The sequence below is a fragment of the Melospiza melodia genome, chromosome 1 (assembly GCF_035770615.1).
Source record: "Melospiza melodia melodia isolate bMelMel2 chromosome 1, bMelMel2.pri, whole genome shotgun sequence".
Classification (NCBI taxonomy): domain Eukaryota; kingdom Metazoa; phylum Chordata; class Aves; order Passeriformes; family Passerellidae; genus Melospiza; species Melospiza melodia.
The window spans coordinates 120777069-121026769 of record NC_086194.1 but is presented as its reverse complement, the minus strand read 5'-3'; the positions used below and the strand labels follow the sequence as shown (position 1 = coordinate 121026769).

At 40.4% G+C, this 249701-nt stretch overlaps 7 protein-coding genes across 13 annotated transcripts; 3 read left to right on the top strand and 4 right to left on the bottom strand.

The window, feature by feature from the left end:
* Positions 1-1142: 1142 nt before the first annotated feature.
* On the top strand, positions 1143-9061 carry TUBB6 (tubulin beta 6 class V). The gene is made up of 4 exons (XM_063165816.1): positions 1143-1255; positions 1793-1901; positions 2994-3104; positions 7446-9061. The coding sequence occupies exons 1-4, from the start codon at positions 1199-1201 to the stop codon at positions 8507-8509; spliced, it is 1341 nt and encodes a 446-aa protein (XP_063021886.1). The 5' UTR covers positions 1143-1198; the 3' UTR covers positions 8510-9061.
* A 4403-nt stretch (positions 9062-13464) lies between these two features.
* Positions 13465-37617, bottom strand: AFG3L2 (AFG3 like matrix AAA peptidase subunit 2). The gene is made up of 17 exons (XM_063165802.1): positions 37492-37617; positions 32377-32476; positions 31837-31905; positions 31259-31377; positions 30167-30319; positions 27949-28023; positions 26386-26507; positions 23816-24089; positions 23131-23268; positions 21218-21371; positions 20534-20641; positions 20287-20412; positions 19141-19251; positions 18448-18563; positions 17366-17566; positions 15580-15774; positions 13465-14459 (listed from the first exon to the last, which is right to left on the bottom strand). Exons 1-17 carry the CDS (start codon positions 37615-37617, stop codon positions 14217-14219), a joined length of 2430 nt encoding a protein of 809 aa, XP_063021872.1. The 3' UTR covers positions 13465-14216.
* A 2869-nt stretch (positions 37618-40486) lies between these two features.
* PRELID3A (PRELI domain containing 3A) lies at positions 40487-51010 on the top strand. Of its 3 annotated transcripts, none has more exons than XR_010029006.1 (7): positions 40487-40617; positions 42890-43058; positions 43361-43450; positions 44210-44280; positions 44375-44477; positions 46052-46164; positions 49708-49833. XR_010029006.1 is itself a non-coding variant. In XM_063165785.1 (7 exons), exons 1-6 carry the CDS (start codon positions 40586-40588, stop codon positions 46103-46105), a joined length of 519 nt encoding a protein of 172 aa, XP_063021855.1. In that variant the 5' UTR covers positions 40487-40585; the 3' UTR covers positions 46106-46140; positions 49708-49812. The 3 variants fall into 3 exon arrangements, 2 of the variants coding, with proteins under 2 accessions (XP_063021855.1, XP_063021846.1); XM_063165785.1 differs by having other exon boundaries at positions 46052-46140; positions 49708-49812; XM_063165776.1 differs by lacking the exon at positions 46052-46164 and having other exon boundaries at positions 49708-51010.
* A 6527-nt stretch (positions 51011-57537) lies between these two features.
* SPIRE1 (spire type actin nucleation factor 1) lies at positions 57538-188234 on the bottom strand. 4 transcript variants are annotated; one of them, XM_063165691.1, is made up of 18 exons: positions 186823-188234; positions 171104-171138; positions 128029-128262; positions 105243-105368; positions 95170-95253; positions 93529-93693; positions 86945-87031; positions 86441-86570; positions 82826-82867; positions 75750-75913; positions 71545-71635; positions 70663-70805; positions 67859-68032; positions 64406-64543; positions 63286-63356; positions 62528-62555; positions 62309-62439; positions 57538-61469 (listed from the first exon to the last, which is right to left on the bottom strand). In XM_063165691.1, exons 1-18 carry the CDS (start codon positions 186896-186898, stop codon positions 61217-61219), a joined length of 2172 nt encoding a protein of 723 aa, XP_063021761.1. In that variant the 5' UTR covers positions 186899-188234; the 3' UTR covers positions 57538-61216. The 4 variants fall into 4 exon arrangements, with proteins under 4 accessions (XP_063021761.1, XP_063021789.1, XP_063021770.1 ...); XM_063165719.1 differs by lacking the exon at positions 186823-188234 and adding an exon at positions 182993-183012; XM_063165700.1 differs by lacking the exon at positions 82826-82867 and having other exon boundaries at positions 186823-188232.
* On the bottom strand, positions 186996-200752 carry CEP76 (centrosomal protein 76). The gene is made up of 12 exons (XM_063165733.1): positions 200625-200752; positions 199158-199313; positions 198755-198836; positions 198168-198392; positions 197471-197656; positions 195663-195760; positions 194461-194589; positions 191569-191760; positions 189455-189621; positions 188448-188586; positions 188253-188320; positions 186996-187040 (listed from the first exon to the last, which is right to left on the bottom strand). Exons 1-11 carry the CDS (start codon positions 200685-200687, stop codon positions 188318-188320), a joined length of 1440 nt encoding a protein of 479 aa, XP_063021803.1. The 5' UTR covers positions 200688-200752; the 3' UTR covers positions 186996-187040; positions 188253-188317.
* Positions 200753-200761: 9 nt separating this feature from the next.
* PSMG2 (proteasome assembly chaperone 2) lies at positions 200762-207970 on the top strand. The gene is made up of 7 exons (XM_063165764.1): positions 200762-200940; positions 202539-202710; positions 203497-203555; positions 204343-204461; positions 205811-205984; positions 207164-207284; positions 207643-207970. The coding sequence occupies exons 1-7, from the start codon at positions 200872-200874 to the stop codon at positions 207733-207735; spliced, it is 807 nt and encodes a 268-aa protein (XP_063021834.1). The 5' UTR covers positions 200762-200871; the 3' UTR covers positions 207736-207970.
* Positions 207971-210829: 2859 nt separating this feature from the next.
* On the bottom strand, positions 210830-241198 carry PTPN2 (protein tyrosine phosphatase non-receptor type 2). 2 transcript variants are annotated; one of them, XM_063165755.1, is made up of 10 exons: positions 241084-241198; positions 238473-238563; positions 230826-230926; positions 230102-230200; positions 228800-228937; positions 221964-222173; positions 220479-220637; positions 217858-218048; positions 216195-216296; positions 210830-211662 (listed from the first exon to the last, which is right to left on the bottom strand). In XM_063165755.1, the coding sequence occupies exons 1-10, from the start codon at positions 241150-241152 to the stop codon at positions 211641-211643; spliced, it is 1182 nt and encodes a 393-aa protein (XP_063021825.1). In that variant the 5' UTR covers positions 241153-241198; the 3' UTR covers positions 210830-211640. The 2 variants fall into 2 exon arrangements, with proteins under 2 accessions (XP_063021825.1, XP_063021815.1); XM_063165745.1 differs by lacking the exon at positions 210830-211662 and having other exon boundaries at positions 212336-216296.
* Between the last annotated feature and the right edge of the window lie 8503 nt (positions 241199-249701).

The following is a 249701-nucleotide window of genomic DNA, read 5'->3' as shown; positions in this document are numbered from 1 at the left end:
AACAAACCACAAAGAAAACCACTCAAAAAAAAAAAAAAAAAAAAAAAAAAAAAAAAACCAAAAAACCCATCAGGAAAGAGCTGTGTGAGGAAGACGGCAAGGCACAGAGAAGGGCTACCCAACCTTTTGGATGCTGTCCCTTCACCGAATCACAGAGCCACAGAATCAGTTAGGCTGGAAAAGACTTCTGAGATCATCCAATCTAACCCATGACTAACACTACCATGTCACCTAGATCATGGCACTAAGTGCCACATCCAGTCTTGCCTTAAACATGTCCACTGCCTCCCTGGGCAGCCTGTCCCAATGTCTCATCATCCTTCCTGTGAAGAAATTCTACCAAAGAAGAGCTGTGCAGCGCAGGGGTGCCCATCGGACCGGGGGCACGGGGAACAGGGCACGGGGAGAAGGTGCCGCAGCCGCGTTTGCTGACCTGGCTTTGGGCTGAGCCGCACACCAGGGACGGGAGCTGCCGCTGGGGCAGGAGGACCCCCCGGGACCCCGCTGCCGTCGGGGACAATGCGGGGCCGGTGTCTCAGAGCGGGGCCGGTGTCACAGAGGGGGGCCGGTGTCACACAGCGGGGCCGGGGTCTCGGAGCGGGGCCGGTGTCACAAAGAGGGGCCGGAGTCGCCCAGCAGGGCCGGTGTCACACAGCGGGCCGGTGTCACACAGGGGCCGGTGTCACAAAGAGGGGCCGGAGTCGCCCAGCAGGGCCGGTGTCACACAGCGGGCCGGTGTCACACAGGGGCCGGTGTCACACAGCAGGCCGGCGTCACCCAGCGGGGCCGGTGTCACCCAGCGGGCCGGTGTCACACAGGGGCCGGTGTCCCACAGCAGACCGGTGTCACCCAGCGGGCCGGTGTCACCCAGCGGGGCCGGTGTCACCCAGCGGGGCCGGTGTCACAGAGCGCCGGTGTCACACAGCAGGCCGGTATTACACAGGGGCCCGGTGTCACCCAGAGGGGCCGGTGTTACCCAGCGGGGCTGGTGTCCCACAGCAGGGCCGGTGTCACGCCGCTGACCCGGTGTCCCACAGCGGCGGTATCGCGCCCCGGTGCCGAGGGCGGTGCCGGGCGGGGGCGGCCGCGGGCGGGCGGGGGTGCGGAGCCCATAAAGCACCGCCCGGTGGGACGGCGTCTCGCACAGCCGGGCTGGGCGGCGGGACAGCGGGTGCACGGCGGGACAGCGGCTGCAGCCATGAGGGAGATCGTGCACATCCAGGCGGGACAGTGCGGAAACCAGATCGGGACCAAGGTGAGACTGAATGGGAGCCGCCGCCTGCCCACCGCTTGCGGAGCCTCTGAGCGCCCGGGGGACGCGCCCGGTGGTCCCCCGGGGCTGTTGGAACCCTCGGGGCTGCTGCACACCGGGGCCTGTGCCGGGCCAGCCGCCCCCGCTCCCATCGCCCGCGTTGGATGCCGCTGCCGAGCGGCGCCGGGCGCGCCCGGGGCACCGCGCATCGCTCCGCGCCCCGTGACCATAAAAGGCCTTGGGAAGCACCGAAACCAAACGGGACAGCTTTTAAAAAACTGCTTTTAAAACTACTTTTCTGTTTGAGCCGGCCCGGCCGCGGTTGAAGGCGGGGGAGGGCGGCAGAGGCCGGGCGGGCCCCGGGGCGCGGAGCCGGCGCCGCCCGCGGGGTTCGGATCCCGGTGCCCGCCCGGCTCCCGCTGCTGCTCGCGGGCCGGGAGGGGCGGCGGGCACGCCTGGAATCCGGCAGCTGCCGCCGCCCGCCCCGGCCCGGGCTCGGCAGGGAAGTTCCCAACCCGCTTCTCGCTTTTCCTCCCTCAGTTTTGGGAAGTGATAAGTGATGAGCATGGCATTGACCCAGCCGGAGGCTATGTCGGTGACTCAGCGCTGCAGCTGGAAAGGATCAATGTCTACTACAATGAATCATCTTGTAAGTGTGGGATGGGGACCGGGAGGGGTGCGGGACAGGGGGCTCCCTGGGAAGGGGCACAGGAATCAGAAGACGACGGGCCCATAAAGCCATATTGCACATCTGGCCACGCTCCTCACATGCCACCAGCCCCTCCAGCTGCGCCCAGCTCAACAGAAAATGTTATCTACTTTCTTACAAAGCATTAAGATGCCTGGGTGCTATCTCCCCAGACACAGAGAAGTGGCACAAGAGGCTGTCCTTGGGGCCTGGAGGTGGAGGCTTGTTTATTGTTTAACATTACAGTAGGAGTTTGTTCTTCAAATGTGTGATTACTTCACCAAATGCATTTCTTCAATTACTCCAAATTAAACTGTTGGTTACACAAGCCCACACCAGTAGTACTCTCTCTTTAATTTTCATGAATGAGAGGGTTGGGCCACAGGTAATAGATAACTGTTTCATTAATGAGATGGCAAAAGGCATCCAAGTCCTCAGAGTCCTCTGCTGTTGAAAGGTGTTAACGGTGTAAAATGGGGATCTGGAATCATGAACCTGCAAGTGTAAATGTTTCATCTTTTGCCCACTGGGGTTAATTCATATTATTTACCTGAGTTTTCTTGAACAAATTCAACTGGACACAGATTGTTTTGTGCTTTGTGGTAGATGTGCTGACTACTACTGTTTGCCATGTACACCAAGCAGCTCTTTCAGCAGAGGAGAATTCTTCAAACACAAAAGCTTGTGGATAACTTGAACATAAGCACTTCCTCACCCTGATTTTATAGAAAAGATTACCTACTTTCTTAAAAAGAACAAGTAAACCATTTTTTTCTCATCAGAAACTCCCTAATATCTCTTGCTAATTAAGAGTTTACAAAATGTAAAATCTGTAGAGTCCAAATTACGTCAGGCCTGTTTCCCAAGCTGAATTGATTTATTCCTATGGAGGTGGGTTTTTCACCTCCATGACTTTCTGTATAGGAAGTACTTACATAGGTATGAACTATGTGTTAGACTAACAATATGAGATGTAATAGATTTGCGTATTAAAAGCTATAACTGTGCTAGCTTATTTCTGAGCACTAAGGGCATGCTTACTTTGTGTTGTAGCCCACAAGTTTGTACCAAGAGCAGTCTTGCTGGACTTGGAGCCGGGAACCATGGATAGTGTGCGCTCTGGTCTTTTTGGTCAGCTCTTCCGGCCCGATAATTTCATCTTTGGTATGTGGATGTTTCTCTGTAAAAAACAGACTTCTACAACAACTGTTTGATTACCAAGTGAATGGTCAAAAAGCATTCAATCTCCCTGTTCCAAAGGGATCCTACTGAGAAATCCTAATAGCTAACAATGGAATTGCAATTATTATGTAAGCCAGTGAAAACATCCTGTTAAGTGAAAAAGTAATTCTTTTGTTGATTATTCCTTCGGTTAGCAAACTGCTGGAAGTTTCCTATAGTATTCAGAAAAGTACATTTGCTTTCCACACATATGAGCTCCAGAGAAATCCTGAGGCCAATTCTTTACAACAAAATGCACAGAAATTCTGCAGAAAATGGAGGGGGGAGGGAAAACCTCAACCACAAACCAACCAGACTACCCTTCACTTAAATTCACATTAAATGCTTGAGTACAGAATTGTTTTTAGGCTGTGTAATTTAACTTTTTCAGTATATCCTTGCAGTGTAGTAACAGTGGAAGAGGATAATCTGTAATATAGAAAACACAGATGCAGTCACAGTTACTGGGTTAGTTTCTAGCATAATGAGGAACAGTCTGAAAGTATGTGGGGATGTTCTGGTTTTGCAGTGTTCTTGCCGAGGGTTGTTGTTACTTTTACTGCTTTACTTTGGACTGCTGTAGAGTACTTTGCACATTACCCTTTCAGAGCATCTTTATGGAGCACAGAAGCTTTGTCAGTCCCTTTGCACTAAAGGAGGAACAGCATGTGGAAGTTAAGTGAGCCACTTGCTGAAACGGGAAGTCTGAATGAAAGCTACCATGAGAACTTTCATGTCCTTTTCGTTTCCAAGTCTGCACTAGCCACAAACACAATTTCCCCCTGACAAGGCAAGCTTAGGTTGGAACTCAGTTTGGTACGTTGTGTTAACATAAGGAAGGAACAATGCCAGGGACAGACAGAGGAAAGATAAACATAGTTTGAGCAGTATAAAACAGATGTGGGTTGTTGAGTTGGACAGGGGAGTGAAAAAGCCATACAGAGCTCCTTTAAGAGGAACTTAAAACTTTCATGCCATCCATGCTGTTCTCCTGTAAACTCCATGACAGTGATGTCAAGGGTCTCTTCCAAAGGAGCTGTAAAGTACAACACGTAGCTTAAGGAGTAAGCTTAGGGAGAAAAGCCACAGACATAGGCAGCTTTATGAAGTCTGTTTCTGTGTTCAGGTATTTCCTTTCATTCCCTTTCACCTGCACGAACCACACAAGCCCTCTGAAAGTGAATTTTCCTGACCTATGGAAATACCTGAACTGGAGCTTTACAGTTTGGCACAACACCAGTAAAACCAGAGCAAAATCAATTCAGAATGTTTTCTACAATAGCCCAGTTTGCTGTACTCCCTTCCTGCCGAGATAACAATGAACACACAGCATGTGATCGACTTGTATCTGGCAGAGGCCCCTGCCAGCATCAGGCACTGTCCTCCCAACCTGCTGAATAATGTAGAATGGCTGAGCGCTGAAGTACTGAACTTCTGTGTCAAAAGCCAACAAAGCATTTTGTTTTCTCTTTTTAAAATCTGGCCTGGGCCCACAAAGGATTTTGTGGCAGGAGCTGGCAGTTCTATACTTGCTGTAGCCCAGGCTATAAGGGCTCATTCTGATGAGGGTGTTTTCCACCTCTGCTTGTATGAACCTGCATGTGCCCACATCTCCACAGCAAGTAGCCAGGGATCATCAATCAGGATTTCATGCAGGTGTATTGAGTACATGGTCACACTCCCCAGATACAGGAGGTTTATATCAAACCAGCAAGAAATTTGAGATGGACACAAAATAATCCTTCTACTTTAATGTCTGTGCTGACAAGGCAGTGATTTAAAAGGTGAAGAACTGCAGGTGGAGCAATCTTGCTGTATGAGAGCAGTAGGCCTCCTGGCCTTCTGACTGGACACAATTGCCCACCAGGAGCTGCTGTGAACTCTGATGTGCCTCCTCCAGTTAACCAGTTTTCATTTGTACATTTTTGCATTTGTCATTCTTTTCTTGTGTACACCCTTGGTAGATTTGCTACAGAGATACCACTCCAATTTAATTTGTATGAACTGATGGACCAAAAAATAACTGTCCAGCAGCTAAAGGCAAGTTCTGCAGCAGGGCTGTTCACATCAGGCTCCTAAGTGTTAATGTGCTACTGAGCTCTTTTACCAAGTTTGTCTTATATTTTGAGCAGTGAAGAGAGTAGAGGAGTGAAAGAAGATTGAAACAAGTGCCATTTTAGGGAATAAAAATAAATTGACTCTTAGACAAATGGCTTCTCTGCATGTGCAGCTCAACCTGAACATGTGTGATAACCCTACAGTGTGTTGGAGGAAGAAATATTCATAGAAGGACCTGGAGGTGCCAGGAGTGCAGATAAGTTGTGGGATTGCTTCATACAGGCTTCTTTAAATCCTGGCAGATGACAGATGGAGGATGCTGGAGCTGGGCTTCTAGGATGGGCAGAAAATTTGCCAGATCCTGAGTTTTGTGGGCACAGGCTCATTTTCCACCCAGAAAGTTTAGCCCCAGTGAAATTTGATAATTTCTATGTGTTTGCATTAGATTTTCAGAGGTCAGGTAGGTAGGCACATGAAAATTGGAGGGCCTCCAGCAGAGTTTCACAGGATTGTGATCAGGATTTCCAGATTTGTGGCAGCCTTGTCAGGGCCATGGCACCTCAAGACTATATTGTCATGGGGCTGGAGCTTCCAGGGCATGTTTACATGCTCTGTTGTGGTAGCCTTACAGTGCTGTAGAGCCAGTGGTTCTGGAAGTATTAGATAACTGGGTGTAGAAGCAGGAAATCACCAGTGAAAATTCTGGAGACCCCAGGCACATGGCTGGCCATGACTAGTGGATGGAGTGTAGATTTGCCACAGGAGTAGCTGATACTTGTCCTAAAATCAGAATTTATGTCCATTAGGAGATAAATGCCTTCTGCTTTTTGGAGAGTTGTCTGCTTGTTTGTGTGCATCCTGGTGTGCTTCCCTATCCATAGTAGGGGATCTGCTGAAGCAGGCTGCAGGTGTTACAAACATATTTAATTCTGGAAGGATATTACTTTGTGCTTTGCCCAGCTGGACAGGAAGTGCTGAGGTCCCTAGGCTCAAAGAGAGAAAAATATAGCAATATACAGAACAATGCATTAGGTAACCAAATACACCATGAGGAAACCAAGCATTTATGCAGTGCAAAAAAGTACAGAGGATTTCAGAAGTGCCCCAGCCAGCAGTTTCCCTGGTTCCTATGTTTGGCACCAACATGGTGCTGTGGGAATTGAAATGAGAAATGGTAATAGGAAGGGAGGGAAAGGTCTTGGAGAACAGCACAGAATTTGCCAGCTCTATAATTAATTCTGAAAGCATCGCTCAGTCTGAATACCACTCCCAGGAGTACCCTAAGTGAGTTCAGTGGCACAATGTGTGTGTGTAGTAGACACTGAGGAACAGGAGTAGTAAAAAATTGATTGCCCAATTTAATCCTCCTCATGATCTAACCAATAACAAAACACTGACAATAGCAAATGATCCACACTGTTTATCTTAATAAACTGAGTGGCACATAAAACGAGAAGGGAAGCCTTGGGAAGAAAAGAATGGACTCATCACTTTTCTGAAATATCAGTAATCCAATTTTCCAAGTCCTTTTGCATATCCTGAAGGATAGTGAGTTTGTAAGGAAATCAGTAAAACCTAAAAGGCACTTAACTTCTAAGTTTTGGAAATAATGTCCCTGAAGTTTCTGTTGCTCACTCTTTTCATTCAGGCTAGGTAACCATGAATTTAAAAAGCTATTTTTCCTGATATAACAAGTTAAATAGGATTTTGAAGCCCAGCTTTATTCTTGAATGACAATGTTTTCTCTTTGACTCGCAAGAACAATCCAAGAACCTCTCACTTTCATTGAGATACATCTATCTGTGATTTAGCTTTGCATGCATGATAGTCCTTACAGACAGAAAGCATTTAAATATCAAACAGTCATCTTGTGTTTACAGAATATCAGGACTGGGAGTGTGAAAGTTTGCAAAACAAGGGGTTAAGGCTATCTTTGCATTTATGGAAGGAAAAATGACAAAAAGAAAAAAAACTAAATAAACAAAAAATCCAAAAAAAAACCCAACAAAAAAACTGCACACGCCCAAAGGCATTGATGAAAATTGCCAGAGACTATATAAAGTTTATGTTGATACTTAGAGATATTTATAGGCAAAACTGAAGAGCACAGTTATCTACCTGACAGATGTGTAGCAGCTTTTGTTACAGACGTGAGTCAATGTAGAGTGCAAATATCAAACCTTGCCAATAATTTTGTGTATTTTCTTTCCTTGTATCTCACTTTAGGACAAACTGGTGCAGGAAACAACTGGGCTAAAGGACACTACACAGAAGGGGCAGAGCTGGTTGACTCTGTTCTTGACGTAGTGAGAAAAGAGAGTGAGCACTGCGACTGCTTGCAAGGATTCCAGCTCACTCACTCCCTGGGAGGAGGGACAGGGTCTGGCATGGGAACCCTGCTCATCAGCAAGATCCGAGAGGAGTTTCCAGACAGGATAATGAATACCTTCAGTGTCATGCCTTCTCCTAAGGTTTCTGACACCGTGGTGGAGCCGTACAACGCCACGCTTTCGGTCCACCAGCTGGTGGAGAACACGGATGAAACCTACTGCATCGACAACGAAGCTCTTTATGACATTTGCTTCCGTACCCTGAAGCTCACCACCCCCACCTACGGAGATTTAAACCACCTGGTCTCTGCCACCATGAGCGGGGTGACCACATCCCTGCGTTTTCCGGGCCAGCTCAATGCCGACCTCCGGAAGCTGGCAGTGAACATGGTCCCCTTCCCGCGCCTTCACTTTTTCATGCCGGGCTTTGCCCCTTTGACGGCGCGGGGCAGCCAGCAATACCGGGCACTCACGGTGCCAGAGCTGACCCAGCAGATGTTCGATGCCAAAAACATGATGGCAGCCTGCGACCCGAGGCACGGCCGGTACCTGACGGTGGCCACCGTCTTCCGCGGCCCCATGTCCATGAAGGAGGTGGATGAGCAGATGTTGGCCATCCAGAACAAGAACAGCAGCTACTTCGTGGAGTGGATCCCCAACAATGTCAAGGTGGCGGTGTGTGACATCCCTCCCCGTGGCCTCAAGATGGCCTCCACCTTCATTGGCAACAGCACTGCTATCCAGGAGCTCTTCAAAAGGATCTCGGAGCAGTTTTCCGCCATGTTCCGGAGGAAGGCCTTCCTCCACTGGTTCACGGGAGAGGGGATGGATGAAATGGAATTTACGGAAGCAGAAAGCAACATGAATGACCTGGTTTCAGAATATCAGCAATACCAAGAAGCAACAGCAAATGATGGAGAGGAAGCGTTTGAAGATGATGAAGAAGAGATCAATGAATAAAAACATTAGGTGCAAGATTTTTTCCAGGCCAAGTTCTCAAATCTGGATTTCTGATAATTAGGCTTGTAAATCCATACTTACATTTAAAAAGCAATAAAAAAGAGAGAATGAATTTCAAGTGTTAGAAGGGCTCTTCAGAGTCTGTCTGGATCACTGAGGACACTCAGCATTGCTGGAAATTGGGCCATTTCTATTCATGAGACAAATGTAAGGCATTCAGTTAAGACTTTGGCCTAAGAGTCTGAATGTGGAGATTGCTGGTTTGGGATCTTTTTTCTTTAGGGCTGTCATCCCTAAAGCTGCAGAAGAGAAGATGTAAAATAGGCATGAAAATCTACAAATTAGAGCTGCACTATTGTCATCCAGTTATGAGTAAGAAAATCTTGTGAGCTTGAAGTATTCTGTACCAAATGTACAATGCTAAACTGCCAGAAACAAAATTTATTCATAATAAAAGAAAAAGTTTTTAGATATTCTGTGCAGTAACTGTTAACAGTGATATTTGATTCCAGTCCTCTAAAAATAAAATAAAAATTAATAGTACCCTCTCAAGCAGAAGTGTTCTGGGCAGTCAATGCTACATAAATACCCAATGAGCTGCAGGCTAGAGGCTGGATTTGTTTGATGTGACTTCATCACTTACTGCTGCTGAATAATCACAGATGATATCTGTGGTATATAGATGAATCTGATAGATGTATCTGATATATAAATTAAATCCCTCAGTTTATGATGTCTTCATCGTAAATCCCTGTGGTTTAAAGTGGCACCCCAATATCTTACTGGTCTTCCTGGATATCACCAGCTGTTAATGCTATTCCAAACTCTATTTGACCCAGACCATGTAGCTGAAATCCAGATATTCCACAGATCATGGTGGGACAGGGGACATAGGCTATGTGCCAACAGATCTCACTACCTGGGTTTGTAAGTTCACCACACCTACAGATGCTGTGCATGTCTTGCTACCAAGATAGATTAAAACAACTGGGCAGGTAAAGGTTAAAGTACAAGAGCATTTATCCACAATACTCAAAGCAGTTGGCAAAACGAAAGATGAACAACAGGTTTATCTGCCCCAACTAAAGCCAAGTCAGAAAGGTCTCTGCCTAAGCCAGCTGACAAAGTGACTGCTGGGCATTTGCCCTCTGTGCATGCTTTATGTTTCTGCTCATATCAATTAAACAGCCCTTCTCCATTAGAGAGCCTCCACCAGAGAACACTCTGTCTACTTGGAGTCTCTTATTTAGGCCAGTTCCTAGGCAACAAAGCAAGCAAACAAAGGAGAAAACCTCTGGAAATCCAAACTTTAAATGTTTCAAGAACTCTTGCTTTTTCTTCTTGCTTTCAGAAGCACTACCCAAGCAAAACTGTTGCTCAATACTTAAAAAGGCACTTTACAAACATAGTGAAATTTCCAAAGGTCTGCTTATCCTGACAAGATGATGCTTTGCTAGTTTGGGATCCAGGGAATGAGACAGTATTTTAGGAAGTATATAAACCAGGCAACTGCTAATCACAGAACCTGAAGCTGTCTGCCCAATGCTATTCCACACAGAAATGGAACTAATCTAGCTTTAATCAAGTACAAGTTTTTCACAGAAAGTGACTTCAGAGGTTGAGATAGTTGCTGGAACTTGGAACAGAGGCAGAGCTTGGGAGGGCCCGACTGATTGTCTTTAGAAGAATCATAGAGGAGACAGCAAAATCACAGGGCCATGTTCTTTGCTACGTCTAGTGATGTCTAAAAGATTTATGAATAGCCATAGAGCACCTTTAAATACATATTTTATAAATGTGAGATGTGGCTATATATTAATTACAGCATGAGATGAAGTTATAACACAACATACATTGAAGAGAATTAACTGTGCAGAACAATACAAAGCAAAATCCATTGGAAGTAAAGCCACTAAACAAAGTGAAGTTGATTCTTTGTAAATGGTTGACTATTTGCTTTGAAAGGGAGGAGGATGCCTTACAGGCTCAGAGCCTGCCATCACACAGCTGTGGCATAGGCTTTCCAATTAAAGTACTCGCATAGTTTCTGCTGAATGAAATAGCATTAACCATCTTATTGTGTGTGAAACTGCATTTTGTTGTAACACAGATTTCATAACTAAGTCCAAGTCATAAATTCTGGTATTTCTGTGAAAAAAATACTTTAAAAATGCCAGAAATCTTGGCATTGCTAAATAATGGAGTTGTTAACTTGGTGAACCAGCCTGTTCCTTATTGCGTTTCATACACTTGACTCAAAATGCAGAATGCAGACTCTGAGGCTGTGGAATTCAGCCCTCACAATGATCCTGCTTTGACTCACCCATTCTTGCACATGTGTTTACTTGCAACTGTTTGATGTGAATTTCTAGAATGTGTGGAGGTGGGAGAGGCAAACTAATGCTCTCTTTAGAAAAAAGAGACAGCTCTTCCATCTGATCCTAGGGGGGAAACCCCTCCCACCATAATGAACCCAGGACCCTGGAGCAGGAGGATCATCAGCTTGTGCACAAGCAGTAACAGAGCCACGGGAAGCACAAACACTTCCTGTTTCTCTTCAGTCAACCAACTCTAATCACCTTCCTTTCCTGAGAAACGACTGAAAATTGTTTTAGTAGCAAATTTAGTGAGCAATTCCTTCAGTTGCTCTTCCTTTCAAATAACTTCCCACCTTTTCCTTGGAAGCTTCTCTCTTATTTTGCAATCTCCATGGTGAGTCCCGCCTGGCTTTGTTACTCTTCTTCTCAAAATCCTCACCTGTCTGTTTTTCATTTCCCCTTTAGTTTTTCAGCCTGGTCTCTGGCTGACACCTTTTATTTATGTGCCTGGCCCATCATATTTTTCTCTTTTTTAACTGGCCTCAGAGCAGTTTCTATTTTTCTCTTTTTTGCACCTGGCCACAGAGCAGTATCTAGCAGCAGGCTGCCAGGACAAGCCAGACCCCAGGAGTCCTAGAAGTGCAGCTGCCACTGCTCAGACACAAACACATGTGTCAAGGCTAGGCTGGGGAGAAAAGATGGCAACCTACACCACTGACACCACTTGGAAGCTGTTGCCTGGGAGGAGGGTGTGGCATCAGGACAGAAACTGGAATCTAACTCCACAGGGCAGCAACTTTGCAAAGCCATCTGGACAAAGCCAGCAAATGGAGCAGGCCCTCAGCTCACAGTCAGGAGAGTCCTTGTACGTGCTGCCTTAACCATGTCAGGCTCTTGCTTTCTCTGCATCCCATGATTACTGCTCAGATTATGCTCTCCATTCCTTCTCTTGCACTTGCATCCCTCAGGAAAATGTGGTGAGCCCTTGGGAACAGAGTCAGGTTGGGAAAGAGGGTCTAGACTTGCTCCTTCTCCCAGCCTTGGGAGGAGCAGGGAACTCAACTCCTCCCTTGGTGCTGCACAAGCCCCTGGTAGCTGAAGCAGCACTGCTCACTGTGCTTGCAAAAATTCACCTGGCATTATTGGCAGCCACAGCACAGACTAAACTTGATTTTCTTGATTCATGTTCAAGCACCTGACATCCTAAATTTGGGAGCTGAAGGAGGCTAGCAATCCTCTTCAAAGAAGAAGGTTGGGTAAACAGCTTTTTTTGGTTGTTTTTCCCTATCTTTGATTCTAAAATCCCAACACTCTCAAATTCTGCCATTTTTGGCACAAAAGATTAAGACCTGCTAACGTAAGGCTAAGCAAGCAAGTTAAAACAGAGCTCTAAAACAGAGGCAAAGGTAAAGAAGAGGTAAGGCCATTTTCATACATCCACTAATTACATGCTGCAACTGAACAGGAGTGGAATTTATTAATAGACACCAACAGGGAGTAAGAGAAACCATCTCCTGCAGATGATTTTTTTCAGAGTCTGGTAGCACCATTGTGAAGAATCAGGTTAAGGGTTTGGGGGTTGGGTGGTTGATTGCTGAGTTTTCTGTTGGTTTTATTTAGCAAGGAATGAAGAAATGCAGAACTCTGACCTTTACTGTATAAGCCCAGCTACTCCTCAGCACGGGCTACAAACTGAATATCCCAGACAAGAAGTGTTCAGCTAAACTGGAGGATGAGAAAAGTACAAGGCATTAATGCAGAATACATAATAAACCACAACACTGGAGCATAAGCACAGAAATCAAGCACTGCTTTGTCATGTGTGCAGCATTTGAGTATTAATGAAGAATTCCACTATTGCAATAAATCATTCTAAACTTTGACTCCAAAAATTAGGGAAATTAAGTTTAGGTTTTTCAGGCTGCTTTCCTGTTTATCATCAATTCTTTAACAAATGCAGTAGAGAGAAATAGAAGTGTTTAACAACTATAAATACCCAGTAAACATGCCCAAAATAGCCATATTTGCTCTGTTTTCCTCATTCCTCTTCACTGTAAAGCCAGGTAACATCACAGATGGAAAAAGTTCTGTCATGAAGAAAAAGAAAATCCAAAAGAATAATTTCCATAAATAATTTAACTCAAATACATTTAGAACCAAGGGTCTAAACTTTCAGATAAACTTTTTCCTTTGTCATCCTACTGGTTTCCAGTATGTTGCAACATACAGATGGAATCAGTCACTAGTTATCCTTTTAACCTGCCCTCTGACTCATCACCCTTAAAGGATTTTTGGTCCAGCAGAGAAGATTGGTTCATTTTCCTCCCCGCCCTTAACCACCAATCCACCCATGCTTCCCTGTCTTCTGCTGGGATGAGGAGAAAGGCCATTAATTTTTGAACAGCTAAATTCTCCAACTAATGAATTGTTAGCAGAAGACAACTGCTAACATAGCTTTTCCCCCATAGCTTTTTGTTAAGCAAATGAGTATGAAACTAACAATCTCCTTTATCACCTTTGGCTTTGGTTGCTGTTTGTATTTGTGAACACAATCCTTTTACCCTATATTAACAGAGTTTTGCATTGTTCTGAATTCTATACCCAGAAACCAGCAAGAAAAAAAAAAAAAGGGACAGCTTTGTTCAGAAAAGTACTGTTTTTATTGACTCAAACTGTATTTACACATCACATTCATATGTTCAATAGTTTACAGAACTCTGTAAAAAACTGACTGGTAAAACTGCAGGAGCCAAACAGTTTCAGACTTAATTTAAGACACTGAACCATGAGTACATTTGAAGATATTTAAGAAAGTGTTCAGTTTTCACGGTCAACTTGGCAGTTCTCTGTAGACAAACTCTAAAATCAAAATGAGGTGAAGGGGAAAGGGTCAGATGAAAGAGCTGATAGTTTTGCAAAGCTAGTACTTTGTACAACCACATTTGACAATGCATTTTGTATGATTCTTTTTCTTTTTGGAAACAGGTCACATTCAGGTACAGTTTAGATAAATAATCAAAAAAAACCTTTTGATTTTTGTAAGCTTACAGATGTTTGAAAAAAAAAAAAACAATCAGTGCCACAAAATTTGTGCATGAATCTGAACTGTTCCAATGCTTCAGAGGCTCAGTTCTGGCATTCCACTGCAGCTCCAATTCCTTGTATGCTTCTCCAGCTGGCAGACAAAAGATGATCACCTTTTACCAGTGCACTGATGATCTCACACACGTACATCAGAAGCAGAACATCCTTATCTCATCCCACGAGATCACTCTTCCACCCATCACTAATACAGTTTGGCTGAATAAATATTTTTTCTTTTGAAGTACAAACTAGGTGAGTTTGTTTCTCTTCCAGAGTGCAAGTCACCATGGGCACACACTTCACAGTTAAAATGGCATCCCTCCTCTGATCTGCCTAGCGACCTGTTCATCTGTTGTCTCCTCTTTTTCTTTTTCACGCTCTTTGTTCCAGTCTTTAAGGCCTTCTGGTAGTGAAGTATCCTCATCCAAACTTCCTGTGCCTTCCACAAATTCTTCATAAGTAGACTTTTCTGCAAATGGTCTTGGGCCAAGCAACTCTAGCATGTCGCTTTTATCAAGCACTTCCTTCTCCAGCAGCCGCAGGGCAACCTGGAACAGCATAACAAGTTGTGTCACACACATCAAACACCTGAGATGGCTGTCCTAGTTGGAAGGGTTTCTTAAGGCAGTTAGCTTGGCATTGATTAATTTTGATAGAAGAAAAAGGTTGTTCAGAGTTCATCAGATACAAGATTCTTCTCCCCCCTTGAGCACTTTTAGGGAGCACAAATACAATTTTATTTTTAATCCTGCTTTTAAGACTAAGCAAAGTGCCCTCACTGTGGGTCACTGTTGCTTTTATTGTTGTTTCAGAACAGCAGCTTTTTGCTTCTGCCAAAAGGCTCTGGATGCAAGACATTGAGTGGTACATGAAAACAAGTGTTCCCTTCCAGTCAGTGGGGATGGCTCAATTGGGCTGCTGCTGAGTTACAAGCTCAAGAGCACCATAAAATACCAAAATACCAATATGTGAACACTGCACCAGGGGAGTTTGCAGCCTTGGGTCAGTGAGCTCATTGTTCAGCACAAACCACATTCAGCGATCTCTTCTGGGATGCTGACCTGCTACAACAGGATTTATGGAGCCCATACAAAATTGTCTCCTTGTCACTAAGCCTACTGGATGCCTGTCCTAGAAAATGATCCTTTTGCTGTATCAGGTTTTGTGGCATGAAGAAAGAGAATATGCACAAGCTGAATCTTGGCTGCAGTGAGGCAGATCATAAGCAGCCAAGGGACAGAACAGAAGAAGACAAACATATTTTTATTAACACTAAAAAGGAATTCAGAGAAAGGAAGTCATATGAATTTCCCTGGTTACAAGAGCTTCTTCTGCCCAACAAAATAGGGAGCCTGGTATTTAATCTTTAAGTTTGCCTATCACATCTACTAAACTCTATGTTAGCAGGCAGTCTCTTCCCTCCAACTTTCCAAATGAATATTGACCACATAAGCAGGGAGGGATGTTAAATCATGCTTGTGAGATGCTCAGAGGTGTTCCAACACAAAAGAAGGTTTCTCTTAAGTCTTGTGACACATTCTTAAGATTACATCAAATGGGTTTTGAGCAAACTTCCTCATATACAGTCTATTTTAAATCTAATTCAGTTAAATTCAGATTTTGGCTTACCAGCTGGAACTTAATAGCTAAAAACACTGTAATGCTCACCTTCTCCACTTCTGCTTTCTTCTCAGTCAGCAGATTTAATGTCCTTTCATAGGCAATGTTAATTAGTGACCGCACCTCTTCGTCTATCAACCTGGCAGTTGCCTCGCTGTAAGGTTTCTCCAAGACCATGTCTCCTTGGCGAGGGAGATCAAAGGAAATCTGCCCCACTTTTTCATTCATACCAAACTGAACAATCTGAAAGGAAAAAAATTAAATAAATAAAGGAGAGATAGCAAGAATTTAGGGTATGTTGAAGTAAATACGGCCAACAAAAGGGAGAGGAAGAATTTTGCTATAACCTAATCTTTTCCTGTAACATCAACCTTTCCCTGAAAATGCAAGTCTACTGAAGTTAACACACATGCATTGACTTTCACTTATTTCTTTTTACTGATTAAAGTGAAGGACACAAATAACACCATTTAAAAGTGGTTGCTAGTGGTATGCATAGTGCTTTGCTGTTTAAATTCTAAGATATTACACAAAAACCACTTCAGCCTTCCTTAAGCAGTAAAGCCCTTCTTTACCAGAAATAGAAATGTTTTGCCAATTCAAAATACTTCTGAAGTTTAGCATAATCTACTCACCTATAAAGATAAGCTGACTTAGGTACTAAAGCAGAGGGTCTTGAAGGTTTTTTCTATCAAGTCCAAAAATCATATGCTATTCCTCATCCCAAGACACTCCTCTACAAATGTCAAACAATTCTTATCTTGCTTCACTCAGTACTGAATACTGACTTGTCTGGTTGCCAAATGGGGATGTTTTAAGCTGCATTTTCCTCCAGCAGCGGCAGAAGCAAGTTCAAACTGCTATTTATTTATTCACTCCATGGCTACTATCAATTTGATGGTTACTAAAGTAGCACTTCTCAGTCTAGCAAGATCCACACAGGTACGACAACGAATATTTAGAATTCAAAGAGATCTCACCATTAGAACCAAGTCTCTTAACCTGCTTTCTTAATTTTGGTTGACGTGTATAGAAGTCTGTAAGTAGACTTATTTTATAAATTTAAAATTGAGCAAGAGTCACTGAAGATCTCATAGAATTAACAAGATACCATTACACATTGCCTTCCAGAACTGAGGCAACCAAAAGCACGCTTGAGAAGAGGAAGTAGGTGGGGTTTGGGGATAAGCATGCAGGGGAAGATAAGTGTACTCCAAAATGTCTCTTGCTCCTTGTGAGTGTCTTATGAGATGACACCCTTTGTCCTGATGCAGGAAACATAGCAACACACCTGTGTGTAGCCCATAGCTACACTTAGGTGAGTCATTGCATTGATAAGATTTTAAATTACTCATCTACATTAGTTAATATGATACACACACAAACCGATGTCTCAATTTCCATAGACTTAACTGACATCAAATAGTGCTTTCAAACAAGGTTGTCTGGATTTCAAGTGTGAATCCAAATTGAATCCTCACACTGGGCAATTGTAAATGTAGGATGATATGATCAAATCTGAGCACTAAATTCCATTTTAAAATAAGTATAACAACTCCCACATGTGATCCAATGGGATCAATGTGTATGTTCCTGTGGGCAGATGTAGGGCAGTAATTGAAGCCTAATGCACGGACTGCTGTTGTGAGACTGAAATGAAATAATTGGTCATCAGCATCTCTAAACAACACCATGATGCTTATTCATACAGTGTTTTCTGAAACAAGGCTTCTGAGGGATGCACCTGATGAAATTGCACCATAGCAGAATATTAGTCAGGTCAGAGATAAAGAAAACAGTAAAGGAAAAAAAGAAGTCTCAGTCAAGCCCATACCTGAGCATATGCACTCTGGGTCACCTTCTTCAAGTCATCTTGGGCACCAGTTGTAATTCTTCCAAAGAAGATTTGCTCAGACACACGTCCTCCCAGAGTCATGCACATTCTGTCCAGTAGCTGCTCTTTGGTATACAGATACTGTTCTTTGGGCAAATACTGAGCATAACCCAGTCCTTTACCACGTGGAATAATAGATACCTACAAAAAAAAGTAACAGTGCTACAACTAAACAGTGTCAAAAACCATAAAGTACTCTTCAGTTTGACTTATTTTTAATACCACAGCCTACACCATAGTCACCCTTGAGGTTTAATTCTGACATTATTTCCATTTACAGTTTTGCCCCCATTGTGTTCTATCCTTAAAAGCCCTGGCTAGCTCTAAATTGGGATAACAACTACTAGAATATCTGGAAAAGAAATGTTCATATCTCCTCTAAAAACTGCATCATATTTTAAAAACACCATTTTAATTAAAATCCACAATTTCTTGAATGTTATTGGGCATTATGTATTCTGTAACAGATACAGCATTAAGGAATTTCCACATTTACTAATGACCTTTTTTCCAGAAGTAAACCATACAATATTTTTAAGCCTGAGATGAGATGAAAAACACAGCTATGCAAAACTATGAATGTTAAAGCAAGTTTGGGAGATTGGGGTGCTTTTCCTTCTACATTCAACTTGTCATGCTGTGAAGCCAAAAGAAAGCAAATTGAAAGTTAAATATAGCTTTCTATATTCTTGAAGTATACCTGTGTAACCTGGTAAGAGAAACTTAAACCACTAATCAGTACTGAAAGCCTCAGAGAAAAAGCAGCCATCAAGGCTGACAGACTCATGAGAAGAACAGGTCTCTCACTTTCAAAGGGCATTTATACTACGAACTATGTAACAGCTAATTCAGAAAACAGTTAAGAAAGTAACAAGAAATGAACAAAAATGTACTCTAAAATTGACACACATTGCTTTTTATTATATTTTAATATCTTCTTAACATTGGTGGAGGGGAACCCCAAAGAAAAACGTGTTGTCCATGCTACCATTAAAATTAAAAGTCCAAATTAGCATTCTTACCTTTAACAGGGGGTCAGCATGTTCCAAAAACCAACCTGCAACTGCATGCCCTGCCTCGTGATATGCTACTGTCTTTTTCTCCTCTGGCTGGAGTACTTGAGTTTTCTTTTCCAAACCTTTATAAAATAAATAAATTTGATTAATAGTTTCAGACAAAACTTTCTCCTCTGACATCCTTTACCACATTTGCAAGGACGGTGAGCAATACTTAGAGGCCATACATGAGATCCATTGAAAAAATTTAAACAACCCCCCCAAAACTTTCAAGTTTTAGAAATTCACATCTTACAGGTTTCACTGTAACCTTGTCCTTCCTTAGACTTTCCAGTTTCAATGCAAGTTCTTAAGAATATTCAAATACTTAAATAAAACATTTGAACTTTAAAAATCTTTTCTAGACTATTTCAGGCTAGCAGCAGTTAAAAGCATCCCTAAATCCAGTTTTTCTTCTTGCTGTTTTGAAGAAGAAATAAGAGACGAGTCTTGATGAAATCTGTCTTTGTACCCTTCCTCTGTTACAGAAGTCAGCAATATAGACAGGATACTTCTTTTCCAAACATCAAGTATGTTTAGGAGAGAAAGAAAACAACCTTGAAGAGCAGCACTAATATTCAAAAGCATGGCTTCCTACACATCTAAAAAAGGAAGCTGTCTATTACAATTTTTGAGAAACAATTGGTGCTATTCACCTACCTCCAATAACTCTTTCAATTGCTTGCTCAAAATGCTTTTGGTTTATAGCATCTGAGAGATGCCTTGCAGCAATTAAAGCAGCTTCATTACAAACATTAGCAATATCAGCACCTAAAAGAGAAGGCAAGAATTACTGATCCTTTTCAAAACTTTTCTCTGAGTTTAGCATAAGCATAATCTTACCTACAACTGGTTTGCTATAAACTCTCACTGAGCTTGAAAATTAAAGGTAATGCGTTCTGAAATAGCTTAATTACTTAAGATATATTTAAATGCATCTACTATAGTTATAGGCTTTAGGATTTTTTGCATAGGTAGACAGCCAGCAAATAAAGTTTATTACCAGTGAAGTAGTTGTTTGATACATCCCACCTTCCTTTTCTGTCTGCAACAGATTATACTTAAACTAGTATATATTTAGCTGCATGCATTTCCTACATGTGACTTGTGTATAGCTCAGATGTTGGCTTATCTTTAGAAGATATCCTTTCATATTACTGATTTCAAGCCCTCCACTTTCTGTTAAAACTATTTGCAGTAGTGCTATTGAGGTAACTTAAACATCATCACTGTAGTTATCAGACACATTGATAATCAAATCACAGAAAACTAGTTTTATATAGACCAAAAACCAGTGAAGAATTCACAAGTGTTGAATTTGGAATAGATGTGAGAAATCTCATTACTGGCTTATAATCTAATTAATTTCAAATCTGTATTGACCAGTAGTTGAATTCTGCACTGGTATTTGGTTTTTACATCCAGAAACATTAATTCTCCTACAGAACATGCATACAAACTTCACAAAACCCAGGTCTTCTCCAGAAGTGCTCAAGAATGAAACAAAGGAAAGGACAAACAAAGGAAGAACACACAGAGGAGTGATAACAATCAGAAACCTCTGAATTGCTTGTACTGCAGACAGAAGAAACTCCCTCTTCATGTCACCCTGACTGAAGCTGACAAAACTTGAGACCCTCAGAAATCTCCTACTTGCTCTAACAGGCAAAGAGAATTTCAGGCTGTGCCAGTAAATACAATTAAATCAAATGCCATCCAGAAGTTTAGGTGCAAGAAAACCAGAATTAGTAGGGAAATCAAATATCTAAAGCTTGGAGAATAATAGTGGCATTAGGAGTCACTTACCAGAAAACCCAGGTGTTAGTGATGCAAGCTTTCTTGCCAGGTTGTCTTTATTTAGGACAGTGTCTAATTTCAGAGGTCTAAGGTGAACTTTGAAAATGGACGCTCTTCCTTTTATATCTGGGGGTCCTTTAAAATAGAAGACATATGGTTTTACTTTTCACACACACATATATTCAAATTGAGTGTGTGCAAGGAAATTACATGTATAAATAGCTGCAGTGACTGCAGGCACCCAGGTAAAACTTACCAATGTAAATCTGCCTGTCAAAGCGTCCTGGTCTCATCAGAGCAGGGTCTAAAATATCTGGCCTGTTAGTACCTGCCAAAATGACTACATTTGTGGTTGTATTAAATCCTGTTAAAGAAAAGCGATAGAGAAAAGCTGTGTAAATATAATTTCTGTGGAAAAAACCTCCAAAACCAGAAATAAAGACTGCCCACCTTACAGGGTCATGTAAGAACTGCCAGTTCAAACAAATTATCTTAAAGCTGAAAATATTTCTATTTATTTCTGCATTGTCCAGTTTTTCATAACAAGCAAGAAAATGGCCTTGGGCTCTGCTTTGTGAACTACTATATCAAATCCTGCTTTATCTTCAAAATACAATAATAGATTAACTGCCTCTGGAAAGCATAGAACTAGTATGGCTAGCTGTATTTTTTTACAGGCAGACTGGTCTCATTGTGAAGAATTTTTCTGACTATTCAAATATGACAAAGAGTTAGGAGATACAGAATTAGGGTTCTTTTTCTCTGAATGAATTCTAGTAAACATTAGGCTGCAGGTAAGTGAGCCACCATGCTTTATTTTAGGAAACAAGAACAATTTGTATTTAAGCTAGAATCCAAATCTTGGTTAGCAGGTCTGAACAAGCATATTCTTTCTAATATCCTTGTTATTATGACATAGTATTAGGCATTAAATACTCACCATCCATTTCTACTAAAAGCTGATTGAGTGTGTTCTCTTGCTCACTTTGTCCTCCAAAGTTGCCCCTTCCTCTCTTCCTCCCTACTGCATCTATTTCATCAATGAAGAGAATGCACGGGGCATTCTTACGAGCCAGAGCAAACAAGTCTCTAACCTTAACAAAAGAACAGAGACTGTATCAGACTGGTTTGTAACTCTTTTGAGTTGGGGGGTGGGCAGGAGTGGGAAGAGGCACATCAGTAACAGTATCCCTACAACTAGGTATGCCTCTGAACAAGCATTCATTCCAAAGCCTTCAGCCAGCACTCAAGGTAATGATAAGTTACTTAATTCCCCTCCAAATATTCATTTGGAAGTTAAATTAACTTCTAGATGTCTGGAAAAAACACTCAGGACGTGAGTAGATAGCTGAAATTGTTTTTTAGACTTTCATATTTTAAGCAAGGTATTACCTAACTACTGTGGTAGATGCAGCACAATCTGATTTGAATTTTAGATGCAACATTGCAATGTTGCTCTGCTTGCAAACTTATCAGAAGGGTCTCATTAAAACCAGTTCAGTGAGTTAACAGATCTACAACCAGGAATCCAACTGGAGCAAACAGGAAATGAAAAATTAATGGAAGCATTTTGACCTGAGTGAGAATTTGATGCAGCTCAGAGCTTTACTACTTTATACATTAAGTGATGCAATTGCAGAACACTTCTCTGATGACAAAACAATGTACGGTACACACGAAGAGATGCAAATTTTGGACAGTAGGCTGTACAACAGAAAGTCACCCAATTTTTTTGAAAAAAGTACAATGAAGGAACAAGATAAACACGTGTCATATGCTTGAAGTGAATTATCTTTTCACTGGAAGAAGCCAAAATCCAGCATTACACAACTATTTTTAGTGTATATGCACTATGAGAATTAAAGGTTTCCATAAGCATATACACTAAAAAGTCACCAAAGAAACCAAGGCTTGTAAGTAGTTTTAGTTCTAGTACATTCAATTTACAAATGATCAATTTAGCACCACTAACAACTGCCTTATTTAATAAACTAATAGGAACTGAAAATAAAACTCTCTGATGTTGTTTTCCATAGGCATCAGAAATTATCAACTGTGTTGAAACCTTGATTCCCAGCCAAAGTTAAATCAACAGATTTCACTGGATAGTAAAATTATTTTTATAGACCAGTACAGAAAAGTTAAGTAATTTTGCTTTGGGGCATTTGCGGTATCTATTGACAACAGAAGTCTGAGTATCACTATTATTTTAGGATACCTAATACTTTCTCAAATTTTTATTTCCATAAAATGCCATCAGTAACTTGTTTATAACACTTCACATGTTTTTAGTAGCTTTCTTAAGATAGTTAAGGCAGAAAAGCAAAAAAAAAAAAAAAATTAGACATATATTTGGTTATTTAAAACACCTGATCTCCAGAAATCAGTGACTGGATTCATATTTCAATCAGAAGCTTATCTGCGTGTCCTCTTTACAACTAAAAGTTTCAAACTACAAAGAGAATAAAGTTCTCCAAAGACGCAGGATTTAGAGCTGGAGGAGGCATTCCCATAGCAGTAGTCGAATCAGCTACAGATTTCTGATCCAGCTAGTAAATTTACTTCAGATCAGAGCTTAAAGAGTGTTGTTCTGTGTTCTCAAGCACCTGAAAAGAGACACATCCTTAACAGTGAACTGTTTCAGGCTAGTGAAATTAGCTAATGAACTGCCTTAGTAACTTTTATTAAAGGTACACTGGTGATTTTTGTGTTTCGACATGCATCTGGCATCACTTGTAAGAAATCTGCATAGAAGAAACAACTTCAGCTGTAACCAAACCATTTGTCTCCCAAACCTGACAACATCCTTTCAACAGCCAATACTGAAAGAACAGAGCAAGGCCAAGGACTTACTCGTGCTGGACCCACACCAACAAACATCTCTAAGAACTCTGAGCCATTGACGGTGATAAATGGCACATTGGCTTCTCCAGCTGTAGCTTTAGCCAGAAGTGTTTTCCCAGTACCTGGAGGACCTGTCAGAATTGCCCCCTGCAAGACAAACACATATATTTTCTTCATGAAGAAAACAATATTAAGCCTATGAAATAACATGTCAGTGATATTGAGCCCTCTGGCTTTTCTTGCACCACAGTCAAAAATCATGTAAGGAAATAATTGAAGATTAACCCCTCCTTTAAAGGAGCAAAAGGGAAAACAAATTAGATCCAACACTCCATGCTGTCTTAGAGTTTCAGGAACAGTATTTTGTTTGACTGACATATTAAGTAAGAAAAAGTATGTCATCAGGTGGGCTCCCCTGCCAGCACAGCCAAAAGGCAATTCTATAATAACCACTGGCAAGACTGCTGTTATACCTATGGTGTGTATCACTTCTGGCCCACGTGAACAGACAATGTATTCCACAAAGCAAGTCTGCTGGCACCACAGTTATACTGCTGGCACTCAATGCTTGCTTATTTTTTTTTTCTGATTGGAAGACAGAAGCTGGAAAGCATTACATATGTAAACAATCCTAGTACAGTTTAGAATACTGAGGACTAGTAGAAGAATAAAGTCTAAGTCATCGATCCCTTACCTTTGGAATTTTTGCTCCCAGATCCTCATACTGTTTGGGATTTTTCAGGAAGTTAACAAACTCCATTATCTCTAATTTGGCCTCCTCACAGCCAGCTACATCTTTGAATTTAACATCTATTTCATCCTTAAGGACTTTGGCAGTAGTTTCACCAACACTGAAAAGTCCACCCATTCCACGCCCTGCCCGACCCAAGCCTGCAGGTCCTCTTCTTAATGTGTACAGCAATGAACCAATAATCAGAATTGTAGGCAGCAAACTGAGGAGAAATGATCTGTGGAGAAAAACAAACAAAAAAAGAGAAACCTATCACAATAATCCATTACTGCAAATAACACATTTAAGATGTTGGCTCCATTATGAGCAAATTCAGGACTAATAGTCTATTAACTTGCAACGTTTGTACTTCTGCAGGTTGTTCACACTTGGAAACCATCAAAATAAATTTGAGAACAAATTGTTATAGTTGCTTGTTTTTAAACCGAGCACATCAAGTAACATTGTTGAGTTTTGCAGAGGAAAAACTGCATTACCTAATAAACAGAAGTAGCTTGTTTTTCAAAGGCAAATTTACAGGACTAGTTATGTAAATGGTTATATTCTCAAAGTAAGTTGCATTAGGTAGCATATAGACAGTGCGTCCTATTACTTCAAGCAGAAATTTCTCTCCAAAATACACCCCCTTCTTCCCTTAGGTCTTTCAGCTTTTTACATTTTTTTTTTCTCTTTCAATGTTTCCATTTTCATTTTCAAGGATACAGATTTGCAGGGGGGAGGGAGTGGTTTCTTGGGGTGGGGTTTTCTGTTTCTGTTTTGTGGTTTTGGTTTTTTTTAATTATTATTCATTGTTCATTGTCCTCCAGTTTTCTAGCACAGCTCTGTAAAAGCCCAAAACCCTAACACAGTCCTCTTTATCATAGTATCTGAGCACTGTACAGATTTTTCTGTGAAAAGGAACAGTTCAACAAACAGCTCACAAGACGTTCTACCCACACTCAACAAAAACAAAATGCAGAAAAGAAGGACAATCACAAAGCACAGGATTTCCAGGCTTTACAGATAACCCACATTCCTGGGATAAAGAGGAAAACAAGGATTCTTCTCTCTACTGTGGTATTCAGCAGACTCTGATCCAACAGGGAACAGCAGTACTTTGATTATATATAGCCGCTCTCTCCTGCTTTCTGTGGCATTCCTGGGGCAAAGCAATATATATCAATATCTATATGCAGAACAGACACTGAGGAGGAAAGAATCACAGCTGTGGTAAGGAAGAGGGATTCAGGAAGTAAAGGTCTGTACAAGGCTGAAAAAGGCATAGGAACTGATCTACTTTTCCCAGTCTGTGGTGAGAAGCCTCAGGCCAACATGCAGCCTTCTTGCACAAGTCCTGCATGGCCCTGACCATCACTTTCCCCAGGTTTGTTTAAATAAGGGCTCAACAGGTTTATTTATGGACCATCCTTAAGAGAATGTTCCATTATAAAGAAACACAGAAATGAGGCAGGCAGTGTGTAGAACAGGGAAATAAAAACCTCTGTCTGAAGTTGCAGGATTGCCCAGAGTAAGGCCACCATTTTTCTTGCTGCCACCAAGACCAACAGGCAGCAGGTAACACACACTGCAGTAAAACCAAGACATTCCCCTCCATCCTCCCAAATCAAAACAAATACCCACAAGTATGTAAACACAAAAGAGGCAGTAAATGAGCCATTCTCATTAGTCACATGAGCTAGTACATACAAAGTACAACTTCCTGATGATAAAAAACCTATATGACAGACATCAGCAGGAGTAACTTCTAAACTGCTCACTTAGAACCAAAAAGAAACTAGTCCTTGAGTTACAAGATTATGTTTGTCTTCTAAGCCATTTGGAAAAATACATCAGAGAAGCACTTTTACTGTCTTCTAAATAAGGTCAATAAAATTCAGCCACATAAGGCTAATACAAAGAACACAAATCTAGTATCAGAGCCCTTATTCCCTAATGGGAAGCAACAATGCTGTAAATCTAACATCAGTACTATTTTTCTTAACAATTAAGAGCATGATCCATCTTCCAGTTTCTGTTAATAGGCAGATCAATGTGATTTACTTAATCACCTATTTCTTGCTTTTTTCCAAGGCTCCAGATTTTGATTATGCTTATTTTTTGGCCAAAAATTGATGCCCAGAATAGCTCAGCCAATATACTATGGTTCTATGACATAATCTCCCTGTTCAAAAATCTACATGAGCGTCATCTCTGGAGCTCTGCTGCTGTTCCCGACTAACTCTTGCTCTAGTAAAAGTCACGGGGAGGAAGGGCTTAAATGAAGAAAAGAGTTACAGTAAAACATTTATATAATGAGAAGCTATATTTAGAGTAAGAGGATATGGATTTCTTCATAGACAAAGTATACTGAACAGCTTCTCTTACACATAACACTCAGAAACAAACCCACGCAGATTGTTATTCTGATAATACTGCCACCTAGTGAAGCACAAGCTATGTGTACTACAAACCTACTTCTCTGCAGTAAACACAACCTTTTTTTTTACCAGAGACTTTTTAAAGCAACTTCTTACCCATCACTCTCTGTTGAGTAGACTACAGGCAATCTGTTCTCCACTTCTATTCCCAGATCTTGCTGCACAGTCTCCAGATTCCGTTCAAAAGTGTCCACACTGCCGATATTAAACCAGACGTACTGCGAGGAAAAAAGCAGAGATGACCAAGTGTCCTCTCTTATTTCACCTTCACTACAAGCCAGCTTCTTCTAGTCTGGTAATTCCTTGTGTATGTGTTAGATTTGGACCAAGTTTAAGTTGCCTTGTCAAGTGTGTAACTGGTATAAGAGGCACACAACAAATCTGAAGCCTCCCAGCCTGAATACACTTGTACCTATCACTGCTTCTGAAGAGATGATGAATCTCAATAGTTTTAGGGCACTTTAAACAGATGGAAATCCTGGCATTTTCACCAGAAAAAAAAAAATGGAAGGGAGTAATAAACAGATCTTTATAAGGGACGTATATAGTCAGAATAATACAGAGCACTGAACCTGGAAACACAGGAGTCATACAACTTACTGTTTCATTTGAAGGTCTCAGCCCTTCTGATTAAGAAAGGTTTTTGCCTTTCTTAAGAAAAGCTTCTGCAGCTTATACTAGTCAGCTGTGTTCACAAAAAAAAAAAAAAGAACAGCACAAAAAAAAAACCCAAACCAACCAACCAACCAACAAAAATCCAGCACAAATTCACCACAGACCAGAAAGAAAAATCCAGCCATTACTTTCAAAATGTGTTGAGATCTGGACAAGAAAATCTCTCCTTTTGCACCATGACCTGCCTGACTTGTCCCTCCTCACCCTAACACTGAAAAAGAAAAACCAGAGCAGTTAAGTGATTGGGAAACAAAGGCAACTGGTTGTATGTGGGCTGAAGAGTAGGTGTATAAATAAGCCATAATGAAACCCACTGATTAAGTAATTGCTGCAGATTTCACTTAACCCAGGAGGGACTTGCAGACCTTGTTTCAGAAAGACACTTAAGAAAAGCTCCACCACCTAAGAAGAGGTAACCTGATAAAGCTTTTCTAATGCTTCTTTGAATTTTCTATTAACATTTTATATATTTTTAATAGGTCTCTGCCACTGGGTATCATTCTTTGGAAAACTTTCACCTGTATCAGCCTATTCCTCACTGTGCTACTAGAAGAGCAACTCCATGAAATAAATACTTTGGAAACCAACACTTCTCTTTGTTTTTTCCAGTAACTGGCTAAAAGCAGTCTGGAACAGAAAAGATTCCTAGGTATGTGGACTTAAGTCTGGGATTTTCTTGAGCAGACGGAAAACAGCAGTTAAAAACAGAGAACCTTCAGCAATTTGTTCCTCTTCTCGTTTACGTATCTGTATTAAAGAGCACAGTGCTGGAAAGGAACTACTTGTCCCAGTTTAAAGATATCCATGGCAAAACAACTGATACAGCAAAGTGAAAAACACACAACGTAGGATAATGTAACAAGAAAAAATGCTTTCGATCAAGAAATTATTAATGATCCAGACAAAGTTTCTGCCTCAAACTTTACATAAAAAGACTGTTTTGCTGCTTCTAATATCCCATGTACATGTATTAAAATTATTTACCCATTCATGAGGAGACTTTCCAGGAACAAAGATGACTCTAACAAAGCGCTTGTTCACCACTTCAAGTCTGTCCACCTGTAGGAGGAGAAAAGAACAAAACCTGAGTGAAGAGTGTACAGTCACTGTGCTTCCACCACAGCTTCAGATAACAAATGTGAATCTTTCTGTTTTCCACTTAGAATGTACAATTAATCAGGTACACCAGGACAGCTCCATAGTCTACAGTTTGCCATTATGTAATCAGGAAAAAGGAATACTGGCACATAGGAATTTAAATTGAAAGACGGACATCATATCCTCTTCTCAAGATAAAACTCAAGGCATGCATCAGCAAAAATCAGTTATAGTAAAATAGTTAAACAGTAGTTAATTGTCTCAGTGGTCAAAACACCTAAATCAGTAAGTTATATAATTCCAAACTCTTAGAGCATCTTCCAAAACAAACCAAACTGAGCAAAATGAGGAAAATCTGAACTTTGTTCTTACAACTGTTTTCCCTACTAGAAAGGGCTTCCTGTGCTACAATATTAAATACAGTAACATAAATTACATAAAGTATTTACCTGGGATAATAGATACTATATAAACCTGGGAACTGTGCTAAAGCTTTAGCAGATATATACCATTAAGACTTTTTTTACAGGTCTCCTCCAATGGTTAGATTCTTGGATTTGACAGGGCCTTTTTAGAAGTCAAGTACAAATTTTTCCATGTTTTCTTCCCTTTTCCATAAAATAACTGGTTTTAACATTTTAAAGCATTTAAAACTAGGCAATCTAGCTTTAGAAGTTGGGCCTGAATTACACACAGGTGAGTAAGGTTGTTTCCTGAACTCACTACATGTGGTCATTTCTGGTAGATTTGAAGGAAAACATGAGCTAATAAGTCACTCTAGAAACTAACCTGATTTCACACAACACTACCTGAACACCTGTGTTTTGAAAAGCACATGACTCCAGTATTGCTGTCTTCTCCCCACCACTTAGGCAGCCAACAGCTCTTAATAGCCACACATTTAGTCTGTCCGAATATCCACACTACATCTTTCAAAGTCACAAGAAACTTGGTTTTGTGCAACAGCCTTCTTTCACAATGCTTTTCTGCAAGGAGGCTTCAGGCTTTGTTCACTGTAACAGCTAAACGAATATTTTTACAGATTTAAATGTCTTACTGCTTCAGAAATTTAATCAGTATGAGTTTTTTCACAAGATGTGCAAGACCACCAATTTAGAACAGGACTGACTGTAAGACAGTGCAGGCAGAAGCATACAGAGGAACTCTGCACAGATCAGTTAGAAAAGAAAGGTAAGAGACACCCTGTTCAGCAGCTTACCAAAGGGAGGTAATGGAAGGTTAATTTTGTGTTAACAGAAAATCCCTCTAGGTGTGAAACCTAGAGGACAAAGCAAACCAATGCTTTCCTAATCTGTAAGATGAACCTACAAGCAGGGAGGGAGCAGAGCAAAGAACTCATGGCTCTTGAAGTGGAAATAGCCTGTGCAAGACAATCTCCTGAACTTCAGGGCATCACCAACCTATTACTCCAAGCATGGAAAGCTGCCAAGTTCTACAGAGAGATAGGATACTGATGATAAAATTGATTGCTCCAGTAGTGGCTCCAGGTAAGAAAAAATGAGAGGAGAAAAATAAAGGAGGCTACTTTACAACACAGTCAGGCTGGTGAAGGGATGCCAATGTACTGTCCTTGAAAGGATTCTTCCATTCCCCACCCATCCCTTTCTGTTCTCACTGCTGCTTCTCAGATTCCCCAAGGAACTGATTTCAGACATGTAACAAGCAGAAAACCTTTTCTTTTCAGAGGAATGGGCTCATGCAAGTGATAAGGTTAGGAGCAAACTTCTTCCAAAGGCAGCTGGCATGTCTCTTTAAGCCATTATGTCAGCTTACCTGTACTGCAAAGCCACACCCAGAGGGAGTGTAGCTACACTGCCCCAGCACCCATAGGAGTTATCCAACCAAAGCTTTGTCCTGAGCTGCTATTCCCTCTCCTCTCTTGAAATGACATAAATCTTCCCACATCCATCCAAAATATCAAATCTAGGAACTGATTTAAATGAAAGCTAATTCCTTTCTCCCTTGAAACCTACACAGAGCCAGTTCTCACTCTGCAGACACACAAACACAAGCCCAGCTGGGGAGGCAGCAATGAGCATCTTCAGCACTCTGATGTTTCACACTGATTCCCCTCCCCACTCACCAATCCTTTAGAAAGGTAGTTGTTGACAAAGTCTTTCCAGGTGATTTCTCTCCCAGGGACCCTGAAGAAGAAGTAGTACACAACCATTGTCCAGAAAAAAGAACTTCCCACCACATACATCCGAAACTCCCTGACATCCCATGGAATGTCACCCTAGGAAATAGAGAAAGCAAAAAACAAAAATTAGAGTCTGTAATACAGTAGGCACATAGGAAACAGGTTCTGATATTTCTTTGTAGCTTCTATTCCCTGCCCTCAAGGTTGCAACAGAGAATGTTAAACAAAAGTCTGCTTTGTTGTATGAACACACTTGAGAAATTTCACATAGAACTGAGGAATTACAGCAATAGAAATTCTTTAAGCGTTTTACAAACAGTAATTGAAGAGTTTTGATCCATGAACTACTGTTTTTAGAAAGGGAAAAAAAAAAAATCACATGACCTTTCTGCCTCCATTCTAAAACAATTATCCTTGGTCTCCAGGAGTGCATGCAAGACCAACAAAAAATCAAGGAAAAACTAACAGAAGGAAGAAAAACAAAAACAAAATAAGAAGAATGAAAAACTTGCACCAAAAACATTCTTTATATACATACAGGAATATTTTACATATTTCTGTACTGTCAGGTGCCATCATCTTTGTGTTACAGCTGGCAATAAATGGCAATAAATTTCAAAGGGAAACTCACATAAGTATTCCATCAAGGTCAGAACATGTAAGAGCAAACTACATTTAATGACCATTGCGTGGTCAGAAAATTCTCCAAATTGCCACTGAAACAAAACACGAGGCCTTTAAAGGTCTGAGGCTCCCCTCTAAGAATACTGACTACTAGCAACCACATTCACACAGCTTAAACTTCATTAACATTCCTGAACAGAGGTAGATGCCTCTGGAGTTATGCACAAAATAGTTATTCATGAAAGGCACTGAGTGGGCAGCCATCTAGAGCCAGTTGCCATGGAAGGTCTGGCACAGGAGGCTTGAGCAAGATTTGGGCAATCAGAATATGGCCTTAAAAAGCAAAATCATGCAAGGTTATTTCATGAAGACAAGATAGTGACATAAAGAAAGATATTTTAAAGTCAAAACCTTCTGTAATCTGGTCCACCAGTTAGTTTCTTCTTTCTTGCCTCCTTTTTTTCCACCACTCCCACCTCCTCCACTACTAGTTCCACTGGGTTGTCTGGAAGTAGTAGCTTGCTTTGTTTCTAAAAAAAAAAAAAAAATTACATCTTATGCTAATCTCACATTACCTTTTATTAGTTATATTAACGAGATGTTCTGGAAAATAAAGTATACTGCAATACTGCAATAATTAGATGATGTAAAAAACAGCATTTCCCATTAAAAAAAAAGATATATAGTCCATTAAATAGCAGAGAGACAGTTATGACTAGAAGAGATGTCTGTTAACTTATAATTGAGGGACAGCACTTCAACAGAAGCATAAAAATAAATACTATTCCAGAAGATGAATGTTATTTTCCTTTCATATCACATATAATAAAAACATACCAATTTGCACTTCTAAACTAATCTGGTACAAATATATCTCCCCTGAAAAAATAAAGAAAAAACCTAAAACCCAAACTCACAATTGTTATGCCAAAATCGAATTTAATGAATATACATTCCACAAAGAACTGAAGTCAAGCAGCTTTTTGTACCTTTTGTTTCTCCAGGTGTACCTTTAGTTCCATTAGACTTCTTCCCATTGGGAAAATACTTTTCAAATCCTATGGAGAAAGAGGAAAGGAGCTCACAGTTGGTTTTTATTTTACAATTCTTTCATCACATGCTGAATGTATACACCAGCAAAAAAGCTAGGAACATACAGACTGCAAAACCAACCAGCTTTGCTCTTGTTTTTTTGTGGAAAAGCTCTACCTGGTCTCCATAAATATATCTGCTGTGTTGACAAGAGAATATCACTTCTATTTAATAGCCTGAAGTAAAGCTATGTTTTAACCAGACATAGAGAAATTTAGGTCAACAGAAAGCTCCACTGCACAGTGTTGAGCAAAGTACATTATTCTTTAATAGCTCCTAAAAATCCCATAAAGCAAATGTTTCATCTCAAGATTATAGGCTGGTTAGTACAAGAACTGACTTCCCCACAGACAATAAAGCTAAATAGCACATAAGGGCGGTCCTCAGCAAGGTATGCCAGTGGTCTGCTTTGTTTCACAAATCAAAGTTAGAGTCACCTTTGGGAGGTTGAGAGAAAAGCCTTCTGCAAGCAGCGATTACACTTGCCAAAAAAGTGCTTCTATCAGCAGGAACTCCAGGGGTAACTTGGTCACAGAGCTGAAAGATGAAAAAGAAATATAAAGCAACACGAACACTTTACAAAAATCTTCAAGCTCTCTGGTAGAGCCTTGCAGCTAGTCAGACAGTACTTTACAACTGGAACTTCACAACAGATATTGTAGTAACTGCTGTGTGCCAGAAAGTAAGACAACAAATGGAAAAAGAAAAGTTCATCAAATGAGTAATTTCTACAGCAAGGAGATTTTTATTCTCATTGTTAAAAACAGGGTTTCATCTTACAAACAAAACATTGTTCATTAAAAGAGAAAAATCAAGCAGAAAACACTACAAGCTATGAACATTAAATACACATTGATTTCTACAGGACATGTTTAATCACATCAGCCAAATGACATTGAAGTGCAACATTAACTGTGACTGTACAAGCATGATCTACACAGCACTGAATCATGTTTTGTCTGCAACCTTTTTACAAATAGTTAAGAAGTTGTAGTTTCTGAATATGAGATATCTACTTGAATCCAAAAGAAAGGGATGTGGCAGACAATGCTTACATCCAGCTAAGAAACTAAAACAGACAAGGAATCTCAGTTCAAAAAGAAGATCCAAAGCCCTATGTGGGTAAACATCCAGTTATAAAACCACAACAAACCTAAGTTTTAACATGGCTTGTTCCTGTCCTTGCTCCTTGTCCTAAGGCTGTTTACTGTTATTCATCATTTAAGTGCAATGAAGGAAAATTAAATCTTTAAACTCATGAGTTCTTAATAAAATTTTGCTACTACAGCTGGATACTTCAAAAAAGTATAAATTGCAATTTTATTCAAGAGAAATCATACCTGATTTCTTCAAGAAGGACATATTTTAGATAAAATGCCCTTCAGAAGCTTTTCCAATGCTTCTGAGAAACAAAATATTATCCATGCCAAGATTTCCCCACAGACTGACTTTCCTTCTGCCTCCACTTCCTTCCGCCACAAAAAGGCACTCAGCCTCCTGTTCCTTTTGATTAGAAGCTATTTACCTCAAGAGCTACAGAAATAGTAAAATGCAAAAACCAACACTAACTGAAAAGCAACAGGTCGTGAAAACATGACTCCAAGTATCCTTGGAAGAAAGCAAACATCCATCTGGGACTAACACCTCTGTGACTATTCTGTGAAAGGAAGCTCAGCGCTATAGTCAAGGTACAGTGGCTGTAAATAAAACCCATTTTTACATATAAAGAAACTTTTGATTACTTGGTTGCACACTAGAACGACCCTAGGCATGCTGTCATTCATTAACTGAATGCTGTAACTCTGCTGAAATCTTCTGTCTGGAGCTTCCCCTTCCACCCCTTATTAAATGATGAAATACATCAGGCTTATTTCAAGCATCCCTATAGTTCCACCTGCTGGAACAAAGAAGAAGACCAAAATGTTCTCATTCCTTGCTTTTGCTGTGGACCGAGCTAAGAATTCTTGGGCTGCTTGGTCAGGATTAGTTTTGTGCCTCTGCATGTCTGAATAAAAACTGATACTGAAAATCCAAGAGGGGATTTCACTGATTCTCAGAAGCACGTGCAGTGCAGATAGTCTGGAGAGAAGCTAATGTAGAGAACAGCTACTAAATCCAATACATCATGACCTCCAACATGAGCAATTCCATCTGTGCTCCTAGAAGTTGTTTTAGGACAAGTGGGATGCAGTCATGTGGGCAATAAAATAAAAAGAGCTTGCCACAGATCATGTATATTCCAAATACAGACAGGGAGTGAATGTTGAAACAACTAATGAAACTCAAAGAAACAGTGGGGTTTTCTCCTGTCAGTGGTCCCCTACAAAACACAAAATTAGAGACTTAGTTCTTCTGCAAACTCAGATTACTTTTTATTTGCAAAGAGACTGAAATATTCTGAAAGCTTTACTCCAACTAAGAAGAAACAACTGCTCATGTTTAAAAGAAAAGTTTAAAGTAAGCCAAATCTAGTTGTGTGGCCCAGACTAGCACAGGTTTACTACAGAATAAGTTCTAGTTTAAGTGAAGGAGAGAGAAGGGTAAGCAGACAAGAGCTTTGGGGCAGACCTGAATAATGGGATTGCTTCTGTTGGATTGTCCCTACAGATCCTAAATTCCATGAACAAACACAGTCACCTGTCAAGTTAATATGCAGAGAGCTGAGTGCTTTGAAGCTGCTTTGTGAGAAAAAGGAACAAGTGACTTCATGGCACCTTCAGTGTCACCTAGTGCCTTGAGAAGAGATGGCTGAGAGGGGACCTCATTATTGTCTTTAAGTATCTGAAGGGAGGGCGCCAGGAAGGTTGATCCAGGCTCTTCTCAGTGGTGCTGAGCACAGGACAAGAGGCAATGGGCAGAAACTGATGCACAGGAAGCTCCACCTGAACGGCAGGAAGAATGTATTCACTGTGTGGGTGACTAAGCACTGGAGCAGGCTGTCCAGAGAGGTTGTAGAGTCTCCTCCACAGGAGATATTCAAGAATTCTCTAAAACAGCAGCACAAAAACTGATCATCCTGATACAGGTCCGTCTGGCAATGGGAATGCCACAGCAAGCTTAGCTGATATAAGCACACCCACTGCCTAAACACAGAGAAAGCAAACAGAGCACATTTTGACTGGATGCTGTGTCAGGCTGTATACCAGGAAACTCTTGCCAAGTATCTCCCAGTCAGAGGCAAAAAAAAACCAAACCAAAACCCCCCAAAAAGCCAAACCAAACCAAAAATCTGATTTTTTTTTCTTTTGGGCAGACGTTGTGACACCATCCTAAAAATCAAGACTTTTAAAAATGTAAGTTCTAGACAAGCAAAACAAACAAAGGTCAGTTTTAGAGTTAAAATAACCCATAAAATGTTACTAATCCAGAGTGCTACATAAACCCAAGAGCACAAGCAGAACTCCTTAAAAAGTTTACAAAATTGAGGCTACACAAAGCAGGAACAGAAAATCCATTTGCTTAGCTGTACATATAGGATAGAGAATCTGTTCATTCTAAGAAGCTGGAAGTTACAGCTTTACCCATTATCAAGTTACAAATAAAAGCAAAATTAAACCAGAAGTCTTAATTATCTAACAGCCGCCAAAATATTACATAAGAACATAATGGGAAGAGGGGACAACACACAAAAAAAAGCTGGTAAAGAAATCTACCTTAATGCAAGTTATTTTCTACATGGGCAAATAGTGATAGGACAAGGGGAAATGTTTTTAAACTAAGAGCAGAGATTTGGATCAGAAATTAGGAAAATGTCTTTACTCCCAGAGGGTGGTGAGCAACTGGAACAGGTTGCTCAGAGAAGTTGTGGATGCCTGGAAGTATTCAGGGTCAGACTGAACGGTGCCCAGAACAACCTGGTCTGGTGGGAGATGTCCCTGCCCATGGAAAGGGGGGCTGTAATTGGAGGATCTTTAAGGTCCCTTCCAACCCAAGCCTTTCTAAGGTTCTGTGACTCCAAACTGCTCACTTTTTCTTACAGAAAAATCAATTTTTAAAAAGAAATGGCTTTTATGGAACAAAGATCCTCAATTTTCTGCCCGCACACAAAGCCAGATGCTACAATGAATACAAAGTCCCCTTCCTAAGATTGATTCCAAATAGGAACTCCTTACATTTTCTTGAAAGTAACAAGAGTTAGCTTTCTGAGAGATCAGCAGCACTGCTGACAATGTTTTATTTATTGAAATAATGTTCAGCTCTGATCAAACAAAACCAAATTCACCATGAAAAACAAGCCCCATATTCATGCTGAGAACTAAGCTACAACACACCTTCTGTATGTATTCCTCTCACAGTCATCACTACCCTAGAGATAACCTTCACAGCTATAAAGGTGTGGCTGTTCAGCACTCTGTGCTACAGGAAAACAAAGAAAAGCAAGATGCCCATGAAAGGGAGAGCACTCAAGCATCTTCCTTTCCCACAGGCCTGTCATTCCTGCACTATGTTAGTGCTGTCAGCAAGAGTAATGCACATCTTGTAACAGCTGACAGCAAAGGCCATTTTACTAAGAATGAACACACAAACATCATGCTTTACCAGCTAGTACCACAACTGCTGCAGGTGCAGGTTCATGGCATCATTGCACTGTGCAGTCCCAGGATGCAAACAACCAGGCTCCTCTTTTCCAGAACACTGACACCCAAAACAAGGTGCTAAGTCAGTAATCTTTAACATTTCAGTCTCTCACCCAGCCTCAAACGCACCTGACACAACTCATCACTCTGAGAAAGCAATGGAAGAACTTTGGAATCAGGTGGGACACAGCACCTGGAAAACCACTGGGAACATGGGAACCCTCCTCTATAAGGAGAAGCTGAGAAACCTGGGGCTGCTCATGCTGGAGGAAAGTTGCATGGAGAGCTCACAGTTACCATACAGTATCTGAAGTGGGTCTACAGAGAAGCCAGAGAGGGACCCTTTATCAGGAACTGTATTGATAAGACAGGAAGGAAATTATACAAATTCAAAGAGGAGAAATTAAGTTAGATATTAGGAAGAAATTATTTACTGTGAGGGTGGTGAGACACTGGAACATGCTGCTCAGAGAAGCTGCAGATGTAGTGTTCAAGGCCAGGCAACCTGGCGTAATGGGAGGTGTCCCTGTGTCAGAGGAGCTGGGAAGAGAAAATCCTTAAGGTGCCTTCAACCTCCTAACACTCTAAGTTTCTACGAATAGCGGCGGGATGCAGCACAGCAGCAGCTCTGGGGTGTCGCCTCCCTCTGCAGGAGGACTCTGCTGCTGCTGCCGCAGGAGCCCGAGGTTCTCCCGCACGGAGCCGGCTGCCCCTTCCAGGCCGGGAGGCGCGGCACTCCAGCCCGCCCGCCCGCCCGCTCACCCACCCACCCACGGGCCTCGTTCCCCGCCGCCCGGAAGGGCCGGTACCGAGCAGGCCTGGCTGCCTCCTCCGGCCGGGGTGAGGACGAGCCGGGGAAGGCCGCGGACAGCAGAGACGCGCCCGGCTCCGAGCAGCGGGGCGCCTTTCCCCGCCCCGGGGCCGCCCCACCGCCAGCACGGCCCTCCCTCGAGCCCCGGCCCGCTCGCCGCTCACCTGCGCCAGGCAGGGCCTGGCCCCGCCGAGCAGGCCCCTCCCGCAGAGCAGCTGCTGCAGCGGGGCCCCGGGCAGCCCCCGGCGGCCGCCGCCGCCCCGCGCCAGCAGCAGGTACCGGTGCGCCATGGCCGCCCGGACCCGCCGTCACCGCCGGCCCGCGCCGCGTGACGTCACCGCGCCGCCGCGTGCATTTCCCCTACGGCCAAAGGGCACACCTGGCCCCGCCCCCTGAGGAGACCGCGCCCACATGAGGGTCACGCGCCGCCTTCTGGCCACGCCCACCGCCGTCACCAGCGGAGCCCCGCCCGCCCTGGGTTTCTCAGGATGCCGGAATCCATCGGGTGGGGAAAGATCTCCGGGATCATCGAGGGCAGCCTGTGACCCAGTAACACCATGTCAGCTAGACCATGGCACCAAGTGCCACGTCCCAGCTCTCCTTGAACACCTCCAGGGACAGGGGCAGCACCGCCTCCCTGAGCAGTCCGTTCCCATATTTGATCACACTTTCCTGAGGAATTTCTCCCTAATGTCCAAGCTGAATCTCCCCTGGCGCAGTTTGAAGTTATGCGCTCTCGTTCTGCTTGCTCGGGAGAAGAGACCGACCCTAGCCTGGCCAAAACCTCCTTTCAGGCACTTGTAGAGGGCAATAAGTTCATCCCCGAGCTGCCTCTTCTCCAGGCTAAACACCTCCAGCTCCCTCAGCTGCTCCTGAGTTGTGCTCCAGACCCTTCACCAGCGTCATTGCCCTGCTCTGGGCACGCTCCAGCACCCCAATGTCCTTCTGAACCGAGGCGCCCAGAATTGAACCCAATATTTAAGGTGTGGCCTCACCATGCTGGATACAGGGGGACAATCCCTGCCCTGCTCCTGCTGGCCATGCTGTGTCCAATACAGGCCAGGGTTCCACTGACCTCCTTGGCCACCTGGGCACAGCTGGCTCACGTTCAGCTCTGGCTGACCAGCACCCCCAGGTCCTTTTCTACTGGGCCACTTTCTCAGCACTCCGACTGCAGCCTGTAGTGCTGCATGGGGTTATTGTGGCCAAAGTGCAGGACCCAGCATTTGTTTTTCATGCCATTGGTCCCAGCCCATCTTTCCAGCTTGTCCCGATCCCTTTGCTGACTCAAGGGTGCGGGTGAGTCAGCAGGGCAGGCTCAGCCCAGCCCACCAGCCCAGCACAGCCGAGGCTGGCCAGCCTCACTGAGAAGGGCGGGTCTCCCTGCTGGCAGGGCTGGTTTAGCCTGCAGCAATGTTCTACAAAGCCTGCAGGTAGGAAATAAGGAAACCTGTCTCCTGGTTTTGCCCCATTATGTAAGGCATTCTATATCAATGTGTTTGCTGTAGAATGAGTCTGTGCAAAGTCCTCTAGGTGAACTCAAGCATTTGGTGTTATCACTGTTAAGGAAACATCCCAGTCTGACCATTCACAAGACTCTCTGTCACTCACATTCCCAAGGCCAGAGACTTTCACTGCTGGGAGCAGAGCCCCTTTCCAGCAGGCAGCTCCAGTGCATCCACAAGTGCCCCACTTGACCCCCCCTCACACAGTCAGGCCAGGTTTCCTTACTGGATCCACCCCACATTCCTCTTTACAGAGTCTAAAATGTCTCGTTCCATAAAGCAATCTATTCATGGTGCAGTAACACAGAAACAGCTCATGCCTCTGAGATGGGATCCTGAGAAAGGAACCCCTAGCTTTTATACCCCCACAGTCCAAGCCACATGCAAACATCACTGTTACTCATGAGTCTTCGCTCCTGCTGTATCCCCCAGTGTCCATTCACCTGGCTGGCACCACCAAAGGGTTGGCAGTTCATGGCCTCTTGTCTCAGGCTCCCACCGAGAACTCCACCTACATCTCCATCGGCAGCTTGCAAACCGAGCTACTGCCCCACAAATATCCTCAACAATCCCTTCATCCCTGGGCACAGCCCTGCACATGATGTCCCTGCTGTGTGTCACTCCCAAGGCTGTTATTAGGGTAATTAATCAAAACTCCTGGTTTGATTAAACCAAAACGCTGGTAGCTCACAGAGCCCCAGAATCACAAAATGGGAAAGGAAGGGACCACAGTGGCTCATCAGGTCCAACCTCCCTGCTCAATCAGGGTCATCCCAGAGCACATGGCACAGAGCTGCATCCATGGTTCTTGAATATCTCCAGTAAGAGAGACTCACAGCCTCTCTGGGCAATCTGTTCCAGTGCTCAGTCACCCACACAGTAAACAAGTTCTTCCTTATATTCAGTTGGACAGAGCTTCCTGTGCATCAGTTTCTGCCTGTTGCCTCTTGTCCTAATGCTTGGCACCACCGAGCAGAGCCTGGATCCATCCTCTGGGCACCCCCCACTCTAAATACATATAAACATTGATGGGGTCCTCTCTCAGCCATCTCTTCTGGAGGCTGAACAGCCCTAAGTCCCTCAGCCCTTCCTCCCTCATGAGAGAGATGCTCCAACTCCATCATATTTGCACCTCTCCACCAGAGCTGCTCCGGGAGCTCCACGTCTCCTTTGCACTGAGCAGTTGGTGCTGAGGGTTGGTTTGTGAGCACCTGAGGAACACCAGTCAATGGTAATACAGAATTGCTTTCCCAGGATGCGCCTTTCCAGCACGAACTGTATCAGGGGAGGCTTAGGCTGGATAACAGGAAAAGGTTCTTTAAACAGAGGCTGGGTGAGCACTGCAACGGTCCCCAGGAAAATGGTGACAGCACCAAGCCTGACGGAGTTCGAGAAGCGTTTGGATAACGCTGTGGGGCGCACGGTGTGATTCCTGGGGCTGTCCAGTGCAGGGCTGCGAACCGGACTTGGACAATCCCCCGTGTCGCGTCCAGCCCGGGACAGTGACACCGGGCCCGGCCGGCGCGCGTTCCTACGCATGCGCGCTGCGTCGCCTCTTCCGGGGGCGCGGGCGCGGGAGGGGCGGGGCGGTGACGCAGGCGCGTGACGCGCGCGCCGGCCCGGGCACGCCCCCCGCGCCCCTCCCGGCGGCCGCTGGCGCTCGCCGGGCCGGCGCGAGGCTGTCGGGCAGCCGGGTTCCGTCGCCGCGCGCTCTCCCTGGCGTCGGGCTCTGCGGGACGCACCGGGAGCGGCCATGAAGATCTGGAGCTCGGAGCACGTGTTCGGGTGAGGGCCCGGGCGGGGAGGGCTCGGAGCGACCCCGGCGCTTCACCGAGCCGGGCCGTGCGGGGCGAGCCGGGTCCCGCCGGGGTGACGGCGGAAATGGCAATGCTGCGGCGCGGCCGCGGGAGGAGGAGGGAGGCCGGGAACGGGCTCCGGTGGTGCCGGTCCTGCGTCGTCTCGAGCGCGGGCGGACCCCGCTCCTGGGCTTCTCCTGTCTCGGGAGCGGCATTCCGACAGGATGGAGTGGTAGAGCTGGCCCCACAGCGTGGTGCCTTGGTGAAGGGCTGGGTGCTTAGGAAAAATGACTTTCACACCGTAACTAAAAATAAATCCCAAACTAGCGATGTAGAGCCTATGACATATGTTCCAAGAGGTGTGGACAGAGTGACGGTGTCCCGTAGCCTCAGGTGTGCCGCTGTGTGTCCAACAGCCGGCTCTCAGTAAATGTTCTTTCCATCAGTGCTTTTCCGCATGGAACGCGGTCTGGCCCAACGGGGAAGCAGCAGGGAGAAGTATCGGGAGCTTGTAGCCAGCTGTCCCGGGAGCTGGCTCCCCACAGCCCGTGGCATTCCCGCTCTGGGAATGCCACCGCCGGTGATTCCTCTGCTACAGGTGTTCCCAAGTCTTGAGGCCCGAAGAGCACTACCGTATTTACAAAATATCCCAGATGTGTTGCTCTGAATTTCCTTAATTAGCTCAACGCAGCCGAATTCCTTGCACTGATGCAGGAACTCGGTGCTCCGCTTCAGCACTGGTCTGGTGTAAGCGAACTGTGGTTTCTAGCAGGAAATATCAGGCAGAGGCTGCTCCAGCATGATACAACTCCCGAGTCTGAGTATCTGTCACCTAGGGAATGCAAAAGCTATTTTTATTTGACATTTTCTCATCAAGTTCTGTATTAGAACATCCACGTCTTATGGCGTAATGTGTGTGGGTGTAGGTAGTTAATTTGAATGGTTAATAAAATGTTGTTGTGCCTTATCAGCTCTCTGACTCAGTCCCTTAGGGACATTTAACAGAATTTTGTCATTTTCAGTTTATGTATCTTCTGTTGATGGAGGTGTAAAGTCACCAAAGATGGACCAAGGAGCAATCCTCCAGCTCTCCTTCTGCTGCAGGAATTGAGGGCTCTTATTTCTCCTGCTTGCACCAGTAAAGCTTTCTGACACTTTTCTTGTTAGAAAAATAACTTATTTTTCCAACTTTCTGTTTGTTCTTGTAGTGCTGTACTGTCAGTGCCTTTCTGTACCAGTCTATTTTAAGACTAAAATAAAATCCATTTAGGGCCCCAAGTGCAGCGCCTAAGTACATGTTGGTGCCCCTAAGCTTTCTTAAGTTAGATGCCAATTGTTGAATTTTTAAACATACCTTTAAAGGCTTTAAGGATATTATGTCAGGACAGTCAGTTATTCTGAATATAGAAATAATTAGGGACAGAATTTCTCTGTTGGATCAAGTCCATGGTTTCTGTAGCCTCCTCTGTTTCAGAAGGAAATATCTGAAGTACCTGAGAGCTGTGTGGACAGTCTGGCCTTGAGTAGCTGGACTGCTCCAATCTCAGGAATTGGAGGTTATCAAAATTTGTTTTGTAAAAACAGTTCTTATATCCATAAGTGGAATTCATGCTAACAAACTGCTGGAAGCAGTAGTGTAGGTGCAGACATCAGGCTGTGAGCTGGTGGGCTTTCTAAAAATCTGTTTCTTTATTTTGAACTTCCCAATCATCCTTTTTTAATGGAATTTAATTTCACTTTGCTTTTTTTTTTTTTTTTTCTTTTCTATAAGAAGGAGGAGAAGCTAGTGATTCCCTCTTTAGTTTATTTGGTATGCTTAGAATTACAGAAAAACTTGTGGTGGAGTGGAACTCCTGGAGGTCATGTAGTCTAGCCCTCTTCTGCAAGCAGGGCAAGCTTAAGTGTTAGGTGAGGTTGCTTTCCTGGTGGAGTTCTGGAATGAGCTGAGATTCCCACATCTCTGGGGGCACCACTTGGAATGTCACTTGTAGCAGTGAGTGACTGTTGCCCCTTGCCCTCATTTTTCTTAGTCTTGCATTAATAAGTCCTTGCTTCAGTCTGGAGAGAAGAATTTTTTTCCTTCAGTTTTTGTATCAGTATTGCCTTTCCAAGCATAACTGTATTCCAAAGAGACTTCAGGGAGCTGTGAAGCTGCACAGCCCATCCCATATTGCACAACCTATATCCTGATTTAGTATCATGGGATTACTTGCAATTCAATACAAAATACTTACAGATACTCTCCCCTCTTCCTTCCTCAGGCATCCCTGGGATACAGTGATCAAAGCTGCTATGAGGAAGTACCCCAACCCCATGAATCCCTGTGTGGTGGGAGTGGATGTCCTGGACAGGAGCCTGGATAACCAGGGGAGGCTGCACAGTCACCGCCTGCTCAGCACGGAGTGGGGACTGCCCAGCATTGTCAAAGCCGTACGTTTTTGCACCCTTCGTTCTTTAGTTAGGGAGGGATCCCCTTTATGTCACCTTGTGAGTTGGAGGTGACTTTGGAGTAAAAGCTGAAATTTGTGTGTGTCTGTCAATGCCTTCCAGGCTGGTCTGTGCCATGCTCTGTGACTGATACAATCTAGACAATGAAGTCTTGCCACTGATCACAATCCTCTGATATCCATGGATTTGTGTTTATTTGGGGTCACTGAGAACTTGGCACTTTTGTGTTTTAAGGTTCAGTTTGTTTGTTGGATGTTGGTACTTAACATTTTTTTCCCCTTCAGATATTAGGAACAAGTAGAACTCTGACTTACATAGAGGAGCATTCTGTGGTAGATCCAGTGGAAAAGAAGATGGAGCTTTGCTCAACTAATGTGAGTGGTGGCTTAAGAAGTTTCTGATAATTAGCTCTTGAAGTTGGGTGTTTTGCTCTTAACATTTAGATTAGAAGTGTAGCTGTGTCTTTCATTGGAGGCAACAATTTACGGATCTCAATCAGTGTTTTAGATGACTCTTTTTCCCCTCCCTTTTTCTTCTTCTAATTTAGATACTTCATCATCAACATTTGTGATTCTGCTTTTAATGTAAGATTATTTCTCAGAGTGCATGTAAAATAGTTTGACTTTTAGATGAATGAGTTCTGTCATTTCCAACAAAAGTTTTAATGTGAAATGCCTTTTTTCATAGAATGTGAATGAGGCATTGTGCTATGTTTTGGTATCCTGGTAACTCACAGATCTCAGATTTAATGTGGGCTTGTCTGTGGGGGAGCCTTGTCTCTGTACAAGAGGCCTTGTCCTTCCTGAGTATTAATTTTCTGTCTAATCCAGGTGGTGCTATGGGGGTCTGGAAGAGCCTCTCTTAACCACTGTCCATAAATCAAACTCAACATTCAGGGAAAGCTCTTGGTGCTCTGTCCTGTGAATGGGAACTTTTGATATAATTAGATCAAGGATCGGAGAAGATGTGTCACCCTTTATAGGTCTTTTTATTGACTGTGTTGTGGGTTTTATAGTCTGTGTACAGTATTCTGACGTTGAATTGAGTGCTCTGCTATTGAGTATTGAGTGCTGCTGATAACAGAAAAATGAAAGGTGAGAAGTGAGGATTTCAGCTCTGTTTTTGTTCTTAAGATTACACTCACAAACTTGGTGTCTGTTGACGAGAGACTGGTTTACACACCTCATCCAGAAAACCCGGAAAAGTAAGTAGGGAAATTTATGTGTGTCTTTGTATCTAGGAGACAATTTGTTAGTTCAGTTCAGCTTAGGTGTTAACCTTTCCTTATTGCCTTACAGGACTGTGCTAACCCAAGAAGCAATTATTACTGTTAAAGGCATTAGCTTGAGCAGTTATCTGGAAAGCTTGATGGCAAATACAATATCTTCTAATGCCAGAAAGGTACATCTTTATTCTGTTTTCTCCTCTCTTTCCCACCCAATCACTCTTTCTTTTGAAATAGTAATTGTCAGTGGCGTGTGTTGAATGTTAAATTTAATATCTCCAGATTTTGTGTGCAGTGTTTCAGTAGGTTTTTTTATAGAACCTCAGCAACCTGTTTCTAGGAGCCAGTGCTAGTAGAAAATGTAACTTCACATTCAGCCTTTATAATGTGGATTTATCAGTTAATACCAGCATATTTTCTGTGCTGCTTTTGTAAGTTGTTCCTGTTCATATCCCTCATTGGACTGTCTCCTTGCCTTTGGCTAAAAGTAATTTAGTGTAAGCAGAAGCATATTCTTTGAGGAGGTGAGACTGTGCTGGCTCACCTGGGTAACGCTGCCCTGACTGCTCTGTCCTGTGCTTTTTCTATTTGGCCTGCAGCCCTGGAGCTGCTCTTCAGCACAGGCAGAGCTATGGGAGTGTTTATTCTTGAGCACTTTGTCCTACAGTTGCTTGGGGAAGAAATGGAATTGCTAGAGAAGCATAGGCCGTGCTGCCTAACAGCAGGATGGGTGCTATGGGAGTTTGAGATTTTGTTCTGCTTTGCTGGAGGGGTTCAGCACAGTGGGAATCTGGCCCAGGTAACTCATGCTATGCCAGAAATCCTGTGCTTTGGCCACCCCTTCATCCTCGTGAGGGATGCTCCTTGACCAGCGTAAGCCAGCTTGGTAGGACCAACTAGATGAGAGAGGAGAAAGCCTCCTTTGCCACCCTTCTGTGTGCTTCTCCTAAGGTGAGAGGAAAATTTGTTAAAATCACAGCATAGGGAAGGAGTGATGGATCATTTCTAGACACTGAAGAGTACCTTTACCTAGCTGGGTGCTCTCTGTTTTATGGAAGGTATTTCAGTTAAATTCCAGTTCTGTTCTGATCCGGTTTCCATTTAAAAGTCTGTGTGGAGTGTATATTCTTGAAAGAGGAACAAACTCTGGCTCACAACCAAATTTCAGGCTGGCCCAGAGGTAGCAAAGCATTGTCTAGTTGGCTCATGTGCCAGATCAAGTTAGGCACACTTAAAAATGCTGGCAAAATTCCTCTGGAGGCATTGGCTACATTTACATATCTCTTTTGAAATCAGAGAAACTGTAAATATTTCTTGGCACCTGCTGAGGTGTTGCCTGTGAGAGAGTTTAATTTCTTTTGAAGATTGTTCCGTTCTGCCATTTTCAGGGAAGGCACTGGCTTACAAGCTTCTTGCAAATCAGAAAGATCTTCTTGTCCTGTGTATTTCACAAATACAAAGTCTCTACAGAGTTTGACCTTGGCAGGAATTTGTAATTGTTGTTACCAGCCCTCTCCTTGCTAACCAGTACCTACTGTGCTACTACTGGCTCTTCTTGCATGCTGTGCTGTGCCTCTGAACACCCTCTTAAACTTCATGACAGTTACTGAAAAATGTTTTGTTGTTCTGAAGAAATAGGAATTATTGAGACTTTGCTCTGAGGTAGCAGTGGCAGGTGATGCATTATTATTTTTAATGACGATGAAAAGATAATTTGCTGTTTGTTGTAAATCTTTTTGTGTTACTCTAGGGGTGGGATGCTATTGAGTGGATAATTCAAAATTCTGAGAGCGCTCTAAGCTAGCAGTTCTCCACACCTGCAGTTTGTACTAACTAGTGGTAATGCCAGCATTCTCCTTCTTGGTACAGCATTTCAGCTTTCTAGCCAATATCTGCATGGACTGTTGTCACGTGGATTCCATAAATGACCCTGCATGTCTGTTTCACACACCTTGCATACAGGAATGGCAGAGCTGCTCCTTGCCCTGCAGTTGTGGAGGGTGAGCACAGGCCCAGGCTGGATCCATGAACCAGTGCTTGTGCCACTGGGCAGCCAAGGTGCTGCAGCCATGTGGCACACAGCCTTGCTTATGGCTTGAGGACTGCAGACAGCTAGGGCTGTGAGGAGTCCCTCCACTGAGTGTTTAATCTGGTCTGAGTTTCTGTGATTTCAATATATAAAGCTGGTACCTAGAGAAATTAATAAATTGGCTAGTGAGTGGAATTGGCTTTATAAAAATAAAACAGAACTGTGTTCTTAGGATATAAAATTGATTTATTGAAACAGGTTGCCTAGCAGGGGTAATGTTTTGTGTAGCGGAATTGTATTTGGTTTTCTTCTGCCTGAGGAGTAGTGTTGCCCTTCTGAGGAAATCTGTGCAAAGCTTGAAGCTGTCAGGATGCCAGACTGTTCCCGTTTTTCATTTGTCTTGTAGTTATGTTCATTTCGGTAGCGACTTGTCCCTGCAGTTATAGAGCTATGAACAAATCTGAGTTCAGGGTTGAGAGAACTGAGTGTATTTGCCTCTATGAGACCTCTGTGCAGATTATTTTTCTTCCACTAGTCAGTGTAGCCTGTCCCTGTCATTCCTGTATTGGCTTCTGCTTCAACCAATAAAATTTCCTAAAAAGAAAAAGATCCATTTTGCTGCTTCTCCTAGTTAAGAAAGTTGGGCTTTTTACACTGCTTACTTTGAGATTCATGTATGCCATGAGTGCTTGCTTTTACGTTCTCATTCCACTAAGCTTTTATGGCTGTTTTTCTGAAAAACATCAAGTACAAAGGCTCAGCACTTATCAGTCATTAAGCTCTACCAACAAATCTTCATCTGCAGCGCTTGTCCTGCCAGCCACGTCATGCTGCTGACACCTGCAATAATGAATAACACACCGTGCATGCCTGGGGATGAGTGTGCCTGCTTAATGACTGACTGCAGAACTTGTTGTACAGTATGACACTTTATAGACAGTCCTCTGTCAGATTTTTTCTCATAACTGGGTAGTTTTGTGGCACTTGGAGGCTTTGGATCTAGTTGAGATTTCTAACTTAATTTCCTGTGCAGAATGTTCCTGAAGTCTTCCTTGCCAAAATCATGAGTTTATTCTTAGCTGCCAAATATGGCATATAGTGTAGGCAAGTCTAAGGAGATATACACAGACCTATGTACTCCCAAAAATTGGAGGAAATATCTTGGTGCTCTAGTTGAATGTCATGGATTTTTAAAATTAATTTATCTCATCCACAAAGATATCAAGTAAGACACAATGATGTGATAGTTTCAAGTCAGGGCCTGAAAAGAATCTCAGTGTTTTTCTACTGATTGTTTTCTATGGCCAGGGTGTTTTACCTTCTGACAAGTCTTCTTTGAGCAATATAACAAATGTAACATCCAAGCTGTTGCTGTCTCAGTTCTGTGTGCCTGTGTCACCTCAGAGAGGATATTTAAACCTGACTTTTAAAGGTCCAAATGCCTGCTTACTGAAAGATGATTCCCCCTCCCTGCCCCCCACTTCTCCCTCAGTGAGCACTCATCTCAGTTAATTCACAGCTGGTTACAACTTGTTGCTGTGGAGTAGCTTGCCCAGGTCTGGGTGCTTTTATTTGTGCTTTGCTGGCATTCCCAGGTCTTGCACAGCCTGTGGAGAGGTTGGAAATTACTCCCTTCTGAAGAACAGTCACTTTGGTGCTCAAATGGAAGGAGCTCAGAAGTTAAATCATCCCTTCTAAGGTCTTCTATCAGCAACCTGTACTTAAAGTGGACAATTTCAATCGAGCTTTCTTGGACATTATTAGTATCTTTTAAAGACATCTCTGGAACTAGTTAACTTAGACATCCTAGTTCTTGAGGTAATTTGGGGTTGAGCCTAATCTCCCTTTCTGAGCCTTGACCAAGAGCTGAACACTTTATTGTGATACCTGGATGACTTTTCTCAGTTTAAGGACTGCCTGCCAGTGCAGAAGTAGGAATTAGTGTTTATTCTGTGAGTCCTTGGAATATGGAAAACCCAAAGAGAAACAGAGTCAGCCCTTCACTGACCTTTGTGAGTCATCTCAAGAGAGTCTTGAGATAACTGTGCTCCTATTCACAGTAAAACTTTATTTCTTTTAATAGGTTACACTTTGCACTCTGGATCTGGACTTTTCATATTATTCTAGGCTGATGTTTCTAGCCTGGCAAAAAATTCTTGAGGAGTGTGTGAGCTTTCTTCTGACATTCTTTTTTCCTTAGGTTTTCAAAGCTGCTTATGCAGATTCTTGTTCATACTTACTAGTCTATAAAGGACAGCAGCAGGTTCTGGACACTGTGGTGTTTCTGTACACCTTTAATGAACACAACAAAATTAGCACATCATAGTTTGGCACACAACACTGTGCAGAGGAGGCTGTGCTTGTCCTTTCTGTCGATGTCTGCAGAAGGCTTGAGCGCTGACAGTGGCTCTCCTGAACATTTATGACTTTTTGGGCTCAAACCTTTATCTCCAGAATTCTGAACTTGGCCAGAGCCATGTGGCTCCCACTTACTGCTCTCCACTCCTTGTATTTCTTATTCTTAGTGGAGTAATAGAGGTGAATCTCTCTAAGTGAAAAAAGACCAAGTGTTCTCCTGGTCTGATCCCATCTGCTTGCTTTGACAAAAGCTGCTATTCTGAGCTTGCAGAGTTCTAAAATCTTAACTTTTGTTTAGTTAAAATATTTCTCTTTCTTGGCTTCATTGTGCTGCTGGCTGTACCTTGTGGTCATTGGGGTGCAGCTGCTACAGAGTCTTCTTCAGGTGAAAGGTTTTTGCCAGGCTTATTGCCCTGGGTTCTCCAGCTGTTACTGAATCACTGGCTGTCAGTTCTGAGCTTGAGACATTCCCATGCATTGATATAAAATGTGCAGCTCTCAATTAGTCTGATTTAGCTGCTGAAAAGTTGCTGTGTACAAATGTAGAATTCAGTGTGAGTCCGCTTCTGAACTCTAGATAGGTATCAGATCACTTAGCTGCTACTTCAAAGAGCACTGGAAGACTTTCATTGTCCTGGATCTTCTCAGAAACTTTCTCTGTAACTTGGCTAATAAAGCTGAGATTTTGCCATAGTATTATTTGGGTGGTTGGAGCAGCAAAGAGCAAAACCAGCAATTCTCTTAGGTAAGGAAACTTGACTGCTGAATTAGGCCTTGTGCTACTGGCAGCTCACACCAGCACTGCGTTTGCTTCTGGCTTAGGGGTGAAGCAAATGCCTCCGCAGTGAAGTTTCCATAAGAAGATGCTAAGAAATTATCAATATAATCTGGTATCAGACTATGCAGAGCATGGCACTGATTTTGAAACAAGTTTCATGTCTGACAGAGGAAGAACTATAGAAGCATGAGCAGTGGTGGTGTGTCTGTTGTGATCCTAAATCCTGGTGTTTTTCTGGCAGGGCCGGGATGCCCTGGAGTGGGTGATCAGCAAACTAAACACAGAACTGGAAGAGCTGAAGTCCACGCGCGAGGGGATCAAACCAGCCATGGCAGCAGCGTCCACGGAAAAATAAAGCCAAATCTTTGGGTTCACCAAATAAAACCAAGTAACTGACAGAAAAGTCTTATTCTGCAGACTGCTCTGCAGAGCTCCCTCCCAAGGCTGATCTGAAGAGGATTTGTCCATTTGTAAGAATACTGGATCAGCGGAAAAGTAACCTCATCCATCATCTCCACGCAGCTCTTGTTGCCTACTGAAGTTTAAACTGACCTCCTGCAGATGCTCTTTTCATTTAAACAGTTTATGTTTAACATTGGAAATAAAATGTTTAGCACATTCAAAGCAGCCTAAATGTACCTTTTCAAATAAAGGTAGAGGGCATGTTATATTTACACCATCTCAAACTGAAAAGTTTGAAAAAATGCATGTGTGGGATTAAGGGTTTTCTGTGTGAACTTTTGTTCTGTAAAGGGCTGATAGGTCCTAGAGCACTGAATTTTGTCTGGTTTGTAATCTGATAATGTCTTATGGCCAGTTAAAGGGAACTACATGAGTCAGAACATGATACTGTAGAATCTGATATTTATCTAGAGGATCATCTTGAAAGGCTACATCTTGTGTGGAACTAACTCTTCTTAGGTGCTGCCTGAACATGACACACAGATACTTTACCTCTCAGATGTTTGTATCCAAACAAAGATAAAGTTTTTATTGATGTTAATAGCCTAAAATAGTTTTTCTGGTGGGAAGAAGGGTATAATTTATTTTCTTATTTATTAATTTTTCCTCTTTCCTCCCCTCCCTGTGGGGACAGGGATTACTTGAAGGTGCTGGAAAATACTTACTTATCTCTAAGAAGGGTATTTGTAGGCTGCTGGAATGAAGAGACCGTGCTGTTCCACTGGTCCTTGCTCTTCACATCACTTCTTAACTGAGGGAGAAATTGATGCAATAACCAGAAGAGTTGAAATGAGAAATGAGCAGAAAATTTTAAATCTAAATGATAAGGTTTCATAAAGAGAAACTTAATTTCCTGAGTGGAGAAAACAAGAGTACAAGAACCACAAATGGACTCTCATTTCTAAATGCTTTCTGTTAACTACTGACTACCAGTGTAACTGAACCTTTTCAACTCTTTTCCATGTGGGTGCAAAATGGTTTTAAAATCGTTTGAAATGCTTCTCATTATCTGGAAAAATACTCCAATAACTGCAGAAACTTTCCTATTAAATATGCATAAATATATATTGGTGATGACTCTAGCCTTGTCTGATGTTTACAGAATTGTCATGTTTGGTCCAGATGTAATATGTGTTTCTCTGACAGAACCCTCTGTTAGGGCATTTTAACTTATTTCTTGGTATGCACACAAAGTGAAACAAGTGTTGCAAGGATGTTTACTTGTTCAAGTGGCAAGCATGTGCTCAGGAAGCTGTTAAAGTGCATGAGTAACTTCTGAAAAAATTGAAGAGTAAAATGTTGGTCACTGTTTTGATCTGATAATTTTAAAGTGTTTGTAGCCTAAGGGAGTTTTCAGCATTCATATTCTGGTTGGTTTGAAAGTAAACTTTAATCTGGGTGTAACTAAATTACATGATCCTAATGAATAAACCTACTTTAAAAAAATGTGTCTATTAGTTGAAAGCAATTAAATGAATAGCAGATATTTACATTGTTTTTTTATGTGGACTAAAGCCCTTCCTATTTTGGAACAGAAACTTAGAGCTTGAAGCAGCCCATGTCTGGAAAAGAAGGTGGATGGCTTTGGTGCAGGTCAGTTGTTGTCCCCTTTCCAGGAGTGATGTCACTTCCTGGGTGAGGAACGCAGAAGATGTTCCAACTCCTGGTGTTGTTCTGCTAGGCTGGGGGGTGCAGCTATGGCAGAGCTCTGCACAAAAAGAGGGAAAAGTTGCGTGGGGTGTGTCCATTTGGAAACCTGTGCTGCAGCATTTCCGTGCATGCCTGCTGGAGGGTTGGAAACATGACTGTCAGCAGGGGTGGGAAAGCCTTTGGAGAGGCTCCTGTGTTGATTTGGTATGGGAGAAGAGTTGTCTAAAGCTGCTCCTTGCATCAGAAATGAAATATTTACTTAGTGTTGTCTTAGGCTGGCTGACTTGTGCATGGCACTTCCACAAAGTCACCACAGGCTCTCTGGAGCCGAGCTCCTCTGCCACACCCTCGGGTCGGTGCCAATTACACCTCAGGTTGCCGGATTACTTTCTTGACACTTTGTTTCCTTCTTGCAGGAACTAATCGCTATTTGCTTCTTTCCCTAGCTCCTTTCTGTTTTGTTCCTCCCTGGTTTTGGGCTGCTTTCACTCCACCATTTCCTCCCACTTAAGGAAGTATATGACTAAATGCTTGGTTTTCCAATCTGTCTGCTGCTCCACCTGCCAGGCATCAGCAGCTTTCCTACTTGTGCTCAGTCCTCTCCTGCTTTTCTCTAGGCTAAAGGAGAGTGGGGACACTTTGGGTAGGAAAAAGACAAATTTCTTCTGGAGGCCTGTTCCTTCATTTAGCTCCCTCTCATCTTAGGGGTAGGTTCCGATTGTGCATCCGTGGGATTGTTGATCTTCCTGTGGCTGCTCATTTTGCCAGTGTGTACAAAGGACCTTGCAGTGGGTCACACTGGAGCCAGGTAGGTGTGATGGTGTTTGCAGGGGTCTTAGGATGAGGGAAGAGAGGAGGATCTGACTCCATGTTTCAGAAGGCTTGATTTATTATTTTATGATGTATATTATATCAAAACTGTACTAAAAGAATAGAAGAAAGGATTTAATCAGAAGGCTAGCTAAGAATAGAAAAGGAATGATAACAAAGGTTTGTGACTGACTGAGACAGTCCATACAGCTGGGCTGTGATTGGCCATTAATTAGAAACAACCACATGAGACCAGTCACAGATCCACCTGTTGCATTCCACAGCAGCAGATAACCATTGTCTACATTTTGTTCCTGAGGCCTCTCAGCTTCGCAGGAGAAAAAATCCTAAGTAAAGGATTTTTCAGAAAACATCATGGGTACAGGTAGGCTCCAGTGTTCAGGAGATGAAGTGGTTCTTAATTTCCCACAAGCTTTCCTGGGCAGTTTTTACCCTGCTCTCTCAGTTTTTACCCTGTCCTTATTGTTGGCATATGGGACTTCAATCCTTCTCCCTTGGCTATGTGGCTGGTCAGATCGATGGGATCTGGTGGCATCTCTAGCTGTCTGTGCTGTGCATAACACTCATTTTGAAGCATCTCAATTCCCATTCCAGTTCTTAGACTGTTACAGACTGAGCTGGCCCTTGAGGCAAAAAAACTTCCTGCCTTTGGAATTGTTTATTTTCATTGCTCCCTAGAGAAATTTCTCCATCTTTCTTTATTGGAAATGGCTAAAAAATATTTCTGAAGTTGGTTTTATGTCACATGCATTGGCTGAGGCTTCTCAAAGACAGAAAGCTGCATGTGAGGGAAAGTGTTAGGCTGCTTGTGGGAGCAGCAGAGCGCAGCTTTTTGGATTGCAGCAGGAGGAGGAAAAGGGATATGTAGGAGGAAAAAATGTGTAAAGCAGAAATGCTGTAAAGTCAGTGCTGATTTACTTGGAGGGATCTTGAAGTGCTGGGGCCAGGCAGAAAAAGCTCAGAGCTTGTAACTATGTTGATTAATAGGCAGCAAGTGCCATCGTGAGTAAGAATTCTGCGCTTTGAAAGTTGAAAGTGGAACTGAAGTTGGGTTTTGTGAGCTGTGAGAGGGAGGTTGTGTACAGCAGTTGTTCAAGCTGCAGTTCAATGTTTCTCAGCTGCTGGGTTGCAGTTCAAGGGTGTGATGTAGGGAAGTGGTTGGATTTTAGGAATTTGGTGCCAGCACATCAGATCTCCACGCTGGATAGAAGTGTGGCTGCTCTCCCTGTCCCTACAGCTGTGTCACACATGCCTGCTGTGGAGGGCAGGAGCTGGGAAGAGCTGGTTCCTCACTGCAGGGGGAGCAGCGAGGGCAGACAGCAGCGGTGGTTCCCAGAGCGCGGCAAACAGGGCACGGTGGTTCTTGGCCCTGAAGGATTTTAAGATGTTGAAGATCCCACACTCAAAATAGACTGGCTTCTGGTTGATGTGTAGTTGATGTGCTGGTGCAGGCTCATGTTAGCAACAAAAGTATCGACTAAAAACATCATAATCAAATGGTCTGGTGTGTAATTAATTGGGTTTGTTTAGACTTAATTTGGCCTTGCGCCAGTGTGAGTCTTCCATGCTCGCCCATGCTTCTTATTTCTTTTCCCCCATCAGGTCAGCAGGCATGCTGGAGGAAGGCTTGTATTTGTTGGGACAACAGGCAATCCTAGTGAAAGCTCCCATATTTTTTGAAACTTTGCTTAAAGTAAGCAAAGGCATTGACCTGCAGGGGGTGGTGTCAGAAACTGCTGCAGAGCACAAACTGGGCACTGATGTACCGACAATGTAACAACCTAGCACTGGGAAAATGACCAGCCATGTTCCTTGATGAGACACTTCCCATTCAAATCCTCAGGGGGAGCAGTGGTGGGTAGGCAGCACCATTCCTGCTGCTGCGCCTCCCTGGACTGAGCCGTGTAGTGTCCATGTACCCTGTGGTGCTATCCAAAATAAATGCCATGTGCGGTTTAAAAAAATCACTTCTGGCTGTGACTGTGGTAATATCTAACACACTGTTGGTTTTCTGAGAAAGCTGCAGAAAACCAATTTCCATTAGTCTGTGCTGGGTAGGCAGCAGGATGCAGTACCAGGCTCCCTGGAGCTTGCTGTAAGCCACACACTGCTCAAAAGCTCTGCTGGGGTCCTCTGGGCCTGGGCTGGTAACTGCATTTGGGACTGGCAGCTGCTCCATTTTGCATTAGAACAGGAAAGACTCATCTAAAATCACTAGCCTTGACTTGTAAATAAGACTTTATTTATCTAATAAATTACCTTCTCACCCCACCAACACTACCTGCCACCTGTGAGTATCATGCAGGTTATGCACTAAGCCTTTTAATCACAGCTCCAGGGAGCAGGTCATGCTTTCACTATGGATTTGTTCAGTGAGAAGGCATTTCTGTGAAACACAAGTCCTGTCCTTTTAATTTTTCCACAACTGAGGTGACTGAGGTATGATTCTCATTTTACTGGAAGGCACCTGCAAGTGAAATGATCAGTAAGGGCTGCTAATGTGGTGCCCTGCTGGTACAATACCTTCTCTTTTACTTTGCTATAATTTTGTTTCTGACCTTGCTAAGATCTGCAGCAGCTAAAACTCAGAGCTCTGCCTGGCCAAACAAATGTGGAACACAGCCTTGCCACATGTGCTCTGTAGGAAAGGGTGCCCGTGGTCTTTACAGTTCCCTCAAGAAAGTGAGAGCAATGCAGTAATTTTAAAGAGTTTTAATTAGTAATGCATGGACAAGAAATTGCATTTCAGTACCACATAACATGGAAACAAGCAGGAGACAGTTCTGTGGCCTTTTGCTGTTAGAGCTGATGCCCCTGGTGTCCCTGAAGATGCGCAGACAGTACATGCACAGTGACAGCACAGAAGCAGGGGGAGCTCAGGAGGGAAGGGTTTGTGCTTTAGGCCTGTTCATGTCCAAAAAGTGCACCTCCTGTTTGGGATATTTTTTTTCTTTATTAAAGAAGGGGGTGAGGGAGATGGAACCAGCTTTAACAGAAATACAATTCAAAAACCCTTCTCATGATCTTCATTTTGCTTTTGAGTCACAGGTAGTGTAACTACCAGCCCTTCAAAAGGAACATGCCCACCTTAAATGTCTCAGCTGAAAATGGGCCTTGAGAGTGCTGCCTCTCTATAATCTGTGCCAGCTGAACTGGTGCTTATTTCCACTAAACTTTGGGAGCCCACCTCCTGCAGGGCTTACATCAAACTCATGCCCATGTCCTTTAATTCTAGATTTAGCAGATTTCTGAAATCCAGTTTAAAAAATCCCACACTGTCTGGCCCAGGGCCCGTCCTGCAAAAGCCAAAGCATTGCTGGCTCCCATTTCTAAGCACTGGTGTCACTGGTTAGAGAAATGCAGAGAGGACCTGAAGCCTAGTGGAAACACCTTCAGCTGCATCAGAGGGACCAAGAATATGGTTTTTCCATACTGAGCCTCTTATGGGTTGTTTTTTTTTAAAAATCAAATATATCAATAATCAAACAGTATATCAATAATCCTTTTTAGCTGTGAGTCTACAGTAGCAGTCTGGCACCTTGAAAAATTATGTTTACAAGTGTATTTTTTAATTAGCTATAGTAAGGCGTGTTCCGAAGGGTCTGTTCCAAAGGGCTGTTCCAAAGGGCTGTTCCAAAGATGTAGAAATGTTCTACAGAACCCATCTCGCTGCCCTGTGCAGACAGCAGCAGCTCCTGATACCTCAGGACACAGAGCCGGGACTGCCTCACATCTGACACTCAGTTCAGGCAGGCACTGCCACTGCAGAACAGCCTGACCAGGGAAGAAACTGGAACGTTACTGAATTGATTTATTGCAAATAAACAAACTAAGCTACTACTGCATACAATTTGATGCCTGTTTAGCTCCTTCTCCTGATTACACCCCATGACATTTCTTGAGCGCAGACCTACCATAGAAAAATTCATTCACAAGTCTTTGCTTGTCAGAGTATTGTCAAGTTTCATCTCTCTGGGATTTGTTTCACCTGGAAGTAGGGCTAATTGTTTTCCAGTACTGAAAGCAGATGGAAACTTGCACTGCAGGATCCTTTCAGCAGTGACACTGAGCACTCAGCTCTTCAATAGCAGCTCTCAAAATTCTTTAAACAGTTTGTAACCACTTTGAAGTGTCATTTTGCAGCTGGGGACTCTGGGACACAAAGCAGCTCACAACATGTGCCAGGGCAGCTGGGCAACATGGGCAGCTCTGGGATTTTTCAATGTCAAGGTGAGGGAACAGGGAAGCCCCAGGCTGCAGGAGCTCACAGGTGCTGCTCAGCACGGGGGTTCTGTGCTTTGTGTGTCACATCAGGCTGAGCTAATGCCCTGAGCTCTGTCATGGCTCTCCGAGAAGGAAGTTCTGGGGAACAGTAATTACAAGTACCCCAAAAGTCTGAAACACAATAGTAAAAATCAGACAGAAACAATGAAAGAGGTTTCTATAGCTGGAACTGGTATTCATAAACATTCTCAGACTAGCCTTAAGATACACATATACAAAAGAAGAAATAAACCGGAGTAGCTCCAAGTTATCAACATGGCAACAGTATAAAATTTTCTGGTAACATGAACATAATCCATGTGCTGTAGCACCAGAGTGTAGAGTTGCAGCACCTTTCTCTCATGCCTGTGTGCTGTCACTGTTTCACAGATGAGACTGAGCTGTAAGACAGTAATTACAGTGTAAGCTGTAATTCCTAAGAGTTGTGCAGAGCTGCTGGATGAAGTAAAGCAGGAAGGCAGCAATCAGGAGTTTAAAGTTGGAGGTTCTAAATAAGTTTTAACCTATAGAGCATGCAGCCAGTAACGAACCAGGGAAGCTGATGCTGAACTTGACTGGGGAAAAGGGATGCTCAGGAGAGAAGAGAGAACAATGTCAGAGTTGTGATAATAATGTTCTCTCCACTTCTGGTTTAAAAATGAAACCAAATCCATCAAGAACCTCTCCAAAAGACTGTCAGCATTTCTCTCCCAATGATGAGGAAGGGATGGAGATTTCCCAAAGCCTGTATTACATGCAGGACAAATGTGCTGCCTCAGGTACAGCCTGCCAGCGTTGGAAGAAGCAGCACACTGGTAACAGAGGGAGTTGGCTGCAGATGATGACAAGGAGTTAATCACATCACTGAGGTTACACAAGCAGTTTTTATTGCTATTCTAAAGGTACTTCGACAGGTTTTCATCCCTTCATGCAGCCCAGCCAGTGTTCAGCTGTTATGCAATCATTTTTGTTAACAATTCTTTACCAAAAGAAACATCTGACTGATCTTACAAAACTATAAAAGCATGAAAAAGAGAGAGACAGAACCTTTAAATCAGCTTCCCCATGAATAATTAACACAGACAAAGGTTATAATGGAAAGACATTTTATTTTTACCAGGTAACACCCCTCCCTGTATAAAGGAAGTAATGGAGAAAGGGAAAAAAAAACCCCAACAACCCCTCAAAACACTACTGTCACCATGAACACTTGAAAAGTCAGGTCTGAGAGCTGCAGCAAAAGCCTGCTCACATCTTTCATCACCACCGTGAGGCAGAGCTGGTTTTGCATTCCCCACAACCAGGTTCACATACAAAACAAGACTGATGCTGCCAGAGGCATTTTTAGCTCCTTGGGTCTCTTATGATAAACTTTAACAGACCTTGGGCATACTAATAAAGCTAAAAAAACCCAAAGAAAATAATTTTAAAATTCGTGGAACAGAGTTCTCTGTGCTAGTGCCACGTTCTTTTCAGCAGTAATTCGCTCTAAGATGTGCAAACTGTATTAGGGGGCTGAAAGCGTTAACTCTAATAAAAGATAACAGCCAACACACATATAAATAAGACTCGTTTCCTTTTTAAAACATCATGGGAAATTCCATTCCCATTGCATGATTGATGGAGACTTCCTAAATATTAATAAATATATTACAGATATTTACAAGCTTCTGATTTCCCCCTCTGACGCTGACGTGAAGTTCAGCCCGTAACTAGGACATGCTGGGCAGCACCACGGGCCGCTGGGCCAATGGCTGCAGTGCATTTGGGATGCTGGTGCAGGCAGGGAGGAGATGGAAAGCTAAAAATAGCCCCCTCTGCAGAGCCAGGCAACCAGCGAGCTGAGCTCCTTCAGGCTTCCTGCGACCAGCCAAGCCGCTGCTCCTCCGCTCACGGAATGAAATGCTGGGATAATGCGGAGCAACTGTGCCAGGGAGGAAGGGATGGAGCCAAGGGAGAGCAGCCCTCACACTGTGCCCTCTGGAGCCTGCCACAGCACGTGTCAGCAGCTTGGAGGGGTTTTCCCAGGGAAAAAGGGAGGTTGTCCGGGCCCTGGCCCATGGCAGCAACGGGGAGCCATCTGTACAACCACTGCGTTGTTTTTCAGTGTTTGTGCCCTGCTCAGCACAGCAGAGCCTGCCCTGAGCCAGGGACTTGTGGGACTTCAGGGCAGGCACAGGCTGGATAACAAAGCTCTGCCACTGCCCCAGAGCCACCCCCAGACACTGCCAGAGTGGGTCAGGGCACAGGCATGAAAGACTTGTTTGCCTTCACATGCTCAGGAGCTACTTAGTCCTTCATCCTGCCCGCTCTACAACATCCCAAATACCTCTCCAAGAGGAAAATAAATGTGCTGGATGCCCTGCACCTCGGTGGCCTGAGGACACCAGGGAAGCAGACTGTGAGCAGAGGACTGTGCAACTGAAACATGGCCTGGGCATCTCCATGAAAAAGTCCTGACAACAACAGGGCAGATGCAAAGTGAGATTTCCTGCGTTTGTTTCTGTCTGGTTCCCCTGGTGCACTGTGCAGCAAACACACAGCCTGTTTTGGCACAGAAACAAGACAAAGTGCTGATGTGACTGAGATCAGGCAACACTTCCAGCAACAGCAGAACCTTTCCCACCAGCCAGCCTGTGCTGCTCACCTGCAATCCTACATCCCTATCCCATGCCAGTACTCCAGGTGCCTTAACATGCAAGACACTTTTCCAGAGGTACCATGAGGAGAGGACTGTGACACCTGACCTTAAATGGGACAGTAATGAGGGAGAGTTAGCACTGAGCCCTGCTTTTCCTGTTTGCATTGGTTCAGAAAAAAAAATAGAAACTATTTCAATAAGCCCTACATATGTGAGAATTCTCATTTTCCAAGGGGGCTTTTAAGAAAAAAATAAGGATGGCTGACTCCCTGGGAAGGTTTACAGAGACTTTTGCATGTGCTTTTCAAATCAGCCTAAAAGAGACGATATGGATGGCTGCTCCAAAGGCTGCCAAATGGGAGCCAAGCAGCCCTGGTGCCTCCCAGCCTGGGCACTTTGCCTTGCCAGGGCCAGAGGGGCAGTCTGCCTCTTGGGCTTTTTGGACAGAGGAAGCTGTTTTGCTTAATACACCTTTAAAATTATGTTATGGAAGTCCAGTCCCAGCTACTTTGGAGCAGTTCTGAGGTATCTCTCATTAACTCAAAGAATAGAAATGTTAATAAATAGATCTGAAACTTTTCTGCTATGTCATTCTATAATACACTGCTATATAGATATTAAATATGCCTCAGGGTATTAAAAAATTTATGAAAAAAGTTACAGTAGTTGATTTCAAGTATTAATAACTTGGCTATGTTAGCTTGTTTTTAAATACCAAAAAGATCTGGCCCCAAATTATTGACTAAACTCTGGCTATGACTGAATTAAAAAAAAAAGTATTCTGAATGTAAAAAAAAGTGCAAAAAAGCATGAGAAGTCAGTTAACATTGTAAAATTGTTGGAACTTCTAAACAATTAGTCTAGCACTCCCTTGTGAGTGAATTAAAAAGGGGGAAAGAATGAAAAAAAGATTAAAGAAAAAAAAGAGATTGCTCCCAATCTGAGAGAGCACTGTCCCAAATTTCAGCTGAACACGAATTTTTACAGCCAAGTTATAAACCCCAGAAAAAATGGGGCTACAAGTGGATATGCTGTCAGACAGAACTCTAGCAGTATCTGTGTGCTCCATTATAATACAAATTTACACCTTACTCACTGCTTTCTCTGAGTAACCACGAGAACAATTTTACAGGTATTCAGTTAAAATTAGAAGCCTCCCTTATTTCCCATACTCCCCATAAACTGTACAACTTTGTCTACTACTAAAATTCACTGCTACTAGTAGTCATTATCATACATTCAAGATAGAAAGTGAACTACTAAAACCTGCTCAGGAGTCACTCAGAAGGACACTAAGGCTTAAGAAGTACAGCAGCTCAGGGGTACGACCGGCCACACGGGCCAAGAGCTTTGTCACCTGCTTTGCCCCAGGACACTGACACTGCAGAGTCCCGTGCTGAGCCCTGATCTCAGAGCAACCAAATGGGTCAAAGGAAGACGGGAGCTGCTCATGCTGGGTGCCTGCTGGGTGTGAGCATTCCGAGGGTGGGAATGCAACAGGACCTACTGTTTGCTAGTGTGCTAACGGTGACACTGTGCTAGATCTGGCTCTCCACCAGACACCTGCTCTCAGCTCATCTCCTGAAAAATGATTGAAAGCATGGTTAAAAAAAGAGTGAAAGCGAGAAAAGGCTTTCTCATTTTGATGCACATGTACAAAAGAGGCAACAATTTCCAACTGTTGATGTCTCCCAGTGCAAGCAGCTGCCCCGTCATGTATCGCCCTGCACAGATCCCAGCACAGCTCTGTGTCTCTGGGAGCTGCTGGAGCAGGAAACCCTGTGACTGAAGGCAAACCCAAGCCAGTCAGGTGGAACAAAGCAACGGGGTGACGATCCAGACCCAGTGACCTGGCTGATGGATGATGACCTGGTGGAGCTGAAGCAAAGCAGAAGGCACAGGCTCAGACCTCGTTGATCGTCCTTTCCGAGGGGCAGTACTCCGAGGTTCCTGCTGAGGACATGTAGAAGGATTGCGTTTTCCTTTTTAACCTGGCTCGCTTGTTGGCCAGGGACAGGCTGCGCCGGCTTGAGTTGATGATTTCTGAGATGAACTTCTTGCAGTCCACACAAACCTCCATTGTGCTCCAGTCCTCCATTAATTCTTTGGGAAACTCTTCGTGCGACTTATCCACAGACTTGGACCTTGAGGTCAACCTGAAAGGCAAAAGAGCAGGATCTGTCACGTTATCTGTCAGCTTGGCTGCAGGCCCTAGAAAAAATCACATCAGAAAGGTCTGGATTTAAATTTTCCTTCCTATGTCCCAAATTGCTCCAAAAACTGGAGACAACAGCTTCTGCCTGGATTGGTAAGGTTGCAGGGTCACTGACTGAGAGTGTGTGTAACATTTACATCCTGGCAAAAACAATCTTCCTAGTAACTAAAAATAGCTGATGTTTTTGGCTAATCTACACAGCACCATAGCAATGGTGATCTATGCAGAGAGTTTATACAGCAAATTCCCTCAAAAAGGAGCATTTCTTTTATATTTGATTAGCCTTGAAAACCATCCATGTATAAGATATAAATCCAACAGATAACTTCATAATATTAAAGTGAAAAAATTACAAAAATTTGAGTAAGAAAAATTAGGGGGAAAGGAGATAAATCTGTGCACTAGATATCATTTAATTCTCATTCAGTGGGTCATTTCAGCCTATAAGATTTATCTCCAAAGAGTCCATTCACACCAGAAAAAAAAAGACATGTTAAGGATATTTTCTCAGAGGTCCTACAGAAATACAGTCATCCCAGACTCTCATTATTTTTCAGCTGGAATGTGAAAAAGGTTTAAGACACTGTTAGGTTGCTATTTCTGTAAATCAAAGCAATGACTAGAAGAGACCTGGCTTTTCAGGTATCAGGAAAGTTACTACAGGCATTAGAAACATGGCCAGCTACAAACAGGTGAGCAGCATGTTCATGATTGATAAGCAGCACGAAACATTTGGGCAACATTTGCAACAGACACAAGTGAGGCTGGGCTGTCTCTCACCTGCTCCGCAGGGAATGGTGGTGACTGGTAGAGGGTTTCTCTGGCCTCATGAAGCTTTCTCCCCTTTGCAAGGTTGAGGGTCCCAGGGAGAAGATGGGGAGGGTGGAGTATGGCTTCGATGGCAGCCGCATCTGTTGGGGACAGCACAAGGCACGTGCAGCATCATTACAAAGGCTGCAGCTTTTTAGAAAGGCTCAAAACAGAAGTTTCCTTACTTACTTTTTTGCAACACTGTGAGCATACAGGCCTGTGTAAAAAACAAGAGCATGAATCAGTCCATTGGGAAAAATTATGCTTAAATCAAGAATAAGGGATTTCAGGAGATAGAAACCTGCCCCCCTCCATCCTCCCCTTAAACAAACATATTTATTTTTAAAGCTTCTTCAAAACAGTAACTTCAATCATAACATGAAGCCAGAAGCAAGGAGAAATGCTGAACAAGAATGGCATCTAAATCAAAAAACAGGGGAAAAAAAGAAAAATAAACTGGTTTTCCTCTAAAGAGACCTCTTCTGGTAAGTGAGACCAAAACTCAGTGATGACATAGATCTTCTGACTTATTGTCTCACTGTTAACTGAAAATTTATAATTTTGCCTGCAAATATTCTTCTTGCATTTCCCCTGCCTCAATACTCAAAAAAAATAAATTGCCTTGAAATGTTTTCCCCAAACACAGAGGTTGTAGAACTGTTGAGTGGGGAGCCTGAGTAAATTCCATGTTGCTTTCTCAAAAGCATTAAAAAAACCAACAGTTGTTTCTCTCACTTTTAGTCAAGAGTTTCAGTCCAAGGAAGCAGTTCAGTCATTTACAAATGAAATGTTTCTGCATACTTTTTTCTTTTTTTTTAACACAGACTGTTAGAGAAATAAACCAAACCAACAGTATACAGCAAAAATTTTTGAGGGTTTCTGATGTATAAATCGATCATTTTTCCTATGAAATTGTACTAATTTATTAACAGACATAAAATATTTACCTCTTGCAGAACTGACAAGTGTAAGACCAGGTAAAGAAAGAAAACCTTCTTGTTCGACAGCAAAAGCAGAGCTGGAGGAAGAAGAACAGAGGAATGCAGAGTGTTAAGCACAGTCCCACACAGTGATGACTTCACTGACCAGTTGCTGTTGGCAAGGTCACAGTGCCAGGTCTACATCCAGTTCTGGGTCTGTACTTCTAAGATGACATTGAGAACAAGGTCCAATGTATCTTCATATATTTAGAATTAAGCCTTTAATTGTTTTGCCTAAATTAAATACTTGCTCATTAACTAGATAACTTTGGTTAGAAATAAAAGCAAACAATTTTAATAGTGGGGTAAATTAATTAAATCCTCAACCTACTTTGAGATTTGAGAAAAGCTCATTACTAAGATTTATATGTCATGACAATAGGCAACAGCTGAATCTAATGAATGACATTATAAGATTATTGTTCCTCTGCCTGAAATGTATTAAACCTTTAAAATAAATCTGCACATTAGACACAGGTAGGCCTGTAGATAAAATACACAGTGAAGTCAAAATAGGCTTTTTGAAGGTGTCCAAGAAGCACAGATTAAAAGTGGGAGAAAAGGATGCTGCTTCTACTGGAAGTACCAATCTCCAATCTGCAGTTTACAGAAAAATGCATTAGTGAAGGGGTCTCTAAAATTAAACCTCCTTCTGGTTGCATCACTTCTCTGAAGGCTTTAATTCCCTCTAAGCTAGATAGTAAGGGTTCACATATGAAGAACTTGTAGTTTTCTGTTGCTATCTGTAATTCTATTTTCTGGAACAGAAAAGGTAACCAAACCTGCAGAAGGCATGGGGACAGAAATCACCTCAGTCAATGAAGTTCAAATCAGACACATACAGATACACTCTGATAATTGCAAATGTTACTGCATTTTAAAGGCAATCCTAACAAACAAGGTGTTTCCATGAAAAGTTTTGATGTTTCTGGACATCACTCCCCTAAATGGCACACATTTAGGGGGATGTTTGGTGGATAACTCTTCTTTCTCTCCAACAGAGGGTAAGAAACAAATGTGTAAATGGGAGGTTTGTGCAACTGGCCTCTCTCAGTACCCTTCAGAGCCTCCTCAGACTGAGCCCTACCTTTCCTTTCTTGAGAGCAGTGTAGACATCTTTATATTGCTGGTACTTCTCCAGCTCGGCCTTCACAAGCACCTGACGGATGTGCATGACCTCCTCCACTGTCAGAGCCAGACATTCCACGGGGTAACAGAACTCCTCCTGGAAGCCAAAAACCCCATATTATTTCAAAGACAAATGGCTTCTTCCAGAGTTCAACTTAGACAACCAGCCACCTGGTTAGTAACTCCAGAAACAGGGGGTTTCTCCCATCAAACTGGAATAGCACTGGCTCATTCATGGGCATCACATGAGTCTCAAACCACTGGAAGCTGCATAAATGTGATGTAAATGATTTTATGTTCAGCCTTCACAATGATGACAGTTTTCTTCATCTTTCCTCCTCAAATCACTTGACTCTTCTCTCCATTTGTCTTTTATTGTGAACATTTGTTTCAAGCCAATCAACATTCAGATTTATAAATTGAAAGGGAAAATGAAATATGGTAGATGGCATTATTTTATGTATACTGTTTGAGGTATACATCAAATAATTTCTCTCAGACTTCGCGATGCCCAGAGTGGCCAAGGAAAGTTGTTAGTAGCCCATTCTAGCAAAAATTTTTATTCAGTGGTACCACATCTTAGTGCTGACATGATCAGAATCACACCAAGACTACAAAAACTTATATCAGCTCAGGCAGAAAAGTTGTCCTTTCTGCCCCAGAAAGTAACAGCAGCAATTTAAGCTTTACAGAATAATGCTCCAGTATCAAGCAGGTGAACTGGTTAGCCAGTGTTGCATTATAAATGGTAGAGACTCAAATAGAGAATTAACAGCACAACTTTCCACTTACAAAATTTTGAATTTGTTCTGTGTTGTAGCATTTAGGAGAATATTGAGTGCAGAATTCCTGAATTTGGTACCAGGGAATAAAAAGCACCAACCCAATTTGTAATTCAGCCCAGTAGTTGATTATACATTTCCAAAAGAAAGACAGAAACCTCTGTGGGAACTCCCATTGCTTAATGCTTAGTGAACCTTTTCAGTCAGCCCAGAGGGGCTACTGTGCAGTAATGACAATGACAGGCACTGCTCTCTGAATAAACGAAGGAAATTTCTCCTGCATACACAAAGACGTGGCTGACAGTTTGGAGATCTCGTTTACAAATTGAAGTGATGAATCGGATTAGTACGGAAATGCTCCATTTCCATGTACTCAGAGTTCTGTCTTTCCATCAGATTAAAAAGAAAATCCTTCTACATTGCAGACCTGGCAAACATTAGCATTTAGGAACCACCACATTTTTAAAAACTGTTGTCTTACCTATCTAGAAAGGGAACACAAAGAAACTTCACTCTGTTTAGGGTACCCCACAAAAGACTAGAATTGAGTTAACTTTGTTAGATTTGCCAGCTAAACCTTTGGGATATGGAAAACTAATTTTCTGGAAAAAAACAAACTGTATCAAAAGCAGCTGCAATTTGCTCTAAGGTGTAAAAGTGTACAGCCAAAACAAAGTATCTTCTGTTCCTTATGAGCAACTTTACAGCTAACCAGCAGCTCTCAGCATTTTGTTCTGGGTTCTTCCCATAGCAACTGCCTTGTTATGGGGAGGCACGGCTGAAGGCTGGGGCGGCACGGGTGAGGAAGTGGGTGGGAAAGCGGGATGCACACAATGCCAGCAAACCCCCCAGTCTGCATCCTGGGAGACTGAGGGAAACTATCCGAGGTGAATGAGCTGACTGAATGCTTGCAATCAACCAGAGCTTTGAGTCCTTTAGAAAGACATTTCTTACTTGAAGCTCTTCCTTCCCCCTCATGAACGCCCATTCCTTTAATTTACAGAACGATGACGTCGGGGAATATTGCTCCTTTGAAGAAATTCTGCGGATCTGCTATAGGTGTAGAGCACGTACTAGGGGAATAGTGTGGGCCTGTTGTCGTACCAATCAAAATGAATACCATTAAAATAGAAATAGCCAGCAGGCAGCAGGGGAAACATAGAAAATATTCACATGTTTAAATGCTAATGTTTTAATTCCAGTGGTTACACAAGGACAACAAAATGTTAATGCAACATTAAATGAAAGATAAATAATCAGTTTTCAGAAAACTGCTTGGGTTTTTTCTTTCCCTTTTCAGAATATAAATAAGTACACAAGAAAATATTTTTTCTACACTACCTCTAAGGCATTGAAATTAATTAAATTTTGCTAAGCACTGGCTAAACTTCATTGAACAATGATGCTTTGGAGTTATTGCTCAAACTTCAAACCTGCACCCAAATTCAGCAGCTCCAAGTGTGAGAGTACTCTCTGCAATACTCGCATATGACAGAACATGGTAAAGACAAAATGTGGTTTGAATGGTCTTGATTTTCCAGAATTACACTCAATACTCATTTTAATATTAAACACAAGCCAATATGCTTATTTTTAAAGGGGAAAAAAATATTATTTGCAAATACGATTTTGAACTTGAATTGTCCGTGATCCTCTTGGGGACTGGCTTAACTCTGACTATGCAATCATTTTATAAACACTATACCTTAAAGTGTGTATGTATAATTATTTTATGCAAGAAAAGCAGGTAGTAAGACTTGCATACCCATAATGTACTTTGTAGGTCATTCTCAGTGTACACACACCTAATAGGTTCTGATGACTAACACATTTTTACTCTAATGTATTCCTTCTTCTCATTAAAGGATGTCACTAGACATTCAAATGAGTTGCATTGGTAAATTGCAAAATGAATGCACGCCAGAGTGGCCTCTAAATTCTGCAATTCACAATTAGTCAGACATTCTAAACTCTTGCTCCTTTTGCAGACTAAAAGTTTCTAAAAGGTCAGCTCAGTGTATCTCAACTATAAACTCTCCTACAAGAGGGTTCACCCTTCCACTTATTGGTTGGGACAACAAAATGAAGGAAAAATTAAATAATTCATGTTCAGTTAACATAGGGGGTAAATTAAATACTTTTTATTTTCAGTGGCTTTGCCTTCCCTGATAGATGGATATGAGCTATTCTGCAAGTTCTGATACACAAGTGTGCTGAGGACCAAAACAATATATGGGCTTTCAAGTAAAGCAGATTGCAAATGCCCTCCCATTCTACATAGTGTACCTTGGGAGAAACATAAAACCTCATTCTTTTAAACATAGTCCAAGGATCACAATAGTTTTGCTGGATTTTTGCTGCAGGATCTTCATGTGCTGTAATATTTAAGGTCTGTCCCATTGATAATCTGGTGATGTTGCATTTTTAGTTTGCTGTCCTTTCAGAACTGATTTCTTTTCCCCGTGAGGTGATTGAAGACACACAAATATCCTACACACATTGAAATCAAAGTCAATCAGGTGCAATGTCCCAGCCTAAGCTGTAATTCTTGCCACAGCTGAGGAAGTGCTCCCCTAGGAGGGAACATGCTGGTGAAGGTGATTTCCAAAGCCAGCAAAAAGAAGGCAAACCTTTGCGGGTTTCCACCTGCTGGCAAAAGCTCTCTCACAGAGATAGTACATAGCCCCTGCCACCCCACACATGGCTGCTTCAACGGGATGAGAGCTGAGCAGAGAAGCTGTTTGCATAGTTGAAAAAAGTGGTCTGAAAGTCATCCTTGGAAATAAACTGGTTATCCTAGGAACCTGAACAATAGATAGGAAGCAGAGAAGCGAATGCTGTGTATAAATGAAACCATTAGCTTTGGTCCTCTGGGTCATGAAAAAAAAAAAAGATAATAAAAATAATAATTAAAAAAGCAAACAGACTGCAAAGGCACCCACAGGTAAATCTCAGGACACTGAATAGATCTCACTGATGAAGCACCAAATCAGCTCACTACAGCAACCACCAGGGCTGACCCCCACCAAAATCAGTGAGCCGCCCTGCCTTTCCATGTACCACTGGCAGGGTGACATGTCAAAAGGACTGTGTTTGGCACTTTTCCAAGTTAGTTTCCCCTCTCCACCTACTTGGGCCTAACTACCTCTGTCTGATGAGATGCCAGTTCACAAAATCATCATTAGTATGCAAGACAGAGCAGTTTCCTGCTAATCCTGCTAAGAGACTGTAGCAAACCCCTGCCTGGTTGCACTGGCATTGACAGCTATTTGCTGACAAGGCCTCTTTCACCTTGCAGAGAAACCAGGGTCACAGGAGCTGGTGATAAGAAATTAAACTCCATCAATCCTGGAGAAAGGGATAAAGAAGTGTGAGGTCAAATAAAAACGAAATTATACTCTGCACTTATTGAGAAGCATTCACTCTGGGAATGGCAATTTCACAGGTGCAACATCTGGAGCAGCCACTGGAAGAGGCTGGCATCCCTCTGGGAAGGAGAGAGTTGCAGAAAGCCAAAGCGTGGAACTGGGCCAGTGCCAGCATACCAGAACACATCTCCCAAAATGAAAAACAGGAGTTGAGGGAGGTGTCTGTTACACCCTAGAGGGCACTATTGCCAAGTTAAAGAATTAGCTCTCCAGGCATCAAATAAAATAGGTTCTTATTATCAGAACATCATTTCGCTACCAGCTTCCTTCTTTTTCACTTCAAAGTCAAAACCAAGTTAGGTGGCAGTTCTCTAGAGAGTAAAAAAAACCCAAAAAAACCCAAAACAAACAAACAAAAATCCCCTAAGCACAAAAGAAACTAGTAAAACCCCATCTGTTCCCAAATTAGCCTGACTTATCTAATGGCTTTTTCTCCCTTTTCCTTTAGTATTTTTCAGGGGGAATGGAATAATTGAATTAGTTTTCCTGCAATGATTTTATTTTTAATGTATTTTTCTAGGCTTATGCCAATGAACAGATTGACAGAGTGAGAGTATGTATGTGGTCAAGAAGATTCTGGTAATAACTTGGTTGACCTATTTAAAACAACAGCCTTATATAAGATTTTAAGTTGCATGATCCTCTGAAATACACAAGATTAATATTACAATGTAGCACACTCAGATACACCAGAAGTGTGATGGAGCAAATGTCTCAGTATAACACAGGATGCTTTCTGCCATCCTCCTTTTGAACTATTTGTCTGTGAATGATACTGGGCTTACCAGAAGACAAAGTCTGGGTTTCCACAGGTTTCCACCTCCTGCAGCAGGAGGTGCCAGAGCAACCCATTTTATGTGACAGTGACTTCAAACACTTGCTGAAGGAGGTCTCCAGTATGGGTCTGCTGCAATACATCCTGCTCCAAGTTCACTTTGGCAGGAGATGTCCACTGGGCTGTGCATTTATAAACATGTTACTACCTGACCTGCACCTGGAATAAAAAACTACATTCTACTTGGAAGGATGTAATAAAATCCAGCAGACCTCTGAAAAGGAAAGGCCCATTATGGGAATATCTGGAGGTATTTTCCCTATAATTGATCAGCTTCATCATCTAATAGTTTGGGATCCCGGCTGTCAACTCTTGGGCTGACAAAAATGCTCTTCAAAGCCCTTTAATACCACTGCACTACAAGACAGGGCAAGTGAATATTCCCTTCCTTTCAAACTCAGATGTGTTTATTGATTTCTCTGTTCACCAGCACCTCATGGGGCACACTCTGAAACCCTGCTGATAGGAAAAGAGACAGGGAACATACCCTGCATGAAGTTACAATGCACTAATCAGTATGTCAGCATAAACGAACCAGGATTTCATACCCTCTGCTGTTTGTACTCTGCTGGAAAACAGTTCTCAATTAAAGCTAATTGATCAAATGCACTGTACTTTCTTTTCAAGCAGTAAAACAGGTTTTTGCCTCAGTAACTTCAACAAAGCAACACAGACAAACCTTGATTTGGATTACTGAAAGAGCTTTCGTATGTATAAACATTACCAGGCAAGTTCTTAAGGTGGGAAGAAAAGAAATCATTCAATTCATCCAGTTATTATCTGCAATACTTCCAACAAGTAAAAAAATTCCCCCAAATCCCAAAATAGATCCACTGCTTTGGAATTGTCTCTATTCAAGTGGAATATCAGTAAGGTGAAGTTCATCTGTTTTGGTAACATTCTGAAACAAAAATCAAGACACGTGGTTTACCCAGAGTCCTAATCACAGTGCAAATGTTTTCTGAGGCACCTGTACCTGGGATTTTGGATAAATATGTTAGAGAGACAAAGTTCAAATCTTGATTTCAAAACACCTTTAGTAGCCAAGAGCTGTTTCTGAATTGAGGAGTTTTCTTTGGGTCACGTTCTAATCACACTGAAGCCAAGTTTTAATTTTCATTATACTCTTAGCATTCCTCTTTTTCTCTCTCCTACCACCCACTCCACTTACAAGTGACCTGGAGCTCTGTTTTGAAGGGGGTAGGAACTGTCTCACATTGGTTGGTGTTTCCTTTTCAATGGAGTGTCGTCTCTGCGGCGGCTGCCGTCTCTCGGGCTGCGGCGTGGATGATATGGGCAAGAACTTTGGAGGCACTAAGGATTCAATCAATACAAAAAAGTTAGCTCTTCTATGAGAGACTGTTGGATAACATTGCTCAGTACTTCATCCAGCCACTGATTTGCTAGAATTCCTACTACTGGTGGCTGAAGTTACATATCCATACTGAGGTGTTTCAGGATTTTGTTCTCATTATTTCACCATCATACACAGGAAACACATGCACAGATTACACAGCTCATTACAAACCTTCCCAATGAAACTGAAATGCTTCAAACAAATTAAAAATATTGTTACACAGTAAAACCTGCAATAACTGTGCCTGAAAAAAAAGAGGCCAGATCTTGCCCTTTTTCCAGTAAGTATTTTTGGGAAATACTGGTGATTGCTAAGTGTCTTTCAAACACTGCCACAGTGGCAGAGATGGAGGAGAATTTTACATTGGTCTTAGGCTTGGACATGCTTCAATAGCAAAAAATTATTTTAAGAGATGAGCATAGCTAAGCTTTCCCCTCCATTCACTTGTGACTTCCTCTACAGTCCTACATAAACTTCAGGGATGAAACCGGTTTCACAAAGATATCCACACAGAGTGGAGGCTAATGCCTCCCAACTGTTTATCACACTTGACCCATTCAGCAGGGTTCAGCTTTAGAAGTTTATTCCATTAACCACACTCAGCTTCAGCTTTCCATATAAGTGTGAGACAAAGTTCATAGCACAGGAGACAATAGAGGTGAGTAAAAGCAGCCACTGGGCTCTCTCATAACTCACTCTTTCTGCTGCTGGTGCCTTCTTGAGAGGGGTCTTCCACTTGTGAGGGGGAGATGCTGCTGCTACTTCCTGACTGGTGCACTGATTCCTCCTGTGTGGCAAGAAGGAAATAAACAAAAATCCTCAGGGACTGTTTTTAGTTCTTTTACTGCTTTTTAGCACACAGAAAACACAAGCTATCAAAGATATCTTGGACTATTCAGTCACTTGAAGTCCTGGAAGTCTTGAGAAAAACACTGACTCTCCACAGTACTGAGCAAACAGAATTTCAGTGCTCCGTTTTTTTAGAAAGTGAAATAAATGGTACATGATTTGAATTCAGTGTGTTTAACTACTGCATGAAAGAACAAGATCAGGAGAGAGATGCATAAATCCACTGTAAACTGTTAATTTTCCTTGCTGTATTTAAAGACCCCTAGGAATTTTCAGCTACAGCAGATATGTTAACACAGCTTTTATATCTCACGTTAACAAGGAATTAGCACTTAGATTTCTCTGGCCTCCAAAGCAAGGAGAGCCACTCACACAAGTGACTCTGGTGAAGAGAAATTAAACTGAATTTGACTGCATTGTTCCCTAATTCCCAATCCTGGTGTGTTTGTCCTTTCTTCTGTATTTAAAAGAAATCTCATTCACTGTATTGCATACTTCTTCTCAACAGCCAAGGGCAACTCCTGCGAGATGAAGGAAAGTGAAATGGGCTTTGACTAAACACCTCTCAGCTATCTAAACCTTTATGCCACCCAAATTATTAAATCCTTGGCTGTCACCTAAAGCCTGTCTCTAGCTACCTGCTACCAGCAAAGAAATAGATGGTCACAGAAGCCTCCCAAATGAAGAGTGCTGGAGGACTGAGCTTGAATGCTCTTTACCTCAAACGTGAACGCTTTCAACCAAAAAGACTTAACATTATTTAGGCTGTCAAGATTTACAAGATCAAACAAATGACCTGCCCTAAAATCCAGCAAGTGGCTAAGCTTCTCTCTCACAGATCTCCTTAGCTGAAAATCTCCACTGGCTGCAAGATTGCCTTCTTTGGTAACAGCAAGTTGGAAAGCAAAGCTGGCAGGATCACCTCAGTGAGCACCACGCATCACAGGACACAGGCCTCCACAAATTCCTATCAGGTGATCTGTCCTTTAGGCTTAGCCCAAGGGTAGCTGTTGTATTTGAGGAAGCTGTCCCCACCTATTTGCCACAACACAGTACTCTGCAAGGGGTCTTACACCAGCTCTCATCCCAAAACAGTATATTCACTTTAACATTTCAGTTGGGACCCCACAAAACACTTGTGATGGGAAGCTTGCAAGGAAGCTTGAGCAGCACATCGAGCGACGTCAGCTGTTTTACTTGTAGAAAGCAGTACAGTTCGGCTAAAGAGCTGGCTAAAACACCTCTACATTGCTGCATGGTTGCCTTAAAAGACCAATGGAGAACCTCCATGACAATTGGATGCACTGTCCTTTAGAAGGGGTCAAGAGTGTTCACAAGCCTAGAGTAAAATATTTACATTTTGAGAAAGAGAACAGCCCTGAACAAAGGGAACTAAACTTTTCACTTTGTAGAAGTCAGATTGTTCTGAGTGGACAACAAGTTTACCATTGCTGGAGAAGCTAATGAGCTAAGATGAAGAACTAAGTAAGCTCTTCTGCTGCTCTAAAGAATGAACTGTTGGAGCCAGTGGCTAAGTATAAAAAATAATAAGTATAAACCAGGGCATGGAAAACAGAAGCCAGGAGGAAATTAAATTTGACATAAAATCCTACTTAGACAACAGGTACTCAAGGTTAGTAATTTCAAATTACTACTTCTGTGCACAAACAGATGCACTGACAATGCTATTTCTGTCGTACAATTTCTCAAACATAGATTCCTCCATATCTATACAGCAACTGTTGATTATTATTTTAGACTATCTGACATTTTACATTTGATGTTGGATCAAACCAAACATCCAGAACTCTGCACTTCTCCAGAGTGTCAAAAAATGAGAATTTTACAGTTACTGAAAAAGCTGCAGCTTAAAACATCTAAATCTATTACAGACATAATTTTGGGCCAGATGACTGTAGCTTCACAAGGAAGAGACAATTTTAATCTGTATCAAAAGTGACTATTAGATTGTTACTTCTCTTAGCCACACAAAGCAAAATGGCACTTCCTCTCCCATGACCCCTGGAATCTGTGATTTTGGTGGTGAGGCAGAAAAAGCAAGGACAGAAAGAAGGAAGAATTTATATAATATTCATCCTTGACAGAAAACGGGCATAGGGCTGTATCAGACCTTGCCTTTCACCTCTGCCTGGCTACAATGAGTATTGGGACACAGCTGCATTGCAACACTCATGAAAGAACAAAGGGGACACATGGGGAAGAAAATACATCTGCATCACAGCTCATTTGGAGGTCCACAGCTCAGCAGTGCAGGTATTTCCAGCCTGTAATTTAGGGCACAACACATTAATAATTTCACTCCCAGTGAGTAACTCCAAATAGGTTAAGCCCAACTCAAACTGCAGACAAAGAGGTGGCCGAATCATTTACAGGCAATCAGAACAACACACAGACTCTTTTCTGTGTGTTACATACAAAGTAAAAGTCAGGGAAGAAATAAAACATTTGGACAGAGCAACCTTCACTCTCTTCCAATGTTCTATGTCCTTCACCACCTTGAAAACTTCACCTAAAGTCCCTTCAGTTTATTTTCACTACCTTAGCACTCTTCCTGAGCCCAACCAGTATTCTGCTGAGCATCTTTATCATCTCAGTTGCTTCACCAGCTATTTCTATTGACCCAAACTAGTCCAGCATCTGTTCTCTGTGACAGCTCAATGTGGTTGATTTATTTTCAATTTATCTTTTGCTATATGTTCCAGAGCTTGTTCCATACCACTTTGCTTGCCTATACAGTATTCCCTAACCAATAGTCATGTTTAGACATTTTATTTTTCCCTTCTACAAGAAGCATTTCACATTTCCCATTACACAATTTTCTTTTACTGACTTCTGCCCATTTTCCTGTGTGAAATAGCATGATGCTTCAGGATACACAGAGGTACAGGCTGTAAGACCCAACCTCACTGAGAGATTTTAGTATTCCTGCATCCTGCCCAGCTTCATTCATATTAACAAACCACATATAGCCTCCATTGTAATTTTAAAGACTGATGAGTGATCTCAGAATGCAAATCTCTTCTCCTTTCAGAACAGATGCACCAAATTATGCTCCCACACAAGTCACCCACAGGATAACCCCAAAGAGGGCCAACCTTTCACAGATCAGAAACTATGCAAAGATATAAATTTCTCCCCACATATATTTCTTCCCAGCCTCCTATCTTTCAGCATAGACGCCTTTGTAACCACCCTGTCAGGAAACCCCTCCTTTCCCATTTACAAGAGAGAAAAAGAGTCAGGGAAGACTGCTTTCCCCAGGCTAAAATTATCCTCTGTGAATAAAGCCTGCCTGCATGTGCTTTCCAGACAGCTTAACTTTCAGAAAGGTCCAAACTCAATTAATAACACTACTGGTCCAGAAGACAAAGCTCATTCTTGGGGATGTAATGTTGGTGCTTCCTGAGGATCATATATAATGCAGCTTTGAAACTAAAAAGCTTTTTAAGGTTTTCTCCTTCTAATGCTTTTTTAAATCTTTAACTCTTCATTTGGAGTGGATGAATTCAAAATTATTTCTCCATCTGAGTGATATTTGCTTGTCCCTATCCATGAAACATTTTTGGGGTGTTCCTTCCCAATCTTATATAGCAAATTAATGCGCTGACATTTGCACCAACCTGCAACCCCTCTGGCACAGCTGCTGCACTTTATTAACAGCTTTTATGGTGAGGCTAGCCCCGCATCTGAGTCCTTTAGCAGCTACTGCATGAGTGCCAGAAGGGTGCTATGTACTTTCCTAAATTCCCAAAAGCATAATTGCTACAAACACACTGTGGACAGATACTGGGTATTTAGGAAAGCAAGTAAATGTGGGTTTAATGCCAAAATTACCATTTAATCTTTCAAAAGAATATTCTACTTTTTTGGGTCTGATTTAGTATTTTTGAAGTTCTGTGGGCTGACAAAGTAGCCATGGAAAATACGGATTATAATTTGCACAGTCACTTCTCATCTGATCATTTCAGCAAACTAAGAAGCAAGACTCAGTTCTGAAAAATCGAGAAGCAAGTTGTGTCCTGATTTTTTACCTCTGAATCTGAGCTGTCAAGCTCAGCCAGTGTGGGAGCCTTCAGGAGTCTCTTGCGTTGCACTGTCACCTGTGTGGCCCCGTTCTGCTTTTCCTGGGGTGCCGGGCTGCCGTTCACTACAGAGGCATCCGCTACTTTTCTGCCAGCCTCTGGCGTCGGTACTTCTACCAAGGGAAACAGAACAATTGGTGTTTGCACCTGAAATGCATTTTGCCTTCTCAAATCTTACTGCTAAGGCAATACACTCAAAAGGAAAAAAAAATTATTGTGATAGTTGTACCTGTGCAATTATTTTACTTTAGTGATTCACTGCTCAGACAATTACAGGCGATGGCTTGCAGTACAGAAGCAGTATGAAAGAATGAAAGCAGTGCAAAAAGCAGCATTGCATAATGCTAAAACCCAACCTCACACCAACACCAATCTGCTTTAAAAAAATTGCCTGTGTTAAACCCGAAAATATTCTTCCTTCAAGCTACAGTCTGTAATTAACTATGTAACAAGAACCAGAAGAATGCACAACCATATCTGGGCAAGTGGGTTTCCAGTGAATCTGAAGACATCACCACACAGAAATTAGGAGGTTTAGCATGGAGTAAACCCAGTTTTTCCTGTGAGGACCGAATTGCACTTTACTCTGCAGGATACAGAGAAGGAATGAAAATGAGGTAAATAATGAGTGTTCATCAAACACATGCACAACTCTTGGGCTTGCTTGGCCTTTTGTATTAAAAACAGGTCTGAGAGGTCAGACCTTCATGGAACAGCAGAAACATGAGGCTCCAGCTCTATTTTCATCTACATAACTTTTACAAGGATGAAACTCCACTGAGTAAATTACTCAGGATTTCTGCTAGTGTGCAATGAAGATGCATCTTGGATAATGTAAGCTTTGGGTCTGCTGTGCTTAGCCTAGCTTAGCTTTAGACATTAAGATAATGACCTAGCCTTTGATATTTTAGAAGAGCTTAGAGTTTGGTCTGATAAATCAGTTTTATCCCTGTAAAAGTACAAAATACAGTATTCCAATCTGAAGAAAATTATGTTGGAGGGACAAGGAAGAGAAGCTTTTAATCTCCCATCTGCATGTATGTCTAAGCAGCTGGTCCTTCTACAAATGTGTTTTTCTTCTCATGTAATTACAGGACTCCTTCCCCAGCCTTGTAATAACAAGGTACCTCCAGGTATTACAAGGCTAGGGTAATGATGAGTAATTATTCCCATTTTTATACAGGGTGAAAAGAGGCACAGAGGGTCAAGTGACTTGTACCTTAGGTTACTGGGAGGACTGTGACAGGGAAATGTTATCACCCAGATATTCACAGTGCCAACAATGCAAGTACTCACACATCACTTGGAGTTACTTACACAGTTGCCCTGGTATAAACAGACAGTCACTCCTGCTACAACACCATTTGCATGGATAAAGCCATCCTTGCACCAGGTAAATCAAAGCTACACACTACACAAAGCATAGCTACAGAAGTAGGTCTGTTTAACAACATTCTCACCACAGCACCTATTGAAATAAACTAAGAAAATGAATAAGTTAAACCAATATATTTATTTTTAAGAATTATCCAGGTTATTGTTAAATGCTGGAAACGGATCTAAAAAGGAGAGGAGGTACATTATAGTTGCTATATAAATCATATCTTCAACTGGGAGTATAAGAAAAGGCAATTATTTGGGCTAATAAAGTCATGGTGACATTCCAGCCCTATGAATCTGTGTACTACAGTGTTATTACTGCCTTCAGGTCCTTCCTACAAAGAGCTGCAATCAAAGACTTAGTCTCCCTAACCCTTACTTCCTATCTTCAAAGGCTTTGCTAATGGCTGTCCTGACTACCACAATGGCTTATAGGTCATGGGTTTTCTTCCTTCTGGATTTCTGTGGGTACAGCATGGGCGTCCCCCACATCAAATGCATTCCAGCTCTGCCAGCAGCTCAACGCAATTCCAGAAAAGGACAGCAGGAAAACAAAACCCAAACTGCCTCCCCTCTCTGCTGCCAGTGGCACTTCTGGAGACCTCATAACTAGCTGGCATGTAGCTGATTGAAGAAGTTCTGAGTTTCCCAAATGATCAAGAACAACCTTTGATTTGTCTTTGGATGGCACAGGGCGGTTCCTGAAGAGACCTTCCAAGGAAGCAGCCCCAGCACCACCCCACAAGAGCCAAAGGTGGTGCCCCTTCTTCCCTAAACCTCCTGGGTGGGGACTCCCCTGCCTGGTGGTAGGGAGGGTGAAGAATGCCCTGTAAGCACTGCTGGACTCACTGGGAGATAAATGATGGAAGCCCAGCAGCACTGCTCTCCTGCCAAAAACCAAAACACACAATAGGCACAAATGGGGAAAGGAAAAAGGGGGGACACCACCAGAGACACCTCCTATGGCAGGGGATGGAATGTGTTTCCACATCAAAAACTGTTTTCTGGTGGTTTTTGTTTGCTTTTTTTTCTCTCCAAGGAATACAGGCCAAATTTCTTTAGGTTTGAGAAATGGAACTTTCTGGTCCATTTTGAAAGTAATTTATGTAGCCAATAAAGATCTAGGAAGCCCAAACCAGCTGTCATTTAAAGTCAGGCACATGTGAGTTGTTCATACATATTGCTGAGTTGCTCATATGTTGATTCAAGCCTTCTTGAAACACCAAAGAAATTTTAGGTGAATCAAGAAGACAATCCATCATAGTACTTGTTTTCAAGGTTTCTTCAGTAGGAAATGTGATTTATCACCGTTCTTTCCTCTAGAGAAAAAAAAAAACAAACCACGGAGTTTTTGCAACTTGCAAGCACTAAAGAATAATAATAAAAAAAGAATAAAATTAGAAAACAGTCCAATCTATAAAATCCATCTGATCGATCAAGTGCAATGTATCATTCTTGCACTTACAGTACCGAATCCATGTGAATAAATGGATTATCATAATTTAAGGAAAAGATCATGAAACATTGAAATGTTTCAGCTCAAATTTTGAAACATTTGAGTTTCAACAAACAGATTTCAAGAAAAAAGCCTTGTTCTAAAATTAAAACCAGAATCTGTTAGCAGACATAGACCAAAAAATTATTAGTTTGTTTAAGCTGTTCTAGTGATCTGTTTGGACAACAGAAACATTCGCAGGTGACGAATAATCACAGAAACAAGATAAAACTATTTAGGATAATCAAGTGAGAAGCAACAAAGAGACTAGATCTTATAAATATGAACATGACAGAAGAAATAAATGGACAATTCCTTGAAACAAAACTTAGATATATTTTTAAAAAATGGATAGTATTTTACAATTTCTAGGTTCACAGAACACTTAAACATTTTGATGATTTCAATGACATTTAAAAAGGCTTGTGTGAGTTATAGCCTGGGGTTAAGGATTTATTAGAGAGTCAGACCAGACACACTGGGGGAGTGTCATTTCTCTGTGTTTTCAGGCAGCAAGTACAGTGAACAGTACCTGAAAATTGGATGATTGTGTTTGGTTTCTTTTGAGATTTTCTCTAAGCTTTCATTACAACAGGTAAATGAAAGAAGGCAAGGTCTTGATTTGATTACTTGATCTTTGTGTTGGGCTTCCCTGACCAGCCTTAGGAAGGGGGAGACAAAAAACTCCCACTGTAGGATAATATGAAATGTGCCTTTATTTACTTGTAAGATTATGTCTCGTGAAACAAGAAATTAAGCAGACCACAAATTACATGCAAACCTCAGCAGCCATATAACCATATGCTGTCTGCTTCCTAACCAGCTCTCCTCAGCCAAGAGTGATGACAGAAACCTAAATTTTCCTTTATACAGGAAATGTACTCCTTTGGATTATAATTTTTTACACTGAGTTTAAAAGAAGGCTAAAATAGATTTGCCGAATTATTATATGTTTGCTTTTTGCTGGCTATTATGTCAATAATATGGTGGGACATATTACATAATAAGTAAAAGTAACAGAGATGCGCTCATTTCACTGAACTTCAGATGTTAAATTCAAACCTGAGAACGAATAAATCAATCTTTTGCTGTGTTTGCATCCCATGTATCACTGTGCTATGTAAACTAAAGAGTTTACAAAGACCTGGTGCCTCCCACTGGTCTGAGACAGACATAATCTAAAAGTAATAATCCCCATGAAATTTGGTGTTAAATGCTTGTTTCCTTCTCTCTCCCAGCACATTTCCCAGTTCCCTCCTTCCCCCAAAATGTACAAATTGTTTCTGAAATAACAACTTCAAAGCAGCAATGCACACAGCTTTGAGGTAAGAACTGGAGTCTTAAGAGTGGCAATGACTGATCTTTTGAGCTGCATTCAGCACTGCACTGAAATGAAGCTGCTTTTCAGCTATTTTTCTATTAAAGCAAGTGGTAATGAGTGCCCTGGTCCCCAGTTGTTATCTGAGTACCTCTCAGGTAACTCACTACAGGTGGCTACCACTTGTTCCTTCTATTCTACCAGAAGGAAAAAGCAGTGTAAAAGGAGAGCCCAGGAGCCCCTCCTCTCCTCTTCAGGAGAACAGCAGGCAGATGTGTGGAGCTGGGCACTGTGACACACCACCTACACTGGCTTGGTGCCAGCAAAAGTCTTCTCAGGATTCTGCATCCTCCCCATCGCAGGCAGCATGAATAATAGAAACCTGCACCCGTCCTTTAGCACTTAGCAGGAAACACTTCTCTTTTTCAGCTGGTTTGTGGGGTTTTTGTGACAGCAATTCCATCAAGCAGAGTGCAATGAGAGCAGTGAAAAAGCAAGTGTGTGCAAGCAGTGATGGAAGCACAGTACAGCCTCTCTGCCTCTGAAAGAATGAAAAAAGTAAAAGCACACGAAGCAACAGCATCCAAAATTACTGCTTATCTGCTTACTATCAATATCCCAACCCATCTAATTCACTTTACTGCTCATCTGGTGTCTCACATCTACCTAACTGGAATGTTTTAATCATCCTGAATTTACTTCTAAGGACACTTTATCAGATCACTCAGTCACGCCATATGATGCTACTTGCTGAGAACCACATGACTTGCAAAACCAAAACCAATCACGTTTGGGAGATGGATAAAGAAAGCAGGAAGAGTTCTTCAGTGGTCAGTCAAAACCAGCAAATCCAAGTACAGTACAGATTTTTAAAGTTACTTCTTCAAAAGAAAAATATTATGGTTATGAATCAATGGATTACAAAACATTGTTTAGATTTAAACAAATGAGGATGTCTCAGAATTCTTAGAAATGAAAGGCAAAAGAAGAAGCAGACAGACACACACAGAAGGACAGATCTGAACATTTCCCTTTAGCTGGTCACTGGCATATTCAGTTTTATATTCTTAAAACTAGAACTTTTGGCACATCTGAAAGTAGCAATACTTTTTGAAAACATAAGTTTGCCTGTTTATGCTTCTATCTGAGGCCCTGGGGGCCCTGCAGCTTTCAGGGGAGTAAAATATGATGCCATGTACATATGTAATGTGAATCCCAGCAGACAGCTGTAGTAGCTGCACCACACACCACGAGTGTAAGGTTTCACAAAAAGGCTCGAGCTGCATTAACAGCTTGTCACCACCTCTGACAGCAGAGCCTGTTCCTTCCTCCCTTCCACCCCTGCTCATCAGCTGCCCTCCTCAGCCAGCTCTCTGATCATCTGATCAGATAGTAGGCAGGTTGCAATCACTAAAAGAGCAGAAGAACAACCTGGTAAAAAATATTTGAAGTATTTGTTCCTGGGTTACAGGAGTTTAACACAATCCTCTTGTGAATAAATGAGCAGGACTGACACAGAGAAGGGGGAGAATCACATGCTTAGAGGGGAGCCTGGGGAGGAAGGGAGCAGTGAGAGTCCCTCCTCCCCTCTCAACAGTGGCAAGCTGTTTCCCTGGCTCAGTCAGAACAGGGAGCCATGTTCACAGATATGTCACTTGTGAACTGTGTTCCCATATTAGATAAATGCTGTATGTTTTAGGTAGAACTTCTATGTGGTCTTTCTGGTTCACAATATGCCAGCATTTCAGTCAGATGTGGAAAATAACCAGATGAGACTAAAGGATGCATGAAAAATTGAGGATGTGAACTGTGCTGAAGTCCTAGATGGGATGTTTCTATCTGTAACTCAGAGGAAGGAGGGGAGGTGGTACATGGATTTATTTGGAGACTTTTTTGAGAGTCACCTAGGAGAAATTAGATAAGAGCTAGCTATCTCCTCTGCCAACAAACCTTTGAGGCTGATGGTGAATATTTCCAATGTCAATGATGGAAATTTTGGGCCTGATCATCGTGGAAATGTTAGTGTATAATGAGGAAGGAATGAATTATTTTCTGGCTACTAGGCTATCTGACATTGCAGTATCCAAAGGGCAGCAGGTTCATACAGCTGCTGCATGTCCTAACTAATGGCTCACCAGAGGAAACCTGAAAATTTATATTAGATAGTTGATGAAGGGTCACCTTTTGGATCCTCTGTACCAGCTATTACCAGCAAACCTATTTGTTCTAACAAGTAAAGAAGGAAGGTTTAGCTTTTTTTGTTGGTGAATGTCTTTGATTTCATACCTCAGAAAGCTTTTGCCATACAGACACTGTAGAACAGACAGTTTCTTTCTAGATCAATATACATAGGTATATTTCATTTAATCTAGAAAGGTAGATGAGTTCAAAGCTAGTTTTAGGATCCTGGTGAGAAATGAAGTACTGCAAAAGATGGTCTAGTCAAAAAGTGAGTGCAAAGATGCAGAAGTCAGATTTATCAATAAATAAATCAGACTTGAAGGCAATGCTGAACTCTGCAATCATTTTAAGAGTCTGGAATAGCTCTCAAAATAACCTTATTTTCTTTATTAATTTAAGCAGAATTGCAGCATTCTGGTGAATACACTCTGTATTTCAGGTGAAATGCAGATGTTTCCTGTTCCTAGGCATCCTTTTATGGCAAGGGAAATGTAAGTATTAATAACTAATTTATCTATTTTTTTTATTTTCACTGACCGTATCTTGGAAGAATCCCTTCAAGTTTCTTTCTTAGATGGGAATTCAACAAACAGATGGAACAAATTTCACAATAAGCACAACAACCACATCAGGTGGTGCAGCACATTTTACCTGACAAGTCAAAACTGTAAGACATGCTAAGTGGCCGTATTGCTGTAAAAAAAGAAACAAACACAACAAAAAAAAGAAAATGATTCAGCTCTTAGAAAAGCAGAAGGATAACAAAAACAAAATATTAACTCCACTTGAGACATTTTGGACTCTCTTGTTTAAATCCAAAATGTGTCAGACATACAACTGCTTCACTGTAGTAATGCTCAAAATCTGAAAACTACAGTAGCATAAACGGGACTTGCAAACAGAGCAATTACATTACTAGTAAATTAAGATTTTTGGAATTCAATAAATCAAATATCAAAACAAGAGACAAATATCTAAAAAATCTAATACTCTAAAATAAAATCACCACGAAAGAGCAACAGGAAAAAGGGAAAGAGAGAGAGAGAGAGGAGAGAAAGAGCTGGAAAAAAAATTGAAAGCACAAAACCACATTTCGCACAAGTTTCAGTGACCTGAAATAAAGATATTTCTAATTTTTTTAAGCATAATCTCCAATGATTACAATTAAACTAATAAGGAGAGACACCCAAGCTAAACTTGCGCAGTAGAGCAATCCTCCTTGAAGAGGATGGAAAAAAGGCCAAACAAAATCTGATTTGTACTGATTCCCATTCTTTTTAAAAACCTTAGGTGCACTTAGCCTTTAAAATGCATCCATAATATTATTCTCTTCTTCCTGAGCCTCTAATGATTTTATTGTCAGATAAGAAAGTGGTCAGATGTTCTTCATTTCTGGAAAGACCTATCCATATTTCCAATTAAACACTGTATTCAGGGGGCAGACCCTCAAAATATTCTTCAACTGAAAACAAAATTTCAGTGCACTAATCCAGATAAGTAGGCCAAGCCCAATGACAAGAATGTGCAAAAATGCATCAAAATTGAAATCAGCTTATGTGTTTTACTTGACAGGTGATCAATCTGCAAGCTGGTAGAAAGGGCCTGTCAGACACACATACCACCATTGCCCTAAAAGATGTTTATAAAAAGGTTGTACTGGGACAAGTTTTGCTCATGAGAATAATTTAAAGTGCTGCATGCAGTAGGTGGCTGACTCAGAGCTAAATTTGGGAGTCAAGGAGTTTTTTTCTGTATTCATTAACTAGAAATTATGCATAGGTAATAGCTACAGTAACAGTACCAAAATTTCTGTCCATACTTAGCATAAAGGCACATACTTAAAGCAGGTGTTTATCACCTGATGCTGAGACATTGATAAAACCTGCACATGAAACAAAGTTTTCTGCAAGCTCCATTAGCTCCACTTGCCTGAGTCACAAACCCATGGTTTTAATTAAAAGCACATGTACCTCAAGGCTGTGCTTGTCTCCATGGCTTACAATGATGATTTTATGGGGTCATTTGAAAGCTCACTCCAACTCCTGTACTCAAACCTCTCCCTTTGTGAGCACAGTTCAAGCCCATTTCCAAAGCAGGTTTAGACTGAGACTGGCCAGGGTAGAGAAGATCTTCCCTGTACCATGTGTGGTGCAGAGAGAGGGACAGAGCCTGTGGCTGCTGGGGAACACATGCCATAGGTACAGCCTTATCAGACATGAGCAACTGCAAGAGTACAGCCCCCACTCACCCCAACAGCCAAGTGCAGTTGGGCTTTTGACTGTATAAACTGAGCAAAAAGGAGTTTGGGACATGTGAAACATGTCTGGGACATGTGAAACACACCTTATGCTCCTGAATACATCACTGTAATGTGCTATTTTTTTCCTCCTTTTTGATAGCAACAAATATTTCTGTCCAGATGGTGCAAGTGTCCCACATGGTGTTTCTACTTAGATTTATAATCCTTAAACCTCATTACCTTACATGTTGTTACACTAAATTACATCCAGTGGTCATTTAAACTGTATGGCAGATCTATTTGTGCCATACTGAATGCCACTAATGTTACTCTGTTCCCAAACTGCATAAGCACATTCCTTTTTAAAAGGAACTTAAGGTGTAACAATCATTCCACTTATGAGAAAGAATGAAACCTCATATGTCAACATAAGGAAAATTATCTTAAGGTCTTTGGTCTTTTTAGTTCTTCATGCTAGCAACTAATATATACTTGGACAAAAAACTTGCATGCATCTACTTTTACCTTCCATTAATGTGGCATTTAATCCAGTCAATTCACTGGACTTGACAGGAATTACCCCAGTTCCAAAACACAAACATTTAATGCTCTAACAAAAAGGGAAGAATAAATGGAAGACAGGTATCCTTCATTGGAGGTAATGCCTTGAAATCAGTCCAGAAGTCCTAAGCAGTAGTAGTTCAAAATTAAACATCAGTTTTAGAAACTGTTTGCTAACAGGGTTTGATGCCATTTATATCAGTTAGAAATAGTAAAGATTTATTAGATCATATTTTCTGCCCCTGAGACAACACGGTAGTTCCCAGTTTTATATGCACAACATATAAAACACTGAAACTGAATGTCTGAAAGAAAAGTAAGGAATCATTCCACATTCCTACAAGCTTCCTACATTTGGAAAAAAAAGTCTAGGCCTGTGAGAAATGTTAATTGATACAGCAAACATAAACTGAATCCAAACCAAAAACTGGAAGGCCCAAAAACCCAATATTTGAAGCATTGTTCTTTTACAAACACAGGCAAGCATTCTCCAAACTCCATCAAGCACTTCAAAAACAATGCAACAAAGCAAGACTGATGGAATTGGTTTTCTCCAGAAACAACGGGTTGTCACAATCCACTTGAATCTGGACCAGTGCCTTTGGGCACATGTGGCAAGAACAAATATCTTTCAAAAAGCAGTGACAGAGGGTACGTGCGTGGATTTTTGACAGTTGTCAGCCCTAAGATTCTACATTTGCTCTTTAAAAATTTAGCTACTTCAATTTTTCTGATACAGATAAATGCAGTACACCTAAAGCAATCTAAGTCACTGTGTAAGCCTGTATTTGTCATGCTTTTGCCATCAGAACCACTGAACTAATAATGCAAACGGGTGACTGCTGCATCACACAGTATTTGCATCATTTCATAGTGGTTTGCTGAAAATACACTGCAGGAATGAAATGCTTTGCAGGGCAAGTCTGAATTATTTTCCCATGAAAAGACCTACAAACATGTTTTCCATAACTTGGAAAAGGAAGCAAAGATTTAGATACAAAATAAATGCAACAGATTCAGTAAACAAAATCAAAGCCAATTTTAAATTAAAATAAACAAGTTGATGATGCTAACAACAGGAAACAAAGAGAATAAATTAATTAAAAATCAACATGTAAAGAATACTTGCAGATAGTCAGGGTATACTGCACTAGAGACAAGCAATACCTGCTCCATTCTCAGCAAATCTAACACAAACTGTCACGTGCAACAAGCAATACAATACCATTCCATTCATCTAATACACTAAAAACTTGAATGGAATTAAGGTAAACCATTCAGTTTCATATTTTAAAATATAACTAAGCACAAAGATTGCACACCCCTAGAAAAGCCTGTAGGCTATTTCTTTTTCTGAAAGAGTAATTTATCTTTGGTGACATCTGCACAGATGTGGCTAAAATTGCTGCTTCCTGCGTGGGAAGTTTTCTGTGGATGCTGCAGGTAAAAACTGGCCATGTGCTTACCCAGCCTGCTCCGCCTTATCTCGTCAGGGGAGACTGGACGTAACTTCCTCTCTGCCTTGATCTCCTCCAGGATCCTCTCGTGGAGGCTGCGGGGCCGCGGCGGGGTTGGTTTCAGTTTCCTTGCTGAGGCCTTGGGATACAGAGATAACCATATTGACGTTAAAAAGTGCATCCTTGAAAGTAGATTTCACACTTTTTTGGAAAAAAAATGTGGAATGCTGTGATATGATTTTACATATACTCAATTTCAAACCTCAGCATAAATTGAAAGAGGGTTTTATGCATTGTGGTTCCCTAGGGATAAAGGGCTGCTGGCAATAACAGCTGTTAATTGGGATGTGCAACATACTACACATTGTTCTTTTAAGGGATCCTGTTCTATGTACAAAAGACAATATTTTTGAAAGCCCTGGCAGAAAATATGATGTTTAGGTGTTTGCTGGAACCAAACATGCTTTGAAAAGCCACTGTTTTGTATGGAATGAAGGCCACTGGATTACGTACAGGATTTAGTGGAGGTCGCGATCGGATGAAATCCAGGATTATTTCGTGGGCACTCTTTTTTAATCGAGGTGGGATGTCACCGTTGACCTGGAAAGGAGAAAGTGAAATATATATTGCTGTGTTTCACATTTATATTCATGCAGATGAGATCAACTGGAAACTCACAACAACCCTGACAGAGCTGCAGTGTTCTGACACCTGCACCAGACATAAAACCCCACCAGTCCTGAGTGGAGCAACAATTCACATGCAGAGCACAGGCAAGCAGAAAAAAAGGTACTTAGCAGCTTTTCAGTTTTGCTGATGGCTGCAAAATAATTCCAACTGCAGCAGCTTTAAGCAGCAATATTGAGGATTTTGAAGTAATGAAATCAAACATCAAGGCTGCAATTGTGTCTATGGGAGAAGTAGGTTTCCTCACTGTAAATCACATATTTCTGCAGCAGAGGGGCTGGGTGAGGGTTGCTTGCTTTTTTGTTTTGTTTTCTCCAGAGACACCTAGACATTTAGATGTAAGACCATATACAAGACATCACAGGGAAGAGTCATCAATTGACTATAAGTACAGGATTTAAAGAAGGCAATGGAAGCTTTTATATCATATGAAGAATGTATAAATTGTAAACTGGGAATTAGTGTATGCTTAAAGAAATCCCACCTGTCAGGTTCAGTTGTCACAGAGCACAGTGCCCAAGCACGCTGTCAGGGACAAGAGATCATCCTATGTCATATATATCCTTCTGCTACCTCCTCTTACTGCACAGTAGCTAGCCATCAGTCCTGCCCTCCAATTTGACACAAATTTCAATGACACTGTATTGCTTAGACCCAGTATTCCATATTTCAGACTTCTTTTTTCTTTTTTAAGGGTCAGTTGCCTCTTTTTGTTTTTTGTGGGACTGTATTCATCCAAACACTGTAGCCAGAAAACCTATGTAAAGACACATGTCTGGTTTTGGCAAATAACATGCCCTTCTGCTAACCAGAAGGATTGCTGCTATCACAAAAAGGGGTTTAAATGCCCATAAGGTCACCTGAATATGATCCCTAATTGAACTTCACCAATGCCATGCAGCTTCCACACAAGCTCTGTTCACCTCAGGCATGCCCTGTGTCCAGGCTGAGGCTGAGTGACAGCCTCCTTGAGAAGATTCATCCCTTGTCCTCTAAGAAATCAGATGCAGAATCCCTCCTGGGGAACATTTAATTGCTTTCCTGAGGACTCTATCTGGAGATATCCTACCCCAGACACGCTCCAAACTCTATTTGTTCCACCCTCCTCAGTTTCCTTAGAGTGAATTTCATGTTGCTTGGCAAAGAATTCCAAGCTGCTAAACTCTGCAACATGCATCATCTTCTTAAAAATAGTGCAGAAAAATTAAAATGGAAAAGGTTTATACTAAAGCATGATTTGACATTTCCTGATGAGGAGAATACTATTTTAAGGGATATGATTGATTTCTTCTGTTCAAAGACTGAGCAGTTTTTTGAGGCCAGCATGTCCTGGAAGATGGTTAATGAAATGAGAAGTGTCTCTTCCCTGAGCTACTGTTCATCAGATGTCAAAGTTGATGGCTGAAGTTGAGAATTATTACCATCAGAACAGCCGTTTTGTAAACTGATAATCTCTGCTGGAGCCTTGGGGAACAACCCTCTGTGTGACAATAGTCAATAAATAATACATGGCTCTGAGCCTTTCACCTCAGGGCACTCTAGGCCTTGACTTAATGCCACCAGGGTATAATTAGTATCAGTATTACCATCCGATTGGAAAAAGAGAAATGTAGGATTTGCTTAAGTGATTTTCCACAGGACACATGGGGAGCTGGTGGCCAAGCAAGTGGATGCTTTGCAGCCAAGAAGCCAAGAGCAGGAGCATCAGTGGCAGAATCCACCTTTTCATACTTGGCACCCAAACAAGATACTGACATGAAAGATACTGCAGGGAAACTTTTATCCTCTCTGTGCAGACTAGATTTATTTACTCAAACTAACTCTCTCTGTAGTGAGCAACTTCAAATGCATCCTTTACTTTTACTTAATTAAAATTCATGGCTCTTGATTAAAGTCTCAATCAAAGACATTGCACAGATGCAGCCATGATACCCAGGCTGCAGGGGGAAAAAACCCCACCAAAACACCAAGGAAAAAGTTTGTTTGTTTTTTTTTCCTCTCCACATAACAGGCTGGCCCCAACTACAAACCAGTATTTGAATAAAGTAGAACTACCCTAAGCCTTCATGTGTGTAAAACAGTTTTTGTACAACAGTATGCATTAAAACAGACAGTGTGAAGAAGGCTTAAGCAATTATTATAAAAACCAAACATAAATGTAGAGATCTAAGCAGCTAATGCGCAGAAAAATTAGCATGTCATAATCTACCAACAACCTGCTACCATCACATTTTAATATATAAATATGGATTTGCAATTTTAAAAAAGTGGCAAATGATACTTAGTTATCTCTGGTTGAAGCTCAAAGCTTTAAAAATGGTGATCCCAAGCAAGAAGTTCATTGCTGATAACTTTCACAAAAGGTAACATTACCTATCATTGACACTCAATTATCTTAACCATTTATCTGTTCAGCTATAAAAGGTGTCAGCAATAAGTAGGAGAGTGCTATCTTTAAATAACAGTCAATGGGAAACTGATATTGTTGTACTATCTAGAAATTTTCATTTAAAAGGAAATTGCATGGGCACTGAAACAGAGGGGACACACTACATAATTTCCAGAACAACTCACAATAAAGTTCAGTGGTGAATTAAATTATTTGAAGTAGATCTCTATTTACCAGCTTACATTATGCAAACACTATAGTGTTTTAGTCAACACAGTTGTTACACAGTATTTTGACACCCCACAGCAAGCTGAAGCAGCAATGTCCAAAAATGAAGTGCTCTGGTATTTCCCATCATGAGGCACTGTACTCACACTGCTGTTCCTGCACATCTATTGCAGAACAAGTTTTTGATACCACAGGGTAACCACAGAGTCCCTCCTCTGAATAGCCCTAAAGCATGACTAGGAACTGCAAAGCTCCCTGCTCTGCCTAGGATGACTCCTACACTTGTCATGTGATGAAGGTGTAAAACAAAAAGCACAGTTCCCCTGCTGAAAGCAACTCACCACAACCAAGTCAGACTTGTGTGTATGGGAACAACAAACTCTAAAATGTCCAGCTGGATAAAGTGGTCAAAGTCCTGTGCACAGCAAAGCTCACATTCTCTATGTCCTGCTTGAAGTGTATGAACTCATGCTTATGAAAATACTGTCTGTGCACAGCTGTTACTGCAATTAACCTAAGTACTCTAAGATGATATATACTGCAAAGAAGTAAATGAAAAAACCCCAAACAACAAAAAACCAACCAAACAAAAAAAACCACCACCCCATGTCACAGGATTCTCAGGTTAGATATTCAAATTACTGAATATTTTTGATAATAATGGCTTCAACCTGTATGTTTAAATTCCCCTTCTGCAACATGGCCACTGCATTACAGGTACTTGTGAAGAGCTTGAATATGATGACAAGAGTGCTCTTACCTACAAAGAGTGTAACTGTGATGTAGCATAATGCTGAGTTTGGATAGGGCATAAATTTGGACAGGCACGAATTGAGCAGGTAACACAAGAGGCATCAGCTACTGTTCAGTAAGCACTGCTCAAGAAATACAGTGAATGTTGCATAGCTTGGAGGGAGGTGGAGACAGGCAGAAAGCAGAGCTAATTGTGAAGCACTCTGAAATTAAAAACTGCACTCAACACATACAAATAATAAAGAAAAATTAAACCTAAAAGAGTAATTTAATTCTTACATTTCTTAATTTCCAGGTGTTGACTCTACCAATGACCACAGCTTTTAGCTTTTGTGGGAGTGGGTGCTCCATAGGTGAGGAAAGCTATTAAATCTCTCTAAGGTAGATACTTAAAGTTTACAAAATTCCAGATTGAAACCTATCTTGCTCCCACAACAATTGCAGCAATGAGGACACTTGCCTCAGGACAGAAAGATGACAAATCTGAAATTATTTTCAGATGTACTGAAATAGAAATGCCAACGTCACCGAAACAAATGAAAGCAGTTATTTACCAAAAGCCCAGAATTTGACATTTTACATCTTCAAAACATTTTGAATATTTGCACTATAACAATGGGTGAGAACAGGAAGCTCCAGTTACTGCTGTCTGCTAGCACAACAGTCTGATACACTAAAATATGGCCTAACAGGAACATCTGTTCCTTCCTTAATTTCTATGCAGAACACTGAGCAGTCGGCGACAGATCAAGCTACTCTTTTAAACACAGCATCACATTAACAAAAAGAACAGTAAAGATTTCATGTTGCATTTCATTTATTTAAAGAAATTACTTATTACTTTGGAAATTTACTTAACTTCTTGGTATCATTAGTAGGATACATGTCCTCACAAGCTACCAAGTCTAAAACTACCACCCATAAATTTAAAGCAAAATTACTTTTAATACAAATTTTGCTGAACTATTTTGAATGATAGAAAGAAACATAATCCATCTTTCCTAGACTTCCTTAAAATTCAGATTTGGGATACTTTTCTCCTCTTCTCAAGAACAACAAGGCTTTCTGCTGATGGGAATCCATACAATCAACTTCAACCTGTGGTAGCCAGTTAGAAGATGCATCTATGCAATGTAACTAAACTTGTAATTCTGTGTGAATCCTTCAGGCTCCACACGTTCCATGTCAAGCTGCACTCTCATTGTTGAACATGCTTTGCACAATCTTCAAGCAGACCCTGCAGCAGAATCCAAGTTACTGAGTTTAAGGTTTCCAGTAAGAAAGAAGTGATTTTTCTAACACAGTGTCATCAGCACTTGTCAGACTAAGCTGGCAGTTGCATCACAGACAGCCCTACAGGTACTGTACCTGCAGCTGATTGCAATCATATTTATTCCCAGAGTTCACTTTGGACACTCTGTCTAGAAGACAAGATAGCAGGCCAAAAATAGCTGCTTCCAGGGATTTTGTACAGAGCCAGAGTCTGGATAAGCAGAGCAGCAGCTGTGCCCCCAAGATGTACCACATAATGAAGGAAATCTCTTCTGAAGAGGCAGGAGCTTGCTTAGCAGCAGCTGAATTAAAAGCTGGTCTGACAAAAGCAAAATTAGATGACCCAGGGCTTCCCATTCAAACAAAACTACTGTTCTGATTGCATACAGAAATTGAGGTCCTGAGGGGACTGGTCCTCTTTTGCAGAGGGTAGTAGGAACACTTAGCTCAGTTCCCTGAATTGTTAGGGGAAAGACAGACAACATCATTACCTGGGTATGCATTTTACCCTATTGATTTAACATTTAAGCAACATCTGCAGCAGAAAATAAATACAATCAGATAGGCTAAATCCAGATCTCGATTAGGAAAGTATTTTCAGCTCAAACATAAAAAGCATTTATACTACACACTTTCTGCCTCTCTCATCTGTCTCCCTCACCCCCACCCTCCCCTCTGATTTTTTTTTGTGTAGAATCACAGCTCCCTCACTGTGGGAAGATTTGTCAGGAAAGAAATACATCTGCATACTGAATATTCCAAGAACCACAGCTCTGTCACTGTGTGAAGATTTGTCAGGAAAATAAATACATCTGAATACTGAATATTCTAAGACAATGCTTCCATTGTAACTAATGCCAGGTGAAGATAAGTTAGTGTAAGGTATAAATATTGATGTTGACCAAAAATACACGCCGTCGACAAAGGGATTTACAATGGCCTACCAGAGATAAGACACTCCTCAGATCAGTTGCTAGATGATCAGGAAGAAGATCTTAATATTGAAAAGAATATAACCCAAAAGGGCAGAAAGAACAGGGAGACACCAGTGAATGGATTCTGATAAAAAGAGTGCCTCAAGTCAATTTTACAAGCACTTTTATGAGGATCTAGGGAGAGGAGACCCATGAACATTCTCTAGCTTGCTGTGGCATAGTCTTGATTAGAAAGCAACAAGAAAATATGCTGAAAATAACTGAGCTCAACTTCTACAAATGGAATATTTAACTTTTTTTCAACATAGACTATTCCTTGAAAATTTGTAACAGATCGTAGTAAAGTAAGTTTACAAACACTGTGATACAGGCAGTTTTCAACCACTGCAGGTTTATCCTTTCCCATCACAGTATCATTCATGGCAGCACTTTACATTCTGGAACTCCAAAAATTATGTTGTAGCTCAAGATAAATGTACTGCTAATAAGAAAAGTCTAAAACAATCTCTCATTGGAAAGCATGACAGGACTTCTGAGATGACTCTTAAAGTGGTCATAAACCCAACACAAGTGATTTGTTCAAGCTTATGATAGGCAGATATGTCTTTCAGAATTTTAAATGGAAAACAAAGTACACTACATGTGTTGGTTTCATGTTCTCTCCCTCAATGCACTGCACAAATTTATGATGCCACATAAACCCCATGAACATTAGTATCTATAAGAAATAATAATTTCAAGATTCTCAGAAGAAAAAAAAATGTCAGAAAGAAGACAAAAAAAGGAAAATAACATTTCAGGTTTGAAAAACTCCAGTAACTCTCTTGACTTACCATGACCTTCCTTAAGGTGTAGCGTTTGGATCTGATGTCATCCATCAGCATCTCATAGGGTGTGAGCTGATATTCTATGGGCAGTGGGTTGTACTGACGCTCCTGGACTTTCTTCAGTTTAACCCCATTCCGTAAATCTCTCATCACCTGCACCCAAAAACGGGCCTGAAGACAAAAGAGACAGAAGTTTTAATTCATACCTTACCCTTGAATACCATCTCACATTAAAACAAAATTTCCTTCCAGGACACCACCAAATATTTACAGCTGTACTATTTTATTTTTAACACATCAACCAAATCCCATTTTATTTTATATAAGCTTATTTTTAACACTCACGAACATAATAAAACTTTGTTGCAACTCAGCAGGACTGCTGGGTCCCACCTGAAGTATGGAAAGAATTCTCATACCTTACATGTAAATTCCCATTTCAAGTATACTGCAAACACATAATCAAAGTTTTTTAACCTATAGCTAATACTGTGTGAATTAAAACAGTGACTGAATCTGAAACTTTGTTACCCAGGACTCTCCGTAAAATATCCTCAAAAGTTGTTCTTTAAATGGAAATTTTGGAATGGACTCCCAAGTCCTAAGATCTTGCACTAGAAAAACTCAACTTATTTTGCTCTGCCTGTAAGAGTACCTCACACTAACACCTCCCTCTCATTTTCTGTGAAGCAGAATGGCTGGAGAGAAGAAAGAACAGGTGGTGGATTGAAGACTGGAAAGTAAAATATAGTATATTTTAAGAACTTTGCTCTATGAACTGGCAAGAACAGTACCTAGAAAATAAATTAAGTTACTTCCTGCTTAAGAGTTTCCCTGCTGCCTTTTTCTTTCATCTCTAGAGAAATTCAGCTGGTGTCTCTGTCTACTGCCTGACTGCCCCTCTGAAGGGCAGTCAGCATGGTACCTGCCTAAATGTTCAGTCTGAAAACTGCAAAAGCTTCTCCATTAAAACAGCTTAAGGAAAAATATATTGCTTGGATACTTGCACTGTTTCATCTGTCTGCAAAGGGAAGCTGGGATTTCATTTAGTTCTAACTTGTAGTGGGTTACTATTAATACATATACTTAAAAAACCCTAGAGACTGATTTGAGCACAGTATCATGGAATGGTTTGGGTAGAAAATACCTTAAAGCTCATCTAGTTCCAGCCCCCCTGCACTGGGCAGGGGCATCTTTCACTAGGTTGCTGAAACTGTTCCTGTGCCTCGCCACCTCCATTATAAAGAATTTTACCTAATATCTACTCTAAACCTCTTTCAGTGTAAAGCCATTCCATCTTGTCCTGTTACTAAATGTCCTTATAAAAAGTCCCTCTCCAGCTCCCTTGGAGGCTTCCTTTACTGGAAGGCTGCTCTGAGGTCTTCCTGGAGCCTTCTCTTCTCTGGGCTGAACAGCCCCAGCTCTCTCAGCCTGTTTCCACAGAGAGGTGCTTCAGCCCTCTGAGCATCTTTTTGGTGTCCCCTGGCCTCAATCCAACAGGTCCACATGATTCTTCTGTTGGGAACTACAGACACTCTTTCAGGTGGGGTCTCATGAGGGCAGAGGTAATAATGCCTTAGTTAAGCTTTATAAAGAAAAAGAAACTGCCAGTACTGATGCTGAATCACTATTCCATTGTTGTCTTACCCAGTCAGCATTTTTCAGTTCATCGAGATCTGTGCTGGAATCATCACTTGCCTCTTTGTCCATTTCCTGGATCTTCTTCAGGTTCTGGCAATGAAAAGGAAATGAGTGAATAAATGAACAGTGGCATTAACTCTCAAGTAAAATTGAAGCTTAATTTTTAATCTCTTGTATCATGTAGTTTGGGTATTCTGCTGAATGTTTTATTACTTGAATAGCGATACTGTAAAAGTAACTTGGAACACTATTTGAATATATTTCTCTCCCTTGGAAAGTTCATCTTAAAGGCTGGGAACAAATGTTAAGTTCTGAGTATGAAAGTACTTCAGATAATAACATGCTGGAGATAAAACTACACATTAAAACGTTTATATCCCCAAATCTTTATATGCACAGAAAAAAATCTTAATCACCTATCAGGTCTGTTAAGCTACAACACAGAAAATATTACCAGCTTGATAAGGATCCATTCATACCAAAATTAATGCTTGTTGAATTCAAGGCAGCTCATTTTTGTAGAAGGAGAAATAAACTATGAGAAACATTGAATAGTGCCAGAATTGTGCGCACTATTATAATATATATATATTTATATATATATATATATATATATATATATAAATTATTAATTAGTCTGTATAACATGAGTATAGATTCTGAAATATCCATAATAAAATCATGTGAGGAAGAGAAACTGATCTTTCAAAGATGAAAACTGCTACTTATTAACAAGATCAGATTACACAAATATGGAAAAGATGGAGTGTAAAGGGGCAAAAAAACCCTTTCATACCAACACTATGAAAAAAAATGAAAAACAATTAAAAGTTACAGCAGATCATAGAATAGGAAAGCTTGAACACAGAAGGCTGTGGCTTTACACAAATTTTCTTATACACATCAACACCTGTTTATTCAAAGGTTTTTTTTTTTTTTGGTTTTTTTTGTTTACTTCTGTATTGAAATGTTTTGGAATCAGCAGTACAAGCTATTTTTCAGTAATGCACTTCACTTTTATGTAGAATTTTCCAGGAAATATTTAACAATGTTCAATTAGATCAATTTTCTAAGTACTCATTAATATATCTGAAATGGATACTTAAGTCCTCTACTAAAAACATTTTTTATTTTTATGAGACAAAAGCAACAGGTCAGAGATCTGAAAGATGTATCTATCAAAAGTATTTCCACCTTTAAACACTTATGTTCTTCTTTTAATGGAACTGAACAATCAGTCCCAATTCAGCTTCCGAGCTTTCCAGAAAAAATAAAAATAAATGCACTCTTAAAAACTCCTTTTCTCCTGGAGGTAGTTCCTAAACTGCCAGCATTTTAGTATAAGAAATGGAAGCACTGGAAGAGTGCTTAACTTGCACACTGAAGAGTGCAAGCATCCACCAAACCTGGCTGCAGAGATAGGACATGTGAGTCAGCTACCACAGAGGTTTTGAAAAGAGACCAGATGGGTTCTTTATTGTCTTATTTATGTAAGTAGCACAATTGCTTTAGTATCAAAGAAGAAATATTACCATTGCCCTATCAAAATAAAATACATCATTTACAAGGAGACTCCAGAAAAGCATAAATCACCCACACGAACAAAAGCAGATCCATCATGGGACAATGTGGGAACATTTTGGCATGACTTGCAGCACCACAACAGGATACCCAACTGGGAAAGAATTCTTTATGGAAACTTCTGCCGGCCCTGGCACTGTGGTCAGTCTGACACAGGCAATTGCCCTTTCCAAGGGAAAAACAGAAACATGGAAAGAATGGGTAATGGAAAGGCCTTGCTTTTGTGTACTCTGCTATCCAGGATTTCTTCTTTTCTATATCATACAGTTGGAGTAATCATTTCAAATGCAGTTAAATGAACTGTAAATGACTTTATTTCTTGCAAACTGTTAACATCTACTGGTAAACTGCAAAATAAAACAGCTGATACTTTTTCCCTTATCTCTTTGTAACCAAAAAGATAACTTCATTAAATGGGCTCACAACTGTCAGATCTGCTCCTCCTTCCCATACTGCAAGGTAAACTTTAATTTTTTAAAAAATTAATGTGATCCAGCTGCTTAACCTATACTTCAGCTATTCAACAAGACTGGTGACCATCGCCCATCTCAGCAACCAGGTTCCCTACCATACAGTTTATGGAGCTGGTTTATGCCCAAAGGCTGATGCTTTTGGCTGACATAAATATTTCATGAAGCTGGAAGAGATTACAACCTGTTTTTTTTAACAGCAGAAAATAAGAAGGGGGAAAAAACCCACACTGAGCAGCTGAAAGCTCTTCCAAATAAGGCAGCCATCTAATTAGTTTCTCTGGAACATAGCTAGAGGGGCAGCTCCTACCCAAAACAGCACAGGTGTAAGTGATGCTGGCTACCGTGCACCAGAGAGCTGCAGGAGCAAAACCTGCCAGCCAAGAGATGAAGTCTCTCCAAGAGCACTTTTATGACATAAATGAGCTGCTACAAGCACAGGCTGCTGCCAAAGCTGGGCTTCTTTCACTGCCCATCCCTGTGCTGAGTGCTTGGCTGCAGCCCTGCAACCACAGCCACCCACTCTGTAGGGAGAGTTCATTCCCTGCCCTGGCACCTGGCTCTGGCACTTAAATGCAGCTCGCCATGCAATCAGTAGGGAAGAGTAGGAGATAAAGGAATTTCCATCATTACTGAACTAGCAAAATTTTGGAAGAAACCAGCAAGTGCTCTATGCTTGCAGGAAGTGTTTAGGAAGGCTTTTTTAGCTCTTCTACACCTGTCAGGTGCTGCTTGGGGAGGAATAAATTCACTGTGACAAATGATTATATTTAAACTTGTAGACTAAATGGAACATTAGGGTTACCCTCCAGCATCCTCAGCCAGCATCAGTGGGTTTCTGCCTCTGTTTCAACCATAAATAATAGAAACCAACATATTTAAATATAATAGATCCTTTGTCAGAATTCAGCTGTGTTCCAAAGCCTGCAAGTAACCTTAGCTGCTGCTGCTGTAGCCACTTGCACTTACCCATGGGACAATGGCTTAAGAAAAGCTATTACAGTACAATAAATACAGGGCCTAAATGGATTTCTATTCCAGAAAGCAGAAACGTCTTAAAAGGGTTTTTCTAAATGATCCCAGAACCTCAGACTCAATTCACCTATTAGAGCCTGGGCATTCATTCAGGCAATAAGAGTTGGATGTGTAGGAAATTACTGCTTCAAGAGCTTTTGCTTTTTTAAAAAACCTTTACAGCATTTGACCATTTTTTCAAAAGACTGTATTTTGTGGCAAAAGCCAGTAATAAAAATATCAAATGTCTTCAAACCTCTTGCTGTACTATTAAAAGCAGGCAGCTGATTTGCTGCTGCTGTGTGGCCCACATTTGAGATGTGCTCAGTGACAGATGGGAATTTATGTAAGACTCTTGTCAGCACAGTGTCAAAGACTCTCTTCCATAAAATGCTTTCTAAAAACATGATGCTTTAATGAATGTGGTATTCTAGGGAATCCAGACCTGGACTTTGACTTTCACCAATTGCAGAGCACAGTCTACTGCAGTTCCCAGTTCATACTATAAATTACGAGTCACTTTTTCACTGATTAAATTGATTTCTACACTGCTGTCTGTGAAACTAGTAACACATTCTTGCACATCTAGGTTCAATTTAAAAATACATAACATTCACATATGGGAAAAACTCCTTTTTTTAATATACATTCAGCTATTCAATGTGGGTTTAAATTCCAAGGGCTTAGGCAGTAGCATTACTCTAGGTCTTTGAAAAGACCCAAGCCCCATTTAATTCATACTGGGAATAGAATCAGTTAAATCAGTCCCTGCAAACCTTGAGCTGATAGCAGACAAAGTTCTTCATGTACAGAGATTTGGGCTGATGCACTTTGCTCAGCTCTGGAGGGGGCAATAATCACCATGCTGCTCAACATAACTGTGCAAGGAGAGGCACAAAAAACCCAAACCAAGGGCATGTAACACTGTGATAGTGGCTGCATCACACAAGAAAGCCAAACCCTCCCCTGCCCAAGACAAACCAGCAGTATTTTCCTTTATTAAAGGTCCTAAATTGAAGGATCAAACTGATCAGAATGGAGCCACAAGCCTGATGAAAACACAGGTGCAAAAGTGGAGTCACTGGAGACTTGGAAGTGTAGGCAAAAGTGAAGTTATGAACTGAAAAGTTTGTGAACTGATTTATTTCTTCAGCTGTGCTCTCTGAAAATCCAAGCAGCAGATTATTTGAAAACTTGATACAGTCACAAGACTTTTGAGCACAACTTGGCTAATGACTCTATTTCCAAAATAAGTTAGCCATTAACATTGTTTAGGTACCTATTAACCACCTCCATTATCATATTTTGTACAAATCATACAGCAGTATAGCCACTTGACCTTTTTCATTCGCTCTTTTGCAACTGAACCTTCGTTTGGCATGAAATTAGGAATAAAAGAAAGGAACAATTTCATTTCATGCATGTCCTTAATTAGAATTTGTAGGTTTGCATTTCATACAGATTGGATTGAAATATATCCAGGCAGACTGAAAGAATTGTGTTTTTACATCAGAAAGGACAGAAATGCAAGGCAATTTGTTAAAAGAACAGTACAAAGATGACAGATTGGGAGCTTTCTCTATTTTCTACCAAAAGCCTAATTACAAGGCATGCTGTGGATAATGAAATTATGGATGAGTTTTTGATGAGCATGGATTTTCACTGCAATTAGAGATGTAGGCAATTATAAAAATATACAAAGTCTTAATTAGTTTTGGAAGGAATACTAATTTTGATGCTCTAGGGTGTACATCAATCTCTAAAACTTTTTTGAGGTATAAGTAAAACCTACTGCAACAGATCTGCCTGCTGGACACTCATCTCCCATGCTGGCCAGCATCACATGGTGTTTTCTAGCACCACCTGTGCCAGCTGAGGAGTTTATCACCCACAGGTCTACATCCCACATGCCAGTATCACCTTTAGTGGTACCACCCACAGAGTCCCAAAGTGTTTCAGAGTGGAAGAGTTCTCTGAAAGGCAGCTGGTCCAAGCTCCCTGCTAAAGCAGGGCCATCCAGAGCCTATTGTCCAGCATCATGTCCAGGCAGCTTTTGTATATGTCCAAGGACAGAGAATGCACAACCTCCCCAGAAAATCTTTGCTCACCCTCACAGTAAAAACAGTATTTCTGGCTGTTCAGAGGAACCTCCTGAGTTTTAGTTTGTGTCCACTGCCCCTGGTCCGGTCACTGAGCACCAGTGAAAAGAGCCTGATGCTGTTGTCTTTGCCCTCTCCCCTCAGGTGTTGAGAGACACTGACAAGATCCCCCTGAGCCTTCTCATTTCCAGACTCAGCAGCCCTGGATCTCTCTGCCTTTGATCACAGAAGAGTTGTTTTAGTTCTCCATCATCTTCCTGGCCCTTCCCTGGACTCTCTCCATGGTGTCAATGTCTCCCCTGTACTGGGGAGCCCAGAACTGGACCCAGCACTGCAGCTGTGGCCTCACCAGTGCTGAGCAGAGGGGGAGGATCACCTCCCTCAACCGGCTGGCAGCATTTCTCCTACTGCAGCCTGGGACACCATAAGGTTCCTTTGCAGCAAGGGCACTTTGCTGGCTCACTCAGCCATGAAGCGCACGTGGAACATTAACTCCAGGGAAGGCAAGACTGGGCAGTAACAGGGAGGCAGAGGAGGACTAGGGCAGATGTTCCTTCAAAAAGCAGGTTCACAATGTGGATACAGGCCTGGTGAATCCCCTGGCTGATCCAGAGCGCCAATTTTGCATTCCTTTGCTTGCATAGTCTCTCCCTGTCTTTCTCAGTCACACTCGATGCCACTTCTGAGCAACGTGCGTGACCTTTTCAGATACTTCACAGCAGGAACATTTGCTTTATCTCAAGGACATCACTTATTTGTGCCTACAGCTCTGTCTATGGCCAGGTGCCACCAAAGGATATGTCAAAGACTTTTGGACAATTCTGAAAAAGATGGCTCTTTTCTTTTACATGGGTCAATTTTTAGCAGATATTCAAACTACCTTGCCCCCTGCCATACATGTGTGCATTTCCTTCATCTTGTGGACTATTTTCTCCCAAAAGCAATTAAAAAGAAATTAAAAATTTAAAAAAAAAAAAAAAGAAAAAGAAAAAAAAAAAGAGACAATCCCTTTCTGTGGGATTTTCTTATTGCAATTTTGAAAGCTCACTTCTTGACATGAAAAACAAGCTGTGCTCTATCTTTGTTATCAGCTGTAAAAGCTTAAACAGCAGGTCACAAGTATTAAGAGGTCTTGGCCCATCAGAGGACCACTCCTGGATACCAAGCAGATGGTACCCAGGGTGAGTCTGCAGCAAGGGCACCTTTCACAGACCCAGAGCAGCATACAGGTGCTGCCAGCAAGCTGGGAAACATCCCAGTAAACTTGCTAAAAAAACTTCACCTTGCAAAAAGAAAACTTTTAGTTGTTTACTTTTTTAAACTATTGCAACAATGCTATCACATCTTTCTCAACTCTGCTCATCCTGTGCATCCAATACATGAAATTTTTCAAGAATAGAATTACCATCTCCCTGTCTGCAAGTCAGCTTTGCTGCTGACCTTTCATACACAGGGAGTCAAACTGGAAATAATCATATGGCATCAATTATGTGACAAAGTGCCTTAAACATTCTATTTGACATCCACTGAGATGATGTGCACAGGTCACTCATCACTTCATCATCTCTGATTAACACGCTCACCCAAATTCATGCAGTCCAGCCCTTTGTGAATCTATGCTCTATTTGTTATATGATAGATGATGACTGGGGAACATGTAACTCCTCAGTATATTTATTAGTATTACAACACATTACAACCTATAAACCTACCCCTCCTACCTACCACTCAATCCCTCTTGAAATCCTGGACTTTCAAAGTCCTGCTAAGTTTTTACAGGCCTAAATTGAAAACAGCATTGCAGCAATATTCTTTTTCCTTGACTCTTCTTTGACAGTTTATTTCCCATCTAAACCTGTTCTAGGCTGCAGCATAATATAGGTCAGATTTGCTTCACTCCAAGCAAGTGAATTTTTACTGAGAAAATTCTCCCTCTGCCACTACAGTGAAGCTGCCTATTTAAGCATTTAATAAAAACCAAAAAATATGAACCTCATATACCTGAGAAAGAGATACCCAGATGCCACTCAGTGGCACTAAAAGGAATCCAAATAATCTCAAAGTAATTTTTATCCACAGGAAAGTTACTCTGAATAATTCCAGAGGATTCTTTCCCTTTTTTGGTGTTTTTAATTTAATTTTGATCTCACATCCACAACTACATCTAGGTCTGAGGAAATTTAAAGGATGCTCTCCAAATTAGGCTGTTATTTTTTGAAACAAACTAAAAATTTTAAATTCCTGGCATCTTTAGTGTCAAACCCACAATATTACACAGTATATATTTTTTAAATTGGAACTGATGTATGTAACTTGGTTATTTTCCCCAGTTCTCTGTCAATGCAATTACCACAAATCCACGACAATAAAATTTCCTTACTGAAGTATTCAGTGTTTATCTCCTTTATTACCCATTACTTGTATGACAACAACAAAAGGAAAAGAAAAAAGGAATTCACTAGAAGACTATTTAACTGTACTCCTCATGACCTAAGATTCTGCTGTGTGTTTGCAAGACAGAAGAGCATGTAAACAATAGCACAGCTTTTACTGGCACAAACCTAGCGTGATCATATGATCCCTGCTTGCCTCAAGTATAAACTATAAAGGTCACTTTAAAATGGTGCAACAAGATTTACAGCATTCCACCTCATATTTTCTTCATACCTATTTTTTATTTTGTACACTGTATTATTTTCAAAATTAAACACCTTCCAAATTTATAGTTAGATAAAAGCTATGACCAAGGACCAAGCACATCATAAACCCAAAGTATTCAGATTCCAAAAGCTGCTTCCAAGATAATTTTCTAGGTAATTTCTTACATGCCTACTGAGGAAATGATCCAGAGTAAAATGAAATCAAAAGGTCAAAATTCTGGCCCTGGTTAGGGCCAGCAATAAAAGTCTTACTGATTTAGCAGGGCCAAAATTCCATCCACAAGGATTACTTCCTTTGACCTAAATGTGCTCTGAATCAATGCCTAATAGTCTGTGAGAGGCAAATGGCTTCTTTCATTTGGGATTAACTCAGAGTATTCTCTATGGTGTGTTCAGATGTTGTTGGGTTTTTATGCCCAATGATAAGGTGATTAAGTAATTTGCAAATTCAAAATGCCTTCCACTTTTTAAAATACTATTAAAAATATTTTTGTTAAGACATGATTTTAAATGGTTATAGGCCACAATATTTTATTTTGACATTGACAACAAAGATGCCCTATTTCTGCTCACTGTGTCCAAGGTGTTTGAGAACTATTGGAAACTTAATTCCTCTATGAGCAGAAATAAGAACTCTGAAGGGTGCTGTCCTCGAGCCTCAACATGGACTTTGCAATAGCAGTTGAGTGAGGTGTTTCCAGCACAGGTCCCTCAGTTAATATGTCCAGTAGTTAAAAGCCAAGATGTGAAATTATTGATGTCGAGGTTTGGGAGACAACTTTAGCATGGAGATCTTGTATCCTGGCTGCTTCCTGTGTCAGGGACATTGGATCCAGATGTCCCAAAACACAGGCACTTCAGAAAACAAGTGGCTCTTTAGCCATGCTGACATTGCCAAAATTATCCTTCTATGACACTGCTTTAGTTTAAAAATTGCTTTCAATTTGAATAGGACTGGAGAAGGAATGGAGATGCAGTGTGATCCTGTGCAGCAGAAAAACATCTCAGAAGGATTCTCCCTCCTGGATGATGCATCTCACTCAGGAAAGAAAGAGCAGCAGACCCTTATGCCTCTGAGTAGTTTGCATCTTCCACCATCAACATGATAAAAGCTCTCTTGTACTCATCTGAGGCTCATCTGACCCTTTAATGAGCTGACTCAGCTCACTAACCTGATAAGGAGTAACTCCTTTACTTTTTGTTTTGCTTGACATTTACTGCATTTGTTCCCTAGAACCAGAAGAAAGGAGACAATGGGAGTATGTGTGTGTGGGTGGAACAGCTCTGCCTTTTTCAGCAGCAAAATTTTTAGGTCAGCCTGTAAAATCTTATCCTGCTTTTCAAAGGTACTGTAGATCTTGACTTACAAAAGAAAAGAAAATCCTTCAGGGATTTATTAAGGAAAAAAAATTATGAAAGCATTGCTACTTGAAAAATTTGCGTTGGTGAAGAAACCAGCTTTGAGAAATGAGTTTCCCTTCCTGCCCCTCCCCTCACCCACCAGTTTTCCAATGCTACCAGCACCCAGACTGTTTTAATACAATTGTTCACAGGGCCACTCTGCAGGCCAGATCACTGAAACTATCTGCAGTAAATATCAACTTTAAAATCACTCTTCAGCCAGACCTGATAATTGCAATGGTTCACAGGATGGCCTTTCAGCCAACAATAACAGCCAAACAAGCAGTGAACATAAGCATTGTGACCTGAAGGAGAAAATTTTTCTATTTTTAAAGTTGCCTCTGCTGTGAAACCAATGTGACAGACAACAAACCAATCATACAGCAAAAGGTAAGAGAATGCTGACTGGGGACAAAATATGAGCAAGAAGAATCTCAGCTAATTCTCAGCAAAGAGAATTCCCTCATGGGAAGGAGCTGAGGAAGAACAGGCAAAGCTCTGACACTTCATAACATCCCTAAAACACCAGAGAAGAGTTTAGACACAAAATATATTGCACACATACATGCAGGAATGGGTACATGTATCCAAGGTGTTACCCTCCAAGAAAATACTCTGCTTTACTCCCAAATAGACTCATCACAATTAATAACAAATTCTGATGGCTGTAAATTGCTACAGGCCAAAATTAAAAAAAAAAAAAATCTCAGCTGAAGGAGTGTACTCCCTGAAAAGTACAGATCATCTCCTCAAGTACCCAAACAGTCCCTATTGGCTGGGTACAGAAGTGATTTTGTAAGCCAAATTCACATGGTGATGAGCTCAAAAGCAGAAAACCTTCTCAGACTGCTTACCTCTTTTGCACTTTTAATTTTGGCCAGGAAAGTGTAGAGCTCCATTGTTTCAGCAAACAGAGCCCGACACACAGCTTGGTAGTGGTTGGGCGCCTCCGATCGCGTTGGCAGGTGGGCAGCACACAGCTAGGGAGAAAAATAAATAACAGGATCAAAACAATGCCCATAGCTTTCATTAATGCTACAGAGCATGAAATAACATGTAAGTGAATGCAACCAAACATGAGACATTTAAGTTTAGTCAGGAATTGTGTATTTTCTATACCTTCTGTTCCCATTTGTTTTATGAGAAGAGCACTATGAGAATGGTAAGGGAACTGGTAGACCATGTTCTAGAAAACCAAGACACTGCCTTTTCATAACAAAAAAAAAAAAAAGGAGGGGGGACAATATAATTCAACATAATTGTGAAAACAAGCCATCTTGCAGTAGCAAATTTTGGGAAAACATACTTAATTCAAACCAGCTTTAACAGTAAGTGTTAAGTATTCCTATGAATATGGAAGAGAAATGTATCTCTACTGGTTTATGAAAGGATGGAAGGAGAAGCAAGGAAAAAAGTACAGGGTAATCATCAAGCTGAAACTCTGATCAGATTTATTTCAAGCAGCACAAAGATTTTAAAACTCAGCAAGAGCTATGGAAGCACAGGCTTATTGCTTTACCTCAGACACATATGAACATTTTCAAACACAGGCATAGCTAATGCAAAGGAATCCTACAGGTGTTTCCATATATGCTAAACTTGTCAAACTCTGAAAGCCTATTCAAATCACTAAGAATTATTCACGGTTACTGATGAACAGTCAGTCCAGCATTGCTTCTAGAGCAAAACATGCAGCTCCCATTTCCAACAAGAGAAGTTTTACTGAAACCAGCCTTTACATTTCAAACTGAGAAACTGAATTGTTTGAGTGACATCCAGCTTCATGGACATACCGTTTACATGGAAATATTGGCTGAAAACAGACAGAATAAAATAACATCTGTAATTTGTTTCCTAAACACTTTTAAATTAAAAAAATCCCAAAGCTGAAACTTGAGTATGGACAGCCATATACTGGTACATATGTAAAACCAAGGTCTTAACCAAGGCCATAAATTTGGTCTTGTTTATGTGGTTCTATTGTAACTATTTATATATATATATATAGCTGCATACAGATCTCCAGAACTAAAGCTTGAGACAAAAGCCTCTTTAGCAGAAGAGCCCTTAATTAGCCTAGTGGCATACTTGTCTAAATCTCTCCTGTTATTTCAGTGAACGCTGTTGTTACAAGGGGCACAATGCATGTAAAGCTCAGGCTGCTTTTCCATATTACTTTCCATTTGATTTAAATCCACACTGCCACTAAAAGGTGTGGTGCTGTGGCCTCCAGCTGTAGGGATCCACAGATACCCTCCTGCTGGCACGGGAGTTCATGCCCTAACTCAGAGGATTACTCACCCTGACAAAAATCAACAATGTGAAGGAAGTGGAGCAGGAGACAATTACTCTTCATGGCATGGACACACTCCCAGAAGTGAAGGCAAAAAGGAGCAAGGAGAACATGCTGCCAGGGTGGGAGAAGGGAGGAAGGGCTGAAGAGATTTAGACTGCCTCAATCTCATTGACAAGTTGCTCTCTGAGGCCATAGGCCCCTTGCTATCTTTTATTTCTTCCCATTAGAATAACAATACAGAGCTCAGTGGTCAGATTTGGTCAACTCCTTTGATAAAGCACAATTATGTACCCCTGTGTATTTATCTACTTTTTGTTGTAAAAATGAATACACATACAGAAAGTTTATATATACATGTGTGTACATTTTTATTCCTTGCTATATATTTTTTCCTATATATTTATTACTTCCTATATATTTTATTCCTTCCACGTAGGAAATGCAAGGCAGCCATGTTCATGAAATTGCCCTTGATCGCTGCACTTCAAAATTTATGCTGTTTTACAGTGGATGGCCAAAATTTTCTTACACTCTTCAAATTAATTTCTGGATAATCACAAGGACGTAGTTGACATATGTCTCCGTTTTTCTCCCCACTCCCCAACTCCCCACTTTTTTCCCTTTTTCCTCCTTTTTTTTTTCCTTTTCTTTTTTTCCCTTTTTCCTTTTTAACAAACAGGTTCATCTCCTTGGCAGATAAAGGAAGAAAAACCCAAACAGATGCACTCCTAATGCATGCAATAGTGATAGCACATACCACAAAGATAGAATCTACTAAACATTTCCCTTAATGAAAATATTAGAACATTAGACCAGTTCTGAGTATGGTTGTACTCTTTTTTCTCAATAATGAATCATGTCCTTACTTGCCTTACTATGTTTTCATTTTCTAGTAATTAATTATAGTACAGAAAAAAGAGTTTCATTCTAAAGTACACTACTTACAAAAATAAAAATATTAGCAACTGCAATTTTGGAAAAGGTCATAAAATGTTGTAAATCTTCATAGCTGAGAATAAAATTTTATTATTACACAGACTGCACACAGGTTTTTAAGAATCCTTCTTTTCTTTATTCAGAGGCATGTTAATTAGAAACATTTTGCATCAAATATTGAGAAAGTTAATGAAATGCAGTGGTGAGAAGTTCAAGCAGGGAATGGTTGTAATATTGATTCTATTAGTGAACACAAAGTAAAGCAAAAAAAAAAAAGCCTGCTGAACCAAAGTTACAAAAGCAATCACATAAAACCTGACCATTTGCTTTGCAAACCTTAGGCTGCAGGTATTAAAAGAGGGCCAGCAGCTCCTACCAACTTTCATGTTCTGAGAAATCAGTCTCTGAGTCATCTTATATTATGTGAAGATGCATTACATAATAAAACTTCTTGTGGTAATATTAAGTCAAACGACTCAACATGAGTTTTTTGGATTAGGGAAGGTAAGCCTGAAGAAAAAGGAAAATGTAAATAGGACAGGCTGATTTTTTTCCCCCATTCATTGTAATATATTGTACTTGCACATTGGTTCAGAACCCCGACAAGCTGTAACTTCTGCATGAAATACCACAAAATCTAGGCAGGCAAGGCAAATCAAGCATGAAATGTCACTTCTAGCCTGAGTTCAGGATATTTATCCACTTTAAAAAAATTAAAATCTTTATGGTAGTAGTGTTTGAAAAGCTATGTTTCTGTAACACACAACGAAAATCCCAGTCAGTATGTTTTAATAACTGAGATATGAAAGAATAACTACCTAATGAACTCCTCCTCTTACCATGTCAGGGTGGTAGTAGTGCAAGAAGGATTAAGATCATATATGCAGTCTTTCCCAGTCATTTTGAGGTTGTATGCTTATTCTGACACTTGCCTTTTCATCCCTCATGATACAACTTAAAACTACCCTAAGGGGAATGAACTCAAACAGTGCCCAGAGCTTAACACAAGGCCTGCTTGTTCTGCTTCCAAGAAGTCTCAAAAAGTATGGCTCAAAACAGATTATGTGGTATTTGCAAACTGGTGAAATAATAAAAATATTATCAACTACTAAAACATTAACTAGCTCAGTCTGTAAATATTTCCATTTGCAATCATTGTGAAGAGCTGGGACTTCTGAATATTTTTTTTCTAACTGAGCCTATCCAAAACCCCAGTTTGACCCAAAGCATTCAATCTTTGCTTAGATCACTAAGAAGATTAGAGGCTGTTTCCATCCACATTCAGGGTTCACAGGAAAAAAAGGCATTATGTAAATATCATAGCCTTGCCAGCTCCTCCAACTTCATCCTCGGTTGACTAGGAAACAGGGTGCACCAAGCCAAAGCAGTGCTAACAGGAATCACAATTTAACCATCTGAAGAGATCAAACAGCATTTCTTGCATTTCTTTGAATATATTCCAGCAAGGGCTCCATAAAGTTACAAGAAATACAGTTGACTCTCCCACTAAAATGCAGCTAAGCTTTGCAAAACCATTTTGGCTAGATATATACTGGAAGCTTCATCAAAACACCTGGGCTGCTGGAATTAAGATTTCAGAATACAAAAAGTGTTTCCACTTGTAATTATCTTGGGGAATGCACCACAAAGAAGAAAAAGATTTCTTTTTCCCATGGGCCACAAAGACAGGCCATTGATATTATGCAAAACATATTACCAGCCTGCAAATGCCAGGCTTGTTAAGTGTTTTGAAAGCCTTGGAGTATTAACAAAGACTTAAAAGACGTACTTTTTCTTAAGCAACAAGAAGAAATTACTTTAACCGACAGATCACTGACATGCAAGTGTACCAGCTATTTGCCTCATCCTTTGCAGTATGGTACTGCAACAGGTTCAGAAAATAAAACTCAGCTTGAGATGCCTTTTCAAGTCCGGACCATTTTCTGAAAGATTTTACCTCCATGAAGATAAACTAGAGTTTATGATTAGGCTTTTGTTTTCATATATATCCTTCTTAATATGAATATGAACTTCAGCAGCCACACACCTTACATGAGAAATCTTACCAAGACACGACCTGCATATTTGTAAAATTTAACTAAGCATTTTGCTTTGCTACCCAGAATAAAACTGAGGGATGGGCTCCTGACAGGAATAAGTGTGTTGTCATGAGTTTGTAAGATGTTTCTGCCTGCTAGGACCACCCCTGTACACAGTACCCACAACTTAGGCACAGTAAAAGTTTTGAGGTGGCTTTTACAACATCTGGAGCCAATTTCAGCTGCTTCCCAGCACTTCAGAGCTGCTCTCTCAAACATTCCAGGCAGCCATGTGCCCCTGGCTCTGCTGCTTGTAACTGCAATGGGCCAAGGAGTGCCTGATCCCTCTGACAAGGACTCTAGGGGAACACTGCTGAGCAAAGACTGCAATAAGATAAAAGGGATGGGAGCAGAGTTAGCTATTAATCCACAAAATAAATTAACAGAAAATACAGAAAGTATTCACAGACATTTACTCTTCACCTGCAAAAGTTTGGTAACTTTTTAATTGATATTTTAAAGGATCTTTTGCAAGTGCCATGGAATGCCCAACTGCTTGACATGTGATCTCCTAGTTAATTTTGGACACCTCAAGGAAAAGGTAGGTTTTGTGGAAACTGAAGCAAATTGCCAGTACCAAGCACATCTACTTTGGTTTTTTAGTGTTCTCCAGCAGTCTGCGAAGGCCTTCCCTTGAGCTGGTATTTGTTGTTTTGATCATCGCTTTCGGATGGACAAGGGTAGTACTACACAGTTCCCTACTTCACAATTTCCAAATTTAATGTTTTGAGTAATCCTCCCCATAAAATAATTTAATAAACACAATCTTTCTTTACTGATTTTCCTTTTTATTATGAACCTGCAAATGCAGCAGCAAAGTTATTGCATTTAGCAATAGCAGGTATAATTGGCAGAAACAGCGGCCTTGGATGGTTCTCTCATTCAGGACTGTGTAAAGGACACAACAAGGTAGCTGCTGAAATTGAAGCCAAAACTGCAAATGGAAATTGGATGATGCAAGGATTGAAAACACTGCTTTGCATAGGATGCTGATCCTTAAAGAAATGTCCACTTGTCTGCATCAGATAATTGTCATCGTCATTGCTAACTACCCTCTGCTTTGCAAAGTCTAAGGATTAAAGGCTTTGAGCAAATTATTTATATTTATGCTGAAATGTCAAACAGGAATGGACTAACAAATGTTTACAAATGCCCTCCTGAGTCAAAACTGAAGTCAGCCTGCAAGTAAAATTGAAAGATGCTCCTCATTAGGGTAGACTGTGCTGGGAAATGCTGCTGTGAGGTTTTGGGTGCTGCCATTGTTTTAGAAACACAAAGCAAAACACACAGATTCAAAATGTTGAGGATGAAACTGGTTCACAGTTAAGGGCTCCCTTCCACTATTTTCTCCTGAACAGAATATCTGTCCTGACATTGTTTCCTTCAGGTACCAATTGCATTGAAGTGCTCAGCACCATGATTCATTTTCTTTCTTAAAATCTTAATACTACACAACTATTTGATGAGTCTTAACTACTTTTCCATGCTATTAGACTGAAATTAGGCAGTGATGAGAATCTTGATAAAATTTTAACAGACAGCAACTGCAAGATTAACACCCCACTGAACTGTCTCACCTATAAACTTGAACCTTACCCAACAACAGACAATTAAAGGTGAAGATAATCTGTTACATTTATATGATACCATCTTTAGGAAAATGAGTCTTACAAATATTTAACATAATTACAAACACTTTTGAAAGTACTTAAAACTTACACTGGTGTCAGGAAGAGAAAACAAACTCCACTACACGTTACTGAGTACATCTCAATTTTTAAGCCAAATCCTGTATTTTTCATGCTCAGTGAACCCTATTCTCACTCTTTATTAGCTTTCTAAGAATTAAGGAAGACCATGACTATCAAAACAGACTTTAAATGAAAGTCAACCTATGTTTTTATGATACAATGATTATTTCCACTGGACATTTTGATATTAAATTTTCAATGACTGACTAACTTTATGTGCTAGTGCAGACTTCTTGACAAAGTTGCACTTGTATAAATTCTCATTTCCACTTGAAAGCCATGAGGGTAGTATTTTTACCCCTCAAATACAAGCCCCTACATACAACTGTTTCTGGACTATGTGTTAAGTGTATTGTTACACTGTCTTTACACAGTGGACTAACAACATCCTGCTTCTCAAAGAGACTTGTCTCAAAAGAGCCAATTAAGTGAAAACCAATTCTGCATTCTGTCTTAGTTTCAGAGAAACTGTGCTTTGTTGTTTCTTAGCAGAATAATGGAGGAATTAATAATATAAATATGCAGTAATCTGAATTTGCTAGCTCTCCTTCTTTGACTATTCAGTGCAACATCAATGGGATTATTCATGGGCAAGTGAGAAAACCTACCATTTCTGGTTTTCCCATTTTTTTACATGAAATGTCAATCCCTGCAACATTTAGCAAAACCACTAGGTAGCCTGTCAGCAACAACTGCTTTCTAAAGCTCTCTGCTTCACAGGTAGACAAGAGCTTACTGCAACTCTCATCTGTACCACTCACACATCTGCATTTCATGCTGGAGCAGCAGAGTGAAGGATGAGACGGAGGCATCTGGGTAAGAAAACCAGCTTCAAAAGCAGAGCAGAGGCATAGATGGGAAAACACGATAAAACTGGATAATTAAAGGAGAAGGGGAGTGGCTGTGCAAATTCACAGGGCTACCTGTAGTTATTTAGCTACCAGCCCATTAAGCTGTGGAACCACCCTTCACATTATTAAATGACTTAGAGCTGAACAACTGCTAGCAAAGAGCTGCACCCTTGTAATGCTATTTTGTATTGTTTGTCTGCCATGCTGCTCAGGCCCTCCTTAGGGCTGCAGGGTGCCTTCTCCTGTTCCTGAATTACTGCTTCTGTTCAGGAGAGGAGAGGAGAACTGGTTTTGTACCAGGATGCTTGGCATATGCAGTAGAGAATGAGGGCAGGATGGAAGCCCTTCTTTCTTCCCCTCTCCCAAAGAGCTCACATGAGCAGATAAAGCAGTGATTACACCCAGGCTGCTGCTTGGGAAAACAAAACAAAAAAAACCAAAACCAAAACAAAACAAAACAAAAAACAAAAAACAAACAAAAAAAAGAAAAAGAAAAAAAAAAAAAGAAGTATTTCAGGAAAACCAGTAGAAAAGTAGAAAATAGTGAAGTATTTAAAACAGTTTAAATGAGAAAACAATTTTATCAAAAGGTATCATAAAATGTTGGGGAATGACCCTCAAATCAGAAACCAAATCACAGAGACACATGTAGAAAAGGAAGGGGAGAATAGTGCAGAAGAGAGGCTGCATCTCTCAACTTTTGAATAATGCCCATCAATCTCATCATTACACAGTTGAGATGTTTGTATACATTCTAATTGAGAGACAATATATTAATGTAAGGCAGCTTATTCATGAGCCACTTAAAATCCAATTAAAATATATCAACTAAAAGAAAAACATGCACTTTCCTTGGCAGCAATTTACAGTTCACATACAAAGCTTTAAAGTGTGTGTGTGTGTGTGGGAAGCTTGTTTGTTTATATGTACAGTGCTGAAACTTCTCTCAGTAGGCATAATAATAATAATAATAATAATTTGCTTTCATGTTTTGTCCTGAAGCATGACTTCTTTATTCCTATCCAAAAAAAACAGTTTTCCAGCCACATAACCAAATATACAGCATGACAAAGCATAACAAGCTTTTAAACTTCACTCCCAATGAAAAAAATCAAGTAACTTCTAACCAGTCTCATTTTGCTTCCATTAAACCTCATCTTATGGAAAGTTTTTCTACTCCTTCATGTATGCCTACTCCTTATTTGTACAACCTTTGTCAGGGAAACCAGGTCTTGGAACCCTGATTGCATAAAAAAGGCCTACAGAAAAATTCTTTCTCTTCTTCTTCCAGGCAAGTGTGCTTAACATTTTTCTCTTAAAATTTATAGCCACTGAATCTTGCAATTGCCTTATCAAGCATATCAGTTACATAAATGTTAAACATGCCACTCTAAGGTAGGTATGAACAAAATTATTTAACCCACAATTTATTGATTAAATTGATTAAGTAATTTTGATTCAAATATATATCATTGTTTATTCGAACAGAATAGATATCCAATAAAGCAGAATGTTAAAAGTGGTTACAAGTGTTATTTTCTCCTCAGTTCCCTCTGTTTGTAGTGGCCCTTTTTCTTACACACACTTCATTCCTGGAAATTGCCTCCAGTATGGTAATTACTAGAAAATGAATTACCTGGAGCCAATGGCTCTGAAATACTCCCTGCACATAGGTGGGACTCACCACCTGTAGGGACTGCAGATGGTGTTGATACTGCCCTGGATGATCAGAGACTTGAGGCAAAGACAACTCTGCTGCTTCACTCTGCCTCCACATGTGTCTTCCCATTGGCAACAATGGGAGTAAAAGCATTTTTTTAGCACTGTGTCACTGCATTTTTACCACTCTGTCAAGTATTCAAGGCCAGCTCAAGTACCCCAAACTGTGCTAAGTCTGCACTGTGGGGAGTGTAGTCATGCTGCTGGGGCTCTGTCACAGCCTTGCAGTCCATGCCCACACATAGTCTTTCTCCCTAGTGATATTAAGAATGACAAATTTTAGTTTTGTTAGTGCAGCTGAGGTCAACACAAAGCCCAGTGAGCTGGTCAGGAATATTTTTTGATATGGAAAATAAAAAATTCTGGATCAAAGCCATTGCTGACGAAATCACATATGCTACAGCATATTTTTCCCTGCTCTGTTGGTCCATTTGCACTTCTATGCACTCAAAAAGTCTCTAGGTGAACATTTAGGATGGACAGCTGTAGTGAATTATTAACCATCTTGCAGCAATTGATAGTTTTCTTGAAATCTTAGGTCCTGAACTCATAGGAATATATATGAAATATAACAGTCACTATTTCTAATTAAGAGATTGTGCAGATTCTAGCACATTTTAAAGGCTGATCTCTTGATGCAATCTTAAAATGTATTAGTTTCCTCACATCATGACTTCTTGGAGGGGAGAGCAATGAGTCTCTGCTTCCAAAAGAGATGAACAACACAGACCTCAACACAAGACGGGAACCCCAAGATGGAGAACAAGAGAGATTGTCTCTTGCTAATAAACTGAACACAAGAACGTTTCTTCCCTTGCTTAGGGCTTGCCTTTTTTTTCTAACAGTTATCTTGTTTATTTCAAAATGTGCCACTTGTAGAAGTAGGGCAATCCATGCACCTGGGCCAATCTCTGACTGCACAAGCAAGTTTGTTTCATTTTCAAATCAACTTCTCTGTACTTTCAAATGCTGAGCATTCTTTTGGAAATGAATTTAGTTGCACACTCAGAAAAAGATGGATGGAAAACATATACATAGTTTAAAGTATTTGAAGAATCTTTCCAACTTTTATTACCTTGCTTTTAAATAGCATAAAATAATTTTGCACTTTAGGTTATCTCAACCATATCAGATAGGTCTTACCGTTCTTATCTGAGAAGGAACCTTGTAGAAACAAGTATGTTCCTCTCTAAAAGGGATGTGGCCCTCAACAGAGAATAGTCTGGGGGGAAAAAACGAACAGCAAAAAACCCAACAATAAAAAAGACCCATACACCACAACCCACGTACCAGCCACTTCTTCATCAAAATCTTATTATCTGAAGGGAAAAAGAGAAAATGGAGGTAGCAAACCATTTTTCTAGTTCTCCAGTCAAGGCTGCCTGATTGCTTTGTTTTCAAACACAGCCCTTAAAATAATTAAACAATTTTGTGCCAAGTACTCTAAGGACCTGTGCCATAGGTAATTATTTACCTGTTCTCAGTTACACATCATGAAAGATACATCTCTACAAGTCAGGCAGGAACTCCCAGCTCAGTTCTTCAACTTCAAAGCTACCTTTAAACCCCCTGGCACTTGCAGAGGCATATACTACATGTCCATTGAAATTGATGCTTTTACATGATAAGTCTATCAATGCCTTCTAAAGCAGAAATATAAAGGGAATTTTATCTCTGGAAGGCAATTAATACTGTAGTGACTGCAGTCCAGAGAGAGCAAGGTTATCAAAGGGGTGATCATGGTAGAGCACTCTCCTGCATGTACTCAAAGACCAATTGTTATTCTTGGACAACTCTTTTCTATACTAACATTTTTAATAATAAAACCATTTTGAAGGCTGAAAGTCAGAGCAGTTATATTTCTAAAAACCAGGACTTAGAGCAAAGTACAGTAACTAGAAATGCAAGTATATACATCTATTTCAAATATTGCTACCTTCAGAAAGATGAAAGGCAGCTTAACATCAACTTTATACTGAACTTTATAGCAATGGATAAAGGGACATCTCTAAGACATTGGCAAAGTGCCTCAACTGGAGTTAGCCAACAGCTCTGAACCGAATTTTGGATCTACCATCACATCTACCAAAAGTCTGGTGTAAAACTGCTGAGTGTTAAAGCTCACAGATTGTTCTGTCAGCAAAGATAACTTAAAATATCATTCTTTTGTCAAAAAGCCCAAAACTGTTTCTAGAGGACTTTGTGCCAGTATCCTGAAGTACACCTCAGTGTCCCACAAGAAAGATGGCTTCAAAAGGAATCTGGGGGAGGCAGGGAACACAAGGGGGGATCAGTTCCCTCAAACTCTACATGACGCCAGCAAGGAGCTGCCAAAAAACCACTCTGCTTGCAGCACCTTCATTAAAAGGCCTAGATAGCTGCCAAATTACCTTCAAAGAGAGGTTAGCTTTATCTACCAGAGTGGTAAAGAAAATTAATAATCCTTTTATTGTGGTAGGCATGTAAGACAAAAGAGGTTTGTGGAGGGTGGCTAGTTATCTTGCTGGTTATCTCCCCTCAGCTGCCCTGCACCCAGGCACAAGCAACAGCTGCCCAGAGATTACAAACCTCCTGAGTTTCACCTGCACAGCAGCAAGTGTCCTGAACACAACAGAAACACCCGTCCTGTTCTACCTGCTCACTTGACCACAGAGCCAGGCTGAGGGAGGTGGGTGCCATCCATGCCCTGGCCACCAGGAGAGCACCTGCAAGGAGCAGGGATGTTCCCTCTCTCCCTCTCCAAGGCAGGAAAGCAAGCCCAACTTGTAGTGTTCTGAGGTGAGGGTTTTTTGGTTTTTAAAGGTTTCTGGTACAGACAGATTTCAGCAATTCTGCTGAAGTGACACCCTGAGGCCAAGTGTCTCTGGCAACCAGACCTCACTGGAAAGTCCCCAGCAAAGTGCCTTGGCTCCAAACACAGTAGGCACCATTACCAGGGCAAGAAATTGCAATAAGAACCCTCCTTTGCTCACCAGCACACTCAAATGTGAAAGGGACTGACATCACCCTTTTAAAAGGGGCACAGTGGTTACTTTCAAAGTAAAGCTAACCACATGTTGACCTCCAGTTACACTGCCCCAGATGAAAAATCAGGACAACTGTTTAAGACAGCAAATGACATCACTTTAATTAATGAAACCTGTCTATCAACATAATTCACTTAAACACTTGTCACGTTCAAAGCTGCTTTAAAATTACTTTGAAGGGATTTATGTGAACTGTCCCCAGCTTTCTTCATCAAGCTAAGGTACAGGAATCCCTTCACTTTCTATATGGGTTTATAAGAAATTAAACACAAGGGCAAACACAAGGACAAAATTAACTCACTGAGTATTTTTATTTCTAGTATGTTGCCTAGAAAACATATTCCTTTTTTTTTTTTTTACCTCTGAGCCATTAAAAATAGCTCTAAGTGTGACATGGTGCTTCTGTCCAGACATGAAAAGACTTAATAAATCTTGCTAATATTGGTTGAACTTCAGTTTTTTTAATTTGTTTTTGTTTGTTTGTTTGTTTTTTTGTATCACATGCTACCACAGAAGATTTATTTAAAAACAAGCCCTATAGTTCACTTTCTTCACTTAACACTGTCATGTTTTTAAACATCACCTTACAATTTTGCCTTTCCAAAAGGTGGATTGAGGATAGCGACATCTTACATCTACCTATGTAAGGTACATGTGACTGTACAAAACTCATATATGGGGGCTGATTGCATACAGTATATAACAGACTGGTAGATGTGAATTGATTAGAAGAGTCCAGTTCATAAAGAGTTTTGGCTTCATGAAAATTTGCTGATTTAAAGCAAGTGTTGGTCTTAATGCTCACATCAAGAAACCTTGGCATGCCAAAAAGAAAAAACAAATACATTTGCACATTAGGACCTTCTTGTCCCAACTCCAAGCCTGCTTTACCCTAATAGAAGGCAAAAAACCCCAAATCCAGCCAATTGCTCCAAAAACCCCAACCATACAACTCTCATTTGGCTTAAATCACCCAAAGTATCATGTTCTTCCCTGCCAACATGACTGCAATAACTACAAAACAAATGCCTCGTTTTTCTAGTGCTTAAAATTAAGTTTCTAGCCTCTTTCTCTGAGATAAATAGATCAATAATAACAAAACAAAGGGTTTTGTTCTCTCTTCAGTGCAGAGGAATAAAATGCCTGTTTTCCATTCACCCAAGCTTCCAAAAAGAATCCTCCTAGTGCCTTCTTTCCAGCATTTACACAAAGCCAGCCGAGAGCAGCGTGTGAAGCTCTGCCACTGTGTGCAGCTGCCTGCCCTCAGCACAATCTCTGAGCACTCTGTGCTTGTCAATCCCTCAGATAAATATTCCTCCTGAGAGGGTTTAGTTTGGGTCTACAAACAACAACTACTCGTGGTTCTGCTCAGTGCTGCCAGTTTGCTTTGCCTCCTCACATAAAATCCCTGAATTCCCATGCCTGCTACCTTTCTATAGCATCCAGGCTGCCCTACACCTTCCCTTCAAGTAAAAGCTCTGCCAAGCTCAGTAGATTTGAAGAATTCATCTCTTGGGACCACTTGATTCAGTTGACAGTGAGTTATCTGAAAGGCTGCTAGCTTAAAACATTCAAATAATTCCCCACAATTTTGCATACCCAGCCCACATATGAAGAAGCTTTGGAATGTGTGTCCCAAAGTTTGCAGTGAGGCAAACCTGAAACTACATCAGAAGTGCCCTGAAGCCATCACCCAGAAGAATATTGCTTTTCCCATTCTGTTATTTCATTAAAAATATTTACAAATAGTTCACTTAAAACACACTCAGGGCCATTCACCCTGCAGACAATAATCTTTTGAAAGCTACCTCTCAGGAGTGCTTCAGGTACAACAATACTATTCAGGGATGTTGGAAGTAAATGTTTAAACAAAAAACTTACTGTAAAAAACCTTTTACTAAAAAATGCAAAACATACTCTGTCTTCAGACCAATCTTTGGGATAAATATGATATCCTGCCTTTTAGATGTGCATCTTCAGGGGTCAGCACAATCTAGCAGACCCTGTTTATTTCTTCGTATCAAATGGCCTTATCTCACTTAAATATTTTTCTAAAATACAACATGCAACAGTACACTAAGCAAAAGGGAGCAGAAAATAGTATAATGGGAGCACAGTAGTCAAGAGTATGTTTAAAAAAAAGCATAGATAAAAGAAAGTGATTATTATTTTGGACAATTAATGGTACTTTAAAATCAATTCTATGACCTTTCCTCCAAATGTTTAATTTCTTTTTATACTGTTACTGGCACTGAAATAAATGCGCCAATAGAATTTTTGCCTCAAGCCCAAGCCTCCTTCTTGAATAATTCAAAAGCAAGAAGATCACAGTGGCTTAATTAAAGGGCCCTCCCTCTGTTTCTTTATTTTTCCCATGTTGCTGTAACAGGACAATATGCCTCTGCAAGAAGTTAAGTAATTTTGTAGCATCTATGCTGCTTCTATTTTCTTTGCTAATGCAATTATACCATTATAAGTGACTCTGGACTAGCAATATTGACAACTGAAATGCTCAGTTTTTTAGATATAGTCTTTTACATAGTTGCTATCACCAAGATAAACTGTAGCCACATTTCTCTTCAGAAAAAAGCAAGGCACAATTCTTCCCAAGAATATTTCTGGGATTCACATTCTCTGAACCTCAGAGAAGGAAAACACAATTCTTATCATTTGCTGTGTTTGTGTATGTGCAAAAGTAGAATACAACATGGAAATTGTTTACCCAAAGTCACAGTGTTTTGTTTCCTTTGCCTATCAGGGCCAGGTGTGTGTTTGTGTCGAGACTGCTGGCTCACAGTCACAAAATTCAATGCAGTGTAAGCAGTTGTGTGCAAAGTTGAATACTTAGCAAATTCAGTTCTAGATATATAGAATAATATAGTATAATACAGTAATTAATTGGCCTTCTGATATCCATGGAATCAAATACATCATTCTCTCCCCTCATCAGGGCCATCACAACATTGCAATAATAAACTTAGTACACTCATATTTGTTGATTTACTTCCTGGCAAGATCTAGAAAAGGCAAAACTTCCACAGCCACTTTTCCTCTAACCTCTCTCCTGAATTGACTGAAGGATTGTGAGGCTCTAACACCTCAGAGAAGTTAGGGACTCCACAATTTCTAGAGGACCAGCACTCATAGACTCTGCCATTGGACCTTTCCTTTCAGCCTGGAAGGTGTAACATGTTTTACCCCAGCTACATTAGACTAATTAAGAAATTCTCCCCTGCCCCACAAATCCTGCTTCTCTCATGCCTGTAGAGCACTAGAGCTACAAGAACACCCACAGTGCCCATTTCAAATGAGCTGCAGATGCACAACCTAAAAAACTGCAGAAATAAGTTCATCTGCTGTTTTGAACATGGTTAGTGAGCGCAGTCACTGGGAATCTGCGGCACACAATACTACATGAGAAAACTGCCCATCAGTTCTGCATGTCACCATTAGTTTATCTCTTTACTGAAACACATATCCCACACATGATGTAAGTAATACAGGGGCTCCTGGGAAGCTACACTGGAAATTCCTCATGGGTTATCTCCTGTGAGATGCTGGCATTACATGGAATGTAAATCAAACACTTGTACCGTACAGGCATGATAGAAGGTATCATGTGAGCCTGAAGAATGGCCTTCACGTTTAAAGAAGCTAAAGGAGCCTGCAGAGATAAAAAGCTGCCAGCAACACCACAAACATCCAAGCCTACATGGGTAGAAAGGATTCTGACAAGATGAACCTTCACCAAATCCTAACGTAAGACAAGCTGCTGTCCTGGCTAATTTTTCTGAGCAGATCTACTGCCTTCACCAGGCTGACAGCAAATCTGAAAAACCCATCACAGCCTTCTGTGCACTTAGCAGTTTTAACAGCTGGAGAAGAGGGGAGGTTAAGAGATGGAGAGGGAGACTCAGGCAGATCTCTCCAGCTTTGGCCAGGTCAGGCAGCGCTGCTTTGCTGCAGATAATCTGCAGGGCAGAGAAGATGTGGGTCCTTTTTGTAATTGTGGCTTTGCTCTTTTCCTGCTTTGTCTTGGGTCTCTACAGCTTTACTGTGTTAATTGACCATTACCCTGATTTCCAGTCATTACTTAGAACTTCAAATTAATCTGATCAAACAGAACATACCTTGTGAGAGTAAACACTCATTGATCTACTTCAGTCTCCAGGGTATATTTTAGGCAGCGCAGGCTCACACAGATTCTTTGATCTTCAGATTTATTCTTTCTTACAGAATGTTTTACATGTTTTCAAACTTGTATTTTTTATGGAATAACTGAAGCTCTATCATGAGAAATTCTGCCTTTTATGCATTATGGGCCACCATTACCACCAAAGAATCCTTCCACCTGCACTAAAATATGGAACTTTATTTTTACCCTTGTATAAATTACTTATTATAATTACAGCATAAAAGAGACAAAGGGGAAAAGTCCCTGCCCTACTGTGCCTCTTTTAGATGCACAAGGGCCCACACACAAATTTCAGGTGTATTCTAACCTCCCCATAAAAATAATCTGAATGCCCCATCTGTGTTTCCTGTTTTTGTTGGACAACTCCTTGGATTCCTCAGACTATTTTAGACCTTAGACAGGTTATACCAGTATAATTAAGTGAATTATGGGTACATGGTTTTTAACCATTGTAGATGTGCTACTGTGAGCCATAAATCATTGCAGGAAAGGTCATTTGGTTTTGTCTCCCAGCCTGGAGTAAGACACTCCAATCTATCTAAGCCCATACTGATGGAAAGAATGTTTCCAAGAATAATTAAAGTAAGGAAGACAAAAAGTTCTTCTTTTTAAATGGAAAGACAAGGTCTTGAGGGACAACTTCCTTGCAAGTACATCAGATACAAGCCCTTCATATCCAAGTCCTATTATTATTGTTAAATACTTTTATTTTAATACCAGCAACATGGAGATATTGCTCATACATTACAAACGCTCAAACATGCAGAGAGACGCTCCTGCTTATTTTTGCTCAGCTCTGTGGGGTTGCACAGCACAGGACTTCCAACACTGGCTCTGCCCATGACTCAGCCAGGAGCACTGTTTACTCTGCACCTGCACAATGGTGTTTGTAGATGAAGGAACTGATTAAAGAACAAAGGCAAACAAATAAACTTTTGGGATGCTTTGATGACACATAGGTGACAAAGGTCCCAGCAAAGGTGACAGCACAGACATGAGAAACACACTGTGTTTTGAATGAATAGCCATGATGCACGAGGCTTGCCTGGACAAGAGAAAAGCAGCAGGCTTACTTCATTTCTAAGACAATTCCAAGTTCTCTCAAAGCACAGTGAAAGAACAAGAAAAGGCCTGTGGATGGGTCCTATTCAGCCAAGATCCATCTATTCCTTTGCTAGTCCAATCTCAGTGATTGTTTTGTAGGAGACCCAAAGGGAATGGTTGAGCACATGCTCACCTCCTGAGCACAGGAGATGAGCCCTGGTCCTTGTGGCTTCACTGCAGAGCTCCCACTCCTGTCAGTGCAGCAGAGAGAAAGGGTGGCCAGGAGGTGTGCTGACCCACACTGTCCACCTGGTCAGAGCAGCACCATGAAACTGCACCTTCAGAGGCCCACACTGCCCAGGGGCACCCACCCAACAGTGTCCTGTCACTGCAGTGTGAGATGGGGCTGTGGTTACAAAGTCACTCTGGGACATTTTGGGGTTTCTTTCTAGCTGACAGTCCCCAACAAGTTAAACTGCAAAAAAGGAACAGCCAAAGGAGAACCTGCCTTCCTCAGAACTTAAGAGGTACAAAAACTAGATGGCTGCACTTTCAGAGAGTTAAACAGATGGGACAGGAGGTTTCCCAATATTACAAAAGGGTTCTCAGATAGCAGGTCTATGTGACTGAAAATTCCCAAGTGGAGTATGATAATTTGTTGTTCAAGCCAGCAAGTACAGTGAAGAAAAAAAGTGAAGAGAACTGAGGACTTCCAACCCACTGTCATTTCAATGCCTCTCCATGCACATAAGACAAAAATCTTGTTTTTCTAAAATGAGATCCACCAAGATAAAGACAAGCACATAAACATGTGAGTACAGGATTCAAGAGAAAGGAAAGTATCTTTTTTGAGCATTTTCACACATGGCCAATGTTGCTGCATTCCTTTTTAATATAAAATGAATTGGCAACATCTGGGACTTTACCATCTCAGTAAGTTTCCAACTCATCAGCAGCTTTACACAGCATACACTGCAAGTTGCTTGTTTGGAAATAAAGCATAAATTTCAGGCTCATACAAAAATGCTTAAGTCAGCCCAGCCTTCAAATGAATTACACTCACAGAAAGCAGCACCTTACTAAGCTTGTAGTAGACAAAATTGTGGGGTTTTGAATTCCAGTAACATGAACTCTTTAACTGTCTGTCATAAACAAATACCCTGGCTTGTTTTTAACTGCATTTTCTGGTTCCTCTCTGACAGGTTCCCATATTATACTCACATGGGGTCACAGCATCTTTTTGATAATAGTCCTCAGACCTAGAAGGGAGTCTCCAAAATGCTTAGATCTAAATGTAGATCTTCTTATCCTGCCTATAATTGCAGTGAGACAGGACATACTTTTCTTTTCCCCTATAATCCTACAACATACCATAGATGGTAGATCTGTTCTACTATCAAAGTACTCAAAATAAAACAGAGGCAGATCAATATCACCACTGTAAATTTCCAGCTGAAAGGAGTCAACCATATCCTTGAACTACCAAGACTTATGAGTCACCTAGACATACAAGTTTCTCATCTCATGACCATGCCAATGATTAAAACAACTGAAATGGGAGAGGAGGAGTGTTTGAGGTTGAGAGAAACAATTTATTCTTCCTCTTTGCAAAGCACAAACATAATTTTTTACCAATAAAAATATTGCAAACTGCATCCTTGTTTATATTTCTTATAGCGAGATAACACAATACTGACTATGCTGCTCTGAAAAAGAAACTTCATGCAAATTAAGTCAGCATGGAGATTTTCTGTGTATGAGTTTTGTTTGCTAGGGGACCTGGGCCACTCATTCACCTTTGTGAAGCAGCACTTGCATGACAGTTAATTTTTGGTCAGAATTAACAAACATTATTACTGAACTTCTTACAAGCAATTAGGTAAGACCTGGGACCCAAAGCCATTGAGCACCAGAGACCAACCACCTGCATTTGTGTCCTAGACAAGAAGGTGTGGCTTAGCTACAGATAAGGCTCCTGTTAAAAGCTGAGTTAACTTTTGGGATGAAAGGTGAACATATGAAAGAGAAAGATACTGGCTCAGGAAGGGTGCTGCCTTCTTTCTGTACCTTCTACAAGACCTGCAGAAAAAGGCAGCAAGGCAGTGACAAAGGTTAGTGCTGTGACTTGCAGGCACAACTGACAGCACCTCTACAATACCTCTGCTCTGCAGAAGGGCTGAGGCAAAGTCTACTACTGGCAGTGATTTGGCTACAATGATGCTCAAATCTGGAAGAAATGACAGGCTAGGATGGCAGTTCAGCCCAGCAAATACCAGCACAGAATAAAACCTGCTATCAAAGCCTCATGAGGTTACCTTTACACCCAGAATTAGAAAGGGGTGTTGACCTAGACTGAAGTAGAATACTGTAACTGGGTTTAGGGCTGGGGCTCAAGCCAACAGATATTGATAAATCGCAGCTTAGAAAGTGCCTCAGGGTTAACAGGAAGATGCTGTTGGTTTAAACCATCTGTCTGCAGAGATCTATGGGATAAGGAGTGTGATAATGTTAAGATTAGGAGTGGAATTAGGGTTTGAGCATACTCTGGAAGAGGTTGATAAACGGTATCATCTTGTCTCAGTATCAGGGAGGGCCCCACGCTGTGATAAAGGTGCCACATGACAGGACTTCCCACACCCTTAGCAAGCCCAGCATGCCAGGCCTTCCCTGTCTATTCTCTGTTGACCAAGGCTTCCCAAGGTGTGTGTGCTGCCAACCTGTGCTCCTGATCCTGGGATTACTGTACTGTGTACATGCAGAGCCAACCTGGCACTCCCACATGTACAGATTTACAGAGCACAGTGTGTACACACAGTGGATGGGGTGGGGAGAGGGACTCAAACAAGGAGAGCATCTGTCTGGAAATGTTCAGTCTTTGCTGTCTCCGTTTCTCCCTGCTTTTGCAGCAGGGCTGGCAAATCAGAAATATATCAAAGACTAAAAGCTTCTGGTAACCAATGTCTCCTCTCTTCACAGATGCCTTTTTAAAAACACTAGGTCAAGTCTGGACAGCAGGCTGGTCCTGCCAAGGAAATCAGGACCTAAATCAGCCAAATATACCAAGAAGCAGCACAAAAGCTTATCTGTGTCTTCCCCACTGGCTTTGCCAATGATGATCTTGGCAGTACTATTTAGCACTTACCCTTTTCTCCGTTCTTGGGAATCAGTTTTTGCCACATTACTCAGCATTTTTCAGGCTGGGGGAGGATGCAGGATTGACCTTGCTTACTTCACATTACAGAAAAACCTCACATATCTTAACTACCTCTGTGTTTTTTAATCACAATATATACTCACCCAAGTTAGTGATTAATGGCGAAGAGTTCAGCGGACAGAGACAGTTTTTGGAGGAGGAACCATATAATCACTTTTCAAGGACAAAATAATTTCCAGACCAGAGACTACATAGTTAAAAACCTTAAAAATCAGTATTAGTAGCACACTACCAGGCCATCACTACCATTTTCCAAGCTTGTGACGCAGAGAATGCAGGGGAGGCAAGAACAACAGTTCTCAATTCAATGAGCAAACCTGCTTCAGCATTCACTACAAACTGTGGGGGAAAAGGCTTTGCACTGAGTTTTGCCAAGAGGATCTTAAAATAATTGAACCTTGTGGTCACAAGACCACACATTACTGTTGTGAAACAGTCACTGGGTAAATAAGGGTGTAGCCGCTGACATTTTACCACAGCTGGTGGGAGGAAAAAATTAAGAGAAAGCCACATGCAGAAGATGGTCTGACCTCTAAAAAGGTATTAAATCAGGAAAAAAAAAAGATCTTTCAAATCTGCACACATGTCAAAAATATGGCAGAACAATGCTGCCATTCTAGTCCTCTCAATGCAGTAATAACACTGAGTAGGGAATAAAGGTGATTTGCACAGTTAAGCCTGCAGCACATAATTAAGGCAAAAATAACAACAGAAATAAAAGAGAATTCCAAGGGATGTAGAAGTCAGGATGATGTACAAATGATAGCTGACCAGTTCACTAAGATGAAATCACAGAAGCAATACATGTCCAGGATGATATAAAACTATTAACAAAATATGATGAAGAAATAAAAGATAAGATGCTGATTTTAAAACATAGAAAGAGGCAAACTAGCAGAGATATTAACAAAGCCAAATGAACAGGATGTTATTCCATAGCATTAACCATTGAAACCTGTTGAATTTTCTTATTGCTTTTAATTCCAGGGATGTCTACACCAGTGTACCTAAAGGAGTTGAGCAAAGTTTTCCAAATTTATCTTTTATTGTTCACAGAAATCAAGTAAAGAACTTGCAAAATAATCACTTCCATAAAGACACTGTCTTCAGCTCTGTGTAAACAAAAGTCTTGTCTGCCTCTGCACTAAGTGAAACTTTCACTTATCAATCTTATCAAAACATTTATCAAAAACTTCAGCTGTCAGCAATTCACAGCATTTTGCCAAACTGAGGGAAAAGGAATCAATCTTCTAAATTTCCACTAGACAGTCTGGAGCAGCTTGCATGAGGGCTTAGCAGGGTGCAATGCCCCCCCTCTGGGTGTTGGGCAGAGGCAGAGGAAGGAGAGAGCAAAGCACCTGCATGCAGCAACTCAGCAAGGCTGGCAGGGGCAGGGCTTGAAGGGCAGAGCACTTCAGCCAGCCAGGGAGCAAAGAACATTCATTCATTTCTCCCTCTGGCCTCTGCTTCTCTGAGGGAGGGGGGAAAAACAAAGGCATTAAGCATTTATCATTACATCTGACACAAGGAGGATCCAAAAGCATCTTAAAGTTACTCCCACTCCAGGTTCCTAAGAGTTTCTCTCTACCCTTAACCCAGCAGAACTGAAGGGTTTTAGTGGGGTCTCTTTCCTGTGTCAGTGTGTTCTGATGGGCTATTTGGGACATTCCTCTAGTCTCAGCTTCCACCCTGACCAGTTCCTGGTCCTTAGATATGACTTGCATTTAGGAAGAAGCGCTATAAATGGGCTCAGTCCTCTGGTACAAGTTAGCATAATGTTTTCCAACCTGTATTAATATCAGATTTTTTATGAGTTAAACCAATTATACTATTTTTTTCCAACCACACATTAATACCTCTGTCTGTAATAAGAGCTCACTGGGCTCTAAAACATGCACAGATTACTCTGTAGAAAACAGAAGGTAATACTTTTAAATGATTATTCACAGTCACCCAGATAACATTAAAGAACTTGTCACAATTAAAATTCATAAGCTGTATTTCTGAATTTCACAACTCAGGTCAAGAACTGCAACCATAATGATCCCCAGTGAAATACTGTGCCCTGACTCACTCCATCCAAATAAGCTACTGGTACGAAAGCACTGCTGTGCTTCAGGAGGGGAGGGTGCCAAGTGAAGGAACTGATAAGAAATAATTACTCTAATAACCTGCTAATGAAAAGGTGAATTAATTGAAACACACCACGAAGTATCCAAGAGTATACAAAGTAATTCAACAGATGTTTACACTGGAAGGCTGACTATCCAGTGCAGGGATTAAATCAGATTCTGATATTAATGGCACATCCAATGCTAAAGTTGATAATGGATTTTCTGTTGCCTACTGTCAAGCTTGAAATAATGCTGCATGTCATTTTCACAAACAAACCTTATAAAAGGACAAGGGAAATCAGAAAATGACACAGCCAGCATCACACAGATTAATAATGCAGAAAACAGTGTCTTCTCATTGACAGAACTATCATATAAACTGCCCACTACTGTACCTTCATGACATCTTTATAGGAGTGAATGGCCTCAACTTCTTCTTTGTCATCATCCTCATCCTCCACTCCTTCATCCAGAGCATCATATCCTTCATCCCTACTCCCATCTGTTTCTGTGGCATTAGTCATGTAGTCAATAAGCTGCTCCAGTGGAGGACTTAATTCCCTCTCTTCATTTTCCTTCAAACCATAGTCCAGGGCTTTATATATAATAATCCCTAGTGATTCAATAACCTGTAAAAACAAAAAAAAAAAGAAATATATATTAATGACATTTACATGAACGAAGAGGTCAAGTGAGGAACAACCTTTTCTGCTGTTTATATAACAGACCCAGCAACTGAGAGGGCAATAAACATTAAAATCTAAGAGAAAAATGATCTGCTAATAACTATGGTAGCACTTGTGTAAGCACCTGAGTAGTACAGCATAGAACAAGCAAGAGCAGATCATACCACATACCTACAGTTTTCTTATTTCAATATTTGAAATAAAAATTCATAACTTACAAACAAAGTAGGACCTTTTAAGGTTATTTTCCCTTTTTCCTTCTGATACTTCAAACCTCAAAGTAACATTACTCTACTTTTTAAGACTATATTGCACACACATAATTTTGTGGGGCAGCTAGGAAGAAATTCAAAGAAAGAATAAACTAACATGAGATGCCTTCTTCTTCTCACATCTTAATGACACTTGGAAACTGCCCTTCAGTTTGTGCCTCTTCATTGACCTGAGAGGTGTCTGGAGACAGCTGTGGATGTCCCAGCATTACCCACTGAGCTCTGGGACAGCAGCCCAAGAACTCCTTTGCCTGTTGCACAGCTGTGGAGGCACACATTTGCCACTGAAACTGCCAACAACTGTATTCCACAGTGATGAGGTTGTACCTCAATTTTTCATTGAATTGAGGATTTTTATTTGTGCCCTGTCAAGAGCAAAGCAAACCAATGACCTCTTACTCAGTGTGAGCTAGGAAAATATTGTCCTGAACATCCCACAATGATAAATGCACATTTTCTCTCTTGACATTAGTTATTTTCCTTATAAGCAATATCAAAGCCTCTGGAACGTTAAAGATGTAAATAATGGCATTACAAACAGGAGTTTGAAAATGGGTATTAATGAAGAGGGAAGGGAAAATGGGATTGCAATAGTAAACCACAAGAAGGTAATGTCACTGCTGGGAGATCCTTGTCTGACAACGGAAGTAGGACTGGAGTTATTGCATGTAATCTCTGATCTTCCTTGTGCGTTGGGATAGATAGCATGTCACACAAATTAGCAGACTCCAGTGTAGGAGTAGTTGGCACAGCAGCAACTTTAATAACAGGAGCATTTCTAAATATACCAAACCTTGTCATCAAATGACATTTTCTCTAATCAGCCTTTCGGTACGATCCTGGTCGACACACTTTTTACTGCAGAGTTTTGAAATTCTTTTTCAGGAAATAGGACAACACAAAGGGATTCTTAAAACATTAAATTTTACTCTAGCTGCTTACTTATTTCAGCACAACAAAGTATTTTTGGTCTGAGAGGCTGGAGGTTAACAAAGACTTAAAATCGTTTCCCATTAGTTTATCTAGACAGACAATTTAATGATTGCTGTAGTCTGACAGCTTTACACTTGTGTACTTCATTCCTCTGTTGGGATTACTTTGCAGTGCAAATTCACTTTGCAAGACAGTGGCTAATAAACAAAAAACAAATTAAAACCCCAATATATAAACCACTTTATTTTATAATTTATTTCAAATAGTTTTGTTAACTCGGTTCAATATAAAAATTTTGCTCATGCTAAACCCTTGAAATATGTTTATACATATTTATTTTAAAATGCAGCTAGGGAAAGTGATTAGGCAAATTAGTGAAGAAGAAAAACCTGTATGTGTTTTTTTCAGTTCAAAGAACAGCTTCTGTCTTGGGGGGTGCTATTTGGACAGGAAAGTATGTCAGGGAATGCTTTCTTGCTCAGCTCTCATACCCTTCCCCTGACTTCTGTCACGACTCATTTTGGAGACAGGACAGTGCACCATACAGACCTTAAAAAAGCTCTAAAAGATTAAACTTATATTTGTAGTATATCTTGCTCACTTCTTCAGGAAGCTGTTTTGCAGTAACTGTCTTGTAAAACTTGTTAAAAAAAATAAACTGAAAATGTGGAATCACACAAAGTAAAATATATTAATTCCAATGGTAAATGTGTTTCCTGTAACTCAGGTGCTGAGTATAATCCCAACATACACCCTTCAGCAATTGAAAGGGAACAAAGAATAGCAGTTTGAAGGAAACTGAAATGAAAATGAAGTATAACTGAAGAAACACTTTGATACTTTGAGCTCCTAGGAATAAACACAAAGTGAGTAATTTCTAACTTTGAAAACAAGTACATTTGAAAGGGCTTAGCATACATGAAGACTGAAATGTCCAGATCAGATGCAAAGAAAATCATGTCTTGTCCCATGCAGTGATGGCTGCTGAACACAGCTTCTGGATTTTGCTACCAAAACTTCAAAAAAATAGAAGAGGGAGTGGATAAAGAAAGTTCACTCTCTGCCTTCTTCGGTTTGGGAAGAGGATTAAGGCATTCAAAAGCACCGTGGCTAAAGCTGGATGACAGCTGCTGCTTTCTTTGATGTCTCAGCAGAGGGGCTTCTGCAGCTCAGGAATATGGTTTGTGAGTTTTTATGTGCTATTGACAGATTCCATAATGCATGCAAAGCTGACACAAGAGGAAAGCCTGTAACAGCACCAAGTCAGAGCTGTAGTTCAGTCTCTCAGCTCCTTAGTTAGGAGACGTGAGCAAAACCATATTTACTCATTGTCTGTATCAAAAACTCTTCTTGCTGAAAGACAAAGCAGCAAACAACTTAACTGAGTAACTTTGCTTTGACTTGCATTGAAACTGAAACGTTCAGTGCTTTCAGGAGTACTGGTTTACCAAGGATCCTGTAAACCACACAATTGCCATACAACTATCAAACTAAAGTCACAGAATTGTCAATGCTTCCTCCCATGGATAAAACTACTAATGCAACTTCATACAAATAAAACTTTTAGGTCTATATAACTAGAAGCAAAGTATACAAGTCAACTGATTGCTCTGCTTCAGTGCATGAGTGCTGTCACTTTACCTGTAATACAAATCAAATAGAAACAAAAACAAAAAAAAAAGGAAAACCTTTTCACAGTTAACTGGATGAATTGATAAATAAGAGGGATTTTTGAGTTGGATAATCAGGGATGGTCACTTTTAAATTTTTTTTAAAGCATAGATTATTTACAAAGAAATCACATGTTCTAAACTCTACTATTGGCCAATTTAGCAGAAAATAAAAACCTTTGGCACCCAGCAAGTGACAAGCACTGATACAGTCTTCAATTATATGTGAAAATAGATATATATTAAGAAAAACAAGGGTAAAAATGGACCTAGCAAAGCTTTTTTAAACCACCAATTTGCACATTCACACCCCAAAACAACTGCATAATACTGAAATAAGTGTCATTAGTAAAACTAAATAATACTGCTAAACTCAGGTATAAAAAAAAAAAATACCTGAACCTTGAGTTTTAGAACACATTTGCTCCTGATTGATTTAAATTTCAGCAAAGACCTGACCTCTGGAAATCAATCAGTGGATAAATAAATTTTAAAAATAAACAAGGAAGCCTGTATTATTAAGCTTTACACCTTCTCATCAAGTTCTTTCAAAAGTCATGGCTTCAGATGGAAAAAAACCCCAACATACAAACATTTAACACATACTGAAGTTGTACTTTGATGTGCTGAAATCATTAGTTAAAGGGTAACTTTGTCCCACCATGAGCATTCCTGCAGTTTCTACACCAGTCTGGACTCATACAGTGTTTTTATAATAGACTGTGATAAAGTTGCTGGAACACTCTCACTTTAAAAATAATGTAAATGCAATATCCACACACTCCTTTTACACACATAGCAAAAACAAAACCCAAATTATTTTGATTCTTTCTATGAACAAACTGCCCATATTTTCATTCCATAGACCTTCCTCCAACATCCTAAGGAAAGCCTCTTGGTCAGGGGTTCACCAGTGTTTTAGGTTTTTCATATGGAACCAATTTACACTCTTCCACTGAAGTCTGACAATTTAACATCCTTGAGCTCTTCAAATATACAGCCTTTGTACAGGAACCAAAGAGGTTTCACACTTGCAAAAGTGCAATTATTGCAAGTACTTCACTTTGAGAAAAAGCCTGTTTTCCCCTCAACATACACATCTCCCTGAACAGGCAGAATCCACATCTCACAGCACACACAATGGGGCACTGTCTGAGCTTTCATCCCCTCCTAGGCGTGCCTCAATTTTTAAACACACAAAGCCTAAGGATAGCTTGTACTTAGAACAGCAAAGGACTGTTTTCAGCTCAAATGCCTGTCCCTCCCCAAAGTTCTCCCTTGGTCAAAAGGCCACTCAGGTTTTGCGTCCCTAAACTTGCATTAAAGATGCTGTAAAGCTCCAGCTCCTGAGGTGAGTTACCTAACTTTGAACTTTCCCACAGGGACCTCAAATATGGCCACCAGCCACAGCAATGTTTGCATTACTACTGCACTTTTATGAATTCCAATAGTTTTTTTATTAAAAATGTGCAGTACAATAATTATTTTTAAGTGCTTCCATATTTTATCCAGATCTCCAACACATTTAATGAAGGAGGATCATTCTGCCTCATGGTGAAAGTGCTCAGAGTTCAGGGCTGGCACTCCTTAGGGCAGAGCTCCTCTCCACCACCAACTCTGCTATGTAAAAACTAACCTGGCCTAATGATGACTTTCAATCAGCCTGCCAGGAGCTCCACACCATGCTTCTGACACCACAGCATGCCATATAAACATAGACACAGACACCCTTGAAGTCAAGAGTTAGCTATGTTAAATTATGTGTGACATATTAGAAGACAAACACACACAAGTTTTTGTGCTCAATTTCTGCAATATGGTCCAAAGAACTGTCATGTTAAAATGTTATGCAAAACCAACTTGATCCTCTTTAACTAGACAACAGAGAGTGAAAGAGCTCTCATTTCCATTTGTAACAAAGTAATTTGTTGTTTCTTCAGCATTCAATTCTGGAACTGAAAAAACCCAGGCTTTTAAGAAAGGTGAACAAATAAATGGGTTAGGATAACCCCATGCACATTTTTTGATTATTTAGCCCATCCTGACGTGCCCTACATAACTCCCAGGAGCACCTCGTGGAAAAGCATGCCTAAATAGGACACTACCAGAGATGTGCTGCTGTCACTGCACACCACAGGTACATTAATGTAGTTTTCACCAGAGCATTCCCAAGTGGAAATGGGGTAGCATTGCCCAGGTTTTAATGGCAGGGAATACTGCTAAATTTAAATGTGACCTCCACTAAATTAGAGCAACGTGCAATGGACTGTCAAATGAGAATAGTGAAAAAAATTCCAAGTGCTTCCAGGAAAGCAAGGATGTGGACTACTTCCAACGAATCAAATGAATCATTCATTTCCAAAGAATATAGACACAAGATACAGAATTATTTAACTTCTGGGTGATGTTGGTTTGCTACTGAAATAACAAGGTACTGCTTTCTGCAATATAATGAGCCTTGCTTTTTAAGTCAAAGCAGTAATGAAAGCAAAGAAAAAGAAAATCAGAGTATGTCAGGTCTAATAGAAAATAAATATGAGATAAAATTAAATAAATCCTTTCAATGATATTCAGTCTCGTTTAGATACATTCAGAGTTCAGAAAATTTCTTTACCATATTCAGAGCTCTTTTTCAAAATGGTTTTATATCCTGAGTCTTTGAATGCACTAAGTGGGCAGACAGACCTACTTACTGAATTCTTTGTACTATTCAGGTGTGTGTTCAGTACAAGAGCTTTTGATCAAAGACACAGAACAAGCCCAAAACACACAAAGGGGATACTAGGATTTTTTTGTTTTGGTTTATTCCCCTCAAAGTGAATATGTGAAAACTGAAGCAGCTAAATGTTGTTGGACACAGTCGCCTCTAGGAGTGTAGCACTTATGTAACTGTAAATTTATTAAGGATCAAGTGTAACACAACTCTTCAACTTATTCAAAGGTTCTGATAATTATAAACGTGGGTTTTAGTTGTTAAAGTTTCACTATAGATATTATGTCAGGAGAACTATAATTTATAAGCATAAATGAAAGCAGAATTTTTTTCTATTGTATCAGTCTCGATTTACATTTTATCTGCAGTGTTTCATTTTAAACACTGAAAGAAAACTGTCAATTTTCTCCTAGCTTTGGTTCAGACATTATAATCCTCAAGATCATGACAAATCATTACTTTGTTACTACAGACTTTATTCAACCTGAAGGAATTTCACCATAGTGACAGTTCATACCCAGAGAAAAAATAAAATAAAGTTCTCTAATTTAACTGTGGAGACTCTAGCAATGGCTGAAGCCTCAGTAAAAGAATTAGATGCAATAATTAAGTAACCTAGATGGTGAAAGTCATTTGAAAGTTCTGAAATACTCCTCTATCCATATTAGGCTTCAAATACAGGTCAAGTTATCCTGATGCCATTTACCTAAGGAGAATATGGTTTTTATCCTAAGTTAAAGACACAAAATCCAATCATGTCACAAGCTTCTAGTTCTGTTGTCTTTTTTTAAAATTTTATTTTATAAAACATAGCTAAACATATACATATAGTTTTTTATAGAAATAGAAGGCAATCAGGTGAACATTCCAGGTGAGGAAACAGAAGGGGGAAAGATTTCAGCTGACTTCCAAAAACATAACCAGGCCACAGAAACGCCAGTGGGTTCAAACTGTGTAAGTGACAGAAATTGCCATTTATCACATCAGCCTTTCGAACAAAGCTTTATCTAGATTACATGAGAGCACCAGATTCACTGCAGCAAAAGATTTTGCAGTGAGGGAGAGAAGTAAGCAGCTCAAGGAGAACTGGCACAAAGGAGAGTGAGACTTGTTCAGTAGCTCTGATGCTGAGAATTCGTGTGTGACTGGTTTAAGTTTGGCTGACGTTGCACACCTGCCTATGCTCTGCCAAACAAGATATAGAAGATAGATAGTAAAGAGCTTTCCAGAGCTTTGATTCAGTTCAATTCATGGTAGTCATGAAGCAATGCAAAATCAATGCCACTTTTATTCAAAACATCTACACAGTTTAACTGCTCTACTCAAAGAGTCAGTTTGCATGAATTTTTCAGCCTTCCCCATGGCTTTTATGTCAACCATTACAGCTGCCTGCTATAGGCTTGGCCCTCATTTAATTAATGCAAAAATTAAAGTGAGTAAACACCTGCTGCAATATAAACCATTTGTTCTCCTCTGAGTTAAGAACTTTCTCACACCTATTTTCACCAAAATTAATGACTACAAAAGCCAAGCAAACAAAATACCAGGACAATGAAAGCTATTTTTTTAAATACAAATTCTCTATTAGTTAAAGTTTTACACTTCCATGTACATGTTAGAAGCTTTCCAGCAGCAACTCACAACAGACTTTATAAAAGTTAGGCTGGTTTCACCATATTTGTCAGGGCTATGCCTGCATTTCAAGTGTTTCACAGATTATGAACTTCACAGAAACAGATGAAGCACCTGAACAAGTTTACACAGAGTGGGAACATGACAACGCTTCTGGTTTGACTTTAGCTTTCATCAAATCCATCTTCCTCCATTCCTGAAAAAATGTGTCTGTCTGACTCCTAACAGACTTCTCTTGTCAGTCAAATTGTCCTAATTCCAAGATTCCATGCATCAAATCAAATATGTCAAGAAAGAAGCCCAAATGTACCGACTCAAAGTGATGTGCCACAAAAGAAGGCTGGTAGGTGCTGCTCCTTCCTAGTGACTGCAGCATTCATTAACCCCACACAAAGCAAACCTCATTTAACACTGTTTCTCTTGGAGGTACCACATACTCATGGCAAGTCACATAACCACCCATAGCAAGGGTGTCCTTTCCATCCATGCCAAAGGAGAAACTTCAAAGATGTCTGTGGGGTGTTGCATTTATCACGTAGTCACCTAAGACAAGCTATGCCCAGCTACCTCCCCTGCCTTGTGGAAGGTCACTCAGCCATACCTGGGCTTCCTTCCTAAAGAAGCTGATGGGAATTCACACTTACAGCCTGTGACCAGAAAGGAAACAAATCTAAGACTCTCACTGAGAGTTTTTTTGCTAGTTATAAATGTAAGGAAACATCATCCTGGCATAAGGACATGCCTTGATTATGAAGCATGTGAATTTTCACACAGACTATCATGATAGTCCAAGGAATTACTAATGAGTCAGACACATTAATTATTTAGGTCACATATGATCTCTGAGTAAGTCATGCAAAACATTACTGCAGGCTGACACAGCCTCTGCAAAGCTCCTGATTTTATGAATATTCTTCCAGGCCCTCTTCCCCACAAACAGCAACATTGGACCAGGCTTTTGGATCTCTCACATATTCATCCAAAACTGAATGCCTAAGTGAACATAAAATATTTGAGTTACAAGCGAGGGGAGCTACTCCAAAATTACCTTCAAGTTCTCGTAATGGCCTTATTGGAAAAACTGGTATTTGCTAAAATAGTTCAAAAAAGCACAAGTAGGCACTGCTGAAAAATTACCTACCTATAAAAAGACATTAGCTTGACATTCTTTTTTTCAGGTCTGAACTTCATACAATCATAGGATGGAAGGCTGACTTACCCTACACCAAAGAGCAACAGAACACGTGGCTGAAACTCAGCAAAAAGCTCAGCATCTATTCTTAGGGCCACAAAACCCCAGAGAATCCATGTATGAAATGGCACTCACAGATTTCTATTCCTATTTCCTTCTGAGCAATGAAACCACCCCAGAAGAAATACATATTAAGACACACCTCTATCACAGATAAAAGCTATTTATGCATAAAGCACACAGTTTATAACCTCAGGCATGAAGTACCTTAGCACAAGATATTCCAGCACCTGCCAGCTGTCAAAGTTGTCAGAGTGCTGAACAGTGGCAGTTTATTATCCTTAATGGAACAGCAATATTCCTGGATTACAAATTGCTAAGCACTGTTTCACTGCTCTCTGCCAGTAATGACAATATCTATGTATTGCAGTACAGTGATGATAACACAGATTTGTCTTCAGTCACAGGTCAAAAGTGTTATGCCATTTAAAAAAAATTCAGATGGATTTTATGCTTAGATTTAAAAAAAACCCAAACCAAAAACAACAAAACCAACCTCCAAAAAATATAACAAAAGCAAAGCATTCTGGACTCTGTCTGTCTGCAGAAACCTCCATCGCACAGACAAATTTTCTACAATGCTCAGCAACTGACCTTTGAATAGAAAACAGATATTATCCAGATAACTTATTTAGCTGCTTAGGTGGCAGCCAAGTTACTAGATATCCAACAATTAGTGAAGAGGGATTAATTCCAACACTTCCATCTATGTAAGACACACAAGTACTTGAGAACAAAAACACACACCAAAAAAAGCTGTATGCATATCAACTAAATATATTTACTGCCTCAAAAAACTATAATAACATTATCTGCTCTATTCAGTGCATTTTACAGTACCTGGGGAACTTGAGAGTCTCATAAATGTAGGCCTAAAAGAGGCAATGCTGATTTTCTCCCATGCTGAGACCTTGTTAATGGACGTGCTGAAGTTCCTGTACAAGGCACTCTCCTGTGCTCAGCCCAAGAAAAAGAGAGGTAGGTAAAGGTGTGTATCCGAGGTAGCAAGGGGAAGGGAGAACAGCAGGACAGAGTGACCTGTCACATCCATAGGAGCTCTAATCACAATTGACCCCTGAATGAAGGATTCACACCAACTTCCCAAGGCCTCCTCACTGGCTTGTAAAGAACAGAGCTGAGCTCAGGTGTACATGGATTACAAATCCCGTTTGACTTCTTATGCTTTGGAAACGAAAATAATGCTGCAATATTACCCTGTCTTTCTAACCACATTATTACCCTTTAAATGACAAAAAGAGATCCCTACCCAGAAAAAGTAAGTCATGGAATTATATTCGTATTGTGGCGACTTTCCTGATTTTTTGAAAATTTTGGGGTAAAATATAAACTAATGTCCAGGTAAGTGTTGTCATAGCACCTTGAAGTCAGAATACAATTGCCCCTGCAATTTTCTTCACACAAAAGAGCCAAATATTTCAAATCCTATATTTAGTCCCATCTTTACACCCCCAACCTCCCCAGCAAAACAAGCTGCACTGCCCTTCCTAAATTCATTGCAAAGCACAGGCATTACCTCTTCTGGAGCTAGTTTCAAATGTAGGAACTGTATGGGGCTGAAGGTCTGTCCTGGAGGGTTTTCCTCATCACTCTCCCCTGTGAAACATCCCACTGGTCATTTCCCCTCTCCTATAACAATTTTACCACCTGCTATATGAGGATATTAACCCATTTTCAAAGCTTTGGATAAGAAGTGCTGTGCAAGTCTAAATTATATTTCTGCATGACATGCACACAGACTTAAACACAGCTGGAAGTGCTTCTAATCATCCAGCTTTCCATATGACTTTTGTTCCCAATAAACCAGAGGCGGGGAAAATGAAGAAAAGTACATGCCTGAGGCTAATGGTTAGGCTTATCAGCTGGGTGCAATGCAACACATAAAGCTGCTTTTCTTTGAGAATATAAAGCAAGATGTAAGAGTGGTTTATTTAAATGTAAGTAGCACAGGTAGTCAAAGAAAACAGTTACTAAGGTTAGAATATCAGATTGTTCTAAATTTCACAAGAAATAAATTCTGACAGCATCATCCCTTTGTCTTGTTGCACCAATGTAATTATACCTACCAGGCTACACTCTAGAGAATTAATGTCTTGAAGCTTAAGAAATGGGGGAAAAGCAAGGTTTTAATGATTTTGGACACTGTGGCTTTAAGTTTTGCTCCTTAATTTAATTAAGTATCCCTAATTATTCTTAATATCCTTTAAGACTTTAACATTTTACAAACTCTACCATATCCACATACCCTTTTGGGAATACCTTTCCTACAGTTCATACTACAGCCCAAACAGAAATTGTCTGGCAATTCCTACATCAATAAAAATGAAAAAATGGTTGTTTTTTCATATAGTTCTCTAACAAGTGGAAAAATTTCCTAGAGGGAATAAAAAACTGTAATTAATTAAAAACAAAATGAAACAAAAACATTCCCAACAACAATAACAAAACAACAAAAAACCAAAACACCAGAAAAAACTCAACTACCAAACAACACTGTAACAGTCAGAAGGTCCATTAAGGATGAAACACAGAATTCCGCTGGACTTTCACAGGAACCCCAGTTTTGGAATACCAAAAACATTGCTGCCTAGCCAAGAAACAAGTTAATTAAAAGTAATATCCTTAGATTGGAGAGATATCCTTTTGATTACAAAAGAAAAGAGAGTATTTTTCTCTTGTTTTCTTATTATGTACCCTCCCAAAAGTTTAAGAAATTAAGAATAAAAGTATCAATGTATTAAAAACACATGCCTAGATTTCTCTGACTAAATGAACACAGTTGTCAATACTCTTGAAGGAGTTAAAGACCTTCAATTAAATCAGATTAAAAGAGCATCTACTCAACTACCTCCAGGGACTCAAATGTTCAGTATTTCAAGTGCCACTGAACAATTTATATCTGTGAATTCTGAAACAGAGAGTCACAGCAGAATCTGCTTTTCTTTTCTTTTCATTCAGCCCTTTGCAGGGATTATTTGCACCAAACAGGCAGAGACATGTCAATGTCACTTTATGCAAAGGCAACGCGTCCCAAGGGAGAGGAGCCTTTGGTGAGGATCAGCACCAGGAGACAAACTGCAATGGCACAATTGCAGAAAATGCTGCTTGTAAGGAACACCTTTTACCTGCCAAGCCAGAGGGGTGGGTGGGTGTCATCCCCCCTGCCAACACCACAGGGCCCATGCTGCACGGTGGTCTGACAGCTCACAAAGCTGATCTGGCTGGGAAAAGTCACATTTCCCTCAGCAGCTCAGGGGAAAAAAGCCCAACCAAAAAGCCCAACAAACCCAAACCCCCACTCTCTGTGCTTGCACAGATGCATCCATCCTGTGCTACCAGACATCAGTGCTGGCTTTAGGGCAAAAGAAAGCACAGCACAGCAGAAACCTCAGATCTATTCCTACCCATGAAAGAAATAAATGTCTGCTTTAACTGGAAGAGCTAAAGTTAGCCTTAAAAAGGAGTGACTGCATGATTGTTTGCCATAACATATTTTGATAAAATGCTTGGTGTAATGTAATCCTCCCTCTAACAATTTTTCTATGTTTTTCCTATGTTTGCAGTCTTCCCTAATCTCCATTTTTTAACCCATGAACAATGATTTCTACCAAATACTTGTTATGATAGGTATAGGTAGGATGGGTAGGTTGAGCTATCTAGGAAAAAAATAGGAGGGTTTGCTTTGTATAGTTAAGATTAAAAATAAATACATTTTTAAAAAGTAAATTAAAAAAAGAAACATTTGGTTCTTTAAAAAAACATGACATTAACATGAATCAAGTCACCCAAAAGCCAAACACAATAAAATAAAAATGTCTAACTCAAATCATAATAATATTTTAAACTAATATTTCTTAGTAAGAGAACTCCAATAGGATTATAGAGATTTTAAAGCAGAGTAAAACACTCCAAATACAATGTGTTCTTTTAGATTTTTCTTTGAACTGAATTAAATAAAACCCCTTAAAATCAAGCTTCTAAGGATTTTTCCATTACACTCAAAGGTGTTTTTATGGAGTAATATGTGACATTCCAGCAAAGCCCAGGTGCAAAGGAACAAGCAGACTAAAAAGATAACCCTCCCTGCTCACTGTCCTTATCTAGTTAAGACAATAAAAGTGTTCTACCAGAACTAATTAAGCTTTTCTCTGTCCTAGAAAGCTCTCTATTTTTAGATGGGAATGAATAATGTTTATAATAATTTTAAACACATCTCCCAGCTAAAACACCATGAACTGACCAACCAGTGGAACTGTGTATCTGACCTAGAAACTGGTACAAAAAAAAAAAAATTATTTCCCCTTATGCATAAGGTGCACCTCAAATTGTGGATTACTGCTCACTAGAAAACATGGCCTCAGGGAGAAACTTCCTCCAGTGAGCAGAGACTTCAGTGGCTGCTGCTCTTATGGGAACACTACATGAAATATGTGTTAGGCAGAATTGCCAGCAGCCATCACAGATACAGACAGTAACAACTCCAGAGGAATTTTTAACTGAAGGCAAGTCTTAATATTCTTAGAGCATATGTGATATTTGCCCACATCTCTCTAGTCATTTGACTGCAGATGGTTCTTTTGGACTGATTTACAGATGCTTCCTCCAAACATACCTCATCCTGCTATGAAATTTCCAGTTAAATCCCTATTGGAATATTTTATTCTTTTCCAAAGTGTTTTTTTACAAAAGACAGTTGAATGTTAGCATTGAGCTGTTCACAACAGATCACTTGTCACTGTTTTCTAAGGAACAACAGCCATTAAACCTAGAAAGGAAACTTGTGATGATTATCAGACCTACCAGGTTGCTACCAATTCACCAATTTTGCAATATTTGCCCATTTTTATGTGTCTTGCTCAGTCACATTTTTGGGCTACAGCATTAAAAAATACACTGGATCTGTCAAAAAAAATTCTCTTCTATAACTCAGTAACTAAGAAGCAACTGCATACAAATTGTGACTGCACAGAAATCACCCTGTTTCTGCATTCATCATTCATCTTGTGATGAATGTGCTACCCAGCCAAATGATGCTTTCAGGCTTACTGTGGGCTGCTAAAGTGAGGAAGCACATGCTTGGATAAAGTAGCCACAGTTGCTACAGGGTAATGCAGCACTTCATTTCTCAAGCAAAATGGGCTTTTGTTAACCTTAACAAAACAGATTTTTGACGGACCTTCTCCCTTGGGGATCTCACCTTAATGTTTATGCTGACTGATCAGAATACTCCTTTTGAAGGGAACCTCCCCAGCATCCCTCTCTGAGCTTCTGGCTTGCAGAATGGAGCCCCTTTTGGATGAAGCTAAAACATCAGATGAAATCCAAAAGCTCACCTAAGGTACTCATTTTGCTGATGGCATGTTCAGCCTAAGGCTCTCAGAAGAGAGCTCAGCTGAAATAAAGCAACTGGGATATGTATTCCATGGACACAGGGTCCTTGACACAAACTTTGTTGCTCTACAGACTTGCAAAATGCTATTTGTTAATGCAGAAGACTGAGTTGGGACTGAAATGTCATAAATTGTAAAATAACCAGAAAACTATTAAGCCAGTACAGAAAGAATAACAGCAGCAGCCATTTTCTTGGGCCAAATACTGTAACAATAAGCTGCAGTTTTAGTTGGACAGCTCAAATAAACTTAGGTTTTTTTTTCTTGCTGCTACAATATTGTGAAACTGCAAGTCATTACCATCAGTGCAGAATTACCAGGGGAATGTAATAACCACCATAATGTAACAGATCTAAAATATAATTTGGAGCTTTGGATATTAAAAAGTGAAATAATACAAGTACACCTATATACTGCAGTTCAAACATACACCTGCTACCCACTTTTCTTTATCCTTTGTGAAAAAAAAATCCTACGTAGACTAGGCCATGGATATGTTAATGTAAGTTAAATAAAAGAAACTAAAAACTAATGGGTAGTCTAACACTCATGACAAATGTTGTGGGTTTTTCAAAATAAATACCAGTATATATACACTCTATTTGTCTTCTTTTAGGACATCTATGCTTCTTACTGCAAGTCCAATTTCAATGGGACTACTGATAATGAAATATGGATGTAAAAAAGCTGTAGTTAAATGCTCAATATTTACAAAATCCTGGGAATAAGGTACCAAAACTATCATCTCCCAAGTCACACTATCCCCATATAACATTCTTTTCACCTATGTAGTACCCAGCTTGCCAATCAGGGATGTCCTCTCTGCTTAGTCCATGTCTTGTGGGCAGGGACTGTGAGATGGGAGCGAAATAGGAGAATGGATTCACTGTGACTTGTCCATTTCTACAACCAGCAGGTGCTTACATCTTCTAGTACCTCAAAAGAGGAATTTGGGAAGGCCAGAAAGATTCTGGATTCTCTGAACTCACCAAATGTAGTCCATCTTTCCACCCCAGGGATAAATTACTTAACACTTTGTAATCAGCAACTGAGAGAACGGCAGCTTCTCAAGGAAAGGCAAACAAGGACTGAGTTAAATTCTCAAAGTTTTTCCTTTGTCCTCTGTAAAATGAAACCATGACACTCATAGCCTTATAAAGGTAAGAAAGGAGGTATATGAAATGAGCTATTAAGATGAAGTGGCATGCTTGATTAAAACACATTAGTTATTATATGATATAATATGATGTGATATAGTGGGGCAAAAATATTCAATAATAAGCACTTGCTTCATGACAACAAATATCAGACTAATCTGGACGTAATATTTTTCAACGTCATCTCACAGTGTTTGATCACTCAGCTTTTCAAAAATCCTCTGCTTTATACCACAGATGTTGCAATAGGTTAAAATCTCATAGAGACAAAATGCCCACGACGTTTTTACCTGTGTGACCCTCACCTGCATCCTATAGGAAATGTATTACCTCAAAAAAACCTGCACATGTGCTAACGATTAAGGGAGCTTTGGAGGGATCAGAATCAGGGGTGGGAAAGGGAACTGCAAAGAGACTGGATGCTTAAGATGCTTAAGACTACCTTACACCTCATAAAACCAATCACACCTATGTGAAACTGCTCTGTTGAGTCTCTGTGGGAAAAGAAAGGATCAAAAAGCCAAGTGAAAACTGATAACCTGTGTGAAATGCACTTGAAAATACAGCCATTAATTGTGATACATGGTCCCTAAAATAAATGGCATTGGGAACACAAGTGGATGTAGTACTTTAAGCCATCTTATCACACAGATCTTTACCAAGGAGACCCCTCTCAAATGAGGATTTATTCCAAGGGGGAGATAACTTGTGATCAGATCAGCGTTTGTCCAGCATCACCTTGAACAGTTTGCCAGGCTGAATCTACATTACAAGAGACTATGAAGGCTTCTAATGAGCACAACTCACAAAGCAGCATTGATGTACAAATCTACATTACAAGTAGTTATTGTAGTTATTCCACAATGCCCAGCCTGTGAGATGCAATCTCAGGTGGTCTACACCTGTTCTGCAGGGCTTGGGGCTGTCAAGGTCAGATATCTCGAGCTGGTTGTAACTTGAACTCTGGCAGAGTTCAGATAAATGCAGTTAAAGAGAAGAGAAAGCTTTAGTGTCTCCCAAGTATCCTATTCCAACAAAGAGCAAAGGGAAACAGAAAGAAAGTTTGTGTTGGCTACACAGGCTTGTCTCTGTCTTTTTTCCTTCCCTCTCCTGTCCCTGAACCCACAGGCATTGTTAGACGTCTAATTTTAGTTTCAGATAGCAGATGTCTTTTTCATAGCTACTCCCACTAAAATGAAATAATAAAAGGGGGCTTCCTAAAATTTTAAAGGACAGAAAATAGTCTGTTGAATCTCTTGCTGTTACTGTTAAATATAGACATGGAACAGATTTAATTAGAACCAACGAAACAGAAAAACATATGTAATCTATGCCTTTGGCATACCATGAATCAGGCAAGGGGCAATGAAGCAACCCCCTGCCAGGACACTTTAATAAATTTTATTTTTAAAAGAATACACAAATCAGAATTCAGCAAAGGTATTTCTAGTAACTGATATAATTCATTATTATGAAGGCTAAGTTTTCAGACAGCAGAATGCCTTGTCATGGCACATGAAAATCTTGTTACACAAGCAGAAGAGATTTCCTATTGTGATGGAAGGGGCAACACTAATTTTGCCATTTCCCAACTGTCACATGAGTGAGATCATAGGTTTTATTTTGGCAAAGCAAGAAGTAAGAAAGGATGGTTTAGGTGCTAACAAAAATCACCTCTGTCAAAGCATTACTATAAAGACACCTGTAAAATTGCAATCTTCAAGCCTAAAAAAAGGGTTGAAGCCCTAATCCACTATGAGGCTGCAGCCTTCCACATGGACTGGTTTATCCTTAGCAGTCTCCTTGATATTTCTACCCAAGAACTCTTCTTCTGTCTTTCATGCATCCCTGTGCTTTTCAACCCATTCTTCACCCTGTTTCATCCCCTCATGGGGAGAACAAAGATGTATTGTGTTTAACTCAGGCAGCTTTTTCCTGGTAAAACTTCAGTCTTCACTGATTGGAAAACTGGCTTAAAACACATCTGGGTGTCCATGGCTTTGGTTTCAGAAATTACTTCTCTTATCTTTAATAAAATCTTCTACCATTCAGTCACAGTAGGCCTTTATAAGTATCCAAAAGACCTGCTGCACATACTCAGCACAGTTCATCCCTAGATTTTATACCCCCCTTTTCCAACAAACCTCAGTTTCACTGAGGTCAGAATGACAGAGGCACTAAACCCCCAGAGCTGAAATGGAAGGAAATCAGTGAAAGCTGCATGCTCAGAACTTCAAGTGCTGTATAGTGTTAAGTACTCTGAAAATTGGGTTCTAGGTATTCAAAATGGGACTTCTAAAATTAGATTATCTGTACAATAAAATGAAAGCATATTATGAAAATACATTTGTAAAACCATTTTGAATTACAGTAATTAATATAATGGCAAAGCCGATGACAGAGCCAACCCTTCTTTGAAATTTGATTTGAATGCTGCAATTATAACATAGGATGACTCTGTGAAAATCCTGGGGAAAACCTGCAGGATGATGCAAACACTGAAAGGAACCAAACTGCTCTTGCAAAGCCGTCACTGTCAATTATGGGCTTTCGCAGTTTGTGAACTCCTGAATGTACATCCTTAATAAGCTTTTCCTTTCTTAAACGTATGTGTGAAGAAATAGTAGCACATTAAGATATTCCTTCAAAATAATGTTTAAAATACATGAGCGCATAGCCCACCTCAGTGATGTTTTTAGTGTGCCCACATAGTGTGAGAGCACATGCACAAAGGCAGGCAAAAGTCTACACAACAACCTACAGCAGTAAACCACTTTCCTCTCTATGCCTCCTATGGCTTTGAAGCTAAGCTGCTTATTTTAAAAGACTTGAACCTATTCTATTTACTCTGGAAGCTTATTACAAGAAGCAATTTAACACCAGAACTGTTAGGGGAATAATTGCTTTAAAAAACAATCCCAGACATAAAATAGATTTGTCTTTTTCTGAAGACCATAAGATGTTCAACCTTCCATCTAGTGCCTGGGTGTTTCACAAAGTAGAGACCAAAGGTGTACTCCAGTAGTTTTATTTCTCTGGGAGAAGCTGCTGTGGAGGAGACAGGCAGCCTTTGTGATAAGGCTGTCTGAGCCCATTTAGGGCTTTGAACCCAGGAGCCCCATTTGGAGCCGCACCCAGGATGCCACCGGCGGCCAGCGCAGCTCAGGGCGTGGGCATCCACCAAGCACTCCTTCCACAGGGGACAACTGCCATTTGTCCCCTTCATGTGGCCTCTCAGCCATGCAGCAGTGAGCTGCAGGCACCAAGCTTCAGTCCCTCTCACCAAGACCATCACCCAGAGCAGCCAGAGGAGCAGCCCAGAGGAAGGGCTTGGGAGCCCCAGCAGCACAAGGTATCAGATGTTAATCATCACCACTTGTTAGCAGCTTGCTTTAAATTAAAACTAATTCATTTAAAGAAATTATGCAAGCTTTTCTTGATTACCAGCTGCTAGTACCACCTACAAATTTCAAGCATTAGGTCAGTTGCACAGAGCTTGTGAAAATCAGCTTAAGCTTTTTTAATGCTTAATTATAGCAAGTCTTCTTTACAAGTGTTTTACAGTGTCATTACGCAAATTATAAGTTCAACCATAGTTGGAACATAAAGAAGTTCCAGTTATGAAATGTGACTTGCAAGGGTATTACATGAAATTAATTGGGAAAAAATAATCACCTAGACACAGTAATTACATTTTAGAAATGACACCCTTAGCCAACTCATAGGTCTCTAGAATTAGGGAGTTCATAGCTAATATATCTAATATACTGCTGTTCTTGGTATTTCTTTTTTTCTTTGGGTTTTTAAAAGGAACAGTCATAAGGTCTGTTAAAATATGAACCTTTAAAATTCTATTGTTCTTTCTAATTAATGATGTCATACACAGAACAAAGGAGCAATTATTTCTAAGCACTTAAAAGAAGTAAATTTTTTAAAATCAGCTCTTAGTAAGATCATGGATGAACATGAACTTTGACACCTCTCTTTAGATATATGAAGAGAAAGATATGCATTTCAGTCAATACAAGCATTACCAGCAAGCTGAAATGAAATTTGTTGCAGCAGAATGTCTTCTTTTTTTGCACATGCTTTTACTGTGTACCTATTCTGCAAAGTGTTCCATTTCAACATCATTTCCAACACTTTTGCCAGCAATTGCTAGGAAAAAAAGGCAGGGGTGATTTGGTATGTCCTTTTCCACTTAGAGCTGTTTAAAATATTTAAAATACTTCAGAATTTTGTACAACTAGAGTGCACAATAGTAGGAGAAAGTAATTATTTTGTGTGTGTGTGTATATATATATATATATATATATATATATATATATATATATATGCAAATATACTACCTGATAAAAATAATATCACTTGAACATGAATGTTATGAGTATACAGAACAGATAGCACCAAAGAGGATTTCTTGGAGGCTTTCAATGAGACAGTTTGTTAGTAAACACACTGAGCAGCAGCACAGGAATTTTGCTCTGTGCCTGCAAGGGCAGAAAGGTCGAGAATACAAAGCTCCATTTTTACAAGCAGGAAGAAAGAAAGTTAAAGAAAGCATCACAAAAGGATTTTTTTCTACCTCCTTGCTTTCAAAAAAAAAAGGATCAGAGAAAAGCTTCATTAACTTTTAGCCAGCACCAAGGATTTTTGGCATCATAAGTACCTCTACTATTTTTCCTCTATACTAAAAAACAGTAAATCCCAAAAACATCTTGAACATTATCAGTTTAAAGAATTCAAAACAAAGGATGAACACAATATCAGAGTAACTGCCAGCAAAATGAATTATAAAGAGCTTTCATTTTTAAAAGCACACAGATCTTCCTGTAGAATATGTTCCTTTCAAACATTCTGCTTTCACAACATGACATACTGTTTCCATGAGCATTAATTCAAAACTATTGATGTATCTCACATGTCTCCACTTCTCAGAGCTCATTTAAACAAAACCTTGACAAAGCAACCCAAAAAAGTCTACAGAAAAAAAATGCATGCCTGCTTACAGCAGATAATCAGATAATATGGGACAGTCTATTATTCTGATGGTTCAAAAGCCTAGAACACCTCCTCATTCTGATTTCACTTTTAATCATTAAAATACCCTGTATGTGTATCATAATAAGGTTCTGTCTCTGTAAGGCCACATTTCAAAGCAGTTTGTTCTTTGGACCAGGGTTTGGCTGTGAATAGGCTGTTTCCTTTCTGTTCAACTTCACAAAGTTCTGAGGTGTTCCTTTCCAAAGCTTCTCCCACATCCTCTGCTCTAATCAGCCCCTTAGTGTTATATGATATTCCTTAAAACACAGTTTATTGAAAAGCATGTTTAAAAAATCATAAAAACCCAAGAATTAAAACGACAAGGAAAATAATCCCTGGATGAGACTGTCCTTATTTCCTTTATTTTAGATGGTTGGGTACCAGAGCACTTGCCACTAGAGGACAGGCAGATGGGCCTGGACTTCTTCAAGGCTGGAAAAGAGGAAATGTTGCTGAGGGAGGGAAGCACAGCCTGCTGATACCTGCAAAGCAGTCATAGAGAAGACAGAGCCAGGCTCGTCATTGCACTGCACAGTGTGGGAACAAAAGACCATGAAAATAAAGTGAAACAGGAAATGTTCAGACTAGATATAATAAAAACATTAAAAAAACCAAAAACAAAACACAAACAAAACACAAAACAAACAAACAAACAAAAACCACACACACACCAAAAAAAAAAAAAAAAAAAAAAAAAAAAAAAAAAAAAAAAAACACCAAAAAAAACTCACCTGGAGGGCAACAAAGCCTGGAACTGGCTATCCAGAGATGTTATGGAACCACTGTCCTCAGAGGGTTTCAAAACCCCCAAAAAAAGCCCTGAGTAACTTAGTCTGCACTGAGAGCTGAACAGAGGCCCCTTCCAACCTAATGGCTCTGTTTGGAAATTTTTAAGCAAACATTTCTCTTTAAATTTTCATGTTGCCATTGCAAAGGAAGCAGCAGTTTGCATAAAGCAATCATACTGATGGCCACAACCTCAACAGTAGCAAATACAGAAATGAAGAATTTCCTTATTCTGGAAATATGGTGATTAATCATCACACATTTATGATTAAAAGAAAATAAAGCCTGTCACTTAAAACTCAAGTCTTAGAGGCTTTATTTATATGACAGTATTTATTAGGTTTTAAGATGGAATCTTGCCATGGGCACAAGTTCATGCATATGCATGCAGTATTATTATCTCTTTTATGGCATTATTATCTCTTTTACATGCTATTGTTATGTGTTATTTTAATGAAAATATAAAAGTCATTACATATTTATGTATGGATATTTTGGGATAAAGGTGTTTATGGGATTGGTGTTTGGTCTGGCTACCAGAGAATAAAGAATTCTCCTGGCAAGCTGATTTAAAATTTACACATGACAATTCATAACTTATACAGCCTTAAAAGTACATTTTATCAAATAGTGCAAAAATAATTGCCTAGAAGAAATCTCCCTCCTTTTTTTTAATAACAAATATATCAGCTAATCCTTGTATATTTTTCTACTAGTATTACAGCCCAGATGAAAGCAATGTACAGTGCAGAATCTCTAAACACCGTGCTAAACTATAAGAAAGACCAAATATACCAAAGAACTAAAAGTCACTAAAAATCTTTAAGATCCAGAACCCACTTCTGGCACAGTAACTCTTCCTGTCCCATCTGACTCAGCTGCCTGCTGGGCAGTACCAAACACAAATGCATCCTTCTTGATCCCAAAGGGAGAAGAACAACCTGGAAACATTCGACTTCAATGGAAGATGGGATGGTACGTTATCATATCCGAAAGACAGCAACTAGAAATAAACTAGATATAAAGAGAAACAAAGCTAGGAAGACTCTGGTATATTCAGAATTCCTGACTTTAACAAAAATATTAGTATTGACTCATTTGGTAAGGTTTTCCTCATCTGAAAAATTAAAATAGTTTAATTGACTCACAGAAGTGCTGCTGTTTGACAGAGCAGACTCTCTGAAATACATACATTTATATTGTAAAATCCAGGTCACCTTCTCTTCTCAGTAATTATGGAATGCATTAAATGTTCCCACCAGATCAGCCAGACTGTACCAGCATCACAAAAATATTATTTGTTAAAAGCAGAAATTATGCCAGTATATTCCGACTTTGCCAGATGAAGATTGAGTTTCTGGATATGAACCAGATGGGGTTAATAAAAAAACCCCTTGATTTCTGTTCCCCCAATAAGATGAGGCTTCATTGCAAACAAATTATTTTGCTGTACCTTAGGCCAATTTTTGTAGCATAAAACCTCTTCTCCCTTTCTCCTCTAAAATATAATGCTTACTCATGATAATAGGGTATATTTAAGTTGTAGCAGAGGAGTATGTGTTCTAGGCATTCCATGGGGCTTCAACAAAACTTGCAATGAAACTTGCAACTTGCAATGAAAACTTTTTAGTGTAAATCTAAAGACAGGCCCTTAAAATAAAATGATAGTGGTCTAAGACAAATTATGAGGACTGTAGCACAGCAGGTAGAAAACTATCTGGTCATATTTCTACTAAAACCTGTTCTGTCTTGAGACATATTTGTAATTGCACTTGAAATACTAGCTAGCAGTTTTTATGATTTCAGCAAAGACTCATGCAATTTAGTTTGTTCCTTACAATTACAATTCTTGAGTTGTGCAACAAAGTTTAGGGATTTTTCCTTGTTGAGATTTTTTTTAGTTTTTAAATTCCAGTAAATAAAAACCAAACTCCAGGAATCCTAAAAGGCTTGGGGCTTCAGGGAAGAAATAAAAGAATTCAAACTCAAGAATTTCTGAGGGGGAAAAAGAGTTTTCTAAAGCCTGACCCAATTTTCAATGCTTTGCTTTTATACTACTGCTTTGCTTCATTTCAGATTTAGTATTCCCATAACAATCATTATGTAACTTCTACTTTAACAGCTGCAGATTTTCTAGGGAGGCTTAGGATACACAGGGTCTATATACATTTTACACCAGTATTATAAGTTCTAAGGAGGAAAATAAAAAGGAAGTAAAAAGCCAAACTCACACTATTCCACTATCAACATTCTCACTCCTAAAAACATTAAGCCAGTTTTAAACATCAAATCCTACCCAAAATGAGCAGATTTAGTAGCCATTACCACTATAATACTTTCCCAGTAATTAACTAAGCAAGGCCAAAACATTCAGAATTACAAAAACCAGGCTTGCTGTACCCTATGTTCTAATCACATGCAGTAATTTCACAAACTTTCAAGCAATTTGCCTAATGTAGCATACAAAATAAAGCAGAAATAGAAAGAGAAATAGACTATTGTTCCAAAACCATTAATCATTCCAGTTTTTACATTAAACCTCTCCTAAACTTAATCTTATCTAGTTTTTCACTTCGTTGCTTCCTAAGATAGAGACCAGGTAGCTCTTTATAGCATCCCAAGGAATTAAAGAACTAGAAAATATTATCAACAGGATAGAATATTTACAGCTGAGGTGGTTGATCTATTGCATTACGTTTACCCAAAGGCATGAAAGGCACCACCTAGAAAGCAAAAGATAAGGATTCACATTCCTTATTAGCGCTCTTTTCTTTTTTATTTATTTTTAACTATGAGCATTAATCTTCTTCCTTGGTAGGAAGAGCAAGAACAAAGAGGAGCTGCACAGGAATAAACAAGCAAGCCAACAGGAATAAACAAGCAAATCAACACTTTTCTATAAAGAAATCATTTAGTAGGTGAAAGGTGATGGCAAAAATTACACAGATTTTTTTTCCTTCTTTTATGTAGAAGAGAGGATTATACGAGATTTTTAGAAGTCCCTTATATCTACATGTTTTTAGAAGTCCCTTATATCTACATCTGTGCTAAGTAGAGCTTCAGGCAGTTATAATGACCAAAGTCTCCACACTGAGTATGCAAGATGTCATGAGACCTAAGAAATAGAATGTTTCTATTGTTCTGATGAGACAGCAAGAGTCTAAAAAATATTTCTTCCACTCCTAAAAGGCAGACAAATTTATTTATAGCAGGACATAATTCTCTTAAAAGTTTATTTATCTTGAAGAATTTCAGGTAAGACCTGCAGTGTGGTGAGATTTCCCACTTTCACATTCTGCTGCTAAGAGAAAAAAAAGAAGCTCCATGCTTGGTGTGACAATTTTTGACTTATAAGATACACCATTAGTTTTGGGCATGTCTGTCAGCTCCAGCAGGCTGAAACAGAGAGCCAGGTATTCCCTGTTGTTACAAGCCCTAAGTTTTGTATTTTCTGTTGGAAACTGTGGCAGTTGTACTCTTTCAGCAAGACAGAACTCCTGCTCAAACACTGAAACACACTGCAAGACAGTCATTGAACCAAGAGTTAGTTATGTTCCAGACTGAGATTTCAAGCATTTATACAACAAGATACTACTATACACAGACACATACATACATACATATATATATACATACATACATATATATACATACATATATATATATATATATACTGCTGTATAGATGGTGTATAGATAGTAGCATCAGATACATAAATTTTAATTTAAAAAAATATTTGAGGCTTTGAGGCTTTTCTAAGTAGAAAGAACCTCCTTTCTGGAAAAACTGCATGCTCAAATCCAAAGCATTGCAATCTCTGCTTCATTGCCTTGAAGGCAGCCCAAATACATCAGTCAGCTGAGGATGGAAGAATCTCAACTGCAACTCATTGGCTGGGGAACTTCTGCTCACTCCACATCAATTAGGAAATTATTCAGTTATGGTAAAGAGAGGTACCCCTTGTAAAATAGCTGCTGAAAAAATATCTGTATGCCAGTTCTTACCCTACCCAATCTCCCTGGTTCACAGCTTCAGTCACTTTGCAATCTGTAGATACTTTTGTTCAAAAAAAAAATTATGTCATAAATGGATATAGTGGGTTCTTGTTTTTAATGAAATATCTGTATTTGCAATATAGCAGCATCTAGTCAGAGGAACCAGAATGGCACAGAGATGCGAAAGAGTTGGCATCAGATGATTACGGGATGCTCACTCTAGAATTTTTTAAATATAACCACTCGACTAAGTAAGAGATTCATCATTTTTCATATTCAGTCTTCTATTCATAGAGCAGCCATAGGTCAGACAGACACTGCCATTTTCTTTGCTAGGCTTTTCTGAAATACTGCCTTAGTGATTTAGAAAAGCAAGATTTCTGATGTGCTCCGTTCCATTACCACTTTAACAACAGTGCCACAAGCAAAGCCATCTGACAAATATTCCCAACTGAAAAGCTCCACAAATACATGAAGTATGTGTTCATTCCTCTTTGGGGAGCAATGAAAATGGGCAAAGAACTACTTTCTGTGTTCTGTAGAGTTCAAAGTCAACTCTGGTGTTAAAGTACACCTAGTTTTAACTAATACATAAACACTATGGAAGTTACAAAACTGAGGTTTCTTCAAAACAGTTCCTAGTTTAGATGCTGCAAGAGGAGAAAGGACACAGGACTGACTTTGTTATCCATCCTTGGGAAGGTCAGGCTTTTACTGTTCCTCTTTAAAGCAAGTAAAGCTCCCTCTTTGCATGTAATGTCTTCTCTTTGAGAGAGAGGGACACAAAATGTATTAGCTTGCTTTAAAACTGTGTTTACAGCAGTGGGTGGTAGTAACACAGCTAGGGAAAGCAAGTGGAGGGCACTTAGAGTATCAGAGATCTAGTATTTATTGTATTATTTTTTGTTGGTCTGAGAGTTTAAGCCTGCTCGTTTCTGACTCAAAAGTAAGAAGACTTATTTAAAGTAAGACATAATTTTTCTCCTCAGAAGTTACAATAAAAATATTTCTTTCTAAATATAATTTGCTATGAAACAATTGAGATGCTTGACTTTCCAAAAAGGAATTTCTCTCAGTCACAGACAAATCTTTGACCTTCATGCAAAGAGGCACAATGATCCCAGTAACAATCTAAATTTATACTTTGACTAGCTCACAATGGCCACATAAATCACACATCAAGGGTGGGAAGATATAAAAAATGGATAGGCCACAGCCATCCAGTTGGCTGGTTGGTGGCTCTTCTATGGATATTGGCCCTTTCATCATGGCATCTTCACTGGCCTGGTAGGGGATGCAGATGTAAAATACTGAAACAAACCTGGAACTAATTTCTCAGGCATTGGGGCATATCACAGACACATTTTATGAAAAATCCTTTCCTTAGGATTTTTTCTCCTGAGAAGCTGAGAGGCCTCAGGAACAAAATGTAGACAATGGTTATCTGCTGCTGTGGGATGCAACAGGTGGATCTGTGATTGGTGTCATGTGGTTGTTTCTAGTTAATGGCCAATCACAGTGAGCTGGCTCGGACTCTTGGTCAGTCACAAGCCTTTGTTATCATTCCTTCTTTTTCTATTCTTAGCTAGCCTTCTAATGAAATCCTTTCTTCTATTATATTAGTATAGTTTTAATATAATATATATCCTAAAATAATAAATCAAGCCTTCTGAAACATGGAGTCAGATCCTCATCCTAAGACCCCTGCAAACACTGTCACAGGGGGATGCTGATTCCTGCCAGCAGTTAGGGTATGGCAGTCACTGGGACAAATCACACAGGACAGCTCCTCAGTTACTTACATTGATACCCCCTATGATACTCTCAAAAAAGATGAGGCAGTTGAGGTATGTGTTTTCCAGATCATTCACAACTTTACCTAAAAACCTTCTGTATTCTGTGTAAACCTGTACTCGCATGTGTTGGCAGCCAGTGCTACAGGCAGAGAAAGTTCAAAGTTCAGCATTTGTGTGTGTGTCTGTATTTTTTGTACTGGTTTTTCATGCTGTGATCAGGGGAAGGAAACACACTTCCCGGTTCCTGAATGAGTAAAGGAACTCATGTGAGGAAGCATTTAAGGGCAGCCACCTCCGCAAGAGGAGGCAAGTCAGGACCACAACAGAGGCAGGGGCAGTGCCCTCACTGACCAGGGATGCAGGCACACATCCTCAAACAGGAAAAGCAGAGCAGGTCTGGTCAGAGGAGCCAGGGCCAGCCACAGCCCACGATGACCAAAGTCATGCCACAGTGACAAGGCAGGAGGAGGCTTGGCCAGGAGGGCAAGCCAGTGGGTCAGGTCCAGCAAGGGATGTGGCTGGGCACAGAACAAGCTGCAGCACAGCTCAAGAGACAAAATGTGAAGGCTCAGCTTAAATGTTCCTCCTAGAAAGGAGGTGGAATGCCTGCAACAAGGCCTCTTCACACCTCTGACATGGCTGTTTCCACAGTCACCTAATCCAAGGCTGCTGTGCCACAGCAGAAGCAGCTTTGGGCATTGGAAACCCATCCCCATACCAGAGGTGTGTGCAGAGAATTCTGGCATGGGGCACTGTGCTTTGGTACCAGGAAATATCAAAACACAGGGCAAAAAGTGTGAATTATTCTATTCAACATTTGTGGCAACTATCAGAAAAGAAAATATTACTGAAAAATCAGATGTCTGAAGTCAAGGAAAAGTACAATCTAGTGCTCAGACATAACCTAGGATATATGAGACAGAACTGAAAAATATATGGACTTGGAAAGTTCACTTGTGAGAAGCTGCATCAGATTCTTAATTAATCTTGAGTTTTTCTGACCTATGAGACAAAATAATAGTCACGTTCTTCAGGAAAAGAGAAACTTCATCCTACAGAATAAAGATTTGGCAGTTTGCTCACTACACTTGTTTCATAGCTGTCCATGAGACCACTCACAAGCCTACATTGTTCCTTTTTGTTCTGTTCATTTTTTAATTAAATGAAGTCCATTGTATTTGGGAATATCCTGGAAAATGTTTGTGATCAAGTCATTGATGGGTTTGTGGGAGCAAACAATGGCCTTTTTAATCCAATATTGGTTATGAAACTAACACCAATTAGGTCCATCAACAGTAACAAATAAACAAGACCTTCCTTTAAAAGAAATGACACCAGCTACTGCAGAAAATACTGAACATGAACATGCATGTGATTTTTACATCCACAAACCAGTCTTGGTTTCATGTGACTGTGATTCCTGCACTGGCAGACTCATTTCGGGTGGCACAATCCTCCCCAGTGCACGCAGGGGGGTTGCAGCAGCAGGATCCTCCTCCCATTTGTCCTTTGTAAGGACTCTGGCTCTCTTAGAGATACTAACCTGGTTTAGCCAACATGATGGCTCATTCCCCCTAGCCACCTGAGCATCCTACACGCCCAGTGACACTCTGTGAGTCAGCTGGCAGTCTGTGAGGCCAGGGCAGCAATTCCACCTCCTCCCTGAAACCTCCCTGTGCTGTCTCTGACACCTCATCTCCCTGTGCGAGGGCAGAGTGGGTGTTCCAAGCTATTTAAATGTTTTAGGATTCCCATGTTAGACTCCCTTTCTCTCCTCTCTGAACCTGGAAAACAACCAAACTTTCTTTCTATCAAACACTTGAAGAGGCTAATGCACAGTTAAAATAACCCTGACTCAGAGCATTTAAGAAGCAATAAAAAGGATTGACTTATACACAGGGATTTAGTCTTTTTTACATAAATTATTTCATTATGACAAATGAGCAAACAAACCACCAGTGTTCCAAACAGCATATGTTTAGGTTGGTTTAGCAAAATGAGCAACTAAGAAAACATTACTAATATCTGGGAAATACTTGCTTATCTTGAAGCCTTCTTATTTTAAAACTGAGTTATTTGTATAGGCATATATATGAGCAAAAGGTTTATAACATGTTACTTGTTGTTAGGCAGCTGCATTTCTATAAGAAACATTAAATAATATCAGGTATATAAAATCTATACAAATAATCCCTGTCAAAGATCTATCTAAATTTGAGACATCCAGGTGGGAAGAAAAAAAGGATGTATACACAACCAAGGCAGAAAGACCCAGGATATACAAAGAGCTCTTAGTTTATGTAGAAAATGGGCTCATATGCTTGGAAAACATTTCATCACTGGTGTCACTGCAGGTAAACAGTGATACAATCTAAATGAGAAAATGAAATACATCCAGCTGCCTAATAACAATGACAGCCTAAGAGTCTTTTTAAGATCATTTAATAACATTTGAAAATGGCTACATTATGGTAACGTGTTGGGTATTTTAAACATCACAATCCATAAGACTCATTAAGTAACAACAAACCTTATGTAAGTAACATTAGGTTCAGTGAACTGAAGTTCTTTCTAAAACTTGTGATCAGTCACAAGGTTCTATGACTCTTGAAATCATCATTTCACTTAAAGGGGAATTGTTTCACCCCACCCCAGATATTTACATATTCAAAATGAGCACATATCTGCTTACCATACCTACTTAACAAAAAGCTACCAAGCCTCACTTCATTTTTATTTTGTGCAACCCACAGTAATTCCTGCTGTTGTTTTACATGCCTGCAAAGCAAGCAATACCATCCTGCTGCTCACAGGAAACACCAATGTGTCCACTCTGCTTTCTTTTGTGTGCTATTTCACCATGACAAATATAAATATAAATAAATACATACAACGACTCCTATGTGGTTTTGCTTGCTGTGCATGATAAAATATGAGCTTTGTCTCCAGAAAATAATAATAATAATAATGCAAAGTTTAAATAAGATCACTCATTGTCTCTAGCTTCAATACTACTCCAAGATGGAGCTCATGTCTTTGTCTTTCATGTTGTGCTGCCACATTAATGCTCTGCTCTGAGCACTAACCTCCGTGCCCTTGGTATTTCTCAACACGCAATTTAAAACAAGTGATGGTAGATTAAAGACAAGACAGAAAGAATGTATTCATACCCATGAATTACATTTTCAAGTAACTACAGCTACCACTAAGCTGTTTTTCTATGTTTGGGTGGGTGGCTGTCTGCATATGTGTTCTCCACAAGGAGGGTGGTGAAAGAGGAGCAGATTTCCTGAAGAGGTTGTGGGATGTCCAACCCTGAATGCAGCTAGGCAAGGTCCTTATCAACCACGTTTAACTTGAAGTTGGTATTGTCCTCAGCATGTTGGTCATCCACCCCAGATGACCAGAGGTCACTTCAAATGTCCCTTCTAAATATATTATTCTGTGATTTCATAACATTGTGGCTTTGGCTGATCTCAAGCCCTGACTCACCCACAATACACAGGCATTAAAATGCAGAGGCCTTCATGCATGCAAGGGCCCAGAGCCCTGCACAGCCCCAGGCAAACCCCACTGCTGCCAGAGTCATCAGCAATGCCACAGCTGATGAAACTGCAGAGATCCTGGTGCCCAAGCTGAAGAAGTCAGTGCTGGAAACCTTCTCAGCATCAACTCTAATGCAGCTAAGACTCATGAAATAAATGGCAATCGGCAATGCCAACACGACCACAGCTAACAGAATCTGTCTTGGCACAACACATTAGCCATGTCGAAAGGATTTGAGTGGGGATAGGCAAACCCCACAGTTACTCACTCCACAGCGAAGACAAAAAATCTGAGAGATAATATGATGGGCTCAGACCCATGAATGTTAGAAGATAATTTTTCAGCTTCAGAGCAAGTTATAAAGTTCATAAATTTTATGTATCCACAAGAAAAACACAAATTGTGTGTATAGGAACAGTTGTCATATGTCTTCATATGTCTTCAATGTCTTCTCATAAATAACATTGTGATTAACAGGAAAACCAACTTCACTGAAAGAAACACAAGTGAATATTGCCAAAGGTACAAATTCAGTAAGATGTTGCATGGTTCAGTCTCATGATACAAGAATCAGATTTTTTAGCATCTTATGACCTAGGAGTATTCTCTGCAGGCTGGAAAAGGACAATGCCTGTTTTTCTTGACCCTAGAAATTCTGCAAGACATTCTTAAGTCAGCCACTGTATTAGAAGAAGCTGTGGAAATCAGAGACTTTGTGCAGTAGTTACATCTCTAAAATGGACTGTGGCAGCAGGAGTTATTCCCCCACTTCAGTGTCAAGAGGACACGGTGCCCACGAGAGTGCTGGAGGTCAGAGGCCAAGAACAAGTGAAAGGCCCAAGGTGGAAAGGGAGATACAGCCCCTCTAAGAGTCAGCTGTACATTCAGAATCCTGACTCTCTACAGCTGTAGGTGTTGTCAGAAGGTGCAGTGGCAGCACCTGCGAGATTTAGGACAAACAGAATTTAGCAGAACTTGTGGCTGAGGACAATTGTTTGCTGTATCCATTCATATCTGATTCTTTTGCTCAGGGTTTTTTAGCTCAGGATACCCTCATAAGATCTGCAGATGAAATCCTGCACTACGATGCTCAGCACTCCTGCCATCTGCAGCCCTGGGGCCTTGGCAGAACTGGGTTAAAACAATGGAATTAGCCTGGCACACAAACAGGGCCAGCATGGTTTAAACAGCCACCCATCCCCTTTACAAGGAAGGGTTCTGCAGATGTGGGCTTTGCTTCCTCTGACTGTGGGATTTGAATCCACTGACAGCTCTACACTTAGGAACTCTCTGGAGCAGCAGAGATACTCCATGTGTGGGTGGATGACAAGAAGAATGCTTTGAGGAGCCTGTTCTCTGGAGGCAGATTGCAGCAATTTAAAAGATTTTTTTTTAAAAAAGCAAAACAAAAAGGGGCAGACTGAGATCCTCATTCATGGAGGAGCTAGAGAGATCTGGCACTAAGAGGTGACAAGGAAAGTAATTAGAAAATAATTATTTTAAGGGAGAAAGGGATGTAAAAGAGCAGAAGTGAGTCGAGATAATTTCAACAGAATGAATCATAAAAAAGTTATATATATTTCCTGTTGTACTGGGTAACTGAGAGGGACGGGCACGCTCCTAACAAGACATTAGCAAATCTTAACTAGATCTTTGCTCCTGCAGCCATTAAACAGAGGGAAAGCACAGCAACCAACACTTTTCTCTCTTCTATTCAGAAAGCTTTTTGAAAACTTGCTTTCACTGTCGCTTTATAAAACCTGTAATAGGCCATGTCAAACAAAAACCCCAGTGTCATACAAATCCAATCAGTGGTAAACAACCACACAACAAAAATACAAATGCAGTTGTCTGTTGATCCATGTTCAAATTTCCATGCCAGGAAATGCAAGGCACTGTATATGAGTATCTGCAGCAGCGCCCACTGTCTGCTAAAATCCATTTATCTAGATATTCACACAGACATAAGATTGAAGAAACAAGATCTCCATACAAGCCATCTTTTCCAAAAACAAAAGGACAAGCCACTGACAGGAAAATGCATGGAATCTTATTAGTCTGACACTTTGTGTTTCCATATGACATTTCAAATGCTAAAACAACACAAACATGCTGTTTTACACTATAAATTCACAGTGAGGTTCAGGCTAGATTTAATGATTATATCTTTGCTCACGATACAAGTGCAAGAAAAAAATGATACCAGTCCTCTCAAGCAGATTTTATGAAATGAAATTCTCTTTTCAGGACCCCAAGCTTGCTCACTTCTAACAGAATATTTTGTTCAAGTTCTTTGATCTACTAATTACCATTATAGTAATACCACACAGCAAAGCCAAATATTATTTAATCCACATTTAAATGACAATAGGCCTCATTTGTTTCACTGCCTTTCCAAACACTGCAGAAAAGAAGTGTCCATATTTTGTATTAGTTCTTGATGCTTCTATCCTTTGTTACTGGAATAATTTCCCTTTATTCACACTTAAATATGACTCCTACTTCAAATTCCCCATGTTTGCTTTTTTCATTCTATGAAACTGTTCATTTTTATCTTTTCCAAACATTCTATATCTCTTTTGAAATGCTTTTTCTGACTGAAATGTATACAAGAAATTTAGAGGTAAGCCTGTCTTCTGTGTAGGAACAAAGCTCACTTTATCTATTTTCAGAAGAGGAACAATAGAAAGTAAAGTCTGATTTTGTATTAGGATGGCAATATCTACATGAATAAACCTGAAAGATAAGAAATTTATTTTTAAAGAGAATAGGCTACTACTTGTATAGAATTTCAAAGTATTTAAGAAGTTGACATAAGAAATAAAGAATAGTCTAGCCTGAAAGTAAATTGCTAGTTATCTTGATGAAATGTCTCTCCAGGGAATTAGTAATTTCTTGGCAGTAAAGTAATGGGCTTGTTATTTTGGGTAGTTTTTTTTTTATCTAAAGGAAGATCTTGGGGTTTGTGATTAAGGCTTAAACAATCTAGATTCTATGCTGGCTCCACCATGTAGTCCAAATGTCACACCAGGCAATCTGCCTGATGTCTTCAAACTTCAGTTTTCTTTCTTTAAAATGAGAATGTTCATTTTCTGCCACCAAAATATTCATCTAGTCTGCTTTAGTGTCCATATAATTAAGTCACTGGGGCAACTCCTACAACCAAAAGTTCATCATGCACTCATGTACTCCTAGTCTGAGTTTAAAACTGTGAAGTTTGCTACAACATCTGTGTATATAACAAGAATAACAAGACACAGAAATCATCTGAAGGATCTGAGAGCTGCAGCCAAGCAACACTCCAGAAAGCTAGGAGCCCAGAGATAAGAGATCTTAACTTTTAAACAAACATTTTCTTTCTGTAAGAGAATGAGGTACTTGAAATTGAAAAATAATTTTGCTGTAATGTCTCTAAATAAGTGGCAAAACTCTCCCCATCAGAATGGGATGTTTTTCTTTCCTTGTCTCATATAACAACGTTTACATATGTTTTTCAGATTAACTTTTTATTTCTCATCCAGCAATGAGTCCAAAACATGAAAACCAAATAGTATTCCAACACATTTTCCCAGTGCCAATGGTTTAAATGTTACAGGCATAACTATGCAGCTGATTCTCCATAAACATGCAGTGTTACTGTTCAAATGCCCTTTATGCCATGAAATGGAAGCACCAGACTCTGCATAAAGAAAGTCAGGTTCAGGTTCAGCACTAGCTCTCTTTATCAGATAGAAATTTTGAAATCTCTTTATCAGCTCACAAAATTTTGAAACTGGCAGAATTTTGAAGAAAAATTCACTATAAGAAAAAATGTGTGTATTTAATAAAATCAAAAGTCCTTGAGTACATTCATTTGGTCCATGAAAGCTAAAATTATTATGATAAAGTAATGCTGGGTGTCATTATTCTGGCCAACAAAGTTCATTAAGGACATTATTTCTGTCATTGTACAGACAGATAAAAAAAGAAAGACGTAAAGGAAAAATAACTATTTTTCTACATGCCTTACTAGTTGTAGATTTAAAACTGACTCCAACACCAAGCAATACAAAATTATAAAGAACAACTCTTTGGAAAATTACAAGGTAAAAAGATGGCCAAGGATCAGAGACCACAATTACTTGACTGTTTTCATGCAGTTTCAACCGTATTTATTTTCTCCATGCCCAGTGGCATGAAACATTTCAGGAAGACTTAGGAATTGCACGGAGCTTTCACTCTGAGAATAGAGGTGAAATACTCAAATATTCAAGGACAGGCAAAATGTTCAGAAAAACAAGGAAATTTGAGATGCTACAAAGTAGCATTCAAAAAGCAGTGTTGATTCACAATCACCAGCTAGTGAAGGAGTTTGAAATATGCAGTCGAAGGATACACGCATGTTTTTCTCATCTATGTTCCCTGAAGCATTTGTAAGAGCTTCCCTTCAAAGCAAACAACGCATGGCACATCTTCCTAACAAACAGACCAGATGGAGCAACTTGTTTACTATGCAGTGAGTGTTTGCTTCAGATCTGCAAGAGCAGAAAGAAGATAGCCTGAATGTGTAGGTCACAGGTGAAGCAAAAAGCAACATATGGCAATCCCAAAACCACAAGGCAGCCAGAGGAGAGTCTTTCAAAAAACTTTGAAGAAATAATTCCCATCATTGCTAAGAAAGGAGTAGGTGGCAGGCAGTTTGCATTAGCCAAGACAACCCAATACAAAAAACATAAAGCCTGCTTGGCAACAGAGAAGAGAGGGGTGCTTTTGGCAGACAGCAATTAAGGATTTGGCAAGCATCTGGAGGAAAGGAAAGGGTGCGAGTCGAAGATAACACCAGTATCATTGGTCCAGATAACAGAGGAAGATAAAGACACAATAAGAAATACACAGCAGAAAAATAATGAATTCAGATAGCAGTACATCATCCACTAGGACCAACAGAAGAAAGCAGAAGAGCAGAGATCTGTGAAAGCACACATTTGGAGCAGAAAGGCATCTCAGCAACACTGAGAATCATAAAATATTGTGCAGAGGCAGTAACACACACCTGCAAAAGCAGATTATTAACTTTTTGGTTAAGGAGAAACAGAAAAAAGGAAGTTAATGAATGAACTATAAAAGATTTTGGAAGAAAGCAGGAGACAGACTCTTGGAACTAAAGGTACAATACAGGTGAGAAACGGTGACTTGAGACTTGGACAAGGATGTTTCAGGCTTAGGGACTAATAGGTGGAAGAGAAACACTTGTCAATTTAACAGAGTACCTCTACTTTCTTAAATGAAGCAGGAGTAAATCTACTAAGTGTGAACAGCTTGCCTTGTCCTAGTTAATTATTTAACCTTTACTTCTTGCTGAGAGTGAAGTACTAAAAGCATTACAGGTGTTTCATAATTGTCACTGGTTAATAGAAGAAAGGGACGTGATGAAATACACATTTAGAATTTAGTCTAATTTTATCTGTGTGTTTAATTTACCCTCTGCATTTCCTTTTGGCAAATAAAAGTATTTTGTTTCACCTGCTACAGCTTACAGCAACACTGAAGGCTAATCCAACAGTTCAGCATGGAACATCTTTCTTTCCTTCATGCTATTAAGAAGAAATCTTGGAGCTTGCTTTGTCTTCCCATGATTGACATTACAGACGTGTAACTGGCAGACAAAATCAAACAGCTTAAATGAAAATGTTCACACTGGTAGGTCATGGGGAGCACAGAAACTTACCAGTTGCTATAAAGTTCACTCTGGAACAAAACCTCAAATGAATTGCACTGTGTCGAGTCAAACAAAAGCAAGTACAAAACTAACAAAACCCCCTTTTGCCTCAGTGAGCCCCAAGACCAAGTCAGGATCATCTGTGCCAAAGAAAGCATGCAGTGCTGCACACTCTCACGACTCCCCTGCAAATCTTGCTTTGTTCAATGCCTCAACTTCTCAGGTCAAGAGATTTCAATAAAAAGCTACATGATAAATGTTCCTGTGAAGAAAAACATTTAGTCATAGAACTGCAAAGAAAAAATGTTGTTATTTGGGTATGTATGTACTAAAACGTAGAAACTAATAAAAAAAAAACCCATGTTACTTTCAACAGATTATTTTCTGCTGATCTCACTGCATGCAAGAATAAGCCTTATGGTATTTGAATGCTTGAAGACAGTGTTACAGGGAATTTCTGAAGTAACCACCATGACCTCTTCTGTTATTGACCTACTGAAAATGTATATCAGAGAGAGAAAAAAACAGAAGGCAGCAAGAGAGACTGAAGACCAAATAAAGATTAGGAGCACTGTCTATTTGTTCATTAAAAATTCCATGTGTTTATCTGCATCAGGTCAGCTAAAGCTGCATTTAAAAAAAAGCCTTTCATAAGGATTTGTTATTTTCTTAAGTATAAATTGCTAAAGGTCTAATACATGTGAAGTATAAAGTGACTAACAAGAATTTAAATGTCAAAACATTATCTACTTCATACAACAATTGTTTAGATGAACTAGATCAATATTTCTAAGTGCATTCAAAGAAGGAATGTTAGAATGACTCAATAAGTTATCACTCGAAAGAAGAGCACAGGTGTATTTAACAAAGCAGCTGGGAGTATTCTGAATTCGCCTTATTCATAAACAACTATTTTTCTCACTTTGAATCTCTTCACATTTTGAAAACAACTGTCTTTCAATCTTTACCTCAAGTTCTTAATGCCTAAATTTAAAACAACATTTGCTTTTAATTGGGAAACCAGTGCCTCGTAACTGAACTGATGAAGTGAAATAAAGTGTTTAGGTCCATTGAGGTCCTGTCTTCTTTGACCACTGACCAAACTCAAAACTGATTAACAAGCAATTAGGCTATCTTAGCTGTGTAAAATTAGCCATGGCCAGTAACGCATGTTATTGCTGAAATAATGCTGCTTAGATTTTCAAGGAACTTTATGTTAGAGAGCCTCTAAACCCAGTCACACAGAAATGTTAAAAAATTAGACATTAGTTAGAAACACATAGACACAAAAGGTCTGCTTGAACAACCTTCTCTCTTAAGATTAAACTGTAATATTTTACAAAAACAAAAAAATCCAAATCTCTTCATGACACACTGTGAATATCTACTTCAGTCCAAGGATGTTACTCACGTCCTACAACATCAAAAGCAGAATATGGAAGAAAAAATGTATCACAAAATGAATGCTATATTATGTTAATATACTTAACCAGCCCACTACAGCGCTCCTTGCTCATCTGAAAAAAACCCAAAAATTCGCTAAAGACTCATTTTCTTTGGCTTTTAAAAAATCAAACACCAAACTGAACCTATTCAGTATTCCTAAAGCTATCACTGCAAGTAAGCACTGCGTGGACTGAAGCGGGGCAGGGAAAGAAGAGATGTAAACAACAGGAAATCTTCAGAGACTGAACTGCTTTATATGCTTTTCATCTGTCATTTAACCTATGTTTTACATATTTTATTCTCATCACTTGTGTATCTCCTGCACTTCTTATATTGTGGGTGTTGAACTTCTGAGTGAACCGAGACATTCCGGAATAGGGGTTGAGTTGGAGTTTGTCCCCTGCAGATCCAAAAGCTAAAGCTATCAGGTCAAACTTATCACTGAAACTGAACTTACTGATCTCCAGGGTGTATTTTACCTCAGTTTCAGCACTGCCCTAGGCAAAGTCCTTCAAGCAATAACAAAGAACCCCCCACCATGCAACCACACTATTATCCTCTTTTATTCATCCACAGAATGCTCCTTATGTTATTGTGCTTTGACTATTAACTTTTTGGAAATTAGCAAAGAGGTAGGAAAACACAGCATCTCTAACAGAAAATTCATACACAGCAGAGTTCATAGGAAAATGTTATATAATCTCAGAAGGCTTCAAGAGATTTAGCAGAAAAAAAGATATGAGACAGCATTGCTATTTCATACTGATACTCTAAACTTGTCTTTCTTTTATATATATATTATATAACAACAAAGAAGGACAACACAAAGGGCTGTTAAATTGTTGGTATGCAAACATCTAAAGCTTAATTTTTTCTTCCAGTTTGAATGAGCAATCAAATTAGTCTCTTGGTCTGAACAGACAGGCAAACATATCCACCAGCACTGGTTTACTCAAAAAATAGCACCTTAAAGCTAATTGATATGATAGCTATCAATGAGTACATATGATTGCTGCCATAGGTGTGCTAGCATGCTTCTGATTAGATGGGTATCTTCTCAAGCACAATTTAATAGAATTTATATAGGAAGGGTTCTGTAAAAATTACCTTACTCTTCCAAAACCCTGAGCCCTCTTTAAGATTCATATAATCTACAGTTACAGACTTTTCCATCTCATCCCATGAAAAAAAAGGGAATTCTGTATTTACCAAAAGCCAAAAAAAAAAAAAAAACCCACAGGAAAAAAAAAAAAAACAAAATCAAGAAAACCCCCAAAATCTCAAATAAACACCAATGCCATTTAACTCCATGCTTTATGCTTCATTATTTGTGTTTTTGCAGGAAAAATGTTCTCTGGAAGGGCCCAAGTTACTGTAAGACCTAGTTTTCCAACAACCATTATCTGAAATTGTCAGAAGACCAAAGGCTGAAACTGCCTCTGGACTCTTCCCCAGTTGATTGAAAGGTTTATCAGTGGTATCTCTGGAATGGAGATTTCATCATAAATCCTGTGTGACTTCAAGGCGTGTAGATTAATAAAGGCATATCATATACTGCAAAATTACAAAGCCTTTACAAGGAACAGCCACATTCTCCTCAAGAACTCTGGACAGATGGCAGGATTTGACTATCACTAAATCAGCTTAGTCAAACACATTATTAGTTCTCCAGCCCAATATTTGCTGTGTATTCCCAATGAAACTGCCGAATGAAAAATGCAATGTGTCAAGCTTATGGCAAGTAAAAATCAGAAATCCATTTTTCTCCAAGATAAATCTCCTCCTGATGTGCTAGAAACTTATACAAATTACAAAAAGGCAAAGCTCCTCTTGAAAAAGCAACTCATTACAAAACACTAAAGGTCAAAACCTAAACTCTATTTTTTTGTACGTTTGCTATTTAATTAAGTGTCTGTTAAGCTGCTTCTTTGCAACTATGGAGTATTTCAGGAAAATCTGGAGGTCAGACTGCTTGCCAGAGAACCCCCACATCAATGAACAAGCATAATGGACTTTCGGGTATCTAAAATAACAGGTTCCTCAAAGGCTAGAGTGCAGCTTCTCTGCGAGATAATTCCATCAGCAAGGGATGAGTGCTTCACTTATCAGAATTGCCACATAATGCTTAAGCACAAATTAATGCTTGCAAGAAAAGATGCATGATTCTGCTTTGGCTTCTAGAAGGCAGTTCAGAGCTCTTGTTAATTTTTCCTCTTAAAAGCACAAGGAATCAAAAGCTTTCATAGAATTACCAGATTTGTAACCAAGCTTTGACAGAGAATTTTATTTTTTCAGTACGCAATGAAAACTTATTTTGATGGAAGTCACATGCATTCATATTTTACTAAAAGAAATTATTCTCAAACATTTTTGCCTGCCCTCTTCTCCCTTGTCACTATAAGGTTAATGCCCAGGAAGGAGAACAAAGTGACTATTACTGTGCATGACAAGGATTGTTTGCTGCAGCAATTACTCTTCAATCAGAATGTTACTTTTGTTTACACTCAACAAGGATAAAAATATGAACCCTAGATATTACCATATGCTAAATACACATTTTACACTGCTTGAATTATGAGCAGGCAACACACTTTAATACAGGTGTGGCATGGCTTTTAATGCAAAATTATGACACCTCTTTTGAAATCCTAACATTCTGCGCTATTAAATACCTGTTCTCATTTTCATCTGCATGAGACAGGTGGTTAATTTTATTTGCATCAATACACTGAACTAACAGGTATATTCTCATTTGTATGACAGTGAACGCTGTATTCTTATAAGCTGTATATTTATTCCCCTGAATTATTATCTAAAATACAGTCAATCCTTCAAGTTTCCAATGAAAAGGATAAAAAAATTAGCTCCATAGATAAGTACTGTGATTTTCAATATACATTAAGATTTTTAATAGTGATACTGAAGGCTCATGAATACAATTTGCATAGACAGCACACAGTCTCCACAGAACACTTCTACAAGTGATTCCTTCTGTGATTTGACTTGGACTGAATGGTGTTGAGTAATTTATTCACCATTGTTTGGGACGGGCTATTTAATTCCCTTCTGACCCTTAAACAGCATGAGAGGTTGCGTGTGTCTCTGTGTTAGCACACGTCCTGGTTAACTGCATTAATCACACACAACAGGCCTGTGCTCACTTAGGTGGGTCTTTTCAAATAGATGGCAATTAAACCCTCCTACATATGAATCACTTCACATTCACAGAATACTTTCTATGTGAGCACTAAATATTTACAAATGAGGCTGGCATATTTTATATAATTTCACCACCTCGGCTGAGATGACTAAGAAGCGCTATCTTTATGTACATAACAGAGTTATAGGCAGGTGCAGATTAAACAAGGTCACCTTATTCCTTACTCCCATCCTCCTATCATGGCTATGGCACCTGGACTCTGAACTTGACACACCATTCATATTGCTGGCTTGAAATAAAAGGTGTCCCAATTCTGGATAGTTTATGTTTTGTAAAAAAAATGTTATGATTGTTATTCATTAAGATTTTAAGAAGTTTCCCACATATCCTAGTATGTTCATTTAGGCCACAGGAATCAAAAAAAAAGAGAGATGAGCTGTCTCTGCTGAATTCCTAGTTCTAAAAAACACAAACATCATCAACTTCAAGTCTAACGCTGCAACCCCAAAGGAATTTTGGAGGTGAAAAAAGTTACTGACTCCTTCACAGCCTCCTTCAAAATGACAAAGATAAAGAGAGGAGTCAATAGGATAATGGTCACACTGCTGCTTATTAGAGACATTCTAAAGTGAAGCCTCTGTCTCATGGGAAGCTCCAATCTGCTTTTCAACTATCAACAAATATACTTTTAGAAGATCAAAATTAGAAAATTCTTTTCCCATGGAAGATTGAATATAGCATATTGAACTGACTCTTACTAGACATTTCCATTTGAAGCAATAACACTTCTACCTTCCCAAAATGAAGGACTTTATATTTTGTTAAAAACATTTTAACAGTGGTATATTATCTGTATTTTTAATATTAGGGCCTCTGATTGTCTTCCTTTTAAAAAACACAAGCAAAATTGTAAACATATTTACTAGGTAAAGCATTCGACATACTAGATTATAATTTGTAAATAAGGCACTAGATTTGTGAACTGAGATTTTGTAAATCCTGAAAAAAATGCAGGATTCATTTGTTTAAACCAAACCACACAAAGCAATAAAACATGCCTACTTCCAATTTCTGTACTTCTCTCTGTTATGAATTACTCCTTACACTGTATTCTGCAGGAAGAACATTTCTGGGTTTATTATTATTAATAATACTTGAAAACACCTGGATAGCCTTAGCATTTTACCATCTGTAGTTGAATTAGCTGGTCTTTCATTTTTTCATTATAGCCAGCCATCATCCTGCACAGTTTATCTATGAATAAACCACTTGGTAACAGTACTTTGTCACCTTCACATTCATTATTGATGAGAACGCTGACAAGCCGCCAATTAAAGACCCTCCACCGCTTGTCCCATCTCCAGGCTCAGCCTGAGGTATGGATGGAACAGTTGCAGTGAAAACTCAGTTTTACATTTCAAACAAAGTTCAAAGGCAGTGAGAAAAGGCTGCCCTGCAAAGGACACAGAAATTGTATTTATTGCTGGAAAACTTTATTTGAGTAGACTGCATTATTTACTCTGTATGATAATAAAAATTAGAGTATGAGTTCGCATCTTGTTCAACTAGATGTTCTACTTAGTTTTGCATTCAGTCCTGGATTAAATCTAATCACAGTTCAGTAACAAATATACAGATTTAAATAACAGTCAAGATATAAATCAAGCAGATTTAAGTGGATTTGTGTTTCTGTTGTTACCCCAGCAAGACATACAACATTATTTCTTGGACCCCAAAACATTGTAGAGTGATAAATTAAAGGTCATACCAAAAGTATCTGAAATCAGGATGCTTTTAAATGAACAAGCAACCCTGAGATCACTTGTATTCTCTGCTTCCACCCAAATTCTCAGGTTGTGAAAAATCACCAAGCCATTCCATAAACACTAAGTATTTATTCCATGACCGATTAGTCCTTTCTAAAGTAAGTATAACAGAATAATGTATCCAACAGAAATTACCTACATTAAATATCCTTTAAAATACACATATGTTTTTAAGAGATTAATATCAAATGAGATTACACTGGCTGCATCACAAATCTTTAATCTTTTAAAAAACCACACAGCCTTTTTTTCCTGTGTTTTTGAACATGAGACTAAATATCCCATATTAAGACACACTTATCAGCTGCCAGTGAAAGTCATAAACACAATAAACATTACAACTTTGTAATGATAACTCCACTCTGTAAGCATACTGCATCCACACTATAAGTTAATGAGAAAGGGCTGAGCTAAATCACCACTAAGAGAGAACACAAAATACTTCTCTTACCTCCATTTCTGTGCAGTGTAAACGGCCTGATTTATCTGTAAGAGAAAAAAAAAAGTTGTCATATAAAGAGAGAATGGAAGAACAAAACTAAAAAGTTGAGTCATTTTTCTTTTTTGAGTAATTGCCAAATATTCCTTGTCTTACCTGAATCACACATTTCAATAATGTTTTTATTATATATGCATCCTGGTATTAACAACAAGAAGGCCCTACCCTGTAAGATTTTTCTTTGGATCCTTTACAATACTGGCTTTTAAAAAGATGTGTCTTTAATGCCTGGTTTCATTATTTAAATCATATGATTGATGTTTAGCCATGGAGGGAACATGAAAACATGTTGGCTTAAATTAAGCAGTAGCAAATAGTTATTTCAAGAGAATAAGCAGCATTAATTCATAAACTGGGGAAAAGCCACTGTTTCATCTGATACTTCTGGGATTTCAAAGAGTTCAACAGATATATGAAGCTCAAACAAATTAAAGTTAAAATGTTACTATACTATTTTTTAAGTCCCACTTGTCAATTTTTGCATTTCCTCTGAGTTCAGAAACATCACTTAGGAATTTGCATAATAAAGAAAAACTGAGTTTCTGAACTGTTTCATTAAATTGAAATCTCAGTTTTCAGAAACACAAAACAGATTTATACCAAAGTGGCTTGACAGCTTAGCCAAAAGAAGACTGAAATTTCACAGTGCATTAGGAAAGCATCATGTCACTAAATGCAGAAGGTTTATTATTTTGTATTAATAATCCTTATCAAAGTAGGGTCATGGAACGCTGACAGGATGACTTCCTGCTGGAAAAAAATTATTCAAGGAATTTAATTGTTCCACAGAAATCTATCTATGTGAAAGGGGATCTACCCAAAACTTTCATTTCAAAACATACGGATATAAAATGATACAATTTTTGTCTTAGCTTTTCAGCTTCATTGCATTCACACTGCTGGTTTACAATTTGCAGCTTTGGACCCAATAGCATAGAGCCTACATAATGCATGACAGAATTCTGAGATCTCATGTACTCAAAAACCAGAATAGGATCCATTTGCTTGACTGTGCATGTGTATTCGAAGAGCACATGTTCAGGTGATGATTAGGAAGGATTTACTGCAGTAGTTTGGAAAAGCCTGTGATTTGTACCTATAACTGGAAGGACTATTTCATCAGACTGGCTGACAAGCCCAAGGAAGCTCAACCAACTGGCTGGCACAATGCTTGCACAGAGGAGTGATCCCACTGACTTCATATGACAAATGTGAACGGCATGCAAAACACTCAGCGCTGGGAAGAGTCACCTGCACAGAAAAACTTCATTTTTCATACAGAACCGGTCACCTTCCCTTTGAAACTAAAGGTTAAACACATCATGAATTAATAGGGAACACTCACCTAACAGAGTGAAAGTTGTTTACTTTCCTTTAGAACTGTTGCCAAAGCAAGCTAATGCTTAGCACTGGTGTATGACTTCAAAACCAAGAGCAAAGAGTGACTTTAAAAGGCTTTTGCATCCTGTATTATCTTTTCAAAAGGACTGGTACCTCTGGTTCACTCACTTTCAGATCCACATAATAAATTTTTTGGTGTTTAAAATGGTAACATTCACGTGATTGTTACAAACTACAAGCAGGGGAAATTTGCTGAGAATGTTTTTTAACTGCTAGGATTATTAGCAGATTTATTAATATTCGGGGCTATTTTTGTGAAGTCAAATGACAGGTGACCAAAACAATGTATCTTTATGATACAAGATGATACAAGATTAATTCAGAGAAATGTAGTCAAGACAGGGGAAGAAAAAAGCACATGCTGTCTTTAAAAAGACATTACTTAAAAATTACCACTTCATTAAAAAGTACAAGTTTTAAACCTATAGCAATGCAGTGCATACACTAGGCCACCAATGTTTGCAATCACTGATAGTTTAAGATATTCAGACTTGGATCTCCTATGGACTGAGGGAACAGGAGCCAAGCTGTGCATAGATCCTCTGAGTAGCACCAAGCACTCATTGCTGCACCTCACAGCAGAGCTGAGACCCTATGAACATCCTTTTAGCAGAAGTGCCAAACAAGTCCTGAAGCACAGGAAACAAATAAATTAGCCTGGATCAAAACAAGACAAAATTTGAATTTCTGAAAGTAACAGCAAGAAGCTTATCTTGCAGCTCCTTTGATAAACTTCCAGGAAAGTTGTTCCTCAAGGAAAAGCACTCAAACTCTGGAGTGCTTTTGTTTATTATTAAATTCAACTTTTTATACCTATTTACACCAGTATTTTAAACACCAATAGTATTGTCATGACTGCATGTGCTGGGGCAGGAAGGGGGAATAACAAGTTTTTCATGCACCCAGACAGTATCCTAGCTGGTGCAAGTGACTGACTTACATTTTAATATACACTGCATTATGGTAATTATTAACCATTCCATGTGCCTCTGTACCCTGAGACCAGCTATACACTTAGCAGATTTCCCAAAGCTGTTCACAGTCACTTGTGGACTCCCTCCATTGGGAATTTACTACATTTCTGCAGAGAGCATTAACAATACTGTTGATGCACTCACATGCATCTATCAAGACTGAAATGAATTTGCTTTCACATGGCCTCTGCAAGCCTATTTATTTGCACTATTTATCTATAGTGGCTGGGAGTAGAAATTTCTTCTCTCTTCAGCTGACATGACTGAAAAAGCAGTAACTGGTAAATATAGCCTAAGGGTCACACTCCCTTCATTAGCACTGGAGAAAAAAAAATTCCCCATAAATCATAGAACAGTCTCTGTCTGCAAGCAGGATGAAATGCTTCTCTAGTAAACAGGTAAAGCCTTAAAAAACTCTTCCAGCTGCTGATTCTTAATATAGAGACTTTTCCAGATTTCAGAACCATTCAACTAGATACTCATCTGTGCAGCATTTTTACCACTTTTACTGCCAAAAAATATTCACCAGTAATTTTCCATGACAGTTTTCAAATAAAAGCTAATGCATTCATTACTAGTAAACAGCACAACTTTAACTGTCAACTGCAGTTTATTAACAAACTATGGTTTGGAAAATTAGATCATTTTTCACTCTCAGTTTGTTGAAATGAAAAAACTAAAGAGTTTTTGAAAGAAGGAAAGTGACTTGGAGGTCTCCTGTATTTCTAAAAACAGTCTTCAGAGAGACACATTTGACAGAAAAAAGAAAATCAAAAAGAAACCCCAAACCTTCACATTCATTTTTTTTTCTTCAAAAATTTTATTTGAAAAGTATTCTTCTGTCAAACTCTCAGCAAGAGGAGTCATGACAAATTTTCCTCAAGCACCAGGGAAGACTGTCTCACCCCTTCAGGCAGGAGCTCCCTGTACTCCCACCAATGGTAAGAAGCACACATTAGACTGAGTTTCAAAAGCAACAGAGATAACTCAGTGTGTTAGAACGGCCTGACCCAGGGTATTTGTAGGACAGCTTGTGGGATGTGCCAACCCATCTGCACTCCTCTATCTGAAGAAAAACCAAGCTACTGAGTGGACTTTAGTGATGTGACACCACAATCACACAGAGGCACCATTTCAGCTATAACCAGCTGGTCTAAGAGCCCTGCAGCTCAGAGCATCTCCCTAGCCTTCCTCTGGTGTCTCAGACTCCTCTGCTCACATCCACAGGCAGCTCCTTCAAGACAGCTTCTTCCAGAATTGAAATGATGAGCACTGATTTTTCTGGCAACATTGTGGCTGATGCACATATTGGCAACAAACCTGAAACTTATTTTGTGTTGAAGATTAACATAATTAAATGTCACAGATCACTTCTGCAGGTTTGGAGTGAAATCAAGCTGCTGCTGCTACAACAACAGAACTCAAGTTGCCTTCAGGAATGACAGACACTGCCTGTATGCACTGGAGGACAGAGTAAGAAGAGGATGAAGAAAGAACATAAGGGCTAACCTAGGGAAAGGGAGCAAGAAGAACATGAGAGTCACTAACTTCAGCTCCTTGAGTTGAACAGTCTTTAGTCATGCCCCTCAAATTAACAATAAACTGAATTTGTATTTGCTTTCTAGCTTTTATATCTTCAAGAGGCACTGTAGCTACAGTGGTGAGCTCTTCTTTGCCCTTAAGAGAATGAGGATTCTTCAAGTAAAAAAATAAAAAGAAGCTCAGACTCACATTTAAACATCCAGAAACTGGAGTTTTGGTAACTTTGGAATTACCAAAAACTGGAGATTTGGTAACTAATCTGAAACTGGTCACATTAGTTACCAAAAACGACAAGTTCATCAATACAAGAGTCAAGATGAGCACCGATAAAAGGAAAGGGAATGGAAGAAGAAAGCAAAGGCAATCACGTCACAGAAGGAAAAGAGATAAATATGCAAAGAATGGGATTTGTAATTAAATGGAGAGGAAAACATTGATGTAGGAGAAGTGAGCAAAACTGAGGAAAGACAGTGAAAACTTGTAAGATAAAAAGAAACAGGAAAAAAAGTGAAAATTATAAAGACAAATATAGGCAAAGGATATGTAGGAGTAAGACACATCAGGATGCAAGGAAGAAGGTCAAAAAGAGCAAGAACATGAGGAAGTAGAAGCAGACTGGATTAGGAGAGGTAGAGACCCCCTGTGAGCAGGAAGCACAGAGACCCAAGTGCTTAAGAAAAATACTTAGGCTTTGAGGATCAACAAATCCTTCTTTAAACTGTAATTAGAAGGCAACAAGAAATGGGATGACATTTCAGAGCTTGTGGCTTTTTGGCTATGACTCATGATTTCTGTATCAGACTACAGCTGATGACTTAGTAATTATAGGCCTCATTTTTCTGCTTAGGAAAGAGAAAACTGTAAAAATTTTAAGAGAGTACAAGGAAAAATCTTAGAGAGGTTTCTAGACCAGTGGCAATCAGGACTTTCCTCCCCTGTGTCAATCTTTTTTTCATGCTTTCTATTTTCTCCATTTAACACTTCATGGCAGCTACTCCTCATTTTGAACAGTCATAGGCACTTTTGTCTATTGCACAAAGTAAAGGTAATGACTAAGAGGTCTTCTGTATTAATAACCTGCTAGATTTTTAAATAAAAATATTTTAAATTGCAAATTAACAAATCCATGCTACCTTAGTGCTACTTCCTAAGATATAATTACATGTTCATTGTCTTGTCTCATTTCTATTCTGCACAAGGCTGTGATCAACATAGGATTTTTCTGTGTTCCACTGCTTGCTCTCTTCAGCAAACCTGTAAGTTTTCCTTGGGATCACATCAATTTTTGTTACTCTGAGATAAATACTGTGGCAGTTCTGCACCTCCAAGTACTGCTGGAATCCATTCATAGCTGCCAATCTCTTCTGTAGATGCATAATAAATAAATACAGAAACTGCATTCATTCTCCTCAGGCCTGTACAGGTATCAACTCTTCCCAAAAAAGAGCGTGAATTCCCAGAGTTCACGGGTCTTGATTTTTATTTTTTAAAATTTCTGTTACTCTGATCATATTCTAATTTTTCCCAGAGCTACCCAACTGCCTGCTCATTCAATACATCTGTGTGCTCCTGGCAGAACTGTGACTCCATTCAAGCCATCAGCACTTTCTCCCATCATTTTTGATGGATCCAGAGCTTCAAGCAGGTTACAGCTTTTCTAAACTGATATCTCAGCACTATTGGATCTGTTAAGAACTGTCACCAGCTGTTGATAAACTCTCTCAAGTAAATGAAAAAGGAGTTCTCTTAATTCTTTACCTCAGCTATGTCTTTGCACTATACAAAGCTACTCATCTCCTTTTGTTCCTCTTAAAGTGCACACTAATAAAATACAGTAATGCAATCATAGATGCATGTGTCATGCAAGCTGTTTTAAGATTTTATCAGGAATAAAACAACATTGTCTCCTTATTGGATCTGATGCTGTAATGTGATAAACTAATTCAGAAATAAAGAGCAAACACTCCTCAGTTTCTTTTTAACAGATATTATGAAAAAGCTTCTCCACTTTCATGTTCATTGCCAACGTGGATGCAGGATGTTTCATACTTTTAATCCTCTTGTTACCTGCAACATTCCTACTGCACACTTGGCAAACACAGTCAGGCTTGGGTAAGACTCATCCACAGCTCTGCTGCTGTGCAGGTCATTTGCACTGCCTGTGACTCTGATCCTGTCCTGCTCTGAATCATCCTGTTCAAGGCTCTCTCTCTTTCTCTCTCTCTCTCTCTTCCCCTGTGTCACATACACTGCTACTCTCCTTCTCAAAGCTCTGCTTGTGCTCCCCCAGTCCCATCCATCACCTCTCACTGGGCACTGTGGGGTAAACTATCACCTCAGCCAGCCCTGGAGCTGGACCCCATTATCCATTACCTATTCCACACCTCCCGCGAAAAAGCAACTTTGTTCTTTCTTCAGCAATTCCCCACAGGGACATGATATTAACTCTCCAAAACATCATGGCAGATGTCTCATTTTTCACTCTTCTCTTCAACTGCTGTTAACAATGACAACTAAAATTCCATTTTCCTTTTGAAAGCAACATTTTTACTGCATTAGACAAGAAAATCTCTGTTAAAGTCTTATCTTTTACTTGAAGTCATTATTAATACCAGGGGCCCACAATTCCTCAAAGTTCTTCTTTTTAAGTTCAAATTTCAATGTTTTCCTTAGGAATAAATGCAATTTTTAGACAACACAAAATCAGAGTTCATTCATTCACTGCGTATTTACCATCTTCAGCATTTCTCCCTAAAAATATAGGCAAACAAGGTCATTTATCCCTGTTGGCAATTTCCTTCCATTTCTTTTGTGCAGGCATTTGAAATATGCACTTTTTTAAAAAAACCAAATACATTATTGTGTTATGCTGAGATCTTTTCTTTGCTTATTTTGTCCTCCCCTACCAGAACTGCCTACAATAGGATGCCCAGCATCTGCTGATATTCACAAAGAGCCCATGTAACCCCCAATGCATGGGATGCATCCATATGAGCCATGACTGGAAGCCTTCCAGTTTGTGCTTACGTACTGGGAACCACACTGATGACAGAAAGCCTGGTATAAATAAGGCCTAAGCTTTCTCTCTTCCACAGATCAGTAGAGCAAGAAGAGATAAAAGCATCAGCTCACTGAGCCTCCTCTCTGCTGTCTAGTAGTATTTTCTTCCTACTTGACATCCAATATTAAAATACGTATATAGGCATCTATCTTAAAACTCTCACACAAGAAAGTCAGGCTCAATACATCAAGCCTTACTATTCTTAAATGCAGATGTTTCTGAATATCCTTGAATTAGATTTGAATTCCAAACATAATTAAGTCTTCATCCTAAAGGTACTATTTATTTTAGTACTATTCATAGCAACACCTCTTTCAAAACTTCAACATCGAGAAAGGCTACTCCCACCCATCATCTTTTAAAAGGGTCAACAAAATTAGAAGAAAAATGGTAGTACATCCATTTTCCACTAAAAATTATGCATATTTTTTTTCAGTAATCCACCAGAGACTGACACATAAGAATGTCTTCATGCACACAAGTCGAATTGCATTTATTCATCCTGTGTCTCTATTCTTGCTTTCCAAAACCTGGGCACACAAGGATGTAAGAGGGACATGGAAGTCATTAAAACTGCCAAGACAACATAAACTATTCTTCTCCAGCATGTCTCACCCCGAGCCCTCCAAGTCCCATGAAAGCCACCACGCAGTCAACTTCTCTGTGATCTTTCTGATTCAAAGCCAGAATACTCCATGCATTATGCCCTCCTGCTGAACACCTGGCAGATTTCCAAGAGAAAAATCTGCATAGTACTTGCTTCTGGTAAGACCAGCAGTAATTTCCCTGTGTGCTTTCTCTCTTAGGGCTGGAGGACGAGGCAAAAGAAGGGCCAGTGACACTACCCACAGCTCAGGGTCTTGGGAGGGAGATGAAGGCCAAGAAGAGCCACAATTATGTCAGCCCTGAGCAGCCAACAGCTGGAAGTGAGCCCAACTCAGTGTTCAAAGCATCCTTCTTTGCCACCTTCCCAGATCCCCATGGCCTGTTCCTCTTCAGGAGCTCAGTGCAATGCCCAAAGTCAGTGGCCACCTTTGCTAAGCCAGGGATCTGGCACTTACAAAACACGCAGGGAAAACCCTCATTTTACCAAACTCACTCACCCACAAAATTCTTCTGTTTCCCACCTCTGAGAAGGAGGTGGCACAGCCTCTGTGCTGAAAAGCAAGAGCTCCTTATCCAGCTTGCAGCAATGACACAGCCCCAGTGAAACAGCCTCTAGCACCCTAGAGTATCCTGGTGCCCCCAGATCCTGGGCATAATGTCAGCTGCCAGCTCTTGTGTGGGTTTTCTGCTCCTCTATCTATCATTTCATTACTGCTTCAGGTTTATAAAAACATGTGTAAATGAGGTTCTGCAAGAAGAAAGCTTGGAGGAGTCAAACTACATGTTTACCCCAAACGTTTTAGCTCATTCAGAAGTTATTTTTTATCGCATCTGACACTTTACTGGATGCCACCATTAGCTCTTTTCATATAAATTGCAAGTCACAAAGACTGCTAAAGCACCCATTAGTGAAAATAAATTCTACACTGTATCTCCAATTCCACCATGGGTATTTTGAAGCAACCCACGCTTCTGTGGCATTTAGATGTCACTAAGACAACCACAGTGAGCTTTATGTTTATTTTGCATATTCATGCAAAATCTTTCTTTCTTACTTACTTTGGTTCTGGAAAAGTAAAAAGGTTCATATTGCTCTGTAAAAACACGGCTTGATGTGCATCTCTAGAGCAAACTCTGTGACACGACTGCCTTTGCCACTGACAGGCGTGACTGATCACATCGTTCGTCTGCCACAGTCCTGGACAAAGCCCGAATGTTCACTACCCAAAGACACCATTCTTCAGGGATTCCTTTATTTGCCCACACTGGATTCTGTTGTTTACCAAAATGGAAACTAACAGCCAATATTTGTTCCTGTGAATTATCCAAACCTATGCACCAACCTACACCTATACACTTTTTATGTATTGCTGGAACAAAACAGCTTTACAACTGAGAGCATTAACCCGCAGAACCCCTATTGCTCTGACAAACCTCCTGACACAGGCATTTAAATCTAAATTGTCTGAAATACAAAGGCAGGAATCCTTCCTGATCCTCCTCTTGTCAGGGATTCAGGTGATATCAATGGTGACATGAAAAGGAACAACTGGGCAGCATTTTCATATTTTTACTTCTTTTTAACCAAAACCTTGTATTTTTTTAAGATAATGAAATATTAATAGATAAAACTGGAAAGATCTGAAAATCCGTCTGGTTTTATTTAAGGATGTGATTCAACTCCAAGGGCATTTTTCTGCCCCACTATCAGCGAAACTCATCTCTTTCCTATCTCAAGGACATTTTTCTTCAATTTCTATGTATTGTTACTTGGAATTTCAAGTATCGCGCATGAACTGGTAAACTGTTTCACAAGAAACTGCTTTGGAAAAATACCATCAGTTTCTGCATAATCAGTACTTCTTTCTAAGAGAACTTTAATTTGTATCTTGAAAGTAAAATTACTGTGACCATACAGCTTCAGGGCCTGTTATGTTGTGCTGCTCCCCAGGTCACAGAGCCAGAGCACTGGTTCTTCCTAAGCTTTCACCAGTGCAAAGAGAACACAGGAGCCTACAAACAAACACCTATTTCAGAGGCTCAAGCTGTAACTGGCTGAGGAAGCACATTAATCATCATCCAAAAAGAATGCAGTGAGCAATAAGGAAAATAATAGGAAGAGATCAAAAGATACCAACGACAAGCAAGCCTTCTGTCAGCTCCTCAATACTCAGTATAGTGAACTCCCAACATGCGATGTATCATATATGTAACAATTTCAAGTGAACACCTGCTCCAGGTTTCACAAATCAAAGAACATACAAAATCCCTTGTGAAAGCTTGGAGGCTGAGCAGCCTCTATTTCCAAAGTCTGTTCAAAGTTAGGAAGATGAGGAAAGCCAGGGGCAGGGAGAGTATGCCAGGAGGAATCCTGCCTCATTTCAAATCCAGGCACCTACCAGCCTGCAGCTGATGGAAAAGCGAGTTCACCAAGGATGCTTTAGGAATGGACAGCTGGCAGCAAAATCCCTACCTCCCCTTTTCTATTACAGGCACTGGAGGGGGGTACTCTCCCTGGGAGAGCTTCCGCCTCCTGCTTTCCTGGGAGGTCTTCACAGACTGCTTATCTTTGTTTAGGTACATATACACACTCTTTTAAGATTCTCAAGATATAAGCACACACATGTGGTGTTATACAAAATAATACATACACTAATAAGGTGAAAAAAAAAGAAAAATGGACAGGGCAGGAATATTTAAAAAAAAAAATCTTACCCATACAAAAATTTATATGTGGTGTCAACATACACAGGTTAGCACATGTTGACTAAAACATTTTCACAATAAAGCTTTAGCATAAAATAAACATGCTGGATATAAGTGAGGGGCCTGAACTTTATATCCAAGTATATTCAACACTCTCCTACAGCCAGTAATGATATTGTGCAAGAGGAAATAGGGTAAGTCCACCAACAGCAAGAAAAAAGCCACAAAAGAAAGAAATGCATAGTAAACTAATGTATTTCCTGCAATAGGAAAGAGAAAAGAAAAAGTCTTGATGTCATCTCAAAAGACTGTAAGCAAAAGCAGCACACGACATGCAACACAAAACTCTTCAATGCGCTTGTGACATGCAGATGCCTTGGTCAGGAGAGCATTTTCCTGGAATTTCTGGGTGCTGGTCTGGCATTTAATTAACATTACAAAGACCTGGTTTTTAAAACAATTTTAAAAGCACACCAGATCACATTTAAATGGAAATCATTATTAGACTCATTACAATTGCAGAACTAAATGATGTCCTTTCTTCCACTAAATATATTTTGATATTTGCATGTACCACTAGCTCCAAACTGGATTACTGCAAGTCTCTGCCAAAAGACTTTTCAGACAGGCACTGTATCAAAAGGCTTCATTAAATTGTAACACCAGGCATAATATTCGTGCTCTAAATGCTGAGGGCTCCATTAATCCCATTTTGTGAATTTACCACTGCCTTCTGATTCACACAACTTTAAAATGCTGAAACCTCTGTCTTGTCGGAAAATTCTGTGACGTTCAATGTGGACAAGGCTGATACTGGGGAATACCATCATGTATTGGCCACATCCTTCTGCTGCCTATCTTTGATTTCTTTTCAGAAATCGAGCTTTACTTGCAACAAAAAAATACAGCTTTCCACATTTAAAATCAGAAGCGTTGAAAGGCTGAGAAATAGACATGCGCCCTCATTTTCCTTTCCAATGCAAAATACGCTTTCCTGGGCATTTTAACGAAACAGATGGTAGGTGCTAAGCCCCTGTACACGGCTTTCTCACTTACTTAGTGTCAGCACACATCTAAATGGATATATTTCTAATGGGTGCCTTTTGATGCCCAACTGCTCCGGGAGCCCCCGCGGGATGCGCGGCCCGGCCGGAGGAGCCCAAGGAGCGGGGAGCCCGCAGGAGCGGCGCTCCCTCCCGGTGTGCGGATGACACGGGATTCATTACGCACCGGGAGAGACGACGCAATTATAAAACACTGGACCCGCATTCGCCTGCCCGTGCCCGCACGCAGGCGATCGCATCCCAGGAGAGGGGTTCTACCTTTCCACGCACGACACCGAGATGCCGCAGGGACACACACACACACACAGACAGACACACAGACAGACACACGCACGCAGACCCCCCCACAGCCCCCGGCAGGACCGAGGAGCCGACCGCCCGCCCACCGCGACCCTCGGGCGGGAAGGACCGTCACGTCCCGGACAAAGGCTGACGGGGACGGGCGCCCGACCCCCGGCCGCTGCCGCCCGTGGCCCCCCGGCCTTACCTGCGGCGGGCGGCCGATCGGGCTCGTCCTGCTCCAGGGTGACGGCGCCGTCCCGCCAGACGCGGAGCTGCGCGGCCGCCGCCCCGAGCCTGGCGGCGGGGGTCTCTCCGCGGCGGGCGCGGGCGCGCAGCGAGGCGCAGCACTGGTAACACACGGCCCACGCCTGCTCCTCGTTGATGGGCTGGTTGTAGAGCCGGAGGATCTCCTCCAGCGACAGCGCCTCCGGCTGCCCGCCGGACCCGCCGCCGCCGTCCTCCTCCTCCTCGGCGGCCGGGCGGGAGGCGCCGGGCTGGGGCTCCATGCCCTGCGTCCGCCGCGGTGCTCCTGGCTCAGTGAGCGGCTCCGCCGCCGCGGCAGCGGCTGCTGATGCTGCTGCTTGCGCTGATGCTGCTGCCGCCGCTTGTGCTGCTGCTGCTGCCGCCCGGTCCCGCCGTGCTCATCCTCTCCGCCCCGCTAGTGCCACCAGGCCGCCGGACGGACAGCCTGGCCCGCGCGGCAGGCAGCAGGAGCCAGGAAACAGGCAGGAGTCAGGAGGAAGGCAGGCACAGGATCGGCGCCCGGTCCGCCCGCTGCCGCCGCCGCCGCAGGGGGAGCGACAGCTCATAGCAACGCAATGGCGTCCTCGTCCTCGCCCGCCCCCGCCGCGCGGCGCCGCCCGCCGTCGCAGCGCCCCCTGCCGGCACGGCCGCCATGGCGGGCGCGGGCAGCATTCACTCGGGGCTGCCACGGCAACCGAGCCCGCAGCGCCGCCGAGCCCTCCGCTTCCAGCTCCGCCGGAGACACCGACAGACGTGCGGCGCTCCTCCACAGCCCCCGGGCCGCTGTTTCTGCGCCGGGAACCACCACCTCCAGAAACAAACAACGCCCGGCGGGACGCGGGATGACACTCCCTGCACCCCCAAGTGTTGAGCACTTGACGCCAACCCGCGCCATCACGGATACAGCGAAACATATTAGCAGGGCCCCGCTTTCATAGCGGGAAGGCGCGTGCCTTTGAATTACAGGGTCTGCACTCCCAAAGCAAACGCTGCCTCCGGGAAAGCTCCATCCTCGGCAGCAGCAAGGCTGGCAGGTCCAGGGTACACAGAGAGGCTAGCAGAGTTAAAGCAGCTCAGTCTGGAAAGGGAACAACAAGGGAATCGTCTTCCAAGCAACTGGGAACTGACGTCCCTGCCTCTCAACACACCTGGGCACCAGAAGGGCATGGTCCTTCATGCCAGCTTCACCTCAAGCAAACGAGCACTTTCACGCAGAAAAACATCAGACTAAACAAGCTGCAGCTCACACCGAACACTCTCTGTTTCTCTCTCTAGTGTTGTACCTCTCGGATGTGAAAGGAAACTCAAATTCCCCCGTTCGCGCCTGCTCCTCTGGGAGCCGGGAGGGTGTGAGGGACAGCGCCGGGGGTGCCCCCTGCCGCACAGGAGCGGTACTGCATCTGGGCAGGGCCCCGCCGCCCGCTGCAAGCAGCCGGCGTCTCTCCTCCCATTCCACTTCCAGAGCCTCTCTTCCCATTCCACTTCCAGCTCCTCTCCTCCCATTCCACTTCCAACTCCTCTGCTCCCATTCCACATCCAGCGCCTCTCTTCCCATTGCAGCTCCTCTCCTCCCATTCCACTTCCAGCTCCTCTCTTCCCATTCTACTTCCAGCGCCTTCCCATTGCAACTCCTCTCTTCCCATTCCAGCTCCTCTCCTCCCATTCCACTTCCAGCTCCTCTCTTCCCATTCCAGCTCCTCTCTCCCATTTCACTTCCAGCTGTACTCAATGCAGCTGCTTTTTTTCCTCTTTTGTAACATACAGTGGTGCATAAAAGATACAACTGCTACTTAAACAATGCTGTTAAATTTGGTGATATTCACCATGCAATATGATCCAGCCTTTCAGGCTACATTTAGAAACAAGGAAACTGGGGGAGAAATTGTACTTTTGAAGCTTTTAGCAGTATCCTATATGCTGTAGAACAGGCAAATGAATGCATTTTTATCTTTCAGGTATTAAAAAAAAAAAAACAAAACAAACACAAAATCAGACTTGTAAAATTAGCAGCAGGGCCAGTAAGTATATAATGTACTATTACAGTCCTAAATTTAAAAGAGCTCAGTGCTGCCATAGGAAGTATTTAACACCTCTTGAAGAAAAAAGATACAAATGGTATCACACTGCCACGCTGCTGATTAAATGCCAAACATTCACTCCTGCTGTATGTGTTGCAAGATTCTCTAAGGTAGTTTATTTGGCAGAGTCACCTCTTTCTTACAAGGACAACCAAAGGAGGTGGTCATGAGCTATCACTGACACAGAATGGCTTCTACAGAAGGAACCAAACAGTTTCAGATTTTCCAGCTGCAAGAAGAGATGCCTGGAGTCCACATGGGGAAAAACCTGAGAAGTTTGGTATGGAAAAGTTCAGTAAGCCCAACAGTTTGTCATTTTGCTAGGCATAAAGACCAAAAGATACTCAGCAAAATCATCATCCACAGGTTTAAGACAGACAAAATCACAGATGGCTAATTAAGTATAGATCTGAGCATCCGAATTAGACAAAAATCGTGAATGGGTGTCAAGCAAAACAGCCTGGCTACAACTTCTACCTCGGAAACTTCTTAAGGTAACAAGAGGCAAAAGACACAAAGTTTAACTACTCTGTCTAACCTATCATAGCTATTCACATCTTCAGGTATTCAAGTCTTAACATGTATTTTCAAAATAAATCCATATATTATTAAATTCACACATTAACAAGTTTACCTTTATCTGACTGAACTGTTCCCAGAAGCTGAATGTAGAAGTTACTGTTAGATCCATAAGAGAGAGAAACAAATTTTGTTGTCTGAAGGACACATGCCTAAACACCAGTATTTCTGGGTCTCACTCACTCACAAAGTACACACTGTACGCTACAAGGAAAGGTGAGGTAGAAAAGAGTCTGTTACCCTGCAGAGGTAAAGCAGCCCTAAACAAACTCTTAAACCAATACAGAACTGCGAAAAACAAGCCAATGTTTTTTGGACACATTTTAGTAACTTGACTCACACTTCTATAAATATAAAAAGTAACTTTTATTACAAAGAATAAATTCTCTTTATAAATACAATCATTACTGTGTACACAATCCCCTTCAATACACACACTGTGGTGCTCAAAATCAGTGGCATTTATATAAAATACTATATTTGTTTTTAATGGAATCATTTTACACCCACATACATTATTTTGCAGCACTAAAAAGGTATGAACAATTTGGGATTTTTTCAAAGGACAGAGCGGTATTTACAAGCAAACATGATCCAAACAGCACACGCAGATTCAGGGTATGCAAACACTCGCACACGAACTGCAAGTCGCACTTGGTCCCCCCTACAACAGATTATTTCTTCACAAAAAGGAGACCTATATGACAAAAAGAAACACAGGAGTAACCGACAATCCTAAGATATTGTTAAAGCTTTTAATTACACAGTGCAATTTTTTTAAAGTGTGACTAGCATTTAAGTAAAAATTAATATCATGAGTTTGTCATTACAAATAATATCATTCTATAGTGCAAGGGCTGTTGCCTTGGAGGAAAATTACACCACCACTGATCATTTTAACAGGTACAGAGAAATGAAATTAACTCCTCATTCTTCAATTTAATACACAAGAAGTCTATCACCACTGAATCACCAATGTAACCTAAAAGCTCTGTACCTCGTGATCCATTACACACACCACACCGCTCTTCCTCTAGCTCTTACCTAAGGAAATTCACTTTCTTTAAAATTCATTATTGAAAAAATAAACTATTTCATTTTAACATATACCTATATCTTTACACTTAAGACTTACCTAAGACATGTGGCAAATACTCTCCTGGCATTCCTGTGCACAAAATGGATGGGAAACCCTTTGAAGGTGTGACCATCGGGTACCGCTCTCCTTACGGCATCCTGAAACTCCTCATTCCCTGCAGAAACACCTGTTGTGCGCTCCAGCTCATAGGCTGCTAATGCTTGTGACAACAGATAGGACAGCTGGTCATCCCAAACAGTTGAAAAGCCAAGATCCTGGGAGGCAAGTCACAGAACCATGAGAGCTGTGCAGAAGGTACATCAGGATATGCCTAAACTCGCCTATAGTATAGTATAGTAAACTCGCCTATATAAATCAAAGAATCTTATATTGGCAGTGAAAGAAGCAGTGAGATTTGTTTATTGACTCACACACCAACTGGGAGAAGCAAACATCACCATCAAAAGCAAGTGACACCACAAATGTCAAACATTTATCAAGGAATGAAGCTAAACTATTAGACTAAAACATAAGGCCAGCAGAGTGGAAACCAGATGTTTCAGCTACAGTATCTCTGCATGAAATGTAAGATATGCACAAATACACAGCAAAAATATGGAAAAGATCAACTAAAATTCACATTTTTTTTTTCAAATGTCTCATGGAAAACCCTTTCTGAAAAAATGATGCACAACAGCTCCCCAAAACACAAAGGTACCTCCTTTCTACCATCTATCCTCCCACCACGTACATGCACCTTCCTCCCAGCATCCCAAACTCAAAGTAGAAAAATCTTATATATGTATGTATTCAACACTGCATCAGACTCATACTCTGAGAACTACTTTGCCATCCTAAAGGCTGAGCGTTGTGTGGGGAGATAAAACAGAAACAATCAAAAAACCTCATTAAAAACAGACATAAGCTAACAGGGACTTAAAATATCTTTGCCAGCACAGGAAGTATAATTTCTGGTACATTATGCCTTGTAAAAATCTTGGTAAAGGACAAAACTAACTTCTAAAAATATCTCAGATCTTTTAAAGCAGTCAGAGTAAGATCATGAAAGCTGAAAGGCTGCCTTTATCTAGGAACCAGAAACATTTGTGCTGGATTGGCAAAGCCCACTAACAACCAGATTTCATCTTCCTGGTGCTTTTAGAGATTCCTCAAGGGGGGTCTGCAGGTGCCAGTAAGCTGAAGATCACCGACCCAGAATGAGGGGCAAAGGCAGAGTGGGGAGAAAAGCCCACACACGAGGCTGTGGATCACCACTGCAAATAATAGTCTAAAACAGCTCATTACAGTCTTCCCAAGCATTTTTTTTCAGTTGTTTCACTTTTCCTGTATCACATTTCTGCAAAAGCTGATGGAAAACACATTGCAAAGATACGAGTATGTGAACTAACAAATGGCTAACCAAAACAAGCATACAATTAACACAAGAACCTCTGTTACCATGACAGATCCCTGCCAATCTGTCTCACCTTTCTGTGTTCAGAGACCAGGATCCTCAGCTGCACTTCCATCTCGTTGCTTGTTACAGCAGCATCTACTGTAGAAGCACACAGAGGAGGAAAAGGGGGAACTGAAGACGTTGCTCCAGGAGCACATACAGATTTTATTGCTTCTCCACTCATGGGTTTCCATTTGGATTCATCATGCAGGTCAAACACACACACCTCCACAGCATCAGAGGGTTGACAATTTCCAAAGAACTTCTCATGGTTGAAGATACAACCGATTGTGCGGTACGGATACAGTGGCTTGGGCTGCTCAGCCAGGGGAGGGTCATCAGGGTTGATAGGTCTGTGGATGTACCTACTCAAAAAGATTCAATTTTGCATTAATACAACTTCTTTCAAGGCAAGGTAAAAATATTTAGATGGGACAGATACAGACATTTTTCCTTTAAAAATACAAGCCAAGTTTGTCATTAACTTTTCCCCCAAAATGGCATTAATTTGTTTACAGAAATGTAATTGTATACGCTTTGGAGGCATAATATACAACCAAATAATACATAATTTTTAGTCTTTAAATCTAGAAAAATAAGCTGTTTAATCAAGCAGTTAAATTTTGCAATTATAAGAACATGCTCATACAGTTTCCCTGCTATTCATCACATTTAGAGAAATATACCTGCAAATGCTAATCACAGGATCACAAACAGTGGCAAAAGAGAACTGCTTGTTTTGAACACTGGAAACAACATGTTCCAGAAGCTTTAGTACACCTAACAGCTACATGTGCCCTTCTCTAATGACTCAAGCCAAGAGAAAATCTCAGAGAACTCAGAGAGATTTCTTCAGGGGGAAAAAAAGTAATGCAACACTGATTTCACTGATGAAATCAAGCAAAAAAATATGGGTTCCTAAACAATCATGTCAGATTTCATCTCCTTTACAAATGATGGCAGCAGTAACATAGATAGCAATCAGCTGCCATAAGACACAAAACAGTTACCATACACTATTACAGACACTAATATATTACAAACTGATGAAATACTTCCCCTCACACTGAATCAGTTATTTTCCAAGCAAAAGCACTAGATGGAAAAAAAATTTAAACATCGCCTGGATTATATGACAGGATAAGGAGATAAAAAAGAAAACCACAAGAGCAGAAATATCCTATACAAACCTCAAAATACACTGTTCTGTTTTCTTATATTCTTTTTACTCACCTATGTCCTGTTAAGCTCTCCCAAAAAGTAATTGTTCCATCAGATCCACAAGTCATTACCCAAGTATGGGGGACTCCTTTTGCTTTTGTGCCAACACACACAAAGGCTTCCAATCCAAACCCAAGAAGAAGACTGCACAGAAGATTAGCATGGTCTTCACAGTCACCCTAGACAGTAAATATTAATAAATATTATTATAAATAATAAAACCTTAAAGAAAGAAAATAGTGGTATTTCTCAAAGCACCATTTAACAAGTTATGTTACTCTCCTATTTATCTAAAGCATGTCTGAAAAGTCAGGATTTTACCATTTAAACTAGACAAGCTTTAGTTTTCTGTAACAGAATAAATGAGTTTAAAATGCATGTTCTGATGATAGACTGTTGATACTGTTTGTTCAAGTATAGTGTATGATTAACACTGGGAAACATTTCTTATGATTATAGAGATACCTTCAAGAAACCCAAAACCAGAATCTATTGACCATGACAACAAAAACAATGTTCTAATTAAATGTAAAAATATATATAAGGCAAACACCTGAGGCAAGACTAGAAATTACACAGTATTTTCTCACAGTTATGATTTTTTTTCACTTCATAAAATGTAATTCTACTGGTATTTCACCTTCTTGAATGCGCTGTCAATCTTCAGAAACTAGATAAAGATAAAACAAGGTTCCCCACAGAACTAACTGTAAAACAGCTGGGAATCATGTGCAGCTGTTTTTTTCCTTCAGTCAGGAAAACATTTATCTCATGAACACATTACTACCACTGATAATTCACAGAAAACAATTTCCAAATGCAATGTCTAATATCTTTTGTCTCTGCAGGTCTTTACAATTGTTAGCTGCAAAGTAACAACAAAAATTGTTCAAACAATGAAGGCTTCATAACACAAAGTACAGCATTCAGAAGCAGAACAGTAAGGCTTTTTAGTCAAATAACTATTCAGAATGTTGAAAACGTAAAATTCAGAGTTCTTGGATGTATCAAAGCAACACAATCTTGTCCTACCACAGTATAAAAGGGAAATATGCAGAAAGGTAGGTTTAAATAAGTTTGTAGTGAACCTCTGTTATTTTAATAATACTATACCACTTTCCACGAGAAAAATAATGGTGTCTGGTACCTCAGGGGCTAAATTCAGTTATTCTCCATACAGCTTTCCATTTCTGCCTTGAAGGAACACCGTTCTCTGTGCCTCCAAACACAGTGGTCCTCCAAGTCCCTACTGCCATCTCCATCTGAAAGCCACTGGGCAGCCAGAGCTGCCTTTATGAGCACCTATGCATCATCTGATACTCAGAGCAACAGCCAATGCCTGTTCTTCGTGGTCTTGGAGGCAGGTCTAAAACCTGGGACACAGCTCCAGCTGCCCTGAACACATCTTTTAAATGCAAACACACCAGTGACATAATTTTTGAAGGCAGAAGTATCTCCATGGCAATGAAAAGCACTGACCACTCCAAAGAGGTATCAGTAGTGATCACTGGTACTTCTGCTCATAAAACAGAAGAACTATAAAACCAGAACCAGTTACAATTTGATTTGCTTTTTGATTATGATATGAATGTCAGATCTCCAGGAAATAGGCCGAAACTTCTAGTGAAGATTCCTGTCTCGCAAAAATGGAACATAAAAACTGTCAGCATATTTCAGCCCATCTATTGGGAAAAAAAAACAAACCCAAAACAAAACCAAAACAAAACAAAGACCAACAAAAAGCCCTCCCATCAAATCAGAAAAAGAGACAAGAGACTAAAGAGATTTTTTCTACTCTTCCTGGATTAGTCCATAATTTTAACTAGTGTCCTGCACAGTAGCAGGGATTCATTGGATGACAATAAGTGTTCTTAGAAATGCGACAGAAGAGAAGCAATTTCAGTGTCAAAGATGTGCATTGACAAATGCACCACAAGTACAGTAGTAAAGGAAGTCTGCTCCAAACCCTTCTTGTCTACTATTTACCACCTGTTTGTCTTTAAAAACACCTCAAGCGCGACTGCAACAGAACCATCCAAATCTGACTGGCAGCCTGTTTTAAATTCCCGCCTTGGGTTCGAGCAGGGCACCAGCCCCGCAGCGGCACACGGGGCAGCGTCACGCACCTTGTTCCTGCCCAGGAAGGCGAGCAGCGTGCACCACTGCTCCTGCTTGCCGCCGCCGCCGCCGATGACGGGCGCTCTCTCGTGGCCCAGGACGCTGACGAAGCGCGCTGCCTGCCGCGGCGTGTCCAGCAGCCGCCCGGCCCGCAGGGGCCGCACGAACGAGCACACCGGCCGGTTCACCCCGTTCTCGTCCTGAACACGGCAAACGGGGTTGGTTATTCGCCAGCCGCACAAGTGTAGCAAAACGTTAATCTGAGATTTTTTCCCTCTGGGATGTATCCTCCCTGGAATAAGTATCACTCAGGAACCGTAAGACAAGAAAATATCCCCAGAATTAGGACACAAGACTATTAAGACCATTCATTTAGAGACATCACAGATTTCAATCTGGCTCTGTCCACTCACTCTCACGTACAAACACACCGGCCAGTTCACCCCGTTCTCATCCTGAACATGGCAAACGGGGTTGGTTATTCGCCAGCCGCACAAGTGTAACAAAATGTTGATCTGACCTTAGACTTTTTTCCTCTGGGATGTATCCTCCCCGGAATAAGTATCACTCAGAAACAGTAAGATACGAAAATACCCCCAGAATTAGGACACGAGACCATTAAGACCATTCATTTAGAGACATCACAGATTTCAGTGGGGCTCTGTCACTCACAGGGCACTCTGGACTAAATGTCTGAACACCAGGAACAGCACAGGCTGTTAATTTTCTCAAATGGTGAGGAACTTTTTATGCTCTACCTACTACCCACAGTTCCACATTATGATCAAGTATAAAAACAAGCCAGAACAAATCTCACACACCAAATTCCACAACGACTCCAAAAAAAATTTCCCCCCAAAAACATTAAAACATTCAGCAACTGATTCTAGAGTTTAAAAGGTGTCTATTTGCTTCCAAATTTGAATACTTCTTTTTGTAACAGCAAGCAATAAAAATTACTCAAAACGAACTAACTAGATCTACTAAGCAACTAGATCTGTTAGCTAGATCTGAACTAAGCAATAATACTAAGAATTTCTAAGTTCTTGTAAAAATTAAAAAATAAGATGACTTTAAAAAATCTGTTTTATTACATGCTGCAGGCAAATACTATGATTATCATCTATTAAAACTATTTCAAGAAGCACAGAGGTCTTCTGGTCCTCACTGGGCTAAATTGGTACTTTTATGCTCATTTATATTTTAAAAGGGATCAAAGCCTTTTGAATCTCTGCAGCTTCAGGAGATTATGATCTCATACTTTTACTGTAGCCACATATTGTCCCCGTTAAGTTTTGTCATGCTTTTCCAGCAAGCTGGTGGAAAAAAAAGCAGCATTTATTTGAATCCTGTTGAAGACTATTTCACAGCTCAAAAGCAATTAAAAAAACCCCACAGGCAGAATTTATTTTTAAATTTTGTCTTTTATATATAGTGCCTGTTTCTGCATTACTCATCTGAAACTTGATGGTAACTACATTATCAAACTAATCTAATTAACTCGTTTCTGTTCCCAGAAAGTTTTACTAAGATTTGCTATGGCCAATGGGAAACTCAAGATAAGCTCTATGTAGGTACTAAACCAGCCGGGGCCTAGTTCCTATCCTATTTAATTATAGACTTGTTTCTCTTTCTACCCTGCCCTGAAACCCTTAAGCCTTTGTATTGGGGCTATTTGGAAGGGAGTTTGTTTTCTTCACAGCAGCCCTCACAGTGCTGTGTTTTAGATCTGTGACCCAAACAGTGCTGTGAACACACGAGGGTTTTAGCTGCTGCTGCTGCTGAGCAGGGCTTGCACAGGATCACAGCCACCTCTGCTTCTCATTCTGCCACCACACAGGTGTAGGGGGACACAGCCACGACAGCTGACCTGATCTGACCAAAGAGATATTGTATGCCATACAGTGGCGTGCTAGGCAATAAAAACAGTGAGGGTGGGGAAAAGACTTTTTCTAAACTTGCCCCTGCTTGGAAACTATGGGGGCATTTGTATGCTCTGGGAGAGAGGAGTGACTGTCTTTGCATCACTCTTTCCTCTCCCTCCCTTCCTTCCTTCCTTCCTTGCTTTCTATTACTAAACCACCTTTCTTCCAACCCATGAAGTTTTCCTTGCTTTTGCAGTTTTTATTCTTGCCCCCATCCCACTGATGAGGAGTGAGAGAGTGCCAGGATGGAGGCTCAGCTGCTAGCTGGGATTTGGAAGTTCTCATCACTCCTGTGCGCTCAGGGAACAGCCAGAAGGGACGCTGCTGCCTCACCCAAGAGGAGGCACAGATAGCTTCAGGACACTGCTCTAAGATAAGAAGTTACTGTGGTACGAAAATTGCTACAATGCAGGGTAAATTCACAGCGTGAAAAATGCAAGGATTAGAACATTCCTTCTACTGAGGAACAGTTACTGAGGAGTAACTGATACAGTAACTTATTAGACTCAAGTAATTATGACTGTAGTTGTTGTGTGACATAAACCAGAGAGATTGCATTGTAGAGGACAGAGAGTTCAAATGTTTTGAGGATCTGTTCTAATACATCTAGGAAGTCAATTTTTTGTAACTGTTGTATCTGGTACAAAACTTATCTGAAATAGGTTGTACAGATCACCTAACTCTCTGACATTTGTAAGTATTCAAGGACAAGAGTAAGCAGGCTTTTTCACTTGGTACATCAGAGGTAGTCAGAGCAATTCTCCTGTCTGCATCGTTCTCTTAAGCTTCAATAGACAAACAGAACTTCAGTCCTTACAAATTTCATTTTTTTTCAAGATACCCCACATTTAGCCCTGACCCAAACATAAGCACATCATAAATCTATATAGATTCCACATATGCATGAAGTTCAAAATGAAATCAAAAGATAATTTAAAGAAAGGATTGTAGAATGTATTTGTAGAATGTACAAACCTGTGCAAAGATCTTTACCAGCCTTGCATTGTGGGTAGGCCTGATCTGTAGGTACTCTCTCCACCACTGCTTAGCATACACAAGAAATAAACGTTCTTTTTCTGCTGTCTTCTGACGTTCCAAAGTGAACTGTAGGTAGGAAAAACAAAACCAATCCTACACATACTAATTCCAAACAGGAGAAAAAAGCCCATGAATGATGCTTCAAGTTTCAGCTTTCATATTTTCCATATTCTGTACTGCATTAGTGTGTAACACTGAACTTCATATAAAGTGTTAGAAAGGTCTCTTCACAGGGTAGTTAGACAAAACAATCATTTGCCAGCCCAATAGCCAAGGTCACTGTTGCAGTTTCAGGCCCAAAAAGTACAAAAACCAGCAAATTGAGGAGAGCAATCTGAGAGGATGGGGCTTCATAACCTGAAACTGTAACTGGACAATTAACCCAAACATGTAAATGGACCAAAACTTATAAAAGTGTGAAAACTCCTGACCCAGTGTCCATCTTGGGTGTAGCCATGGCCAGGCTCTTGCACTGCCCAAGCTGTAACCTTTGAAGGCCTTTTAATAAATACCTACTTTATTCTTTAACACTGTCTAGCCTCTCAAGGCATCATACCCAGTAAATACATTAACACCACATCCTGGCATATGTAAAATAAAGCTTCACATTTTAAGTGTATCATGCAAATCCATAGTATTTTTTAAATGGAAATCCAATTAGGAAAAACTTCAAGCTGTATTTCTTGTTTGTAGGTTCATATATTAGGCTTCACTGAAATACTGTTCATTTTAAGTAATGCATTTCTGCACAGAAGGATTGCTTGGCTTTTAATGTGCAGAAAAATACCTGCATGCACCTTCAGGTCACCATTTACTGGCTTTCCAAGCAGAACAGCTAACTTCAAATTACTGTTTCACATGGGAAAGAGCAAGAAAGCATATATACTACTTGAAGAAAATTAGATATATTGCAACCTTCTTTTTTCTTCAGAGGTTTTGATACAAGTAATTAGAAAAACCTATGACAGTAATATTTTGAGTAATCTTCAGTATAGATAAAATAGTTTAAAAAAGGTAATTATATTTAAATTCAATAGGAAAAAAAGAAGGATTAAACATAAAAAAACCCCACAGTCCTCAACAACTGAGCTTCCCCCCACCAACAAAAGAATAAGTTAGCCCTCCCCAAAATTACTTACTTGAGTACTAGTTATTTCTGAAGAAAGTGTCTTATTAAGTGGTGGATACATTTCCAGTCTGATGTTTAAAACACCAACAGAAACCTTTGATTCTGTACCTTTGAAACAAAATTAATTTTCATCAGTTCTCTCACATTCATTTTGCTTAGATTATTTCAGCCAAGCAGGGGAAAACCATTAAAATATGTATGTTAACCTTATATAATCACAAAATTAACTAAACCTCTTTCAACATAGGCAAAACGGGAATCTTTATTTAAATTTTAAACTCAAATGAGGCTGTAGAAAAGCATAATATATGAAAAAAAGCACTGGTGTCTACATCCAAAACAATTATCCAAGGCCCTATTTGTAGCTAGTACTGGGACATGTGAGATGAATTATAGAATGGTATTCTAGAAATGTCTAGAATAGGCATCTAAAATCAAGTCAGAGAATCACACACTGTAAATGTGCCTATTTCTACTGATTACACAAGTAGCTCAAATTTAAATAGGTGGAAATAAGTGAAGTTCATCTTCCCCCAGGACACAGGTCATTATGAAGGACTCTGGCTGTCATAGAAAGAGATTAATCAACTTAGAAAAAACTCCCCAAAACAACAAACAAATGAACAGCAACCCCCCCAAATGCTCAAAATTTGAGATTACATAAACAACAAGTATTACAAAACAGATTACAGATGAGTCCATAAGCAATATAAGCAATGGAAACCTCACATAATAGTTTATCTGTTTTTTCTGAGATGGCAGCATCCTTTGATGTTCTTGATGCATTTTGTACGATTATAGGATTTTGAAGAGGAGAAAAAGCACTGGATTTATTGGGCTGATACTTTATTACTTGGAAAAAAGCTATTGAGAATTAAATTTTATTTGCTCCATAACCAAGCCGAGAATTATACCCAACTTATTTGTTAGGCATTTCCAATTCATTATAGAAAATTAAAATCAGAATGGCCTGGGTTGGATGGGATCTGAGAGATCACCTATTTCCAATCCCCCTGCCACGGGCAGGGACACCTTCCACAAAATCATGTTGTTTAGAGTTCCATCCAACGTGGCCCTGAACACTTCTCAGGATGTGGTATCCACAGCTTCCCTGGGCAACCTGTTCCTGTTTCCACCCTCACAGGAAAGAATTCCTTCCTAAGATCTAATCTAAATTTACTCTCATTCAGTTTGAATCCATGCCCCCTTGTCCTGTCATTACCTGCTCCTGTAAAAAGTCTCCTAGGAAGTCATGAGAGATCTAGTTTTTATTCACTAAATCATATCCTAAAAACTTGGGTAGGAACTCCTGGGAAGAGGACTGGGGACAAGTGACACACAAAACCAGACATGTGTACTAACTGCTGAGCACCTAAACCAAGCCATTCAGAAAACACACTTCCAGCCACTGGATAAATGGCAGCAGAGCAGAAATCCCTTCTCCAGCAATTGTTGGTTTGCTATGAAAGGCATACAAACTCGATTTTACTCCCCAGTGCACTGATCAGATATATTCCTGGAGATGAACTACTGGATTTTTGTTCGGTTGGTGTGATTCTGATAACTTAACCAGATTTTGAAGATAATCAATAGTGGGAATTCCAAGACACGAGGACCAGTTTTACATGGGATCTGGAATACTCATTTTAGCAGCTTGGTAACAGAAAAATCTGACCATTAAGTCTTCTAGGCATTTTCTAAGGATACTCTACATTGTAGAAAAAAATGAACTAGATCAAAAATACTGCTTTAAGTTTGCAAGCAAGCTCAGTAGACAATATTTTAAGTCATCATAATATGCTCATTTTTCATCCTTACCTACACCCAAGAGTTCCACAGCAACATTTGTTATGCCACTCTCTGCAGCCAAGACAGACCTCCACTCCAAGAAATAGGATGCTACCAGTGTGGTCTCACCAAATGTGTCTGTTTTGATCAGAACCATATGCACTGGGTCACATATAGATAACATAGTGGTTGCATCCACCATCTTGCTTCCGTCACCTGCCATTATTAAACCAAAAGAAGACAGCAAGAATATTATCATTCCAAGTTCCCCTCAGGATTTTAAAACAGTATGCAACAAAATGCAATGTCTGTAGTAAGTATAAAGAAAGATCCTGAGTCCAGAAGTGTAAGCAATGGTCCCATCTCCGAAACCATACTCATTTTAGGACAGAGCTACAGAGAGAGTACAGAGAAGATAAAATGATTTTTGTAGTTGAGTACTGCAATGCAACTAGTTCAGATACACAAAAAATTAAAATGGAATTAACATTTAAGAATTTATAAAGCTGGTCAATTTCAAGTTATTTTAGAATGAAAAATAAGGAAAAGAGCAAGAGCAGAGAAAGATCTACGAGTGGCATAACCTAATACAGTAATCAATTTCCTCAGGAAAACATGACAAAAAACAGGAAAGAATCCACTAAATAATATCAAACATATTTCACAATAACTCTTAGGTCAGAAAAAATCCCAACAGCGTCAGCTTTAAACCCACAATGTTCCTTACCTAGGCTATCCTTGTGTATTTCAAGTAGAAAACCATCCTGAAAATCTGGCTCACAAGCACAGGGTACAGGCTTGGAACGGAAGCGCTGGTTTCGAAAATGTAAACACAGAGTGAAGGTAGAACAGATCTGGCCAGGCAGAGGCTCTGGTTCCTGAAGATGCTCCAGAAAGGCTTTTCCACCCAAAACCTGAAGGTAAAGATACCTCCGTGTTGGGTCAATGTTAGCTGTAAAGCGTAGCAATAAAAATGAAGAGACTACAAACAGATCTTAGAAAGCTTAATTTGCTAAATATCAGCTAACAGGAGACTAGCAAAAAAACAAACTTCTTTGAAACATGCTTAGGAGAAAGTGATTTTAAATTATATGGAAGTTATCTTAGTGTAAAGTAAATGAAATAACAATAAATCATACTTAATGCAACACTGATTGCTGCTGCTTATATGAGTTTATTCTCTGTGAATAAGCAGAGGAAACATCCACCTTTATGCCAGTTCATACTGGATTACTAATTCAGAGTGCAAAAATCATAGACTTCAAATTTGTTTCAAAACTATGATCCAAACATTTAAATAAACAAGAAACATACTTTTTTTCAAAACTGGTGGCTCTCTGTCAACAAAATGTGTTGATGGTTTTGGAGCTGAAGTCCTCTCCATTTCATTCACATCCTGGAATTACAATTAAGACTTTTTAAGGACTCAAAGGATGCAACAGTGCTTTCACCACAGTCTTCTAAAAATTAAAGGATCCTGCATTTCATCTGAATGCCATTCCTTAGGTACGCTCCCTTCTAAGACTGAACAAGTATTTTCAGTGCAGTATTAGCACCAAAGCGATTTCAGCATATGCATTAATCTTCTCTGCTCCTATAATGCCTCACATCAGTAAGGTCCTTACAAACCTCCAGAAGCAGCACAGTTTCACTTTGTCAAAACCACCTCAGTAAGAGGAATAAGCAGAAATACTTCCCCGCTTAAAAAGCTACTTACAGCTACAAATTTAAGTTCCTTCATAACATCATCAATGATTCCCCGCTGTCTCAGGGCTCTTATCAGATCTTCTGTGGACAGCTGCTGATGCTCAGGTGCCAGCTCTTCCCGTATAGTCTCAGCAAGAACTTCTCGTATCCTCCCATGGACATCCATCTGAAAGAAAATTCATTTTGTGTTACAAACACCAGCCCTCTGTATGGCAGCAGGTACAACTTACCAATTAAGTCTATAAGGCTAAGGGGGTTTTACTAAGAACACAAAAATAACTACACCAAAATATTGATCCTTGCAGAATTAATCAAATGAGCCACCATTTTACAAAAGCAGCTCTCCCAGTAAAAAAAAATTACAAGCATAAAAACCTAGGTGTTTTCACTGCTCTTTGACAGCAACTCATCTTGAACTTCCCTTCTTACAAAAAGGTCTGCAAATCCATCAATTACAAAATGGTTGCTGATCCAATTTCTCGTCTCCCTCAAAATTCAAGCTTAATATAATACTTCCTTATTTTTTAAGGGGAAAAAATACACTTTTATATAGGTTAGGCAGAAAAGTTGTAGATCTCCCTTGCAAGCTTTCCCCATGCTCAAAGGGAAGTCTGAGAATGTCTGCCCATCATCTGAGCCGTGAAAGCAGATGGATCTATAGAGCAGACTCTCACACTGGAAGTACGTTAAGGACACAGTCACCAGGACCTGAAACAGAACCTCAGAACGGCCTTGTTGGAAAACACCTTACAGATCATCTCATTCCAAAGCTCCGGCCATGGGCAGGAACACCTTCCACTGGATCCGGTCACTCAGAAACCCACCCAGCCTGGCCTTGAACACTTCCAGGAATGAGGCATCCACAACTTCTCTGGGCAACCTATTTCTGTCCCACAGCACCCATCAGAGTGAAAAATTCTTCCTGATATCTGATCTAAACCTGCTGTCTCAATTTGAATCCATCTCCCCTTGTCCTGTCACTGCATGCTCTGGTAAAAAGTCTGTCTCCTTTCTGGCAGGCTCCCTCCAGGTACAGGAAGGCTGCTATGAAGTCTCCACTGAGCCTTCTCTTCTCCAGGCTGCACCCTCCCAGTTCTCTCAGCCTTTCCCCGAAGCTGCCTCCCTCTAATAATCTTGCTGGCCTCCTCCGGACGGGCTCCAAGCACCCCGTTCTCCCGTGTGACAGGCGGGAATATTCACCACTGCACTGACCAGCGATACAGGAGTTACAGCCTCCTTACTTATTTCCCGGCCAGTTTCAAGACCCTCGCTCAAAAAGCAGCACGAAAGCGACCAAGCGGCGCCTGGAAACCACCTGCAGCGACCCAAGTTGGGAAAACAAAGCGGGGCGCCGGAACAGGCGCGCCCCGCCACCGCCTCAGCGGGCGTTGCCGCCACCCGCGGCCGGGTGACACCGGCACGGGGGGTGGCACAGCCCCCTGAGGCCCAGGGGAAGTCTCTCCGGCGCCGGTCCCACCTTGAGCAGCTGCTGGTGGATGATCTGCTTCAGCTCCGAGGCTTTCTCCGGCGGCAGCGACATGGCGGAGCCGCCAGCGAACGAGTCCCAACGGCCTCGCGGCGAGCGCGGGCAGCGCCGCCACCGCCCCCTGGCGGCAGCAAGGAGGTGCGGCGTCCGCGCCCCCCTTCCTTCCTTCCTTCCCTCCCTCCTTCTTCCCTTCCTTCCTTTCTTCACTGCCTGCTTCCCTCCTCCCTTCACCGCCGGCATGTTCATTCCGTGCGATCGCGGCGGGTGCTCAGCCGCCCCCGACTTTAAAGGCTTCACCCTGCTCATGGTGAGTCGCGCTCCTGCTTCCCCTTTCCCCGCCCTTGGTGGGTTTGAGGGGCCGCTGCCCCCGGTCCCTGTGCTGAGGGCTCCGCTCCGCTCCTGTGGGACGAGACACGGGGGGTTCTGGTGTCCCTCCCTGCCCTGCCCGAGGGTCGTCCCTGGGCACTTGGCCGCGGAATAAGCGGAGAAGGCGCAGGGCACGCGGTGTGTGTGGAGTCTGTGGGGTGTTCTGCCGGGGAAAAGAGGGTTTGGAGGGCTCTGTCTGCAGCAGAGCTTAGCGCAATGTTCTCCGTTTCTGTCAGCTTCTCCCTCCTCAGAACCCCGGGTTTGCCCTGTCAAGACGATCCGTGCCGAGCTCCAACAGCTCTATTTTATTTTGGAGCAATAGCTATTTGCTATTTCGGAGCTATAGCTATGTGCTGTTGCTCTAAAAATTAATACGCCCTATGCGCTTTTACTGGATTTGCACCACCCCTGGGTTGTCACTGCAATAAACGATTGGGATTTTTTTTTTTTCATTTAGATGCGATATATAAATGCTTCCAATGTTAAAAAAAATCATTCTGCTACATTTAAATCTCGGATTAGGATTGTTTTAGGAAGTATTTTTATCGCCTTCACGCATGGTATGACATCAGTGTCAGGTCATGTGCCCGCGGTGACGATGTCGGTGTGGGACGAGGGCTCCCGCGCAGGCTGCGGACGGACAAACGCCGTCAGTTTCTCCGTCATTTTCAGGGACCCCATCGCTTCCCAGGCAGGGCTGCAGAGCCCGGCATGACTGTGCAGGCTGCGCAGGAAGGCATTCCCGGTCAGCTGACCCGCAGCAGGAAGCACATCACTGCCGGGCCCCTCGCCTGGCACGGCCGGGAGCTGGGACCAGCCAGGGCGAGGGACACGCGGGCTCCCGCACCTTCTGCCAGCCTCAGACCCGCTGGCTTTCCCCAATGGGCAGCAGCAGCAGCAATTCTTAGGTTTGATTATAAATGAGAGGAAAGCAACCGAACGTTTTATGGTTGTCTTCCTGTAATAGTTTCTTTGGAAGGACACAGTCTTTGACTTTCTCCTTTCGTGCCATCATATTAGGTTAGTATGTTAGATCAGTATCTGCCCCGATTGATGATAACCCGCAGCAATTCCTGTGAAATTAATTTAAGCGCACCCTTATCATTTTTATCTTTATAAAAATGAAAACAACCTACTTTTGTCTATGAGTCAGTCTGAGATTTAAAGGCTTAATATGTAAAACCAGAGCTGTCTTTGGGCATCATGTGAGCTTTGCCAGTCGCACATCAGTTGCTTGTCTTTTACCTACTCTCAATCCAAAAATGTGGAAAAAGAGGTAAATTTCCAAGCTGTTCTTTCAGTTTACAATGAGACAGAATTATTCACAAAAGTGACCAGGATATTTTTTGTCAGACAGAGACCAAATCCTGTATTTACCAATTGTTCTAGTAGGAAATAGTCACCTTTGCCAGAGGATAAGCAGCCACTTTTAGAACTCATGTTTGACCAGATTTTAAGGAATTTAAGCTTTCACTATTTGAAGAGCACCTTATGCCATCCACAAAGCACGCTGTAATTGGGTTTATTCTGTTCCTTCAGCCAGCAGTGTCCGTGGGGAATGTCGGTCAGTTGGCAATAGATCTGGTGATTTCTACACTTGGCATGACTAAAGTTGGTTACTTCTACACTGATTGCCTGGTGCCAATGGTTGGAAATAACCCGTATGCAACAGCAGAGGAAAACTCAGTGGAGCTGAGTATAAATGCTGAAGGTGGGTGTTGAATGCTGAAGGTATTTGCAAGGGGCATAAGATTCAAGAACATCACATTTACTTTTTTTGTTGTTGTTATATTCTGCTGATGTTCCTAAATTAAGGGCAGTAATAACAGCTGCAGAAACCTACAGACAGGAATGTATTTACATTTTACAGGGGAAAGTGTTCCTGTTGTTTGTTTTTTTTTGGAAAACCAGTTTGGACATTTGGAACCAGTGAGAAATGTTGAATTTGAGCCATTGCAGTGCAGCCAAAACTCTCTGTGGTGTTAATCCAAAGCAATATCAAGTGTGCACATACTTAAAATAAATTATTGGAATACATGTTGAATTTCTGATTTAGAAGGATTCTTATCCACTCTTCTTCTTTCCTACATACCTTTGCCTTTTTCCCTGTGTAATGTTTTTCCCACTCTCCCCACAAATTCTTAGTTTCTTTCCTACATTGATCAATGTATCTTATTTTTTTTACCCTCTTAAATCACAGAAATCTCAGAATAATCTGTCAATCTTTGGAAAGACGCATACATTATCTGAATCATTACAGGAGGCAAATCCTCATACATCTTTCATAATTCAGTCCTTGAATTTAGTACAACTGAAAGTACAATGCACAGAAATACATGTTTTTAACACAGTGGATGCTGTCAGGCTTTCCCTTATGAATTGATAGCTGAAAGGTTTATTATCGTGAAGTTTGTAAATGGGGTAATTCTTGATGTATTTAAACCCAGATCTCTTTCTCAGTTTCTGCTTATCAAGATTTAATGTTTTTTGCTTGTAGTGTACTCCTTACCTTCAAAGAAACTTGTAGTTCTGCAGATCAGATCACCTTTTATAAAGGTATGTATGTTCATTGATTGTTCTTTCTTCACTCTTTGGTTTGAATAGTTCTGCTGGCAAAAGTATTTTTCTCCTTCATGCTGTAAACACCTTCTGCAGTTGGTAAAGTTTTACTGATTTCTGCATTCACTGAGACTTTTTGCATCATTGAGTTCTGTATTTTGTTTTTCCAAGCCCCACAACAGCAGCCTGTGTTGGTAGATTTTAGTGTAAATATCTCCTTAGTTATTATGAGTCATGAAAATACAAAATGGTTTGTGTTTTGTCTATTTTTTTTCCTTTACATTTATTATTTTTCTGTGTTCTTTGTAATGGCTTTATTTTTGTGTGTCATGCCAGTTAAATTATTTCATAGTATTCTAGATTCATTTTAACAGCACTCATTTGGTAAAAATGAGGAATTTAGTATTACTCATTAACTGGGTAGTGGCTATAAGTTAAAATAAGCAGATTGCCATGACAGAAAAAAAAAATGTGCAGTGCAGTATTTTAGCAGTTCAAAGTGTGGAAAAATTCTTTGTGATCCTGCCATCCCATCTTGCTCTAAAGCTTTTTCCTTTGTTGTTGTTGACATGGACTTAATGATAATTCTTGTAATTCTACGTGTAGTTTTGCTTAAGTAAACAACCAGGGCAGTTCTCTGTTTTCTAGTAATGTATGTGGGGCTGAAGACTAAGTGGATATGAAGAATAATTTACATTACTGCCAAACATTGTATGTAACACCTAGTAGTGTTGTTAAGGACACATTAAATTTTCCACTTTTTTGTGTGTGTCTTTGCATGAAGAACAAGTACAGGCCATTCTGTGAAACCCTGCTCTCTTGGGTGAAGAGCAGCAAATGTGCCAGGGTTGTCCTTCTGTCCAGCAGCCACGCGTACCAGCGCGATGATGAGCAGCTTCTGGGGTATGTTTGTGTCCTTAAAAGACCTAACTGATGTTTCTGGCATTTTTTGACTGACATATTTCCCTCTTCTTCCATGTCCTCAGTACTTTTGGCAGGTTCTTTTGCTTGCATGTGTGCATTGGTCATAAAATGCTTAGTATATTGTTAAAACATGACATATTACAGGATAAGTCACTGAATTTTCTGGGTTACTGCTGTCAGAAGTACTGATCAAATGAAAAGCTGTAAGCAAATTGCACTTAGCCTGCATTGCCTCAGTTTTAATTTCCTGTGGTTGCAGGCAATGTCAGGGATTAACTGCTGACATACAGGTCCCAGGTTGGGTTTTTAATAATTGATTGCAGTAGTGGTTTGGTTTTGACCTCTTTATCATCATTTTACATTTGAAAGATTTTCTTTGATACAGTAAGGTGTCATTCTTTTTTTTTAATAGGAAGTTATAGTTATATTTGGAAGGAAGTTATAGTTTATAGGAAGTTTATAGTTTATAGGAAGTTATAGTTATTATTTGTTGGGAGGCAACTGCAAGGATGCAATTGCAGTATTTTTTTACTAGATATTACCCATCCAAAGACCAGGCATTTCTTGATGATTGAGGGCATCATAATTGGTGATTTAATGAGAAACAAATAAAATCAATATTTCTGCAGTTGTTAGGCTCTATACATGTATAGGGCCTCAAAGCAGTTTTAGATCTATGCATGTCCCAGATATAGGGGTAAGATCCATACAACTGCAGGATGGCCAGCTAACATGGAATGGAATGAGAGGGACTGATGGTTATTTGATAAGGTCTAAGTCATAAGTTGTGATTTAAACCCTCCCAGCTCCCGCAGCACCACAGAACAACTCCCTTACAGCAGATTTACTAAAGAGTGAGGGTAATGCATTCAGAAAATACTTTTAACTTGACTAAAGTCTAAATGTATTAGTAGTGTGAGCTTACTAAAAATACTGTACCATGGTGAAGCCTAAGTGTACCCGAACAGATTTTGAATTAATCACCTCCTATCTGAAGGAAGAAAAAGCACATTTTATTTGTAAATTATTTTAACAACCATAAGCAGTTTCCCTATTTAGGTGCTTATGTATTTGGCACTTGCCAGTAAACTGAGCCCCTGAAAGGGTACCTAAATTCTGTTTGTGGCATAAAGTTGAATAGTTTGTACAGTTTTGAGGCCACAGACTTACTTTGTAACTTTGATCTGAAGAGGGAGAAAATGTCAGAGCAGTTCTTCCCTGCAGGTGTGAGGTCCTCAGTGCCAGCTGGCACCTTCTGTCTGCCACAGGTGCTAAGTGTGGCAGTGTCCTTCCTTGGCAGACTGAGCGCATCCTTGACTTGTTTCCAGGACACCACTGCGCTACCTGCTCACACCCGATCTGGAGAAAGCAGTTGGAGCCCGCGTGAAGGAGCTAAACTGGAAAGAAATGGAAAAAGTAGCAGCTTATCCTGGAATAAATGATACAGACAAAGTTCTGCATATACCTGGAGGTGGCATCACAAAACTGTTGTTTACTGAGAGGTGAGTTGCCTAAAGGTAAGCATGGAAAGATATCAGAAGTCTTGTTTTTAGTACTTGGGTAAAATTGTCTTATAAATTGCTATGTTACAGGAAAAGAAAAGTCCTTCTGTTTATAGAACAGGGCTTTATAGGAATAGAAATTCTTTCAGGTCAGGCCCATAATTAGGAGGAAGAAAAGTAGGGAGTCCTGAATCATAAACTTAGAATAAGATAAAAATATAAGGGAATAGGCTGAAGGAAAATAATAAAGTCTTTACAGTTATGATCACAATCAATACAGTATCTGATATTATCCAAACCATAAAATTTGTAAATAGTAGAATTCCTGTGCCTTAACTAAAACTGTTTCCTGAGGCAAATGGTTCCAACATCAGTTATACAAAAAACCCCAAAAATCCGCAAACAATTCTGAGCACTATGAATGAGTTAAGATTTCAGGGCCAGCAAAAAAATGCGATGTGAGGGTTTTGTTGAAAGGTGCGTGCATCAGAAGTTGTGCTGAAAGCTGAGTTTTTTAATTTTAGAAACTAATACTTATAACACAATCCTGTGGTTCTGCAAAAGATGTGTTGTGTCCAGTGAAAAATTGACTTTTATTTTTTAATTATTACTTTTGACACCTGACGACACTGTTGCATTCAACAGCAGCAAAGTTACTAATGTTATGCTTACATTTATACTGACTTCAGAATGGAAACAATAAACAATTGCAAAAGAAAAAAACTGCCAGGACTTGAGGTAAAATGATTAAAAATAACCATCTTAATATCTAAATTAAAAAATTAGAATATTCTGAGTGAAGTACTGATATGCAGCCTGCAAAACTGCTGGTTTAAAATACACAGAAAGATAAGGAGTGATTGTATCAAAGGATGTGCATAGGCACCTCACCAGCACAAAAATGCAAACTAAGTACATAAAAGGCCTGAATACTCTTGCAAGATGTAGGATTCTTGCCTTGCAAAGTAAGAAACAAATTCAAGACTAAGCAAAAAAGCATGAAGTGTGAAAATGTGATCTAGGAAATCTGGAGGAAAAAGAAATATATACATATACATTTTTCCTTTTTGGTTTTGGCTTTTCACAAGATACATGCATGTTGTTCCTGCTCTTAATACTTAAATATAATTATTATGGATCTAAAAAGGAAATATAAATGCCTGCTCATTTCTGTTGCAGCTGTTCAGAGGGAATCCAAATGGCAGTTCTTCTGAAATTTTGCTCAGAAGGAGACAACATCCCTGATGCATTTGTTCTTGTTAACTATCTTAATGAATGGCTCCAGCTAATTAAAAGTGAAGTAAGTACTGTTTGATCTAAAGTTCTTGCTGTCATATTTTATATCCCTTATTTTCATTTTTCTTCAGTCCAGATGGGTTCATTTTTGGGTCTTGTTCATCAAGAATATGCCAAATAAAATATATATTTGTATTAAAACCTCAGTGGGAGTTTCCCCACCTGAAAAAGCAAATCTGAACACCAGTTCTTTTGTTTGACAGGTGTGGGCAAAAATTGTGTAAAGGTTTGATTGAGTTCTCTCTTCCAGTGCTCTTTTCTAAAGCAACGCAGTGACACTGATATTTGTACTGCTGCCTATTATTTTAATATCCAGTTACATCATTACTATTTAAAACTTAATTATTCTGGGTTTATTGCAGAGCAACAATTCCACAGATCCTTCTTCACAGTGGAAGATACCGAGTTCTTGGCGCCTGCTTTTTGGCAATGGTCTCCCACCTGCCCTCTTCTGATCAGCTCTGAGCTCGCTGAGAGTCACCTGTGCAGTCACAGATGTCCCCTGAGCTGGTGATTACACAGCAATTGTCTACATAAATGCTTTATTTAAGAAAAATTCCTTTTGTGTATGTGGGTAGCTAAAGAAATTAAGGTAACTTTCACAAACTCACCAAAGAAATATGTTTTGTACAGTTGTTTATTGAGTAACTTTGGTTGGAAGTTTTTTCTAATAAAATATTTTTTAAGAAACTTTTTTTCCCTGGTTAAGTGTTACTGCTATGGACAAGCTTAAGGTGCTACTTTCTAATGCAGCTGAGAACTGAGAGTGATGTGTAGACATGGATTTTCTTGGAAGATAAAACCCTCCACTTCCATGTCAACTGTGGATCTTAAGTTTTTTTCCAAGAGGCCCTGGTGAGGTAAGTGAAGGTCAGAAGTGATGTGGTTTTGCCTTCTTTTCCCAGTGCTGTTGGGGTAGCTTCAACTGGGGGAGACTGCAAGCAGTGTAACAGCCTGCTCTTTTTTGTCCATATAGAGTCATAGAATGGTGTGGGTTGGAAGGGATCCTGAAGATCCTCCAGTTCCAACCCCACTGCTTAAGGCAGGGACACCCTCCACCAGACCAGGCTGCTCAGAGCCCCAGCCAGCCTGGTCTTAAAACACTTCCAAGGATGAGGCATCTACAACTTTTCTGGGCAACTTGAGCCTGTGCCTCACCACCCCGAAAGTAAAAAATTTCTTCCTAAACCTACTCTTAGTTTGAAGCCATTTCCCTTTATCCTTTTACTACATGCCCTTCTAAAAAGTCCCTTTCCAGCTCTCTTGCAGCATCCCTCTGGGAACTGGGAGGCCACAATTAGGTTACCCCTAAGCCTTTTTTTTTCCAGGCATCTGGTCCATTTCCAGAAGCTGCTAAGATGCTGAAACTAAAGCATTCTAGGTCAATGAGCCTTCTTAGACTGATCATTAATACAGTGCCCTGAAATATAAAGGAATCAGGAAACCTTGTCTGATATCAGGCAGTCTGGTATCTGTGTATTTTACAGGCTTAGTTTGAGAGAGCAGCTGAGTGATGGACAGTTCAGTGTTCCATGTTTGTCATGGTACCTGTTGCACTATAGTACCCTGTGTGTTCAGTTTTGACCTTTTGGAAGTGCTTGGTCACATTAGCTGATTTAAAACCAACTTTAAATCATGGATGCAAGATGGTCAGTTCTAGAGTTGAAAAGTAAGAATTAACCAAAATCTATTTTTAGGAGCCTCCCACAGGTATCCAGACTGGTAAGTCAAATTTGGTGAGTCAGAATGCAGATATAGTCAAGGAACGCAGACAAAAGGCCATGTGTAGCACAAGGCAATTCTGATAAGCCTAAAGCTATTTGGAAAAATAACCATATTTAAATTCAGCCAAGTGACTACAAGGTGTAGATAAAGCAGGAGAGCAAATGAAGTCTTGAGGAGCAGACAGAAGCAATGAAAGGGGTGTTAGCTGCTTCACAGATTTTTCCTAAGTGAGCCAAAGATGTTCAGTACCTCAAGAGGCACAACCGAGCGAAATCTCGAGAAGGGGAGAACACTGGGAGTACTTTCTGAAAGAGTGAATCCTCAGGGCTTTCCTGTTCCCTGTGAAGAAGGTAGAGGGCACTCGGATCCTTGTGGGAGGAACAAGGACGCAGCTTCTCCAAGGCCGGCAGTTTGGTGGGCGGCGCTGCTCTTGCCCCGGAGCCACTCCTGCCTCCAGTGCCCGGGAGAGGCCAGCACAGCCCTGCACGCACCAAAACCTTCCTGCAGGACTAAGGCTGCGCCTTTGCCCTGCTGTTCAGATCACCAGCAAAAACAAACACCTCTGCAACTCTGCCCTTGAGCATGGAGAAAAGAAATGGCAGTCAGTAAATTACAGCTTCTTCATTTGGAAAGAAATGCCTTTCACAAGTCTGACAATTTTAAAGCCATTTCTTTAAAGGCTACAACTACACACTCACTTGGTCCTTTCTCTCCCCTTCCTTCACCTTTTTAAATACACTTTCTCAACAGTTGTCAAGAATTGAGGCCTGTGTAGAAATAATCAAACAAGTAGAGAGGTCAGAAGCAAAACTTCTCCTGTTACAAGACAGCATTCAACTAAACATAACAAAGGTTTTGGAACTACTCTATCTTGATCTCCTTTGCCCATTCATCAAGCTGGCTGACATCAACCTTATTCCACCATCTCAAGAGTTGAAAACCATTTAAAAACTAAGGACAATCAGCATCTTTATTGGGATATTCAGCTGTTTATGCCCCACAAGATAAACAAGTACGTGATAGAAGCAGGTAGAATAAGGCGGCACTTGCACACTGCCAGTAGTCACGCACTGCGTGCTTCCTCACAACTCCAAGAGGGGAAAAAGAATGAAAACCTAAAGCATAGCTAAAGGTAAAAGGCATGAACAGCTGAAAGCCTTATCCAAAGATGTCCCAAGTGGTATAAACAGGCCCTGCTCCTGTAATCAACAATAGCAGGGTTTGTTGCAGTGGTTTTGGCAGAGCCTAATTTCTTGCTATATACTCCTGGTTTCACAGCTGCACCAACTTGAAAATGAAAACTCAAGTCACAATGTTGTTTTCTCCTCCAGCATAGGCTCAGAACAGTGGTAATCGTGTAAAGAAAAAAAACTTTGGACAAACCAGACTGGAAATTTAAGACTATTTCAGGATGGTGTCAAGTGTGTCTTTAGCTCAAGTAATAGCATTAAGTATTCCCCTGCTTCTGCTTCCCCTTCAAGATGAACACAACTCTGAATATCACTGCTTTCATGAACGGCCCTCAAGACCAAGTTCTGGTAAGATTTCAGGCTGCTCCCCACCACATGCCTGTTCAGACAGTCATAATAAATATATAGTTTTGTGAGTTAAGGTTTATCCAAAACCATCAGAGAACAAGAGCAGAACTGAGATCAGCTCTGTTACAGAAGGCACAGGGCTGGAAACCCTGCTGACCTCTCTGGAAGAACTCCTTTAAGCAGCACTCTGGCTTACCCATTTTCAATCCATCCTGACTATGTCAAGGAGAAGGCTGACAGAAGGTGGGAGATGTGAGGAAAATACCATCCATAGAACACACGGCAATGGCACAATCCAAAACCTGTTTAATTACAGACACCATTGACTTTTGTGCACTTTGGTTTTGTTCCTCAGCTCCCATTAACTACACAGGACTCTAGGTCAAGAAAGGTCAGGTTCAACCTCTTTCTTCCCTTTAAAGCAATCACCAACAGAACACTTTCCCATCACAAAGTTACTCTGAACATTTTGTGCATATTTTATAGCAAACAAAAAGAATTACCAAACCAACTGGTCAGATTATTAAAATAATATTCTTAGTGGTGTATTACAAAAGAAATGTACAAGAGTTCCTCCTAAATCAAACTACAATACTTAGCATTAATGAAAATACTTGCAAAAAGCACACTCTAATAATTTTGCCATTTTCCAGTTAAGACAGGTATCAGGAAACCTTAAGGCAAAACCCTTCTTTTTCCACAACACACACTCTTAACAGGTTCTCCCTAACATAACGCGCACACAACAGCACATCATCAATTTAAAAAAATATTTAATGCTGCCAAAAAGTATAAAAATACAGTAAGAATGGCAGTACAAAACAACATACTTCCTAATTTAATTCTTTTACATCTTTCTACATTAATACAGGCATTATAAAAACACAAGATGGCAAATTATTTTGTTTTGCAAAGTAGCACACGCTGCTGGTGGTCTTCATCCCCTCGGTGCAGTTTACGCTGTAAACAGATAACTGAGGTCCTCTTGGTACTTAACAGACCTCACTTTTTGTTCCCGAAGAGGGGGGGTCATGTCTTGCTTTGCATGTCAATAATTTGCAGTTTATAGCTGCAGAATATTCCCAAGTCTCGAAGGCTTAGGTGTCAGTCAGTCTCGGCCTGCGACATACAACCAAAAGAAAGTCACCGATTCAGTACAGCGTACGGGGATAAAAAACAACAAGAAAAAAAAAAAAGAGCTAAGAACTGACAGCAGGTTTGCAGCTCACTGTCAACACCAAACAGCTTCTCATGTGTTCCCTGGAGCAACTACTGCCTCTGAGCAAGTACTCTTGGAAAGCCGTTGCTTTTCCAGAAGGTATTTCCATGTTACAGTGTAAGGCACATCCTTGCTGGAGAGCTTCAAGTACAGGTCTCAGTCCAGCAAACCACTTCCTCACACATGCAACCACAAGCACTGCAGAAGTCTCCTTGGGCCTCAGAGGGACTATGGCATGCTGCATCTCAAAACACATCACCTCCCACAGCTTTGGAGGCCAATCCTGCTACAGCAGCTTAAAAGAAACTGTTTCTAGGCATAGATTTCCTGTAGTGAGAAAGACACCCCAGCACTGAACATTCTGTTTTTAGGCAAGGGAAGGCTCTACTCCGAGAGTCTACAGAAAGAGACTTGTCACAGCACCACACCCCCAAGCTACTGCAAGTAAAATGCATTTGAGCTCTGCAAGCACTACACTGATTCATAAAGCAGCTTTCCTCCACCAGGTACGACACATTCAAAGAGGGCTTCCAAGTATTTATCCTTCCAATTAAATAAAGACTCAGACAGAGATGCAATTTTGAACACGTTTATTTTTTGTACATAAAAATGAAAGACTGACTTAAAACTTTGGGGGCAAACAAAAAGGCCCAGGAAGACTACTGTGTGTCACATCACCTTTGCAAATACCATCCTCTAGCTTAAGCCACTTGGCCCTGCAGAGGACTTCCTCTTTTGTCATTGTTAATTTAGTTTCTCGTGCAGTCCTCAAGTGTCTCAGGTTTTACTATAATGCCAAACAGCAAACTAAATAATTTGGTTTACATTCATTAAACATAAAGCTAACCAGGCTTTTTCATCGCCTGCATGATCCAGTCACACATACATGCATACACATTTACGCCTCTTCCCTTTTCAGGGGGACATAAACTGATGTCAGTAAACCATATTACTCGAGGTTTAACAGAATAAGCCACATTTCACTGGCAACATCTCACTTCCATAACAAATCCAGAGTTTTTTTTTCCAAATTGCTATTTCACACTGAATTATATTATTTTACTTAATACATTTCAAAGAAAATACAGATGTACCGTCACTAAGTGGACTGTCCCTGCACCAAGAACACAAACAGGAAACCTAGAGGATTAATTCCAATCTTGCAAACCCCTTGCAGTGGAGGTTCCAAATGTTTGCTAGGTATTTCTTTATGAAAACATGCGTGATTTGTACACAAGTGTTCATCTGAGAGCCAAATGTTTAATCAGAGATGCCCACTATGCATCAAATATTTTGACCAATGCATTTCCAGAGAAGAGGAGGTAAACCAACACCAACCAATCCAAAATCAATTTTGAATCGAGCCCAATGACATTTTAGAAGTAGCTGGGATCAGGCAGCAGTTTGCCAGAACTCAGGGATGGGGAGAGAAGAGGGGTCAGAAGGCATGCCCTTCAATTTCACCCTTTAAGCATTTCCTATGATAGAGATGACTGGGATTGACAGTTCTTCATTTTGGCCCAAATTTGTTCCTATTTAACATCCAAGCTGTGCAAAAATGCTGCAAATTTAAATCCTCCAGAATAACAAAGTATCACAAGGGCTTAGTGTGCATCAAGGAAAACAATCCTCCAGATTTTGGGTTTTAAGGATTAGTGATGGACCAGAAAGAAGATTTTTATCCAAATTATTTCCTGGAATGTAAAAAGAAACCAATCATTTGATTTTTCTTACTATTCTCAGACTACCATGAACAATTCACTGTTCAAAAGTTTTGTCCAAGGCTTGCACTGGTTCATCCTCCTTAAATTATTAACATTTAAGACTCCCAAGGTACTTGCAATCACAGAACCCAACTTTTACAGAACAACTGCTGAATGTGCAAGTCCTGCTTTATTGCATCAAGAAGGTAACAGAGTATGAGGTGATCTGAATTGGCTGCCCCCTGCCCTGCCCCACCCTGAACTGAGGAATGCTTACTGAGGATCAAGAAAACTGAAAAGCCAGAATTTAGAAGATGGAATTAGGAAAAAAAAAATCAAGTTACAACTTGACAAGCTGCAGTTAGAGCTCAGTGCCTGTAGGAATCTGGTAGCCCAGGAAATCCTCCTCATGCCAAAAGAAGGGCAATAAATAACAGTGTGGTATCAGTCCAAGTTTTGCCTGCACTTTTTCCTTAGCTGCTTTTAAGTATCTAGAATAAAATCTGGAATATTTCTGTTACAAAAGCATTTAAATTACATTCCATGTATTTTTCCATAACCAAAATATCTTTATAAGGCACATACATTTACACCTACTATCAGTTACAGCTGATACTGAAAAATCTATCCTCAATTTAAAGGAAAAAAAATCTTTTGACAGTCTTCTTGCTGGCTAAAAGTTACTGTGGTTGTAAAAATTGTGAAATGTCTTACAATACATGAGCTGCCTGCCTGTGCTATGTCCCAGCAGTTAGCTGTCCCAGCAGTCATTCTGCTACTGGAGCTGCACAGTTCGTCAGCAATGCCATGGAACAAATTGTCTTGTTCTACTGACGCACAACTTCCCAAATCCAGTGCTCCACAAAACTGCATTTATTTTGCTCATCTGGACCCTTCAGCATTTGTTTACTATACAAACAGCATGGTCCAGAATAGTATTAGCTATTGCAAAATGAGAATTTTAAAGAGTAAACTGTACTTAGCTTGGGGTAGTAAATGTCAGAGAAACTGGGCCCCATGCCTTGTACGTGACTACCAAGCCCGGACGTACTGGAAAGCTTTGAAGTCAATTCCTTTGAATAAGGAGCAAATAATCATCCAGGTCTTTTGAGTATTTTTCAGCAGTAAATCCAAGTGCTTTACAAAATGGGGGAGGGGGGTGGAAGAAAGTCCCCGGCACCCCACACCCAACAGAAAACAACCAAGCTTAGAAAACAGAAGAAGAAAACATAACTTCTCTGAAGTTACCCAACAAGGCAATGCTTGAATAAATAAAATTCCCGTTTCAAAGAACAATCCAATCCTACAAATTACTAGATCCTAGCTTGAACAACAAGCTACATTCAGCCATATACCATCTCTGTATTCAAAGGTAATTTAAAGGGCAGAAAGTGGTTTGTGTTGAATTACTATTTAGGAAGTGTTACTACTCAAGTAATGGAAAGGGAGTGCTCAATAATTTTTAAGGGGGTGTAGCACAGATACTCCCAAAATATTAGTCCTAAATGTGTTTTACTAGCATGTCTAATACAGTGCTGAGGAACCTGAAAAGCAGTTCTAGACTTTGTGAAGCTACTAAAGTGGCTCATACAGCTGAAAACACCGGTATGGCAGAACACTACCAACATTTCTATTAAAGCCACCCTTGGAAGTTCAACTACAGTTTCCTTCGATGTGTTTCCTACAACTATTACTGGTGAATTAATTTGTTCTAGCAATTAAAATCTACAAACACACAAAACATGTTTTACATTTAATGGAATGTCAGAACTTGAACAATGTTGGCCTTCAAACAGTAGCTGAAGTCTGAATACATTAATCAACAGTATGACTTTCAGTCGGGGCTAAGTTCTCAAAAGCCTTAAAAAAAATTCCAAGTCTTAAATAATGAAAACTACACAAAATAAATAAGGAATGCAAATTAACAGAGCAGAAATTGGCAAGTGCTTCATCAGACCCCTAGCTGCTCATTTCAAACTGGAGAGTCAAATGTGGGGAATGGTTGCACTATTCTTTTCATGCACAAATTATAATTACATTTAGTTTCAAAATGAAATTCTTTTGGTCATAAATTTGTACAAACTGAGCTTTTAAAAGTACAGTGAACTACAAAAAGATTAAATATGCAATTATAAAATATATTTATCCTAGGTTGTAAGAATATAAAATGTTTATGTTCATGTCACTAGTACATTACACATTACACATATTTAAGGATAACTTCTTTGCATTAATAATGTAAATGATACAACACTGTTTATTGCTTATGTCAGGCATGTAAATTTAAATCCAGACAGCCTTCAGTAGCTAAACCTCCATGGTTCAGCATTTGTTCAAGATCTGGTAGAACACCGTTTTAAAAAGTATATAAACAGTTGCAGCAAGTTTGTACCTGCTCATATTAAACAAAACCCATCAATTCTGTGGGGGGCAGCGGTTCATTTTTCTAAGTACCTGCAGTGGAAAGTCCTGAGATGTTGACATGAGATCAAGTTTACATCACTTCTCTATTGTCTGTAACAGTCTGTACCCATTCCAGGAATAAGGAGTTTATGCTTAAAGTCACACCCCTACTCATTACCTTCCAGCAAAATCTGTTGTAGCAGTCACACTTACTGTTCACTTACATGGAATGTTTTTGAAAATACATTTTCCAGCAAAAATAAGCACCAACTAAAAACAGTGTACCAAACCCCATCTTAGTGAGAATAGGTTTCCAGTATAACCACCTTTTTCTTTTTCTTTCAGTCTCATTTAGCTTCTGCTTCATCTGCTGCAGCTTCTGTGCTGTTTGCGCTCTTCTGTCCTCCCGCAGTCGTTTTCGGACAGAACTTAAAAAGAAAAAAAGGTGACTCTTACACTGAAGAACAGGAAAAAAGGCTATTATAATATTAAAACGAACCTCTTGCCAACACTCCAAATAGTTAACCCAGCAGCAGCATACAGCAGCAGTATATAAAATCCAAACCAAGCAATCTTTTATTATGTTTTAACCACCTTGTAGAGAGTTTCAGATAGCGAAGCCCCACAAATAAGTAAATGACAGATGTAAAGATGTACACGGTACTTAATCTACAAGTTCCACAGAGAACAGAATTAGTTAAGTTATCTGAGCTGAGTCTTCCACCCCTGTCTGGGCCCCATTTGGTAGCTGAGATGTTTTGTGTGGAGGCTGCCTTTACATGCAGTGCCAGGTACCACGTGCAAGTGTCCCAGTATTTACAAGGGTGCCTCCACTGCAGAGTTCACAGCAGCCTCAATGATACAATGACTCCAACCCCTACTCACAGCTGCATGCAGGATTAATGGTACTCATCTCAGGATGCAAACCAGATCCTGATACAGGACACACCATAAACCAAGTTCTGTGTGCTACACTAGCTGCAAAACCTTGCAATTTATATCTCCAAAGTGCCCTCGAAATCTCTAAGACAGCATAACTGACAGAAAACCCAACTTCGATTGACTTCTAACACACAACCCCACAGCCTCACTCCTTCTTGTGAGGGGCTCCTTCAAACTACTACAGAATTGCTGTCATTCTCTCTCAAAACACTCATGAAGACACAGGAAGAAACTCATGGGGGCATTTATTTAGCTGTTTTTATAACAGCTGTTATATTAGCTGTTATTACAACAGCATTAACCGTTATTTTGCAATTCCAGCCTATCTATACTGAACTGCTGTGTCTCATCTCAGGCTGCAGCCCTTTGGGACACACCCTGCCTCCTTCTGGGCACCACATGGCTCAGCTTGGCACAGCCCTGACCCAGTTTCTGGATCTGTGGCTATGGATCAACATGTGGGAAGGCCCAAGTGACACCGTGCCTCCCAGCTGAGGCATCAATGCTCCTGAGGGAAAGGCAAATTCACCTGACACAGCTAAACCACAGGAACCTGCTCACAGCAGGCAGATTTAACATGAACAGAGGGTAATACACGGCTCCAAAGATACAATTTCGACCACAACACAGAAAGTGGTATGTGATAAAACCTTTGTGTTTCTGAGGAACCATGTAATTTTTGAAACATAGGTCAACATTGCATTTAAAAATCAGTACGAAATACTGGACAATTTCAGGACCTCATTCACACTTCACAGTGGAGTTCACTGACAATCTGTTAAGAAAATGCTTTCAAAGTGTGAGGTCTAGCTGCTCCAGTTAGAGACATTAACTTTTCTTCTCTCGACTTCTGAATAATAAAACCAAATCACAAGGAATCATTGAGGTGGTATTTTTAAAATCATTAAATAAGACAGTCAAATACCACCTGGTCTCCCTTGCTACTACAGAAAGATCTTGAATGTTTTTACAATAAGCAAAGCAGCCTAATAATTCAGCCTTTTGAGAGAGTGTATCTGCCTTTTAAAGTTTCATTATCTTGCCTACTTTTCAACGTTCCCATCTACGATATCTTGAACCTTAGTGGACAGGTCAGGGTTTATTTTCTCCATCTGATCATTGTTCTCCAGGCCTATGCTGTTCCCATTGTACTTCTCTGTGGTTATTTTCATTGGGCGTGGAGGAGACTGCTCAGAACTTGGTGCTTGGTCTTCCTTAGAGAGCTCCTTCCACCGTTCCTGAAAACAAGCAGAACACATTTCAAACATTCTCCTAATATTAAAGGGCTCCCTTGCCAAGATTTCTTCTAAAAGAACAGTCACAGAAGTAGATTAAAGGAACTACCAGATCAAGAAAAAAATTTGCTAGATGAAGAAATAAAGTTAGGTCAAGATGTGTCTTCTCCAACAACTATCAATGATCCTTTTTTCTATATTTCCAGGATGGTGCCACTGCATAGGCATGAGGCCTCTACCTTCAGGGTTGGTACTGTCCAAAGCAGCTCCACAACTAGGAAGCATTATGTCTTATAAAATCCTGCACTGTCCTGCACTTCCCATGTCCCTCTACTTGCTACAGGCCTGTGCTGTGCTCTTACCTTTTATGGCTTCAAAATACAGCAGGACCTTGTATACAAGAACTGCCTAAAAAGAGAGAACTGGGAAAATTTAACTCAGTTATCTATGCCAGAGTAATGGCCTACTATTTCACTTGGTGGCCCATTAGCCCAGAGATCTGCAGCGTCATAAAACAGTTATTCATCTTGTTTTGAGAAATAATCTGAAATGAGATGGAATAAAAAAGAAATTGGAAGTAAACCTGTTTTGCTAGATCTCTGTTCTAATGATAAATAGTCTGAAGAACTAATTGCTACAACAAAATTTCATGCAGAAAAGAAGGCTAGAAAGTGCACAGGAAGGAAAAGAATCAGCCCTAAAAAACAATCACTTTTCTCAGACAAATCAGCCAGTGCCTACAGAGACATAGAATACCTTGTAGGAAAAAAAATCAGTTACTTTTAGAAATCTACGATAAAGTAGATGAACTGAAAATTGAATCTTCTCAAACCGAGCAATAGACTCCTGTATATTGAATGATTTCAAGACTGCTGGCCTAAACTAAATATCAAAGTGATATAAAAAATCAGCTACTTATAAATGGACTGCTGGCAAAATGAGTTTTAACAATGAACTGAGTCCTCCATTAAAATCTAAAGCTGTGTTTGCACAGTTTCCTGCCTTCCAAAATCCAAGGAGACATCAGAGATGAACATTTGGCTAATGTTAAATAAGAGAGGCATTCAATAACTTCAGGCCCTCTCCATCACTAGCAGAGAGAAGTGAACACCTCTCACACACTGAAGAGTCAACCATTCCTCATGGAATAAAAATGACCTAGCTGACCTTGAAAGAGAAATGTGCTTTTTTGAGCACTGCCAATTGATTTTCTGCACATATTGCCAAGGCCTAAAGAGAGAAGCATCAGGACAAATGCCTTGCACTGCAGGAAATACTGATTTAAGGAAGATCATCTGAACAATCACAACAAGAAAAAGAGAACAAATGGGAAGCGTGCCTTCCTAGGCATTTTCTTACTATGAATAAATAACACACTTGAACATGACAAGCAGTATTCTGAGTTGACAATGCTCCCTTGTATCCAGAAGTAAGAAATCCTGTGATCTAGATGGGTAAGTATTGGAACCAGTGCTACTCTGGAGCATGGCTTTTAAAAAAAGCCAAGCAGAAAAATATTACTAGACACAATACCTCATTCCACCAGAAACAGCTTCCACAAAATGAAGAGACTAAACTGCTGTTACCATTAGAATGAATCATGAAGTCTTTTAGACATCTGGCACAGGTACCAGACCACCAGCACACTACCTAGGGGTTGATTAGCAATAGTGTAAAATTATTTCTTTATTTACACAGCAAGTCAAGAAACATTTGTTAAAGGGAAGAATCAGACCAGTACCAATACCACAAAGAAAGGAAATGTGTTTTAGCTTATCTGCCCTATTCATGATTTCAAGAAATCAACAAAATAAAAGAGCCCTAGCATATGAAAGCAGAATTAAATGTGTTTCAAAGCCTCTCCTCCCATTTCTCCCTCCCACTCAAGCCAGCCACTTAAGGCTGTAAGCCATTATGTCTGCAAGCTGCACTGATAAAACAGTGAGATTTGGTAATCTCTTTGCACCCAAAATCATTATACTTGGCTAGATTGTACTAACTCTAACACAAATTTTAAAGGCTATGAAGAAACAAGGCAACTTTACAAATAAATATTATCTGTAGCATCAGGCAACTTATCTGCTAGGAAAATAGCAAAGAAATTCTAAAACAGATCCTTGCTATCTTCAAAGTGACACTGGGCATTACCTTCCCTTTTTGGTAATGAAAATATCAATTGAACCATTTTTTTTCTTTACACGTTTGGACAGACAAATTATTTTCATATTATATCTAAGAGGGGATGTATACACAGGGTCAAAAGTTTAGTTTGATAGAAGGCACTGAACAGATATCCTTTGATACCTCCCAGGCATCTACTGAAAAAGGTTAATCATTTAGATCTCATTAAATCACATATTTTAAAATAATCTGGAGCTTATTTTTAACTACTGTTGCAATCTGCTGTTCAAATACATGGAGCTAAATATTTACCTGTATAGTTGAATCCCCCATTATAAATTTTGCTCCTTCTATTACAGCCATATATGAAAACCTTAGTTGATCAGGAGTCTGAATAAGTCCCATTCGATATTTTCTCATATCCAGTAATACCTTCTTAATATCTACAGAAAATGGGTCTTTTTTCTCCATCTGTAAAGCAAGTTACATTGAAAGTGTCAATGGTATATAAAAATAATTACAAGTAAAAATTAATCATTAAATTCAATCTAAAATCTAATTTGTCCATATTATGCTTCTATTAGTTATATGGGAGACTAACATCTCAAATTATTTCTAATTTGTTTTTGAAGGAAAAATGCAAACCATCTAATGAAAACTTACTATGAACAAATCAAGGATAGTGTATTAAACAAATAAATTGTACCCTAACATTGAGTCTAAAAACTAAGACATATAGATATGCTCAATTTTATTCAGGCTTGTATTTGGACTTTGAAATAGGACAAGAATCAGAGCTGTAAAGTAATATTTCCTACTGCTTCTGAATAGAACAGAATTCAGATTGACTGATTATGGCAGAAGTTTCTTTATATAAAGCAGAACCCCAAACCCAAGCAATGAACACGTTTGTCCCCACATTACATTCACAGGGTGTTTCTGAAGTACATTTCCATCAAAACATACCTCTATGCTTTTCAAAATGCATAAAACCAAAGAAAAATTGAAGTAAAAAAAAACCAACAACAAAAAAAGTAAGTTGAGAGGATCTAATCACACCAGAAAATGTGTCTCTTGCAATTCAATTGAAATTCTACTTCAGTTAAACCTGTCCTTACCACTATAACCGAGCACAAAGAGAAAACTCTGTGCCTGGACTTTCAAGTCCAATAAAATTTTTTATTTATTTAAAATATTTTTTAACATTCATGGTTCACTCATGTCATGAGGAATTATAGATGATGCAGTTCACTATAAGCAAACAATCTATACATCCCTGTGGCACTGAACTGGCTGCCAAGCCCCATTACCCAGAGGGCTGCACAGCAGGGGAAATTCAGAATTAGGAGCATGCCTGAGTTCTCATCCTAGTTCAGATAACAATAACAATTTTCTGTATGCTTAAAAAAGGCCCTGGAGAAAAAGACTTACAGATTTAATCATCTCAATATATATTCACAAGCTTTTTTCATATGGAAAAAACAACCAATCCTCAACCTTTTCTAAGCACATCTTACGTAAAAGGAAAAGAATGTTTACAATTTACTTTCCAGGAAGCTTTGAGAATATATAATTGTCCTGGGGTACTTCAAAAGGAATTTGTAAATTTCAAGAGCTGTGGTTTTGCCATCAAAATAGGTGAGGAAAAAAAAAAGCATTATGTCTTAATTTAAGATTCCACTGGAATGTCATTAACTTCAATGTTTTTATAGCCTTTTGACCAGAAAGCCCATATTGGGAAGGTTGGCAGGGTGTCAGGACAAGGGAAGGGGTGACAGAGAGAATGCAAACACTTACCAGAACAAGACAAGAATCTACTAATGAAAACGTGCCGGAACGTCCTATTCCCGCACTGCAGTGAACGACTGCAGGTCCGTGCTCGGGGCTCAGTGAACCAGATTCTCTGACTTTAAACAGGAAGTTCAGGAATGAAGCTGGGGATTCAGGAACTCCAAAGTCTGGCCACGTAGTATAATGAAAATGAGAGATCATCCTGGACTCACCACTCTAGAAGGGAAAACAAATAAACACTAGAACTAGGAAGGATTCCTCTTTGGCTCAGTTAGTGCACACTCTCCCAAGCTCAATCAACAGCTCTTGTCTATTTTAAACCTCCCATTAAGACAAACAACCCAGTAACTTGCTTCAAGCTGGATGACAACCAACAGTGCACGCTGAAGCGGTTTCATCTGAGTTGGTAATTTTCTCCATTGCAATTATTACCACACGTGGGTTATTTCATTTTTTCCTCCTCCTTCTTCTCAAACTTCCAATATTGTGTTTGGTTTGCTTTACTATTTACTCCCAAATGTCCTACTCCCAATAATGCAGTTCAATGTCTGACAGCAGTTACTAGACAGCTAGAATTAACATGACTGAAATAACCCATGTCAGCATTGTGCACACTCTGCACTCTTGCTTCAAGCAAGCTGTAATGCCAAGAGGTATTACATCTCCTTACACTAACCACATTACTGAGAGCAGCAGGAAGCGTTCCTTCCTGGAAAAGGCTATAAAACTCATACAGCAGGATGTCCAGCAGGACTTCTGCTGGACATTTTCTATCTTTTTTAAGTCAAAAAGGGGGATTCCAAAATCATACAGCTGCTTTAGAACCACTCTGTTAGAGCTCCTATCCTAATTCAACCATCTAACTGCAAGTGCTGAAATGAAAGCAAGACAGTATGTATATGAAGTTTGGATCACATTTTTATGGAACTCACTTCAGACCTGCTGTTAAGTGCTGCTCCTTGCCATGGTGATTCTGATTTTAGCTCAGGAATTTTATACATGTTCAGTTACTTTTTAAAATTTATTAATTCAGTTATTTCATTTTTAATTAATTCCTCTATAATTTATTATTTCAGTTATTTAATTGTTCACATACACTGACATCTACATAAACCTTGGCAAAGTTTGAACACAAAAGGATTTAAAATCAATGTATTCCAGAAAAGGTATTCTTCTTCTTCAGCAACAGTAAAATATAGCCATGAAATAAAATAAATTCTACTGTTCTTCATGTGCTCAGTCTGTTTCTACTTCCTGTGAGAGACAATTTATGAAATTCCTTTGTGAAACTAAAATAATTCACTTCATGGTTTCTGCAGTAACAAAAATAAGTCTCCCAACTTGTCTTTTGCCTTCAATGCCCAATACTCCAAGACTGCAAATACTTTCACAGAAAACAGTGGATATTACCACAAGTCCAGTCACTCTCAGATGCACAGCTATCTTCCAGAAATATTTTGTCTTTTGGCTAGGTGCTCAACAAGGACAATAAAGTGTGATCTACAATACTGGGAAAACAAGTTTATGTTAAGATTTCATAGGGGAAAAAAGGAGTATCAGGCCCAAAATTGTATAAATATACTGGGACTTCCCCTTGTCTGGAGCAAAGCATTAAAGAGTTTGCATTTGCTCTCCTACTGCTCTTCTGTACCTAGTTTTTCAAGTAGTAAGTTAACTCACAAATGAACTGAATGACCTGTTTGTTTAAAAATTATGAAGCAGGCACATTTTTCGTAAGAAATCTGTAAGTAACACTTAAGCAATTTCCTCAATTTCTAAGAAAAACAATTCATCACTTTAAAAACAAAACTAAGAAAAAAACTAGAGAGGTGAGCTAAATGCACATGCTAAGTAAAGGCTGAAGTTGTTTCTAGATGGTCTCTGTAGGTAGCAATTGATATTCCATACTTCAACATTCTGAAAGCATCCCTTACACCTCAAGAAGGTAAAAATGCCTTTTTCTGTCACCTCAAGAAAGGTGACCTGTGGGGTTTGTTTGTGTGGGCTTTTGTTTGGTTACGGGGGTTCTTTTGTGTGGGTTTTTTACCCCAAACAAGCACTGGCATCTTCTTCCTGAAGAAAAAGAACAAAGTATGGTTAAGTGTCACCCTACTTATATACTAATCTGAAATACTTCTTTCTGAAAGAGAGATGAAACAGTGCTGTTGTACATGTCACTCTGCTGTAACCCACAGAACTACATTTTTCCTTCCTTTCTTGTATGGAGGCTTTATCCATCCCATGATTTTCCATCCCTTCACCTCATTCTAGAAATACCTAGTCTCTTCATCACTCTACAAGAGCCCCACTGCGAGGCACTGGAACCAGCTGGTCATCTTTGAATTCGCAGTCTCTAATCCTACAGGCAAATCCCATTTGAGTATTTCAAACCTCCCACACTGCTCTTAAACAGAATGGCTCTTTCAAGTGGTGCTTGGCAGCCAAGCTGTACAGCTGAAACACTGCCTTTGTGAGGCTCTGTACCACCCTTTCTCAAACAACTCCCAGTCACTGAGCCACACAGCACTTCCATGAAGTGACGTGGGACTGTTACGAGAAGAGGTCTGGCTTTTTGATTCACAACTCTTGATGGACAAAAAGTCAAATTTAAATAACAACTAATTTAATTTGAAGTGTTACCAGGAAACTAGCTAATCTTTTCAAATAAAAACCCCTGGACTTCTAAGACTCAGGCAGTGCTGTAAAATTTTGTATGTAATACACAAGGGATAGAACATAGAAATATTATATATTTCTGCATGGTAACTGAAAACCAGCTAGTTCTATGGTAACCACAATGCAATTTTCCAAGATTTATTCCCTAAAACCAGCTACCAAAACCAAAAAAATCCTTGAATGACCATGGGACAAAACTATTTTGGTTAAATTACTCAAACTGTGGAAGTTTTATGAACTACTGGGATAAGCTTTCCATAAATAATCAAGATAGCTAAACCTGATGAACTTGCAAAGACAGACACCACACTGCACAGCTCTGCACTGACTACTGGAAACATCAACAGTATAATCAAAAGATGATCCAAGGACAAGCTCCAAGTTACAGAGATCCATCCACATGAGGACTTGAACAGAACAGGAATATAGTTTAACTTCCAGCAAAACAAGCCTTGCCATAACCTTTTTACAGTGACTATCCAATCACTCCAAACAAAAAGGAGCAAAAATCTTCAGAGTAACTTCAGGTAGTTCAGTCACGTGAGAGTTTGAACATGAATAAAGCACTACCAAAATGCTCAAAGGTTAAGTTGGTGCCTTCAGGGTCAAGTAAAAATTAAAAAGGGAATAACAATACAATGCTGGTCTGTTAAGTTTCACACACTGCTAATAAAAGCCATAATCAAAGTGCTACTGACAGGGTCAAATACATGGAGACATAAAACACCTACAACCCTACAGTGGTTCCATATTTAATGAACTTGCCTTAAGTTCATTAACAACTAATTTGATCATATAAAAATGAAAAGGCATCCTCTAATGGCAATATTCTACAAACTGAAATTCAAAATCAAAAATCAACTTCTACCAGAGTCTCCTCTACTTGCTCATTCAAGATGGCCAAAATGTTTTCCAAAATTTAAATAAAAATAGCCTTGAGGACAAAGGGGCCAAATAATTATCAGAAACATTCTGGTTCATCCACAGGATCAGCTAAGCAGCCTTGCATTACCTTAATCTGACAGTCACAGCCACACAGAAGCTTGGTACTAAGTTGAGAATCCATTTTACTAATGGGTTTTTCCAAATATTTGCTATTTGTGGAAGACCCAAGATTCCACTAGAGATTTATTAACGGTCCTCACTCTAAAGTATCACACCACCAGTGTCACATCAAATTTAGTTCATTTGTCCTAGTCCTTTCTCCACCAACCAGTATTTTTTTCGCAAACCTTTCCTTCTACTGTTGTATTCTTACTTCCAGAAACCCAGGCTGAGATGCATTCAGAAAGTTGGCTTCTGCAATATCAAATTCCACTGCTCCGTTTCCTTATCCAAGCAATCCCTGTCTTCCCTGAAGATCTGATATTCATTTGCCCTCGCATAGTTTGTCTGAATTAGTCTGTACCTGAAATTACTGAAAACAAAGGTTTCTTTCTCTGAAGACCAATACAAAGAGTTGTGCCATTAAGGAATAAAAAAGCTAAAAGCAACAATAAAGAATAATACAAAAATACATATTCAACACAAGGTGGAGTCTTTCCCAAGTTAGATGTCAGCATCTAACAACTCTCCTGCAGCATTTTGCAAAGGTTATTTTATAGATTTAACAGGCTCTCATACACCTTGCTATGACTTCTCCAGTAAGCTGGGAGACTTTGCTTCAAACCACAGCCATTCAACAGCTTCACTCATAAATTATTATAAAATTTTAACATGAGCACATTACCTTTCTTCTCCTTTATTTTCCAAGGGGCACTGGTTGGTGGAAGCCTTCACAGTAAGTCTCTATTAAGGGACAACTCTGACAACTGAACTATTCCAGTAGAAAGCAGTACTCAACTTTCAGAAAAGCTGACAACTGATACCACAAAACCCATGGAAGATACAAAATGAACCGTGGTGGAAAAGCAGCTTCAATACCTGCATTCTAAAATGCAGATTCGGTCAGGCAAAAAAATAAGCAAATTCAAAAATGATCACCAGCAAAACAAAGAACATTAGGCATCTTTTGGAAAGATACCAATAAACACCATTTTCTCTCCATTTTCTCTGTGCTAGCCCTAAGAACAAAATTTTCCTAGAACAGATGTAAAAGAAAAAAAAAAATCAAACCAACAAATACCTGGATACAATCCTGAGAAAGAACAGCCCCAAATCCCACTTGTATTTCTAAGTAATCTTTAACACAAGCAACAAAACCAACCAACGAACTACTCAGAGGTTGTTTCATTGGTAACAACATAAACACTTGACTCTTCATATACCCATATTTTGTTTATCTCTTAAAGAGATTTGCTGCAGTAAGACAAATTTAATTGAGCTCAGAATGCTTGCATTATAAAGACAACCTTGGTTCTCTCTGTTTTCAAGGAAATGCTAAATTTTAAGTATTCTGGGCATTCGGAGTATATTTTGTTCATGAGTCATCCTATATTCCAGGCATTGAGTGGCTAAATGTCTTACACTGTCTCCACCAAAGGCCCCTGCAGAATAACTTACATAAACACAGTTAAGCTCACATTTCAAGTTACTGTGAATAGCCAGTTCCCACAAGTTTTATGGTATAATTATCAAATTCTTACAAAAGGCTGCACATAACATTGACAGTTTTAGACTAGAAACTATGCAGCTTTTTTTGCTTGAGTAACCAAGTATGTTCTGCTTCTCGTACAAAAATTATGTGTTGGAGTTAATGTTCATGGAGCCTTACCAGAGTGTTAGAGATATAAAATAAAAATTCATTACAGAAAGATTGGTATTTGTGAAACTGATTTATATGACTGTCCTGGGTTTGCCATCTTCAACCAGGACAATGACACACAAGAAACTCTCTACAGTGCTGACAGGTCTGCACTGCTGGTCCAAAACAAACCCAGAAATTTAAGTGCTCAATATCTCCAACCCAAAAGTCTACTAAAGTATACACTGTGCTGTTCCCTGAGGCATTTCTGCATTTTCCAGTTAATGTTATGTTCAAACATAAACATGTAAAGAAAACTGCATCCTTTGAAAATAGGAAGTTTAAAAGTAAGAGCCAACATCAGCTGAACAATTCCACAAAGAAGCCTTTCTGGTAGTTAGGAAAACTTGCCTCAGCTTTCCAAAAGGCAGAATTGTTCTTTTTCAGGCACTAGCTACCCAGCATTACTCATCTTTCTTTTGCCTTTGCTGTCTATAAACAAACCACTAAAGAGAAATTATTCAGGTCAGCAGGACAATATTTCATAAAGCTCTTCTAACATGGAGAAGACCAAGCAATAACATGCCAAGTTTTATCATGTTGCTCTCATGAGGGAGGTTATGAATTAATGAATATTATCTCAGAATACCATCAATAGTTACTATAAATTCAAACATATCAATGGTTGTATAAAACAACATGCAGAACACCTTCAAGCTTTGTTTTCCCAAGTTCTCTGACAAAGATGACCTTGAAAACTTGCCATACTAGCACTTTCAATTAAAATAAGGCAAGATTGATAGGAAGAGATAATATTTTACAAGACATAGCTGGAACAAACAGATGAGCTCTTCAGTCCTGTCTTCCAATCTGAAACAGAAGCTCCAACCCAAGCTCAGGCCAGAAACAATTATTTTAAGCTTAGCTTGGTTAAATTGTCAATGTGCTTAATTTTTTAAGAGAAAAGGATGATTGGTTCTGTGGAGCAAAAGGGGAGGTGGAGCAAGAGAAGATAAAGTTACCTACCTACAGGTGGAAATCACTCCTCTCCCAAAAAACTTAAGACAGCTGGACTAAATTACATAGAAATCTCAAGTTCCAGTACAAAATCAGTAATTACTCAGTCAGGTATCTGATATTCAAAGGAAATCAGAATTTTCTACTCTTGTGTTCCTCCCTTAAGTTAATTCTTACAGCTCCCTTTAGAAACACCACTACCATCACTTAGAATTCAGCATGTTAAGGTACCAAATGGAAAATACAAGTACACAAATGCCAAAGATGTTATCTCTCCTAATGTATAGGCTGAGGTCTAAATCACCTGCTTATTTCCACACAAACATCTTCAACATTCTCAGAAGCAAAGTGCATTAAAATTTCCAGTGTAAAAGCTCACTCAAACCTGAAGTGACATCATGCTAAGTTGTTCTCATGACACACTTAAGCCCACAAATAGGAGCTGTACAGACTGAGCAATGCTTACATTGATATTTTCTAATTGCAGTAGATGCACTGTGTAATAGGATTTGACATCTTCAGACACCAGTCTCACACGGAATCCTGTTTCATTGAATGTCATAACGTCATCTTTTTTTGTTGGCCAGTATTGTGCACACTTCACCTAATGGATTTTTTTTAAGAGAAAGAAAAAGGGAAGAGAAAAAAAGAAAAATCTTGTTAAATATCCTAGTGTCTTAGGCTTTGCATGTGCAAATTCTGAGTCCACACTGTTCAATACAGAAGACTCAAATACCTGCTCCCACTTTGAGGAATTCCTGAAGTCCACAATGTTTACAGCTAAGTTACTACAACTGTTTCAGTGGCTATTATGCATTCCAGTTTTATGTGTTTATGCTTTCTTCTATCACATGGCTAACAAGCTTTGAGATACATCTTAAGCCTTCCCCCTCCCCCCTCCAGTTCTCCACAGGGAACTGAGATCTCTGCTCAGCTATTTCAGCACTTCTCCCCTTTGTTTCTGACTTCCACACCTGCACATTGCACATTTACAGAACTCATCTATCACACCTAGTTCTACCCAGGCCTGCTGAATACTGGAAGGTTCTAGTCAAACAAAAGAATGAACAAACCAATGCAAAACTATTCTTTGTCTTGTATTCCTCTTGCTCTGCACTCAAACTTTCTCTAGGAAATTTTTTGCACAAGAAAATAGGTGACTTTTTAACAGACCAGTCAATTTTTTTTCACAAATCTGCAATGAATAAAAAACATTAACCTCAAATGACATGCATTTATAACAAAAATCTGCAATGCTTTTAGGCACCATAGCAGAAAAACTACATCACAGCAGCAGATTTGTGTATTCTGCACATCTGTCAATGGTTCTAAAGAATCAAAAATAACTAACTTAATAGATCAATTCAACAGCTCTTGGGCAGCAGTCTGCCTTCATTGTTACAGCTAACAGCTCTATATAACAGATGTGCTACTCCATGACATTTAGAAGAATCAATCTAAAGATACTTTTTTTCGCACCTTCCATTTTGTCCTGGGAACATCTTGCACTGCCTCTACTCCTCATCAGTTCTATTTGTACATCCTTTCTCAGAATGCTATTTTCACCTTTCTGGATGTATGTTTGTTAGATGCTATTTTCACCAAACTGCAGGTCTTAGCTCCCACACATCCCTGTCATATTAAATACACATTATACTGCACACAAGTGAGGACATTTATTAGTTCTTCTAATGTAACAATCAAACATTGATCAACTGTATTAAAATTGTGTGGCTTATTTTACAACTTTATGCCCAATGTCACTTACCGATTCTTTTTCAACAATCCTGTTCAACATGACAACGGCTTTGGTTTGCTGTTGCCATACCATTAGCCAAAAATGACAACATGTGTTAGGTAGTGGACCCTGTGTAGTAAAAAATACAAAAATAGGCATGAGAATGTATAGGCAAAGCAGTGTTTGAGCATAGTTCACTGTGGGAAACAGGAAAGAGTCTTCCCCTTAAGTTTAAACAAATTATTAATAGAATTATAGAAATGGCAGGCAACAAAGTAGCCACAGATCATTCCAGAACTTAAAAAAGGCTGGAGGTTTTTTAAGGAAAAAAATACCAAACAAAACCAAACAACAAAACAGGAAGAACTCAGGGAATGGTTATTTATTTTGGTTTAAGCATCGCTACTACTGTGCTGTTAAAAGAAAAGCTACTGCAGGCATGCTCAGAGGGTGCAAGATGGCTTAAGGGGTCAAAGTATTGTTGCAACATATTTACAAAAGAACTGAAGAAAAGTGCAAGAAGTATTTGAGAAGCTTCATATGCAGTAAATTACTCATACTTCAAGATCCCCTTTAGCTTTTCTTATAAAATAATCTGTTAACAACTATATCACACAGATACTGTACTTCATGTAATAATGAGATACTTTTAATTCACGGAGAGATGAAACAATCCAAATATGAATTACGACTGTACAAATCCCCCTCCCTAGATTCTCAATCCCTGTAATAACCCAGCAATTGTACTGCTTACCTGTGTTAAAATATAATATCTTTGGGCTTCCTCTATGACCACTAGGCTGGCATTGATATAATCATTCTCGGTGTTCTGGAGTTTTACGCGACTGTGATCATCTAAAATTCAAAGAAAATTAAGAATTAATGATGCATCCATCTCGATGAATACTCTCTAACAGGCAAGTTTAGGTTTAGGTCTAGTCTACAAGCAACTAGAACTAAATTTTGCTGTAAGACCCAAACAGCAAACTACAAATAAGAAAAACTAATTTCTCACATAACTTTGATAACTGTCCCATTCTCCCACTGGCATTTCATCAGAGTAATTTCAGGCAGATACTAATAGAAGCTGCTCAGAAAACTGGAATACCTATTTTTCTTTAAAAAAACCCAAGCAAACAAATTAACACTCCCACACAAGCCTAAAGGTCCTCACAGTCATCCCTCAACAGTTACACTTCCTTAATACAACAGCACCACAACTCACACCAGACAACTGTCCTATCACACCAGATCACTCCACAGCACTATTTCCTAAGTTCATTATTTCCTAAATTCTGAGACTTTTGGTGAACTGAAGTTTCAAAGGTTGGTGTAGAATCATAAAGCTAAGCTCACACAGCTAAAATAAAACCAGGAAAATCTACTTGCAGTAATTCAAGCCAGGCTTGAATTTGATTAATTTCATTTTTCCTGTAAGCTATTGTCTAATATTATACAACACAAAAATACTAAAAAGGCACATGCAAAACCAAAAATAGTCAACAAATCATCCAATTAAATGAAGCCTAATCTAACAACATGGTTTCATCTCAAAATTACACAAGCAAGACTGATGATTCCCTTTTTTATGGCAGAGACAAGCAAAGGACTCTGTTTAAAATTCTACTATTAAAATGAGAAAGATTATCATACTGTCAAACTGAAAAATTGCATAATAAAAAATCATTGTGGCTGTTTCTAGAACCTTTTAGTATGTAATTTATGAACCTCTAGGAGGTTTATGAACATCTAGAAGATATTTAGGTAATCAGACTTGCTGGCAGTAAGTAATCCTCCAGCCATTTATCAGTCACTGTATAATAAACAGTAATTTCAATTTAAAATTTGTACACAACTACATGCCAGAAAACAAGATTCAACTGACTGTAAACCTCCTGAAGCTCAACATCTAGCAGAATAAGAAGAGTAAATGAAAAATAGCAAACTAAAATTACTGTAAGAAACTTCAACATATCTCAGGAAGAGATGGAATAGATTCCATAAGGAAACTGACAGCAAAGTGAATTATGATGCAATACCAGTTTTTAAAACTGAATTCACCTAGTCTGACCCACAAAACTCAAGTAGGGCCCAGACTGCTGTTAAAGTGCCAGCACACCCATCCTTGCACCAAAAGGCTCACACTTCCTTTAGACAAACACTTTGGGAAACACACAAAGACATTAGCAACTACCAAGTATCAAATTCAGCGCAACCACAACAGATGAACTCACAGGCAGCCTGTGCAGCACCAGGCTTATATAAACCTGGATAGGCAAAAAGCTGATGGCAATCAAAAACCAGTTAAAGAATTAGATAGACTCTTGTTCTACAGACTGCTTGTGTGATTTAATATGAATACTTTGCATGTGTTTGGAAACCTGGAAATGCATGTGTTTGGAAACCTGGAAAAAGTACATTTACTAGGTTTTGATCCACCTTTACATTCTCCCTCTGCTATTGGCAACCACCAAAGATGATCTTGTTGGATTTGAGTAAAGAAGTCAACAGTAAAGTAGAATTGGTTTGCTGCTGCTGAAGCACTCAAATTTGGGGTTATTGCCCCACCTCCCTTAGCTCCTAGCTTTTATATGGAGTCACATACGAACGTGCAGAGAACAGAAAAATGCTGAAAATTATTTTTGATATAAAAGCTTGAGAAATATACTGGGTTAGTCTGTTTTCATTAGCATTCCAGCTGTAAGGCAAGACCATCTTAACTTTCAGGAGTCTTAAAAGAATTATGATACCCCTGTATGAAGAAAAAAAATATTATCAAAGCCAAGACACAGCAAAATTAAGACACATATGCATTTTAAAGTAAAATATATCTCTCTGTATTATTTTGCCAGGATAGGAAAGCATTACTTTTTCCTTTCATGTATCACTTGATCTGAAATGTTTCTACTGGAAAGAAACCAAGACCTCTGTAAATATTACATGTCATTTGCCAACAGGAAAAACTTAAGATCTTGTTATAGTAAATCACACATACCGGTACCAGTGTTCTCGGAAAGGTGACGCAAGCAAGCACAGTTAACAGTTTAATCACCCGGCGGCAGCTGCTGCACTGCTGCCAGGGACAAATAACTGCAGCCCCCAAGGAGGCTTCCTACTGTAATCCTTACATTCTCAGATTCATTTTTTCCCTTCTTAAACATTTTGCTTTGTAAACATAACAAATAAAGCTCTGCAAGTTGGTTTTTTTTTTAAGTCCCTTTAATAAGAAATTCTATGCACAGCCAGCCTCTCTCTCCCCCCCCAACTAAAACAGAAGAGATCCTGCAAGTACTCTGGCAGACAGTCCAAAGGACAAAAAAAAAATAAAAAAACAAAACCAAAAAAAACATTAGAATATATTGATTTCTCTTCTTTCAAGGGATGAGGTTCTTAAAGGACACAATGACCTAGAAACCTCATTCAAACCCTGGCTTGCTCTTCTGAATTAACTGAAGCAAGCCAGCTTTTGACAGTGAGTTAGCTGTAATGTATTTCCCGTATGTATATAATTTCCAGTTACCAAGTACTTAGATTTATATGAATGATAAACCTATCTTTAAGATAAGATTTAGCTTATGTGTTGCCATGCCCACAGCAGCTAAAACACAGTACTGCTTTTCTGAAGTGCTAATTCCCCTATTTTGACAAACTACACAGCCTGAAAAGGAAGTGGAAACCTTAAAAATTATTCTCATTCTGGCTCCTGCACTGAGAAAAAACACTCCCAGAATGACCCTATCTGAGTAAGCAAATTCTGATTACCCATTTCCAGTGGAACTCCATCCCACTGACAATACTTCCCAAAACTTCACCATGTTCATCCATCTGCTCACCTCTTGCTTAACAGAAAATGACAAATTCAGTTAAAATCAAGATAAAAAATGTTTGGCATTTTACATCACACAGTTCTTGCAGTTGGTTAATGAAAGGCTTTCATTATAAAACAAGTGTGTTTCTAGAACACCGTATAGCTTCAAAATTATTTTTTATCCAAGAGACATCTCTGGTTCCCCAAATATAGAGCTATTAACAATAGAGGAAGGAGAAATGCTACTTAGTGGATTAAAGAAAGTCATAAATAAAACATGCAGCCGCAAGCCATCCCAGTGACCCTGCCTAACCTTTCCCGCCTACCAACAAATCCCTTCCATTTCACTAATCTAAATCTAGCCTATCTGAGCTGCTAAATTATTAAAATTGCAATACTCTGTCACTAGACTTACAGTCTCAAGTTTCAGAGGCAGCCTAAGGCAAAGGAAAGGCAAAATGACTTTTCCTCACCACCCTGTCACTGGTTGTACACAATGAATGCCATCACTCATGGCCTAGCTCACCACTGAAATGTATTCACACCAAAATATACATGTCACTACTGCATAGCATCCATACAATTCCAAGCAGGATTATGGGAAAAAATCTTAGGGCACAATAAAGTTTACATCAGCATGTGCTATAAAATTCCCGTCTTCCCCAACCCCAAAGGAAGAAGTATCTCCAAACTCAACAGCAAGTTGAGTTTATTTTACAATGTTACACGTGGTAAGATGTTTTAGAGAATCACTAGATAACATCATAAAAATCACTAATGTCAGCTTCTAATGGGGGCAAGAAATGTAGCAGGCTGATTCTGGGCTGAACATCTCCCTGTTCTCAGCACATACACTGGAAGCACAGGACAGAAAGGGAACAAACATTCCTGCAATGATAATTAATCAGCACCATGTGTAAAAACCATTCAAATCAGCTCCAACTCTGTTCCCTGTAAAGCACAATTGTCTTCATGTTCCTCTCCTGTACTCTATAAGCCTATGGATGAAAGATCTGACACAAAATCTACTTAAGGCCACAGGAAGAAAACGTGAGAGATCACTACCTTGCAAGATCTTCTAAAAGCAACATGATCTATCACAGCAAAAATGCTCAGATGACCCAAGTTCTTGAGCAACACACCATATTACAAAGGAAGGCTAAAGAGAAAATTGTGTAAACCCTCATCTACCCTCCAAAAGCAAAAGGAAAAAAAAATCCTTCCAATTTTGCTGAGGGGATTTCCTTCTTGCCTGTAAATCTGGGACCTCAGTTCTAAAGGTCTTTACAGCCGACCTGAGATACTACACCCCACTAATAAGAACTAAGGTTAAGATTTAGAAAGAAAGTTAATTACAGAAATCTTTGGAGTTTCATTAAAATTATTAATAAAGAATAACAACCCCACAAGTTACTTTCCTCTGTTAACAACCTTTTCTGAGAAATGGCTTCATCTGTCCGGAAATGACTGGCTGTCAAACCAAACCTATTTCAGATTAACTTCCTGTTTCAGTACTATGAAGCCAAAATACTCCTCTGCCTATTCTAGACTAATACCAAACTATTAGACTGCAATTTTTTTTTTCATCTAGGCAGTAATTCTTGAGGGCTTTTACCAAACCAAACTTACACATGCTACAGATCTTTAGCCAATGAAAACGGACACTAACAAAAATACTTATGAAACAGGAAACACTGTGAAATTCAACCGTAATGGGCAGAGATGCTTAACCTTTCCCAGCAAACAAATCAACTTTTATCTACAAATGTATGGAACAGACACAACTTTGTTTCAGTGTACTTGTCCCAGGTATCACAGTTGAAATGGGGCAAACCAACGCAAAATATTTTTTCCTGGACTCGTCATTGACATATTTCCCGTAAAACTGAACAACCTTTGCACTTCCTCTTGCAGACACACCACCTCAGATTGTAGACAGGCCTGGCAGCTACCATGGTTAACAAACCATTTTCTCGTTGCTTTTGGAGAAATAAAACTCTTTCTTTAAAGTACATCTTCCAGTATGATTAAGTAGCTAGATCTTAAAAGTCCAACAGCTGGTTCTGAAGGCATTTGACTATTTGAGAATATCAGTACCATCCGTTTTTCATCTAAACACTGTTAAAAAGCAGCGAAATTTGCAAACTGAAGGACTGAAATGTCAAGATTGTGTGAGACGGAGTTGTCTCACATTTCTGCAACACCAAGTCCTTGCATGCATGCACCACAATTAGATGTGTTCACCACAGTGACCAAACTATGCAGCTTTTATCCCAGCTGCTTTGAAATTTAGGCACTGCTACCTTGAAATCTTATTTATCATATACTGCCCTTCCAGGCCTCTTTCTGCTCCTGACTCTCATCGTTCTTACTGAAGCAACTGAGTCATATTTAAAAATACAGAAGTAAAATTCAGGAAGAATTAGCTCGTTCAAACAGTGTTTTGTTCTGTTCTCCTGATACAACTTTGTTCCTAGTGCCCAGTTCTGCAAGCTATCTAGGTGGACCAATTCAAACCATCCTTCTTTTATAAATGCTAGAAACTGACTCATTCTCCAGAAAATTCATGATCTTATTCAGTTCATTCATCATGCAATAATCTATGTCAGAGTGTAACAGAAAAGCTCTAGCCTTTTCCTAAGCCAAACCACTACTTCAATTTTAGATTTTATCTGTCTCTGCTTTTGCACTGGCTCCAGGAATTAATGCAATCATTCATATTTTTTTCTACTGGCTAAACATGCATTTCAGAAGCAGATTTTGCCATGACTAAAGCAAAGGCGTTTCATGCTCCCCACTACTGTAAAAGGCATGCCATGATTAAGGAAAATATTGAGCTCCACATAGCTACAGGAGATGAATACAAGTCACATCCATAAGGTATTACTGGAGGCATTATTGGATACTACTTAAACAATATCATGCATTTTTACTTCTTTTAGAAACACTATTTTTAAAAAGAAAAAAGCGCAAACAGTTTGAAAGTAAATCTTCACTCTCTTTACATGAATTACATTCATGAATGGGAGAAACAGTAGATAAATGCACAGACACAGCATCTGACATGGAAATCGTATAGGATATTAGACCCAGGACTAGAACCTAGGACTTCTGGACTCAAATCTTACTTCCAGCCTTCTAATCTTACAATGCCCATTGCAACTTAGGCATGAAACAGAAATTTAATGAAATCTCTCTTTCAGAGATGGTAAGATGCTAATGCTGCGCTGCAACAGGACAGCAAAGCCGGGACACCCAAGCGCCTCTGCACAGACCAACTCGTGTGCACCAGAGGCCAGGCTCCATTTCTGAGCCTGGTGACAGTCAGTCAGACTTGGCTCATCTGGGGATCTTCCTCAGCACGGGACACTCCTCCAATGGGATGCCGTGCAGACACAGCCAGGAGGCCATGCACTGAATTCTGAAGCTGAGTTCCGTCAGGATGTGTGGAAAATGGATTTATAGAAAATTTCAGGGAGGAGGGGGTCAGCACCACGCCAGACTGGACCCATTTGGTACAAATTCACTGTGCCAGGGGAGCATCCTGGCAGCAGCCTAAGGAGCAGCGCTGCATCTCACCAGCGTGACTCAATCCAGGACCCTTTCTGTGCCATTTTGAGAAGTGCTGTGCACATGCTGTCACCACAACTTTCAACTGGAAACAAGGAGCTCAGCACTTCTCCAAATCTTACAATAGGTATTCAGATCAGGCTCTCAAGCAAAAAGCCCCAATATACCAGCAACCCTCCAAAAACTCTAGATTCAGTAATAAAGTGGTTTTTAGGACCCTTCAGTATTCTGGGAAACTTCACAAGGAACACATAAACATGTTATCTGTCCCAACTTTAATATACTACAAAAAAATGTAAGCTGTATAATTTTTTCCACTATCTGTAGCTCACATACCTTTTTGCAATAATTTTGGCTTACAATTTCTGAAGTAAAATGCTGATGAAAAGAAGCCCACAGCATCAACGTAGCAGAGAAGCTGGTCTAGAAAAATTTTTTTTCACATGAGACATAAGATCCTTATGTCAAAAAGACCAATTTATGGCAGTTAGTAGAAGGACAAGGCACTCCACACCTTATTTACTACACGGGCAAAACCAACAAAACTTCAAGCATTCTTTAAAGCAACAGTAAAAATTGAGTGGCATTTATCCACACCACCTTAAAAATGCATAGAATCACTCAGTCCAAAAAGAAAACATTTCTTTTAGTCAAGGTGTACTAACTTAACCTCTATACTCATTTTTACAACAGATAAAGCACTATTAAACAAATAATTTCCCTATGAGAAAAATACCTCTAAAACATTACTCTGCAGCTCACAAAAATTTACCTATACACTAATACCTGTGATTTGCAACCATCTCTCATTCACCATTCAGCACAATGAGTTTAACATGCAGACTCTTCTCCGTCCTGTTATACACATTTGTATTTGTGTTACCAAAAATCCCACATTTATCACAGAACACATGCCTACAGAAATAAACAAAATGCAAAATTTACAATGACCATGATTTATCACCTCCAGTGTCGACAGGGTAAGAGAAGGCCTAGTGAAATGACTGCAGAAAAGGTACTCACAGGGACTAACATCTCTGTATCTGTTTCGATTTCTGTTTTCTGGATATTTTGCAACTCTGTGAGGGTAGTCACTGGATTTGTGTCGGATTTCCTTAAAAAGACAAAATAAATAATTTACTTATAGCCAGCAACATGATTAACATTCTACACATACTATTAATTAAGCAACATTAGTAATAACTAACATTTTTTAAGCCAAGTTTTTCTGCCCGTAGTGTCATTTTCACCCAGAAGATGCATTTCATTCATGGCCAAACTGCTACTATTTACATCTCCCTACATTTGGCTAAAACTACCAAATGTAAGCACCATCTGACAAGCAACTGATGCATCAGGATCCAAAGGCAAGAAAAAAAACCCTAATCCCAAAATCTTATTAAGCTCACAGTTTACCTCAGAGCTGCACATTTCCTCCCAAAGCAGTAAGGGACTCAGATGCAACAGCAGTATTCTGCTGGCTCCTTTAAAGCGACCGGCAGCATAAACCCCCACAAACATAAGTGAACCAGTTAATGATTTTATGGCTGCTATTAAGGGCCACAGGATTATTCTTGGTGGTTTGATGGCTCATCCCATACAGCTGTAGTTAAATGTGAACCAATATGGAAAATTCTGGAGCCCCAAATATCAATGTGAATCAAAGCCTGTTCTCCCCATGCATTAACACAAACCTTCTAATGATCTTTGAGATACTCAGACTCACACACTATTTTAAGGACCCTACTGTTCACACGTTCTGAATGTTCTGCTTTATTGATTTCTTCCCTGAGTGCACCTTTTCTACAATCTCACTAAGGCATACAGAATTACCTTATGTAGAAAACTGAAAATGGCCATCAAAGTACCCTGCTCTGTATTTGTATCGCTGTACTGATGCCATCTCAGCAGAAATGTTGCTTAGTACAGAATTAACAATATTTTACTTTGAATTCTCCTTCTGTTTTTAGATTATGTTGCCACATTTGATCATTATGTCCCAAAGGGCATTTAAATTTATTACAACTGAGCATTATTTGGTCTTCTCAATGTTCCCACTATCTCTGTCTTCAAACTTCCTAAATGGTCTAGTCTATTCCCAGACAATGAACACAGCCAGAAAGGGCATCAGCAGAAATAGAACGTACAAAAGAAAGCTCTAATTTTTAGCACTGCTTGCATGACCTTTCTGTAAAATGTACTGCCAATCTGCAAAGAACATAAATCACAATGTGGAGCAGCAACTTCAAAGCAGCAATACTCCACATATTTGTATAAAAACCTCTTGATCTATTAGGTTTTCCATTTTGATACAGCACACTGGAACGTCTCTTGTTTACACGGCTGACAAGCTTAGGGAACTTGCTCATGGAACGAATGGATCTGGCAGGCATGCACACCCGAGTTTCCACGAAAGGTAAATTTTGTATTACTCAGTAACAGGATGCAACATATTTTGTTTCTTAAAGCACCTGCACCATCAGTGCACAGGAACAGACCCATGCTTTGGTAAAGAAGTATTGAAATAGCTAGAAATACTTCTAGCTATTTTGTTATGGTGTGGGAGGGTAGGCTTGCTAAAAAGAATTAAATTTAAAGAAATTTAATTACTAATTCGGAAATCAATTTTCCCACATAATATCCAGCTATCACACAGAATCACAGCATATCCTGACCTGGAAGACCATCAAGTCCAGCTCCTGACTCTGCACAGAATAACCCAAAGAACCACACTATGTGCCTGAAAGCACTGTCCAAAGCCTTCCTGAACTCTGGCAGGCTTGGTGCTAGATCCTACTTATTTGTAATACAAATATATCCAAAACTGCAACAGCTGAAATACTGCAGTAGAGATGCTGTATTTAAGTCACATGTAAATCACATAAATTACTGATTCAACAGAGAAAAAGCATAATTTGAAGACAGTAAAGAAAACTTTGGGGGTTCGGTTCTCTTTCCTAATTTGTGAAGTAGTGCTATAAAATACTGCGAGCTTAAATGACTGCTCTAGCTGATACATAATGCCTGTTTTATGGAACTGACTGTTCTCGGAAGTTCTTAATCTCGTTAAAAATAAAACTGCAAATACTGCATTTTATTTACAGCCACTCGCGCAGAGCCCCCGCAGCAGACGCCGAGCTGGCCAAGGCAGCGGGAACGGGGGCTGAGGAGGGAGCACGGGTGCCTGAGGAGCCGCACGAACCAGCGGAGCGTTGGGGGAGAGCACGCAAGCCTCAGCCGAATCCGCCCTATCGGGCACAGCTTCCCACAGCGCCCACAAGCCGCGGCAGCCCCGGGCCGGCAGTCGCGGCTCGGAGCGGTCCCGGCTCCGTTCAGCCCCGGGGGCAGCGCGGACCCGGAGCCGCCTCCGAGCCCGCGCACGCGCCTCGCCCCGCGCCTGCGCGCCACCGAACCCGCCCCGAGTGCGCATGCGTAGCGACTGCCCACGGCTCCGCTGCTCGCACCTGAGGGCGAGAGTCGTGTTGGCCCAGCGACTTCCGCTCTCCCCGCTGCTGAGGCGGCGGTGGAGCCGCACGCCAGGCACGGGCGCTGCCGGCCCGCGGGTCTTTCTCCCCCCGCCGCTCCTCCCTCCCTGCGGCTCTCCGGCTAGAGCCGACCACGCCGCTCGGCTCACCAGATAACGCGCCTGCCAGTCGTTCGTGGCGTCGATCTCCTGGAACTCCTGCTCGATGGCGGCGGACATGATGGCGGCGGCCGCCAGGGCGCGCGAGCCTGTCCGCAGGAGGCCGAGCGGCGAGCCCGCAACCGCTCGCACGCAGCCCCCCGCCTCACGGCAGCGGCGGGCGCGCACATACGCTCGCGACCGGGTGTCCCGCAGCCGGCGCCGAGCGCATGCGCGGCCCTCGCCCCGCCCACCGAGGGCCGCGGAGATCACGCCTCCCCGGGAGCAGGAGGCGGGAAGCACCTGGGGTGACGTCACTGTCCCGGTGGGGGGGCGGGGCCGCGCCCAGGTGTCGCGGGGGCTCGGCAGGGCCGGGGGCTTCGGTCGGCAAACGGGCACCGAGCGCTTGTTGTCACAAAAATCACCGACTCGGTTCGGCTGGAAAAGATATCCGAGATCATCGAGTCCAACCTGTGGGCGAACATCACCGCATCAACTAGACTATGACACTAAGTGCCACAGCCTTCTTTCAACACCTCCAGGCACGGTGACTCCATCGCCTCTCTGGGCAGTCCGTCCCAGGATTTAATCGCCCTTTCTGTAAAGAATTTCTTCCCAATGTCCAACCTGAACCTCCACTGGCGCAGCCTGAGGGCGTCCTCTCATCCTGTCACTGATTGCCCGGGAGAGGAGACAGACCCCCTCCTGGCCAAAACCTCCTTTCAGGCACTTGTAGAGAGCTATAAGGTCACCCCCGAGCCGCCTCTTCTTCAGGCTAAACACCCTCAGCTTCTTCAGCTGCCCCTCACAGGACATGGGCTCCAGACCCTTCCCCAGCTTCATTGCCCTGCTCTGGGCACGCTCCAGCATCTCAATGTCCTTCTGAACCGAGGGCCCCAGAACTGACCTCAGTATTCGAGGTGCAGCCTCACCAAAGTGTGTGCAGGGCACTGCCCTGATCTTGCTGGCCACACTATTGCTGATAAAAGCCAGGATGCCATTGGCCTTCTTGGCCACCTTCACACTCTGCTGGCTCTCGTTCAGCTGCTGTTGTCCACTGGTCCTTTCCCACTGGTCCTTTTCCCCTTTTCCACTTTGCAGGCACTCTGCCCTTAGCCTGTAGTGCTGCATGGCTGTGGGAATGTCAGTGAGCGGACGCGGGCCACGAACGAAGGTGCATGAGCTCTTCCAGGCGCCGGCGAGTCCCCAGCCCGGCTCAGCGCCCACCCCCGGCCATGAGGCCCGCCGGCAGCCTCTGGTTCCGAAAAGCAGAAGTGCGGAGACACGGACATGTCGGACAGACAAATCTCGGCGGGGCTCGCCGTGCCGAAAGCAGAAACGCCGTGTCCCGCAGCGATTGCCTCACTGGGACAGAAAGTCCCTCAGAGGGCGGCTCCGGCAGACGCTGTGCACAGCCAAGGGTCGGGCCGGGCCCGAGAGGCCTGCGCTGCCGGGGGACACCAGCCTGGGGCCCCGGGCAGGCGGGGCCCAGCACAGATCGTGGGTCAGCGCAGAGCGCCGGGTAACGCCCAGCGCCTTAAAAATGTGTGAATTATTGCCACAAAGGGGAACTACGAACCATCAGTGTGTGTAGGTATCTGAAGGAAGGGTGCCAAGAGCCAGGCTCTTCTCGATAGTGGACAAGAGGCCACGGCAGAAACTGATGCACAGGAAGTTCCACCTGGATACGGGGAGAAATTTCTTTATTGTGCGAGTGCCCGCGCACTGGAACAGATTGCCCAGAGAGGCTGCGGAGTTTCCCTCACTGGACACATTCAAGAACCGTTTGGACGTAATTCTGGGCAATGTATTCTAGGATGACCCCGCTGGAGCAGGGAGGCTGACCCAGCAGGGAGGCTGGATCAGACGATCTCTCCCAATCTCCCACATTTTGTAAGAGGTGACAGCGCCTCCCGCACCCCGGTGACAGTTCTGCCCTCGGCCCCGCCGCCGCCGCCTCTCCCGCGGGCTCCTGTCCTGAACCTTAACGCCTGGCACACCCTTTCCCTGCCGCAGGCTCTCCCCCGCCCCAAACTCGGCTCCTCACGGGCTGGGAGGTTTCTCTGGAAATGTTTGTATCTGCCCTCTCCCATGCCCGAGGCGCCTCTGCCCTGCAGCGCGCCCCAGGCGCTCCCCTCGGCTCCCTGCTCGGCCACCACCGCCCCGGGCCCCTCGGAGTGCCCGACACCAGGCACGTACACACCGGCAGGGGCTGGGCGTGCCAACTGTGCTGTGACTGACTGCGGAAGGGATGGCATGGATCTGGACAAGCTCGAGAAGTGGACCCATGGGAACCTCACGAGGTTTAAGAAGACTCAGTGGTCAGATCAAACCCCAGTATCAATATAGACTGCGGTCTAAATAGATGGAGAGCAGCCCTGCCGAGAAGCACTTGGAGGTGCTGGTGGGTGAGAGGCAGGACATGGACCAGCAGTGTGAGCTTGCAGCCCAGAAAGCCAACCTCATCCTGGGATTCTGCCCCTCTGCTCTGCTCTTGTCAGCCCCCACTTGGAGAGCTGCATGCAGCTTTGGAGTCCCCAGCACAGGAAGGACATGAACCTGTTGGAGCAAGTCCAGAGAAGGGCCAACAAGTTGATCAGATGAATGCAGTCCCTCTTTTATGAAGAAAGGCTGAAAGAATTGTTCAGCTTGAAAAAGAGAAGGCTCAGGGGTGATCTATTCATGGCCTTCCAGTATCTGAAAGAAGCCTACAAGAAAACATGGATAGACACTTTTTAGAAGGGCATGTAGTGATAGGACATGGGTGAATGGCCTTAAATTGAGAGTAGGTTTAAATTAGGTATTAGGAGGAAGTTCTTTGCTCAGATGGAGGTGAGACACTGGAAGAGGTTGTGCAGAGAAGTTGTGGATGCTCCATCCCTGGAAGTGTTCACAACCAGGTTGGATGGAGCTTTGAGCAACCTGCTCTAGTGGAATGCAAAGGGGTTGGAACTAGAGGATCTTTAAGATCCCTTCCAGACCATATGATTCTGTGATCTACAGTGTCACTGCTGAGTGTGGCTGTGCCATCACTGTGGTTCCTCGTGTGCTGTCACCACAGCCCCTGCCTCCTGTGAGCCTCTCCTGATGTTTAAGCACAACAACAACAAGCATTTTTTTTTTAAACAGACTTTTGATTTTGAATAGCTGTCGCTGAATACTGCTGCATTTCCTTTCTGCCACACAATGCTCCAAGTCCACTGGCTCACGTGCTCCCCCAAGTCCTGGAAGAAAAGCTGGAGTCCTGGACACCATGGGACTGTGTGATGCCTTTGAAGTACAGCAGATGGGACAGCATGGATCAGTAAGTTCCTAACAAGTTTTTCCAAGAAACTCAAGGAAATGTTGCACAAGATTTTCTTGAACTATGTGTTAAGCTTTGAAATCAATATAGAGAATGGCTTTCTTGAATTTTTCTGCCTGCACGACTGAGGCATGGGTCATGTCTGTAGTTCTGCAGGTGCTCTCTAGTTAATTAGTGTTCTGTGTATGATCAGTTATGAAACAAGCAAATAAGAAAACTTTTGTGAATTATGTTTGTGATTTAAGAGTACAGAAAAGAGTCCAAGTGCCCATCCTCAAGGTAATGATTGATTTTCATTTGAAATAGATTTTTTTAAATTCAATGAATAAAATTGTTCTTTACATCAGAAAACTTATGTTGCACAAGCTGGGTGCAAGAAAGAAAATAGGTACATGGAAGCTGTCTGCAAAATAATGTATTTTAATAAAGAAATTAAAATAGGAATCTTCTTCACTGATTTTAGTCTTTGGTAGGCTTTTCCCTGTATATAAGCTTGCTGATTCATCTGGATTTATAGCATTTATGACATGATGTGCTTTTCATTGTGCTTGTGGTACTTGGAGATATAGTTAATACTGGGACAGCAATGTAATTGTGTGGTTAGGAAAGGGAGTTTTATGGTAGCAGCTCCATCTAGAATCTCTAGTGCAGATCAGTGCCCAGTGACATATCATGGAAAGCTAAAAATGTTTATTAGTTGGGTTTTTGCAGCTGGCTTAGAAAAGCAATAACTTGTAAACCAGGGTTTTCTGAAGAAACTGCTATTGTTCATATTTGGGTTGCTTTATTTTTACTGCAAATATGCTGAAAATGCAGCACCAGTTCTCTGGCTTTTAGTATCTGAGCCCAGGATAGGCCCAAGATTACATTTCTAATGGTCTGTGAAGGAGAACTGTACATACAACATAAACCAAGTACACTCATTAGAAAACTTATTCTGCCAATAGTAACCTCCCACTCTGTATTAGCTGTGCAGCCAAGCCCAGATGAACTACTACATGAAGTCTTATGCCCTTGAGACCATGTGAGACATGCAAAGAGGGACAGCACAGTTGCTGGAAAGTCTAGTATATTGTAGTGTTTTCTGTCTTAGTATAAACACAAGCAAGCAATGTTTTTTAATTAAAATCTCTGATAATTTGAGAAGCCCATTGCTGTACTGACAAAGCAGTCACCCCAAAGTAATTGGTATCTGCAGCAGTTTTGATTTCAAAATTGACTTTGGTGCCCATGAAGACCAATTGAGTTAATTTTAAATGTTTTTGTCCAGTGACCTTGGCTGAACAATTATTTTAGTACCAGTCTGGAGCAGACTAAGTGTTTGTTCCTCTGTGTGTACTTTTTTGGGTCATTCACTGGAACTACTTAAGCACCATTTATTGGAAATGATCTGGTTTGTGCTGCTTTTCTGAGAACCATTTTAGATATTGGTAGATGAAGAACAAATTCTTCCCTGAGGTAGTTTTATTCACAAATACACTCCACATCAATTTTAATTGTTAAGGAAGAGAGCTGTAATGTGCTTGAGTTTGCCACAATGTGAAAGGAGGAGAACATATAATTCCTGATTTAAGTCTTATAGCCCAAGGCCTAAAGGAGAAGAGGATCCTCCTTCCCTGATGAACTGGATAGGACTTGAAACTCAAAAGGGCTGGCCACTCTTCTGGCATCTGGTAGGAAGTAGGAGAAGCTGAATGAAGAGGTCCAGTGGTCAGGATAAAACAGGTTTCATTTTTTGTGTGCATTTACAGTGCACTCCTATTTCAGACTTTTGAAAGCTGTATTCCTTGCTGAAGTGAACGTTAAAATTTTCATAATTGAAAGTGGGTGTTGGTGCAAATACTTTTCCTCAGCTATATTATTGCTTTCCTTCCCCTGCCCAAAATTGTATTCTAGCATACAACAAGAAGGGGGGGAAAAAAAGAAAGAAAACACCCAGACCCCCATAGCAAACCCTTCAAAATGTATGTAGCAAAATGCAAATCATTGAAGCAGAAACAAAAGCAGAAGTGCAAGGGCCTCAAACAGATTTGCTTTCAGCTGAGGAGGTCTTTCACATCAGTCAGAAATCCACAACAGTGGGATCCTAGTGTCCAGTGTCTGATAAAAACCAGCTCTTGTAGTAAAGGTGATGGGATTATGGAAGAGGAGGACAATACAGCTGTGCCCAGACTATACGATTGCCCAAACTGTTGTCTGGAGTTCTATGTAGAAGAAATTCATAGCCAACGAAGAAAGGAAATATTAAGAACTATTAAGGAAGTCTGTTTCAAGTCTGGAGATTTGTGCCGGTCTGTATGGCACTGGAGTCCCGTGGTGAAGCTGGATAATTGTGGAGGATGAAAAGAAAAGGGTGACTGGCAGAAGTGCTGTCACGAGTGAATGGACACACCAGCTGGCAGAAAAGGCAGCCAGCCAGGATGTCTGAGGGATAGAACAGCTTTAGGCTCTGCTGTGGCTTTGTGAAACAGCTCTTCCAGCAACCTAAGCTGGGCTGTGCAGTCAGCCACAAAGCCTACTGCCTATGAGTCAATGCAGGGGGTGCTGGGTACAGCTACGGGAAGAAGGAAAGAGGCAGTTGCCAAGAGAAAGATGACTCCAAGTTATTATTTTTCTTGCTTGTAGAGATAACCTTGCTTGCTGGGGATGATTTGTGTACGTTACTTGACTTTCTATCTCTCTTTCCTTTTCACCCCTAGCTACAGAGACATTTATTGAAATCATCATTTGCAAGTGAGAAACTCTTAATTCAGTGAGTGTGGCTTGGTGTCATTCCACAGTCCTTGTCAGAAGGTCAATTTTTGCTAGAAATGGCATCTTTAGTAACTGCCTGTAGCTGACATAGTTTTCATTTTGAAAGTTTGTTTGAAGATCAGGGGTTTAGACTTTAAAATTGCCTCACAGACTGAATAGGGCTGTTCCTTGCTTAGACCATTTCTAATCTCACAGATATTATTTCGAAGCATTACTTTGTATGATGGCATAATGGTTAATGAGCAGTTCTGGAAACAGTTCTGGAGTAGTTCTTTATGCTGGCCGGGGAGTCTCTCTCAAGTTCTCTTACAATTGTGAAGTCATAGTATCATGATCTTGTTGCCTGTTTCTAGCACAGATTCTGTACTTTTGTGGTTTCCATGCTTGATTATATGTATCTTCATCTATATTCAAGCTTATCTTCCACACTACAAAATTAAGGTAATTTTCTGAATTACAGCAGGAAAGATTGTGATGCACCGGACCACTGTTGTTTGCTAGGAGAAGTTCTGGTAAGAAAATATTGTTTTAGCAGAAGACAGAAGACTTTCTCCTGAGGAGTAACAGTAAATGTTTCTATTATAAACTTGTGCTCTCAGTTTTATGTTCCGGTTTTCCTTTGGGTTTCCCAGCATCAGAACAAAGCAATTGTGACTATTTTCACGGGTCTATCAATCTCTGAATTGTTTTTGCTTTTTTTTTGCTTTTTTTTTTTGGCCCCAATTGTTCAAGATAAGAGTCTTCAGATTGTAATCCATGCTTGTAATTTATGCTCCTGCATTAAACAATCTGATGGGCCAATAACAGGAAAGGATTCTCTTGCACTACTTGCTGTAATAGGGATTTAAAATATCTTATTGTTACCAACTTCATAGATACTAAAATTTACCATGCAGTGGTGAGCCTTTAGCATTTATTACAATAATTACTTCTGTCTTTCCTGTGATAGCAGAGGTAGGTCTGTACAGGATTTGTGATATCTTTGCCTGTTTTTAAGTTGATGTTAATATATCGAATTTCATACAATTTCCCGTAGAAGCTTGTCCTCTTGAGATAATGAGCAGCCCTGTAGGAGCCACATTCTCTGAGTCACTGTTTTGATGGCAGAGTTCCATGAGTGTGTGGCTCGTTTCTCCTGCTGAGATGTCCTTTGGTATGTTATAGAGAACAAGGTGTTCACACTTGTGTCACTGTGGAAACTTGGCCACTGGATCTTGTGAGGGCCATGGAACACTACAGCAAAATTCACATTGCTGAACTTACTTGGCAAGGCAGGACTGCAATAATCAATACACCTCTCTTTTTACCTCCAAAGTAAATCAAAAAGCAAGGAGGAAAATAGATTTTGCCTGTAGGTGGCAAAGAGCCATGAAAAAGTTGTTAATTTTTCAGGCAGTTATGATTTCCTAACAAAAACAAATTAGCAGTCCATGTAAAATTTGACAATGTCTCTTATAAAAATGTCTTTGAAATTAATCTGCTAAAGTAAGGAGTCTTAAAAGCTGTTTTGCATAACCAGTATAATAGAGCTTTTGAATGTATGCTATGTTTCCTTTGGTCCAGACATTTCAAACCTCTAATTCATACCCTTGTGGCATACAAATGGGCTATAACTGCTAAGCCAATTTGTTTGTTTTCTCAAAGAAAAGAAAAACTGAATGTAATGTACTCAAAGAAGGATCCATAACACGCGTTTTCCAATTGGAATGCTGTCAAGGTCTTTAACATCTTATTTTAGCCAGTGGAACAGTTCCAGCAGTTCAAGTCATGACATGACCACTTACTGGAATTAACAACCCAGGGAGAAAAGTGCCCTTGTGCAGAACGTGTCCAGTATCAGAATGGGTATATTAAACTCTCTGGATCTTTTACATGTTATGCATTTAATTTTTTTTCTCCTGGTCTCTCACTGCATGCAAAGAGACATCACTAAAAGACACTGTTTACCTTTTAAAAACCATATGATACCCCTCCTCAAGCAGACCTCTGCAAGTTCTTTAGTGGCAGACTTTCTAACACAGATTTGCAGTAGGGAAAAAATGTTACAAGGAAATAAAGAAACAAAGTATGTTATTAAGATTGCATTCGTCAAGAAATATCCCACACGGTCACTTCAACATCTCAGGTAGCTTCTAGCTCTCATTCTCTTACACTGATTTTGGAAGCTCTGTTCACTTGAAATTCATTTTCATTGTCCAAGATGGCTGCTTTCTTCATACCAGCCCCCTCTGAAGCACTGAGCAGGAATGGTGAGGTGCAGAGTAAAAACAAAGATGTTTGGGTTTTTTAAATTTGTTTTCTGCTCATCAAAGACCACCTCAATTTCCCCTTTTGTTTTTCTTACTTAAGAAATAAAATTTAATTGAATTTAGCGATTAGGTTCCTGAAAATAATACTGTGGAAAGTGGATTAGGAGATACAACTGCCATAAGCCCATATCTGCATTCCCTGATTATGACATACACGTTAATGTTACATTAACGTGTATGTCATAATCAGAACAGTCCTGATTTCCTATTGCTTCTCAGCACATTGGTAATACCTTATGGATACTCTTATCAGAAGTTATAAA

What these genes read in the sequence shown, in the direction of transcription:
- TUBB6 (XM_063165816.1), top strand. Translation starts at nt 1,199, where the DNA reads ATGAGGGAGATCGTGCACATCCAGGCGGGACAGTGCGGAAACCAGATC. An exon ending in GAAACCAGATCGGGACCAAG is followed by an intron (nt 1,256 to 1,792) that starts GTGAGACTGAAT and finishes TTCCTCCCTCAG; the next exon opens with TTTTGGGAAGTGATAAGTGA. An exon ending in GCCCGATAATTTCATCTTTG is followed by an intron (nt 3,105 to 7,445) that starts GTATGTGGATGT and finishes ATCTCACTTTAG; the next exon opens with GACAAACTGGTGCAGGAAAC.
- AFG3L2 (XM_063165802.1), bottom strand. Translation starts at nt 37,617, where the DNA reads ATGGCGCACCGGTACCTGCTGCTGGCGCGGGGCGGCGGCGGCCGCCGG. An exon ending in TTGGTGTGGGTCCAGCACGA is followed by an intron (nt 21,372 to 23,130) that starts GTAAGTCCTTGG and finishes TCTTTTGTTAAG; the next exon opens with GTTAGAGACTTGTTTGCTCT. An exon ending in TGACAGGCAGATTTACATTG is followed by an intron (nt 20,413 to 20,533) that starts GTAAGTTTTACC and finishes TCTATTTTAAAG; the next exon opens with GACCCCCAGATATAAAAGGA.
- PRELID3A (XM_063165776.1), top strand. Translation starts at nt 40,586, where the DNA reads ATGAAGATCTGGAGCTCGGAGCACGTGTTCGG. An exon ending in TGGAGCTTTGCTCAACTAAT is followed by an intron (nt 43,451 to 44,209) that starts GTGAGTGGTGGC and finishes TTTGTTCTTAAG; the next exon opens with ATTACACTCACAAACTTGGT. An exon ending in TATCTTCTAATGCCAGAAAG is followed by an intron (nt 44,478 to 49,707) that starts GTACATCTTTAT and finishes TTTTTCTGGCAG; the next exon opens with GGCCGGGATGCCCTGGAGTG.
- SPIRE1 (XM_063165691.1), bottom strand. Translation starts at nt 186,898, where the DNA reads ATGGTCACACCTTCAAAGGGTTTCCCATCCATTTTGTGCACAGGAATG. An exon ending in AACTGAAAAATGCTGACTGG is followed by an intron (nt 93,694 to 95,169) that starts GTAAGACAACAA and finishes TTTTGTCTTCAG; the next exon opens with GCCCGTTTTTGGGTGCAGGT. An exon ending in CTGCTCTCAAGAAAGGAAAG is followed by an intron (nt 63,357 to 64,405) that starts GTAGGGCTCAGT and finishes TTCTTCCTCCAG; the next exon opens with CTCTGCTTTTGCTGTCGAAC.
- CEP76 (XM_063165733.1), bottom strand. Translation starts at nt 200,687, where the DNA reads ATGTCGCTGCCGCCGGAGAAAGCCTCGGAGCTGAAGCAGATCATCCAC. An exon ending in TCCACCAGCAGCTGCTCAAG is followed by an intron (nt 199,314 to 200,624) that starts GTGGGACCGGCG and finishes ATTTTCTTTCAG; the next exon opens with ATGGATGTCCATGGGAGGAT. An exon ending in CAGAAATAACTAGTACTCAA is followed by an intron (nt 194,590 to 195,662) that starts GTAAGTAATTTT and finishes TCCTACCTACAG; the next exon opens with TTCACTTTGGAACGTCAGAA.
- PSMG2 (XM_063165764.1), top strand. Translation starts at nt 200,872, where the DNA reads ATGTTCATTCCGTGCGATCGCGGCGGGTGCTCAGCCGCCCCCGACTTT. An exon ending in GCTGAGTATAAATGCTGAAG is followed by an intron (nt 202,711 to 203,496) that starts GTGGGTGTTGAA and finishes TTTTGCTTGTAG; the next exon opens with TGTACTCCTTACCTTCAAAG. An exon ending in AAACTGTTGTTTACTGAGAG is followed by an intron (nt 205,985 to 207,163) that starts GTGAGTTGCCTA and finishes TTTCTGTTGCAG; the next exon opens with CTGTTCAGAGGGAATCCAAA.
- PTPN2 (XM_063165745.1), bottom strand. Translation starts at nt 241,152, where the DNA reads ATGTCCGCCGCCATCGAGCAGGAGTTCCAGGAGATCGACGCCACGAAC. An exon ending in ATACAGAGATGTTAGTCCCT is followed by an intron (nt 230,927 to 238,472) that starts GTGAGTACCTTT and finishes TTTGAATTTTAG; the next exon opens with ATGATCACAGTCGCGTAAAA. An exon ending in GATATTATATTTTAACACAG is followed by an intron (nt 230,201 to 230,825) that starts GTAAGCAGTACA and finishes TTTACTACACAG; the next exon opens with GGTCCACTACCTAACACATG.